This window comes from Thamnophis elegans, chromosome 10 (assembly GCF_009769535.1).
Source record: "Thamnophis elegans isolate rThaEle1 chromosome 10, rThaEle1.pri, whole genome shotgun sequence".
Taxonomy (NCBI): domain Eukaryota; kingdom Metazoa; phylum Chordata; class Lepidosauria; order Squamata; family Colubridae; genus Thamnophis; species Thamnophis elegans.
Genome location: NC_045550.1, coordinates 24,089,825 through 24,378,182, shown reverse-complemented (window position 1 = coordinate 24,378,182; position 288,358 = coordinate 24,089,825). Strand labels below are relative to the sequence as shown.

General features: G+C 39.4%; 2 protein-coding genes across 7 annotated transcripts; both read right to left on the bottom strand.

Annotated features, from left to right (window-relative positions):
* Positions 1–27,581: 27,581 nt before the first annotated feature.
* Positions 27,582–52,402, bottom strand: LOC116514164 (solute carrier family 2, facilitated glucose transporter member 9-like). Its single transcript, XM_032225634.1, has 12 exons — positions 52,358–52,402; positions 46,170–46,268; positions 45,611–45,771; positions 44,664–44,788; positions 42,819–42,964; positions 41,767–41,899; positions 38,929–39,116; positions 36,477–36,587; positions 30,751–30,852; positions 30,203–30,278; positions 28,703–28,830; positions 27,582–27,830 (listed from the first exon to the last, which is right to left on the bottom strand). Exons 1-12 carry the CDS (start codon positions 52,400–52,402, stop codon positions 27,582–27,584), a joined length of 1,563 nt encoding a protein of 520 aa, XP_032081525.1.
* Positions 52,403–62,951: 10,549 nt separating this feature from the next.
* On the bottom strand, positions 62,952–258,799 carry BTRC (beta-transducin repeat containing E3 ubiquitin protein ligase). 6 transcript variants are annotated; one of them, XM_032225194.1, is made up of 17 exons: positions 258,631–258,799; positions 257,677–257,785; positions 225,220–225,288; positions 203,546–203,653; positions 155,637–155,714; positions 144,242–144,328; positions 99,772–100,003; positions 97,188–97,374; positions 91,107–91,203; positions 89,185–89,322; positions 88,530–88,648; positions 84,203–84,452; positions 83,543–83,661; positions 80,366–80,476; positions 76,959–77,037; positions 71,947–72,140; positions 62,952–67,259 (listed from the first exon to the last, which is right to left on the bottom strand). In XM_032225194.1, exons 2-16 carry the CDS (start codon positions 257,725–257,727, stop codon positions 71,979–71,981), a joined length of 1,887 nt encoding a protein of 628 aa, XP_032081085.1. In that variant the 5' UTR covers positions 257,728–257,785; positions 258,631–258,799; the 3' UTR covers positions 62,952–67,259; positions 71,947–71,978. The 6 variants fall into 6 exon arrangements, with proteins under 6 accessions (XP_032081085.1, XP_032081087.1, XP_032081090.1 ...); XM_032225196.1 differs by lacking the exon at positions 257,677–257,785 and adding an exon at positions 234,375–234,456; XM_032225199.1 differs by lacking the exon at positions 203,546–203,653.
* Between the last annotated feature and the right edge of the window lie 29,559 nt (positions 258,800–288,358).

Below are 288,358 nucleotides of genomic sequence, written 5' to 3'. Positions count from 1 at the left end.
TTTCTTTCCAACCTGAGCTCTTGAACCAGTGAAGTTCAGATGATGCTTATTTTGGGTGAGCTGGAATCTCTTCTTAAGCAAAAGTATGTCCACGCCTAAGAAGAACTGGAATCCCCAATCTGGTTACTGTGGCTCCTTCCTTCCTTCCTTCCTTCCTTCCTTCCTTCCTTCCTTCCTTCCTTCCTTCCTTCCTTTCTTCCACCCTCCCTCCCTCCCTCCTTCCCTCCTTCCTGATATGGAGCAGAGCAAAGGACTTACGCCTGCAATACTTTTAACCAATTTATATAAATTGCTATTGGGTATATTCATACAACCTGAAATATTATTTAGCTTGGATATTTTTGGCTTAATAGATTATTCCAATTAACTCTTATGCTTGATTTGTGGTTTAATACATTCTATGAATTTCAAAAATTTGCTACCTTAAGTATACTGAGGGCTATTTGAATTTTTCAAGAACCAGAAACAGTGAATCATATTTTCTCTCTACTGTAGTTTCTTGTTCTTGACCCACAAGTAAGCTCCTGTTAAATTTCCTTGAAAAAGATCCCAGAATTCTTACTTCAAGAACAATATTTCTTAGCTATTATGGTTTGCCAACTAGAGGTTTATGAGACAAATAAAACCTGACAAAATATCTCCTCAGACATTTTTCAATTCTGTAAAACAGTTCCAGTCCTAATAGAGTGGGCATCTAAAGTCTCTGCTGGAATCTTAAAATGTAAAAGTTAACATGGAAAAAGCTTTATTATTCCACTTCAGCTCATTCATACAAAGAAGAATAGATTGTAAAATGATCAGATACTATCCCCAGCATGGAGAATATGTTTTAATTGAATGCTTGCTTAATGAAAGATGTAACATCCACAAGATAAAAGCATGTAAAACATGCAGCATTCTGAATGAAATTATATTTTTATGTTTATTACACATAAAAGGAACTTGCAGTAAATATTTACAGACATTATGAATAGTAAGCTAATTAACAGCAGTTGAAGTGGAATGAAAACAAATGAAACAAATATAAACTAACAATGGGAGAATTCCACTATGGTAAACTCTGGTTATGCATTCAAACTAATGGTCAGTCCCCCTCCGTCTGGGCAAAATCCCAGTGATCATTATTAGAAATTCCTGTTTTTAAATGATTAGAATCATCAACAGACCCAGCGTAAGGATCATAACCAGCATTCATGGGGTGAGGGAAAGCTAATCCTTGCCAAAGGCCTCTTTATATTTAAAATCAAGCGTTGGTAGGAGATAACACTGCAAGAGTGATTGTACTTTACAGCTATTCCTTTTGACACTCCTGCTGCTCCCCCAGAAGTAATGGCGGTTTAACTATAATATCTCTCCAGGTTTGGAAGATCTATTAAACCGTAGCTGGACAGGATTTGGAACCGAGGTCCTTAGAAAAAAATCAGGAGAGTGAATTGAACAGCAAACCCCAGAGATTAATGGATGATACAGAAACATATCAGAGCACAGCAGGAGCTCACATAAAGACCAGTGGAACTCTTAAATGTCCTCTTAAATTCTTCCTCTTGTCCCTGAAGATCCAAGGCTTAGCCTGGATGCATGGATCCAGTCAGCCCAAAGCTTGGAGATTCTGCACTGTGAAAGCTCTTCACTACAGTTCAATGTTTCCTGCAGAAATATTCAGCAACAGTTGACAGCTAGCTATGACAATAAAGTCAGTGTGATATTTTCTCCTAGTCAGGACAATGGGAAACACACAAAGATGCCTAATAGGTATTATGGAGGCCAACATGTTTTGCAACAAATCCATCCTGCTCTTGACCTAAGTGTGTGCAACAGGCTTGATACTGATTAAATTAAATTAAATTATCATGCTGCCATGCATTTTACAAAAGTTGTAGATGAACACTGAAAATCCAGAAGAAAGAAAGATTGTTAAAGTGCTGAAAGAATGGGGATGAACAGTAGTCTAATTGGTCAGACCACACTTGAAATCCTGGCCAGTTTCAAGGATTCAGGAAACTAAAAAAGTTGAGATAAGATTAATGAAGATGATTAGGAGGCTAGAACTTAAGTCTCAGGAGATTTTGAAGGAACTGAGTATATTTAGCCTTGACAGAAGATGGCTAAAAGAGAGGGTAATTACAGCATGCATGCCAAAGGATGTCACCTAGGTATTTATTACTCCTTCCTATAAATGCCATCTTTTCTAAGCTCTTATAACAATAGCACCTTAAAAGTAAACAGTTTGTGATACTGGTGTATGTATATGTATGATTATGCTATCCAAATGTAAACTTAGTGAGTTATGTATGTGTAACATGTATATGTAATGCGTGTGTGTACCCACACTTATGCACACAATACATATGTGTATGTGGGGAGAGAAAGAAATTTGGGATCTCTGCTACAGTATGTTGGGTTCGCAATAATTAACAGAACTGTCAACAAAGAGTTTTCCTTTTCAGTGTTCTTCTCCAAAGTAGACCTATTGAAGCAGGATGGGATGGAGGGAGAGAGGAACTGGTGTTCTGCTTCACATGGAAAAACACTCCTACCAACTCCCTCCACCTGTGTCTCCCCCTCTTTTCCCACCAGCCCTGACCTAAGGTTCCTTTTCTACATCCAGTTAGAACAGGGAGGCAGAATTTAGCACACTGCTCTTCTTGGGCCTTTTCCTCATAACCTTGGTTGTCATCTGTGGATGAGAATTTCATGCTGATGTTTCAAATCTGATGTTGAGAAACAGGTCTGCCATTTCCCCACTTAGGTTTGAGTTCTTCAGGTCCTCTCATTTGCAACTGAACTAAATCAAGCTTGGTGGGAATGAGGATTTAATTCCTCACCAACTCAGAGTTTCTAATTTCAGATATATTGAACTCCTCTATAACTCCATTGTCATCTAGATATGTGGGCTTCAACTCCTAGAATTCCTCAGCTATCATAGGCTTTGCTGAGAGTTCTGGCTGTAATAGTTTATATATTCAGAAGAGGAGGAGGTTGGAGAAAGCAGTTCTAAGACCTATGAACATTTCCCACCATATTTCTCCTCAGAGTGTTGATAAGTCACCTTGGATCAAGACATTTTTCTTGTTTTGCCCTTGTTCTGTATCATGCAAACTCTTGGGATTTTTTTTTTAAAACAGCAAATAACAGTTTTGAGGATGTATTTTTTTAATCAGGAGAATCAGGGGAGAGGAGGGGTAACCATCACTCACACATACATCATCCTGCCATGCTGATCAAACCTCTCTCTGCCACCAGGCAGGTTCTCCCAGGCTTTTTTTGAAAAAATGACAACAGCACTGCAGATTCAAATAACAGATATTACACTCGTCACATTGACCTTACTTCTCACATAGCAAAATTAAAAGACAATTGTGAGGGTTTTATTTATGTATTCATTTATTTGCTGGTCGAACTTTTTGTTGTTGTTCGCTTTGCAGGCACTAGAATTTCCTCACTCGTCCCAAAAAAGAAATCACGATACTAAGATTTTCACAGAATTAAATAAGTCACATCAGCAACAATAATCTCAATGAGAACATCTTAATAACAACACTACCGACAGCTAGTAACCAACACCATCCATTACCATCTCTTCAAACAAATTACCAGATGTATTTGAATGCTAATGAGTTATTATTAAGTCCTTGGGGGGTGGGGTTTCAAAACCTTAATGTATGTTTGTATGTTGTATGCTTATTATACTTGTATGCCGCCCTATTCCCTGTATGAATGCAGCACAAGGTGCTTTTTTTCTGCTTGAAAATTTGGCTGGAATGATATGAACTTAAAGAAGGTAACTAGGACATTCTTCCACTGCTGCTCTTTTGGTAGAAATAGAGATATTTAATTTCAGTACAGTCAAGTGTCATATCTCCCAGGGATCAGCTGGGGCTAAATGGCTTTTTTTCTTACCCTGGTGTACAACAGCATCTCCTACGGACATCCCCGTGACTGATCCATCATTGGAACCTTTTTGTCTGGTGTTATAGTGAAGCACCTCCTGTAACTGATACTTATCTGGAAGAAACTGCATCTCCCTCTGCCTCATACCAGCCCCTCCCCGCTTTCACCATCCCTGCAAGAGACAGTCGCACAGAGAGTGATTGGATTAAGCCCTTCACCTGATGGAGACTAAGCCAGCCAGATGCAGTGGGAGCTTCCAGAAGAGACTGAGGCAAGGGGATAGAATACAAACACACATCCCAGGCCCATCTGTGCCATTTGCCTGTCCAAGCGGCTGCCTCCAGCTCCCAGGGCACCTGTGGTTGAGAGCCCCACCTGGAGCTGGGAATCTCTCCAGCTGATGCATTTGTATGAGGAAGTGTTTGGTCCTGCCCCTTCAAGGTGATCTGACTTGATTAGAACAATGTTGGCAAGGAAGGCTGGGCACGCATGCCTGGGAATTTCTTGGGTCTCCTCTTCGCTCTTTCTTTTCTGCCTTAATTGGAACCCTCCGAGACCAGGCAAAATCGCATTAGCACCAGGCCCCAGCACACAGAGCCATCCATCTTTTTTTATTACAGCGTAATGGGGCTGCTCGGGAGGCGGCGTTCGATTTGTCACAGGCCTCGTTCGCTGATAACAGGCATTTGTCATCACTTTCTGCCTGTGTTAATGTCATCATCGGCAAGCTGACAGCCAGGCCCGTTGAGGGAGCACCAGCGACACAGCACATCCGTCAAGCTAATATTTCTATGGCTGTGGGGACCGGGCATGTCATGGACACACATTAAAGCATTGAGAGAAGACAGGAGAGAAAAAGCACCATTGTCATTAATTAAAATGTTAGGGTGGATGTGCAGATGTGTGCAGATTGAGTGTGCCAGTGAGTGTGATGCAGTCTGAGGGAGTGTGCATTAGCGTGTGGTTGCAGTCCCTATTAACAGGCACTAGCTTGGATCATGAAGTGCATTTAAAAGCTATTTGGGGTTGGGGAATCCAGAGAGTGGTGAGTAAGAAGGTCATTGTTAATAAGCAAGAAAGGGAGAGAGGGATGAGGCAAGAGCACGTGAGGCTACCCATTCTTCCCCCTGGAGTGCATTTGCCACTCTATCACATTATTGTTGGTCATTCATGGACTTCCTAGTGTCAATGATTAGACTTTATGAAATCCCGTGAAGCCAAGTGGAGTCTTCAAAGGAAGTTTGGGGACATTACAAATCAAAAGAGCCTTTGATCCAAAAGGTCAGGACCGGGGCAGCCTCTCCGTAAAACTGGAAGAAAATTTGCATTGCAAATCACAAATTAAAATGAGGGCAAGTGGCAATTTCATCCCAAGGAGTGGAATGGAACAGGATGGGACTTTCTTGGCAGAAGTGAGCGGCAAAGAAGTGTCCCACAATATTTTCAACAACACAATTCTATGTTTTGATGGTAAATCTCATTATGTCAGTGAATAGTCTCTCTTGCAACTTTGCAACCCCTTCTAAGGCTCCACTAAGGGCATCATTTCAATGACCAATCTGAATAGTATAACTTTAAAACAATTCTGATAACAAATTAGTCCAAAGGTGTGTTTTTGTGTGGTGGGGAAGAGGGATGACTGCAAATAATTTAGGCCTTTCCTATTGTCCAGGTCAGGTTTTTTTCTCTTTGTTCTCTTTTTACTTTTGGTGTCCCTAACCTGTTAGATCCAATTGTATGAAGTAGCTAAAAATAGATCCACTTTCTCTTAGCAGACATCGTTTCATATCTATTAGAGCTGGAGGTGACTTCAGATGAATTCAGGATAAATCCAAGGACAGAGTGGACTTTACAAGCGCCGATCAGCAATGTCCTCCAAAGCCAGGGAACGTGAGAGGTGTGTAAAGCTCTCCCTAGAAAAATGGAGCCAGAGGTGCTCGGTGGCGATGGCCAAACTGCCTAGTTTTGAAAAAGGATCATTTGTCAGAGAAGATACTTCCAGTAGCAGAGAGGCTTCTTGTCATTTTCTACTCCTGTCTTGCTGCGTTTGTCATTCAGACCAGTAACAAAGGGAGGACTGACCCCTGTCCCAAGACCTTTGCATGTGTGAATTTATTTTAATTGCTCCATTGAATAATCGCACATATGTGCTAGTCATTCCTGACTCTAGGGTGCGGTGCCCATCTCCGTTTCAAAGCCGAAGAGACAGTACTGTTCGAAGACGTCTCCATGGTCATGTGGCTGGCATGACTAAATGCTGAAGGTGCACGGAATGCTGTTACCTTCCCACCAAAGGTGCTCCTTATCTCTCTAGTTGCATTTTTACATGCTTTTGACCTGCTAGGTTGGCAGAAGCTGGGATAAGTAATGGGAGCTCACTCCGTTACGTGGCGCTAGGGATTCGAACCATCAAAATGCCGACCTTTCTGATCGACAAGCTCAGCGAATACAACAACAAAAATCTTTGTGTTTTGTTTTCCCAAGTACAGAGAGCTTCCTGTTGCTTTTCCTACCTTTCCTATCTTGGCCACTGAATCTGATATTCAGGATTCCTCTTTTAATCTGTTGTAAGGCAGCAAAACCCAGCAACAAATGCTTAGAAAAATCAAACCCTGACAAACAATTTAAATCTCTAGAGGTGTAAATAATCCCACCCAGGTCTGAACCATATTTTAAACTATGTAGCAAATCTATGACTAGTTCAAAGACTTGAGACCACTTTATATTATTAATATTCTCCTGTAACACTGTGGGCACTTTCTTATCATCACATTAGTCTGCATCCCCCTTGTCCGTGACTCAGGAGGAAAGTATGTCAACATAAACTGCAATGTTTTCCTGAACAGTTTTTACTGAGCCTCACCAATAAATCCAGAGACGGATGCTCTCCTTACAGATTTAAAGCAGGGCAGCAGTGACAATTTCAGAGCAGTTACTGGCAGGTGCTTTTTCTTCCCATCTTATGTCACCTTCTGGTTGGCAAAACACCTGCAGAATCTTTATAACATTCTGAAAGACCAATAAATTTGTATATAGACAAAGAAGCTGTTTAATGCATAATTGGTTCATGATCATCACCAGGTAGAAACAAAGAGGGTTGCCTGTATCTCTTTACTAACCTCTAGTGATCGCCTGGACCGGGGGACTCCAACATTGGTAACTTTAAGCCTGGAGGACTTCAACTCCCAGAATTCCCCAGCCAGCAAAGGATGGAGTCCTTTGGCCTGGATTCTTGGGCCCAATTTATAGCCTGAACAATTTGTAGCCAGACTCACTATCTTCTTTCTCCAGGTAATGCTTGGTATTTCGTGAACCCTTGAAGCAGGAGACGCTTGTACCATTGGCAAGCCTCCATTTATCACAGCCTCCTTCCCATTGGCTAGGTAAGCTGAAGTAGGCGTGGGTTGGCAACTCTAGCCGATATTTAGAATGTGTTTTCTGTGTTGAAAAGAGAAAAAAGAGAAAAGAACCTGACCAGACCTTGGCAGAGAGTTCTGTAATGTAGATGTTTGCTTTTTTCAGCCGTTCTTTTTCTTGGTATGCAAGCATGATTTCTATATTTTAATAACAATAGGGCTCTCATCATTCCCCAGAAATAAATTCCAGAAATTCAGTAGTGTTTGAGTTCAGGTAAATTTAGAACTGCAAGATTAAATTTATTATTGTATCTACCTCCTCTGACTTTGGTGATAACTTTTGTTATAATGATCTAACCTAGGGGTCAGCAACCTGTGGCTCTGGAGGCACAGGTGGCTCTTTCATTGCTCTGCTGCGACTCCCTGTCACCAGTTGGCATCACAATTTTGAGAGGAGTTCCGATTTGGTGGTGGTGGGGGAAAGCAGGATGCCCCAGGAGGAGACTCTATCGCAAGGGGAGGGTTTTCTGGTCAGCTGCACAATTCATAGGGCTTTTGGTTAGGACAGGTACGGGAAAAAGGATGCTGCACTAGGAAGAGACTCTATGGTGGGGAAACCAGATTTCTGGTCGGCTCCAGAATTGAACGGGGGGCTTCTGGTTAGGACCTTTGTGGCTCTTTGAGTGTTTAAGGTTGATGACCCCTGATCTAACCAAACAACTTTCACCTTGCTTATAATGAACAATATTAAGCTATTTATTTGTTTACTCTAGTTGCTGGTGACTGTAAATGCCTTACCTACCCTACCTTTGTAAACAAGTTTAAAACAATAAAAAACAACATGTTACTCATCCAATACATATAGAAGCCAAGGAACAATAAACCTTCATTACTTACAAATACATAATCATTGCAAGAATAAACAACCTCATAATATACCTCTCTCTTAGGCCTGTTGGAACTGCTGTAGCAGTTGGGAGATGCTGTTCTATAGAGTTGGGAGATGCTGTTCTATAGAGTTGGGAGATGCTACAGAGAAGACACAGTTGAAAAGTCATGCTTTCATGGGCCCTAGTAATGACATTCTCTGAGAAAGAGAACCAGAAGGGACCCCATTCCTCTGGATCTTAATCAACTGGCAGATCCAACTGGAAGGAAGCAGTCCCAACAACACCCAGATGGTTTCATCTGTTGAAGAGACATGAAGCTAAGAGATCTTGTTTCTCAGTTGGAACTTCAGGTAAACCCAGTGCCTTGCTAGAAGCTGACCAAGAAGGCCGAAGCAAAGAAAAAATGTTACTCATGTTTTCTTTTTTTTTAAAAATTCTGCCCATAGCAATTAATCAAGGAGAAATAATATAGAGTAAGAAAAATGCTGGTTAACTTTTCTTTCCATTTTAAGGTGTTAACAAAGAGCTTAGTAAACCTAGGACATTTTTGATCTATAAGATGACCCAGCCTACATAACATCATGCCTCATTTTTGGCTGATATCAAGAAGAGCTGACAAAATGGAGAAATGAATAGGAGGATTCAATATTGGATTTTCCCATTTAAACCTGAAAAGAAAAATCTTAGAATTCATGTGGACTCTACGATCCTTTCCTAGGGCCTTATGATTGAAGCCTAATATTATTCTTTGTCAACTCAATAAAAATATCAGCTCAGTCTATAAAAGAAGTAGGTAGGGACCAGTATATTTATTGAAGTTATTTATTCTATTTTTCTAACTAATGTGCTCATTTTTCCACTCTTATTGCATCCGCAGAATCTCGCCCGGCCGCCCTGTTTAGGATCCCCACTCCTTCCTGAAAGGGAGGGATGCGGGAGAGCCCTTACAGGGAAGAGCTGAGGAATTTGTTCAGTTTCTGTCGGACAAAGTCACTCGGATTCGGACGGACCTGGACTCCACTTGGACAGTACCAGCAGAGATGCCGGAGGAGGGCCTTGATCGGATTTTGTGGAGTGAGTTCCAACTTGTCGCTCCTGAGGAAGTGGACAAGACCATGGGAGCGGTGAGTGCCTCCACCTGCTTACTGGACCCATGTCCCTCCTGGCTGGTCTCGACCAGCAGGGAGGTAACACGAAGCTGGCTCCAGAGGATTGTTAACACTTCTCTACAGGAGGGATCTTTCCCGCACCCTCTAAAGGATGCAGTGGTAATACCCCTCCTTAAGAAGCCTTCTCTGGACCCAGCTATCCTTAATAACTACCGTCCAGTCTCCAACCTCCCTTTTGTAGGGAAGGTTGTTGAGAAAGTGGTGGCCTTTCAACTCCGACGGTCCTTGGATGAAGCAGACTATCTGGATCCCTTTCAGTCGGGCTTCAGGCCTGGTTACTGCACCGAAACTGCTTTGGTCGCGCTGACCGATGATCTCTGGCGGGCCAGGGATAGAGGACATTCCTCTATCCTGGTGCTTCTTGACCTCTCAGCGGCCTTCGATACCATCGACCATGGTATCCTTCTGCGACGGTTGCGGGAAGTGGGAGTGGGAGGCACCATTTTACGGTGGTTCTCCTCCTACCTCTCAGACAGGTCGCAGTCGGTGTTGGTTGGAGGACAGAGGTCGACCCCTAGGCCCCTCAAATATGGGGTGCTGCAGGGCTCGGTCCTGTCCCCCCTCCTATTTAATATCTACATGAAGCCACTAGGTGAGATCATACGCTGGCACGGGATTAAATACCATCAATATGCGGACAATACCCAATTGTATCTGCCCGCCCCATGCCAACTCAGCGAAGTAGTGGAAGTTATGTGCCAGTGCCTGGAGGCTGTCAGGGTCTGGATGGGAGTGAACAAGCTTGCACTCAACCCAGACAAGACCGAGTGGCTATTGATGCTGCCTCCCAAGGATAGTCCAGATATTCCATCTCTTAGCCTGGGGGGGTGAAATCTTACACCCCTCAGAGAGGGTCTGCAACTTGGGTGTCCTCCTGGATTTGCAGCTGACGTTAGAATACCATCTGTCGGCTGTGACCAGGGGGGCTTTTGCCCAGGTTCACCTGGTGCACCAGTTGCGGCCTACCTGGACCTGGAGGCACTTCGAATGTTCACTCATGCCCTCGTCACCTCAAGGCTCGATTACTGTAATGCGCTCTACATGGGGCTGCCCCTGAAAAGTGTTCGGAGACTACAGTTGGTCCAGAATGTAGCCGCACGAGCGATATCAGGTATACCTAGATACACTCATGTTACACCCATCCTCCGCAAGCTGCACTGGCTTCCTATCAGTCTCCAAACGCGTTCCAAGGTGCTGGTCATCACCTTTAAAGCCCTACATGGCCTAGGACCCGGATATCTGAGAGACCGCCTCCTGCCACATACCTCCCAATGGCCGATAAGATCTCACAGGTTGGGCCTTCTCTGGGTGCCGTCGACCAGACAATGCCGGCTGGTGGCCCCTTGGGGGAGGGCCTTCTCTGTAGCTGCTCCGGCCCTGTGGAACGATCTACCCGCAGAGATCCGGACCCTTCCCACTCTCTCGGCCTTCCGAAAAGCCACTAAAACCTGGCTATTCCGGCAGGCTTGGGGCTGTTGATTTCATGAGCAAGGTCCAGCCCCACCTAGACTGAATGTATGGTGTGTTATTTTTAAATTTGTTTCTCCTTTCTATTTTTAACTCTTATCTTTTATCTTGTTTTGGTAAGCCGCCCGGAGTCCTACGAGATAGGGCGGCATATAAATTTATTAAAATTCAAAATTCAATTCAAATAACTACCCAGCTGAACCAAGTGATATACATGCCATAATCATAGCATCTGATTTTTAATCAGTCCTATCCGTAATATTCTATCCTAGTATTTATTTACCTTCCTTTGAATTTTAAAGAAAAACATGTGAATAAAACAGAACCACTAGGCTATGACAGAATGAGGAACATTATGCAGAGCTTTGATTACAAGGAGGTGAAATGTTGGCATTCAAAATGATCAAAGAATTTGAATACTTACTTAGGACAAGCACTGTTCAGTTTTCGAAAAAGATGTGTCAGGGAAGCATGGAGATTTATAAAATTATCCATGACATGGATAATTATCTTATCCTCTTCGACCATTTCTCCTGGATTCCTCCTCCTTATCTCCTCCTCTTTGTACTAGACTTGGGGTTATCCACTAAAATTAATGTTCAGGGGATTCATAACAGACTAAGAAATGCTTGTCACATAATGCATCATTAACTACTCCAAAATGTGATAGCCATTGGCTTAGATGGCTTTCAAAGGTGATTAAATCTATGCTTCATAAATTTATCTGTCAACAGCTATTATAATAGTGAGATGGCATGTTCATATTCAGAAACAGTTTGCCTTAATATTAGTAGCTATGTAGGAAGGGAGAAATAATGCTTTGCTTGTGGACCACCCAGAAGCTTTGGAGAGCCTGATGTTGAAAACAGGGTGCTTATTGATGATCGTTACATTCAGAGCTATCCTGAATGTCCTAAATGTCCTTCTCATTCAAGAAGTTTTTTCAGCTCTGACAGGATAGTGGGGAATGGAAGTATTTATATTCCTTCTTGGATGAGAAGCAAAACATCTTCTAAAGAGAAAGACAAGAAACTCCAGTTGCCTCCTGAAAAAGCACTTTTGGGATAACCATGACTAGAATAGAATAGCATAGAATAGCATAGAATAGCATAGAATAGCATAGAATAGCATAGAATAGCATAGAATAGCATAGAATAGCATAGAATAGCATAGAATAGAATAGAATAACAGCCTGGATGTCTCCACAAACCTTTAGGTATCCTGAACGCATGAGTGACTGTTTAAGATAGAAAGAGTTTGGGATGAAAACCTAAATACACTGGAGAACAAATGGCATAAAGTTCTGAGATAAAGTTCTGTATTTGATTATAATTAACTATTATTTGACATATAACACGCACTACTTATTGTGGGTTCTATCTTCTTTAATTAATACTATAAAATCTGTGATGCAATATTAATTGCTAAAATTTTGCATATGTGTATTTCACATTGAATATGATGCCATGAAGGAATTATAATGTTGTAGAGGGAAACAGATTAGGGCAAACTTTTTCATAAGAAAATGACTACCAATAGAACAGTGTTTCTCAACCTTGGCAACTTGAAGATGTCCGGACTTCAACTCCCAGAATTCCCCAGCCAGACATCTTCAAGTTGCCAAGGTTGAGAAACACTGCAATAGTATGTGTGAATATACAGATGCTAGGTAAGATCAGAAACATTTGTTAAGTGAGCTTTGCTTCATTTTACAATCTTTTTTGCCACAGCTGTTAGTTGAATCACTGAAGTTGTTAAGTTAGTAACAGAGTTGTTAGGTGAATCTAGTTTCCACATTGACTTTGCTCATCAGAAGGTCATAAAAAGTGATTGGATGACCCTGGGACATTGCAACCGTCATAAACATGCATCAGTTGCCAAGCATCTGAATTTTGATCACATGACCATGGAGATGCTGTAATGGTCATAAATGTACGAAACAGTCATAATTCACTTTTTTCAGTGCTGTCGTAACTTTGAATGGCCACTAAATGAACTGTTGTAAGTTGAGGACTATCTGTATTGTGTTTAAAAAGGAGTAGTGTGTATTTATCCTTTTTGACTGACATGCCATACTTAACCCAACATTTCTGCTCGTCTCTGCTGAAATTCATTCATTCATTTATTAAATTTATAGGCCGCCCAATCCCGGAGGACTCCGGGCGGCTTACAACAAAAGAAGAAAAAAGAAAATCAAAAGAAGTAAAGAAATAGTTTAAAATTCACAATACACATACATTCTAATCGGGTCTGGACCTTAACACTAAGGTCAACAGCCCCAGGGCTGCCAGAATGATGATCTCACCAATTCTTTCTTCCAGGATTCAAAGGAATGAATTTAAATCCTGACCCACCTGTCCTAAAACCAATGTTGGCTGTTTGTCCTTTCTTCATAAGATTTTTTCATAAAAAATCGTAAGATTTAATATGCATTTTCACAAACTGAAAGCTAATTGTGCTTCTTATCAAAAGACCTTGGGTTGTAATTTAAGCAGAAGAGAAGGGGTAAGAGAAGAAGGGGTGGGTGGGGCGGGGCAGAAGGAATCACCACTGTCCCTGCACTGCCTTGCATGGTGTGCTAACAAGCTGTCCCACCTCCCCCCCACCCCGCCATCAAATCCGTAGAGATGGCAAGTGTGGTGGATCCCCAGACGGGGAGTGTAAATGCTTGCTCTTTGTAAATGAAGAACATAATTAACATTAAATTAAGGTAATACAAATGAAGACAACCCACAGCCTGACAGGATGAGTGTTTGGGGAGGCAGTACAGTGAAGTGATTCATATTTTTAATTTACTGTGCAAATAGACTAGCAGGGGTGTGTGTGTGTGTGTGTGTGTGTGTGCAAGGGGCATATAAGTGGAGTGGGGATTTCCCCCCCGCCACTGTTGTTTTGCTCTGCTTTAAACACACAATGTCTATTAAAGTCAACTGTCCATATAATGGGACATCTCCTACATGACTACATTCTGAGAGGCAGATTGGTGTAGCAATACTTTATAATTTATTGTTGTCTGCTTGGCACCTAACCTTGGGACAAGAGAAAAGGAATGTGGGCAACCTTCTTGTGCCCTAAGAGCAGGGGTGGGTTCCAGCCAGTTCTAATCTCTTCTATAGAAGAGGTTCCACAAATCTACAGTGCTGTTTAGAACCGGTTCTAGCTCCCTCCCCCCCGCCCATCCGCACATCATCAAGATGAAGAGTGAAAGGAGGAATTCTGGGAGTTGAAGTCCACAAGTCTTAAAGCTGTCAAGTTTGAGCATCCCTGGTTTTTTTTTCTAAAGGGTTAGGGGTGCAAGGGTCTTGTAACTTGACAGGTTTAAGACTTGCGGGCTTCAATGCCAGAGTTCCTGAGCCAACATGACTGGAGGAGGAATTCTGGGAGTTCAAGTCCATAAGTCTTACAGCTGTCAAGTTTGAACACCCCTGGGGTTTTTTTTCTAAAGGGTTAGGGGTGCAAGGGTCTTGTAACTTGACAGCTTTAAGACTTGTGTGCTTCAAATGGCAGAATTTCTGAACCAACATTTTGGTTGCTAAGCAAAAGCGTTGTTAAGTGAGTTTCACCACATTTTACAAGTTGGCCATGCTTACCCAGTCACATAACTGCCAAGCCACTCCCACTTGATCACATAGCTGGCACGCCACTCCCACAAAGCAGGCCACACCTACAAAAGAGGTTGTAAAAAAAACTGAAACCCACCACTGCCTAAGAGATGTCTACAGAAGGTGCCTTCAGCCTCTCTCCATTGCCTAGGATGGAGAAAAGACTCCCTATTGCAATAGGTCCAGACCTGAGATAAGTCACCAGATGCACTGAGGAAACAGACCCATTTGAGAGGTTCTTCAAATGGCACTTAGTCTCTGATGGTCTGAAATGGGTTTGGATATTAGCAGTGAATGAATGAATATTTGATGGTCTTTTCTCTAGTTTTGGTTTATGTTGACTGTGTAATAACAGGCAAAGAAAAATCATATTTACATGGAGAAAAACAGCAAGCAGTGTGAGCTAGAAATGCTTATTTAGAGGAAACGATTGAGGTATATGTTACAAAGGGTCGCCCTGTTTAATTTCCCTTACTAAGACCTGGCTGTATTACTGATTTTGTTAGAAGGGCAGTATCCCATTCTAAGATTCCTTAAAATGTGATAACCTTTGGTTTGTTTTATTGGAGAGAGAGGGGGGAGGGAGGGTGGGGAGGGAGGGAGGGGGAAGGGAGGGGATAGAGAGAGGGGGAGGGGGAGAGAGAGAGAGAGAAAGGGAGAGAATGCCAAAAAGGAAACATTTTACTAGATAAAAAGATAATGCATTTAAATGTCACAGTACAGTCTCATCAAATACCATCCAACCACTTCTACTAGCGCTATGAGAAACAATCATTTTTGTTTAAATCCAGTGGTACTTGGATTGGTTTTTTTTTTTTTTAAATGTGGTGTTTAAATGCTCTTCCTTGGTGGCGTAGATACAAATAAGTGTCAAATCACACCCTTGATTCATCCAGCATTTTGCTCCCACAGTGGCCAGGAAGATGTTTATGGAAAACTAATAAGCAGGACAGAAGGACAACCACACAGTTTCCTGCTGGTGTTTCCTAGCAACTAGCATTGAGATGCTTTGGATATTAGGGGTAATATATAGCCATCATGGGCACCAGGCACTGATATCATTCTGATCATGTCATCCCTGATGTTTGCAGAAGTAATATGTTATTTACTATCTGCATTGGCTAACCAGAAATAATTCTGCATGAATACTAAGGTGCATGGAATTTCTTCCTATTTAATTAGGTCAGAGCCTCTGTGTGCCATGTAGTTAATATACGTAGTCCTTGTGTAGCGACCACAATTGGGACTGGCAACTTGTCATTAAACAAAGCAGTCACTAAGTGCAACCATGACTGTGTTAATGATCTTACTTCATCTTACTTTTGCTCTACAGGTATGCAAAGGTTGTACGTTACTTTTTCATCCCTGTTATAACTGTGAGTGGTTCTGAATGAGGACTAAATGTATGCCCATAGACCCTAATTTGAGTGAATATGGGGGGGAGGAAACATTCCACTTGCTGAAATCAAAGGTGGAGGGGGTGGCCATCACTGTCTGAACCTCTCAATGGCTTTTGATTATGAATATAGTTATGTCAGGAGTCTTAGATCAGTGACCCCCCAACCTTTTGGGCTCTAGGGACCGGTTCTATGGAGAGAGCTTTTTCTTTAGTCTGGAGGTGGAGTGGTTTTGCATGCTGCCTGCATCACGAGGATGGGTCTTTGCTTGTTTGTATGGCCCAGTTTTTGGCATGCTGGGTCCAGTGCCAATCCACGAACTGGGGGGGGAGGGTTTGGGGACTCCTGTCTTAGATGAACTATTGGAAGACATATAGAAGTGACCCTGATCCAATCAATGTCCTCTTCCTTTGGAGAAATTCTGTGGATCTACTTTCTTAAGCACATGGGGGATTTCATTCTGCACAAATTAATTAGTGTCCCATCAGAACTCCATTCTCCTCTGCATAGATGAGGATAATTTCTTTAAATACTTACCTCTCTCTCTCTCTCTCTCTCTCCCCCTCTCTCTCTTTATTGATTTTTTAAAAAATAAAATAAAAGGATAAGCAGAAAATTAGGAAAAGAAAGAGGCTCAGAAAGAAGGAAAGCAAGTGCAGAAGGAAAAAGAAAAGAAAAAAGTAAGAAAAATTTGAGCTAGGTGGGTCGTTGGATGAATTTGGAACTCTTATATTTTCATTATTATCATCATAAATTTGGCCTAAAACAGGATTAGCAACCAATATAAATGAATTACCTTATCTGAATTGGATTAATGAAGGCTGCTACTACTTTTTAAAATTAGTTTCCCATCAGAACTCCATTCTCCTCTCCATAGACGAGGATTATTTGTTTAATACTTAGTTTGTCAAATATAAGGTCCCAGCACATAGCCTAAAAAGAATGTGCGTAACAAGCTTGCTGAAAGAGGCGAACCACCCCAGAGTCACTTTGCAGAGTGAGATGGGTGGCATATAAATTTAATATATAAACGGTTGCTGAATGAGTGAGTGTTCAAAGGTTTCATGGCTATGGCTATTCCAGCAAAAAGCTAGGACATTAGCAAGCAAGCAAACAAATAAGTAAATAGCAATAGCAATAGCAGTTAGACTTATATACCGCTTCATAGGGCTTTCAGCCCTCTCTAAGCGGTTTACAGAGTCAGCATATTGCCCCCAACAATCCGGGTCCTCATTTTACCCACCTCGGAAGGATGGAAGGCTGAGTCAACCCTGAGCCGGTGAGAATATATACATAAATGCAGGGACCTGTAAGAACAAGATGCGCACACATGGAAGAAACTTCAAGTAGAAAAATCAGTGCTCTCCTTTTTTAGTTAATACAAAAAAATAATTGTTTTGCCTTTACTTTTTGGGTGGCACTACTGCATATTGCAAAGAAAAATAAATTGTTACGTTGAGCTCTATTGCTGCATGTTTTAAATGCAAAGTTGAGGCTGTTATATTCTTCAATTTTATTACACAAAAATGTTGTTCTGTATAGCAAACCTTACGTGAAGAAATACTTCTTTAAAAAATATCAAGATTTCAGATGAATGCAAAACTTTTTAAAAATAATGCTATGTATTGAGCCTGAAATCTAAAATATGTCAACAACTTAGTGACTTTCAGATAGAGAGAGAAGTCTATGACTGGCGATATCTATGTGACTATGCCTCATAATCAACAAACCAGTTGACTTCAGTCCCAGACTATGGACTGAAAATTTATGGGTATATGTATGTGTTTGCTTGTGCATGTGGGTATTCTTATCTGATGAAAAAATGTTTCCTTGGTTTGATAACTTTTCCAACAAATATTTGAAATTCTGTTATAACTTTTTGACAATTTTTTCAATGTCAAGTACCAATGATATATCAAATTTATAAAAATTCTCTTTAAGATGTGGAGCTGCATTTTTGAATCAGGATTGATACATAAATGAAAACTTGCATTGTATTAAATGCTTATTCACAAAACAAATTCTGCTAGTCTCTTCATAAACATAAGGATAAAATCAGCCTAAGCTTCTCATATAAAAGTGCTTCTTACCCTGAAATTTACAGTTATTTGTTTATATCATATTGATTAAACAGTCAGATGTGTATTGAACTAAAATAATAACCTTAAGCTAAGTATTCTAATTCAAAGGCCTGAGGGTTTTTTGGCTTCCTTTTGAAATGTGCATAAATATATTACGTTATGTTATTATGCTAAATTATGCTATGCTATGCTATGCCATGCTATGCTACGCTACGCTACGGAATGGAATGGAATAGGAATAGGAATAGGAATAACAGAGTTGGAAGGGACCTTGGAGGTCTTCTAGTCCAACCTCCTGCTTAGGTACAAAATCCTTATGTTATTATCAGTGGTGGGTTCTGAACGGGCCCGGCAGCATCCACATGGACACACGCAGCGCGCGCATGCATCTTACCATCTCCGTGAGCCTCTGCGACACTCCATCTGCTTAGCGGAAGCACAGAAGCCTTAAAAGACAGGTAAGGAGGTCGAGCGGGTGGGTGGGCCCTCCGGAGCACTGTACCAGAACGGTATCTGGTGCTCCGGGCAGGCTCCAGTATGCCCGCACCGGGGCGTACCACCTGCAACCCACCACTGGTTGTTTTGTTATGTTATGTTATGTTATGTTATGTTATGTTATGTTATGTTATTATTTGTTTTGTTTTGTATTGTTTTGTTATGCTATGCTATGCTATTATTATCATACTGTACATTATTTCTCAAACTTAACTGATTAACCATCAATCTCCCTCACAGAGGGGCGCTGGGTGGTGCACAATTCAGTGAATACAATAATGTGTATATCATTATCAGTATATATGATACTGATAATTAAAATTCTCACTTTTTGGGCCGATATCCAGAAGTCTCCCTATTGCAGACTTCAAAAGCAATATGGAGTGTGTTCAAATCATGAATGCACCATGCCCAGAGTTATGCTAAAATTCCACCTCCCCCCATTTTGATAGACCCAATATATACCAGGTTTTAAACCTGTATGATTCCCAGCTAACAGACTCAAAGTTCTGCAAACCCAGAATTTCTCAGCCCTCCTATCTGACAGTTCCAATGGACATCAGGTTGCAAAGTTGCTTAGTCCACCATGACAAAACAAAGCAGCTTTTGTGTGGGCTATTGCTTTGATGCAAGTTAATACACATCAGATTGGTTTTTGGTTATAAAAGTCCTGGTTCTCTGTATGAACTGAAGAACCAGGCAGAGTCTCCATTCAAATAAACATTCCTCAAGGTAAGAATCTGACATCAGAAAGCTCTGATGGAAACTGTATTTTCTTCTTAATATCTTCCATCACTACCTTTGGGGAGGGGATTCTATCCAATCCTCACAGGGCTTTTGATGTTACTAAATGGCCAAACAGACAATACTAGGCTCACTCTGGTAAAAAAAAAAATCAATAAATGAATAAATACAGTCAGCAAAGAGGCCTAAAATGATTCTCGTTTGTTGGGAATGAGAGACACCAAGTGTAATTTAGGGTTTGATATTATGAAAGCTGTGCTGCTCTAAAGCAGCGGGATTCTCAGCGGCTCATTAATAAAGGATAAACTTGGAGTCTATTTACAAGGCACTTTTTGGGATTATTTATACTTCATTATACATACATAATGTTGTACATATTTACCGATTAGCTCAGTGGTGAAGAAAGGAATTTGGAAGGAGCGGTTGCTCCTCTCTTGCCCTATTTTTCTCTTTAGAGCAAAGGTATTCCAGGGAAGGACTCAACCAGAGAGGATTTGGGTATATTTTCCCAAAGCAGGTAAGATAGAAAGTAGGCGTAATGGCTCGATCGTTGAAGAACTTGTGACATTTTTAGAGTGTCTGATTCTGAAGCACAGTATAGAAAAGCATATATATTACAGTAATTACACACTTTCTCCATCTTCACTTTCCTTTGTGGGAACTTCATCTACAGCCAAGACATGGCAACATTCTTAAACATGCAGTCTTTATCCCAATTGCAGGGAAGAGGCCTTTTGGGGTGGAGTGGGGATGGGTTAGAGTGTTGCATGTCAATTTTGCTAGAGGGTCTGGTGCCACATGTTTGGGGAGTAAATATAAAGTTCCCAAGTGGAAGTATCTACTGATATTTCATGCATTATTCTCACCAACTTTATTCAATTCAATTTTATCTCAACAGCAGACGAAGCAGAGGAAGACCACACAAAAATGCCTTAGGATGCAGGTTGCATGAGCCTTGAGCCACTAATAATTCATCCAAAGTGGAGCCAATGAAAACTTGTCTGACAATTATAGATTAATAAGTGCAAGAAGCACTTATGGTAGGCTGGTATTTCACTTTTTCACCTTTTAGATCAGAGGTGGGTTTCAAATCCTGGTGCTACCAGTTTGCTCATGCTCGTGTGCATGACACTTCTGCGTATGCACAGAAGCTTCTGCACATCCGGGTGGGTGGCCAGAGCCTCCCACCACTGCCACTACTGGTTCGGCCGATCCAGGCCAAACCAGGAGCAATTCACCTCTGTTTTAGATGTATGAGACTTCCACTGGTCTATGATCATTGGAACTGAAATCCATCTTGGCTTGGGTCAATTTGGTCATACCTGGGAACAACAGGGAGAGCCCTTCCAAAGGTGCTTTTTCAAGAAGCAACTGGACTTTCTTGTTTTTCTTTGAAGACGTTTCACTATTCGTCCAAGAAGCTCTGATTGGATGTTAGAAATGGAAGGATTTATACTCCTTTTAGACAGCTGGTCATTTGCATTCTTTTAGAGAGTTGTTGAGGCCACCTGAAGGTTTATCTGTGTCATCAGGTCACCTGAGTAGTTCAAATGGGTGTGGAGCCTTCTTGGAACTGTTGAAATGACAGTCTTGTAGAATGGGAGACAGATGATCGTATCCCTTCCCCTCTGTTGAGAGAGGGCTGTTCAATTTTGACAGAGAGGGCTTCTTTGACGCCTGTTACAGGTGTTGTTTCGTGCATTTTAAAGAGAAGGCAAAACTCATCTAGAAACAAACAAGCCCCATTTAGATGGGCCTTTTTAATTCAAGCATATTTTTGAAAGGAAATATTTAAGGGAAGAAAGAAACATGTAGTCAATCCAGATCCTGATGCCCTTCCTGAAAAGCACCAGAATCTGACAATCCTGGACAAATAGATATTCTGGCATTACTATACCAAATCCTGAATCTCAATCTGCCCTTTACTCTTCCTATTTGAACAGAACAGCATTAAATTCTATCTCTGGGAATTCCAACAAAATGCCCTAATCCAAATCAGTAGCACACATTTTAATGGCTTAATCCTATTTTCGTCAGAAATTTGAAAGTCTAATGAGCTCAACTACATTTGTATTCTGCTGTAATCCCCCCCCCGCCCGAGAATTCCTCTTTGAATTCCCAACGGTGTTCTTGATCCTTCAATAGCACACCAGATTTGCCAAGTAGGATATACAAAAGAGGAAGCTACGTTCCCTAATCACAAATCACCACCCAACTCTAAGAGTCTTTCCCCACTGCCAAGTTAAACTGCTGCCTCTCTCCTCCTATTCTTGAATCAGCAGAAAAATAATGGGATGAAATGAGCTGTCCTCATTACAAATCCCTATCCTGTTTTATTTTATCTGTTCCCTGCAATTGAAAGTTATCTGACTTCCTTCCAAAGTAATAGGGAACAAACAAAGCTTGGCATATTTTGCATACTTTAAACCTGGCTTTGGACTGTTTCAAGAATGAGGAGGAATAGCCTGACCTTTGGTATGAGTAAGAATGCCTTAAGACTCTCTCTCTCACTCACTGGGAAGGAGGTGATGGCAATATCATAGAAATGGGTACAAAAAAGAGATCTTTCCATCTAAAGAAAGACTCTAAATATCATAAGACTGTGGAAGGAAGTGCAGATATCCAATCTGGAGGAGATGGGCAGAGTGCTGAGATCAGTCTTTCCCCATTCATGTGATGGTGCCCTGGTGGCAGGAAGCATGCTGAAAAGGGATACCAGAAAATTGTTCTGTTCTGACCGAGGCTTCCCAAGAACCTGAAGCAAAATCCCTGTCCCAACAAAAAATCCTTTTATGAACCGTGAATTCTTCTCATTCACATCCAACGAAGTCTTTCAAGGGAGGATTTACAGTCACAGACCTCATCTGGTTTGGAGAGCTGCCAGGACGATATCTGCAAAACTTGGCAAGGAGTCAATTAAGTGAACTAATTGTCTCCTGCATATTCCACTCCCCTTTTGTTCCTCTTTTATTTCCTCTGGGAAGAGCCATTCATCGTCCACCTCTGGCCTTACTCCCAAGTCAACCCCTGTTCTTTAGCTGTTCCCTTTGGCCGGCCAACTCTGCGCATGTGCACACTGGGAACAGGCTCCAGCTGTTCGTCTGCCTCACTGATGTCTGACTCTGAATGCAGCTGATAAATGGCATAAGGCCCTGGCCCCCTCTTTGCCTCTGACACAGAGCCCTCATCAGAGCCTTCTCCAGACTCCAGGACTGCTCCATGTTCTCCCAACTTCCTCACTGTCTGAATCTGCTGCCAGCTCTGCTGGCCACTGGCAGGCCACAACGTGTTCATTTTAAATAGCTTCGGCAGAAATAAGATTAGATTTAGGGTTAACAATAGTTATGACCATAGTAATTCATGCTACAAAAGGTTGAAGCTCATCAGTTTTCAGTGGTGGATGCTAGGTGGTTGGCAAGAAGACAGATGGAGTGTTATCTGTTTTGAACCTTAGCATGATGTCAAGTTGGAGAGGCCTTGATTTTGACACTCATATCCTTCTACCCATTTCTCAAGGAATTCACCAAACTCTTTCCTTGCTTTCCTACAATAAATAAGAATCCCACCATCTTCTAACCTTCTTACTGTGGCAAAATAGGGGACAGTGATGGGGTCAAAGGGACTTGTGCCAAGCTGTTTTTCTGCCAGCTCAGAGAGTGGTGGATAGTGCTTTAACTCAGCTGTTAGAAGTGTTATTGCAGAGGCAGGTTAGCGATTGTCAGTGGGACTGTTATTCTATGCTGGCATTGTTTTGTCGTGTCTCAGAAATGGGTGGATAGTACTTTAACATAGCCAAGTGCTGAACCTGAAAGACTCCCCATTCTAGGTAACGGGTTGTGGAAACCATGTTATTTCTTCAGTATTGCAAAGATCCCTTATTGCTCTGCTCTGCATAATTCTCAAACTGATAGCTTGAATAAGAGCAAAGTGCAGTTCTGCTTGAAGCAAGAGACTAGGCAAATGTACTAAGGAACTCAGATTTATGCAACCAGGTTTTATTGTTCAGCGTCCATTTGAGGTAACTGACCAATAGGGACATCTAGTGGTCACTCATTGCAAAATCTTCCAGTCAGCAAGAAGAAGAAAAGTTAGAACAACCTTACACATTATTTTTTTCTGGGTGAAATGTGACATACAGTATTTTTATTACTCTGGTATCTATGAAGTTCAGATCTGGCTGAAACCAAACATAAAGCCTCAAATTATCAGTTCTTTATTTAAAATATTTTCATTTCCAACTTATTTAAATTTAAAAGAGAAGAATAATGTTAGGTTTGTGGGATATTAGCATTCTTTTCCCACCCAGTAATATTTTTTAAAAAATCATCTAAATTCAATGTTATATTTGTTTGAATAACAGAATAATCTATATTTTTCCATTCTATGGATTTATTTTATGCCAAGCCCTTTAATGCTAAGGCCAATTGCCTCTAGTCATTGGCCAAAATACAATGGTAAGGAAAGTCATGCCTCACAAGATCTTGGCAGATTTTAAATGCCATGCAGCAAAATGGACACTTACTTAATTACGGCACCTTCTACACAGCTGCTAACGTCTCCTCTGAAACCATAACCAACTTCTGAGTGTCCTCACTTGTCCCATTGAATGTCAGGTCTGACCAATTGTGAAGCACTAAAAAGTGGCTGCTATCTGATATCTCACCTCTTCTTTTTATGGAAGGAAAGGAGGAAAGGAGGAAGGTCAACCAGTCCATGGTCACTGCATGGGGAGAACAAAATTACCCCTTACAGCAATTACAGAACAATCATTATTTTAAATATTTTTATTTCTACTTTGTCTTTAACAGCTTGTTTTGCTTATTTGTGCATGGACTACATGCAGTATGCAGTATGTGTTCTCTTAAAAAAAAAAAGTACACAGCTATAACTCTGCCTTGCTGTAGGTCAGTGTTTCTCAACCTTGGCAACTTGAAGATGTCTGGACTTCAACTCCCAGAATTCCCCAGCCAGCGAATGCATTCGCTGGCTGGGGAATTCTGGGAGTTGAAGTCCAGACATCTTCAAGTTGCCAAGGTTGAGAAACACTGCTGTAGGTGATCTCTGACTGGAGTCTCAGCTCCATTCCAAGTGCTGATATGGGGTGCTGATAAATAAAAACTGGAAATAGATTGGCATACCTGCCTATATGATAAAATGGGGTGGATAATATGTTGTTGGGCATAGAAGGCCATCCAATGATGTTGCAAAGGAATGGATGCACGTTTTCCCCTATTTTTGGAGGGGAATTATGGATGGGAATCGGATCGGGACACTTCTGAGATGAGGGCCTCCATTGTTAGCTTAAAGGTAAAGAAAACACATATGTGCTAGTCATTCCCAACTCTAGGGGTGGTGCTCATCTCCGTTTCAAAGCCAAAGAGCCAGCGCTGTCCAAAGACGTCACCCTGGTCATGTGGCTGGCATAACTAAATGCTAAAGGTGCATGGAACACTGTTACCTTCCCACCAAGGTAATCCTTATTTTTCTACCTGCATTTTTACATGCTTTCTAACTACTAGGTTGGCAGAAGCTGGGACAAGTAATGGGAGCTCACTCCGTTACACTGCACTAGGGATTCGAACTGCCAAACTGCCGACCTTTCTGATTGACAAGCTCAGCATCTTAGCCACTGAGCCACCGTGTCCCTTTTATTGTTAGCTTACTTTAACCGAAATCACTATGCTGAGATTTTAAATTGTGTTTAAGGGTAGAAAGGAGTCTAATATCTTTCTTGCTGATATTCTCTTCTTTAGTTTTCCCCAAACGACAAGTAGTGGCCCAAATTGCCCCCAAAATGGCAACTTGGGGCATTTTTGTACTTTGTAGAGGTTTACCAAGGAATAGGAGGTGCTTTCTTCTTTCCAATGTTTTCAAACTATGCATTCTTAGTTGGCTGAACCAGCTGTCTGCCTGTTATGGGTTCCCCATCTCTGCTGTTAGGTTTACAGAAAATAGGCATTCTGAAGAAGGCGGGGCTTAGCAGTAGAAGACGGAGTTTCAGGCTATTCCTGAAATTCCCCTATTCCGAAGGAAATTGGACGGGTCGTTTTTGATCCTAGCTGTCCCAAAGAGACAGTGAAAGGTTTGGGGAGATCCAGTGACCTCAGAGACGTTCGCAGGTCTCTGGGGGGCTTGGAATTCAACCCCTTTTGCCAGCTCCTTCTGGATTAGCTGTATGCTAACCGAAACTGCAGGTTGCCCCTAAGAATGGTGGAAGTGATTTCAACTGGTAAGCTGATTTTATTACTCAAAGAGAGATGGTCCGCACTAAAATTTAAGCTAATTGAAACCAAAGAACAGAAGAATCTAGTGGCGAATTGGTTTTTCTTTAATGGATTTATGGCCGGTGGTTACCCTATTTCTTAAATGTTTTAAAGATCTACTTCAACATTCCCTCTGACTCTTTTTAAGTGGGCTGTAAACTAATTTACTATAAATTGGCTTTTTACGATCTGACACTTTTATTGCTTGGCTGTGTTGGTCTAAGATCAGATAAGATCGCACAGCTCCCAGCGTGTTTTTACTTGCAAATATTTTAGAGCTTCTAACTGCGTCACAACATGGCATCGATACATACTCCAAAAAGTTCGTTTCAAATCTTTTTCTCTGCATTTCAAAAGTTGTTTGACTCATATGAAAGATTTGAAAAAAAAATGGACTATTTGACATTAAAATATGAAGAAAAAAGTGAGAACGTTGAATGTTTGAATGTTCCTGAAATACAAATGAAGAATGTGAGAAATGAAGTCTTTCAACTTGCTGACACGCAGGGCGTCTGGTTTATTTCGGAGGGAGAAAGAGATGCAACGCTGGAAAGGGGGGCAGCCATACAGAAGATTTATTTTAAAAGACAGAGCGCAGGAGGAATGAGAAGCATTAAAGAATCTATACTTTATGAAACATCATTTGCAGAATTTTTAATTCCACCCTTGAGAATTAAAGACAAATTGAAAAGTGTAACAAGCCTGGGACAACGTTATTATTTCATCAGAGGCATCCTGAGTAAAAAGGTGCGAAGATATCCCTGTTTGGACTTGCTAATAAAAACATTTGGTAAATCTGTTCCACGAATGGCAATAGGATTAAGAAGGTTTTGTTATTGGAGAGACATAGGCTGATAGATGGAAGAATACAATTTAAAATTAGCTAAATGTAACTACTCTTATTTGTAATAGATATAGCTGAATAATAATTGATATTGATAGTAATGTATATAATGTGGAGTTGTTATGATAAATAATAATTGGATATGAGAAGGGAAGGTTGGAAATATTTTTGGACCATATACAAAGGTTATTAATCACAATAATTGTCACTATTAAAAAATAAAATAAAATATATACAGTTAAATGTTAACTAATATGGGGAAAATGTTACGATATACGATATAATTACATAAAGAAGGGAGAATGATAATAAACTACATTGCATGGAAGATGGAATTTTTGGTATTAAATATTATGGATGTTCAGCTAAAACAGGATATGAGGATTTGATGTTAATAGAGGATTTTACAAACAAGTAAATGAAATGTCAGCATGTGGTTATGGACTAAATCTTTGGCATAGTTAAGGATGAAGGATGTTTAAAAAACTGTAGTCAACTAAAAGTGGAGGTATAATGATGTCAATATGGTAAATATTTGAGTTAAGATATTTGAATTAATATGAAATATGATATGAATTAATTATAATATGAATTAATGGAAGAGATGCACCAAAACATGTTGTAACCAGCTGATATACTTTTTTTTATAATATATATCTGTGTTACTTTTTTTTTTGGTTTTTCTTTTGGTTTTTTTTTTGGTTCTTTTTGTCTTCTTTTTTTTTCCTTCCCCCCCCCCCCCCCCGATTTTTTCTTTTCCCACTGGTGTGGGCATGTATTGTTTAAGAAACAAAAATTATTATTATTATTATTATTATTATTATTATTATTATTATTATTATTATTGTTATTATTATTATTATTGTTATTATTATTATTATTATTATTATTATTTTAATAATAATTATAGTCAAATGAAAATGGATATATGATGATGGTGACATGTATAAATATTTGAGTTAAAATGCTCGAGTTAACATGAACTATGTTTCTTGACTGTGGAAGAGATGCGCAAAAGTCTATTTGTAACCAACTGATACACTTTCTATAGCATGTAAAGAAGGATGTTGTATTTGTTTTAAATTAAAAATTAAAAAACTTTATTAAAAAAAAGAAAAAAAGAAAATAGGCATTCTATCCATTGCATCTGAAACATTTTCACGCAACAGTTATGAAAGTAAAAGAAAGTAGAACATGCTAAAATGAGAGGCAACTTCTCTAGGTTGGAATGAAATGTTGTTCCATTTTTTCGCACAGGATCTTTTTGCATTGACTGGGGTGGGAAAACAAAGAGCCATATCATCTTCCCTTGGCCAGTGACAGAAGACAGTTCATCAAGACGGCTTCCCCTGTGCAGAGAGATAAAGATGAACTGAAGAGCCTCATGGGAGATTCGATCCTGATCCAGATAATTCCAAGGAGCTGTTCTCCAGGGCTCCATAGCCATTTAACTTGATCATCTTGAAAGAATTGGGTAAGTTAGAGAAGAAGGCCGGGCGAGAGGAGGTGAAGAGTTGGCTGATTTCCATAAATGTCTTATTTTTAGTCTCAGGGATGATGAAATACACATATAGTGCAACCAGAAAGCAGATACCACAGAAGACCAGGTAGCAGAAAGCACCAGCTGACATCTGAGATAGAAACAAGGTTGGGTCAGAAGAGATTAAAAGAAACTGGCACTGGCATTCCCCACTGCCCATCACTTAATCCAGTCTTCCCCATTTGGCGGCCTCTAGATATGTTTAAATTTCAGCTCTCACAATTCCCAATTAGTATGGCAATAAGAACATAGGTTAAGAGAGGGTGAATTGGTCCAATATAGGAAGAAACACCATTAGTACGTTGAATATTTAAAGTTATTTCCCTCTAACAGCTCCTTTACTGCTTTACCAATACAATTTAAGAAGCTAGGAAATTCTCTTAAATCAAGTCAAATAATTAGTCCATCTCACTTGGTGTCAATTATAGAGATAATTACAACTATCTGGGAATCACAAGAGGACAGGAGTCTTTTTCCAGCCTTGCTTATTGAATGCCCAGAAATGATGTGCCATGATTGGCTCATTTTTGTTACAAATTCTCTTCTCTGTAACTGAGGATGACTGAGCTCTTGTGATTCCCAAGAAGCTCAGGGAAAATGCCAGCTTTGGAAAGATTGAGTCTTTGCTTCAGGAGTAACTTGATTGGTGCTCCACTAGTATTTTCAATTTGGTTAGAATCCAGATAATCTGTTTCGGTCTAGATAATGTATCCTGTCCCCCTATCAGCCCCAGCCAGACTTGTCTATGATGAAGTATGCTTGATATTGCAATTTTACAATGGGGGGTTCCATTTACTAGTGGGGTTTGGGGCATGATTCTGCACCTAAATGATCTACTCCACCTGTTGATCTATTTGACACTCTCCAACGGCACTTATGCAGGCCAATATACTAAGGAGGCGTTCGTGTGTGAAGCATTATCCTTATTGAGGGAGGCAATCACAGCTCCCAGACCTATGTTACCTGCAAGAAGGGAAACACAAAGCCGACAGTGAAGTTCGAGAGCCAGTTGAGGGACCCACCCACAATATAAGCCGATGGCCGATGTGACTGCTTGAAGAGTTCAGCTGTCATCAGAAATGGGACGCCAGCTGTCAGAGAAAGACTGCGCTCAGTACCAAGTAAATTAGTCAGGGTCCTACTTTACCTGACTCTTGGGAGGAAATGTGTTTGAATCAGATTCAAAACCACCCACTGACAAAACTGGGACTGAAGACAGAATTTTGGAGGGAAGGTAATATAATAGCATTGCTCCTCAGCAAGTAGGATTGTCAGCCTAGTTGCTAAGGCAACAGTGATATGGTTATTTTCCTCTTTGTCCCTCCCCCCCCAGCACTTTCACATGTTTGAGCCATCCGTTCAGTAGCTGAAATTACAGAGCACTTTTCAAAGGGCATGAAGTGTTCCAAATTGTTTTACAATTCAGCTTAGTTCCAGACTCAAACATGTAATACAATGCAGGTACCTTTAAGAAAAGTATTGGCCTGGATCCTGACACTATCCTTTGCCCTGGTGCAAAATTACTGCCCTCTTTTATTCAGCCGCAATTTAAACAGCACAACTGCTTTTTTTTAGAAGCACAGAGTATTAAAATGGTTGTGGGTCCCCCCCCCTCAAGCCTTAATAAAAAATTCTACCCATGAAGTATTCAGAAAAACCACTGAATGAGCATTGCTTACAGATCACCCAGAGTGGGAAGAGAGATATTTTTATTTTAAAAGTCAGATTCATCATTGTTTGTGAACAATGAGCCATTAAAATCCTAATTAAAGATGTAATTACAGCGAATAAATTCTTGGCCGACAATGAGTTATGGATTTGTTAGAGGCTTCACTAATACATCAATTGGGTAAACCAGCTTCCAGCTCGTCTATCATATTTAGAGTGTTCTGCATTTGCCTCTTGGTTAGCAGCATGCCGAGGAATTGCCTCTACAGCACAAAATAAAGGAACAGCAAAACTCAGAGAGGCAACTTACATTTTGACACTTCAAAAGCAAGGTTTTATGACCTTGTGATATACATTAGTTAAATAAATAAAATGAATGAATGAATGGCAAGATATTTTTTGCCTTGTTCTCCTGAATGAAAAGTGGTCTAGAAATATGATAAATAAATACAATGAATGCATGAATGATAAGGCTGGTCATATACATTTCTACACTGTCCTGCTACACCTGATCTTCTGGTAGTCCAAAATTACACAATCAAGGTTACATTATTCCAATGTTAACCAATTCTAAATGCATGTAACAAAATCCGATTTAGGGCAATGCACATAAAAGAAAACCTGTCACTATTCATTCCATCTCTTCAACATACTAATTTATCGAGCATTTTATTAATTTCTTTCTTATTTTTAAGTTTGATGCTAACTGCAATTCTTCTGATGCATGGTAATAGAGAATAAAGCTTTTGGTATCTTTTTATTCCTCAAATACTTTCCCCTGTTCCACAAACCTACCTGGTCCCATGCAAAATCCTGCAATGATCCCAATCACAAAAGCCACACTGATGTAACGCATCCAGGACACACTTGGCTGTAAAAATGACATCCAATTGTTGGGATTTGTTAATGTTCAGTACAAATAGTTACTTTACTCTTAATCACAAAACCCTAAATCTCCTACTCCTACAGTTCTGAATCTGTAGACTCCTAATTATGCGAATTTTATTGTTTCTGTTTGTTTGGAGTGATAGTCAATATTCTGGTGTCCTGGATCTAATTATTCTGTCTTCCTGTTTTGCAACTTGGCTTTTCATATTCTGATTAATATTTCAGAAATGGTAGGATTCCTTTGCATTTTCTCAATTGTGCCCACTTTGATCTTCAGTATGTTTTGCATTCATCCACCAGAGCTTCTTTGTGTTTCTGTTTTAGTTTTAAGATAGAAAAAAGCAGCTTTCACACACAAAAAGTCACTACTGTCACCTCTAAAACCACAGCCTGAAGTGAAAATCAGATTCAAATTAAATTACTTGGTATAATTCTATGCACAAAGATGTTTTTACCTGAAGCACCAGGGAGAGGGTGATGCCAGCACAACAGATGCCCATAAAACAGAAGCCAACTATGAGGAGAGAACGACGTCCCACCTTCTCAATAGTGAAACACTGCAGGAGAAAAGTGGGCACAGGAAGGATGTTGGCTGTTAGGTTTTATGTTTCTACATGCATGTATGTGCTACAAAAGTCTGATCGTTTGGATTTTTAAATTAATGGATTTAATTTGCTCATTTTGAACGCCGGCACATATTTTTTCCACATTCTACTCTTCTCTGAATTTTGCAACAGAGCTGTCAAAATGTATATAGAAATGCATAGATTTGGGAAATATATATCCAAAAGAAAATTGCATGCAAAAATGTATCTATTAAAGAATATTGCATAAAAAAAATAAAAGGACATTTTCTTGGAAATTAAATTATACAACTTTTTGGGAGGCATTGTTACATTTAGTAGTGAAAGGACATGAATACTGACTGCATCAACAAAATTTACATCGATACGGAACTCACCAGGCTAGCACACTGGGAAGATACAACAATGCTACACAGAATTATTGCTAAAGAGTAAATGGGAAAAAATACAATTTTGTGCCATGCAAAAGAGCTAGAATACCAGCGTCTAAAATTCTACTTTGCCCCCCTATAGCTTGGTAGATACCAAGATCCTTTAAAAGAACAATAGGACAACTGAATCTCCTGAATGAAATATTCTAGGATCCAATATGCTTACTCCCTTAAGTATAATGCACTAGAATCAGGTGGGGAGAGAAGATTTAATTGAGGAAGTAGAAATGAAAGCAACATTAGACTATTTAACACTAGAGTTCTTTATTTTAAGGGAAACTGAGCATGGTCCTGTGTGTATCTTAGATTCCAAAAAAGTATACTTTAATAAACTCAAAGCAATTATAACTAGGATCCCATGACAGGAGAACTAATGTAAAAAGAATCTCTGGAGGGAAGAAGTTCTAAACTATCTAAAGTAAGAAAGACTACAAACAATTCCAATAAGTGAAATAATGGACAGCAGAAGCAGCAAATGTGACTAGCAAAAATAGTCAGGAAATAGAAAATGGGACAGATCACAAAGAAATGGATAGCTAATCCAGAACTGAGGGCTAGTGTTAACTAAGGAAAATCTCAGATTGAAATAAGATTAGGGGAGGATTCTAAAACTAACCAAAAAGGTTTCTTTAGACACATACTAAATAAATGGAAAAGGAAAGAATGAGCTACTTAATGAAAACGGCAAAATGCTGACAGGTAACAAAGAAAAGGCAAAATTATTCAATTCCTATTTTGGTTCAGTCTTCTCCAAGAAGAAGATATGTTTTCCATCAGGAAATTGTTCAAAACAGGATAAGAGAAAGGATTGAATGCTTGACTGATCAAACATATGATTCCAAACAATGGTGAGTTTCCTTGAGTAAGTCAGCTGTCTTACCTCCCTTGAAGAAAACAATAGTGTAGCCCCTCCTTTAGAAGCCATCATTTGGAAAATTTCTCTAACCTTCTCATAGTCACTCATGCTAGTCATCTCTTGCTTGGATAATGCAATGTGTTCCACATGGAGCTACCCTTGGAGTCTACTTGGATGCTACAGCTGGTCCAGGATGTACCAGCTTGAGTAGTTATGGATGCATCTCTGTTTGTCCATAGGAAACCATTACTTTGCAAGTTGCCATGGCTACCAATTGGCTTCTAAGTGGAATTCAAAGTCCTAGTTGTCACCATAAAGTTCTTCATGTATCGTATCATGTATAGCAGTAGGACCACTCATGTCCAATTGATTTTGCTCATCTTATACAGCTCATAAACCAGGGGTGAAATGCTACCGGTTCGCCCAAACTGGTAGTAAAAAATGCTACCGTTCGCCTGAACCAGTAGTAAAAGAAATGCTTAACAAAGTTAAAAAAAAAATCCAAACATCAGCTGTGCTGCACGATGGTAGGAACTTTTTTAAAACTTTGTTTTAGCATTTGGGGTGTGTTCTTGCTCCCAGGAGGCTTCCCTGAGGCCTGCTAGGCCAAAAAGGGGTGGGTGGGTGAGGGTCCATTTTTACTCCCAGGAGAGTTCTGTGAGGCCGGCTAGGCTAAAAACAGGGTGGATGGATGGGGGTGCTGCGAAAGAAAAAAAGGAAGGAAGAAAGAAAGAAAGAAAGAAAGAAAGAAAGAAAGAAGTATGGGAGAAAAAAGGGAGGGAAGGGAGAAAGAAAGAAAGAAAGAAAGAAAGAAAGAGAGGGGGGAGGGAAAAAGGAGAGGGAGGAAGAACCACAAACCTGGTACTAAATGCATCTTCAGAGGATATCTTGAAAGAGTACAGCAATCCAGGGCTGGAAAGGACCTGGAGGTCATCTAGTCCAACCCCTTCCAACATTTTTAAAGTGAGTTTCTGTCTTTTGACGCCCCAGTTACATGACTACATATCCATGCCCATTCAGTCACATGATCCCCACTAAGCCATCACCACGGTTCATACCAGAACAGGTAGGAATTTTTTTTAGATTTCACCACTGTGGTAAACTGACCATGTTCCATGTCCCAACAATAAAACAGATGTGATGGGAACTCATAGACTGAGCATCTTTCTGGTCACCCCCTTGGCCATAAAGCATCCCCCTCTTATCCACATGGCTCTGACCTTGATGATTTTTGGGATGCCTCAAAGACTTGATTGCCAGGCAAGCTATGTTTTAGGCTACCGGTACTTTTGATCCTACAGATATTTTAGTTTGGGAGATGTTTTCTTATATGTGGTGTTTAATGTTATTAATTATTTTGCTTTTAAAATGTGTTGATTAATTTACTGTATATTACCAAGGCTGTTTTGATGGTGAAGGTCTTTATCATCTACAATCTTATTTGGCATTATGTAGCATCCACTTGGATAGGGGAAATAAATTGCATAAATAAATGGTAAACATTATATGTTAATTTAATTTTCCAGTACCACATAAATTACATCTAGGATACTGAAGGAACTAGATGATGTTCTGGCCAAGTATTTATGTATTATTCATGAGGACTGGTGAAATGTTATGTGACAGAGGGACAGCAAATCCCTATCTTTAAAAGATCCAGCAAACTACGGATCAGGCAGTCTGAGTTCAATATCCGGGAAGATATTAGATCATAAATTGATTAATCTGTAAGCACCTTAAAAACAATGTATTAATTGCCAGAAGTTAGTATGGATGACTAATTGTATCTTATTATTTTGATCAGATAGTTTTCTTAATAGAATGTGGGAATCTATATTATTATAATATAGCTTTATTTCAGCAAAGCATCTAACAAAATATTCCCTGTAGGCTGATTAGCCAGTTAATAAAATATGGACTGGATGGCATGACACGTAAGCGGATACATAATTTAATTGTTTGAAAATATGACTGAACAATGCGCATCACTAGATCTCATCAAACTTGAGGAATATATTGAGTGAGAGCGCCTACAAGAATCAGTCATGGATATTCTACTCTTAGAAAGGTTTTCCCCCCCTATAGATAGTCCTTGAGTTACAGCCATTAATTTAGTGACCGTTCAAAGTTACAAGGTAACTTGTGACCATTTTTCACACTTATGACTGTTGCAGCATCCCTATGGTCACATGATCAAAGGATGCTTAGTAACTGGCTCATATGATGGTTGCAATGTCCTGGGTTCACCTTTTGTGACTTTCTGACATGCAAAATCAATGGGGAAACCAGATTGATTTAAAAACCGTGTTACTCACTTAATAACTGTATTGATTCATTTCAAAACAGTAGCAAGAAAGATAATAAAATAAGCAAAACTCGCTTAACAACTGTCTTATTTAGGGACAGAAATTTTGGGATCTGGGATCAATTGGGATCGTAACTTGAGGACTACCTGTATTAAAAATTGAATTGAATTGATGCAGGGAATATTTATAAAATCTGCAGCTAGAGACACAGAAGAATATAGGAGTAAAAATCAAAACAGATTAATTATTTAGAAACATGACTTGAAAACAACAAGATGAAATCGATCAGAGTCAATTATAAAGTTCCTCACATAAATCAAATACCTAAAAATGGAATGACATATACTTGGCTTGGCAACAATATTTGTGAAAACAATCTTGGTATATATCTTGACTACTGGGTCTGTTTCTAGGCACCAGAGTATACAGTATAGATGGTTAATATAGAGGTATAATGGAACAGGTTCAGCGAAAGGCAATGAAGATGACCATAGGATTAGGCACCAAGTGCTTCTGACTTCTTGGATGAGAAGCAAAACATCTTCAAGGAAAAACAAAGTCCAGTTGCCATTTGAAAAGGCATCTTTGGGTCTCTATTATATGTGTTCTAGTATGACACTAAAGATTTAATTCATAACTGTAGTTGTACAAGCCTCGTGCTTAGTTTGTGCCTGCCTTAGGGGAGTCTGACAGCTAAAGAGACATATGAAAACATTCTTTAACAACCTAAAAGATGTCATATGGAAGGTCAAGAGTTGCTCTCAGCCATTATAGAGTGCAAGATTTGTAATGACAGATTTAAGTTACGGGGTGGAAGATTCCAAATGAATATTAGGAAATGTTCCAACAGTAAGAACAATGAAGTGAGTTGTCCAAAGCTGTGGTGGCAAACAATCAGAAAGAATCTGGTAGCATCCTTCTCAACAATTTTTAAAAAGATCTAATCCTGATTTCCTTTTATTGCCTCAAGCAGAGGCATGACAATCTTCTACCTGTGTTGCTTTAATTTGGAATCCTGCAGTAAAATTGGAGGTGGTGGTCTGGTGTGGTGTGGAGGTGTTAGACTTGATGTTCTTCCGAGTATGATCTATGAAGCTAAAACGCAGCTGGGGGGGTGGGGTGGGGGGAAAGGAGAGAGTCCTGTTTGATTAGAATTGATGGAAAGGGACTGAGAGGTAGGGATCTGTAGATATATCCCTGGAAGAAAAAAAAAGTCTAGACAATTAGAAATGGCCCATGGCATTATCCCACGATTGGGAAGGGATGCTAGTAAAGGAGATATCCTGGGATGCTGAGTCTATATTGCCAAGTTGGGAGCAAAGAAGCTGCCAGAAGGAAGCCAAAGCAGAGAGGCTGCTGACAGCAGAAAAAATGCCTGTAATTTTATAACCAACCTCAGTGCCTCCATTGGGGGCCATTTTTGTTGGCACTCAGGAGCAATCAGGCTGATGGAGTGATGAGCCTGCCAGAAGCAGACATTGCTGATGGGCAGCAAAGACAGTCAGTGGATGGAAGAGCTACGGGTCTTTGTAAGAGGGAGAGAGATGTGGGTCAAACACAGGCAGCCCTCCTGGCCCAACTGAAAAGCTGTCTCAGAGTGGCTGAAATCTGGAATCAAAGGACTAGCAGCTGTTAAATTAGACTCCTCTACTATAATAACATTCGGGCTTGGATTTTCAGTAATTTATACCTCTGCTCTAGCAAAATAAACAAACCAAATTCCCACAACAGGCATGCGTTTATATTGGGATTACTAGAGTTCTCATCCAAGTTTCTCAAATATTCCAGCTCATGTATTTCTAGAATCCCATATCTTAATATTATTTTGTTTATCCAGGTTTATTTCCCTAGTTGTCCAGCTTTCCCAAGCTGGCTGAGAGCTCTTGGAATTGTAATCCAAACAAATGGTAGACAACAGGTATAAAGGCTGGGATTAATCCAAAGATCACCTAAACAGCATTATTTTTAGGAAGAGACCTTCTACCCCTTCCTCCCCACACTTACGCTTATTAAGCCAGCAACAACCTCAATAGCACCAGTGCCCACGGTAGTGTAAGGGATATCAGGATCAGGAACGCCAGCATTCTCAAATATAGCATTTGTGTAAAACCAGATCTGCCAATGAAGAAGCAAAGACATAAGTATGTGTTGGTCTGGTTTGTATTTAGTTTTCATAACTCTTGGGAAGTTCATCCTGGGAACAGCTCATCAGAAATAGGAAACTATGGCAGTAGATATAAGATTGTTTTGTTATTGGAGAGATACAGGTTGATAGATGGAAGAGTATAATTCAAAATTAGCTAAACTTAGCTAAAACCAGTGGTAATAGGTATAGTTAAATAAAAATTGATAATGATAGTAATGTATACAATGTTGAGCTGTTATGATAAGTAATAATTGGATATGAGAAGGGAAGGTTAGAAATATTTTTGGACTATATATAAAGATTATTAATAACAATAATAATTATAATAAAAAACAAAATTAAATACAGTTAAGTTTTAACTAATAGGGGGATGTTATGATATAGGATATAGTTAAATAAAGAAAGGACAATGATAATAAATTATATACATGGAGGATTAGAAAATTTTGGTATTAAATATTATGGATGTTTAGCTAAAACAGGATATGAGGATTTAATGTTAATGGAGGATTTTACAAATAAGTAAATGAAATGCCAGTATGTGGTTATGTATTGAATCTTGGTATATTTAAGGATGAAGGATGTTTAAATAACTATAGTCAAATAAAAGTGAAGGTATGATGATGTTAATATAGTAAATATTTGAGTTAAGATACTTGAATTAATATGAATTATATTTGATGACAGTGGAAGAGATGCACAAAAGCCTTTTGTAACCAGCTGATACACTTTCTACAATATGTAAAGAAGGAGGAGTTGTAAAATAAATAAAAAAAAAATTATAATAATAATAAAAAAAGAAATAGGAAACTATTGTATAAGTCCAGCCAGTTTTAACAATACATACATCTATTCAGTTTCATTAATACGGCCTTCCTGCCAGCATTTCAGGGTTTCAGGCAGGAATCATATAAATTTGTATAGCCTGGGCAGCAGGGGTGAAATTCAACAGGTTCTGGAGAACCGGTAGCAGAAATTTTGAATAGTTCAAAGAATCAGCAAATACCACCTCTGGCTGGCCCCAGAGTGGGGAGGGAATGGGGATTTTGCAGTATCCTTCCCCTGGAGTAGGGAGGGAATGAGATTTTGCAGAATCCTTCTCCTGCCACGCCCACCAAGCCACGCCCAAAGAACTGATAATAAAAATGTTTGAATTTCACCACTGCTGGGAAGTGAACATGAGACTTTTGCATGCAAAGCATATGTTGTGTTACTGAGCAATAGTTTTCTTCCCTGATATAATACTAATATCTGATTACATTCCCTAATATAATACTAATAATAAGTGGCAATGGAGCTGAAATGGTGTAATAATTAAAAGACTGGAATATTTCCCTTACAAAGAACTGCTATAATATTGGGATTTGTTAATTGAGAGCCAAGATGGCCTAGGGAGTGCATAATAAGATGTTAAGCACGTTGTGAAAATATGAACAGGGAAAAGGTAAGATATCTCCTTTCACAAATACAATTGTTAGAATTCAGGGAGATTTACTGAAACTAAATGGGGAAGCTTCACGAGAAAAATATCTCCTCGCTGAACAAAATGAAACTACTGAACATACCTGAGTTACAAAATTCCAGATGACCACTAGATGGCCAGAAAAAGTTACCGTATATATGCAGCCCGGACTTGGTAGTCTTACTATTGTGGGAAATAGAGCTGAATTACATGATCTCTTAGTCTGATTCTGTTGGCCTCTTATGTTCTTATACACCGTAAACAGCATTTTCAATTTTTGAATACAAATCAGTGGGGCTTAATTAAAACAGTTTGGGACTCTGGCCAACCTTAAATGCCTAGGCTTGAAAGTTAATTAGGATTGGGAGGTTGGAAAAATTCTCAAAATATCCCAAATCATTCCCACAAGGTTGCTTAAAAAGCTACATGGGTACCAAATCACCAACATTTGACTTTCAGAAGTCTATCTATACTTAGTAAAAGTTTGTGTGGGAACATCACTCTATTTTTGTTTTGTATTGAAGTTTCAGAAGTAGGAAATTTGTTCTAGCACACAAAGTTATTGTGAGAATGATCACTCCTAATTATTTGAAATATGCAATGTAAAATGGATTAATGACTTTGGGCTGAACAAACTCTTTTGAGCTATCTATGCTTTTCTTTCATCACAAAGGAGTTGGCAAAAATAGACAGGGAGCTGAGAAAAAAGTTTAATGACAGAGAGGGGAGGGACAGGTCACGATCTACTTGATTCTGAAGTTACAGAAGGTAAAAGAGGATTAGCAGTAGCACCGTATTGTGACTGCACTCTAATCCCAAAGATTATGACCCAGCACATTTGTTCTTACCGCATCAATTCCAGAGAGCTGCATTCCCATGTTGATCACTACTACAGACAGTACTTGCCATCGCACAGAAGGATCTGAGAGCAGCTGCAGTACAGACACAGCTTTCACTGAGGCAAGTGAACGTTTTTCTTCCTCTATCTCCTTAATGGTATCCTGTACATTATGTTTACCAAGGAACAAGCTTAATGCTGTAGGATGAGAACAACATGTTACATTCCAGAGCACTGCAGGATGGGACAAGGGACAACCAATGGAGAGAATGCAATTTCCAAGATTTTCTCGATCCAAGTGACAACATCAAGGGTGGAGGCAAAAGTTGCAACCTTTAAAGTTATATCTCTGCTTTGAATGTAATGTAGATTAATATGCAGATTAATATAGAAAAATGCAGATTCAGTGTAATATATTAATAAAAATATTGCTCATAACCTGTGAAATTCTTACAGCTCCTCAAGGTCAAATTGGTGACCTTCATATGAATTTCAATTCTTACAATTTCCAGCAACGTAGGAGCCGAAATCATAGGAATTCAAGAAACTAGGAAGGCATCAGTTGGAAGGTGGGGGCCTGACAGAATTTATTTTATTGTTGAGCCCATCAGTTTTTGCCTGCTCCGGCAAAAAAAAAGTGTTATTGAACTATAAGAATTGAATAGGTCCACCTGGATAACCTTGGGCAGGTCACCTTCTCTCAATCCTAGGAAAGAAGCAATGGCAAACTACTTCTGAAAATCATTGCCCAGAAACCTGCAGGAACTTCTTGGGTCTCAGAACTGGACACGACTGAATGAAAGTGTGTGTGGGGGGGAGGGACTATAACCACCAACATTTCCTGGTCAGAGGTTGCACTTCGACTGAGTGAAAAGCTTAGGGCTAGGAAAGCAACTCCGTACGATTTAATTTACATGATTACTAAGAGAGAGTGTGTGTGTGTGTGTGCATTTGTGTGTGTGCATTTGTGTGTGTATGAGAGAGACAGACAGACAGACAGACAGATAGACATTTATAGCAATTCAATATAAATATATGATATTAATTTTATCCTTATATCACATAAAAATTTATATCAGTAAATGATTGTTATCAGTGAGGCCAAATCAAGCCTCAGATGACAAAATGCATTAGAATGGCCAGACTTTTAATGAAGCTGCACTTGGCTTTAATAGAGGAAATACAGTAGATAAAAATATGTTGCCATTTGGAATATTGTTAGGTGTTAAATTAATTCTGCTGCATTTTCAAGTGATGGGTGATGTATTAAAGAGGTGCAAAGGGAACTTTAATTACCTGAGAGCCAAAATGAGAAAATGAAGCCAATAATACTACATATTATTGGCTGGAATCTCTAATATGTGAGTTAAATTTAGGACCAAGAATAGAGATTCAGTACTAGACCCAGACAAAGAAGTCAGTTAGATTACTCTGAGCCACTTTTGGGCTAAAAGAACTTCACTGGATGTCTGTTATAATCGAATGGTGTGAATGCCAGCTTGAGGAAGAATTTTTTTAAAAAAAATCTATTTAAAAGGCTTCTATGTCACTTCAGTAATCACAATTCACAATTCAATAGAGATGGCTCATGGAAATAATATAAGAATTAGTCAGAGAAAAACAACAAAAACTTTTCTGACAAACTGGGAACTTATGAAATTTTTGCTGGAAAAAAATAATGTGATGATGTATGGGGTTTTAAGATTAAAAATAATGTGGATTTAAAAAGAGGCTAAAAGAACATGTAGTAATATTGAAGAGGGAGGTGACATCGTAATTATCAAAAAGAAAGATGTAAGTAATTGTATTTCATTTTCTTCCTTCCTTCCTTTTTTTCTTTCATTTGTTTTTATATCTTATATCTTAATAAATAAAAAATAACACCAATACAGTAACAGCAATATAATAAAACTATAACTTACCCATAATAATTATATCCAGATAGAAAAATCGGCCATAATTATCCTTAACTATTGTCAAACCGCAAGTACCATAGATAATCAGAATCTAATATTCCACCTCAGGCACTTTCTATCACTCTGTCTAAGTCACCAAAAGCTCTTAGAAGAATCTGATTTTCCTAATCTTCCTATTAGGAATATAGGGCAGATATTTATCTGGTAGGAGAGAATTCCCAAGGTGGGGACGATCCACAAAGTAAGTTCACCCCTTGCCACTCTTCTGGAAGTAGGAAAAATCAGTATAGCCTTGTAGTCTGTGCCTCAAAAAAACATTCATAGTTCTGTCCTTTATTTGTGAGGTGCTAATACATCTTTGAGACTGGTGAGCTAGAAAGATGCAATTTAATTGAATTTTACATCACTTTTCTGCAACTTGGCACTCCCCAGATCAGTTGGACTATGACTTCTATCATCCCGGGTCTCCAGAGTCAGTTGAGGAGGATGGGCTTAGCACTTAAGATTATAAAAACCAGGAGCTCCTCAAAAAGCACAATCTTGCCAGTTTTATTTTGTTTCAAATGTAAGAGTAATGGAGAGGAGATCCAAAATATTGCATAATGTTCAAATGATCAGATAGGTTAATACTTGGTATTCAAGCAGTACAAACAACAACTTAAACTATAAAGCTCAAACCCTTTTCAGTATTTTGAACTTCCTCCATGTGCCCTTGGAACATATTGGGTAATATTAACCAAGGAGAGAGAAAGTTAATGACAAAAAAGACAACAAAAATAACATTGTTCCTGGGCCTCTCTGGAAGGTGTCTGTAAATGCTTATCAAGTTCTCACCTGGTTCTGATCATGGTAAAAACAGATGAGGCCCAGTACAATCTCTGTTCCTACTTGACTTTGGTTGAGGAACAAATAGCAGCATTTCTTCAGCTTACCTTCAGCAGCTCCATGGACATTATTTTTCTCAATAAGCAAGTAACGGGGGCTTTCAGGAAACCAATTCAGTAGCAAGAGCTGCAGAAAAGCAGGAACCACCACTACAGAGAGGAAAAGAGGCCAATAGGCATCCTAGAAAGAAGATCCCAACAGAAGTGAACAGTAATCCAAATGTTCACTTGTTTATTAGCCTCAACCAAATATAACATGCACTGTAAACAGGGGTTCAACATCTTTGCCTATGATCAGCTTTCTTTCTATAGCTTCTGCCCTTCATCTTCCTTCATGTTTCTCATGAACTGGATAGTATGACTGGATTACTGGAAAAGTGGGTGCATAGCAGTGGTGGGTTGCAGGCGGTATGCCCCTGTACGGGCGTACTGGAGCCTGCCCAGAGCATCAAGTACTGCTCTGGTATGGTGCTCCAAAGGGCCCACCAGCCCGCCTGCACTGCTTACCTGTCTTTAAAGTCTTCGGCGCCTCCACACATGCGCATGGCACGTACAGCGCCTGTGCGACGCTCCGCCAAGCAGCTGGAGCATCGCGGAGGCATTGCTGGACGGCAAGATGCATATGCGTGCTGTGCGCATCCATGTGGACAACGCCGGGCCCGTTCCAACCGGTACAGTTGGAATGGGATCCGGAACCCACTGCTGGTGCATAGGTAGAAATTAGAGTGGGCAGAACAGTATGTATTGTTTCTGGTGTGTGAAAAATAACAGTCTCAAGTAACTGCTCAAAGCCCAAGTGAAAGACTGTATTAACTCACAGGCACATATGCCTTACACAAGGAATAAACAGCTTGACGAGCAGAAACATTGGGAAACAAAAGGCTTTGTGAGCTGCTTGCAGAAGCAGGCAGCATGGAGAAACAGATTGGGCTTCAAGGAAGCCGAATCCATTTACTTATGTAAACCAGTGGGAGAACAACTGTAGGATAGAAAATGGTGCTCTTGCCATTTCTTCAGCTTACTTTCCGAACGACAGACGGACTGCATTTCATTGGGCACCTTAACTCGTTTCATCCAGAAAGTGAAAGTATAGCATTTACCTCTCCCAGGAACTCTGGAAGGCCCAAGACCTGGGCAGAAAAGACACCCAGACAAATGAAGATGCTGGGAACCAGGCCCAGGAATCCCCGGAGGTTCTTTGGGGCAATTTCTCCTAGGTACATGGGCACCACACTGAGACAGATGCCTGACAGAGGGATAGAAAAAGAAGAAAGAGACTCTATTTCCAATATTTTTATATTTAGCTGATATCATACATTATTTTGATAATTTAATCCCATTCTGTAAAAGCCACCCAGAGTTTCTTGTGATTGAGGCAGTATTCAAGCTGACAACTAAATAAAGAAAATAAATAATTAAAAAGTCACCTTTATAGTAAAAAGATAAAACATCTGACACCGTTATAATTAGTTCATTATGGCATGACATTTCTTGAGAAAACAGCCTAATTCAGACTGCTTATGAAATGAATCTGCAGTCAATTACTTAGGAACATGGTAGTTTTTTTTATGACAAGGATTCAATTCCTGAATTAAGAAGATGACATTTTTCTTTTCATTTCAAGACAAGCTCAACAGGGAACTTTATTTGAAAATGAAATAGCTAGTTCAATCTGCTGTCCTTCAAACTGAGCTACACTGCCCATAATTTCTGGTCAGTATCTCACATCACCTGGGAATTTTGGAACCTGTAGTTCAATATACCCAGGGGTGGGCTGCTATGGGTTTGGCCAGGTTCGGGAGACCCCTTAGCAACCATTATGGCTGGTTTGGAGAACCTCCAAATCCCACCCTGGCTGGCCCCACCCACCCTGCCCCTCCTCTACTAGGAGTCTCCTTGCACCCCATTTTGGATGCGAGGTAAGTGCAAGGCCCACATGGAGGCTCAAGGAGGAGGAAAACAGGCCTCCCAAAAGTTCAGGAAAGCCAGAAACAGGCCCGTTTCCAGCCTCTGGAGGACCTCCAGAGCCTAGGGGAAGCAGTTTTCACCTTCCAAGAGGCCCGAGTAAAGCCACTGGGAAAGGTGAAAACGCCTCTCCCCCCCAATGGTGTAGGAAGCCAACTAGGCCACGTCCACCATGGCCACGCCTATCCAGCAACCTGGCAGAGAACCCATTGCTGAAATTTTTGAAGCTCACCCCTGGAGGTGGAGGACACTAAGATGGAAAAGGCTGGCATAAATGCTATTTTGTAGTGGTTGCTTATTTTCTGGTTGCCAGAAGGTACAGAGCCCCAAAACCAGTACATGGGGGTGAGAGAGGAAAAAGGAATTGTTTTCCATCTAACACTGAGACCTGCACATTTGTTGCATATATGCCCATTGATTTGACAATCATTTATTATTATGCCTACAAGCAATGGTCTTTATATAATTTAGGACTGCTTTCGCTCAGAACGATAATTTTGTTTATTTTCTTAATTAACTTTACATTTGCATAATGACAATCCTATACATTGTAAACACAGAGAAATCTTGTGCAACGCAAAGAGTGGGGGGGGGGGCAGAGATAGTCTCTCTAAATTCTGCAACAGTTTGTAGCTTCAATAAAAGCATTCCAAAACCACAATGGGATTCAAAGATCAATGCTTCTATAAAAACATTGCAAAAACCAATTCTCATGCTTGACTTGCTTTATGGAAACAAAAGGGAGAAAGTATAATGATGCAGCAAGAGAGGTCCTTGGTAGTCTCTGAGCTTGGTTGTTTTCTTGCAGATGTCTCATTACCCAAACTAGGTAACATCATCAGGATTAGCACTGATGGTGTTACCTAATTTGGGTAATGAAACATCTGCAAGAAAATAGCTAAGCTCAAAGACCACCAAGATCCCCTCATTTTAACCCTGAGCTACAAATATTCTCCTTTATTAATGCAGCAAAATCCTACCAGAATGAATCCCTATGATGAAGCGTCCCAAAATGACCATTTCAGGGGATCCCAAGTAGCGGCTGAATCCCATTAACATGCCAGCCAACAGAACAAGGAAGTTGCTACGGATCAAAGTGCCATTCCTGGTAATGAAAAGACAAAAATTGTAATTGTTCTCATATTTTCTCTTCTCCTTCTGCCTCCCCAAAATTGTCTTACCATAACCCCTTTTCCTTTTTATCCTAAAAGAGATTGGCATTCCCCTTTTTTAATTCCAATGAGGACTATTTATCAGATGGAATCAGAAATAAACTGGCCAGCCGAACAATTCACGGTACCTGTGTAGCTAGTTAATTACTCTGATACCAAAAACTTAAGAGTAAAAAAAGAAGAGCTTGCTGGAGCATAAATACAGATATTGTTCTTATGACAGCATAATTGATTCAGAGAAACTTTAAATTAAATGCAGGGCATGACTGAAAGGCGGGCAAAAAGGAACAGGTCAGGCTTTTCTCGGTACGTCAAGCTGATTAACTCAATTATCTATTTAATTATTTTCATTATTTAAATTCCTCCTTTAACAAAATGAAGTTCTAAGACAACCCAAGGACAATAAAAGGTGCTCATTTATCTTGAAAGTTAATAAACAGCAAATATATTTAAATACTTTAATATACTATATAAGCAAGTTTTCTTTTCCTGGTAATTTTCTTACCTATTGTTCTACAGCAAATATCATATTATCCATGCAGAATGAAAATTGTAATCTATCACACTTGAGTGGGACCATCAGATTAGAAAAAAATGTCCTAGGCGTGGCAGTGATTTCAGGATACATCAGGTATTGTTGCTAGCTTGCAAGCTCTCTATGTATAATTGAGAATCACTGCCTTATCTTTTAGTTCTTATTACATTCATTGGTTGCCCATCTTACCACAGGGTAACTCTTGTTGCACAGCTCTTACCTCCCATATTGGGTGACCAGAATTCCCACAGGAAATGACCCCACCAAGCCTCCCAGGGCAAAAATAGAGACAGTCAGGGAGTACATGAGAGTGAGGGGTCCTTGTGCCAGGCCCTGCCCATAGCGTTGGTACCATGTTGCATTGTAGAAGGCTTTGATGTGCTGCAAAAGGAGGGAAAAGGAGACTGATAAAGAGAAGATTGCCACAATACTAGCTCCACATTTACCATGGTCAATTTTCGCAATGCCTGGGTCAACTGAAGGCCAGGGATGCCTGGAGGGGATAATATCAATCAAAACACTGAAGCACTGGAAAAAAAGAAGAGAGCTACAGTAGCTCCTGTTAAGGTCAGGAAACCTAAAGGGCTTTCTGCCAGATCAGTGATGGGAAATCTTGATTGTTTCTGACTGTAGCTTCGTCAACCCAGTCAACAAAGTCAATGGTGAGAAATATTGTGAATTATAGTTCACGAACAACAGGCCAATCCGTTGAACCACTGCATTGTTCTACTTGTTTAGGAGAAGAATAATTTCACTTTCCACCTTCTATTCTGCCTTACCACTGCTGGAGAGTTTACCACAGCAAGATTGAAGCCATACAGCATGGAGGACCCAAATGATGACAGGAGTGTAACAGCAAGAAGTGGAAAGGTCAGATGCTAGGAGAGACAAATAAGAAAAGTCAGGTCAGAAAAGGAAATATATGATTTCTCAAAATTCTACTGTCATCTGTAAGAGTCATCCTAAATAAGCTTCCTTAAGTCTGATACCTTTTACATAAGATGGCATTACAGTTCCCAGAATTCCCAGATAGCAATTAGATAGTACAAAATATGTCAGAGGGAGGAATACAAGTTTATTCAAGGATGGAGATTGGTCCACAATGGGAATTAGGCATGCCTGTAGCCAGTCTATAAATAGAATCTTTCCATTATAGCTAAAGCTGAACATTGAATTTGGGACTAGAGAAAATGGACAGACATTGACTAAATCTTAAATATCATGGCAATAGATTGTAGTGTATATTTAGAATGTGATATTGGACAAACATCTTAGGTAGAATAAGAAACTACTTTACAACTTATTTAAACATTTAATATTTCTTTTATTATTTTAACCAAATGGGTTTTCCATCTGTCACCTGCAGTCTTAATTCTGATTTCCAATCACAAATCATATTGAAAAAAATCCAATCATAAACTTACACTACGAAGGTGAAACTTTAAAAAAGCATCAATGCTTCAATACAAATGTCAGCATACAAGACAAAAAAGAACTATGGGATATCCACTGCATAACTGTACAATAGATCAATAGCAATAGCAATAGCAGTTAGACATATACCACTTCATAGGGCTTTCAGCCCTCTCTAAGCGGTTTACAGAGTCAGCATATTGCCTCCACAGTCTGGGTCCTCATTTCACCCACCTCGGAAGGATGGAAGGCTGAGTCAACCTTGAGCCGGTGAGATTTGAACTGCTGAACTGCAGATAGCAGTCAGCTGAAGTGGCCTGCAGTACTGCACCCTAACCACTGCGCCACCTCGGCTCCTTGTGATCAGCCTGTGCTCTTGCGTTATCCTCAACGTTTTCTGGAAAACCATTTTCCCCTTTATGCTGGAAAGAGAATAGTGATGAGGCAGGCAGATGACCTTGGGGAGAACCTTCTACAATAGGGTTTGCATGATTAGCGTTCTTTATTTTTCATTGCCACCATTACACTTCAAATAGCCAGAAGACATGGACCTGATCCTCAGGATGAAGCTTGAAATGTGAAAGTAACTACTCTGAATTGGACCCCAAAATGAAAAATAAATAATAGAAAAGATGTATTCTTTCTAGTGAAATTTCTGGTATTTGTGGGATCAACTGAGTGCTCATCAAAATACACTGAATAAACTAAACTAGATGTTACAGATAGTGCTCCACTTAAGACCATAAAGGACTGTGCCCATCATGGTGTAAGTTGTAATAGCTGTAAAATGGTCCACCCATGTGACTAACCTGATTTTATTACCTTCTTTACAGCAATCATTAAGTGAACACTATGGACATGATTACTGTGATTCTTAAATGAACCAGTGGTTTGTTATGGGCCGGTTTTGTCAAAAACAACTAATTTTTTTTCAAAGGTTTGGCTTCCTAAAAATCGTTTGATGATTATGATAGACCCCTTCAAACTGAAAATAAATATAATTTCAGAATGACTGTATTATGTAAGACTCTTGAGAAATATGAAATTGACTTTTTAATGGCTGTACTGTATTTAATCACATAATTTTTCTGACACACTGCATGAGTTCAACAGGTTAAAAGTGTTTTGCTACTGATTTTTATTTCTACTCAGCGTCTGGTGCAACTTGCTGCAGTCTCAAACAATAATCAGCCAGCATTGTTGGATTCCTGTTGCCCTGATACTATTTTTCTATTATGACAATGTCCTGGTGAAACTTTCACCATATTCATCACTGACTGCATCTAAATTTTGTGGAAAGAAGTTCAAATGTTAATGCAGAAAATGAATCTTCAGTGCCCTTCATGGTCTTGTATGCTGTAAGAAATTTGTCAACCAGCTGAATGTAGTTTGGTGCTCGGCAGTTGCCCAAAAAATTCTCAATTCTCAAATGCTTTCCCAGAGATTTTCTCTAGGTCCATCAGCAGATCTTCAAACTGCTTGCTATTGATGATGTATCTGATCTGTGGACCAACAAAAATGCCTTTCTTAAACTTGGCATTAATTATTATTGGAAACATCTGTCTCAATTAACAAAAACCTTCACCTTCTTTGTTGATCACTAGCAAAAAAATTTCCATCAGTCCACGTTTTATATGAATAAGAGGCAAACATTTCTTTGTTGAACAACAAGCAGTTCATGCATCACATTTTTCTGCCCTGGAACCAAATCCTTTTGGAATGTCCATTTCTTTATAAAATAATGTAACACTTTTGCATGGCTTTCCTATTCACATATGTAACAACAGTACTTGGTATATAAAGCTGCATTCCAAAGAGCAGAGCCACTATTTTCAGATCTCCTCAGATACACCAGTTGTACTTGGTGTACTGAATGCACTTCAACAATAGTTCCATGTTTTCGTATGCTTCATTCAGGTGTAAAGCACAGCCAACACATATTGAAGGGTGTATATTACCATTGTATAAAAACAGAAGATTTCTATAAAATGGTATGTGATAGGTTATGTTACAGTTATTTTTGTGATTAGCAGCCAAAAATCCATAAGATACATCCAAAAGGGTTCAGGAAGCATATTCTTTGCTGTCCGGTGAAATCAGAAGTAAATGCTGTTTTTTGGCAAAAACATCATAAAATGCAGTTTTTTGGCTGTGAGACAGTGTAAATGACTGGAAATGTGGGCCGGTGGCTGAGTGCCCAAAATATGATCACATGACCATGGGCAGGTAGCCATGGGAACTTTGGAACTGGAATTTCCCATGTAAGTATCTCCAGGGAGGCCTATTGTAACTTCAAAAGGTTGTTAAGTGACCAGCCATATATCGAGGAACACCTATAACACTCCATGAGCAATAGTGGCATTATCTGCCTTCTCCAATGCACTCAGGAGCCATAAAAACCTAAGCTGATAGAAGTCACACCTGACTAGAGGATCACCCAAGAATAGCTCTAAATTGTTAGCCAAGCTCTGGAAAGCAAAATGCAGCTCCATTGTGCCAGGTCAACTGGTCATATTTCAATACTGTATATTATTTAACCTTTTGGAAAGAAGGAAAATACTTATAATGAGAAGAAATGGAAGAGAATATCATAAAAAGAAAAAAATCTTTGAACCCATTTAACTAATACAGAACACTGGAGAGAAAGAAAGAGCCAGGTATTTAGCTAGTATTTGTCAGGAAATATAGCGAGACAATATTGTAACATGTTTTATATTACCCAACTTAATACCACTGAAATTGCTGAGAAAGATGTGCAGAAATTTTCTCTAAAGCAACCTCTAGCAGCTAAGATGGACCTATTTCTCCCCCTTCCCAGATAGATCCCACACATGGATACAACACAAGAGTGAGGATATTGTAAAGGCGGCATTAAGAAAGGATAGATTATTCTTGTAGGTATAGGAGCATGTGACTCAATCGAAGAGAGAGAATTAGTAAAAATACAAGAAGAGGAAGGAGTAAGATGGTGGAAAGGAAAATGATTTATTCTTGCCTTCCTTAACCTCCTGAAGTTTTGACTTAGTTTTTTCATGCTTGCCCAATATATGAAGCCACCAAATCATTACTATGTGCATCCACATTTACTATACCCTCCAGAGTTATATCAGGTTCCATTATGGGCAACATGTTTGTGAGTTGCACAACAGAGCAATAGCAATAGCAGTTAGACTTATATACACTTCATAGGGCTTTCAGCCCTCTCTAAGCGGTTTACAGAGTCAGCATATCGCCCCCACAGTCTGGGTCCTCATTTCACCCACCTCGGAAGGATGGAAGGCTGAGTCAACCTTGAGCCGGTGAGATTTGAACCGCTGAACTGCAGATAGCAGTCAGCTGAAGTGGCCTGCAGTACTACACCCTAACCACTGCGCCACCTCGGCTCTTGGGCAATGTGGTAACCACTGAACTTGGCCAAAAATGAATGCACAGCGACAGATTATTGGAGCTACAGCTAATCAACGTTCCAGGCTAAATGGTACCTATTAGCCTATATTAGTTCAGCATTTACTTTCTTCATGGTTGCCTATTTTATACCTTACTATTGGCTTCAGAACTCTTGGAAGTTCTTGAGCTATTAAAGTATGATAGTTAGATCCTAAAAAGCTGGCTTCTATGTATCCGAATGTACAGCCTAAATGTTGGAGATGTGGTTCTCTCGATGCTACATATTTTCATATATGGTGGACTTGTCAAAAGGTTAAGGCATTTTGGATAAAAATCTGGTGGATCATGCAAAATATCTTTAAAAGAAGGATAAAATTTACTCCTCAGTTATTTTTACTAGGTATATGTACTGACTTTACAGCGGTAGAGACCAACTTGGTTCTGCACCTAATAACGGCAGCAAGACTGTTGGTGGCGCAATACTGGAAGAAGGAAGACTTGCCTACAACTCAAGAATGGACATTGAAAGTTACAAACCTAGCCGAGATAGCTAAAATATCGGCATATCTTAAAGACCACTCAAATGAGAGATATAAACGAGACTGGAAAAAATGGATTGACTATACACAAAACAAATACGGGACTAAGAAATTCCAGATAGCCTATGCTTAAGATTAGGAATAATTTAAACTGCTTAAAGTTTGTGCAACAGCAAGAAGCTGAGTTCAACGCAGAGATGTTATTGACTTTCTTTTTTTTAAATTTCCTTTGCCTTAATATATTTTAGACTGTGTTTGTTAAAAAGCTACACCGTGTACGGGCTCTGGGAAATCGGGGGGGGGGGGGAAGGGAGGTGGGGTCTTAGGGGGGAGGAGGGGAGGGGGGATATATAGTATGTGCTAGATACTAAAGTAATACGATTGCACTTGTATACTGTTGCTCTTTAATTCCAGTGTAAAAATAGGACAAGCTGAATATATTAATAGATAGTAGAAATACACCGAAGGGAGGAGTAGAGGGAAAGAAGAAAGAGGGGTAGAGAGGGTGGGAGAGAGGATTGGAGGGAGGGTGAGAAGGAAGGGAGGGAGTGTATTGGGAGAGAGGCTTGGTAGAGGGGGAGGGGAAGTAGGGTAGAGGGGAATGATGGTGGGAAGACGGAAAGTTGGAGGGGGGTGAAAGAAAGGGTGTATGGAGGGTCGAAGAGGTACATTGGGTTTCTATTTTGGGGGGTATTATTGACAAGAGGAATGGCTGTGTTTATTGTTTAATGTTATATGGCCCCGGTTCTGTACAGTATATGTGTGACTGTAAGAAAATGAAAATGGAAAATAAAACTATCTATGCAAAATTCAAAGAAAAAAAAAGTATGATAGTTCTGCCAAATTTGGGAAGTTTTACCATCACTCATTGGCTTGGAGCAATTATTAGTAGTAATAGCAATTGCATTTAGACTTATATACCACTTCATGGTGTTCTCTAAGTGGTTTGCAGAGTCAGCATATTGCCCACAACAATGGGGGGGGGGGTACTATTTTACCAACCTCGGAAGGATGGAAGGCTGAGTCAACCTTGAGCCGATGAGAATCGAACTGTCAAACAGCTGGCAGTAGGCAGTCAGCAGAAGTAAGCATTCTAACCACTATGCCACAGCTCTTATATATTAATCAGCAATATATACAAACATTTTTTTTAAAATCCTCCCAAAGATTGAAAGAAAATAAATAGGGGATGAATTTAGAACAAGGATGAATAACTTTCACCGAAACTCATTTCAACCAACTATTCAGCCAACTATATACAATATGATTTGAAAAATCCCAAGGTTAGGGCATTATTTCCCAAAGACCTACTTAGCAGTAATATAAATACATATTGTTATTTCAGAGAAAGTGACCACTGCAACTGGAAAAATCTTAAATGCTCAAATCTATCCTACATTTTGGTTTTAAATTTTTCAAGCTACTAGGAGAGCAGGAAGCCTATTCCACACAACCCAGATCACAGAGTAGCTGGGAAAATAGTCTTGGCCTAGATTCTTAGATGGAGTGCATTAAAATTCCAGATGACTACTTGAAAAATGGTGGATCATAAGACCGCTCCTCCTTGAAAAGAAAAAAAACTGGGCAAGTGGCAAATAAAAAAGTAAAAAACAGCAACAATCACTTACCCTTGTAATCTTTCTTAGGAATGCAGAAGGGGGGCTGTTGTCCATTTGTGAAAGATAACCCGGCATCTTATGACTTGAAAATATGGTACAAGCTTGGTAAAAAGAAGGGGAATTGCCTGGTTGGGAGCTGCGCAGTCATTTCAGTAAGTTATGAATAGAACTTTTCGTGAGAAAAAGAAATTTGAAGGCAGAAAAAAATAATAGAACGTTGTAAATAAACTCCTACCTAAGACTGGAAACTCCCAGGCTCTGCCAAATGACAGACAAGAAGGAAAAGTTATTTACACTGGAGCCAAACTAAGTAAAGAATGGATGTAAGAAGAAAGATGCAAGATGGGTAAGAAAAGTTTTCTTTTAGATAACTTAATAAAAAGAGGACCCAATCACATGATGGACAAAGCGAATCTTATTAGGTATTTGGAACTGCCCAGCCCAGAGCACAATTAACTATCTCTGTGCTTGGATGTTAACTGCTGCAAGGAGAAGAATGTATTGAAGCAGGCTTTTTTTTTTAATGACATTGCATAAACAAATATCAGACTCACATTCTAATCAACCAAGCTTGATTAAACGCCACAGGAATCTATGTTTAGTCTGACCTAAATAATGTTGCCATGTTCTTTCTTACCATTCCTTGGAGTTTAAGCATGTTTCTTGACCTGTTTCATTTTATGATATATACAAACACAGTGGCATAGTATGTGCCCAGTGGTATATATACATACAGAGCACAACATCCACAGCCAAATGTGAATGATGAAAATAGGGATGAAATAAGCCACTTAGCTATTCCTTAATTTTGTATCTTGGTTTATTCCGTTTTGGACTATATCATCCCATAGCTTTCCAAATCATCTATAATTCCAAAGTCACATGGAATCTTCAAATCACTTCCTGCAGTTTTTTTCCATCAACTGCAATTACTGAAGATTTTCCTTAATTTGGAGCAGGAAATTTAAAAAAAAACCTTTCTTCTTCTTTTTTTTTTTAATTAAATGTTTTATTCATTTTCATTTTCAATTTTGTACATTCACTTATATACTGGATATTTGCAATAATAATAATATAATAGTAAGAAAAGAAAAACCCCAACCTAAACACAACTCATAAACCCAACCTATCGCTTTCATACACCCCTTCTTCTCCCCCTCCAACTTTCCTTTCTCCCTCCAACGATCACCCCTCCTACTTCCCTTTCCCCTCCTATCTTCCTTTCTCGCCTTCCTCACCCTCCTTCCCCTCTCATCCTCCTTACATTCCCCTCTTCCTCCCTCCTTACTTCTCCCTCTTCCTTTCCTCTACTTCTCACTATGGTGCATTTCTCTATTCCTTAATCTATTCAGTTACGCTAAAAAGAAAAAAGAAAGGAAAAAAGCAAAAAGAAAAAAAAGAGAAAAATAAAAAGAAAATATAAGGATCAACAGTATACAAGTGTATTCTTCTTATTCTATATATTGAAACTATATCTCCACCCGCCCACCCACCCCCAATGAACCCCCCTCCCTAACCCCCTCCGACTTCCCAGGTCCCACACCCGGCACAGTTCAGTACCATTCACCTTCAAAATATCTTATTAACAATAATAATGAAAATAAAATAAAAAGAACACTCCGAAAAAGAAAAAGAAAAAAGAAAAAGTAAATAAAAAAAAAATTTAAAAATCTTTTGCATTATGCTCAGCCTCCCATCATTCTTAAAATTTAAACAGTGTGAATCATTCCATTTATATTTTGTCCTCGTCCCTTACTTCTTTGATATTTACCCCCATCTTCCTGTAGACTCTCCAGATAGCCTTTCTTAACCTTATATTCAAATATTAGTTTATACAAAAATCAATTTATCTTCAAATACAGAGCAGTCTAATCATACTTTCGCTACTCATCTTCCTACCCTTCGTTTCACGTCTCCATTCCTCCCAAGCCCAAATTGCATAAGATTAGGATCTCGCTCTTCACTTTAAAATCCTGAGCTTTTTATGTTATACTTCAAGCATGTAAATCCGTAAAATGTGTGCCCAAAATCCATACCAGTTCATTCAATCCCAAGATCCCTTCATCAATATCCCGCTCCACCTTCCTTTCTGCCCCACTCCTCCCAACTCCATTCATCCCAAACCGCAATTCAAATAAATCTTAGTCCCCGCTTTCCTCACAGAAAACACTTCATGCGCAGTTTGGATTGAGATTCAGATAAGTCTTGTAAAAGTCCCGTATAATATCTGTCTAGAATAAGCAATGCTTCTTTCCATTCCTCATCAGTACACAGCTTTACCATTTCATACCAAACAGAAATCCTAAAGTTTTAATCAGTCCAAAAGCTTAGAAAGTATTTTAAAGACATCGCTGGATCTATATTCTTTACTCTTCTGCCCTTTCGGAAAGAGAAGGCTACCCTCTCCCTTATAACCACGTGTCCCGCTGCTTTGAAAATATGACTGAATCCTCAGTTTCCGCTCTTCTGCCTCTCCAGTAGGGGGAGAACAACTCCCTCCTTCTTGTAACCAAGTGACTTGCTGCTTGTCTTTCCTTCACCTTGTCCTTCCGCGTTTCCGAGTGAGTCAAGAAGCCCCGCCTTCAGAGTTTTATAATAAAAGTCCCGAGCTTCCGAAACAGAATTAATACGAAATCTTTGATTTTCAAATGTAACTGTGATTCCAACTGGAGCTTCCCATTTATACTGTATTTGACGATTTCTAAGTTCTTGGGTTAAAAAAGTATAGCCTCTCCTTGCTTGCAGCATCTGGAGCGGGATTTCTTTAAAGACAAACAAATCATGGCCATCGATTCGGAGCCTGTTATTGTAAAACTTTTGAGTGATCGCATTTCTGGATTCTCTTGTGAAAAAGTATATAATTATGTCTCTTGGAAGCTGTCGTTGCTCTGCTACACGCGAATTCTGGCGATAGATTTTTCGAATATTCCAATCAAAATTGAGTCCCGGACCTCCCACCGCTTGGCTGAAAACTTCTACAAACGTCTGTTTCAAGTTCTCTCCTTTCTTTTCGGGCAGTCCTCTGACTCTTATTGCAGACGCCTTTCTGTTATAATTTATCATTGTAAGTTGTGTTTGAGTATCTCTAATCTCTTGTTGTAATGCTTGGATATTAGAAGTCAAATTAAAATTAGCCCCCTCCAAAATTTCCAGTTTAGTCTCCATTTCTTCGATATAATCTGTCAAAGTAGACGTAACTTCAAACATATCCGCCTTTATTTGGGCAATTTTAGTCTGTATTTTATCGCATAAATCCAGCACAAATTCTTTAATTTCTTGTTTAAAGTCATTAATTATTTGAAAGAAAAGCTCCTGTGTCAAGGAATCTCCAGTAGGTGGTGTAGGAGACAAAGGCAGCGATTTACTAACAAGTTCTTTAAGCACATGCGGGGGGGATTTTTTTGCCTGCTTAGACCTGGGAGGCATTATAGATAAAAGCTGAGAATAAACAGATAAACAGTGTCTTCAGCTGGTCAGTTCTCAATAAATTATTTGTAGATTTTGCTTGTTAATGAGTAGCAGTCTCCGGGGAGATAAAGCCGGTTAATTACGTCATCAATCACCAACACAGTAAAAACGCCATTTTGTATCCCAATTGCACAGAGAAGTTTCAAAGGAAAAACAAGGCTGGTGTTTAGATAGTTATAAAAAAAAAAACATCACAGGAGTGAGACCCGCTCGTGTTAGCTTAAGTTGCTTTAAACAATTTATCATTGTCCTGAGTGGGGGGGGGTCGCCTGTCTAGGGCTGCAAAAAGGCAGCTGCGAGGAACTGGCTGGAGATAAGAGCTCAGTTACGCTGGATCTCTTCTCCGTTCGCAGCCCAAAAAAAAAGAAAGGGGGCTGTGAACTACGAATAAATCCTAGCACCTGAGCTTCTGCCTGCCCCTTTCTGCCAGAAAGGGGTGATATCTATTGATCTTAATTAGATATACAGACCAGAACTCTGAGAGGGGCTCCGTTGAGCTCCTTCGGCGACAGGCTCCTCCCACAGGAAGTCCAAAAAAAATGTTTAGTCTGACCTAAATAATGTTGCCATGTTCTTTCTTACCATTCCTTGGAGTTTAAGCATGTTTCTTGACCTGTTTCATTTGTGTATGATATATACAAACACAGTGGCATAGTATGTGCCCAGTGGTATATATACATACAGAGCACAACATCCACAGCCAAATGTGAATGATGAAAATAGGGATGAAATAAGCCACTTAGCTATTCCTTAATTTTGTATCTTGGTTTATTCCGTTTTGGACTATATCATCCCATAGCTTTCCAAATCATCTATAATTCCAAAGTCACATGGAATCTTCAAATCACTTCCTGCAGTTTTTTTCCATCAACTGCAATTACTGAAGATTTTCCTTAATTTGGAGCAGGAAATTAAAAAAAAACCTTTCTTCTTAAACACTAACATAAATCTTAATAGTCCTCCCAAATCCAGGAACAAAAGAAAATCTTACTTCCCGCTATATATGGTTTAGGCTCACCACTTTGCACCCCTGACTTACTGCTTGTCTTGGCCGATCAATTATAAGTTTCAAAAATGTAGATACTCAGTACAGGCACAAAAATTAGCTTACTTCTGCTTTAGATTTTTAAACATGACAGCAGTGGTGGGTTCCTACCGGTTTGGACCGGTTTGGCCAAACTGGTAGTAGCTTGGCAGCCTGGGTTGTTGGAACTGGCAGTGATCCAGGCCTGCCACGCCTCTGAACCAGTTCTCCTGGCAGTGCCGTAGGCAGCGCCATCTTGTTTTTGCTTCTGTGCATGCGCAGAGCAATTTTAGCTGTATTGCTAAAGTGACCAGACTCCCGATTTTGGCGGGACAGTCACGATTTCTAACAATTTGTCCCGTGTCCCAGGGTGCTTTAAAAAAGTCCTGATTTTCTGGCTTCATGTTGAAAGCGCAGTGGATTTGCTTAAGAAATCCTAACCCGGGCAAGACAAAAGACACTCTGTCTAACCCTCTCTATGTATCAGTACTTTCATTGAAGATATTAAAACATTAAAGCAAGAAAACGGAACCCCTCGCCCCTTTTACTTACTTTTATAAGAAAAGATGACCCAGTACCATAGAGGAAATTCTTTGATTAGAGAAGTAGCGACTGTTCCTTCCTGGATTTCCCAGAGGGGAGGGGCACGGAGGTTGGAGAGCGGCTCGTGTGGGAAAAATGGTGGCAAAGTTTCTTTGAAAAATATTTCCCTGGGACTAATTTCACCATTTTAATTTGCTCAGTTCTTTGTATTAACATCTACATCATTCTGGATTGACTTGGAGTGCCTGCCTGCTGGTAAGTGAGCCGGGTTTTTTCCTTTATTTTTTTAATGTATTTTAAAATAATATTTTATTTATTGTGCATAGGATTTTTTAAAATAGTTTTATTCTGTGTGGATTCTTTTTTTAAATTGTCTTAGACTATTTTAAAAAAATATTCTATCCAAAATAAATTGAAATAAACCATTAAAAAATTCTATGCACAATACTTTGAAATATATTGTGCATAGAATTTTTAAAAATAGTTTTACTTCAATTTATTCTGTGTGGATTCTTTTTTTAAATTGTCTTAGACTATTTAAAAAAAGATTCTATCCAAAATACAAAATACCAGCTGCAGTTATTCACTTAAGAACGGTGGAAAGGTGGTATAATTTTAGTGACCAAAGTTACAATGGCATTGAAAAAAGTGACTGATGACCATTTTTCACACTTAGCGACCATTTTCACATTTAGCAACCATTGCAGCATCCTCATGGTCACGCGATCAAAATTTTGATGTTTGGCAACAGATTCGTATTTATGATGATTTCAGTGTCTTGGGGTCATGTAATCCCCTTTTGTGACCTTTTGACAAAGTCAAATGGGGAAACCAGATTCACTTATGTTACTAACTTATCAGCTGCAGTTATTCACTTTAGAACTGTGGCAAGAAAGGTGGTATAATGGGCTTAGTGACCAAAGTTACAATGGCATTGAAAAAAGTGACTGATGACCATTGTTCACACTTAGTGACCATTTTTCACACTTAGCGACCATTGCAGCATCCTCATGGTCACGTGATCAAAATGTTGATGTTTGGCAACAGATTCGTATTTATGATGGTTTCAGTGTCCTGGGGTCATGTAATTTTTTTTTGCTCCAAATACAGTTTTTATTCAAGCCCCCCCCCCGGGGGTCAATGGTGTCCCTCTTTACTAATCTGAAAATCTGGTCACCTTATTGACCTTATTGCAGATGCGCATAGCGTCCCTGAGCAAACAGGCAGTAGTCTCTGCCGGAACCCATCCCTGCATGACAGTATTATTCAATAATATATTTTGTCAAGAAAACTGGAAGATTCTGAAGAAGCCTGAAATAGCCTTAGGCCAGTAAAGGCTAGGAACCATAATTTGAAATTTGTTCCCTCCCACTGTATTTATCTGAATTATACCTTGCTATCTTAAATCCTCTGACAGAGATCATCTACTTTAATACTGAGTGAGAGGAAAGTCTACTAATCTCAAATGACTTAAATTGAGGCAGTTTTTTCTCAACTTGGGCCCTCCAGATGTTAGAATTTTTCACTTCCAGAAATTATAGGCAGCAGATCTGACGCAGCTGGGAGCATAGGACTAGAAATAAGGCGACAATAAGGTATTTTGACTCCACGTTAAAGAAACTCTTCCTGTGGCCCTTCCTCAAAGTTGATAGGGCCCCATAGTTGCTGGCATCTGTTTGTGTTGCTCCCTCTTTCATAAATTATTCCTGGCACTTCCCTTGTAGCTCTTGATATGCTTTCCTCCCAGCCTATATTGCTTGGAAATGCTGCCCTAGTGTTCCTCTTGCTGGCAGCAGGGCAATGGCTGCTGCTCTTAAGAGGGGTGAGGAGTCCTGAAGCCCCATAATTGGATAGAAAGGGACACTCTATAAGGGTGGCCTCAGGTGCCTCCTCCATATTCGTAGACTGTTTGCATAGATTTGCTCTGTTTCCCAATTGAAACACTAATGTTTTGCAAAATAATCTTGACTGGCACTAAGAGGCTATGCTGCGAGATAGGGATCTATGCATTATGAAGTAAGGGAGGTGTGTAGATAAGCCCTAAACACTTAATAGATACAGAATGTTTTTGACAATCATACTCAAAGCATTTGCTAACCACATGTTGCCCAAAGGCCTCAGATTCTGCTTCTCTTCAATACGAACCTTGTTGTTTGCATTGTCACATTATACAACACAACTCTTGTCCTCCAATTTTCTGGCATTTTAAAGAGTATTTCCTACAGGGTTGGTCATTCTGAGTTTAAAGAGCAATAGGAATGGCTAGTTTCAAAGAAAATTAATTGCTGCTTTTATATAGAATAAAATTATTTCCTTTCCTTAATACTACTTGAAAATATCCAAGCAGAAACTAATTTAGGTATCGTGTGACTGTAACCATTTCCATGTTCTTCCATTTTGGAAGAACAGAAAAAATATAGAAGTAAACAGCTTTGTTTAAAAATAAATTATTTTTAATATATAAAAATAAATAATGGCATAATAGAACCCCTAAGCATAATTCATTTTGAAATTCTGTGCAGAAGTTTCTTTATATGGAAAGATTTGGTTGGGTTAGTCACTTAACTTCATGTAGCAGGAAGACTTGACATTTCAGTATTGAAAGAATACTGTTTCCTCCTTTCCCAGCACATAGATTCTTCATTCTGCTCATAAAAGAATCACTGTATACTTATTGTATTTTATAGGGAATGGAGGGAGCTTTTGCAGAAAGTGATAATTCTGCAAAGGTAATATATTACTTGCTGGCAACTGGTAACCCCGCCAGCTATTATAGCTGTCCAGTATATCAAATGGCAGGCAATGAATCTGAATCTGTCCTTCTTCTCTTCAGTCCCAGAATAATTATACTTGCATGCAAACATTTATGCACTCCTGGCTCTTATTTAACTTTGTACCATATCAAGGTTGGTCATCTTCTGTTCCTTAGAGATTTATTCAGATGCACAATTTCACAGGTGATATTTAAATTTCAAACAGTACCTCAGCATTAATGTTGAAGAATGGACTTTATAAAACAGCCCTCCCTAACTTTGGGTGATAATCTCCAGTTGTGTTGGACTTCAACTTCCCCCTATCTTTAGCTTGGCATACATCTGATTGAGTTGGGGAACTTCAGCTTGAGCAAGGCTATTGCAAATTTAAAAAGAATGACATTGGTTGGGAGAGGGAAGAAACTAATTTACCTGGTTTTGGCATTGCACAAACTTGATTTAAGAGCTGCGGTAGTGCAGTGGTTAGAGTGCAGTATGGCAGGCTACTTCTGCTAACTGCCAGCAGTTTGGCAGTTCGATTTTCACTGGCTCAAGGTTGGCCAGAAAGAAATATATGTAAAGGACCAATAGACTCATTTTATTGGTGCAATATTCTTGAAGGTTGGTTTCAGAAATCACTTAAGAGATTCTCACATAATAAACCATTATTATTCATTGATTAATGAGGTACAATTGGACACAGGTTACAGTAGCTGAATTCACATTAAGCCATAAAGAAGAAAATAGCAATAACACTAGCAATAGCCCTTAAGACTTATATATCACTTCACAGTGCTTTACAGTCATCTCAGCAGTTCAGAGAGTCAGCCTATTGGCCCCAACAATCTGGGCCCTCATTTTACTGACCTCAGAAGGATGGAAGGCTGAATCTCAGAATGTGAAAAAGGAAAGATTGCTCCAATATGTTTGAAGATATTCCTGCTTGATAATCCGCATAGCTGTGAAATATTAGGAGTGATTGACCACGACAGATTTATTTGTATTTTCAAAGTTCTTATTAATTCCATTTCTAATCTTCATATTTTTCCTACTTTCTAATCAACCACATGACTCTGCATTAAATTTTCCTAGTGAATTAAATTATAAATGTTCTGTTTTCAAGGATTTTGTTTCTGGGCATAAATATGGCTAGAACAATCAATTTTATATACTGAAAATCTGCTATTGTGAAGTTTTATCTCCAGGACACTTAAATAGTACCAGCACTAGCAGTTAGACTTACATACTGTTCCTTAGTGCTTTACAGCACTGCCAGGGCCATTTATAGTCATCATATTGCCCCCAACAATCTGGGTCCTCATTTTACTGACCTCAGAAGAATGGATGGCTGAATCAACCCTGAGCCTGTCAGGATCAAACTTCTGCCTGTGAACAATTAGAGCTGGCTGCACCCACTTCCTCGTGTCCACGTGGGCACAGCCAGTAAGTGGCGCCCATCCATCCACACTGGCCTGAGTCATCGTAAACCAGGGGTGTCGAACTCAAGACCCACGGCTGGATTCGGCCTGCAGGGTGCTTTGGCCTAGATGGCCTCCTATAGCCCTCTACCAGTGAAAATGGGGCCCAAGGGGCCAAACCCACCCCAGCCATGCCTCCCCCCCCGAGGTCAAACACAACTCTGATGCAGTCCTCAATGAAATTAAATGAAATGATGTGTGCTATAAAATAGAAGAAGGGGAGACTGACAAGGACCTAGAAATATGTGATTCAGAAGGATGATCTTACTTCCTTTTATGGGGAACTTTGAATCAGTCTTGACTCCTGATGATTGTTGATATTTTCAGAAGGGTCTAGACTCTAGGACAACTCATAGCAGCCAGGTCGGTGTGGCGAGGTGGGCGCAAACAGGTGGATGTAGATAGGTCAATGCAAATGGATGGATACGGGGAGTGGGTGCAGCCAACTTGACGTTGTTGACTTGGCACTGTTCACTCAGTGTGACCAAGTGAGTGGGGCCAAGTGGGTGTGGCTGGGTAGGCAGAACAAGTTGCACCAGCTATTTAAGCAAAAATCATCTATGCATGTATCCAGAGACCCCCGTTTTGCCTAACAAATTGTTCTACTAATTGGCTTCTAATACCCATTTATTTTCTCTCCGCATTAATGTCTGTAAATATCTTGCAATAGGCATTAGAATATGATTAAGTCTAAACCTCCAGCCACTGACTTGTGCGATCAAGTATGTTATGTAATGTCCCTCGTTAACTTACATAGCTGAATGTTAAAAATAAAATCTGCAACTTTGGGCTGGAATAATTGAATTAACTGTTCCTTCCCCTATTTTAGAAGTAGATGCTCCCCATAATAGTGAATCTGCTTAAAACTATGATCAAACTTTCTATCATTGGAAAAAAATCATTCATGAAAATTAATCTGAATTATATATATCAAATTTGAATATGTACGCAAACAGAAAATGTGTAAAGAGTTAGGCCAAAGTTGAAATTCTGAAGGGGATGTGACTCAGTGAAGATAGTAAGAAAGTATAATCTAAATAATTCTGGATCTTACATGTTTGTATCAATAGCATTATTTAAATAGCTGCTTTTAGGATATCTTCCAAACTAATGTGATATTTCAGTGAAATATCTTGTAGAATCCATTTGGTAAATATTTTCTGTTTTGAAGAATTTACCATCTCTACTTATTCCAGACAGTGTAGTAGGTTACTATAATATTAATAAACGACACATTCAAGGGGAAAGCTGTTGCAGGTCAGTGCTACAGCATTTGGAAAACACACTTTTCATTTAAGATTCCAGAAATAAAAACACTTAGAAGGTTCACAGCTTAATCTTGTCTTTATATATATATTTTAACAAGTTATTTTTTAAAAAAACACACTTGTTATCATGACCCTAGCTCAAGTGAACATTAGTACATAAACTACACATCACCAAAACATAATCACAAAAATCCCAAAGCACTCACCAGTTCTAGAAACTAAAAAACAAAGAGCAGTTACAAATAAAACCACATCTTTGCTTGCTAATCACCTGTGTATGAATTCTTTGCATTTCCTGCAATTGCAATAAACATATATTGGTCTTAGAGATGTTTGTTTTCAAACAGGAACAAGCTATTAGAGACATTGCCATGATTCTGTTTTAACAGATTTGTAAGTAGCATCCTAATTCCTTTGTTGTACAAAAAATAAAATGATTGAGAATTACATTTTTAGAGTGAAGATATTAAAAAGGTTTATTATTATATTCTGTTGTGTGGATTAACAGCAACTTTTCTTTTCCCTTAGTTAGATTAGCCAAACCAATAGATAAGGATTGTCAGGGCTACAATTTTAAAAATATCTGAGGAGCATAGATTACCTGTTTCCTATTTAGACAAATGAGAAGTTTGTAGCCGTCATTGTAGTGAATGTATCCTTAAAAGCATACAAAATAAATGTGAATGCTTTGATCAAGCAGCTTTAGTTTCTACAATCCACCTTCATGATTCTTCAGTTTTATTTTTCTGATGCAGTTTCTCATAGCCATAGTAGTTTCACTATGCCTTGCTCAACATTGAATGTTGTCCTAAATCATGAACATATATGCAAATGAAGATTGGATTCATTAGTGATTTGATTTTTTTTCTTTGAGCATTAAATGTTGTGCTTTTTTTCATATAAGTCAACCTATGAATCACATGTACCTTTTCAAAAAAAGGTCTCTAATATTCCATGCAGATATTTCTGCATCTAGAAATGTGACTGTACCAGACAATTTGCAGGCATTCCAGAAAAAGCATCATAAAATATTACATAGCACAGACACTTATAAGGTTTATCAAAGGTCCCATTTCTGAGCTATCTGGTACCACTGAAGGGCCAGTAAATAATTGTAGTTACTTGAATGAGCACTGTCACTAAAAACAGAAGAGTTACAGCCCAATTACATTTTGTAAAACTAGGCTATCTCTTTGATATGTAATTTTACTGAAAAACAAAACTGTTACAAAGTCTTAAAAGGCTATGGCTTTGAAAGCAGACAGACACACCAACAGAAATTTCCCTATGGTGCTGTATAAAGGATGAGTTGCATCTATGTAGGCATGATATAAATCAGGAGGTAGCCAAAATTATTTTGTCAGAGATGCCACTTTCTGAATGTGCATTCCAGGCATCCGAACCCAGTTCAAGTCAGCATGAAGGGGACAACTATTACTATTGTTGGTTCAGTTCAGCTGGATATATGACGTCAATGTCAGAAAAATGAAGGTTGAGGATTATCTAGATATAGTGTGAAGAAGAACTCTTTGGAAGGTTTTCTATTTCAGGAAAATAATCATTTGATTATTTAGGAAGGGAAATAAAATTATGTATAGCCGCAATGTTAAAATGCATCACATAGGCTGCTTAAAATTTAAAAAAAAGTTTTTAAAGATTTTCCCAAACAAAGAGGGCAGCAGGAAATTACACACAGACCTCCAATTCTCTTCATGATGCTGTTACTAGATGTATTAGAATTTCACTCAGAAAGAGTAAAATCCCCAAACGTTTAATTTTGGGAAGTGTGAAATCCCACAACTCATACAGGCCCCAAAAGATTGATATCTGTGGGACCAGAAAAGAGGAATAGACATGAAGCTTTTTCCTTAGTCTCTTATTTAATCAAAATAGATTTTGTTAACTGCATAGTGGGGTACTTATCCCATTCTAATGTAATAAACATACATAAATTCTTAATATAGTCCTTAAAATGCTCAGCTTCCCTGATGATGGAAAATGGCTCAGCATTATTACAAGGGATTCCTTTATTCAGCTGTGTCTCTAATTGAACATTTTTGTTTTAAATAAACAACTGCAAGTATTAGAAATACAAATTTTTATAGTAAGAAGTTTTCTTATGAGTAAAATTTAGTTGTGCTCTAATTTGCTTCCACTGTGAATATACAATTCACAATTCCAAGTTAGTATTCATTCCAAAGGAAAATTCACTTTAGATATGTGAGAATTACTTATTCAGTCAATCCATTTAATGTTTTGAAGAGAAAACACAAGGTGGAATATTTAGAGCCAATGAACCACAAAGCCTTAGTAAAGGCGTTGTAAAGGTGGATATTCAACAGGAAGTTTCTTTCAAGTTCATGCAGGGTGAAGTTGAAAGGAAAAAGTCTTCCTTTTGTGGCCACTTCCATGGCAATGAATGATTTATCATCACTCCATCCAAAAAGCTCAATTTCAGCTTTTGCCTTGAAATTGAGACTTTATAAAAACATATTTTATACATCAAGATTATCTGGCCAGTATTTGGTTTGTTCAGAAACAAACAGCACTAAAATGTTTGGGAAAACAGCAGGAAGGAGCAGGACTGAATATACAAGCAAAGTTGCACTAGTCACCTCTTTAAAACTCCACCAGGGAGCACAATCACACATGCACAAACACTGAGGGCATTCAGGAGAGAAAACATTGTTTTGAATCAGTGCTTCCCAACTTCAATTTCCCAATTTTATGCTGGGACTTCAACTCCCAGAATTCCCCAGGAGATCCACACATTAAAGTTGTGGAGGTTGAGAAATGCTGATCTGAAGATGAGAATAATTTCCTGATATTCTGTTCTGCATGTCGTACACATGGCAAAAACTGTAGGCCTTGTACATAGGAGAACAGTGATTAATGATTAAATGGTAATAGTAAGTTTCTAACCATAACTTAATTCTTTCTTCTCCTCTTGCTATAGGAAGTAATTAGTGATAGCAAAAAAAATCTGAATTCAAAAAAATTATGTTCTAGACACCCTTGCATATTGGATTAGCATTTTTCCCAAGAAAACCAATGTCTCAGGCTATACTTCCTTGCTGATTGGGATCTGGATAATAGATCATATATGGGATGAAAAAACATAGACAGAACCAGCTGCCCAAATATTCTATGTTCCCATCAACGTATGATCCACTGAGTTTGCTACTAGTAATTGTACTGCTGCAACTACTACTTCAGCAACATAAGCATTTTGTTTTCTGGAATTTCACACTTAAAAACAAACATTTGCAAACAATTCAGCTGTTATCTTCCAATATCCCCAGTTGGGGATGGTGACTGCCTAATGGCCTTATCGTGGGATTATTTAGAAATAAAGAACAAATTTATTTTTATCTCTAAGTCTGCACTAAATACCTTCAATTCCGCCTCCCAAACACACTATTTTCTCTTCCTACATAAACTGGGCTTCCAGCTTAAAGGCTGAAATGTGTCGTAACCTCAATTATTTTATAAGTTCCTTTCCAATTAGCTGGGAGAATACAAAAATGTCAGTTCATTCACAAATGATTTAACTAGGTTTGTAGGAAGAATAAGATTTTTTTTTTGCAAGCATTTATTTAATATAGATGTAGGAAAAATGTAGGAAGCTATAAGTGTGTAGGCAGCTCTGTAGATTCTGTAACAGTTTGTACTATGCCTTCCTTAAATACGGCATCCATCAAAACAAGGAAATTGATGATCAATATACCTCTCCACTTAAGCAATACTAGACTTAAAAATAAAACTTATATTTTCATTTACTAGCATCTCTCAGACTAACATTTGATACAGATAAATAAATGCAAAGGTCTTAATTGAAATCATTTTAAACTCCCATTATGACCACTTAACTAGTTTCCGGCCACCTGGGCCTTCATTTGGCATTAACTTGGCAATTCTTTACAGTCCAAGGCCACCTGACAGTGAAAGAGAGGGATCCTCTATATAAGTTTCAAAAATTAGAGGCATCAGCCCGCTGTTCCTCTCTTACTTGCTCATCAAAAGGGATCTCCCAATTGAATGAATGAAGGTAATGATTTTTCTGCTTAAGAGCAAAGCAAGAAATTCTGACATATTAAATATATTTATAGGAAGTCATCACAGGGGTTAAGAATTGTTGAGGGGACTCATTGTGAAGAGGGAAAGTGTGCACATCAGTCATTCAGGAAAGATAAAAGAAATCTTTGATATAGCAGCACCCAAGCATTCAGCTGTGCTGAGAAGAACTTGTTTGAGATCAACTGCGTGAGAACTTGGTTCCAAAAGCATCTGAGAGCCTCTGTCTCTTCAGCAATATCTGTTTTGAGGATAAATCTTTTGCCCTGGCATTGGCAGATCATTTAAGTATTGCAGCTCAGTCTGAGGGGAAAAAAACAAGGAAATAATTATTTGTCATTTATAATGTTGTAACTAAAACTTAATTTACATGCTTTACAAATTAGAGAGGACTACATCATTAATTTTATTTGAATGAACATTTATATTTCTTTTGTACATTTGTCATATTAATCGTGGTATATGTAATGGATAAACAGCTCTGCAGAACTGAAAAAATACATTTTTGGGGTACTGAGGAGTTCTGTCTTTCTGCATTTATATGTAATGCCTAAAATATACTGACATAAAAATCATGTGTACAGTTGAACGTGCACAAAATAAATGTACATACAGCTCTGTGAATGTGATATAATGGTGAAGTGTATACCTGGAACACAACACTTTTGGGTTCTAATTGTCAGTTATTTTTGCGCAGAATAGATTTCTGAGGAGAAAAAGACTGATAAACCCAAAACATAAATAAACGAATGAATAACTAAAAAGAGAATTAGAAAAGACACCATCAGCTTGTACTGCATTTATTCAACCTCTCTGCTGCAGTCAGAATGACAGGCTGAGGCCTGCAGATCCTCTTCAAATAAATGTTGTATTATAATATAGGTTTAATAGAGACCATAAGTGATTGCTTTGGATGACTGATATATTAGACTCCATTTTTCCATCTATGAACATTTGGAAATCATAAGAGTATATAAGCTATTGTTCATCACAATTTCTATGATTCACACAAAACAGATGAGTTTTTTTTAACCTAAAAAGGCACACTTGATTGTGAACACATTGGAGATACGCCTGCTAAGCATTCTTGTTCAACACAAACCATTCTCATATGTTTGCCCAGGAGGAGACCACTCTAAGGTGTATGGTTAAAACTGCTGGTCTTGTGAAAGTGACAAAAGATACCTTATCAATGAACTAACAAAAGAGACTAATGGCTGCAATTCATCTAATTTGAGAAAGGCTTGTTGATACCAAGAAACTCTGACAGAAATCTGGGGTTAGGTAAAAGGGAGGGGGGGGGAGGACTAAAGCAGATCCAAATGATTCAGTTCCATTCCAATTAATTGCTCAGTTCGGGGGTGAGGAAGGGAAGTGCCAGATTGACATTTCAAAATAGCTTTGAGAAGGAAGGAAACACCAAGTGGTAAAATTCAACAATGTATCAGAGGCAGCTGATCACAACTCACAAGACAAAGTTTAATGATTTTGCATGTGAAAGTGATGCCAATTAGACAGGGATGAAAACGTCAAAAATTTGAACAACCTTTAAAGAAACATCTAACAGTGGAAAATGACACTCTTTGAAGAGGCCTCTAGTGGTAGCTACAAGGTTAACACGGGGAGAAGAGTGGGAGGAGATAGAAAGAAATCTAGAATATGTTCAAGGAAACAATTAAGCTGGTTTATGCATTTATAGCCACAAAATTTGAGAATCACTAACATTATAGCTTTTTAAATTTCTATGTTGCATTCATAATCCAGTGGTGTTTGAGAATTCAGCCACTGTGATGTTCCCAAGTGGATACTGAGGGTTCTGATATTAGGTTACTGTGTTACCCTTTCTTTGTGTGAATTAGGATATGGTGTTCATGGCGACAATGGAATTGTGCTTAGGTCCCAAGGAGGAAAAAAGCAAACCAAGGATGAGGGAATGATATAAGGGGGTAAGCCATATCAAGACAAAGGGGGGGGGGGAACAGTAGAAGAGGATAAAACAAAGGCATCTGACCAAGAGAATTGGAAGTGATGAACTAGAACTGATGCTGGCCCTAGTGGAATTCTCAGTATTCTATCTGTTCTGGGCTGCAAACATTTCTATGTTTGCTTGTTCCCACAGTGAAGCAAGATGACATTAACAGTTGGGTGCAGATGCCAGTCATGAGATAGCAAATGACTGACTCAATGAATCTGTTAAAATATCCTGCCCAGAAGATGAGCTGTGATGGGATACACTTTGATTCTACTGTAGTTCTAAATTTGAACCTACAACTGGGTGAGGGATTTCCTAATGGCCTATTTATTCAGGTACCATGTAACTGAATGTAACTTGTTTAATGTAATTTGCACTGTCTGGTGTCTGTGGAAAGGCTCCAAAGTCTTGCATACTGCCAGGAGCTATAGAAGGTTGATATAAGAGTTTCCGCTTTTTTGGGTATCTGCACTCCCTGGACCTGAATAAAGCAATAGTGAGCTACCAAACCACAGCAGGCATTGGTAGTTAGTATATGTGTTAGTGGTAAAAAGGACACGTCCATTACTAAGTTGTGTCGAACTACCCTCCTATGGAGCCATGAATATTGGTTGGCATGGTAAGTATTTACAAGAACAAAGGACATTGTTAAACTCTTCCAAGAAAAGCAACATGGGTTGCTCAGCAGGAGAAAAACACTGCCAGTTTCATTGGTAATTGTGCATCTAAAACTATGGCTGACACTATCACCCTACATCAGCATGCCTGGCTCTACTCCACAGGTCTTATGCAGAAAGCAAAGGCATGCATTAAAGACATGCTGTTTGACAGAGAAGGACTCTTAGTAGTAAAACTGACGCTATCCTCAATTAGATTCAAAAACCGGCTTATTGTTTAGTGCACAGGCCTGGTTCTCAATAAGGGGGGGAGGACTATAAAGGATGATATGCATGGTACTTTCTAAAGGAGCATTGAAAAGCTTCCATGCTTTAAATTGAAATCTGAGTTTCTGTGATATGTTGCCATACTGAGAGGAAAATGGTGTACTTGGGATCAGTTTTCATCTCTGGAATGTAAATTGTTTCCTATCAGTCAAAAAATTCCATACGGTTTCTCATATCCAAACTTCCCTTCCTTGAAAAGGGACACTAATTTTCACCAATGGATTTAAAGGATGCCTATTTCATTTTTCACCCTTGTCTGAGTTTTAAAGTGAAGATACAAGCTTATTGGCTTTCCTTTGGATTAGATATTGCCCTCCTCCATGGTTCTCTAAATCTACAGCTGTCATAATAGCTCATTTGAGATTCTATGGAATAAAATATTATCTTTCCTTGGATCATTTTTTTTGCTGTTCTTGACACTTAGTGGCACCACCTTTTAAGTGTTAGGTATTGTGCTTGACCTATCATCCAATGTCAACATAGAAAATTATTATTCTGTGTTAAATGCTTCAGATCACATGGCACCTGGCATATTGCATTTCTTCCATACCATTGCTCAGACATATGACTCTGATTATATCAGATGATATCTGTGGATACTCTCAAAAGGAGAAGCTTTTACATATAAAATGTAAAGCTATAAAAGACATACCAATTTCTGCTCTTTGGTTGTCCATACACCCTAGATCAGAAAGTGGATACAATCTTGGTAACTACAGAGTTGAAAGCCAGACATAATGGGGGAATGAATCCTGCCAGCATGAGTCATAAAGACCATTTAAGTATATGGGGTCTGGAGTATAAAGGCCTGAATCAAGGCTGGCATCTTGGAACCAAGAAAGCACACTACAACATGCTTCTACATTACAGAATGGTTACAGAAGCATGACTGAGAGTTAAGACAGGTGGAAGGCTTCCACTTTATCTCCCTTTCCGGGACACTCTATCACAGACCTTGTGTTCTTACTGTCACATATACCTTGGTTGCCAGTTTACATCAAGGTAATAGAATAAATCACCATCAACGATGCATCTTGTCTTCCCGTTTTGGACCCCAGAGCTATTTAAAATGTACTTTTTATAAGATATATTGAGTAAATTATTTTGGATATCCTAATATCTAGGATCTCTATGGGTTACCAAGAGACTTCTCTTGGTATTAACTGAAGAACTCTATGGGCTTCTCAATGAGGTTATATCCACTGACATTAATCAATATGATTACCGATAGCCTAAATCTCTGGTCTGCTTGAATGCTATGGGCAGCATAGTTTCTGATGAATCAACTGTGGTATCAGCTAAGTCTCACAGAAATGCCTTTAAGTGGGAAGAGATGTTTCTGCGAACTTGCCCTGAAACACAACATGCCTTTGCTGAAACAGATTAGGCAAACAAAGTGCTTCCTTATGGCTGATAGTCCAAATTTGCAAATTACTGCACAAATGGTCATTCATATAAGATTAAAGTACATTTAAGTTGAAGTAGGCAGTTCCTGAGTTTAGAACTGCCTATTTTGTTATTGCTATAGTATTTGAAAAAGGATGGATGGCCCTAGAGGTAGATCTATTAAAGATGGTCAAAATTACCTCTAAAAATCTGAGTTGTACTTTTGTGAAAATCAGAGTGATTACAGTGAAAAATCACATATACATTGTATACAGATTTTGGTGTATGGAACATGGTATCCAATCCAAACAATCTGTATAACGATCTTTATGTTATGTTCTTTTAATACTCTTACGTTCTTGATCTGAGGCCTATCTCCTCCCCCTATCCCTTTATAAATTCCAATTGAGAACCTTTGCTATGAAAAGGATTATTATGGCACACAAGGATAGTACATTATTGTTTATTAACCATCTGGATAGATTTTTCTTAGACAGAAATTTCAATGAGAAATGGGATGGCTGGTTGTAAAAAGTGGTTAATAGGATGACCATAGTCATCTTTAGAGAGTTCAGGAATGCTCTCATTCAGGAATTAAATCTTTAGATGCTGTAAGCGACAAGACTATTTATATTCCTGGCCTCCCCATTACACACCCTGATGTCTCCTAGAGTTGTTTTGTCTTTACCTGTGCAACCGTAATCTAGAGTATAGTACCATTTATCTGGATATGTAAGTATATGTTCTGGATGGGGAGCGGTTCGATTCTGCTTGCGTAGCTGGATCATTCAGGAAGTCCCAGATAAGGATAGTATCATCATGTGAGCTGCTGACAATTTGAAATTCATCAAACTGGAGTCGAAAAACTCTGCCAGAATGTTCCTAGACAAAGGAAAGACAACCCAAAGTCAAACTTTTCCAGTTATTGGATAAAAATAAAACATATTTTGTAATTATTCTATATTTCTAAGGGAAGTAGATTTTTTTTAAAAATAGTTTCACTACTGTTAATAGACAGCCCAAAACATAGCTCATAACTTCATTACTTCCACTGGCAATATTTTAAGGACTGAATATTCTGAAACTAGAAGTTTTGTTGCTTGGACTTTTATGACTGTGCAGGTCTTTAACGATAGCTTGCAAGAACGTTTCAGATCTTTCATGAGCCCAAATTTATTAGATTAGCATGAAATTTAGAATAGATTCCTTACAGCAATAACACTGTTTTTCAGGCTCTTGCTGCAGGCCCCACTCCTCCTCAAAGAGAGGGAGGCACTTTAATGAATAGCAGAGAGATGTTGCATTCATGGGAAGTCCAAAAGAATTCTTGCATATCATTTTCAAAGTCTGAATAGCCATAGTAATAACTGCACAGTACTTATTTGCTTATCTAACATTCACTAGAATTTTGAGGAATAATTGAATACGTGTTACCTAACAGATTTTCAAGGCATGGATAGTTAAGGAGAATGTTAAAAATATGTTCGCAATCTAAGCCTACTGTAAATATCGGCATGTACCATGCATGTGCAAAACAAAGTCCATTTGGGCTATTAAAGCCTCAGCTAGTTCAGTACAAAACAGGCAACATATTTCATATATATTTGGTTCAAGCACAAAACGAGCTATTTTGGTTCAAGTACCAAATAAAATACAATGACTTTGGATGAAAGAATTCTGAATGCCCTGTTCTATTTTAGATGACATGCTAGAAAGTTGTCGTATCTTTTGATTTCCCCAGTTTGGGGAAATACAGTAGAAGACGTATCATGTCTCTCCTGCTATTGGCTTAGGACAAGTGATGGAGTTAGGAGATAAAAAGCAGGCATTTGTGGACCATATAGTACAGCGAGGGAGCCATTTTGGATCTGACTGTGGTTGGAGAAAGATACTGCTTTCAAAGAGGAAATTGTTATGAGGGATTATTGGACTCATGGTGAAGTTATGGTGATATATTAAATAACCGGTTACTTGTCTTTAAGACACACTTCAGCCTGAATCATTTATAGTCAGGTTATTCTTTATAAAATCAGTTTTGCAATTTATATGTGGGTCTCTCTCCTTTCTCCTTGTTTCCCCAAATCTACCTGTCCGTCCTCCAAATAATTATGATTTATTTGAAGGGAATTGCTTAATTAGGTATGCTCATGACACACATACATATAAAGGTCTGGTGACTGTACTGGCCAGATGGCAGTAAAAATGACATCACTACCCCTGAAGCTATGATGCTCCTCCCACCCTGCCACTATCTGAAGCCTGGAGGGTGAGCTAGTGCTGGTTTTTGTAAAGAATCTTATGGGGAATCCTGTTTTCCCATGAGTAGCTTGATATGTAGGCCTTCAAAAGGAAAAGCAAAAGGAATACTAGATGAGAGACAACAGTATATTGTAAATACTAAAAGTAATAGCAAATGTGTGTTTTGCCCCTTTGTGAGGGTATGCTTTTCACACATATCTTAGTCAGCAAATATTATCAATTGTAAATACAAAAAAGTACAATTAGTACACGACATAACCTTAGTAGGCATGTGTGCATTTTGTGCATACTCTTTTTTCCTGAGATTTAGGAGGCATTTATATAACCAGTTAGTCTTCATTTACCAAAAAATCCTGAACACTTTGCAGACAGAAGGACAAAAGAGCATGCAGTGAACGTACATCCTCTTTTAAATTCACCAAGCCCTTAATTTGCTCATCTTTCCGTTGCCAAAATGTTATGCTCAGCTATTTGAAAATTAGATCTTTTGGAGTTTTTGAGTAACAATGCATTTGAAAAGTATTCATTCCTTGGTGGAAACTTCAGAATATATTTAAAAATGTCACCACTGTATGCCGGATGGCCTGCTAAGCACACTGTGCCTGCTCTTCTGCAATGCTGACGCGGCCTATGGTGGATTGTGCTACAAAAGCATGTTTGCACTTAGCGGTTTGACCTGTTTGCTGCAATTCTTGTGTGTCTTTAGCACTTTGTTTTTGCTGAGTAAGGTAGTATGCATGACTGCACTTTTTGTTCTGTTTACAATGTAAATGTGGCAGTGGGGCTGGGAGAATTCTTTTGTACTTCCCAGGGCGTGGCCTCTCTCCTGGACAACAATACATCTTTGTTTTATTAATGTTCTCATTCCACCAGGCAGAAAGTGTAATTCCTTTATATTTGTTTTTGGCAGCCAGCTGATAGCAGGATGCCAAAACAGGTACATCTGCAAATGAACTGTTGGGGTAGAAATCCATATTGGTCATTTCATGCAAGGTTAGATTTAGAAGACAATTTAGATTAAGATGAAATTTATTTTAAAATATTTTTGAAAATTACCCCATTTGTGTCAATGAGTTGATTGGAATTCAATTGTTTCCCCATGATGTCCTATTGCCCCGAAGGATGTAACTGATTTGAAAAGGGTGTATGAAAGGATAAGGTCTCTATAATCTTTTTCTTGTTATTAGTAAGGAAAAACACTGATCTAGCCCAGTAAACTTTCCTCACTTTTCTTTCAATTACTATATACCAAGGATGAAAAAAATAATATATACATTTGAACCTGAGTGCAAGGAAGGCACAAGGCAGCATATGGAAAAAATGGCTTTCATAACGAGAAATTTCAGAAATATTTAATTTTTCCCTTTGCCAATCTTTTTGCAAATTGGTTTGCAGGTAGCATAGAGCATGAATTGGTACATCTTATCTGTTCACTGGCTCTAGATGAAATTAAGAGAGCAAGAGGCTTGTTTCTATGACTAAAACATTTAAAATGTATTAATGTTTTTTTTAACAAAACACATGATCCTTGAACTGGTTTAGGTTTCATTCTTTTGAACCACAGCCACAGAAAACAATATCATAAAATGTAACAAAACATATTTCCATTTTGCATATACTCATGCTTAGTATGTTGAAAGAATACTGTTATTCTGTTTCTGCATGTTTTTATTCCTGCTTGATTACACTAGCCACTCTGTTTTTCCAACATACATTATTGAAGGTACACTCTTTTCTTGGCCAGCAATTCATTTTCTGCTAAAAATGTCAAAATATTCCTATTAGGAACAGAATACATAAGAAAGAATTTGAAGCACACTATAATAACTGTGTTAATGCCTGCTGTTGCTAAAATCTTGGTCCTTTCATTGGTCTCATTCAAGAAAACATATGTTATATTTGTGCAATGTACATTTTATATGGACTATTCACACTGTCTAAAAATTGAACAAGAAAACAAAAACAAATACTTTGTTCATTGGATAACACACATTTAATTTCAGATACCGAAGACAGCACAACAATGGCTAAGATACTTTCCCAAATTGTGTAAACATCTCAAAACTTAAATGTTTCTGCCTATCCTTCCTTGGATAAAAGTAGGAGACAACTTTAATGAAGCAATGAAATCTTAGGGTTTGTTTACCTTAGCAGCTTAGCCATGAGCAGCAGGATTCACAATTCAGTCTCAGCTGAAGTGTGAACATAATCACTCAAGGGTAATGGGTACTGACTCCCCTAGCACCTCATTTATGCTTAATGAATTCTACTCTGCTTCCCACACACTTAAACCTCTCCATTAGAAGACAAAACAAAGTGGCTCTTTTTCCCACTTCCCTTCATCACTTGTAGATGATAAAAATATATTTCGGCATATTGGGCTACTGATCTGGTCTATGAAATTTGACTTCTGATAAAGTGGTTTACTTCTGTACAACAATGGATATACATTATTCTCATCACAGGAAGAAACTTCAGAAGAAGATGGGTCAGTTGATCTCACCACGCCTGCAACAAATGAGCCAAACCTAAGCACAAGACCCAGGCTAGAATAATTCCCCTCCAGCCTGCGACCATCTGCCCAGGACTTGATCTAGATTATACAGAAACTTATCCTAGTTGTGTGGAACTGAACTAAATTATCAAAAAGCTGAAAATAACTATTATGTTCTAAAATAGAGTATTTTAATAAGAGCTCAATGTTAAGTGGCTGGTCTTTGCATCCAAATCAGATTTGATAAGCACCAGCTAAATTTTTTTAAAAAATAGTTAACAGTCTTCAGTATAAATCTTTGTGGAGGGGTGCCACAATACAGGAAACAATTATTGCTTATATGATTGGCTACCCTTGCAACTTGATTGTGGGAATTCGTTCATTTACAGGCATTTCGTTCTGGACTCCAAATTTCACTATTTCAATTTTTTTATTTTGCTTCTGGAATTTGAATAGTAATGTTCTTTTTGCGTGCCAGATTGTGGGGTAATCTCTTTTATAATTAGGCCTATATATTTTTATCTTTACTGCATGGAAGTCCCAAATTATGGTATGATGCCACCCGTCCACCTTAGAATTCATCAGAATTCTAATACTAGGGCCACTGTTATTTTATATATATCTCATCTATTAAAATCTCAATCAAAACAGATGTCTTTTTTTGTGGATGAGTCAAATTTCAATCCAATTTTTTTTTGAACCACTGTCTTTTGGTCCAAGCTCTAATTAATCTGGATTTAGTGAAAATACTGAAAAATAATATATTAGATGGAAAGAATTTAGCAACTAGTGTGAGGTTGCTTCAGTCAATCTAAGACACTAAAGGAGTTGTAGGTTTACATTGCCTATTAACTCCTCTTTCCTGTTCACCAAATTCCATTTCATTATATATTAATGAAATTTCATTATATATTAATATTAGAACACAGTCAATTGAAAGCTCTTACCACAAGAGTGCGCAGGCAGAGGGTTCCTGAGGGAGCACGGGGATCAAGCGCAGCTAACAGATCCCAGACCTTAATTTTTCTGATAAGGAAAAAGAAAGGATACAATTACAATTGTAATTACCTTACAATATAAGGTAAAATTAACTGCCCTCAACCCAACTCAAGATAATGATTAATATATATACCTCAATGAAAACAATCTCCTCAAAACTATAAGACAGAAGTACATGAAGTATAAATTTCTTCAGAAATTTGCCTTTCTACTCTAAATCTCCCCTTCTGCCTACATGACTTACTATGCTATTAGAAAATAATAATAATAAAGGATGCTAAAACTTAGACTAATGACAAAGAATGATCAAGCTGTGTAGCTGCTCCATGTAATTCCTATAATTAACCATGTGGCATTAAAAAGCCCAACTAGAAGCACCTTCAGCAAAGACTTAAGTCAAATGTAAAAAGTTAGTGGCGGGAAACATGTTAGACTAGGACCCACATTCAACCTCCCTCTCAGTCCTAAAGGTTTATTGTGTTACTTGAGGCCAGTCCAACCTATCTCGCATGGTTTTTTTTTGTGGGGAAAACTAGTAGAGAGTACTATGCTTGCTGCCTTGAGCTACTGGAAGAAAAGCAAATACATAATACATAAATGTGTGGCAAATCAGATATATTTGTGTGATAGCTCTTAGCCGTGATCCTCATTTGATTATTCTCATCAAGTCACTGACTTAGATCATTACAATAACAAAGACAAGTTTTAAATAGGAGAAAGAAGTTTCTTACTAAGGAACAGTCTGAGTTATTTTTCCTTATGCAAAAATAGAGGCACAGAGCAGGAGAAATCTGTTAATTTGTTTGGCTAAGGAAATATAATATGAAATTTCTGATTTAACCTAGTTAGTTTTATATGTACAGCATAAGAAATAAAAATTATAAGAGATACTAAAATAGAGGAAAATATGAATATTGGAATTGTGAGAAAACACTGATTATTCATTATCTTGATTCTTACTCATGTAAAAACAAACTGCAGCAAATTTGCACTTTTAACCCTTCTCTGAACACAGAACAGCTCCTTCCACTCCCTTTATTTTAATGGTGTGTAAGAATATAGAGAGGGTGAATTCAAAATGATCATAGACAATAACCACTTCTATTCAAGAAATAGGGGACAAAAATAAAGCTTGAAATAATATATTTCCAATTTCTTTTGCAAACTCAAGTTAACTATACTATTGCACAGTACACCTGGTATGTCAGCATTTCTGGTTAGTATTGATGAGTGTTTTGTAGATTTTAAAAGAACATGTTTTCTGTGGCACTTTATTTATTTGTATCCCATATTTATTAATTTTACAAATAATTCAAGGCAATACACCTTCCTCCTCCTGTTTTCCCCAAAACAACAACCCTGGGCTGAGAGAAACTGGCCCAAGGCCACCCAGCTGGCTTTCATGCTTAAAGTGGGACTACAACTTTCAGTCTCCTGCTTTCTAGCCTGGTGACTTAACCACTACACCTATGTTGGCATTCTACAGTAGCTTTCTGATTTATTTGAATAATTGTTTTGACATATAAAATTGCATGGTCTCTTTGACATTTTTACCCAGATTAGTTTCTTCCAGATAACCTGTATATTATTTTGCTGTGCACTGTAGCTGAGTCTTCAACAGAACACCCTTCTTTTTCTCTGTTCCAATAATAAAGACAATGTTCTAGAAATAAGATTTTTTTCATCTTTCCAAACTCATTAAAAGTATACATGGAAAGATTTTAGGTTGGATGGCTAGCCAGTTGGACGAAAAACATGAGATTTTGTTTTTACATATCATAACAGCAGCTAGACTTTTGTATGTAAAAAGAATGGAAAGGCCTACAGAAGAATGGATAGTGATGTTAATAAAATTGGCCGAGATAGCAAAGACTTTGTCTAGTTTTGTTTCTACATAGAAACAACTTTTGGACTTTTTGCTTGAAACTGAAAAAAAAGCTATATTAATTTTGGGATGTGACAAGTAGAATTGTTTATTATTATAGAAAGTGTATATTATTGAACTTTAGATCAAAACGTTAATGTATTTTATATTGCAAGTATATCAAAGAAAGTTGAAACCTATCTTTTCTCATTTTTCTATCTTTTCTTATTCTTTGCATCTTTCCCTTCCCATCTTTTTTCTCTTTTAATTACTTTTTCCCCCAGTTTCCTCTTTTATTTCTTATGAAAATTCAATAAGATATATATAAAAAGGTATATGAAAACTTCATGTAAATTAAGCTGGTCCACACCAATAGATCTAGCAGTTCATTTCAGAAAAAGAAACTTGAGTAATATAAATGTAAATGTATATAAATGCAACCAAAATAGCACTTAGACTTACAGTCTATATCGCTACTTAGTGCTTTACAGCATTACTAAGAGATTTGTAGAATCAGCATATTGTCCCCAACAATCTGGGTCCTCATTTTACTGACCTTGGAAGGATGAAAGCCTGAGTCAACCTTGAGCTAGTGAGAATTGAACCCCTGGTAGCAGAATGGGACAATTCGCCACAGCCAGGTCACTGTGGCCCTCTTGCCTGGCCAACTTACTGTGGGACAATTCACCATGGCTAACTCACCATGGGACAACTCACCACAGGACAATTTAAAAATTAAATTTAATTATTTAAAATAAACAAATAAAATTTAATTTTTGTAATTCACATATCATTTTGTCTCTCCTTTTGCGTCTATTCTTTAATTATTCCACTATTTCTTTGATATTAGTGTAACTTTTCTCCCGCAGCAGGTTGGCTGCAGCAAGTTGGCTGCGGCGAATTATCATAGACCCCCTGGCAGTGGACAGTCTACTTACAATACTGCATTACAACCACTGAACCATTACAGCCAGTTAAGAAACTATTATTTTAGAGGACAGCTTGTAACAGAACAGCAAGTTAATCAGTCTGTCACAATGAAAAGCTGATTCTGAGTTGAGAACCTGCAATGAAGTTGAATTTGGGTTTTATAGGTACGTTTTGAAAGCAATTGTTTAATGGGCATAAAAGATCAGTAGGAAAACATGAAATAATAGATGCAATACAGATAAAAATGATATAAATGCAAATTAGATGTTTTGAATATTCCAACAATTATATATAAACATTATCTCATTTTTTGCCCATCAATGAGAATACTAAAAAAGTTGATTAATAACAAAGTTATATTACATTACATACATTTTTTAAATCTACTATTAAAATGAATCAAATTGTTTTCTTTTTTGCAGTCCACATTTCAGGAAGATTATTTTTTGATGAAGTGATTTTTCAAAAGATATTTTTAAATTTCTAGTTTTCAGGTTTTAAGTCAGTTTAGGATAAACAAATAAGGTATTCATGAGATACGTATCTCATCATGACTCTCACCCATCATAGGCTCCACTGACTATCCTCTTGCTATCAAAACGAATGCATCTCACTAGTTCCTCGTGGCCTTCCAAGACCCGCAAACAGGCCCCACACTCAATGTCCCATAACCTGTTGGAACACAAGAGAAATAACCATTTTATTTTTAAAACTCTATAACTGAATTATAAATTGCAAATTGAACCTGCTTAATAAACACTTAAGTGAGGGAATTTGAATATATCTAAATTTCTATTTTGTGTCTGGGGGAAAAAAATCAATGTTTAATGCAAAAGTTAATTTCTTTCTTATCCAGCAATTTCAGAAACAGCTGACATGATTTAAAGTCCCTATTGGAATTGCTATTAGGACTAAATGACTAATAATACATAATTGAATCCAGATAAATTGGCCAATAGTAGTCCATATGAGCTTGTGATAACATTTTCATATTAGACAATAGTATATTTTTTTGCTGTAAACTGAGTTTGTTAGTGGAAAGAGACTGAAATGTGAGTTTCCTCTACAGTTACATCTAAAATGACTATTCTTTCTTAAAACATTCTATTGTCAACCTGGGTAAACTTTTTAGCAACTGCCAAATTGCATTGCATGTGATGATCACGTTTGGAGCTTCTTCACAAGCGTCTGAAATTGCATCTGTTATTTTATAAATGAAATTGAAAGAAAGAAACATATTACATCAATTGCAATGGCAGATTCATAATAAAGTGAAGGTATGAAGTTATATATGGATCTGAGTATATGCACTTAGAATCCTTATAGTTCAGTATCCATTATAAAACAACTAAAAATTGACTTGTTATTCATATGAATCTGGCATAACAAAATCTATAATTAGATGTGCATACCAGTCATTTAAAAGAGAATACTAAAATTAGGGATCTGTAATTCAAGTCTATGGGACTGTTGCCCTAGGGAGCAGGTGCTGTTATGGATAAAAAGACAGTTGTTGTACATTTTATGATCCATGGAATAAATGGCTATATAACTGACTGAACTAAAAGTATCTCTTTGTGAATAGTTCATTTTTACTTCATTTCTACACTCTGAAAGTCCTCTGAAATGCAGCTTTTAGGGTTTATAAGGTATTTGTGGGAATGTGAAGAATCAAAAAGAATAACTGGAAGAAACCTAGTTACGTAAGAGAGATATTCAGGAGATTTTTAAGCAGATGGAGTTCAGTTTTATCAGTTGAGCCTATGGCAGAGCCATCTTTTTGCTTTAATAGTCTCTCTCCCTATAAAATAGGTTTTAACGTTGTGGAAAAATGATCAAGATAATTTTTCTGACTACAGGGCCATTCTTGCCAAAATGCATATAGGGAAAGAATTATCATATCCACTTCAACTATGCTAAAGGAAACATATATAGTTTGTGATGCTAGCCAAATTTAGTGCAGTGACATAAATTCTAGTAGAGTGATTATGATTTTATTAATAGCTCATGTTTGGCCCATTACCCTGCTCTTTCTAGCTAACTCTGAACAGGAACTGTAGTATTAAGTAACAGCGTCTAGCCATTCATTCCTCACATTTGGCCATGCTCACTGAATTCTGGAGAATTAAATTTCATTCTGCTTTTGAGATTTCAGTGTCGATTCTGTTAAAAAAACTATAGAACCTATTAAAGAAGAGTGAGGAAGTAATATAGAATACTGAAATTATACTCAAAAGGTTTACAACCCACTTTCAAAAAACAAGAGGCATAGGAGAAACACTCTGCAAACAAATGCTTGAATATTAACTCTAAGAAGCATATAGGTCAACTATGCATTCAACCTGAATTCTGTTGAGATGCAACTGCCAACTGCAGCAAAATTCCAACGCAAGGTTTTTATTCAATGTAAGCAGAAATATAATTGTATTCCTCTTTAAATTTATTACCATATTGACATTTATATTAGTTTATTTTACTGTATATGGTACCTCTAGTTGCTTTTCCAAGATCCACAATATTTAACTGTTTCTTGGTTGGGTTACTACTAGTGTTTGTGTTTTCCCAATTTTATACTTTTAGGTTTATCCTGTTTGATTCTTTTTCCTAAATAAAAATGATAGGCAAAATCTACTGTTACACTTCCAAGATCGTAGCATCAAACAAACTTATTTCACAATCTCTGTGACATTAATTCCAAAGGATTAAACAAATAGAAAAAGGATGAGCCTAATGATAAGAGTTACTAATAATGCTTATAATTCAATGACTGAGTTATAAGTTAGCAGTTAAACTGCTAGTAGTAACTTTTTAAAATTGACCTTAAACATTAGTTCAAAGAGAGCTTGAAATCATATTATTCATGGCTAGTGTAAAAGCTCTATGCCAACACAGGATCCTTGTCATGTGTCTGAAACATGACAAGGATCAGAATATTGTCATTGGTGGAAGGAAGTATACCTAAATAGAAGAATGTTTTCCAATAATGCTATTATGGTTTACATCACAAGAAAGATTGAGTTGGGGGTAACACTTGCACCTTTAGAGAAGCAGTTCACTTAAAACATTAAGATAGCTTTTAAATTAGTAAACTGGATTGTATAGGAAGACACTGCAAAATTCACGTATTCACTTCCTTATTCACAATAATTTCCAAGCAGTAGATTTTGCCTGTCATTTGCTTTCCTATCAAATCCCGTCCAATTATCATCTGAACATCATCTCAAAACTGTAATATTTGTAGTACGGAATGGACTGGTGTTTGGATTATTTCTAGTGAAGGCAGAGCAAGTGGACTTTTTGAATCCAGGCAACTTGTTTCAAAAGGGCTTCAAGTGCTATGAGAAAAAAAAGCTGGTAGTTATTAGTTGGATTTAAGAACTGTATTAAAACAGTACAAATCCAACTGTTTTCATGCACAGCACTAAATCATTAAATGCAATCTCTTATTAATGAGTGTACCAAATGTGCCAGGGAGAGAAAGAGTGGATATGAGTGTTCCAAACAACAACTTTTCATACAAATAATGTGTAGCAGTAACCTAAAGCTTCCCTTCATTTCTAAAATAATATATGATGAATACAGAAAGAATCCACATGCACACACATAGAAGCTTTATGTCAAAGTATCTTTTAGTTGGAGTTGCTATTTATATATATCACTGTTATATGCAAGTCTGTTTGCCTTGACCCCCCCCCCCCAAAAGGCAGCACTAGTCAGTACTAATCCTATGCTTCATACCTAATTGTATTATCAGATGAACCACTGACAACTAGTCTATCTCTATATTGTAGACATGCAATGCCTCGCTTGTGACCATTTAAGGTACGAACGAACTCACAGGTACTTGTATTCCATACCTATAAAAGAAACACAAAGAAGAAAAATGATAATTTGGAAATATTACATATATAACAGGTATTTGTATGAGAAAGACTTACAGTATATTGATAATAGAACCAGGATGATGAAGTGGTTAGTGTTGGCTTGGGATTGAGTGTAACAAGTGGTGGCACAGTGGTTAGAATGCAGTAATGCAGGCTAACTCACTGCTCACTCCAGGAGTTCGATTCTTAGCAGCTCAAGTTTGACTGAACCTTCCATCCTTCCGAGGTTGATAAAATGAGGACCCAGATTGTTGGGGGCAATATGCTGACTCAGTAAACTGCTCAGAGAGGGCTGCAAAGCACTATGAAATGGTATATATGGTAAGTCTAAGGGCTATTACTATTAAAGAGTGTGCAACAAATTGTGATTTAGTTTATGGAGTGACTTTAGGACAGTGACTTATTCTTTCAAATCTTACCTATTCACTGTGTTGCTTAGTTAAAGGTAGAATATTAATGAAATAAATACAATAAATTAATATATTCAAAATCATACTGATTTCAAGGTTTGCACCTTTATAGTTCTATCCCCTGATGCTGACACGATGTATTTGTCATCAAAGTCTACCACATTAACGGCTGCTCTGTGTCCAACCAGAACCCTTCGTAAAGTAATGTCTGTTGGGGAGGCCATGTCCCAAACAGCAATGGAACGATCCTTAGAACACGTCACCATCATCCCATTATTAAAGCGCAGGTGCAGTACCGCTTCACAATGATGGATCAGGGTGTTGAGCATCTCACCAGTATTTACATCCCACACTCTGGAGTTCATGACAAAAGAGAAGATGGAAAAAAGAAGGCAATGAGTTTCTTATAGTAATTATAAACTTCCTATCACTACATGAAGTATCAGAAATGTCCTGAAAAAATGTGTTACGTGTTAGCCTATAAGCTTTCTTTGAGAAGAATTGTTTAAGTAGCATATGTGACATTAAGAAAATACAATAAAAATACATTCTTTATCTGAGTAATTTTATGAAATAGGACATTCTTACATCCATTTTTAAAACATAAACAACAAATGACATAGTCTGGTCAACACTGAATCATGAACATTTGACTGAGCTCATGCTTGAATCAAATAGCAACTTCTAGAGAAGCATTCAGATGCTGCATAATTCCCACAAGCACAGCAACTCATCATTTGTTCTGAAGACAGGAGTTCTTCAAACACTACATATCAACCATTTAGTTAAAAATGTTTTCATTTGCCCTGTTCAGTCAGCACAGTATTAACAGTACTGTAGAAATATTTTAAATTAGGTGGTCTCTGTAGTTATTCCACATGATTAATAGAAAAATTAAATTTTAGAGCAAGGGGGTCAAACTCAAGGCCCACGGGCCAGATCTGGTGGGCGAGGTAGTTGGATCTGGCCCGTGGGGCCGTCCTGAAAAATGTAAGGGGGCTGTCCCATGTCGCTTTGGCCCAGTCTACCCAATGCTACTTCAGCGCAGTCTACCCATTGCAGCTTCAGCCCATCTATCCAATGTGACTTTGACCCAGTCTACCCAGTGCGAAGAGGAGACATGCCAGCAGTTTGGGGAGTGGCGTCTGTTCCTTCTGCGTTCCGGGCCAGGAAGCAGGAAGGCCTACAGTATGGAGCCAGGCAAGATCTTATCTTTATTCTCAAGATTCGGGTCTCATTAGAGATTCTCCAAAGAGATTGGTACCCGTGTACGGGGCTGCTGCTAGATTCCATTTGGACTTGTTGTCCATCTGCCAACTATGTAGCCAAAGAAGACGCCTCTAAGTCCCCGAGGTGGATAAGGCTCGGGATACGAATTTAATAGAATCCAGGGTGGCATCTGCAGAAAACTGCATGGCAGAAATGATCTTAGTGAGGTCTTGGTCAAGATGCTCATCCTGGATTGGGATGCGGTCCTGCAATTGGCACAGCCACATAACTGCTGTGTGGTAGAAGCAGGAGGCCGCCATGGCAGATTTAATTGCCCAGGCAGAAGTTCTTACACAAGGTAAGTTCTGCATGCTTGTTTCAACTTATTGGTCACATCCCCTGACACCACCATGGAGGAAATGGCCAAGGTTGCTATCGGAGCATCTACTGTGGCCAACTGGAGGGCCTGGGAGAATGCCTGCTCCATATTATAAAAGTGGCGGTCATTACTCCCAGGATTGGGTAAGATGGAAGGACGGGCCCACACAGACAAAATGGCCACTGGAGGCTCCGTCGATAGCGGCTCAGGCATGAGGAGACTACAGCCAGCCGTTAAAAAACGTGCCTTGGCTTTCAAGCCACGACTCATCTTCCCATGCCATGGCTCATCTTTCCCAGCCGCGGTGCGCCCTTTGAAGCCGAGACTGACTCTCTGAGCCGCAGCTCACTTCTTCAAGCTGTGGCACAGTTTTTAAAGCCGTGGCTGCTCTCTCAAAGCTGCGACATGCTTCTTTGAAGCTGCGGCTATCTTATGCAAGCCGTGGCACGCCTGTTGGAGCCACAGTGCGATCTTCCAGTCTTTGCACACATTGGAGTGCCTGCAGTCGCTCCCCTTTGCTGCTCCATTGGAGCCTGTCATCCCCGCACACCCAGGGACCAGACAGGACTCCTCAAGGCCCAGAGGTAGGAGAGAAGCGCCAGAAAGGCTCTTCTACCTCCTCATGAGACAGTGAATATGGTCTCTGTGGCCAGCAGCATCAATTTGGAATAGCCAATCAATAGAAATAATCAATTTGACCAATGTAGAAAAAACTGCACAATTTCCTCTAATGGAGCCAAAGCCAGTGCTTGGACCAAAGACTGAGAGGAAACTGGGAGCCAACGGGAAAAGGAGGATACTTAAAGAAATTTCCCTCAGTCTTTGGACCAATCAGGCTTTGACAAAACCCAGCTGTAGCCCCTCCTACCATCTCTACTGGAAAATATAGCATATTTTACAGCCTGCTAAATAAAATTGTATATAAGCAAAAATTATTGATTCAGGTAATATGCCGATAATATTTTCTCAAGGATAGTTATATTTATATATGTATATGGTATATATGCATTGTTAAATTTGAAATCGAGGATTTAAGCTTCTCATTTTCAAGCTTACTTTAATAAAAGCACATGGCACCTTTTCTACCTTTATAAACACCTCCTATCTTTTTTGTTTCCGAATGAAGTTTGACTTGAAGAATCACTAGTTCAGCATAGGAACTGTACAGTACTCACAATCATAAGCCAAGTAATCTCACAATTCAAACTTCACTTTAGATATGAACTCCCTAGTTACAAATAACTCTTCTTTCTGCCTTATCCCTCCCACTCATGCTTTTCATTGTCTACAATATTGGGCTAACACTATTGTGAAATGAAATGCACATGTTACTATTTTTACAAACACATGAAGCTTCTTAGATTCATTCAGGCATGACAATTTCTTGCTTTGATTATACTCATGTATCGGTAGTTCTCGACTTGCAATGGTGATTAGGACTGGAATTTCCATTCCTAATCAATATAGTCATAAAGCATGACTGCACTCTTTGCAATGATAAACCCTGCGGTCCCATTTGCTGTTGTTAGATAACACAATTTCTTGCTGGCTTCTCACAGACAAGACAGTGGGGAAGCCAGCAGAAAGTTTGAAGCAAGTGAAAGGCAAGTGATTGCTGATACGTGGTGGAGGGATGCAAGAGGGTATTTGAGGTTGTGAGGGAGATATGGTAAGGTTCAGGGAGAGTATGAGAGAGGTACAGTATGGTTCAGGGTGGCGCAAATAGGATTGTGTGAAATTATTATGGAGATGCAGCAAGGATTGGGGAAGACGCATGAGAGTGCATGAGTCACTGGCACTGCGTAAATGCAGAGGAGGTGAGGGAGGTTGTGGAGATGGGGGAGATTTGCCCCAGTGACTTGCAACCTTCCCTGACAGCTGTAGGGAAGATTTCAAATTGTGATCACATGATCGCAGGTCACTGCAACCAGTTGTAACTATGAGTCAGTTACCAAGCACTGGCTGGTGATCAAGTAATTGAGGAACTGTTGGGATGGACCTCCAAGGACCAATTGTAACCACCATTCATTCAGCATTTTGTAACTATGAACAACTGCTGAATGGTCGCAAGTCAAGGACTACTTCTAAGATTAGGACAATGCATCATAAATATAAAATATAAAAGGATGTATAATGCTTGGAAACATTAACACAATTCATTAAGTACATGTAAGATCATATTAAAAAAAATACCTCAAGAGTTGCACTGAGGAGCAGTTTTCTGATCATAACTAACAATGCTTGTCTTAAAGCTATAGATAGCACAAGAATTAGCTATCTTACAGATCTCCTGCTCTTTTATGGAGGCCTACTGGATGTGCTTTTCTTTTTGGAGATCAGAAACTACCAGGGACAACATTTTCTCAGAGTTAGTGTCTAGAGGACACAGCATGTCTCCAACCAAGCTTTATTCATGATGCACCTACTGTGAACGTTTTTAAAGCATCGATTACAATCTTTTCTGGCACACCAAAGTTTTTCACGAAATTTAGCTGTTGGAACCAATATAATAATTAGTTAATATTTGAGTTGAACTAGGGCAACTCAGGTTCAAGACCCCACTTGACCATGAAATTCACTGGGTGACTTTGAATCTCAGCCTAATGTACCTCTGGGAACTGCTGTTGTTGGGATACTTAGCACAGATGTGATAGAAATGCAAATACTAATACTAATAATTCTTTTAACTTTTTTATCTGTTTTGTTTGTTGGCAGCAGACTATATTAATAAGTTGTTTTAAAAATGTTCACTCTAATCACAATGACATACTGTAGGCTGGTATGGTGGTTTATATTAGTTAGAAAGACAGAATGAATAGATTTTTAAATAAATAGCTAGTTACCTGACAGTGGAATCTGAAGATCCAGTGATGATTACTCGCTCGTCATACTGGAGACAAAGGACTGACCCAGTGTGTCCAGTCAGAATCCTCTTGCATTCTAGGGTATTTTTGTCCCAGATCTAGGAAAACAAGAGAATACTAAGATTTTATCACAAAAGTAACAGACTGCACTGCTATATCGTCTTTCTGTTTCCTAAAACACAGCATTTTCTTTACTAAGGCAAACAGAACTTCTTTAAGTAGCACACTACGCACTTTGTATTCCACAGGCACTTTGGAGCAATATAAACTATCCTTAATATCTCTGTTTTTAATATGAACATCGTATTTACTCTTCTCATTAGGGAACAGAAAGACTTTAATTACTGAAGGACCAATAATATGGTTAGCCATGAATATAGCACAAGAAAATGAAGCTGGTATTATAGATGTATCCTCCCTATTTGAAACTGATAAAAGAAAATCAATATATTTTTAAGTCAAACTCAGCTGAGATAGGTTATGGAAAAGCAGCTAGTTTTTCTCATGGATTGCCTCTTCCAAATGAAGTTACATTTCACATTATTTTAAGGAATAGGTCAATTCCTTTATTATGCTGGCATTCTCTTGCAGAATAGATTTTGTACTCCATTATTGTACATTGGGGAACTCTCACCTTGATTGTATTGTCTCGTAGACCACTCACTATCTTCTGATCATCATACTGTAAACAATAAACACCTTTGCTAGTTTCACTCCTGCAGTGGATTCTTTGTAAGCTGTGCCTTCCACAACGCCAGTTTGATTCTATCGTCTGGGGAAGAGAGAAAAACAATTTTAAAGTGTGGAACAAATATCATGGAAATTTTACATTGCTGCACTCATGGGGCAAGAGAAGCGGCTCTAGTGCTGAACCTATTTATCATTAGATATTCCCAAATGTGCAAGGAGAAAGGACTGCCTGTTTCCTTTCCCAATCTTTAGCTTTCACAATGTATTAAATCCTGCTAAAATTTCACTGTCATTTATAAAAATCAAAAGCACCAGCTACCTAGAATATAGTATTGTTAATATAGGGAATGCATGGTAAACTGAGTTTTACATTCTTTTAAGATCCATGTTCTTCCTCAATACCTGTAGTCTTAAAAAATGTAGAATATGAATGAAATAATAAATAGGATATTTGACAATTCTCTATTACACTTTCTGTTTTTTATTTACAATAAGCATGGAAGAATTATTAAAGTATATATCATTTATGTAATTTTATTCATAATTATAGGTTGTTCTGGTTTTATATTTTTAAGTTTCACTTCAATTCTAAATTAACTTCTTAATACCAAAGTCCTACCATGAAGGAGTGGGAGCCTGGAAGAAAAGCCCTTCATACTGGGGATCCCAGCATAAACAGTGGACAGAGCTAAGGCAAACTATTATTATGATTATTTTCAATTTTCCGCAATTTGCCATAATGACATAATAAAAACAAAAATTTGAAACATTTAAAGAGGCTTTGAAAGTTGTGCCTATTCACCCAATTTAACTCCGAGAATGCCTGGAGAGAATGGTCCAAGATGTCTTCTTGTGACCTGGCCATTCAGAATGGGAGAACTCACTGTGGCCATCTCACCGTGGGCAACCCATTTCGCTGTAGCCATCTTGCCGTGGCCCAACTCATTTTGGGACAATTCCATGCTGGATAACTAAGTGCAATAAATGTTATCCACCACTTTCTTCTACATTATTTCCATTGACAAAAAGGGAAATAATGAAGAAACAGTGGTAGATAACACTTATTGCACTGAGTTATCCTATCTGGAATGTCACATGACGAGTTGGCTGAGGCAAAGTGGTCACAGTGAGTTGGCCATGGTGAGTTGTTCCAGACCATGGCTATTAGTGATCTCTCTACCAAACCACCTAGTTTTGATCTGCCTCACTCTGTCTGGACAAAACTGAACAGAACTAGATGTGACACAGGAAGAAGTGCCTCTGGCCTCTATCAATGGGGGTGGAAAGATTCCTCTTGGTGTGACTGTGGTGCTGATATGCAAACTATTAAACATATTGTACAAAACTCCCCATGATTGCATTCTCTGGTTCTTTTATTTCTGCATGAAATAATGCCAGGGACAATCACGTGGATAGCAGAACTGGATATCCTGTTATGAGGCTGTTGTAATATGCCTGTAGAAATTTTGCATATAACTGCATGAATTGTGTGTATATGTTTACTTCTCTTTGTCAAGTTTTCATCTTGTGCTAAATAAAAAGTTGCACCTAAAATTTTGAGGGGGCCACCGAATATGTATCTCTGCACTAAAGTATCAGAACACCCTGCACTAATTACAAATTGATCTAGCCTACAAGATATATAAATGATTCAAAAGTAAACTAATGCATATTTATGTGAAGTAGACATATGATTTTTAGGAAAATGTATAGGCTTCATATTCCTTTTTAATTCAATACAAACACATATCATATTTGGCTGGAGGTAGGAAAGTCATAGATGAAGCAATGGAAATGAGCCCAAATGAATGTTCTATGACCCATCTTACCCAGTTACTTCCTTCATGTGTTTTCTCTGATTCTTACCTCTATATCTTGTATAATTTTGGGATAAAGTGCTCTGTAAAATGAATTTGGTGGCATTATCCCATCAGGTGGTTTGTTTCTAAAAATATATTGTCCCCTTAAAGAAAGAAATGAAATAGTATTAATTTCAGTTGCCTGGTTTAATTTTTTGTACAAGGTTGTTTAATATTTCAAACATTCCAACTGCTTGGTAGAGAGAAAGTTTATTATAAAAAATACAGAAAAGATGATTTATTTTTCCCCTTAATATTGCCTTTTGAAATGGGGCAATTCCACCAGGAGGAAGATACCTAAACATTTTTCTCAGCAGATTATGAATAAAAAGATTAAGGAACTGTTGGAAAAATACTTACAGGTGTCAGTTTTGATAAGGAACGCATCTTCATTAGTTGTCATTGGACAATAGGGGAAACAATTTGTTTTAGTGTTAAAACTAGTGTTGTGGGTCATAAATTCTTTAGGAGAAAGTTTCAAAATTTTCTTTCCACAAGAGACTCTGATTTTCTTTAAGAAAACTGGTGAAACAATATGCACTATATGGACGGCAACTTCCAAAGGTTAAATTCAGTGATATGCAATGTGTGGGTGTGTTGACCACATATAACATCTCAGCACTTTCCTTTCAGAACTGCCTCAAGACTGTATCATTGAGAGGAACCAGCCCCCACACTATGACCACAAATGTTTCCTATTTTTACATAAACAAACAGTACAGGTAATCCTTGACTTACAAGTTCATTTACGTTATTGAAAAATCTGCACTCATGGCTCATGCCAGAAGTTACAGCTATTGTAGTACCTCTGGTCATGGGTTCAGAACTCAGGCATCTAGCAGCCTGCCTACACTTATGACCACAAAGGTTTTCTAGCTCCTCAACCCACCTATTTTTCCCTATGTCTGCCCTTTGGCCATCCTGCACTCTATCTTGTGGGTTGGCAAACAGCCCCAAAAAGCCAAAGCCATCCCAGCCGTATACCAGCAGTTGCCCACATCATCCTATACTCTGAAATTCCTACTGCCCTGTGCTCTGACTCCCCAGCTCACCTTCTCCATTTTTTTGTTCCTGCTGCTGTTGAGGCTTGGTTGCTGTGCCCAGTGTTCAGCTGCAAAAAGAAAGAAAAAAGCCAAAAGCACTCCCTGAGTGGCAATGTGGCAAAAACACCCTTGTAAAAAAGCTCCAGGAGCAGGGTGCACCAAAATTCCCCTCTTATTTAAAGATCTGATAAACATCAGCTTTGGATCAGGATTAGAAAGTGATCTGGAAGTAGAGGACAGCTAGACTGAGAATGCTCCTCAGAAGAGAACTGGAAATCAGATGGATTTTGGCAGGGCAAGAGTTAATCCCTGAGACACTTATCTTGCCTGTTGTTCCACTCTGTTTTCCTGACTTCCAATCTTATGGTGGAAGAAACGGTAGGCTAGAGATGGGTATGATGCGTGGGACAGAGTAAATCCTTGGCATGGAGAACAAGTGAAATGAATGGATGCTGTTGTTAAACTCAGTTGATTGAAGGGTACCAGCCAAACTGCTTCAAAGTCATCTTAATGTCAAAGAACAGAGATTGACTTAAGAATGTATGCAGGCAACTATGCCCAAAGGGACATTTTGGCATGCTGAGCCCCAGGAGCTTTTTACAAAGGAGTACTTTGGTGTGTTGCCCCTCAAAGATTGCTTTCAGCTCTTTTTTTTCTGCATTGGAAGCCTAGCCTAGTCCAGCAGTCAGGCACAGGAAAATGGGAGCAAGAAAATGAAGCTGAGTTGGGATGGTGCAGCACAGGGCAGCAGGGGTCTTGGAGTGCAGCATGGCAAGGCTGAGCACTGCTGGGACTAAGTTGGTGCTGGCCATAGCTTACTGGAACATAGCAAGCAGTTCTAGAGCCACACTGTTCTGAGGCTGCTTGCTGAGTCACAAGGCAGAATGCAGGTTGGCCAAAGGGCAGAGATGAGGAGAGATAGGTAGGTAGATTGAGTTGGAGGCAGCCTCTTACCTTACTGAGGCTTGGGGCTGGGAGCAATCACAATGACTTTGACTTGGGTAGGTAGTCGCTTAACAACCCATAATTCATGGTTAACAACTGCAATTTGGGGGAGGGGTTACTGGGGTTATCATTGTTGTGGTCACATGATGTCTTACTTTACAACTGCATCAACATATGACATCAATCCCAGTTTCAACTGTGGTTGAGGACTACTACAACATGGATATATTGCTTCTAATAGTTTGCACAATAAATCGCTTTAAAGAAAATATTCAAACCCTCAAATATGTAAAGAAATGCCAATAAGCCCTAAGTCCCATAATGTGCTGCTAGAGAGGAATAATATTTTTTCCCATTTGCAATTCATTGAGAAACAGTATTCTGCCATTTTCTCTAGACTGGCTTTAAAAAATTACATAAATTGCCTCTATTACCTTAGGTAAAGGTAAAGTTTCCCCTCAGACATATGTGCTAGTCTTTTCCGACTCTAGGGGGCGGTGCTCATCTCTGCTTCAAAGCCAAGGAGCCTGCAACGTTCCGAAGACGTCTTCGTGGTCATGTGGCCGTCATGACAAAACGCCAAAGGCGCATGGAACGTTGTTATCTTCCCACCAAAGGTGGTCCCTATTTTTCTACTTGAATTTTTACATGCTTTTGAACTGCTACGTTGGCAGAAGCTGAGACAAGTAATGGGAGCTCAGTCCGTTACACGGTGCTAGGGATTTGAACCGCTGAACTGCCGACCTTCTGATCAACGTTCAGTGTCTTAGCCACTGAGCCACCGTGTCCCTTTCTATTACCATAGGGACATTTAAATAAGAGATCTTAAAATGAGAATGACACCAGGAGAGTACCTTGGTGAGCAGCATATTATTTACAGTACAATTGTTTTGAGGCCAAGCCCTATAGTAAAAATTATCAGTCAATTCACAGTATTAGAAATACATTTTCTGGTTCTTCTAGCTACTGGTAAACAGCAAGGCTTCTTCTTTGAACTAATCTGATTTTGGAATGGATGTGTTTTGAAGATCAATTGGATCAAATTTCTCCAATGCCATAGTTTAAAAAATATTCTCATTTTAAAATTAAGAGGCTACCCAGTATTGTGCAGAAACAAAGAACTGCACAATGGACATTTTTATGTCTGTAAAACTGAGGTGGACACAAATCCATAAGTACAATCCTGGCATCTGATGTATGACACCTAAATCTCTACTCTCCCTTTTATAACTGTCATGTAATAATTCTCAGGCCAGTTTATTCCACCTATAAATCTCTCCCTTCCTACCCCCTTAAAACTGTATTAAGAAGCCTCTTTGTACATGAGATGGTCTGACACATGAAAGATATATTGTTAAAAAAATTACAAGAGTGGTAAAAATTTGAATAAAACAACCCATTGAAAACTACTAATCTTAAATTTCCCAAAATACATTTTGAGGAATTGCAAGGTTTTATCGATGTGAAGAATATTAGTAAACAGAAATGCTGGGATTTCCTCAGAATATATTAGTAAATAAAACATTTAGCTAGGTTACAAAATGATTTATCGCCCACATATTTTCTACATATCATATTGGATATATGTTATTTTATATCTTGGGCTTTTGACAGCTTATTACTATTTTACATTTTAATGCTGGGAAGTAGAAACTACAGAAGACATGCTACTTGATTATTCCTTTGCAGTTATAATGAATCAGTCTTGTTAAATCTACTAACCAACTGATAAAAAAATTAAAAAGATAGAATAAGGAAAGAAACACATGTGGTTTAAAATCATATAAAAGCAACTGTGGACTACATAGGTAGCTTTGGGAGAGAGAAAAAAACAATTTACTGAGAAATTAAACAGAATGAAATAATATGTGACACAGGGGCATTGACCCTGATCAGATTTCAAGCTGTCTGCATTTCTCTAGCAAAGAATAACATTTTTCAAACCTCCATTAACTGTATGTGGGCAGCTCAGAAACCTAAAAATATTTGCTTTGCTATATACAGTAGTAGCAGACATACCTCATTTTAATAATTGTTTCTTCTATGGAAAATCAAAGAGGATAGTGATATAGCCTAGGTAAATATTCATGTACAACCCATGATTTTTTTTATCCTATGCTTGGCACAGAACTTTAGGAAATAAATTTCTAATGTTATCGGAAAAGTGTTAGAATCTGTTATTGCTGATTTTACTGCTTGATGTGTTGTCTACCTATCATTAAGATCTCCATAAATGGAATTTAATTTAATTTTTAAATTAAACCACATTTCCCTATGCTAAGTTTTGAAGATGCAGATAATTGATTGTCATGTTTGCTGTTAAAAATACCATGAAAAAATGCAATTTGGGTACACTTGCTCCTAAGACTGGGTGCAGAGTTACATTTTAGAAAACCTAAGAATATTTCACAAACATTTTTTTTCTTAATCTATTGAATGTCTACATATTAATGATATCAAGGCTTTTAATGGAATTTGCACTTGCAAATTGTGGCAGTATTATTATTATTGTTTAAATAAATAGAAGCTAAAATGCCTTGGCTATCACTTTGTCTTGTTTATGAAATATTTATATCCAAATATCTCACTGAAAACTATGGAGGCCCAATGAATAGAAAATTGTGTATTAAAGGGGTTATCCCAGGAGGAAAGCTTCTAATAAAATGTTAATAGTAGAACATCAGACTTAGTCCTGCATATGAAATAGATGATGTATAATATCTGAATTTCAGATGCTAATTGCTTAGTAGTCAGTATTCTAGGTTTTATGAGCAAAGATTACATCTCAAAATGCAAAGGTCTGCTAAAAAAAAGTTGATATCCTATTCATAACAGAAACATCTATTTCTGAGTTCTAGAAACTTGTTAACTCGTTATATAGTAATTGGATTTTGATTACTCTTTAGGTATGTGTCACAGACTGATTTTAGTTGTGGGATGAAAGAATATTATACCTGATTGATTTTAATATATACGCATCCCACCACTCAAATCCCTAAAAGGTGTTACATCTATTTGTTACATTGGTTTCAAATGGTGTAATATGAGAATTGTAAAGTGTAATAGACTCCGTTAAATCCTGTGGTGCATTCTTTGCCTTTCTGCCTCTAGGCTAGCAGATGAAATATTTCTGGAGAAAAGTGCTAGTTGAGAAGAAAAAGGTGCAGTTTAAAAAAAAAGATAGCTCTCAGGAGTTTTGACAGAATGGTGCATCTGACATTAGACAAATCTGATAAAAAGCTCTATGCCATCAAATATGGCAATCCATTCTCAGTGCTGGATTACAGATTTTGATCCTTTAAGGGCAGTGAAACCTTTTCCAGAAGAGGCATGCCAAATCCTGCAGATTCTGGATTTGAAGTGGCCATAAAGGGATAATAAAATTTTTGTGCTAAGAGAAAATATTTTCCCACCAAATATTTGAGTTTTGGTTCGGAGAGAAACTACTTTAATGAAGCAGCAGCAGCTGAGAGAATGACCACCAGGAAACATAGGACCAATAACTAGAGAATAATGGGAACAGAGATGACTTTTCAGAGTCATCTGAAAAGAAAAACACTAAAATTACTGCCTATATCAGAAGGAAGCAGTGCAGTGGGGACAACTGAAGTCCCACCATAGCAATACTAGGCCAGTATTGTTAAGAGACAGCACAGATGAACCTCTTATGAGGCAACATGGTTGTAATCTCTGTTGCTTGTGAAGAATTGCTTTTGTTTTACCAAAGTCCTACATTAATCTCAGCTAGGCCTTTTACTTGGTGACTATATTAAGGGTAGTTTTTGGATGAGGTGAGGGAGAAAGATAAGAAAGAAATAGGGGCCTGAAAAATATTAACGTCAGTAGTGTTTTAAGAAAACCTACTGCCTTAAGTGAGCAGCTAAATAGTGGTACCCTGCCTCCTGATGAAGGTGATGTGCCTGCTGCCAGCGGCTTCTGGAATGAATTCTAGAATCAAGAGAAAGCATATATCCTCAGAAAATAGTAACAGACAAAATAAGAAATACATAGCAAAAATTAAAGGGTGTTCTCCAATTTTCAGGTAAAATGATCAAACTATCACTGGCAGCTACTTCCCCTACTGAGAAAATATATCTCACCATCCTCTTCGCTCCGCCAAACCCCTCCACAATGAGTCAGTACGGACCATCCTCTCAATCAGTTTCTTCCATAGCATACCATCAGATGTCACCCGGTACCATTCCTTGCATACTAGTTCAACAGAACACAAAGATTTGGCATCCAAATATGACAGAATATTCTCAGCAATGTGATCCAGGCCTCGAGCTGGAAGAAAAGTAAAGACAGTTAGTGATCACTGGGGAGCTTACTAGGAGATCATCAGTTACAAACACATTTTCATCCTCATCATTGCTCATTCGATTTCTTGTATTAAGAACTGGAATGTCTGGATAGAAAATAGTCTCATGTTAAGTTCAGGAACGAGTAGCTTCCTTTGGGTAAGAAACAGCAAAGCATTTAAGATGATAAAGAATTCAGGAAGTCGTTCCAATCTATTTCTATTGGTTTTAGTACTAGAGGGATGTTCTACAGAAGACTTTTCTCACTTGATGCATTCTACAAAATCTTGGTATATTAGAAACATTTCTCATTTTGCTACTATAGCTTTTCTTTTATTCCAACAGTTCAAATGCTACTTTGTACTAAAATTAAAGGCTTTTGATGCAATGAAGAATATACATTCCTACCATAATATGAACTCCCAAGAAGTAGTATCTAGTAAGAATAGTGATGAGATTATAAAAAGTGTCTGTCTGGCACTCTGTCACTTATTTAGTTTTAAAAGAAAACACATACAATTGAACATTGACAATTGTGATGTTCTGCCATTTTGGAGAAATTAGAATATGAGAATTTCACATATTGCTGATGTTCTACCAAAGAAAATGTAAGCGGACTACAATTAATTAATCATTAAATTACAATTAATTTAATCATTACAATAAATAAATGCTTGGAAGAATCAAGTTTTTCAAACCTATACATAAAATCTTTACAGACTGAGAACTCTACTATCTACATCTACAATATACTCTGTAAACGATCAGCAAGGGGTTGCCTTCGCTCTCTTTTCCCTATATGTAATATCTGGATGGAGTTGCCTCTTATTCCTCTGCAGCCATCCTTTCTGGGAATCCACCTTCTTACTACATTCCATCACACAAGGCCTAACTACAAGCTGAGTATATGAATACTTTCGTTCTGACCCAGGCTTCCTTAGAAAGCAAGAAGCAAAATGTTGGTCCCATCAAAACCTCTTTTATTTACACAACGGTGAATTCTTTTCATTCACAGTCAGCAAGGCTTTAGCAAACAGTCTTTCAGAGGAATGTTTATCCACATGCACCTTATCTTGTTTAGAGCACTGCCAAATAACTAGTTTCCAGAGGGCAAAGCAAAACTTGGCACAGAGTCTCTTATAATCACAAACAGAACTTTCCCTGACTGAATAAACGAATTGTTTCCTGCAAAAACCCACTCCCCATTTGTTCTTTTGTTTCCTATGGGAGGGGCCAATCACCTCCAAGGTGTGGCTTTATTCTTAAATTGACCCTCCTTTCTTACTTCTTCTTGTCTTCTGGCAATTCTGTGCATGTGCATACTGAGGAAGAGGCTCCAGCTGTTCTTCTGCCTCACTGCTGTCCAACTCCCTCTCTGGCTCCGATTCAGAGCTCTCATCTGAGCTTTCCTCAACCCTCAGAACTGTCCCATGTTCCTCCCCAATCTCCTCACTGTCCGACTCTATTGCCAGCTTTGCTGACCACTGGCGGGCCACAACAACTTTATAGAATTAAAAGAACAGGTAATTTATCTCAAATTGAGGATATACTATTGTCAATAATTTCAAGGAAGTCATCTGTGAGACTTGGGTCAATTCATAGTTTCTCAGAGTATCTACTGAACATTTCACATGATATCAAATGCTTCATTTCCGCTCTTGTTACAACTGACCTGGAGACTGAGACTCATTGATTAGTAGCAATGGTTGAGCATGTAATGGAACAAGTATATTTTGGGATGCTCAAGATCATATGCCTATACTTAAGTAGGCAGCTACATAAAAGGCTTCTATCAGATGATTCTTAACAGGATTAAGCAGGATATTAAGTATCAACTGTTTCCTGTTCAGTACAGACAAGCCCCCCTCCCCCCAAAAAATTTCAACAATGACCTTCTCTGAGTAATTTTTCTTTTTGTCATGGTCCCCTCCAGAAAATTCATTAAGTGCAAATTGGGGAAGATAAAAGTAACATTTAAAAGATTATTCCTTCAAGGCAAGTAAAAGGACAACTAAAACAGTTACACTGCAGTATGAAGAAGACAACAAGGTTCACAACAAATGCTTTCTGCTAAATAGTATTATGTGGAGGAAAGTGTCCATCTGTAGACAGTAAGGATTACTTCTGCTTTAGCTAATGGTGATTAACATCATTTATTATGTTTCTATGTTATTTATTAATGAATGAATGTGCCAATAGGTTAACTGAAAGACAATTGAACTATTGTCATAGGCTCATTAAAAAAATCCAGTGAAGCATAAATGTTAAGACAAGTAAGAACATCCAAAACAATGATGTAAGCCAAAATAATTTAAACTTTTGGCAGAAAATGCACTTCCAAATAAAAATGAGTACATCTCTTTGTATGCTCCAAGTAGAATACCTGGTAATGCTGTGATGAAGTCCCTCTGCAACATAGGTTTCAAGTATGAATTTATGTGCCCATGTTGATAATGACACATCTGAGAGATGAGATGTTCCACAAAGTCTACCTGGTCAGACTCTGACCACTGCTCAAAATACTTGATGCAGAGCTCCTTTTCTTTTTCATAGCTTGCAGACAGCTTTCTTTGTTTTGGAACAATCATGCTTGAAGAACCATTGGCAAGTTTTGTCTACGTAAGAAATGAACACAAACAAAAAATTAGTTTTAAAGCAGCAATAATCTGGAATTTTAAGAAAGCAAATTCATCTAGGCCTTAATATACAGTTTTAACTGCTACCAAAGTCTTATAGTGTAATCATCTTAATTGAAATGGCTACCAGATTCTTATTGTATAATTCAATGTACTAATATAGTCACATAGTTTTAACAATTTAATTTTACAATTGATGCTTTAAGAGAAACATTGGATTGTTGATAAAATTCATAGAAAATACATGAAATTTCACACACACACACACAATACCGTGTTTCACCGAAAATTTCTTTTGACTCCCAAAATAAGCACTTGGCCTTATTTTCAGGGAGGTCTTATTATTTTTGAGCTGCAGGAGGTGGTGAGCATGGTCACCTCATGGCTGCTGCTGTGGTGAAATATTTTTGGGGAGGGCTTATTTTCAGGGGAGAGCTTATTTTAGCGCATACGCTCAAAAGCCCGATTAGGCTTATTATCTGGGGAGGTCTTATTTTGGGAGAAACAGGGTAGTAAGTCCCCCCCCCCCCAATCTTTCTTATAGTAAGAGGTCAGTATAAGTTATAAAATATAAATTATGATGAAATATAAGTGCATCTCAACACCTAAATATTCTCTTATGGTACTATCTGGTATCTGAGATTAAAATCAGAGGCTTTTCTTGAAGAGGTTTTCTAGCCTTTCGCTGTTTAGTTCTTGTTTGAAAATATGTCATTTGTTAGTATGTTCCAGAATTTAACTGAACTGTTTAAAAATGTTGAATATGAAATGGCTGTAACTGGTAAATCTACATCCCCATTTATTTGCCCATATTTTTTTCACAAACATAGTGGTTTCTCCAAGCAGGCTTTTCCAGCAATAATCCCCCATTATATGGGTCATTATGAAACAATGGAAAGGTAGTCTACATGATCAACTGATATTTTTCTCTCCCATGTAGCTTTATTTACTTGAGCCTTGAGAGATGAGGGGTAGAAGAATGAGGTTGTACAAGAGTCTTAAGGAACCTGTTCTCCACTTGGAATGTTTCAATGTTCATTGTGAGAATGGCTTTCATGCCAATCAGTTATATGACTGAATAAGATGAAACTGAGCTAAACTGAAATCCTTCATTTTGAAGACTTACTCAGACACAATTCTTACAATCTTTATAGAGCAAAGTCCACTTTTGAATTGTTTGCTTCATTTATAGCCCATTATGATTCTCTATCATCAAATGGCCATAATCTTTACAATAATCCTGCTAACATCTGCTTTCTTTTTCATCCTATAATAAATATTCATGATTCTAAAGGGTAGCTGTAACAGCAAAAAAACAACAACAAGAATCATGTGTCACCTCTAGACTAAAAAAGTATTATGGCCTGTTTTCAATGGTTGCAATCTGGTAGGATAATTACCTCTAATGGATGGTTTCTCTGAAGTGGTGAACAAGCTAAAGAGTCAGCATGAGTTTGCCACTAAAAACCATGAAGTGAATCATATACACAAGAATATTTTCAAGATAAAAATTAGGGCATTTTTATTTTCCATTTCAATATTAATTTTGCTCTTTGTGCACTATTTGATCACAAATAAAAATCACAATTTACTTGCAGTATATTTTACTATTCTGGGTCTGAATATACAGATTTCAAAAGAGGAATTCTATCATCCAAATTCTAGATAAATTATGCAAAAAAAAAGATGATATGATTCAAAGACAGGTCTAAACAGGAAATATCTCAGTTGGTTACAGACTGTTCAATTTCTGGCTTTGGGCAAGTCATTTCAGCCCTCTGTGCTTCATGGAAGATGAAATTCCTAAAATATAACTCTTTGTGACTTTTAATTATTCCTACCCAAATGTATTAACACCAGTGCCTATTCTATAATCTCCAAAGAAGCTGTAAAATTCAAATTCTCCTACCCATAAAATATTGTTTGTACTTTCAAATTAGTGTTAACTCCTGGCAAGTGATTGAACAAGTCTGTTTTTTTCTTGGCAAGGTTTTTGGATTTTTTATTTGCCATTGTCTCTTTCATAGGGCTGAAAGTAAATGACTGGCTTTGTGACTAAGTAGAATAGAATGTATGGCTTTCAAATTTCTGGCCTGTGCCTTAACCACTACATCAAATGGCACACAAAACATGGAATTAGTATTAAATGTATTTGTTGAAAATCTTTGGAAAAAAGAAACAATTTTCCTTCAAAAATAGTTTTTTTCTTGAAGCAAGAAAGAAAACAAATTGGTAACTGTTGGCAAAAGAACTGTCTGGTTACTTGAGAAGTAATGTGAAGTTATCAGTGATGATTGTCTTGAAAAACTCTGCAATATATATTGGTAGGAAAAATTAACTACTGTACTGAAGTATTAGGTGTACACTAATACCTAAGCAGTATATTGCGGGCATATATTAATGCTCTAATTAACATGAAAAAGAAATTGTGAGAGGAAAGAATAGTTTAATTTCCAGACAGATCTATCCTACTATGACAGCCTACTAAGAACAAATGCAATTAACTGATGGGGGTCAGGGGGGGATGTCACAGCAGAGGACAGAAATGGTTGTAGAGCTGCTGAATAGTGCTTTTTTTCTACATCCTGCCTAATTTCATTAATATCTTTCTCCTATCTCAGCTGCAAAATCAACAGTAGCAGTTCAAAAATAAAACACAGTAGGAAGGGTACTTCAATATCTATGCAACTAATTGCCAAATCCTTTTTTAATGTGAATATAATAGAACAGAACAGAACAGAACAGAAAAGAATTCTTTATTGGCCAAGTGTGATTGGACACAAAAGGAATTTGTCTTCAATATATAAGCATAACATGTTAATATTAACATGATTAACATATTAGCTTGCTGCCATTATGCATTTAGTACCTCACTATCATGACATTTCTATGTATTATAATTGCCCAGCTTAAACGTTTAAAATCTAGCTCAATTACATGTTCCATTTATGCTTCAATTTTTAATGCGAAGTAGGCTACCAAGACTTTGAGCAACATAGTGCCACGGTCTACTAGTTTTCATAAAATAAGACACTGTATTACTGAAGTATCTCATTGGTACCATCTGGAAATAAATAGTCTTGGATACAAGGACATTATATTGATCTCAAGGAGGATACCAGAAGTTTCTGCTGAGCTTTCCATAGTTAATGTGTTATATGTGCAATGGAACTATAGCTAAGATGAAAAGAATAAATCTAATTAACTAATAATTGAGAAAAGGACATATTTAATAGAATAAACATTGGATATTCACATACTATGACCAAAGGATAATTAGCTTTCCTACTGGTAAATTTCAAAATGATTTCTTGTCCCTGCCTCTTAAACTAAAATATCAAATATATATTACCCCACCCCCACCCTGGATATAATGATTGTCTTACCACAAAATCCACACTCCACGTTTTAATTGACTAATTAAACTAGGCATTTGCCTAGTGCAAGATATGGATTAAAACTTTGCTGGATGTGCACAAACATTGCATGAGCTTAAAAGAATTGACCAATTGGGGACAATGTTTGTAACAGTGGCTATTAGCCAATGCTCAGCAAAGAGGGTTAAGGCCAAATGTTTCCCTCTTAAGGTTAACAGGATGTGTGAGAGATGTAATGGGAATTGCTTTAATGCAAGTTATCCATAGACAACTTATTTAAATAAACCTATACTACATACTGAGAGATAAATTATTAAGGAGATGAACCATTCTCACTGGATAAGCAAAAAAATAAAATAGGACAAAATTGTAGTAACAAGGGAACAGGCCACATATCAAAATAGCAAATAAAATAAAATAAAATCCAAATTATTACAACTACAAAAGACTCACAGTTAAATTAATTGAGGGAAAGTGGGGGAGTTTTTTCACAGCGGGAAACTTCTGCTAACCATTGCTTTGCTTGGGCTGTTAAGCTGACCCTAATAATTGAAATGAGAAGCATTTTTAACATATTTCATGGAAATGTGTAAGAGTTTTATGCTCTGTTGTTGAACCACAAGGACATGCCAAGACTCAATCTTCTGAGCCTGAGAAAGCGCGTTGGTTTACCTGAACGGTCTTCTCTGTGCGCTGCGGGAGAATCCAAGCATGGATTAATTCTGTCTGACTGTCCTGGACTGAACTGAAAGATCTTTAGCCACGCCTCCACTGCTGGCACCTCAGATTTTTTTCAATGAAGGTGTGGACCTGTAAGTCTGTTCAACAGTGGTTCCATTGTGTCTGTCATAAGTTCAATTCAAAATCAGTTCACATAAGTCGTAATAGATCACATCAACGAAGCTGGAAGCTGTGAGAGACCCTAGGGTAGGGTTGGACTCTCCCGCAGGCAACAGAGAAGACCGTTCAGGTAAGCCAACGCTCCTTCTCCTGTGCACTGCTTGGAGAGTCCGAGCATGCGACATACCCCAGCTAAATGTCACTAGGGCTGGGAGTAATCGAGTCAATGATCACTCTAGTGGAATGAATACCCTGAAGGACTCATCTTCCAAACGTTGCTTCCGCTGATGCTAACTTGTCCAGTTTGTAATTTCACACAAACTAAGATGGTGAAGCCCACATTGCTGTTCTGCAGATTTCTTCTATGGGCCCCTGGGTTGCCCAAGCTGCTGTGGATGTGGCGCTTCATGTGGAATGGGCTGTGATGTGGCGCGGTACTTGTTTAGATTGAAGCTCATAAGCAAGGACGATACAGGTGCGCAACCATCGGCAGATGGTGGCAGAGGTGACTTTACGTCCCATAGTGGCCGGCTGAAAGGAAATGAAAAGAGATTCCAACCGCCTGAACGATGCCGTACGCCTGATATACTTGTGAATGCTCTGCACACGTCGAGCTTGTGCCATCTGCATTCTCTAGGATGTCTAGGGTGAGGACAGAAGTCCGGAAGGATGACTTCCTGGCTCTGATGGAACCAGGAGTTGACTTTAGGAAGAAACGCAGGGTCCAAGAGGAGGACAACTCTGTCCAGGTGGATGAGGCATAGCTCCTCCCTGACTGATAGAGCTGCCATCTCCGAGATCATTCGCCCAGATGTGATAGTGGTCAGAAAAATTATTTTGAAAGTCAGGTGTTTCTATCTGCAAGAACGGAGAGGTTCAAATGGTGGACTGATCAGTGCCCTGAGTACAATGTTCAGCTCTCAAGTCGGATATCTATGCACAACTGGGGGCCTGATGTTGGTGGCTCCCTTCAGGAAGCTTCATACTCTGGGGTGACATGCCAGAGGAAGGTGTTCGCTGGGAGCCAGGATGGTGGAGAGTGCCGCTACCTGGCGATGAAGGGTGTTAGCTGCCAGCCCTTGATTCAACCCCTCCTGCAGAAAAAACAAGATCTGTGCAGATCCTGTCCCTCTCTAGGAGGTCCCTCTCAAGTGCCAGATGGCCAATTGGAGCCACTGAGGCTCCGGATGGGATAGGACCCCCTGGCTAAGACAGACCTCTTCTGGAGGGATTCTCCATGGTTTGGCGATTGATAGGATTACGAGGTGGGCGAACCATGCCCATCTGGGCCAAAACCGCACTACCAAAAGCACCTCCACTTTTTCCAAGAGGATCTTGCGAATTACCCTGGAAAGGAGTGGTAACAGCGGAAACGAGTAGAGTAGGCCAGGTGGCCAGCGGCAAAGAAGGGTGTTGACTCCTTCTGCTTGTGGGGAGCGGAATTTGGAGAAGAAGCGAGGGAGATGCGTGTTCTCTGAGGTGGTGAATAGGTTGACTGACAGACGGCTGAACCTCTGTGTGATTTTGAGGAAGAGGTCCGGTTGCAGGCGCCACTCCGAGTGATCGATGTTGGCTCTGCTCAGGCAGTCCACCTGGCAGTCCACCTGGATGTTCTCACCCCAAACTTGAAGAGTCCGCTTGAAGAGATGACAGATGTTTCTCTGCCCATCTCCCTAGCCACTCTGCCTCTGCCCTCAACGACCTGAATCGAGTGCTCCCCTGGTGGTTGACATGCACCTTGGTGGCTACATTGTCCATGAGGAGCATTACATGGTGACCCTGAATGGTTGACTGGAATTGAAGAAGAGCTAGTCATGCTGCTTTTAGCTCCAACCAGTTTATGCTGTGCTTGAGATCACTGGTGGACCACCTGCCCTGCGCAACTTGATTGTTGAAATGGGCTTCCCATCCAAACAGGCTGGCGTCTGTTGTGATGGTTAGACGATCCGGCTTGCATAAGAGACTGCCCTTGGTTAATGCAGGAGACTGCCACCAGGGATTGTTGAACCTTGTGTGGAACAGGAATCAAGGCAGGAGAGTTGCTGGCTTTGGCCCTTTGATGGGGCAGGATACACCATTGTAGTTGTCGCAAGTGCAACCTCGCCCACAGCACAATCGACAGGCAAGAGATCAATTTGCCTCAGAGCTTCAACAACAGGGCAATAGGCACACTTCGTGAAGTCCGCACTTGTCATACCAGACATCTGTTGCTGGAAATCCGTTCCTGAGATAGGAATACTTGGCAACTGGCAGTGTCTATTATGGCCCAGAGATGCAGCAACCTGGTGGTAGGAGTGAGGTGGCTTTTCTCCAGGTTCACGGAGAACTCGTGGTCTTGAAGAGTTCTCATCGTCACCTGGAGGTCTTGGACCGTTTGTTGGCAAGAAGATGACTGGATGAGGATGTCATCCAGATAGGCTTGGAGCCGCACTGGATGTGACCTCAGTGATGTTACTACAGCTGCCAGGACCTTCGTAAAGGTCCTGGAGGCTGATGACAGGCCAAATGGCAGAGCCCTGTATTGATAATGGTGGCCTGTGTAACAAAATCTCAGTGAGCCCTGCAAACTGAGATGTGGAGGTATGCTTCTCTGAGATCTATTGATGTTAGCAGATCTCCTGGTCTGATGCAGCCCAGTATTGACTGGAGGGACTGCATTTTGAAGTGTTTGTATGCTAGGTGGCAGTTTAATTTCTTTAAATCTAATATCCCCCTCCACCCTCCCGAGTTCTTTGGAACCAGAAACAGGATGGAGTAAAAGCTTGACCCTTCTTGTCCCGCTGGCACTGGTTCTATGGCCCTTATTTCCCGAAGGTGCTGGATTTCCTGCTCCATTAGGGCCCTTTTGGTTGGGGAGGAGGGAGTGGGGCAGCGGATGAAGTGGCGAGGAAGAGGGGAGATGAATGTCAGGGTCGGACCCAGTCAGATTGTTTGAAGCGCCCACTAGTCTGATGTGGTGTGCTCCCATCGGGCCTTCAATAGCTGCAGGCGGCCTCCGATGGGAGCCGCCTGCTGGTCGTCACTTGTAACGACTGAAAGGCCTGGAACCTGATCCGCTGTGAAAGGGCCATTTGGAAAAGGGCTGTTGTTGACCCCTGTCCCGAAATGATGGATGGTCCTGGGACCAATCAGAGCCCTGTGCATATGGACGGTGGAACTGTCCTGTGCTAGTAGATGGTTCAGGGATGTGAAAGGGCTGCTTCCTGAAATAACCGGAGCCTCTAAGCTCCACATTCTTGGTCACAGAAGGCATGACCTTCTTTTTATCTTTATTTTCAACGAGGACCGGGTCTAAGACCTCTCTGAAAAGCTTCCCTCCCTTAAAAGGGACAGAGGCCAACTTCCACTTGGACCTCATATCGGCATTCCAGTGGCGTAACCACAGGAGCCGCTAGCGGTGACATTGGAGGCTAAGGCCCTGGAAGCAAACTTGGTGGAATTTAGAGTGGCGCCCACCGTGTATTCCACAGCTGCTATAATTTTGTTCAACTCCTGTCTCAACTTGCTGTCACCCACTGGAAGTTTGGAGGCCAGTTGGTGAAGACAAAGGAGAGACGCCCTTGACAGGAATGAGGTGGAGGTGACCGTCTTTATCGCCCATGCAGCCGCCTGATAGGCCTTATGACAAGCCTTCTCTGACCTTTTGTCTTCCGCCTTCAAGTCCTCTAGGACAGTGGTCCCCAACCCCCGGTCCGCGGACCGGTGCCGGGCCGTGGAGCACCTGGCACCGGGCCGCGCAGCGGCCGGGGGCCATGATCGCTGCAGCGGCCGGGGGACATGATCGCTGAAGCGCAAAGGCTCCTGGGCCGTGCGCAAAAGCTCCTGGGCCGTGCGCAAAGGCTCCAGGGAAGAGAGCCCCGCGCAGGTACGCAATCAATGTGTCATCGCGAACAACGCACCCCCACCCCTGCGCGCGCTCAGCGGGCCACGGTAAAATTATCAAAGGCTGACTGGTCCGCGGCGATAAAAAGGTTGGGGACCACTGCTCTAGGAGGTCAGGCGGGAAGATGGAAGAGGTGGTGAGGGCCTGCACCGGTGGGTCCACCTGGGGCAACTTTAGGATATCCTCCAAGGTTGGATCCACAGTATGCAGCTTCCTGTCATTGTTGCTAGGCGTGGCAAGGATACCAGGTTGCACCCACTGGCGCTGCACATTATTAAGAAATAATTTTGGGACTGGTACAATCTCTTGGGGAGTGACAGGCTCATCAAAGAGCCATTCACTGTGATCTGTTGGATCTGTAGCGATCTGGTCAGGCACAGAACCCCCTAAGTGGGTGGCTGTTTTAGCATTGTTCAGAATAGTCTTGAAAGAATTATGCTTAAATAGTCCAGCAAAAGCTGGTTTGCCTGGGACAGTAGCCTCATCCCCGGAGAACTCCTGCTCGAGCAAGACGTCCTTGTCCACCACTGAGTTTTTGCTGTCCAGTGAAGAGTGAGGAGAGGGAGACCTGTGGCCCAGCTGCTGGGGGAAAACCCTAGTGGAGCTGGACCTATGAGGGCATTTAGATCTCTGTTTTAGACCCTCCACAATGCCCTGGGAGTTGGCCCTGGCTATCATCTCCTACATTTCTGGGGATAGAGCGGGTCCCTGATCCTCCGCGGGCCTGGCCCGCTTAGTGGTTTGTGGCAAGGGATGTTGAGGAGCTAGAGGCCTGGCCGGAGGGAGGCCTTCTTCCGGATCAAGGGGACAATGGAAAAGATCTGCATTGTCTGCCATCGATGGTCCGGGAGACCCTGAAGAGGCTAAAGACTCATCAGAGGAGAATTCCTGGACCTCATCCTCCCTGTCAGACTTAGGGAGGTCTATGACGACGGGATCTGGCCCTCCAGTGGATTCTTCACAGGGGATTCCAGGGAAACAGCTGTGATTTATGCTGGGCCTTTTCTAATTGTTTTTCTAGCGCTTTTTGGCTGAGGGCTGTCGTGCCCTCTGTCTTATCCTGCTTCACCTCCCCCCGGTCTTGCTAAGGGCCTCTGAAGCTGCTCTGCTGGCTTGCCTGGCAAAACCCCTGCTGTTTGAGGACACTGGCTGGCCTGGGGCCTTGGGGGCTCGCTGTCAGCCCTTCTTCATTCAAAAATCAGGAAAGAAAACCACAGGACTCCATTGGTAGAAATCAAGTGTACTTTTACTAATTATAAATGAATAGAAGCGAAGCTAAGCGAAGTCTGATTATTTAGGCGCGAAAGCGAATAATATATTGTATGATTCATTCCCCTCCCCTTGGCATCCCGTGCACAGTCCAATCATAATTCTCCTAATTGTCAGGTGTGAGATAACTTCAAAAGGCATCACCAGGATGGAATGCTGGTTCTGTTAGCCTTGGCGGGAAACACTCCTCCTCCACATGCGCAGTAAGGTGGACAGTTCAAACTCTAGAATCTTCCTCCAGCACAACATTCAGTCTCCTCCCAAATACCATGCCTCCCCTCCCCATTTCAATGGCAGCCGAAGCAGCAGCAAAGAGGAGGCTGACACTCGCTCTGCCATGGTAGGAATATTTGGGTGTCCTGGCACAGGCAGGCGTTGGCTCACTCACCACCCAGAGAAAGGCTGATTGTGTGGCTGGTAATCAAAGATCCTCATGGTGGGAGTCTAAAGACTCCCAGCACCCTGTGGGTGGGAGAGGCAGGAGTATGGCCGAGAGGATGTGGTTGTCTTCTAAGTTCAGCGTCGATCGGGCGGCTCCAACGACAAGCGACAAAAGAGTGCACTTTGCAATGTCCAAAATGGCCACCGCGTTGAAAGGACGGGAAACCAGATACTTCAAAATGGCAACTGCTCACAAATCAGCCAGAAAATGGCCGCTGTGATGAAGAACAGTCTTAGAACTTGGCTGGCTACATGAAGAAAGGAGGCAATAGCGCAAGTGGCTGGGTCCCTACATCACTGACTGCGGCACTCAGATAGAGCCGATCGCAAGGGGCGTTGGCCCTCCAACTCCCTCGCACCCACCCGACAGAGCCCAGGACACGTCAGTCGGTAGTTCAGTAAGGTAAGGGAGAAAGGAAAAAAACCTGTAAAGGCTCACCTCTCTTGGCAAGGGAAATGAAGACAAAAGGAAAATTTTTAAAAGAAATGCTAGTTGGAGAGTCCAAGTAATAGCTAATTGTAGGAACCATGTTACAACACGTCTACTGGGCTACACTGAATTGAAAAAATCTGAGGTGCCAGCAGCAGAGGTGTGGCTAAAGATCTTTCTTTTTTTTTCTTTTTTTTTATACACATAAGCACATCAACAGAAGCAACAAGCAATAGCAACAGTTAGGCTTATATACCGCTTCATAGGGCTTTCAGCCCTCTCTAAGCGGTTTACAGAGTCAGCATATTGCCCCCAACAACAATCTGGGTCCTCATTTTACCCACCTCGGAAGGATGGAAGGCTGAGTCAACCTTGAGCCTGGTGGGATTTGAACAGCCAAACTGCTGAACTGCAGTCAGCTGAAGTAGCCCGCAGTGCTGCATTTAACCACTGCGCCACCTCGGCTCTTCACATAAACACATTAACAAAAATAACCGCATAACTTAAAAATAACATAGGAACAATAAGTTCCATCGTATATCATACAGCAGTTCCGAATCGGTTTCTTTGCAGTTAGTTTTCCTTTCTATACATTTCTATCTTGCGTTCGCAATCTCGTTACTCATTATCCATTTTTATATACATTTCTTTATTTATTTATACTTAGCTACTTATGATCAAGTATTATTTACCTATATTGTGCTTTATATTTTTACTGTCATCTATTCTCTTACATGCAGTTATAGGTATACATTCACGTAGTTATTCTTTTTCTTTGCCATTCTTATATTATTATTATTCCATTTAAAAGGGTATAAGATATAATGTGGAATGCATTATTTACCATCCTTCACACCTGCTATGACACCACCTTATTTTCTCTTTCTTTTCTTCCTCCCTTCCTTCTCTACTTCCTTCCTTCCTCCTCTCCTTCCCCTTCTTCCTTCCCTTACTTCTCCCCTACTCCTACCCTCTTGTCTTCTCCTTCCTACCCTCTCTCCTTCTCTTTTTCTCTCTTCCTCCCTCCTCTCCTTCTCTTTCTCTCCCTCCCATCCACCTCTCCTTACCTCTTTCTTCTTCCCCTACCTCTCCTCCACATCTCACCTTATTTTCTCTTTCTGGCTAAAGATCTTTCAGTTCAGTCCGGGGCAGTCAGACAGAATTAACCCATGCTTGGACTCTCCAAGCAGCGCAATGGAGAAGCTAATTGTTCTGTTATTACACATAAACTTCCATGAACATTTCTCACCATTTTTTTTTATTTGTTCCATTTTTCATTTTCATACAGTCACATATATACTGTGCATAGCCGGGGCCATACATTAAACAATAATCACAGCAGTTCCTCTTGTCAACAATACCCCCAGAAATATAAATAAAATAAAACTAAAACTCAAACTCAAATAGAAACCCAATATACCTCTTCCGCTCTCCATACACCTCTTTCTTCCACCCCCCTCCAACTTACTATCTTCCCTCCATCATTCCCCTCTACCCTACTTCCCCTCCCCCTCTATCACTCCTCTCTCCCAGTCCACTCCCTCCCTTCCTTCTCACCCTCCCTCCCATCCTCTCTCCCGCCCTCTCTACCCCTCTTCCTTCTACCCCTCTTCCTTCTACCTCACTCCTCCTCCCCTTGGTGTATTTCTACTATATGTCAATGTATTCAGCTTGTCCTATTTTTAAGGAGAAATTAAAGAGAAACAGTACACATGTGAAATCGCATTACATTGAAATCTAACTCATAGTATATGTCCCCCCTCCCCTACCCTCCCCCCTAACACCCCACCTCCCTCTCCCCACGACTTCCCAGAGCCCATACACGGTATAGATTTTTAACAAACACAGTCTAAAATATATTGAGACAAAAGAAATAAAAAAAAGATCTCTACATTGATCTTAGCTTCTTCCTGTTACACTAACTTTGAACAGTTTAACTCATTCCTGATCCTAAGCGTAGACTATCTGGAATTTCTTAATCCCGTATTTGTTTTGTATATAGTCAATCCATTTTTTCCAGACTCGTTTATATCTCTCATTTGAATGATCTTTAAGATATGCCGATATTTTAGCCATCTCGGCTAAGTTTGTAACTTTCAATGTCCATTCTTGAGTTGTAGGCAAGTCTTCCTTCTTCCAGTATTGCGCCACCAAAAGTCTTGCCGCTGTTATTAGGTGCAGAACCAAGTTAGTCTCTACCACTGTAAAGTCAGTACATATACCTAGTAAAAATAACTGAGGAGTAAACTTTATCCTTCTTTTAAAGATATTTCTCACCATTGATAACATCTATTCAAATTATTTAGAAAATTTATTTCCTGATGTTTAAGAAGATTACTTAATCACATTTTGATATTCCAAGGACACTAAAGTCAAAGCTTCTCAGTATTTGCCTGGTGCTGTGGTAAGTTGCAATAGGCTGAGTTTAATAGAATATTATTGCACTAATAAAAACTCTGCAAGTGAGGAAGTTCAGTTAAGAAAATTTGTACAGGTAATCCCTATGACTGGTCATCCATGGACTGTTCACAATCACAAGGGCCTTGGAATGGATGCTTTCCAGTCCACAAGGTGTTTCCAGCCATTGCAAAATATCCCCCATCCAAGTCACAAGATGACTTTTCAGGCACTTGGCAACCTATTTGCATTTATGACCAGCTGCCAAGTGCCTGCAATCATGTGATCTCCATTTGCAATCTTCTCTGCCAGTTTCCCAAGAAAGTCAATGGAGAAATGGATAGGGAAGGTTGTAAATGGAAGGAACATTTACTTAGGGACCTGCAGGCTTGTGACTTTTAAGTAAGGAAATTTGCTATGTAGATGGTGACTAAATATTCTGTAATTATAATCACTGTCTTCTTCCATTGAGAAGTGGAGGAGGGGTTTAGGCTGAGAGAGGGTTAGAAATTATTTTGTCCCAAATCTGTCTTTACTGGAGGTTCTAACGTAAGCAAGGACTTCTAGGGTGCATTTCCTAGTCAGGACCAATATGGAAAATGCATGGGAGTAGGAGAACTAGAATCAGTAAGCCAAATCTGGCAGGGAAAGTGGATGGAAATGCATCAAGGAGACATTATTTTTTTTCAGGGATGTTTGGCTCAGTCTGGATTGTGTTACATCTGTTCTTATTCTTCATCCCTTTATTGGTTTGCTTGCTCGGTCTGTTCCCATGTTGAGGATTGACTGCTTTGGTATGCAAAATACAACCTTCTGAAATTTGATGCAGCTAGCCTGCATCCTTTACTCTCTATTACTCCAGAGTTGGCTTTGCTCTAACACCACATACTCCAAAACTACTTGGATCTTGTAACCCCAGTTAAAAGGAGACCTTGCAACTATTTATTTCAATGCTTATTTCTGGGGAAGGGGAAGCCCCCACCCTATGCCCTAACCAGATTTCAAATGAAGAAGTAAACTCCCTGTTCAGGAGTTTAGTGGCATTGTAACTAGCTGCCCAGTTAAACTATTTTTCCAGGAGGAACAACTATACTCAGAAACACTTGAGCTCAAGCCTAGTTGATGAGACAATGGAAATTCTAGGGTGGGGAAGGGAGATCTTTTCTTGGCGTTTACAATAGACACACAGCCTTCTCTTGCTACCCCATATCTAAGCAGCAATGCCTGAGGATATATTGGGAGTGCATAAATATTGCTCTTCTATGATGATGCTTTATATCACCAACTGTATGGCCTCAGTGGTCAGTACAATCTATTCTAATTGATAACTGTTCTTCCGAGACTCAGGCAGGAAGATTTTTCATAACAGCCACCAGCTGATATCTTTCAACTGGGGGGGGGGGGTATCAGCATAGGATCTGATGTATTCAATTAGATCTGCACTGCACACATAAAGGCACCATGTTTTTTCAAAAAATATTTTACACAATGCAGCAACTATAGACATATATCCAAGAGAAGCAGAACGGGATCTGGGTGTTCAGGTGATGCCACCTTTCTATAAAGCTCACACAAGAACGATGATATGGAACAACAATCTATATAAATTCCAAATATTACCAGCAAGCAGGCAGTGTCCTAACACCAGCTTTGAGACCTCACTACCGCTTTGGTATCTCTCCCCGCATCCCCTGTCAGCAAAAGGGCTGAAAGCTTTCCTACTGTCCTCTCTGTGATTTTTTTATAACAGCTTTGATTCCTCACTAATAAACTTGCTGATCTTTCTACAGCTGCCTCAACAGAATTTTTGTTTGGGCCCAAGTGAAAGTAATGGGGGTGGAGTACAGGGGAGAGAGCACATAATGTTTAATTATAAGAAATGATTGAGATAGGCATAGACATACCCTGGGTGCCTCTGCACTGCAGCAAGCTCTAAACTTGTTATCCTTAATGGTTTAAATTTCACTATGCTAATCATTTCAGGACACAAGCCTTTCTTGATAATCTAATGAATTATTCCAACATCCTTCAGCAAAAAAAATATCCTCCATGACAGCACTAATTACAAGATATTTTCCCAGTGCTTATGCAAAATATGACAGAGCAGCAGCTCAGGGAATTGTAAAAAAAAGGGGGAAAAAGAAAAAAAAAGAGTGAGGAGGGGAGAAACCCACCCTAACACTGCTTCTAATTTCCACTGAGAAACTGACAAACACCTCTCTTGCATCTCTCCCAGCTCTCAAGTAAGATTTAACTTTCTCATTTAGTTAATTACCGAGTGAGGATCATCATTTTCCCGGATCGGAGCGGCAGAGAGCCTTTATCGTGTTAACTTGTGAACTTGATCGATGGCTGCTGCTAAAACTTAATAACTTCACCCCCTGGCAAATTGTAAGATAAATATAATAGGAGAAACTCTGACAGTAAAAACCTGCCAAAAATGAGTGCTGTGTTTATGTTTCTTTGCAGGCACCAAAAGAAGAGATTGGGAGGGAGGGAGAAAGAGAAATTGGGAGAGAGATTGGGATGGGGGTGGGGGCAGAGAGAGAACGAGAACAAAACAAAATCCAACAAAACAGGAATAAAAAAACCCAACCAACAGCTTATTATTAGATATATGTTACTTGTATTTAAAGAGACCAAAGGTAATAATACTCATGGTCTATGTACTTTTCAAACTTTGTTGAGGACATAAAAGGCAAAAGCAAAACAAAGCGGGGAAAGATACAGAGGTGGGATGGAAAGAGAGATAATAGGCAAATATGTTACGTGTACAACAAATGACCAATCACACTAATCACTTTATCTGACCTAATAATATAAAAGGCTTTTTAACATACAAATTATTGATTGTTGGATGTATTTCCTACCTTTCTTTTAGCTGAAGGCAGTACATTGCTGATATGTAATACTTCCTTCATGCAATTTCTTTAAATCTGAGATAGCTGGGGGTGGAGGGTGGGGGACAGGATGAAAGAGTGGTGACTGCTCTCAAACCCAAACCCTAACCTTTCCCCCCTTCTACTCGAGTTAAATCTGGGTCTCCTTGGTCCTAGTTCAGTAACTGCTACATAAGACAATCTGAACAATGAAGTAAGGAAATGCAACTAAAATGAGGCTAAATTGAAACTTAGCAAAAGCTGCAATTTGTCCACAGTATTTCCTGGTCATTCCCTCACTGCCTCTGCTGCTAAACTGGCACCTAATAACTTAGGGAGTTCCTGATTACAGCTACTGCAGGAAGGTTTTGCCCAGCTGCAGCTCACCTGGAATGGGAGGAGATTGCCATCATTACCCAGATCCTTATTCACCTAGACTACCGCAATATTTTCTTACATGGGACTGCCTTTAAAGAACACTTGAAAATTGCAATGTGTCAGGATCCAGCAGGCCATTTGCTCACCTTTCATATAATATATATGCTTGGGAACTTGTACTGGCTCCCAGGAATTTTTCAGGTGGAATTTAAAGCACTGCTGCAGATAAAGATCTTGTCTTTTAATATTATATAACACGTTTGGCCAACACTTAAATACTTATTGAGTCACAACATTTATCACTGCCTAAAGAACAAGTGCATAATTCAGATTCTCCCCTTTTCTCTCTCTCTCTCTGGATACATTTAAAGGTATAATAAGCTAGACTACTTAGAGAATAAATTCCTAAATATTTAAAAATATTAGACTTAAAGTTAATGAAAATGCAAGATGCATATATTTTTTACAAATACTTATTAAACATTTGTGTTACTGTCTTTTTAAATGAAAGCTTTTTTTTAAATGAATGCTTTTTTAAAACTGTCTAAATATACATTTTCTTAGGAACTGACTTTTAAGAGGAAGATAGAAACCACTGTTCTGGGTATCTAAAGAGAATCTGCTGAAGGTCCCAATCACTGGTGGGATTCAAACTTTTTAACTACCGGTTCTGTGGGCGTGGCTTGGTGGGTGTGGCAGGGGACCGATATTGTAAAATCTCCATTTCCTCCAGATCAGCTGGGAGGGAAAGAATAGATGGGGGCAGGGTGAGTCAGAGGTAGTATTTACTGGTTCTCCAGAACTGGTCAGAATCTGCTGAATACCACCTCTAGCCCCAATCCTTGTGAAGTTCATGAAATATGAGTAGATGGCAGGCCTCCTTGGTGTCCCTTCCCCACCTCTTTGGAATATTCTCTTTCTGAAGGTACAACTGTCTCGAAACCTCCTTCCATTTGGACACAAGTGAAAACAGTTTTGTTCAATCATGCTTTCATGGAATTTATGGTTATTTAATTCATTGGGTTTTTGTATTTATATTTTATTCATGTCTTCAGTCCATCAAGATTGGAATAAGAAATAAATATTAGAAAGTAGACATATTAAGTGTTATGAACAGTTTGGTGTTTAGAAAATTTTTCACTCCTAACTGCATCCTGAACAATACTATGTTCTTTTCTTTATGAACCTTTTATAGAAAACAATACATCTTAAGAGTTCATGCGATTATATTATTTTCTATCTTTAATCTATTAACTCAAAAATAGTTGAAATATATTTTCTTAAAGTGGAAATATAAAGGATATAACTATCCAAGAAGATTTTACTTCTGATTTGGGAAGCTTGGCTGGAATAGTTCAAACATCTTTAATACACTTTGCACACAATAAAGATACTTGATTATCTTTTTTACTGATGAATTTGTCTTGCTAACATGTGGTTGACAGACTCAAACCAACAGCACTAATTCTTCAAGCCACTCAGTCCATTTATTTTTATTTCAGAAACTGAAAGGGACCAATTTCCCTCTCTCTCTAGAAGCCCAACTTGTACAAATTCATTCCAGGGGTTTAATTGATGAAAGACCTGCTCAACCAGTGTTGAATCGCCTTTTCCACATCGTGAGCTCACTGAATCATTTAGAAATCCTGTGCATCTTAGCAGTAAATCACCTGAAGTGTCAAAACAACCACTGTGAAAGAATGTCAAATACTCATTATTAGTTATATCCAAATATAAATACTTAATCTTGTTGGGCAAAACAGGGAGAAGTTAATCTTGTTCCTATTCTTCTCAACAAGACTTATTTTGCACCCACACATGGCTTCCAATTATGCAGTATGTTTTGATGAATGATGTATCTCAGTTAAGTCTTGGCATTACTTTGAACTAGGCAGACTGTTCTAATTGGAATGAAAGGAATGAGCAATTTGAAAACTTCAGCCTTTATCTTCTCTCTTCTCTCTTATTTTTATTGTGGCCCCAACTTTTGCAACAGTGTCAGCTTTATAGAATATGTTAGCAATATACAATCAATTTTACAGTTATTTTTTTCCTAGATAGAAATCTGGAATTTCATTCAAGAAGCACAGCATGAAAACCTATGCCATGTTCAACATATCTGATATGGCTGACCTGAGAAACAGATAAACATCTTGCTTTAACATTTGTTACAGCACAATCCTATCCACAATCTCTGATATGCTGAAACCTGAAATAAAATTATTTGAATCACAACAATTTTAAATATATTCACAGAGTACTTAAAGACTAAATTAAGTTAAATAGTCTTTTTTAAAAACAACATCATTGCTTTAAAGTATTCAAAATTATATCTTGAAATATATGTGAGATAATACAATCATTCTTTTTAATTAAACTAAGAACCAATGAGCTATTTAAAACATCTCTTGGGTTATACACAATCTATGGTATCTTTTGCTGCCCAAAGAGGTGAAAACATTTTTTTCAGATTTTCAATCAAGGTATTATAAAAATCTTAATTACATCTTCCTTAAGCTATATGTGGCCCATGCAAAATAGAGTTTGTGCAGTTATAAAGAAAATGCCTGCTGCAATACTAAAGGCGGATTTCTCCCACATAGGTAAACAGCAAAGAGGAGCAGAGAAAGGAGATGGAAAACTTAAAGCAGTTATACTTGATGTTTCAAACAGTCTAATAAAGTTTAATTGTCTGGAATGTACTATTTCTTCCTGTGATATAGGTCTCCCATTTGGTTGTTAAATGCTGGTAGAACCACCAAAATAAAACTTATATGCTGTTGTGAAAGAACTGGAAAGATTTTGTGAGCTTCAAATTTATCTTTGAAGACTGATCTGATACAGAATACTTTATTGCTAACACAATAATGAATGCAGGAAAGGAAATTAAGGGATAGAAGGAAAAACTGCATAACATGCTTATATATTTGGATGAATTTAGTGAATTATTTTAAAAAATAAGAGCATTTCCCCCTAGCACTAGATACTTTCACAGAATCAAGTAGCTTCCAAGTATTTATTGGGAGAATACCCAAAGAATAGTCTTGTATTTCCTTCTTGGTATTGAAAAATATGTTTTGAAATTGTGAATTGAATGAAAATCTTTTATGATTCTAACTTCATAGCAATCAAATTAGGAGAAGATGGAAATATCCAACTTGACAAAAAAGCTAGAGGAGACTTTTATTTTCAAATTATCCTAATAATTTCAGACTGAAGGATCTTCAGTGTTCTGAAATGAAAAATCCTACAAAACCGAAATCAGTGGAGAACTGGGCAGAGAAGACAAAACTGGCAGTTGATGAAGCTTCCCCAGAATCAATAGGTACGTGGGCAGGCAAGGTTGCAAGTGGAGGGGACATTGTATATGAGGTCCATTCTCCCAGTGTGCCAGGGAGGTTGTGTTCCAGTTTCTCTTTGCCTGTTTCATTGCATGGAGATTCCCAGAAATTTTTGGAAATGTCAGATAGGGCTGTTAGAGTGATGGACAATCTATTTTAGTTCCTTGTTTTTTTAGGTCAACAAAGTTCCTGATAGGATCACTGGCTCTGGCTCCATGAATTTCCCATTAATATTAAAGAATCTACCAGATTCCATAAAATCTGTAGGACACAAGCTTCTAAAGAATCCTCTTCATCAGATAACAGTGACTGTGACAGAACCGTACTCCTCACCCACATACATATCTAGGTCACTTCCGTTTCAAGCTGAGCTAAAACCTAAGTTGAGGATATGTCCCACCCTATGCATTAATCCAATAAATTTGATACAGACCCTCAGTTGTCATGGAGTTCATGAAATTCCAAGCTGGCCATGGCAATGAAGCTTTAATATTAACATTGGGCAATTGGGTGAATGTAGTATACCATCAGTATACCTTGCCTGTCTTGTTGAACTAACACCAAATACAAGCTCTATAGTTTATCCTAGCTTGCTTACTGGTGAGCAAGATAATATTTATATGGACAACAGTGACTCCCCCACCCCAGCAAGCACTCTAGTTTGAGTAGATGCTACATTGAGAAACCAGGCAAGCATAGCTCAACTATCTAAGTCACAATAATAATTACCAGATACATTTTATGGAAGAAAGAGATTTTACTGTAAATTGTCTTGGCATTTAACAGCATCATCAACAGCAAGGGAGGATCAAAAGCCATGCTACTATGTATCTATAAAAGAAGGAAGGAGGTAATGACAATTAACAACCAGAGGGAATGACAGCTATCTAAATTTTCTGGTTGTTTTAGATTGTTGTATTGTATTTGTATTGTATTTAATCGATTTATAGGCCGCCCAATCCCGGAGGACTCCGGGCGGCTTACAACGAAGGAAAAAAGAAATAATAAAAAATGAAAATAAAAACGGGTTAAAATCAACACACATACATTTGTTACGATCGGGGCTGGACCTCAACAATGAGGTCAACAGCCCCAGGCCTGCCGGAATAGCCAGGTTTTAACAGCTTTTCTGAAGGCCATGAGAGTGGGTAAGGTCCGGATTTCTGGGGGTAGCTCATTCCAAAGGGTTGGAGCAGCCACAGAGAAGGCCCTCCTCTGGGGAGCCGCCAGCCGGCATTGTCTGGCTGACGGCATCTGAAGGAGGCCCACCCTGTGGGATCTCACCGGCTGTTGGGATGCAGTCTCGCAGGTATGCTGGCCCTAAGCCATGTAGGGCTTTAAAGGTAATAACCAAAACCTTGAATTGCGTCCGGAGACCAATAGGTAGCCAGTGCAGCTGGCGGAGGATCGGTGTAACGTGGGTGTACCCAATATCGCTTGCGCGGCTGCATTCTGGACTAGTTGGAGTCTCCAAACACTTTTCAAGGGTAGCCCCATGTAGAGCGCATTGCAGTAATCCAGCCTTGAGGTGACTAGGGCATGAGTGACCGTTTGGAGTGCCTCCCAATCCAAGTAGGGCCGCAATTGATGCACCAGGCCAACCTGGGCAAAGGCCCCCTTGGTCACAGCCGACAAATGGTGTTCCAGTGTCAGCTGTGAATCCAGGAGGACTCCCAAATTGCGGGCCCTCTCTGAGGGGTGTAAGTTTTCACCCCCCAGGATCAAGGATGGACTGCCCTTCGGGGGCAACATCCACAGCCACTCAGTCTTGTCGGGATTGAGTACGAGTTTGTTCACCCCCATCCAGATCCTGACAGCTTCCAGGCATCGGCACATCACATCCGCCGCTACACTGAGCTGGCACGGGGCAGAGAGGTACAATTGTGTATCATCAGCATACTTATGATACTTAACCCCATGCTGTCGAATGATCTTGCTCAGCGGCTTCATGTAGATGTTAAATAGGAGGGGGGACAAGACCGAGCCCTGCAGCACACCACATTTAAGGGGCCTAGGGGTCGACCTATGTCCCCCGACCAACACTGACTGCGACCTGTCAGAGAGGTAAAAGGAGAACCACCGTAAAACGGTGCCTCTCACTCCCACCTCCTCCAACTGTCGCAGAAGGATACCATAGTCGATGGTATAGAAGGCTGCTGAGAGGTCAAGAAGCACTAGGATAGAGGAATGTCCTCTATCCCTGGCCCACCAGAGATCATCGGTCAGTGCGACCAAAGTGATTTCTGTGCTGTACCCAGGCCTGAAACCAGACTGAAAGGAGTCTAGATAATCTGCTTCATTCAAGGTCTGTCGGAGTTGAAGTGCCACCACCTTCTCAACAACCTTTCCCAAAAAAGGAAGGTTGTAGACAGGACGATAGTTCTTAAGAATAGCTGGGTCCAGAGAAGGCTTCTTAAGGAGGGGCCTTACCACCGCTTCCTTTAATGGTTGCGGGAAAGATCCCTCCTATAAAGATGCGTTTGTAATCCTCTGAAGCCAGCCTCGTGTTACCTCCCTGCTGGTCGAGACCAGCCAGGGGGGGGCACAGGTCCAGTAAGCAGGTGGAGGCACTCATCGCTCCCATGACCTTGTCCACTTCCTCAGGGGTCACAAACTCAAACTCATCCCAGCAAATCTGACTAAGACTCTCCCTCGGCATCCGGCTGGTGCTGCCCAAGTAGAGTCCAGGTCTGCCCGAATCTGAGTGATTTTATCTGACAGAAACTGAACAAATTCCTCAGCTCTTCCCTGCAGGGGCTCTCCCGCTTCCTCACCTTTCAGGAGGGAGCGGGTCACCCTAAACAGGACGGCTGGGCGAGATTCCGCGGATGCAATAAGAGCGGAAAAATGTGCACATTTTGCCGCCCGTATCGCCACTAAATAAGTCCTAATAAAGGCTCTTAATAGTGTTTGGTCAGATTCAGAGTTACTAGTCCTCCAGCGTCACTCTAGGCGTCTCTTTTGGCGCTTCATCTCCCGGAGTTCCTCGGTAAACCAAGGTGCCCTCCTGGATCCACTGCCGCGGAGAGACCGCAAAGGCGCAATCCAATCTAGTGCCTCAGCCGCTGCAGTATTCCAGGCTGCGACCAAGGAGTCTGTCGGATTGTGGGCAAGGGAGTCATGTATCCCTCCAAGCTCCTTTTGAAATCCTTTCGGATCCATCAGGCGCCTGGGGCGGAACCACTTAATTGGCTCCACCTCCCTGCAATGGGGGAGTATCTCTTGTGCTACTGTTATCTGTGAACAGAACAGCAATCACTTGAATTGAGGCAGCACGCTTTCCTCTTTCTTACTTTCTACTCTACAAACTTTGCATACATGCTAGCATAGAAAACAGAAGAGGATTAAAATTCCACAGAATACATTGAAAAAAATACCATTGAATCACGGGGAATGAAATCAAGAACAGTGATCAAACTCTCACTTTGTCCTAACCTGTGTTTTACTAGTAGAGGTATACCTTGGCACATCCACACTCTCACTGGGAAAACTCTCAACTCTTATATGGGAATACCCGGGTACAGGCCATAGTCAATCTTTAGGAAAAGAGAAAATAATTCTCAGTACAAGAAATGCAGGGCAGAAGCTGGCCTAATAGTATTTAAAAGCTCTTCCTTCTCCTGTAGTGGAAGAGGAAAAGGCAATTATGATTGTGATGTGTGATCTTCTCCATTATTTTGTATCATTACCTTTATGCTTTTTCTTTTATTATAAAACCATTATTGCAGAAAATTCTCCAGTATTTTATCTATTAGGCATAGATAACTCAGTATTATAAAATATTTTCTTATTCCTTGTCAGTTGGAACATTGACATTTGTCATACAGAGAACCAATACTAATAGCTCCAAGCTCCTTAATTGAAAATGACATTTTCTAAAAGGCTCTTCCTAAATATGTTATTTAAACTAAGTCAGTAATCTTCTTGACTGTTGAGCTCCCTGAATTCCAAAAGCTAATGGTACGCTTTATTTTTTATTGCTGAGGCTTCATAATTCTTCCTGATAGACATGCTACATTCTGACAGCTGCTTTAAAATCAATACCAATATGAAACCAACTAACAAATTCCTGGAGTTCGGAGAAGTGCCCTAGAGAGCTAGCACTTTAGCAAAGTTACCTTACTTATCACAGCAACTTCAATATTTAACCAACAGGAGATTTCCAAACTTTGTTGAGTTTTTTTGAAGTTAATGATTATTTTGTCTGTCATCTAGAGAAAGAGATATATACACTGGGTTGTGTTAGGATAACTGCAATTACATTTCCCCCCCTCCCCTTTAGAACTTGCAGCAAGAAGATGAGTGACTGAAAACAGCTAAAGTCAAGCCTCCCAGGGGCATTATATCAGAAACAATGAACATTTTCTTTCACTGCATTTAACCTTGAATTAAAAACACATCACTAGTAGCTCTTCTAACATTTCTCATAAACAAAGTTTGCTTTTTTATTTTTATTAACTAAATTTAAAGGGGTTATTTGAGGGCAATTCTGAGTTTTCCTACAATTTGAGAAAGTTAATGCTAGAAGAATTCTGAATCAAACTAAACACTTCTTTGGCTCAACAAGATGCCCCTGTCTTTCCAATTTATAAATAATATTCCCCCTCTCCTGTCTCAGTGAATACATATTATACAAGAAGGAAACACTCATTTGTTTAAACAATATAGAATTAACCACTTTAGGATTCCAAACAACAATTTTCTTATAAATCAATTACCATACACTGCCTGAACTGTCTGAATTAAGAAATCCAGATCACAGGTTACAATGCATTTAACTTACTGTGAGGTTTAATTGCATTTTTTCTCTACACAGCCATCAAATGTACCCCACCTAATCAATATTGAAGAATATAAATCATGATTTCAAATTGAAGTGACAGTCTTAAATTAACAGCACAGAGAAGCATTCTAGTTCAGTTATATGACTTACTTATTTTACTCAGTTTTACAAAATCTCAAGCTTCACAGTGGCATTAATTAAACATGTTTATTACTTTTTACCAAAACATTACAAGGAGGGCATATCAGTCAGCTCCACTAAGGAGTTATAAGCTTCACTCAATTAACAACTTTGGTTTTTTTGGTGGTATCACTGTTAATTGAGTTGTTTTTCATTTGTATATGTTCTAAATTATTGTTATAAGGGAGAATTTTATCCAAGCACACAGGTAATCAAAAGAATCTACATGAATCCAAAGATCAGGAGAATTAGCAGTAAAATATTTATTAACAGAATTTTGACGGTGCTGTTTTTTTAACCCCCAAAGCGGACATTTAATATTTTTAATTGTAAATGTAGATAACATTGTTCTGCTATTGGTATTTGGAAGTACATTTGCCCAGTTTAGAGTTAATCATCGTTCATAAACAACAATATTTTTATAGATTCAGATTTTTTTCTAGAATTTGTAGACCATGCCAATCAGACCAATTCTAGGCCATGTATAAAGTGAACAAAGATGTTAAAAATAATTTAAAAATAAATAATAATCAATAATAATATATGGATGCCCCTGATCACCTAGGGTTTGAAGATCCCCTGAAAGAAGTTGAGCAAAGGGAATGCAACATGTTTCACCTAAGATAGTAGCCATCTCTTTCTCTCCTGGTGAAGAATTCTACATGTGCTGTATGAATTTCTTTTGTCCTAAATCTCATTTTAAAGCTTTCCTCTCAGCATTTTCAGAGAAATCTAACTGTCCAGTTTATATCACAATCATGTCTTCTTTCCTCATCTTTTTCCTAAACTAGCTCAAATATTCTAGCCTTTTCCCACATGAGAAGCATTTATGTCCTAGACAATTTTAGTTTTTCTTCTTTATTTTTTCCAATGTATTGTTATCATGCTTAAAATGTGAAAACCAAAACAATAGGCAGCATTCCAAGTATGGCAACCAGGACTGTAGATAACATACAGTCAGACCATACAAGATAACATACAAGATGCAGACCATACTGTACAGACATTTCAATCTGTTGAAAATTTTATTTATAATCTCATTCACAGAATTTGCCACATACTGAATTACCAACTTTAACTGAGCTCTCCAATATGACCTCTGGATGTTTTTTCTTGGTTATTTACTGAAAGTTCAAACTTCATTAGTGTATATGTGAAGTCAGATTAGTTTTTTCCAATTGGCACTACTGTATTTTTTGGAATAGAAGATGCACCGGAGTATAAGACGCACCAAGATTTTGAAGAGGCAAATTAAAAAAAAGTTTTTGCACTCTGCAGACCTCCAAAAATGGCCCCTTTTTTTGTGAAAACAAGCCAATTTTTTGTCAAAGAAAGGGCATGCATAGCCTTTAGGAGGCTTGTAGAATGGGGCCCGCGGGGGGGGGGGGGGGCAAAAACAAGCAAAAATCAACCTATTTTTCACTCATTTTTGCCCTCCCCAGCCTCCAGGAGCACTCTGGAAGCCTCCTAAAGGCTATGCACGGCAATTTGTGCAAAGGGGTGGGGTTTTGGGAGGCCAAAAATGCTGTATTCAGTGGATAAGATGCACCCCGATTTTCACCCTCTTTTTTGAGAGAAAAAGATGCGTCTTATACGCTGAAAAATTTGGTACTTAGCAGATTTCTTTATTATTATTTAACACAAAAAATAGTTTGTCACGAAAGCAACTGCCTGTGAAGGCTCCTGGATTGAGGCTGAAAAATGAAAGCAGAAGCAGTATGCCCGGCCCCATATTTGTTTAGACCAGGTTGCCCTGATAAAAAACACTTAACCTGGAGCACTATTTTTACCATTGCATTAATATAGAATTAAATCAATCTTCAAGGTTATAATTATATCTCTGGGAAATGGGAATTGCTTAATTTTGTAACTGTTAGAACATACTGACTTTCTAAAAATAGATTACAAACTCATATCCCGCATCCATTCCTTGGTATTGGAAGATAAATGTATTTCCATTTATGTAGGTTTAGAAGAATAGAAGTTCTACATCATAAAATCATCAATTCTATATTTTAAGAATATAATTTAATATTATAGCAATAGCAGTTAGACTTATATACCGCTTCATAGGGCTTTCAGCCCTCTCTCAGTGGTTTACAGAGTCAGCATATTGCCCCCAACAATCCGGGTCCTCATTTTACCCACCTTGGAAGGATGGAAGGCTGAGTCAACCCTGAGCCGGTGAGATTTGAACAGCCGAACTGCAGAACTGCAGTAGCCTGCAGTGCTGCATTTAACCACTGCGCCACCTCGGCTCTTATCATTATTACATCATTAATAGTTTTTATCCAACGTTATATTAACATATACTATTATTTAAACCAAAACAAAGCTATGTCTGGACTAAAACAAATCATACAGTACAGCTTAATCTTACCACACAAAAAGCTTGATGTCCAATGTATTAAACATTCTTTGAAGGATCCTATTAACACAAAACAATATCATCTGATAAATGAATTATATTCCCAGGTCATAAGAAGTATGTTTTTACATTTTTTTCAATCAAATCTGGACCTATTGATTTTCCAAGATTGGAAAATCCACAATTTAGATATGTAAATGACACTAATCTTCATTCTATTTTTTATTCTGTATAAAATTGAATTGTTGGTTTTGCTTCAAGCATTTAACAATTTAAGGTTCCTAAAATCAGAAGTATCTTTGAAACTGCTAAAGCACAAGGATCATATTCTTTAGTCACTATAGGTGTTGATTGTATATGTGGATGCTGTAGTTAAATCATATTGAGAACACAATCTCTCAAACCTAAGCCTTAAAACAAGTAACAAAAATAAATTGATTTAAGATATTTTCCCCTTAGTTTTGATCTTGGAGTTCCAAGAAAAAGATCTTCTCAGCCATCTTCAAGTTTGAGTTATCCTATTATCACATGGTCTGGATCAAACGTTCATTGGTTATCTTCTAAGAATCACATACTATATGTCCAGCAGCTTTCAAGGCTGGAAATGAAGAGCTCTAGTTAGTATTCCTGGACCCTAAAACTTACCAAGATTTCAAAGCATTACGCACTTGCTCTCTAAAGAAGCCCTAAGAGGACAATGATAAAAAAGTTCTCATTCCAGAAAAATATAGGTGTTAAAATGAAAACTCAATAATGTACCGTATTTTTCAGAGTATAAGACGCATCTGGGTGCGTCTTATACATCGAATACAGCATTTTTTTTTGCCTCCCAAAACCCTGCCCCCTTCACAAAAATGGCTGTGCATACCCTTATGGAGGCTTTCAGAGAGCACCTGGGGGCACCTGGGGGAGGGCAGAAATGAGCAAAAAATGGGCCATTTTTTGCCTCCCCAGCCCGCAGCAGCACTCTATAAGTCTTCATAAGGCTATGAATGCATTTATTTTAACAGATTGTGAAAAATGGGTTGTTTTTTGCTCCTTTTTGGCCCTATCATCGCCCCAGGAGCACTCTGCAAGCCCCCCCAAGGCTATTCATGCCTTTTATTTTAAAAAAAAATGGGCCATTTTGGGGAGGTTTGCATAGTGCAAACCCCCCCCCCCCTTTTTGGAATGCTCTTTAACTGATTGATGAGAATTACATTGATCAGGTGCTGTGCCAGCAGAAAGAAAGTCTTAGGTGCTGCAGATTGTAAGTGGTTTCCTTCTCCAGCACATGGATAAATACACCTGGAAACATCTACCTACCTACCTACCTACCCTCTCTCCCTACCTACCTACTGTATTTCTCTCCCCCCCTCTCTCCCTTTATCTACCTACCTACCTACTCTCTCTCTCCTTACCTACCTACTATATTTCTCCCTCCCTCCCTCTCTCTAGCCCTCTACCTACCTACTTACCTACCTACACACACTCTCTCTCTTCCTACCTACCTATTGTATTTCTCTGTCTCTCTCTCTATCCCTTTACCTACCTACCTACCTACCTACCTACCTACCTACCTACCTATTCTCTCTCCCTCCCTATCTACCTACTGTATGTCTCTCCCTTTCTATCCCTCTATCTACCTACCTACTTTTTTTTTAATTTGCCTCTTAAAAACCTTGGTGCATCTTATACTCCGTTGTGTCTTATACTCCGAAAAATATGGTAGTTAAAATCTGGTTAAAGCTGCTTTTAACATAAGGCAACCTCAATTTGGCTTGCCACAAAAAAAAATCTCATTAGTTTGTCGATCTATGTAAAGTATCTGATATGAATTATTAACATTAGAATCTCTTGTAAAATATACATTAATCTTGATGTAGTATTCATTTTAATTACATTAATTTTACCCCAGAGACTTAATGAAGTTTTTGCCATTGAGTAAATCTCCTGAAATTGCATCTATACATTTAGACATATTTAGTTCAACATACTGATATATTTTGAAAAAATATAAACCCAAGTACTTTATGGACTCTATACAAATTATACATTTTAATTTCTTACAAATCTATAGATATAGATCTTAAAGAAAGCAGATCAGACTTTTTCTGAATCACTGTTCAACCAGAATATAAACCATATCACTTTACACATATTTAAACTGGGTCCCAGTTGCTATTTGGTTGACTATTGGCAATTTAGGGAGATATTTCTGGAATCTTCATCACTCACTTTGTTTTCATCTTCCTAAACAAGATTCTGCACTAGTTGTTCATTTATCAAATGTAGACTGTTTATTATATAAGAATGAAAAAAAAATGGAAATATGTAGCAACTTCACGCTAATATTAGAGGTCAAGTAAAGTAGATTTTGCTTCATTGAAGCAATTTAATATTATACTAGTATACTTTAAGTAACATTTAATGAAAAGCTACCTTTGTACTGATTTCTGGATCCATGCCCCCTATGACTCTTTGGAAGAGCTGAGGATGGAGACAATCAAGCACAATTCCAATTCCTACATTGGCTCTTAAAGTGGCTACACTCTCTAACTCTAAACAACAAGCATACAAGGAAGCAGGATTCACAGAGTTTATTATTTAAAAATGAATCTTAAAAACTCATCCCTCATTTATTCCTTAAGGGGGGATTCTCAGTGAAGTGTCTGGATTTCATTTCTTTCCCATATTGAAGGATCAATGGCTTTTAGAAGGTAAGACTGAAATACTGATCTGTTCCGTGTTATATTTTGAAATCCTCCCTTTTCATCTCAGCCTCTGAGGGTCATCTAACACTTGTCCTGAAGCAAGGCGATTGTGATTGGGTTCTTCCTGAGTTCATGGTTTTTATTTGATCAGCAGGTGGAGGCTGTAGTCAAGAGGGATTTTGTCCAGCTGCAGCCCTTTTGTTGGTGACAAAAGCTCAAGCCTTCTAGGATACTCTACTTGGGGCTGCTTTGAAGAACGCCTGCTGGCCTGTTTGTTGGAGGGGAAAAGTTGCTGTAGTAGAGTAACACTGGTTCTGTGGGACCCGGATTGTTGGGGGCGATATGCTGACTCTGTAAACCACTTAGAGAGGGCTGAAAGCCCTATGAAGCGGTATATAAGTCTAACTGCTATTGCTATTGCTATTGCTACATTGACTGCTGTTAGGTTTTTAAGTACAATTCAAAGTATTAGCATTGATTTATAAAGACCAATATGATATGACTCTCAGTTACTTTGTGGGATGTCTTCACCAAATAGAATCGGCCCATCATAAGTCTTTCCAAAATGGGATATTTTGGATTCCTGACCCTCATAAGCTTAAGAATACAGTTCTAGAGATAGCTCTCCTCAGCTGCAGCCCCAGTGTCATGGAACAGTCTATACCTCCAAAGATTATTTTAATTTTTTAGAAAAGTGGTTAAAAAGATTTTGTTTTACCAGGCATTTGTGAGATGCTTTTGTGATCTCATCCTGTCTTCAGATCTGTTTTTGTTTATACAAGATTTTTAAAAATGTTAATTAGAGTAATGGTTTTCATTTATTTTATTCGTCTTGTTGCATGTTGTAAACCACCCAGAACCTTGAGACAGAGACAAATATATATACATGTACATATCTGTATATTTAGGCTCTATGTATAATAAGCATCTAAATGACTAACTATATAGATGTAAATCCAAAAAAGATGAAAGATATTGGATTACATGCTTAAGTATCAAGTATCTTTTGATGATAATTCAACTGAATTCATTTGAATGTACTTTTAGATTCAGTTTAGATTTTAACACTATTAAAACTGTAATCTATCTGCAAAAACTCTTCAAAATTCTTACCAGTATCTTGGTAAGATACTGTATGTGCCTTTATTATAACTTAGGCTTCTGTAATCTTCTGTATATAGACTATTAACTTCATTTTGTTGTAAAATTTAACATATGCATTGAATGGGACCAATAATAAGGATCACATAATATCCTTATTATAATAATTTTCATAATTATTAGTCAATGTCTGAATGTAAACTGAGGTAGTGGTAATAACTGAAATAGACTGTAATGACTTGGGAATGTAAAAGGACACATTTTATCATCTGACTCTCACCAGGTTTTAAGGATTGTTTCTGCTGTCTCACCTACATTAGGGCCATTTTTGGCAGAAATACATACAATAAAATGAATTAGGGTCTGGAGTTTCCTCTCAAGAATGGATTTACTGCATGCTGGAGAGTATTAGTAACTAGGCTTAAATTTTAATAGTCAAATCCTGTAAAAAACATAATTTATAAAACAAAATGTCATATAATTTTCACTAAATTAGGTGGAAAGAACAAAGGCCACTTCAACTAAGGTGCAAGCACTTCTTGGGTCTAACACAATTACTTTGCTAGAGAGAAATTTTAGAAGTCATTCTCTCCAGGAACAACTGCAAAAGTCAATCTCTCTAGTGGAAACTGCAAAAGTAATTTAGGTCTCAGAATGTAATCATCACAGCTGAATTTGGCCAGAAGAACATCAGGGTTAATAACCTCACTCTTGTGATAAGCACCAAGGGATCCTTAATGACCAGTATAAATTGAACTCCTTTCTTACTCTTTATTAACATACTATGTGGCTGATTCAAACCTACAAAAGCAAGAAATTAAGAAATGAAACTGCTAAACTCACCCTATAGTGCGTATATGTTGAAGTACCAAGACCGCCTACTGTGGGGAAAGAATCTTTTAAGATGCAGAGCCTCCATAATTGCATGTTGAAAATGAATGAAATTAAAAGTAATTTTAGAAGATATTTTTGTAAGATGTATTTTAAAGAAAATAACTTTTTCTTCTTTTGCTTTACTAATTTAAAAACTTGTAGAATAGGTTAAGAATGGGACAATGTATAAGCTTTATGTTCTAATAATATTTATTTAGCGTATGATACCATACATAATAGACATGCCATGTATCTTAACTTACCATTGGTCCCAAATTAGGTGAAAAGGAGAATAATATATAACACCACAGAAATTTTAGTTTGATGATTTGACATTATGGTTTCCCTTGAAAATTTAGGAAATGCTACTCTCATGGATGGATCAAAATAAAAATGCTGCTAAGCTTATCTCTTAATTATGAAAGTTGCAAAGAGCTATTCAGTGTCCACTTTAAAGTGGTGAGACATCTGTCTTTAAGTGACAGACTGTAGAGCAAAATCTTTGTTATACCACACAATACAAACACACACAATTTAAATTGTTTTTAGTGGGATGCTACGTTGCTATGTAGTGCAGTTTATACTAAAATTAGAGCTCAGCCATTTCATAGATATTAACTTTAAGTAATGCAGAACTGTTAAGCAATCCATTAAAACATTTGAATTTCTTGATTTGAAATTGCAGAATTAATTAATAGTAGCTAGAAAGTGGAGAAAACATTACCAGTAATTCACAAATTTCTATTGACCAAGGAAAACTTTGAGGCGGGGAAATATGAACTATGATCCTTGAATGTGGTACCTCTAGATACAGTTGTATTCCCAACAAGCTTCCTTCCATATTTCATTTAATGTTTAAAAAAATAAATAAGGGGGTTAATAGTATTTGGCAAAATAAAGCATTGTCTTCAAGGTATAATTATTATTTTGGCCCACATGTATCCTCAAATTATTATTTGAAAATAAACATGGTAGGGGGTTGCAATTTGAAAGTGTGCCCATATAATAAATGGGTAGTCACTTTGTGAAACTGTTCATAGCATGTTTTAAAATTCCAAATGTGTTCACTGCCCTCCTCCCAAATAATGAATTGCTGAATTAGGCTGTTAAATAGGGCATTGGTTTCGCAGAAAAATTATGAATAGCAGAAAGTTTTCTAAAAATAAACTAAATCAAAATAGCAGAGTTACATGAATCAAACACATCCTCCTTCGTAATCACAAGGGGGGGGGAGTCTTTTGAGAAGAAAAAGAATTACTTTTTTTAAACTTAAATTGTAGTGAGCAAGATTTTTATATGCATTGCAAACAAAATCTGCAAAGAAATTCTCAAAGATGGAGAAATACAAGCACACTATACTTCTTTGTCTTAATATACTTACTAACAAAAATAAATAAATCACTTCCCCTAGAAATAACTTTTTTCCTGAGATTTTTCACTGCCAAATATGTATATTACAAATCTGATATACAAATGCAACAACTATACTAAAAGTTTTTCAAAGAATAATCTTCCACCCACCAGACTGGATCAAATGACAGGACGTTTTTTATTTTTTGTTTTAAAAAAGCCTTTAAAAAAGAACCACCTCTAATCCTTTAAACTGTGAATAATTCCCTTCATCATAAAGAACTCACATGATGAATAATGACCATATAAACATATTATCTTAGGAATCCCAAATGCCACTTCAATATGTTATGAGTTAATGTATTTGCCCTGTATTTGTAAAAGGACTAAGGCTTCATCCAAATACATTTTTTGTGAATAATAATCAAATATCTGTTTGGTTACAGTTAAGAATCTTTCTTTCACAAACACCCAAGGTATTAAAAAGTTAAAAGAAAATTATCCATAGAGAAGCAGCTGAAAAACCAGCTGTCTTTATGACAGCCTTAAGAATATTTTTGTATTTTTTAAGCCTTAAGGCAACCTTAAGAATATTTTTGTATTTTTTAAGAGTCTTTTAAAGAGGTATAATTTTACAAACCAAATTTAGCAATTGTTTTTCGCAATATTTTATCCAAGTAATTAGGTAACTAATATATTTCTGAAGGATACATTCCAGTTACATGTTTAATTTAGTATTTCCACAATTAGTACATTTAGTATGTTCTCTAATGATTCAGTTCAATGTCCACAATTAACAAAGATTCCAGTTTTAAAAAATTAGGCACTGCTTTGTATGATTGAAATTCCAGTTTAAAATAAGAATGTGATATATAGCTTATTAAAAATAAAACAAAAACAATCATGTGTTTGAAAAAGTATGTTGGGGGGAAAATATTTAAATGACCAGTTATCAAAGATTAATGACAGAGGTAATTTCAATTAGTATTATTTCAAATTCCTGATATATTAAATGTGTCTCCCTTTTTCACTGCAGTCAATTTTTTGTGTTACAGTGTAACTCCTAAATGAGATTTTGGGACAGGAAGTTACTACATAAATACTGGCACCATGGAAAAATAAAATGAACAGAAGGATGGACTTGCCAAATGCCAATACCAAATTCCACTTACTCTTCTCAAGCTGTCACACAGCATATTACTCTTTTGATTTAAAAACAACAACCCTCTCTTACTATAAACTACTGTAAAGCAAAAGGAGGACAAAAGCCAGGTTAAGCAAAATAATTATATCTCCAACTAAGAAATATATCAAAACTTTAAAAATCAAAGCATGTTATCCTTGAATAAATTAATGAGGTACTGTTAAGAAAAGCTTTGTTTACACAAATCTAGTGGAAGCAAGCATTATTTGCAGAGCTCTTAAAAAAAAGGTTCAAAACAAAGCTAGACTGCTTCTGGGCGAGAAGCTGAGAGCAGAGTAATTTACAATGCATGTTTTTCCCTCCCCCCCTTTGCAGGAAGCAAGGCTGTCATTGCGCAGCTGTGCTTCAGGCGTCATCCTTCCCTCTGTCTCCCATCTTGCTAATTAAAAGGTTGATCACAGAACAATGCTCTTCTCATTAATTTCAGTGTTCCGATTGGGCAAGATCCCCGATTGCTCCGCCTGATCTTTTCCATGCGGTTGAAGTTAATGTGACAGGAATCCGAAGATAGATTACCTGCTGCCATATTGCCTTTCGCCTCCAATCAGGAGCTATCTGTGTAAACTGATTGTTCTAATTTGCTCTCATTATTTTTACAATATCAGGAGAAAATAACGCACACAGCTCACTGTCAAAGCCATGAAAATCAGTCATTAGTTAAACCAAGGCACTGAGTGGCTTTATTAGGACATTGCGGCTTATTGATGTGTAACTTCACCAAACTAAAATAGCGCCTTTCCCCAAACAGGAATAGAGTGCCTTTAGTTGAAAGAAAATATTTATTACGCTAATACAAGGAGTAGTAGAAAAATTGCTGCTCTGACATAGTTAATTGGCATTGTGATATGTACAGCTGACTAGGAACAATGAAAATGTTTCAGTTCAGCCTGCATCTAGATGTCAATCTGTACCAAACCTGGGGGCTGTAAGCCTTTTTGTTTAAGAATTCACTCAACTCTTCCTTTAAATTGAATAATCAACAGCAAAAATAATTAAAAAAATAAAACTGATATACTTGATACCTAATGAAGGAGTATCTGAGACCAAAGAAGACATAAGAAATATTAATAATAATGTCTGAGGTTTTTTCAAGGTGCTCCCAAGGTCCAGTATTTTGTCTGAACACCCAAAGATCTCTGATTCAAGAAGGGAGCAACCTGCACCTTCTTTGAATGAAGGTACCATGCTATCCAATTCAAAAGGATCCTCAGAAGTTAAGAGCAGAAAATGCTTTTCCCCCATCCCGATATCGTTTTCTCTTGTACTCTGAAAATCCTTTTGAAACCAGAGTTTGGTTGATGTATTTCCATAGCCAACAAATATGGATGTTCAAGCAAAGCAAAAAATTTTACATGCCAAGCACACCAATTTTAGTAACAGCCTTGTCCTTATTGGAATGGACCAGGGCATAGCAGACAAATAGTACACAAATAACTAAATTCAATTAGCTATTCAGAGGCCTGGGAAGAACAGTGGGGATGCACAATATTGAGCTAAAAAGTGAAATCTAATGAGAAAATGGAACATTAACAGTTCCATTGATGGATCTATGCATAGTTAAGACAACTAAAGAAAAGAATTAAAAAATTCATGTCCTTTGTCCATCTTGGCTTGTTGGCTTACTTATGAGGAGCTTATATTTTAGATGCCTTCAGAAGAATATAGCAAACTGCCTTGTCAGCCATTATTCACCAATTTTAAAGAAACAAGAAAGTGCTCCATCTTTTTGAGGTTGCTTTTTCAATATAGTAATTTTTAAAGTGATTTGCTTTATTTGCCATTCTGGACAAATAAGGACTGTAGGATTCTCTAAACCGTATTGCCCTTCTCTCTACATTATCCTCCTTTCAGAGAATCTTAGCCAGGTTTTGCTCTTCAGAATTCTTGCATGGAAAATGGTGCACCGTGCCACAGTCAGAGAAACGTGCTGATGGCACAAATTACAAGCCCCCAGCCGAATGCTCCAGCCCCCACCATTCGGGCAGATTTATGTGGGCTCTTGCCGACGTTATTACAAGTCAGAGTTTATTGGGAAATTGTTACATTATGCGGAGTGTCTAACAAATTGCTTATGCTGCTATAATTGGATTACAACAGCCGCTTGCTCCCACCGGTAAGATTAGGCAAGTAGGACTCCTGCCGATCTCTGAGCGTTAGCAGTAATTTTATTTGCCTTGCCTCTCTCTTTCCTAACAACATGCCTCTCTCCCTGCCAGCTGTCTGCTGAAAAGGCACAGGCTTGTTCCTTGGCCCTAACAATGCAATTACAGCCCTGCAGATCGCACTGTTTGTGCATTAACTACAGAGCCAAAACGAGGCGAATTGATCGTTTGACTTTTGGAGTGGTCACGTGATCCCTGTGTGTGTATGTGTGAGATCTGGCATGCATCAGCAGGCAATGCTGCAGTACACGCCTGATGAAGAACTGGCTCCTCATTATTACCCCTCCTGGGGACAAAGACACAAGAGCTTTTCTGTGCTGACCCAAATGAATGTAAATTAATTTTTAGTTTAGCCAAAATGGTTAAGCAAAAGCAGAAAAGAGTTTCAGTTATAAAATCCTTTCCCCCCCCTTATTATTTAGGTCCGGTATTGTTGTGGTCTCTGGCCGTTATCTAAAAAGGTCACTCCTAGTTTTAATATGATTCCATTATATCCAAGAAGATAATATTCATTACATTTCAATGAAGTATGCCATTATTCTTCCCATTTCATAGATGGAAAACTGAAAGAAACTTCTAAGGATACATCTGCTACTATTTAGTGATTACACTGCTCAAGCGAAATTTAAATCCAGATTGTGGAATCAATGGTCTTAGCACAACAAGAACCTGCTACTACTAGAACATGCATAAGAATCAGACTTTTCATTGTGTTTGTTTCTCAAACATATGCAAGAAATGAACGTTATTGATACTTCTATACTTAACACAGAAGAAAATAAATTATACCAAATTATTTCACCAGCAAAAGATACAGAATTCCCTAAGATTCCTAATCTCTATATCTAATCATATAAATTGGAATATTTATCAAGCTCATTATTTTGATTCCTCATTTGTTAATGCAGTGCAAATATTATTGACTATACAGTAACGGTCAGGCTCAGAATTTAAAATGGCCCTGTCTAAAAAGTGACTTGCCAGAGGCACCATAATTTGTGGAAATCAAACGATACAACATTACTTAATTCATGATGAATCCAACATACAAAAAGTAGCTTTCAAAACAGAAATAAAGGCATATGGTATGCGGTGTGGGTATAACAGAGACTAAATATGCCTGTTAAAATGTAGTTTAACACTCAAAAAGAAACTCTGAACAGCTGAAATATCTTATAAATAGCTCAGACCCAGAGGAAGTGCAAATGTCTGCATTGTGAATTGTAGATCTTAATTACAGACAATGGCTGGTACAGCAAGTACTAAGGAAAAAAAAACACCAGTGAAACAGTTTCACTGTTCATAGCTGGCAATAACTCTTCAGGAAAATATTTACTATCAATCAGTTATGAGAAAAGGGACTCTACGCTCATAAAACAGCACGTTGCTTCTCACACCAGCACTATTTTGATTCAACATAATCTGAATTTAAACAGCTTGTTTCCTGTGGATATAATTTTGGAAATAAATAAAATATGTTGTCTATCAAAATCTGGAAAAAATGTAACTTGGGTAAAGGGAACAAGAATGTTAATATTTTTGCTTCAACCCATTTTCAAATAATTTTGACAAATGCTGGAAGGAGGAGTGACTACGAAAGTGCAAAGTATTTCTGATTAGCACAGAATAATCTTGTGATGTTGACCTCACAAAGATAATAAAAACATTGAATATATTCATTATATTAATTATGTCTTATGGTTGTAGAATATTTGAGTAAATTTCATACTTCTTCTTTGGATTTATTTTCAGTTAATTAATGTGTTTTTTCACTCTAAAATATTTATTAACATTCTATTTCAAGAGGAAAGATGTATAAGAAACATACATTTTTAATTCCTCTGTTCAAACCCCAATTCTGGGAAGAACAGAAATGCACCAATTCCTAGAAGGCAGCATTAGCCACGTGTTCAACCAACATTACAAAGAAAGCATTAATGTGGATAAAGTGCAGAATCTACTAAACTCTGATAAAAAAAACAATGAGAAATAATTTTGAATACAGAAAGGTCACAATGCATAAACAGTTTTTCACTATAACTGTATTGACAGAATGCCTTTAAAAAAATTCCTAATAGGAATAGAGATGTTCAACAAATCTCATGTGCAAAATAAGGGCCTTGATCGAAGATCACCAATGCATTTCCCAAACTTAAAATTTTCAAATACTATATACCCTATTCTAAATTAGCCTATCACATCTTTTTATTTCCTAAGCCGATTAACTGCTCACTATAGAGTTTGTAGAAATTCTTATATGTAGTTATATAGGGTGCATGTAGTCCGGGGGTGGGTTCCAGCAGTCTCTACTGCTGGTTTGCTCATGGCCATGCTGCGGGTGCACATGCACAATGCAATAAAAATTGCTCTGTGCATGTGCAGAAGCAAAAAAAACCCAAGATGGTGCTGCCCAAAGAACTGGTTCGGGGGCGTGGTAGGCCTGGGTCGCTGCCAATTCCAGCGACCCAGGCTGCCAAATCACTACTACCACTGAAACAAAGCATAAGTTCCCAAATCAGGATGACTGAATAAGTGGGGAGCAAGAGCTTCCATAAAATCATCCCTAAAGAAATTCAAACCACTATGGAAGGAAATTTATTTCTGCCTCAGGATTCCTGCATTTCCAGGAACTTTCCATCCTTTTTGAATCTCCCAAAAGTGCTTTTTCAAGAGGCAACTGGATTTTTCTGAAAGTCCAGTTGCCTCTTGAAAAAAGCACATTTGGGACAACCATGACCTGGATGACTGAGAATCTCCATAGACATCCTTTTTTAATATTCTGCACCTCCAAATGGGAGGGGACAAGATATTAATAAGTACTTTTAGCACTCTTATACTGCAAAGTCTTCTCTATTGCCCAAAATACCCATATAACATATACTTAGAAAGTGCAGCTTACAAAATAAGAGAACAGCTGCTAGCTTGGCTGACTTTCAATAAGCCTCATTAAAGCAATACCTTAATTGTCCTTGAGCTCAAGTAAAAGTTGTGAAGATTTCTCACTAAATTTATTGGGCCAATCTTAAAAGTGTCCATCTATCTGTGACTGAACTGCTAAAAATGAGACAACAGTTATACAAACCTTATTAGAATACTTGTTTATATACCTGGGCACATTGATTGTACCATTCTATAGCTGATGGTGATCTATGTTCCTAATATGCTGGAATTTTTTAAAGCAATTTGTAGGTACACATCAAATATAAGAAATTAGCTTAAAATCAATCTGAAGTTGACATAGCTTTCACAAATTATGGTATTTTGTTTCTGGGCTCTTACAAGGCACAGAGCCATTTAGTTCTTCCTTATATAGCATTATAAGATTCATACAGGTAGTCCTTGGTTAATGACTTGTTCAGTGACCATTTGAAGTTACAATGGTGCTAAATGACTGGTACTTAAGACTGGTGCTCAAAGTTGTGAGGAGGCCTTTGCTTCAGGATCCACAATTCTTTCTTAACAACTGCAGTGGGATGCAATCATATGATGTTGTGTTTTACAACTGCATTGTTTAGCAATAGAAATTCCAGCTCCAATTGTTGTCATTAACTGAGGACTCTCTGTATCACAATGGCAATACAGTTAACGCCATGCATTTTTTGGGCAGTTTTGAATTTCTATGCCAAAGGGTGCAACCACACTGCCATGGTAATTTGCTTTCTAGGTAATGCAGGTATAAATAGAAACATGACTGCCCCAAAACCTATATTTCATCACCTCTGAATATTGAGAATAATAAAGATGCTCCCTTCAAATACAGAACAGGTTCAAGGCAGTGACTGGTGGATGTCTGGAAGTCCTTTCCTCTCCCCCAGTAGTGACATTCAAATGGTATGAGCAGCCACTATCCCAAATGTGTCATGGTGAAGATTCAGAATTCCACTTGTCATATTCACTGCTTAATAATGGCAAAATGAAATAGAATCCTGGGTGGTTAACTATTTTCTTTTTATGGGGAGTTCAAATAATCTAATAGTGATATTCCTTTGACAAAAACTTTAGTAAATATTCTGCTTTCAAGCTCTGCCACATGAATCCTCTAATAGGTTGCCATCCTATTTTGTTCTATACAAACACTAACAAGATAACAAAAGGTGATTATTATATGCAACATACAGGATAAGGACTGCCACTTTATAGGACAGATAGGCAGAACACTAAGAGACTGCATCCATGAACATCAACTAGCAGTCAAAAAACACAATGAAAACACTTTAATCTCACAATATATAGATGGACTCAACCACAGTTTCAAATAGAACATTGAACATCCTAGGGCTAAGCTACATCGAAAAATGCTAGGGAATTCCTGGAAGTTTGCATTAGACAAATCAACCATCAATAGACACATAGAGATAAATCACATTCACATGCCAAGAGACAATTTAAAAAGCTAAGAAAAACAAAAAGACCAGAATGCATCTTCTCTAACAACTAACATTCAGAGAAACAGGAATTAACACCAGACAAACAATCAAGCAAAAACCAATAACCTAATCACGGAGCTACCAAAAAGGAAACCATATCGCCACCAACACTAGCATATAAACTGCTGCAAAAAAACAGGGCACTAATTATATAGTTGCTAGCACTGACGATGTTACCTAGTTAGGTAATGAAATGTCCTAACTCAGGGAGAACAAGGGCTCCAAAGTTATTACAAACTATATTGGGAAAGCAATACTGCTGAAGCAGTAGTGGTAGTACTTCATGGTAATGGATCTGACTATTTGAGAGACCGCCTTCTGCCAATTACCTCCCTTCGTCCCATCAGATCGCATAGAGTAGGCCTCCTCCGAATTCCATCCGCCAGTCAGTGCCGACTGGCGACTACGCGGAGGAGAGCCTTCTCGGTTGCAGCTCCGACGCTTTGGAACGATCTCCCCGTGGAGATTCGCACCCTCACCACCGTCCAGACCTTCCGCACAGCCCTCAAGATCTGGCTATCCCGTCAGGCCTGGGGATAAGATCCTAATCTCGCCCCGCCTGAATGCCGAATGAATGTTGTGTTTTATTGGTTATTTTCCTTTATTCACATTTCTTTTGTGTCCTGTCTTACACTCCCCTCCTATGAAATGTAAGCCGCCCTGAGTCCCCTTAGGGAAAAGGGCGGCCTATAAATGTCAATAAAATGAAAAAAAATGAAAATGAAATGAAATGAAGCACATCAAAATGTCCAGGAAGATCCCTCCCTTCAAATCCTCCATCCAATTTGGTTGCTGAACTTTTCTTTTCCTCACAGACTTCTTAAAACTATGACACACAAAGCTAGAAGTAGTTGGTTTCCCCATTTTGAGTTTTCAAAAAAATAATTGTTACTGCAATTGTTACTGCAATTGTTATTGCAGCAGAAGCATAGCCACCTCTATATCTGTCAAAGCAGACCTAACCTTTTGGATCTTCCATAAGGTTAATCTTCTCATAGCAGCATAAGGAAGAGGAGGAGGAGGTGCCCCTGACATGAGTGACATCAAGCTAGCCACGCCCACTGGCTACCACCCCCACCATCCCCAAAGTCAAACACAATCCTGATGTGGCCCTCAATGAAATTGAATTTGACACCCTGGTCTAGTTCTTTTGGCAGTTAGCAAAATAAGCTTTAAATCTCCAGCAGCAAGATAAAAGGGTGTAATCCTGCAGCAGACCAATTGGACTACCACTGACCTTTAAAGATTCTTCCTCCATGCAACCTACAATGTCTGCAGGAGAAGTCTTCTGTTAATACAGAATGAATAATTCTTGATTCTTGTAGAAACAACTCTATCAACTTCAGCCTGTCTCAGCAATTGGCTAGCAATGGGGCCTGTGGCTTCACTGTGAGAACATATCCTTAGTGAATAGTAAGTGGGATGTTTTTACAATGTGGTAACCTAGTTGTATGACTGTCCATAGAAGGACAAGATAATGTTCATGGAAATAGCTTCTTCTGGACAAAGTGAGGAAACGCTTTACGTTTCCATTTTAGCAGGATAATACAAAGACCCTGCCTATGTGAATATTCATATCTCCTAAACTATGCAAATTTGTTTATTTAGTATTCAAAAGATATATGATAAACACAACTGGTTTAAAAACAAAAACATTTTGAGACATGTTACACACACCTATTTCCTTGTAAAATCTAGTAAAACCAATAAATTCATACACACAGTCAACTATAAAAACTTTAGTGATACAGTGCTAGAAAAGAATATATCTTTAATTTGACACCAGGGCTTATTTGTTATTTTTTGTTATCATTGGCTTTTTTCTTATGGATGGTCCCAAAGATTCTAGGCAGAATAAACAGAGGTCTAATTTATATAAGCACACCTTCATAGGTGCTACAAAAAATAATTATCGTATTTGCCTCATGTCTCTCTATCAGCTACTTGTAAGTTCTAGTCAAACCAATGAGCTTTGAACAGAAAAGCCTATTGCTGAACGAATTGCATATTGCCCAGCTTTCACATATCCAGGGTGAAACTCAAACCAAATTTTAGAGGGAATTTTCAAGCAGAGTGTAATACTGTGGTAATTACAAGAAAGAATCCCCATTTGTAGAAGATGGAATCATTTCTATCTGAGCCAGATCATGTAATTACCAACTGTAGATAAGTGAAACTCGGATTTACTTGTATTTCAAATGAGGCTGCTTGTAACAAGGACTACCTTTTTTAGTTATGCTTAAGAGATCTTAGCTATGAAGTTTATACAGATTTAACATGCTCATTGTGGAAGATGTACATTACAAAAATAAATTCTACTTACTGTATTTTTCACACTGTAAGACGTACTTTTTCCCCATCCAAAAAGTGGTTGGAAATGTCTGTGTGTCTTATATAGCAAATGTTGCCGAAGCCCTGCTCACCTACCAGCCCGCACCCTTTGACCATTTTCAGCCACTCTGAGCCCTGTTTTTGGCCTTCATGCTTCCTGTTTTTGGCCTGTTCCAGGCAGGGGGGATTGCCGCTGCCGCCTATTGCCATCACCATTGATCGGCGGTGGCGGCAATTGGTGGCGCTGGCAATCCCTGGGGCCAAAACAGAACAAAAATAGAATATGTGGAGGCCGAAAACAGTGTGCACGGGGGCCGAAAATGGGGCACGCGGATGCCAAAAAGGGGGATGCAGAGGTAGCAATGGGCGGCAATGATAGGTGATGGCAATGGGCGACGGCAATCCCTGCAACCTGGAACAGCTGATCAGCGATATTCCGGGAGGTTGATCCAACTGCCAATCAGCTGCTTGTGCTAAATCAGGCTGTGCTGAAGTTGACCAGGCTGTTTGCTGTAAGGAGGCAAATTGCTGGGAGGGAGAGGCAGATTTTTTTTTCTTGTTTTCTTCCCCAAAAGCTGGTTTTTTTTAATGGTTCTGGAGTGTCTTATAGTGCAAAAAATATGGTAATAAGGTGCTTATTTTCCTATCAAAAATTACCTTGTGTTTGGAAAGGGTGGGGAGCATCCATAAAGCTGTATGCACTGAATCTTGCAGGGCTACTCTGAACTTTCTTCTAATGAAAACATGAAAGTTAAGTAAAGGGAAAGTGCACCCACATTCCAGTCATTCACAATTTCTCAGATCTATTTCTTATTTTACAACAATCATATTTGGTTGGAAAGCTAAGAAAAGCTAAGGGAAAGCTAAGACAAGGTACATATTTTGTCTAAAAATTGTTCTTCTGAAGTGGAAATATAAAAAGACACATTACCCATTTACCATTATATGGCAATTTTAAGTTCTTCTGACTTCACCTCTATCTTGTTAACAGGAGTCTCCAAAGGGGAGGAAATACAAGTAAATCCGAGTTTTTATTATATAATGGTGGCCAGCAGAGGGGGTATGAGAGTATCACATGCTCACCATTTAGACTTCTATATAAACTTTGTTTTAGAAAATAGAGGATGATAGAGGCATTTAGATTCTTGAGTTACCTGTTTAAATCAAACATGGGTACTTTTTTTACAAGAGGGTAAGAGAAAAATAAATCAACCCAACATATAAAAATATGGCCAATGCTAAAATGTTTCAAGTAGAACATCTAGGATATATTTTGTTAAATTAGACTACAAAATATTTTAAATACATTTTGGCTTTTAATCTATTTCTGAAAAGGAAAGGGATTATAGGTAGGACGCCAAATCCCACAGTCAAAGTTTTACTTACTTTGATATATTTTGTTAAATTAGGCTACAAAATATTTTAAATACATTTTGGCTTTTAATCTATTTCTGAAAAGCCAAGGGATTATAGGTAGGACGCCAAATCCCACAGTCAAAGTTTTACTTACTTTGACCACACAGCTTTCAGTCTTCATTGTAGTACCTAGGCATACTGTGTCTTGGTTGAAGCAAAGTCTGGTACAGTTGTTATAGGCCTGTGAAGATAGGAAAAAGTGATAGAGATACAACATAGTAAGCATGCATTTCTTTTAAAAAAGATCTGTATTCCTAAAAGGGCCTTACAAATTTGTTTTGAGTTAAAAACTCAGAAGAAAAGCACAAAATACCTCTGAAATACTGTGATTTAGTGATTAAAGAATTTAACTGAAATAGTGTTTAAGGTGTTAAACAAAGTTCATATCAATCCTCAAGTATGAAAGATCAGTGATGATATTGGGCCATGGTTTCTTAGCCGCTGGGAAAAAATTGGAGGAATCTCTCCTTTGTATATTATCTTGACTTCCTGAAGAAAGTCAGGATATAAGACAAATAAATGCTAATTTTGTGATCATCAAAATCCTGCATTTACTTGAAACAATAATAAATTGAAAATACATATGTAACGGTATGTAAAGGAACATTTACATATAGTATGCTCCTCCCTCCCCCCCCTCCCATGTATCCTTTCTATCAAAAGTCCATTAAGATCCTGCAGATCTGGGGATTCCTAAAAGGTGTGCATTCAGTAGACAGAATCTATTGCAAAAGCATTGCAATTTTACCTTAACAGCAATTGCAATAGCATTTATATACCGCTCTGTAGTGTTTTGCAGCACTGTCCGTGTCGCTTACAATGTCAGCACAGTATATTGCTCCCAACAATCTGGGTCCTTTTATCAATCTTGGAAGGGTGGAAGATTGATTTGAACTGAGCAGGTCAGGATCGAACTCCTGGCTGTAGGCAGAATGAACCTGCAATACTGCATTCTAATCATGGCACAACTACGGCTCTTCTCTTAAACTTATCTGATGCCAAAATATACTTCAGCTTACGTACAGTAGTCCTCAATTACCAATGGTAATTGAAACATAAAAACTCTGTGGCTAAACAGCATGTCTGTAAAGTGATGTCATGTGATCATGGCAATTTATAATAGCTGATTTGGCAGTCCCAGTTGTCACTTTTAGGTGAATCCTGCGCAGTTATTTACTTTCTGTAAGCCGCCCGGAGTCCTTCGGGATTGGGCAGCCTATAAATTTATTAAATACTAATACTAATACTAGTCATAATATCCCACAGTCACGTTTGTGATTTTCTGCTAATTTCCCATTGACTTAGTTTATCAGAAGCCGGCAGTCAAGTTTGCAAATGGTGAGAACATTACTGTAGGAGACTGCAATGTCATAATTGTGAGCCAGTTGCCAAACACCGGAATTATGGTCAGGAGCTGCAATGGCTGCAATTGCAACTGGCACTAAATCCCCCTTGTTCAACACTGTCATAACTTTGAATGAACAAATGGTTCTTAAATAAAGACCACCTGTATTATTTTCATATATTTAACAAGGACATTGCACTACACATAATACAGGACTGGTGTTCTAATGACTGAGGTCTAAGATTATGGACAGTGAGTCTGAACACAGAACACAAAATGTGGTCATGCAAATTATATGGTCACAAATAGGAAAAGGAAGGTGTGCTGGACATGTTCACTAACTTCAATTCTTTATAAAAACAAAGGGGGGGGTAATAAATAAATAAATAATATAAACTGAATAGTTTATTGATGAAGCAAAAGGTATCTAATATTAAAATAAGGTTCTTTAGTCTGCTCTTATCTTGGCTTTAAAAAAACAGAATTTTTAAAGATAATTAAAAGGCAAGATTCCAATCTTTTTGGAATGAGGCTGTATTTGTTTGAACAACTATTTCATCAATGGGTTATATTGATAAATTTTATAGCCCCAAATTCTCCAGATCTTCCCCAAATTTTCTTTAAGGAATGGTTTAAAGAAAGACCCAGACCTAATTTTTGTTTGTTTGAGGCACAAATACTTTCCATTAACCAAACCACGTGTATCCTCAATGTTCACTGAAAACAAAGATGGAAGAAGACATTCTCCATTTTCATTTAGATGCTTTTTACAACTTTTCCCCTATTATTTACTTACTTTGAACACATCTTTTCATTTAAAAAATCTAAGCCAGTTAGTTACAGAGAAATAAAATCAATAATCATGTATGTAAGGAAAAACAAAATAGAGGGAAAAAAATCACCTTTTCTGACACTGCTTTGGATTTCTTCACAAAACACAGAATAGTGTGTTAATGAGGAACAAGAACTTGTATTTCAAACAAGAAAATAAATAGTCTACCCTTGTATTAGACCAATGTTTTCTGTGTGCCCACTAATAGTAAAAATAGTTTCTTTGATGATGGGCACAAACAACGAATATTCAATTTTGGATTGATATTTGAGAGTCAATATGGACTATCGTTTTAATTTTATTTTACCAAGATATTTTTATCTTCTATATTTTAAAGAGCCAGTTTGGTGTACTGGTTAACACATCAGGTTGGACATTAGGGGGAGTGTGAATTCTAATCTTGTCTTAGACAAGAAGCCAGCTGAGCAACCTTGGGCTGAAAAAACTGCTAAGAAACCATGCTAAGAAAATTACAAGGATTTGTCCAAACAATTGCCAGGAGTCAACACTGACTTAAAAGGCAAGCATGCAAACACACATTTTAAAATAATATTTGAATTTTGGGGTTTTATTTGATTTTCCATTTTTCCTTTAGCATGTATTCTCAGCAGCACAAACTCTGCTACCTGTGAACTGGATCTCTGCCCCTCCTGGCTTCTTTGGGGATCTCAGGTAGTGGTATTATGTTTGGGAGATTGTGAATGACAATTTAAGGGAAGCAGTAATACTCCCTCTCTTAAAGAAGCCAGTTTTTGGTGTCACTGTTTTAGACGCCTTCCTCCCTGTCTCTAATATTGCTTTTCAGGGAACTTTTAGGGAAGATGACAAAACTCCAATTACAAGGGATCCTAGATTATCAAGATCCTTTCCAGCATGGATTCAGATCTCGATATACTGTAGGAAACTACACTGCGGACTATATAATTTACTATGTAATACTTTGACTCTTCAGGCTCAGAAACTGAATTGTCCAAACACCTCCTCCAAGAGAAACCAGTTTCTGGGCCATGAGAAACAGTGTCTGAAATACTTGCCTGATTCTGTGCCAGAGGTAGATAGCCTTGGAGTACTTTAATACAGTTTTATATTGCATATAAAGAATGCAAGTATAAACCAGTTTGTTGAAAACTACTCTTTTGGTGAAAGCTTGCTATAATTCTGAACAAGTTTTCAATTTCACACTGCTGCTAGGGTAAAACATTTTAAAGAGTTTAATTTTTACAGTGGCTTCAGTGACACAGGATTATCTAACAAAGTAATGGCTAATCAATAGGGGTTTAGTTGTCAGGTGAAACATATAACACACTAAAAGGGATTGATTGTTAGACTCCTTCTTATTTACTAGGAGGTATATATTTAAAATGACACAAACTTGTTACCAAGCTACATTCCTTTAACCTTGCAAAGGCTGTTTGAGATGAGTGTTAAGCAGCCTATAGCAAAACACACACTAATGGAAAAGAATATCAAGAAAACACACAGCTCTTCAAATCATGTCAAGAGCAGGAGGAATACAATGAGGGTGACTAGGAGATACAAAGCTTAATCTGTTTCCAAACTGCGGTATCTGTTGGCATATACTAAGAAAAAGAGAATAAACTCTACAATAATTGTCAAAATTATTGTAGAGTTATAGAAGACTTATATGAATCACAAGTTATGGGTGGTCGGTTTAAATAACTGCATCAATTTGGAATATTTTGATATGAACTTCAACAGTAAACAAAAAGGTTGGACTAAAATCCAGAAAATATTATGAAGTTTTACCATAATCTGAGTTTCTACAGGTATTGTAAAAATGGCTAGTATTTTCAGTGCAGCAATTTTTTTTACACTAAAAGAATCTTTTTTCAATTTTTAAAAATATACATTGTTTTCATTTTATTCTTTTTGATTGACAAGCATTTTAAAGTCCTCATAAGTTAATTATATATAGTATATTGATATCAATGTGGCAAATAGGGATGATTAGAGAATCAGAAGTGATTACAAAGTTCTTAATGTATATGTAATGCTGATATCACTATGTATCAGTCTGTCACATTTATTGTATATAATCATAGGTTATTACAAGCTAAGTGATGTGTAAAACTGTCCTTACGTTACCAGCGTGAAGTAAGGTTAATACTTAGAGAGAATAGCCTTTGAATCTCTGAGATATTTCAAGCTTCCCATTTAAACCAATTGAAACCTTTTGCAATTGTATGGTCTAAAGAAAATGTAATTTCCCAAGCAATTCATCCAAAAGATCACCATCTGTGAGTAAAACCCCATTTTTATCAGGTGTGGCAACCTAAAGTTCAATGAGAATGCTTTCCCTACCAATTAATAAGTACATGATTTATCAGAGAAATATTGTAATTAAAAATTCTAAAATACAACAGCTCACCTTGTCATGCTATTTCTAGAGACATGACTGTTAAGAAATATTTGCGAATAGAACTACCAGATGGTTAAAAAAATATTAGATACTGAAGAACTCAGCTGATTTGAGGCTATAGGTAAATCACTTCTACAGATTCACAAATACTATTTCCATTTAAAGTATAAAGGCCTTAGACAGCTATCATTAATTGTGTTTAACACTTTGCAGAGAGAGATACTTCTAAAAGTATTAAATAAAGCTTATAAATTTGAAAACATTTATAAACCATGCAATTAAAAATGAAATTTAAGTTGAGCAGCACAGTATTATTATATTATATTTCAACATGCAACTAGTATTTCCAAATCTATGTTTTAAATCTATTTCTATAGTCCAGAATATTTATAATTCAAATTTCTAAGACTATATATCTCTACAGGAATTCTGGCTCTGAATAAATTAATCGTAATAAGGGTAACAGAAATTCGCAATGTAAAATCCCAATGTAGCTTAATCCAGGTAGGCACATAGCTCAAATTGCCTCAGGACCTGAGAGAAAAGCCAGGTACTTAAATACTTGCTGGGACTGTTCTAACCTCCAGGAATATGCTGTTCCAGACGGAGTAGTGCAATGGGAAAGCCTTACTTCCTAGTCTCCATCAGATGGCACTGCTTAAGAGATGATGCATGAAGTGAGGCCAATATGTCAGATCATAGAGGACAGGCCAAAAGAGGGGGGGGAGGTCCCTCAGATAAACAGGCTATATCCCATGAAGGACATTGTAGATGAAAACCAACACATTGAATGGAGTAGTTCGCAGAGGGATTATACGGACCTATCAAGTTATGCCCATAATTCATCTATATTAAGAATGTATATGTCAGCTTTTATCATGTCTGGAGCATAATTGTTTATACCGCTGCATTTTGGACCAGTTGTAGTTTGAGTGGTCAAGAAACAATGCACAGTTTATTTCAATAATCCACTCACAATATAACTAAAGCATGGATGACTGTGATACGTCCCAGTCCAGTGTCAGCAGTTTTGAATATCTTGCCAATTTCTTCAATCTCAGGATCAAACACTTCCCAGGCAATAAGCAAGAATATGCTTAAATAACTCAAGAGTTACTTAGTTGGAGCTCGGTTAGGTTTAACACTCATATCTTTGCCAGAATCCAGAGCTGCTACTTTGAATGCTCATCACAGTGGCTGAAACTGAAATCATTCCTTTTGAGGGAGATATGCGGTTCAGAAATGTGAAAAGTAACATGAATTTTCCTGCTGGAAATTAGCATGCACCAACTGCCAACCTTTCAGATGCCACAACTCCTCCAAGCTTGCTACACTGCTTAAAATGCGGGATTCAATGTAAGAGGCTAATCATGGACATCCTATTTGAGGGGCCATCTAGTCATTCCTGGAAAGCAAGGAGTTTGTTCCCTACACTTATTCACAGCTGTCCTACTCTACTCCAACCACCATTCTCAATTAAAGAACAACTGAAATCATCAACTTCAAACAAACCTTTCCACCCACTGGCTGGAGAAACTAGTAAAACACCATCATCTCTGTGGTTACCATCAATATTCAACCTCCCTTGACACTATCTTAAAGATAAAGGCATAAAAAAAGAAAGACAGAAACATTTGGCATGGCACAATATAAACTCGATAAATCAAAACCCTTTTCAGAAATATTCCCACAACTCTGTTTAAAATACTGCAATTAGATCTTTCTTGCTGTGGAACCCAGAGAACCTAATTTTACCACTAGAGGGAAGAATTGTCTTGGTACATAGGCACAATACATAGAAATGATTTTTAAAAAACAATTTCTGTAACAAAAGTTTTCTTGACTAGATGAGCCTTCTACTTACATACAAAATAACTAATAAGAAAAAAAAAATCAAGACTCCCTCTACATTTTAAAAAAGGCAGCGATATTAACTGTTCCCAATTTAACCTACCCCCAACCCTGAAAATTACCCAATAAAGCTCTATTGACAAAAGCCAGGAGAAAAAATTGTTTGTAAAACAAAATCTGAAATAACAAGATCAAACAAAAGAGAAATGTCATGGTATTTAGCCATCTGGTAGTAACCTGTAAACAAACTGTCCTCCAAAGAGAGCAGAAAATACATTCTGCTAAATTATGATTCAAACACTTATTAGCTAATATTGGCAGAATTTGCCAGATTCAAACAGTATTGTTAATGTATAGGCGGTTTATTCCATCCCAGCCTCAGATCTTGGCCATAAAAATATGCAAAGCCCACTTTTTCTGGCTTTCCTTTCTGCTGTTGCTAGCCTGCCTTATGTTTTGCTCATCTTCAAATATTTAAATTGTTCATTTTAAAGCCTAGTCATTAAAAGGGAAGATGGCAACTTAGGCAGTCATTTTTCTTCCCATTTACAATAGGTGACATTTCTCCAGCAGTGCACAAGGTGTTGAAAACCTGGCAGCTGTTACCTCCTGGGACAGAGCTCCTTTTTTATCCTCCTCTTGACAGTTTAACTCAATGGGTCAGCACCTTTAAAGACAGCAAAGTATCAGTGAAGTGGATGGCTAGAGTTGAATTACTGCACCCTCCCTAATCAATGGAAGCCCTCACTGCAGGTGAAACTCTTCATCTATAGAGGTGCATGGAGGAGGAAAATGTAATGCCTTAAGCCAGATGGGTTTCATCTTGTGGTGTGTGATTTTTGCTTTGTCTTTAAAAAGAAAAAAGAAAAAAAGAATGGAACAAGCTAACAAGCGGACAGATACTTTGTTAGCTTCTTGGCCTCTCTCATGGCTCTGAAGCCCCAGGGTTCCAGCCACACAAGAGAAAAGAATTCAGCATACACGTAAACACTTAAAGAAATATAACTAAGGGGATGGCAGCATGCTGTTTTCAAAGAGTTGAAAGTCCTGTTCACAGCTTTATTTATCACTATGCACGTTCAGTAGGCTGTAAGTGGACAGAGAAACAAAAGGTCAGAAGAATAGGCAATGCTAGACATTTACTCCCTGAGAGAGGAAGGCAGAAAAGCAGCACATCTGACAGACATGATTAGTATTAAAGTAAAAAGTCAATACAAGTGGGCTTTATGTTTCAGGATAATATCTTTGGCAGCAGCCTTGAATTTCTGTTTAATTTATAAAGTTAACTCTTGAAGTACTAAGGAAAAAATCTTGAGAGATTATTAACAGAGGGAGGACAGGAAAACTAAATGCATTACTTTATGAATATTTTTAATAATCTTGCTGGGCATTATCAATGTTAAAGGTCAGGTTAAATCAATCATGTTGATTTTCCCTCCCTGAAAAATATGCATTCAATTTTAGATAACTATGAGATTTATTATTATTTTTAACTGTTTTTCCTTCATAACATTTGCCCAAAATTGTAAACATCCTGTGGTTGGGCTCAGCCAGGGTTGTCAAAATGGTGGCATGGGCCACACCCACCTCAGCTCCGTGAAGGGGAAAACCCGTTATGAAACATCACATGACAGCAATTTGACACCGCAAGTATGACACCCATGGGCTCAGCAGTTTTTCCACTTTCCTCTCAATATATCAGAATCCTTGTAAGTCCTCTAAAACCTCTGATTATTGCAGTCAGAAAACATGATGCAAAACTGCTGAAGAAATGGCTTACCAGAACACAGTGATGGAAAGGTATAGCTATTCTAGCTGGGGAATTCAAGGAGCTGAAGTCCATACATCTAAAAATTGCTGAGATTGAGAAACGCTGATGTAGAAGGAAGGAGAACCTTTTTAGTTGAGAGAGAGTCAGGGATAGCTGCTTCACTTTTATTCTGTCTGGAAGCTGTGCACTTCAATGCAAAAACTGCCATGCATATCATTTCAATGACACTGCTATCAGCACTTCCCCCACATGGCACCTTTTGACATAATTTCCTCTCTGCAAAGACTATCCAATCTCCCTCCACCCGCAGAGCAAGTTTTGACAGGAAAAAGATACTTCATTAATACCCTATTTGAGCAAAGGGGAGTAGTCTTCCTTAAATAACCTGTGCTGAGCCAATCTTTTAAAAAAGGCAGGAGAGTAATCAAGTTCAGGGCAGCCCTGGACAGCTGCCCTGTGACCTAGCTCTGTTGACCTTTGCTATTCATCACTTTCCTTAAGAGTGGGAGGGCAGACTCTTGGGGAGTGATTTCACAATAGACAGCTACAATCCAACAATAATATGGTTCTTACAAAAAGAAAGGGAAAACCCAGATGGTATTGCAATAAATTTACAAATCTTCATTCATGGCTCTGTTTAACACACCCCAAAGCCAAAAGGCGCAAAGGTCCCTGGAGAGATTCCCCCCTCATTGGCTTCTAAAGGCTAGCTCTCTTTTAAGGCTACTAAGACTCAATTCTTTACAGAGGTAGAGCGCTTAAAATAATAAATGCTTGACTCAATCAATCTACCATTCAGATCCAACACTAAACGATGGGTACTGAAAACTAATTATGTTTTTGGCAAGAACGTTGAATTTAAAATAGAAACACTCAGGTTAAAAAGGGCACTGGAGCATTTGAGAGTCTCTTTCAAAAAGGCGACACACATGCATAAAACGGGATTCAAACCAGGAGTTTCATTCAATAATTCACACATTTATTTTTAAAATGAATCAGATTAGTCCCATGTGTGACCTGCTGGTCCATCTGTAGTCACTGGACTTAATGGGCCTTCTTTTCACACTAGCTTCAGATTGAAGTATGAGACAGATAAATTTAGTTTAATTTTCAACAGATCAAGCTATCCATTTTCGAAACAGACCATCTGGATCAGCCTATTAAAATTAATTTATAACTTAGCAGAGGAAAGCATTTGTTTGTTAGCTAAACATAGTTGCCAAAAACTTTGGCCCCTTGTCATTGTTTTCTAAAACTTCACACACACACACACAAACACACACATCACATGATGCATGTGTATATACAGATTTTATCCCTAAACTTGCCCCCCACAGAATGACCTACATGTATTTTTTCTACTTTTAAACTAATTATTTCTCTCCCCTTTATTCCTTCCATCCTAGAGAAAATGAAAGCAGTCAAAATGAAGTCCCATTCACTATCTTTCAACTTTTAATATTGTTAATGCAGGGTGAACAGTGGTAATTCTTGCCAGAGCAAAGTTAATGTTCTCTAGGATCCTTATGACTAATCTAATTCCTTTATTATGAATGCCTATCATTGTAAATCAGATAGTAGTAAGGGCTTTCCATGTTATTTAATCACTCTTCAATATAAGATAAAAAAATTTATTTTAATCAATTAACCAACCCTTTCATCAAGTAATCTCCCTGAAGAGCTTTTGCTTTGTATGTAGCTTAAGAGTTGAATTGTGAAATCTTTGGTGCTCCGTGAGCACTGATGTTACCTCGTTGGGTAATGCAATGTCTGCAAGCCAACAAACAAACTCAGAAAATACCAAGGACTCCACATTTTAAAAAGCTCTAGCTAAAGAAAAAAACATATTTTACAGGGCTAATATGAAAAGTATATCAAGTAACTTTGGTAGTCAGGGTTATTGACTATATTTTTAAAGCATGTTATTGCTGGTTTAACTTGGGTTAGATTATCTATGAGCTCTCAGCTTCTAGCAGCAACAATTGAACGGTAAAATCTCTAATTTGGGAGTAAGAATACTGTGATTATTTTTAAATTATAAAGGATAAAATTGTATGTTAACTCTCCAAACAGATTAATGCACTCAGGTTGCCATATAATCTGTCCCATTAAATTTGCAACAGCAACAGCATAAATATGCTGTTAATGTCAATTGTACTGTATGTCCCTCATTTAACTAACAGTTGTAGTACAAACAGACCACTCTCCTTTCTATATTGCAACTCTCTTTTCTATACTCTTTCCTGAGCAAAGAACTCAACATACATTCCATCTATGGCCTGGATAAAAGTAGAATTATTTTCTCTAAGAGAACATACTTCTTTACTACTCCTACATCAGCAGTCCCCAACCTTTTTGGCACCAGGTACCAGTTTTGTGGAAGGCAATTTTTCCACAGACCAGAGGGAATGGTTTTATTCTCACTCACTTGTCCGCTGCTCACCTCCAGCTCCGTGGCCCGGTTTCTAACAAGCCACAGACCGGTACCTGTCCGTGGCCCAGGAGTTGGGGACCCCTGTCCTAGATCACTGCCTCTCAAAGACATAAGATTGTAGGTAAAATTAAATTAACTGTACTATTCCAAACAGTGTAATCAAATCATAATTTTACTTTCATGCAGTCCTGAAATTTCTCAATAGTACTTTGCCAGTAGTAGGTATGTAGCCTCACCAAACACCATGTTCCTATGTATGTAACACAGTCATTGAAGGTTAAGGATATAGCATAACTATAGATAACCTGAGTGCATTGGGGTCACTTACCTTTCTTTCTTTCTTAATGAATTCAAAATGGGACCAGAAATATATGGCATTTTACTCTGATGTATCTTTAATCAATATATTGAATAATTGAATGCTGATTACTTTTTCACTTGAATTTTGTATGAGATAATCTTGCTGTTTCCTAAGAGGTTAAATAGGTTACAGAAGTCTAAATGGCTAAGTTATACATAAGATGGGAGACAGTTGACAGGTGAAACCAGCAAAGAAAATGACTACAATTTTATCTGTCCAATACACAAGGCACTGCTTTATAGACATTACTCAACCAGGTTAAGATCCACGGGGAACAACTCCCAGACTGCTCTATAAAGATTATAGCTTATTCAGACAGAGATTAGCTCCTAAAAGTCAGCTTCTGAAGAATATAATCACTTCAAAATTAGCATAATGTCTCAAATTAAAAAGTTGTAACAAATCATGTCTATTTTTATGTTATAGCTTTTCACATTCCAAAATATGTTAGAGAATTCTAGCTGTTTCAAGTAAAGAGGTGGATTGGTATGTGTGAGTCTGAATCAATTTCATACCTGCCTGAGTGCATTCTTCTCGGGAATGATCTTTCTTGGAGGCTCATCATTATTACAATCTTCTCTTTCAGAGGAAGTCTATACAGAAAAGAAAAAGAAAATAGTTCAAGTATTCCATTAAGGTGATTACCTACATAATTAAACAAGCATTTATAATACAGGCAGTCCTTAGCACCCGCAATCGGTTCTAGTGGCAAGGTTGCGAAGAAAACCATGTGACTGAAAGGAAGAGATGCTGCAAAGATCACTGGTTGCTGCTGTCTCATTTAGCTAAAGTTCTCTCATGCAGTGATGCCAAAATTACTCTCGTTCTGGTGTGCATTGTTGTCAGTAGAAGAAATTGGACACAAGTGCATGCCCTGATCAGAAAATGATTTTTTACTAAAGTTATTAACATCATATTTGGAAATATTAAGCTAATAAGGCAACTGCTAAATGAGAACTACCTATCTGTATTGCAAATGTAAGTTTGCTTTTTAAAATTTCTACAATGCAAAATGCTTCTTCTTTAACATAACTAAACGTGTATGTCTTATTCTGTGACCGTGTAGGATTTAGTACACTGAGATCTCTTTTATGAAATTTAAATAAATGTAACAAAGTAGGCATCCTATAAAACAGAGGTTGGCTTTTTATGTAGCATTTGTAGAGTTCACAGTCCAGTTTTGTTGTTCAGCTAAATAGACCCTATCTGTCTTTCATTATTATTTTTTCAGAAAATAAAATATATCTGTTTTCTAATAAAATCCTGATTCTGTTCTTTCAGGTGATATTAAGTGTCATCATCCCAAATCATGAAACCCTCAGTAGGCAGAACCACCATTTAAAAAATAAAATAATACTTGTTTGTTTTGCAACCCACAACAGATATCTCCAACTCTGTATGCTTGCACAGTCTCCATCAATGTAGTCATTAAAACATGCAACTGCTCTGATCTTACTAGTATTAGGGCAGCTGGCAGGAAAGATCATAGAAGTTACTCAGAACAAATAGTAAAACTGCCATTCTAGACTTGTAGATATTACCAGATGTTCAAGAAAGACCTCTATGATCAACCACAGAAGCCTCTCAATTGCTACCACTGATAATACTGTGATTGTAGCAATAATAACAAAGATGATGAAAGCAGTATTATTATTATTATACAATTGTATCACAGCGGCCAGTTGTTTCGCCGGATTTGGCATTGGTTACTAGTCGGGCCCCACCCAGGGGCCTAGGACGTCGTAACGTATTTTCTTAATATGCGTGCAGATCCAAGCAGTGCGGCTTTTTGCATTTGACTGATGGTGATTTTGTCAATTTTTAACTGTTTTAAATGTAATTCCAGTGCTTTTGGAATAGCACCCAGTGTGCCAATTACCACTGGAATTACCACTGCTGGTTTGTGCCATAATCGTTGAATTTTGATTTTTAAGTCCTGGTATTTCGTGATTTTTTCATATTCCTTCTCGTCGACCCTGCTATCACCCGGTATTGCGATGTCTAAGATTGTAACCTTATTTTTCTCAACCAGTGTGATGTCTGGTGTATTATGAGCCAGTATTCTGTCCGTTTGTATGCGAAAATCCCACAAGATCTTGATCATCTGATTTTCGGTGACTTTTTCAGGCTGATGTTCCCACCAGTTTGTTGCTGTTTTAATATTATAATTTTTGCACAAATTCCAATGGATCATTTGTGCTACTGAATTGTGCCGCAATTTATAATCAGTCTGCGTGATTTTTTTACAGCAGCTGAGTATGTGATCAACAGTTTCATCAGCTTCTTTGCAAAGTCTGCATTTGGCATCATCAGAGGATTTTTCGATTTTGGCCTTACTGGCATTTGTGCGGATAGCTTGTTCTTGCGCAGCCAGGATTAGTGACTCTGTTTCTTTCTTTAATGTATCTGCTGTTAACCATAACCAAGTTTTTTCACTGTCTATCTTTTATTTTTTCCAGAAATTGGCCATGAAATGCTTTGTTCTGCCAACTCTCCATTCTTGATTTTATCACATCTTTTCTGTATTCTTGTTTCGTCTGTTGGGCCTTCAGTAGATTTTTGTTCTTTACTTCGATTAATAGATGTTCTTGACTCTCTTTTAAATAATCAGCCAGTGCATGTTTTTCTTCTTCAACTGTTTGCTTCACTTGTAATAATCCTCTGCCACCTGATTTTCGGGGCAGGTATAGTCTATCAGTATCACCACATGTATGTAAACTGTAGTGCATTGTCATTAGTTTCCTGGTTTTTCGGTCCAAAATGTCCAAAGCAGCTTGTGTCCAGTTAACTATACCAGCTGTGTATCTTATAACTGGTATTGCCCAGGTATTTATGGCCTTGATTGTATTTCCACCATTCAATTTAGATTTCAAAATTTTCCTAACTCTGTTGGTGTACTCTCGCCTGACAATAGTTTTTACTTCTCCATGCCTGATGTTATCCAACTGCAGAATGCCTAAGTATTTGTAGGCTTCATTTTCGTTGCATTTAATTAGTTGGCCATTGGGCATTTCAATTCCCTCACATGCAGTGATTTTGCCCCTTTTTATGGATACAGTGGCGCATTTTTCCATGCCAAACTGCATTGAAATATCGGTGCTGAATACTCGGACTGTGTTTGTCAATGATTGGATTTCTATTTCTGACTTTCCATAGTTTCAAATCATCCATATATAGTAAATGTGAATTTTTTTCAGCTTCTTTAGCTGTTTGGTAGCCTAATTTCATTTTTTTTAGGATTACTGATAGTGGGATCACTGCGATGATGAAGAGAAGAGGTGAAAGTGAATCACCCTGGAAAATTCCTTGCTTGACATTAACCATTCCGTAGATCTCATTCCCTACTGCCAACTCAGTTCTCCATTGTTTCATCGCCTTTTCAGTAAAGAATGTAATATTTTTGCTAATGCCAGTTGTTTCTAAGCATTTTATGATCCAACTATGTGGCAGTGAGTCAAATGCCTTTTTGTAATCAATCCAGACCATATTCAAGTTTGTTTTTTTGTTCTTACAAATTTCTAATATCATTTTATCAATTAGGAGCTGATCTTTTGTGCCCCTGCTCCTTCTTTTGTTGCCTTTTTGCTCTACTGGCAAGATGTTGTTTGTTTTCAAATAATCCATCATGTTATCTGCAATAATGCCTGTGAGTAATTTGAAGGTTGTTGGCAAGCATGTTATTGGTCTGTAGTTTTCAGGTGTTGTTCCTTTAGTTGCATCTTTCTGAACCAAGTATGTTTTTCCAGTTGTCAACCATTCATCAATTTGGCCCTTTTGTAAAATTTTATTCAGTTGCCTGGCCAATATTGCATGTAAACTGGTCAGATATTTGAGCCAGAAACCATGTAATTGGTCCTTTCCAGGTGATGTCCAATTCTTTACCATTTTTACTCGATTTTTGACCATCTCAGTTGTTATTTCTAATACTTGCATTTGTTTGTTTGCCAATGCTTTTCTCAAAGTCATGTATCCACTTTGCTTCCTTATTGTAGTCCTTTGCATTTTCCCACAATTCTTTCCAGAATTCAACTGTGGCCTGCTTTTCTGGTTTTTCACTTTTGGTGTCACCATTCGTATTAAGACTTTGATAAAAATGCCGTTGGTCTGATCGAAATTGCTGATTTTGTTTATATTGGATGATTCGTGCCTCATATCTTTCAATTTTTCTAGCTGTTGCTGTTATCTGTTTTACAATCTCTACAGCTTCATTGATGTTTCTTGTATCCAATCTATATCTTCTGATTAGCCGATCTATGATTTTGTTGTTTTTAAGCCGTTGCTCATGCATGTTCTTTAAGTTACTAGCATCTGCCCTTAATTTTTTGACTTTTTGTTCTAATCGGATTTTCCACTTTGGCTTTGATGCTTTTTCTGTTGTGTGTCTAGGTACTTTGATTTTAATGCCTAGTTCATTAGTGACTATTACAGCTGTACTGTACATTAACTGGTTCGTTTCCAAGATGGATCTCGATTCTATTGTTGAAAACACTGCATTAACCATTTTCATGATAGGGGCCAAAATTTTCTTAGGCAGAGTTTGTAGTGAGGGTAAACGTTGCCGTTCCTCCTTAAGCAGAAAATGCTCCATGATCTTATCCTTCAATTCTTTTTGTTTTTGAGTTAGTTCATCAGTTGGTTCAGTGATAACTGGTTCTAGTGGTGGTGGTGTTATTTCCTCCCCGACAGCTTCTTCTGGGAGTTCTACTATAATGTCTTTAGTTGTGTCTTGAATATCAGTTATTTCTGCTTGTGATATTGTTTTTTTGGTTTTGCAATTTGCCTGAATTTCCTCAAGTTCAACTTCACTAAACACTTTATTCCGTATAATAAATCGCCTTTGATCTGCTAGTCGTTGTTTACTAACATTTGAATCTGGATATTGTTGCTTCCATAATTCATACAATCGCTTTAAGTAACCTCTTTTTTCTGGCTCTGAGTTGTAGTAACAGGCCATTATGGCACGGTTTTCATCTGCACTATATTTTTGTCGTTTTGTTGGCTGGTCCACTTGTAACCCACTTGTAGACGGATGTCCAGGGACCTCAACATCCGCCGTGGCCCTTGTTAACCCGCGCAACGACCGATGCAGTATAAATTTTTTATTCATTTCTTTCACCATATTGTATGGGTTGCCAGGTTTTTTTTTATGGGGCCAGGTTGCCAACCTGACCCCAACCCTCCTCCTTTCTCATCCGGGCTTGGGACTGGCAACAACGGAGTTGTTGTTGTTGTTGTTGTTGTTGTTATTATTATTATACAATTGTATCACAGCGGCCAGTTGTTTCGCCGGATTTGGCATTAGTTACTAGTCGGGCCCCACCCAGGGGCTTATTATTATTATTATTATTATTATTATTATTATTATTATTATTATTATTATTATTATTATTGCAACGTAAATTATGATGGGCTTCAGTTTTATTGTTCAGCTAAATGGCAGAGACCCTATCTGTCTTTCATTGTTTCTTGTCCATTTTTCTGCTCTTACTCCACCCTCGTCTGAGGATAGAGTACTTATGCATTTTACATTCATAAGAATGAATATTTGTGTAAAAGAAATTGAATTTCAAGGTGGTTTTACTTAAATGGTCTGTTTGTGAGGTCAGCATAAGTTTGAACTAAGCTAGCTCCTACAAAGGAGAACATGTTTTATACTTCCAAGCTAAGCCACCACTACATTTACTTTAGTACTACCTTATTTGCAATCACGGAGCGGCTTGGGCAGGAAGACTTCTGCCAACTGCGGAGGAGGAGGGAGCTGGAAGATGGCTGCCTGGAGCTCTACCACCAGAGGCCTTGTGAGGGCTGAAAAAGCCAAGTGAGAAAACTTTCTGACAATGAGAATGAGAATAACTAACCAGTGGGCCGTTGTCATGGTTAACCCTCCCTCCTGGTTGTACTCATCGTCGTCGTCCCTGGCTAGGAAGCCGAGCCGCCTTTGTGAGGGACCAAGAGAGAGAGGGAGTGCCGGGACTGCGGTCAACAGCGGACCGCCGCCACTGTTAGGTCCTAGAGCGAGCCCACCCACCACATCGTCCTCGCTGCCGCCGTGCAGAGGCTGGGCTTCCTGTACCACTTCCAGGCCCCCGCGGGGGAGGAGGAGCTCAGCCCGCTCCAACTGCCACCGGCTGCCCCAACCACCTCGGACTCACGCTGAGCGCCTTCCCCGCGGGGTTCAGACGAAGGCCCGGTCTCGGGCCAGGCTGAGGGAGGCAGTGGAGGAGAGCCCCGTACTGGAGTTGGAGACCCAAAAAACACTGACCCCAGCTCTCCCCCAAGCGGTCAATAACGCCCCCTGCTTGGAGGTTCCCCTGCTGCAGTTAAGGGACTTTTTGGGGACAAGACCGTTGGAACCTCTGAAGCCCCCCTTGAGGCACCTCGCCCTTCCTTCTTTGTTTGGAGCGTCGGAAGCCTCAGTACTGCCTCTCAAACTAGTTTCTCCCAAGTGCCAGGCTTGGCTGATAAGAATGGGGGGACTGGCCAGGCACCCAGGTTGCAGATCTGCCTCCATCTCAGTTCAGCTCCCTCCTCCCTCCCTCCTCCTCCCCCTCTTTCCCTTTCGGGACATTCAATTTTTTTACCGTTCTTAAATTATTTTAATTGCTATCTATTTAGGAATGGCATTTTTAGCCGGTTTGCTGGTGTATGAGTATATGAATGTGAGAGAAAATGTGCCCACTTTTAATTTAATTTGTTGTATTTTAATAATTATTGTGGGATGTGTCTGAAGAGAGTGTTTGATTGGTGAGTATGGTAGGACCGGGAGTGCGACCTGGAGTACCCTCCACTGAGTGCAGAAGCAGAAGTGGATGAGGGCCCAGACTCACCTCCCGTCCTGGTGTGAATGGAATACATGGCCTGCCCGGAAGAATGGGGCCATGGGGGAGGGGGGGTCTACGGGGATGGGGGGATGTCGGAGCATTTTGGTTATGACTGGGAGGGGCAACTCAAGGACCTGGTGGCAGAGGAGTACAGGGCCCTGGTCTCAGGTTGTTGTTGCTAAATGCCAGGTCGGTTATGAACAAAGCCCCCCTTGTCCGGGATTTAATATTAGATGAGGAGGCAGACCTGGCATGTATAACCGAAACCTGGCTGGGCCAAGAGGGAGGAGTCCCCCTCTCAGAAATGTGTTCAGATGGGTTTCAGGTGCTCCACCAACCACGACACCAGAAAAGGAGTGGAGGAGTAGCAGTTATCGTCCGAAGGTCATTAGTTCCTCGCAGGATCCCTGCCCCAGAGATTGTGGGGTATGAGTCTCTCCTCTTGAAGTTGGACCTAAGGGTTCAATTGGGCTTGCTGTTGATGTACCTGCCTCCCAGCTGCGTCACGACAGCCCTGCCTGTGCTGCTAGAGGCAGTAGCCAGGTTGGCGGTGCAGTTCCCCAGACTAATAGTACTGGGGGACTTTAATCTGCTGACTCTTGGTGAACACTCAGATGGGGCACAGGAGTTCATGGCTTCCATGACAACCATGGACTTGACCCAGGTAGTTCAGGGTCCGACTCATAGAGCAGGACACACGCTTGACCTTGTATTTCTCTCGGGGCAGTGGAGACATGATCTTGATTTAAGGGGAATAGAGACTTTGTCCTTGTCATGATCAGATCACTCCTTGCTGAGGCTTGACTTCAGGACGCTACTCCCCCATTGCAGGGAGGTGGAGCCGATTAAGTGGTTCTGCCCTAGGCGCCTGATGGACCCGGAGGGATTTCAGAGAGAGCTTGGAGAGATACCTAACTCCCTTGTCCGCAATCCGGCCGAGTCTTTGGTCGCTGTCTGGAACATTGCGGCGGCTGGAGCATTGGATCGGATTGCGCCTTTGAGGCCTCTCCACAGCAGTGGATCCAGGAGGGCACCTTGGTTTATCGAGGAACTCTGGGAGATGAAGCGCCAAAAGAGATGCCTAGAGCGACGTTGGAGGGTTAGTAACTCTGAGTCTGATCGATCACTATTAAGAACCTTTATTAGGACTTATCTAGTAACGATATGGGCGACAAAATGTATGCATTTTTCCGCTCTTATTGCGTCCACGGAATCTCGCCCAGCCGCCCTGTTTAGGGTGACCTGCTCCCTCCTGAAAGGGGTACCTTCGAGACCACCTGCTGCCACATACCTCCCAGTGGCCAGTAAGATCCCACAGATTGGGCCTCCTTTAGATGCTGTCAGCCAAACAGTGTCAGCTGGCGGACCCTTGGAGGAGAGCCTTCTCTGTGGCTGCTCTGACTCTCTGGAACCAGCTACCCCCGGAGATCCGGATCATACTCACTCTCATGGCCTTCAGGAAAGCTGTAAAAACTTGGCTGTTCCGGTAGGCCTGGGGCTGTTGACCTCACTGTTGAGGTCCATCCCCGATCAGAATGAATGTATGAGGGTGTTGCTGTTTTTAAACTGTTTTCTTTTATTGTTATGTTTTTTTTCTTATATTTTTTGTAAGCCGCCCGGAGTCCTTTGGGATTGGGCGGCATATAAATATATTTAATAAATAAATAAATAAATAAAATTTGACATACTAGCTCAGTGGTGGCGAACCTATGGCGCATGTGCCAGAGGTGGCATGCAGAGCCCTCTCTATGGGCATGTGCGCTTTCGCCCCAGCTCTGTTTTGGATCTTTGCCTCACATGCGCATGTACCTCTCACTGGTCAGCTGGTCTTCGGGTCTCTGTTGCGTGTGCATGGCACATGCACGCATGCACCCATAACTTGCAGTTTGGACACATGTGTGCACTTTGGGCATTCAGTGCCTAAAAGGTTTGCCATCACTGTACTAGCTGTACCCAGTTCTTACTTAGCTCTGCCACTTAATTCTGTGAAGGTGCCACAGACTGAACCAATTTACAGTTTACCATTTAGCTTCTGTCCTTCTCATCCATGATACTAAGATGGCCATATGGTTATTTCTAGTCACATATTTCCTAGCAACAAATGTTTGCTGTCTAAATGATACTAAAAAGTCATGAACAATTATAATTAACTGTGCTGTACTAATTTTGTTTAATAATCTGAGAAGCCACATTTTAAAATTTTTCTGGTGGCTAAAAGTGAGATTAAAATGTTTGTAAGCCACTAAGGTATATACTAATTTTTGATTGCAAATAAAAATAAAAATTCCTACCCAAAACACTCATTTGGCCAATACTCAATAGATCAGGGCTCCCCACCCTTTGGTCCCTGGACTGGCACCAGGCCACAGCATGCCAGAAACTTGGGCATGCAAACAAGCAAAACCTCATCTGTGGGATGCAGGCAGCATGTGAAACCACACTCCCTCCGGTCCACAGAAAAATCTTTCCTCACGAAACCAGTCCCAAGTGCCCAAAAGGTTGGGGAGGCTGCTGCAATAAGACAATACAGTGTCTCAGTCATGATTCTTACACTTTTAAGGACAATCTTAAGTCAGAAGAAAGATGACTGCTGACATCATTCCAAAACACAGAAAATATGGGAAAGAAAGAATCAGACAGAAAGTAAGATATAAAGGATGGAAAAAAGTTTACACATATTTTAGGCTGATATTACACTGTTAATGCAACTGGAATTTTTTAAAACTTTAATTTTGGATCCTATTTTGCTTTGATGTCCTTCTAAGTTATATTACTAAGGGCCCTGGAATTCTATTGCCTTTATGTTGCCCACCCAACATGCTTGAAGTTTACCAATTTCATCTTGAAACTAAACAGCTAATTTGAAGCCTTTGTTTTATTCATTATCTTTATAGGTGGCAAGACTAAGAGGTTGGCTGAACAAAGACCAGACAATGACTGCCAAGTGCATATGGTGGCTCACAGCTTGCCGTCACTCTGCACCAACACAGCAGACTATTAAAGAGGAGCGCTGCTCATGCACTTTTGTCAGCAAGTTAAGTTACGCTTGGCAAAGGCTGAAAAACTGGAAAACATTAAGCTCTGTAACCGCAGTAAAGATGGAACTCATTGCTTAGAAACTGGAAATCTTGGTGGACAACAGGCTTTAGAATATTCCTGAAATAAATTTTCTATCGTAACCAATCCCAAGACAAAAAATAAATTTCAAATGCAAATTGTCTTTTAGGTCTGTTATGCATCCTAACAAGTAAAATATATGGATATGGACATTTGTGATCAACACTTCCCACTGAACTGCTTGTTGACTTTCTTAAGAGCAATTTAAGAGGGCCACAGCTAGATTTCCGATTCAGCGAGATTATTATTCTTCAGAGCAAAAATTAAGAGATTGTTACTTTCTCTCTAATGTATGGATCATAGGACACCATGAATTATCAGATCTTTTGACTCAGTTTACCATACAATATGTAGTCTTTTGCTATTTCCCCCCACATTTAACAATTCAGAAAATAGGCAATAATTAATGATATAGTCCCACATGGCATCAATGAGTAGAAAATATTCTGAATTATTCTATAATTGCTAAATGATACTCAAGAAAGTAATGGGATGGTGTGGTTGATATTATTTTTATCTGCTTTAAGGAAGGCCTGGATAAACAAATGTAATATAATCATAACAAAAAGAGAGAAGAATGATTAACTTCTTTTGCCTCTCTCCTTGGAAATTTTGTTTTCTGATTTCAACCCTAATCTAGTACAAGATTAAAGATAAGAAAGCATAAGAAAATTTAAGTTAGGTAATTTTGTGAGAGATGTGTTCTTCATTCTTATCTCAGTAACCAATAGGCAGGCAATACTTAAATTGCTACTTGCAAAGTTTCATTTTTAGTAACAGTGACCTAACAGGAACAGACTTTTGAGAAAAGTCGTTTGTTAGAGAATGCTTTACCTTGTAATGAACACAACAGATCTGCATAGAATGCAACCACCACAACAACCATTGTACACCGTTCTCTCATGAAATTCAGTCACACCTCTCCAAAACATCCCTCCATAGTTACAAAGAAGAATCTGAGCATGATAATGCAAATTGTTGCATTAAATTCATCTGCTAGAATAAGAGGCAATGGATGGATTAAAAGCCTTTCAAGATTATTAAAAATGCTACTTGTTTCAAGTAATAATCTTGCCAATGGAAGTACTGGGGTTTTATTTCCTGAGGATGGGAAAAGTGGAGGCTTGCATTTGTCAGCACTATTAATAAACCATACAGATGCAGCACTTTTTGAAAAATCTATCTGCATGTGAAAGCGAGGAACCATATATATATACAGAGAGCACTTTTTTATGCTTTCAAATCCTTAATCCTGTCTGAAACTGTCAGTGAGGGTTAATGGTAGCTTTGGATAAGAGAATTCCAATCTGGTTGGCAGATGGATAGGTTGGTTATAGCTGCATAACTATGTCTTGCCTACAGGCACAATTCAGAACACTGTTAAAGCAATATAAAGTCACTGTCAAGCTGAACCATTTGGATCGGTAGCAAGGAGAAATAATAAAAGGAGTTCATTTCTGGGCCTTGTGTATTCACGCTAGTATGCAGAAACTGATTAATTGTCATCATGTGCTGGTCGGCTGCACCTCAGATTCCTACTTCTGGAGTAGATTTTGCATGCTAATATAATCATTTCCCCTCTTGAGACATTAGCAAATAATCAAATGAAAAACTGGATCATAATTTACTGAGATTCAGGCAATTCTCTATGCAAATTTGACTTGTTATTGCTGCTGCCTCGTTAATCTGAATGCCTTTGACAAACTCCTTTGATTTATGAACTCATGACAACTCCAATGTGTATATATTTTGCTAGATTGACATTATCATTAAGAGTGGGTGGACTGAGCTCATATGAATGGCTGATTTTATTCGCTGGTGTCGGCTGCTCAACAGCTGAGCATCTCCTTTGCACAAAGCCCCCAAGCACAAGGCTCTTCCCATCTACCCATCCATTCATCATCTCGATGTTAATTGGCCCAGGCTTTAAGCAAATTTTCAACACGATTTAAAGGCATGATGACACTGATTACTGACCCTCTGCCATACGGTGTCTATTGATTAACCTGACAGAGAGAGAGGATGAGCTTGAGGGGAAGTAAGTGTATGGGGATTTCAAGTGTGTGTGTGTGTGTGTGTGTGTGTGTACATCCATCCATACATATAGTATATATGTGTGTATACACATATATACACACATATCCATCCATATACACATATATACATATATACTATATATGTATTTGTGTGTGTGTGTGTATATATTCAGTCACATGCATATACATATACAATGCAGATAAAAGGTTTTATCATTAGTCATTATCTCATGAACCAGAATTTGTTGGTCTTTAAAGGCTTTAAGGACTGCACACACTAATTACAATGAGCACTGCTTTGAAAGAACAAAGCCAGTTACAAATATCATGTCAAATATCATATTAGACTATAGAAGCAGGCAAAGCTAAATGATAGAATTAAGTGTGTCTCGTCATCATGAACACTATTGGTATACAGAAGTGAAAATTAGCAGCAGCACAATCAGATCACAATTAATTCCTTAAAGTAACTCAAGGACAATTAAAAGAGATTGAATATAACATTCCAGACACTTTGATAGACTCACATTTGGTCTTTCAATACAGAAGAGGATTTGGGGAAAAGAATCCAAGTTGAATTTCACCATCTTATGGGACAGCATAACTTAAGTAAGGATTGGAAAATTCATTTGAATTACCTTGTGACTCTGTCCACAGCACACATTTAAGACGAAGGGGAAATAAATACTAGTCTAATAGTTGCAAAAGAGTAAGGCTCCTACAGTCTTTGTAAGTGATAGATTAAAGCGAGAATCTTGATACTGTAAAGCAGGGGTGTAAAAACTCACGATGACACATCATCACGTGACATACTGCAACTTTTACTCCTTCACTCAATAGCAATAGCAGTAGACTTATATACCGCTTCATAGGCCTTTCAGGCCTCTCTAAGCGGTTTACAGAGTGTCAGCATATTGCCCCCAACAATCTGGGTCCTCATTTTACCCACCTCGGAAGGATGGAAGGCTGAGTCAACCCTGAGCCGGTGAGATTTGAACCGCTGACCTGCTGATCTAGCAGTAGCCTGCAGTGCTGCATTTAACCACTGCGCCACCTTGGCTCTTGGTTCAAATGGGGGTGGGGGTGGCCAGCGCATGATGCATCTGGTCTGCGGGCCACAATCTGACACCCTGATGTAAAGGGACCATCAACCTCTCAGTTTCTTATGTAAGCTTTAGTAGTTTATAAATTTCAAAAAATATTGACCTGAAAAACTGATAGATGTGTGATATATCTTTAAAAACAAATCTCTTCAATATCCAAATGTCCCCTACCCCAAGAAGGTAAATTAAGTATGATGAGGACATAATTTCTGTAATGCTTGAAATTTCCAAAGAATAAGAAAACAGATAAAGCATGTACAAACTATAAACTAATACAAGTTATAGAAAGTGGTTGGAATAGTGGATTTCTTTCGTGAAAACATGTAAACAAACTATGTAATTCATTACCATAAAGTGTGAATTCTGAATTGTAAAATCAAGGGGAGTGGGAGGAGGAGGAGAAAATGGGGAAAATGTTTGTCTCTAAAGCATTTCTTTTGCTTTAAGAACTGAATAAATGTTAATATACTTCCTTATGTATCTCTATGTGGTCAGAGATAAACATAGAATATTGGCTTGAAAAGAGTCATTAGATTACAGATCCTAGCTTGTATAGACCAGCGAGATGATGGTGCACTTCTTGTATATAAACCAAAATGTGCCAAATGTGTCCTCATAATTAGCAGGGACCTTGGCAAAGGCATATCTAAGGCTACTCACCTAGTCTGTATCTTCTCTATATTACTAAAAAGTGTTATACAAAAGTTTAATTGCCCAAAGTCATGATAGGTAATGCAGGTCAATTATCTGTCACCCTACCAGCTGATAACCATGGCATATGAAAGACTGCAGCTCGGAATGTAAGAAAAGTAAATTAATCGATCAATGGGAAAAATGAAAGAACAAACTGTATATAACAACTGTGAAACTAAGAAAGAAGAAATATAGAATTGAAGAACACACACAGAAAACTGAAGGTGTAGGTATAGTTATAAAAGATTAATTTATGATAAAATAAAAATTATTATCATTTAATTAATACCAGGATATATGAATGTAAGAATCTATAGGCTGGTAATACAGGTAGTCATCTTACCACCATTCATTTAGTGACCATTCAAAGTTAAAACTGTATTGGGAAAAGTGACTTATGACCATTTTTCACATGTACGACTGTTGCAGCATACCGGTCATATGATCAAAATTCAGAAATCCCAAAGGTGCTTTTTCAAGAGGCAACTGGACTTCGTTTTTTCTTTAAAGACGTTTCACTTCTCACCCAAGAAGCTTTTTCAGCTCAAGATAACCATGACCTGGATACTGAGAATCTCCATAGACAAAATTAGAAGCTTGGCAACTGGCATGTATTTATGGTGGTTGCTGTGTCCCAGGGTCATGTGATCAACTTTTGCAACCTTCTGACAAGCAAAGTCAATGGGGAAGCCAAATTCATTTAACCACTAACTTAACCACTAACTGGTGCTAACTTAACTGGTGCTAACTTAACCACTAACTGGTGCTAACTTAACTACAGTGTTTCACTTAACAACTGGGGCAAGAAAGGAAGCATTATATTGGCAACAAATAAAGCAATTTAAAAAATCTTTCAAAAATCATTTTTAAAAATAAAACTTAGTTACTAAGTTGAAGGGGCCTTCAATTTAAATGATTTTATTTACATAACTAAATAAGAGCCATAGAATATAATTTCAGTGACTTTTATTTACATAAGTAAATAAGAGTCTTAGAATATAATTTTCCACAATTAAGCAAAGGACATTTGCTTTCTCTAATCAGGACATTTAATTATTTTTGTTTATTCAGACAACTGTACTAGAACTGTTTCATCATATTTCTTAATAAGTGGTTAGATAAAGGACATTAAGGCATATCAGTTTCCAAAATGAAATATCCTTTTAAAATCCTCTTCATCTTTCTTTCATTTGCTTTCTAGCGGTTTACTTTTTTTCGCAGAAGGGTATATATATTCTATTTACCAGTACTTATTTAAAATGACATGCTAGGAAAAGCAAAAGGCCAAAAAGCTCTGTTGAATTTAGTTACTACTATTGTTGATAAAAGTGCAAATACTTAAATCCCATCTTGCAGCTTAGTTTAAACTTAGAACAGTAGTAATACTACAATGTAGCAAATCAACTGGAACTAAGTTTTTGTTCATTTGATCCGCTGAAATTCTTTTGCATTACAAATCAGTATTTTTAAAATGCTATATCCTAGCACATAGAAGATAAAATTTAACAATGGAACACAATGAAATTCAAGACTTTTTCTGAGTACTGGCAAAAACATATAGGTTGTTTTCCTTGTATAGTAGAAAGCAGTGTTAAAGATCTATAGTACAATGCCAAGAGACGTTCAAAAAACATTTTTTCTAGAATTAACAAGAGGCAATAAGATTCAAGATTCAAGAGGCCTGAGGAAACTTAACAAAAACTTTGTATTAACATTCTGTAGTCACAGGTTCATTGTCTCTTCTTAGTATTTTTTATGGCTTCATCTGCAGGAGAACAGCAGGTACTCAATTAATGTACTCTAAGGTTTGCTAGTTTCATTGCAGCTTTTGTGTCATATTCACAAAGTCTAGTTAACTTTGATATCTATTATATGACCTTAGATCTGACTATCCCTTAAAATAACTGAACCCTCATTTCCAACTCTGTTTATAAAATATATAATCATAGTTCACAGATAATGGTAGTCCATATAATGGTTTATGTCTAGCCTAATACACAGTACGCAAATCCTTTCACTGTGATTTATAAAACAAAATGGACAATTTGCACATCATGCTATGAAAAAAGTGTGTCTTATATCTTACGACTGTCCTATTTTTGAATTCTCATGACCACTGAACAAATGTCAAATGGTCTATGTAGTTCTTAATACGTACATTGTGCCCCAATATTGCTCCCCACATATGTAAGAACATCTTCAGAAGAACAAAACTGAATAGGCACCCGCAGGTTTGAAAGGGCCTCATTGTAGAACTTAGAAACATCTAAACCTCATGATTCAAGATCAGGTGCCTATTTCAATTTCTTCCTAATCAATATTACTTCCTTGCACAGCTCCACTTTTCTTATAAATTACTTGGGGATGGGAGGGGCTTTTCTTTCAGATTATAATATTGCAAGTTCCTTTAGAATGGTTTCTGGCTATCCTGCTATTTCAATTCTGATGAAAAGTACGTTGGTCCTTATCCGTGGCGGGAGGGGCTACAGCTGTAATCGAGGCCGGCAGGCCATAGAGCGACGGGCACAGAAGTGTCTTAAACATAGGTAGCGAAAAGAGCCAGGAAAGGCCAGGGAATCAGGAGGGCGGTGTCTTCGTCCTCAGAGAACCCCATAACCTGGTGTGTATTCTCCCCTAGAACAGATCCCTCGATGACCATCGAAGGGGAAAGTGGCCTAGCATGATCATGTCTACGGGAAGAAGATGAAGATCTGCGACACCAGTAGTCTGTGTGATGCCTCCCTTTCCCCTGGGATGTGCGCTGCCGTTGGGATAGGCCTGAAGCAATGCCCTTAGTAATAGGCTGAAGATATGAGCCTCTTAATGCTCTCAGGAAAAAGATCTAGGTCCTCCAGATCCTCTTCAGAAGTCCCTGCCACTGAAGGACCCTGAGGGGCTAGGCTAAAGACTGGAAGGAAATCCTGAGAGCCACCTTCCAAGGGGTCTGCTCCGTCTCTCATGTACGATCTCAGAGAAATGGGTGGAGAAGGGGACACCATCTACCTACGACGCCTAGTAGGTGAGATCGAGGGAGAGGAAGAATTAAAACCCCTAGGAGAGGAGCCTGACTGTTGGGAGCCAGGCCTAACAGGGGATCTTGACCTGCTGGGGGAGCTGGGCCTAATGGTATGAGCCTGCTTTTCCGCCCTGGCAATTTGCGTCTCCAAGGCTCATTGTCTCCTGAGCTCATTCCTAACAGTGGCTCTGGTCAGTAGACGGCTTGGAGGTCGCTACCCTGGTTCTGGGCCTGTCATGTCCTCCTTCCCTGACTTCACTTTGGGCCTCCGTAGGGGCCTGTTCTGAATCTGGCCCTGTTGCAACCATCCCTGCTACTCACATGCGCCACAGAGTTGATTTTGGGCCCTGGAAATGCCTGCCGGTGTCTGGCCCCTGGGAGCTGACGACTGCGCCCGTTGCTCTATGGCCTGCTGGCCTTGATTACAGATGTAGCCCTTCCCGCCATCTCTACTGGAAAACAGTTGAATCACAGTGGAAGCTGAAATCTGAAATGCTATCCTGAATAGCAAGATGGTGCAACCTAAATTTGATCTATAGCTGCCATTTTTCTTTTCCATTTGAGATCCTCTAAATAGTGAGATAGACTTACAGGCATCTGAGCTATTCCCATTCAGTTGTTTTCTATTAAGCAATATTATCTTTTTCCTATGTAAAAGTTACAGATTTTAAGTCATTATCAGCCATCACTGAATTAATAAAGATATGTTTGTTATTTATCGCGCATGTGCGGGACCCGGATGGCTGCCTGGCTTCTCGTTCCATAGAAGCCGGTGCTAAATACTAAAGATTTCTAGAGCCTCCGGAGTCCACCAACAATATCAGCATAGCCCCCTGGAAGGGCTTGGTCCCAGGAATCCTGTAAGGGCCAGCATTCCGTCGGCAGCTGCCTATGGCCGTCCCTTGGAGCAGCGGAACCACGGCGGCTCGGATCAGCGATCTACGGCGTGAGAGAGAAGATGGCGGCGCCACGCTGCCGATCTCAGCGTTTTGCAACTTTGTAACTTCTCGGCGCTCCCTCTCTCTCTCTGCCGGCTGTGACGGACTCGGAGTGGTGCGGTGAGCTCGGGGGCTCAGTTCTTTGTCATCTGAACAGCGGGGGTTATTAGAACTTGCCGGAAATTATTTGGGAGCTGTGGGTTGGGCGGCTGGTTGTATCTGCCACCGCTGTAGCCCCCCCCCTCCGGACTTCCCCCCCCGTCCTACTCTGTTGTTCTATTGCCAGCTGCCTGCTTATCCTGTGGCCCTGCGATCCTCTGGGCCGCTATCTGTTCGGCTGGGGACTGAATGGAGGATGGAAAACGGAGCCTGAGTAGCTCTATTATTATTCTACGCTTGATCGGAAGAGAAAAGAGGCCTGAACGCTCCTCCTCCCCCCCCATCCTCTGGCCCCTTTATCATCACAGCTGCCTCAGGCATTGCTCCTTGTCGCTCCCCCCTGTCATTGGGGAGCTTTTTCTGACCGATTGCCTATTAGGAGCAATAGATGATGGCAGCTGTAGGGACAAGGCCTTGGCACCAAGGAAACTGGTGCTTTCTCCCCTTCTGCCTTGAGCAGCTGGGGCCAGCTTCAGACTTTGGCCCATTGGACTATGGACCTTATATAACTTCAGGAAAGAGACTGTCTTCTACGTGGACTGCTGACCTCCTCTGGGTCTTTAAGAGGGACAAGACTGGACAGACCCTGCTTACAAACATCAGGCATTTTTGCCTTGCCCCCCCCCACATGCGACTGCCTTGTATATCATCAATTTCTGGCCTTCCAGCTGTGGACTTTCCTTTGGGACATAGGAGAGGGAGAAGAACGGAGCAGCTCCCTCCTCATTTGTTACATCACCGCCTGATAGCGCACTGTTGCAGTGCTCCGTAATTTTTAATTTAATTTTAATTTTTCATTGGTATGGTGAGTGCATGGGATTGCTAGTGATAGAATGAATGATCCCACTTTTATTATTCCATTTTGCTGTATTTTTGTGTTTTAATTACCACGTGGGGACTGACTGAGTGAATATATGAGTGTGACTGATTCGGAGGGCCTGCCGGGGAATGCGGGGGCCATAGGGGTGGCTGAGGGAACCACGTCCACGGGAGTGGGTCGGGGCATTACGGTCATAACAGGGAGGGGCAGATATGGCGGGGACTTTAGGGCTGGCCATTACCGGGGAAGGAGGGTTCGCTATGTCACAGAGATCCCTCCTTCCGGCCCTATGAGTCCCACTCCGAGGCCAGATGGCGTGGGTAATCAGGACCCTGGCCTCAGGCTGTTGTCGCTAAATGCCAGGTCTGTTGTTCACAAGGCTCCTCTCGTCCGGGACTTAATTTTAGACGAGAGGGCAGACCTGGCATGTATTACTGAAACCTGGCTGGGCACAGAAGGAGGAGTCCCCCTTGTAGAGATGTGCCCAGAAGGATTTCAGGTGCTTCATCAGCCGAGAGCCCAGGGAAGGGGTGGCGGTGTGGCTGTTGTCATCCGGGAGTCTCTAGTACCTCGTAGGGTCCCTGCTCCGGAGCTTGTCGGGTGTGAGACTCTGCTGGTGAAGTTGGACCTCAAGGGTCAAGTGGGTCTGCTGCTAACATACCTGCCTCCCAACTACGTTGCAGCAGCCCTCCCCTCGCTCCTCGAGTCAGTAGCCGAGCTGGCAATTGAGTTCCCCAGGCTTATGGTTCTGGGGGACTTTAATTTGCCATCGCTCGGTGAACACTCTGATGGGGCGCAGGAGTTCATGGCTTCCATGACAGCCATGGGCTTGACCCAGGTAATTCGGGGCCCAACCCACTCAGCGGGTCATATGCTCGACCTCGTATTTCTCTCGGAGCAGTGGATGTGTGATCTTGGTCTGAGGGGTAGTGAGATCATACCCCTGTCGTGGTCAGACCACTGCCTACTGAGGCTCGACTTCCGGAGGCCAAACCCCCACCGTAGGGAGGAGGAACCGACCAGGTGGTTCCGCCCCAGGCGACTGATGGACCCTATGAGGTTCCAGACGGAGCTTGGGGTTATTCCTGATACCCTCGCCCACAGTTCGGCGGAGACTCTGGCTGCTGCCTGGTACTCGGCGGCATCGGAGTCTCTCGACCGGATTGCGCCACTACGGCCCCTCCGGGTCAGCGGATCCCGGAGACCCCCTTGGTTCACCGAGGAACTCCGGGAGATGAAGCGCCGGAGGAGATGCCTAGAGCACCGATGGAGGTCCGATAAGTCCGAATCGAACCGAGCAATGGTAACCACCTGCACCAAGGAATACACCAGGGCACTTAGGGCAGCGAAAAGATCTCATATAGCCACCTTGGTTGCGTCCGCTGAGTCCCGCCCAGCCGCCCTGTTTAAGATAACCCGCTCCCTATTAAATAAAAGGGAAGTGGGGGAACCCTTGCAGGGCAGAGCTGAGGATTATGCCCAATTCTTAGCGGACAAAATTGCTCGGTTTCGGTCGGACTTGGACTCCATCCCCGCAGTTCCAGCCGAGGCACAAGAGGATCAGGTGGAACATCTCTGGGTTGAGTTTCAGGATGTTACCCCCGGGGATGTGGACAAGGCCATGAGGGCTGTAAGTGCCTCCACCTGCGTACTGGACCCGTGTTCCTCATGGCTGGTTACTAACAGTAGTGAGGTGACACGAGGCTGGATCCAGGCGGCTGTGACCGCCTCTCTTCGGGAGGGGAACTTCCCCGCCGCACTGAAAGCGGCGGTGGTGAGACCCCTCCTAAAGAAGCCATCTTTGGATCCAGCTGTTCTTAATAACTATCGCCCAGTCTCCAACCTTCCCTTCCTTGGGAAGGTTGTTGAGAAGGTGGTGGCCTTTCAGCTCCAACGGTCCTTGGATGAAGCAAACTATCTTGACCCCTTCCAGTCAGGCTTCAGACCCGGTTACAGCACAGAAACCGCTTTGGTCGCATTGACCGATGATCTCTGGAGAGCCAGAGATGGAGGACATTCCTCCATCCTGGTCCTCCTTGACCTCTCAGCGGCTTTCGATACCATCGACCATGGTATCCTTCTGCGACGACTGCGGGAGGTGGGAGTGGGAGGCACCGTGTTGCGGTGGTTCTCTTCCTACCTCTCGGACAGGTCGCAGTCGGTGTTAGTGGGGGGGCAGAGATCGTCCCCTAGGCCCCTAACATATGGGGTGCCTCAGGGCTCGGTCTTATCCCCCCTACTATTCAACATCTACATGAAACCGCTGGGAGAGATCATCCGTAGGCATGGGATCAGATACCATCAATATGCGGACGATACCCAGTTGTATCTGTCCGCCCCGTGCCAACTCAATGAAGCGGCAGACGTGATGAACCGAGGCCTTGAGGCCGTTATGGACTGGATGAGGGTTAACAAGCTTGTGCTCAACCCAGAAAAGACCGAGTGGCTGTTGTGTTTCCCTCCCAAAGATTCGACCAATATTCCATCACTCAGGCTGGGGGGTCAAATTTTATGCCCCTCAGAGAGGGTTCGCAACTTGGGAGTCCTCCTGGATCCACAGCTATCGTTTGATCACCACCTGACGGCTGTGACTAGGGGGGCATTCGCCCAGGTTCGCCTGGTGCGCCAGTTGTGACCCTACCTGAATCGGGAGGCACTCACAACAGTCACTCGGGCCCTTGTGACCTCTAGGCTGGAATACTGCAATGTGCTCTACATGGGGCTGCCCTTGAAGAGCATCCGGCGACTTCAGCTGGTACAGAACGCGGCCGCGCGAGTGATTGTGGGTGCACCGCGGTTCACCCACATAACACCTATCCTCCACGAGCTGCGCTGGCTACCTGTCGATCTCCGGGTGCGCTTCAAGGTGCTATTAGTCACTCATAAAGCCCTACATGGTAGTGGATCTGGATACTTGAGAGACCGCCTCCTGCCAATCACCTCCCTGCGACCAATTAGATCACACAGATTGGGCCTCCTCCGTATTCCATCAGCCAGCCAGTGCCGGCTGGCAACTACAAGGAGGAGGGCCTTCTCAGTAGTAGCCCCGACCCTTTGGAACGAACTCCCCGTGGAGATTCGTACCCTCACCACCGTCCAGGCCTTCCGCACAGCCCTCAAGAACTGGCTAGCCCGTCAGGCCTGGGGACAAGGATAGTTGCCCCTCCCGAATGATGAATGTATGTTGCTTATTACTTTTATTATATGTGTCTATGTCACTGTTTGTACTTCCCCTCCCTGATTTTATGTGAGCCGCCCTGAGTCCCCTCAGGGAAAAGGGCGGCCTACAAATGTTAATAAAATCTAAAATCTAAATCTAAATCTTTACTGGCATGACTATCATGACTATCAGTAAGCAGAAAAATATACCAGAAAGTTGTTTCTAGATAACTATATGGACACTACTATTACACATTGTTACATTGTTTGTTTGTTTGCTTGCTTATTGGATTTATATGGCCCCCTTCTCCCAAAGGACTCAGGGCGTACAACATAAAACATAACATAAAAAAACATATTACAAAAGTTAAAGAGGAAATTAAATAAAGTATCCCAAAACAAACCCAATTAATATTAACAATAAAATTTAAAAAAATAGATTAAAATTAACAATTAAATTAATCATTTATTTTATTCTGTTCAGGCCAGGCCGGCTTGCTGGAAAAGCCAATTTTTTAGGGTGCGTCGGAAGGAACAGAGGTCGGGGATTATACAAAGCTCCGGGGGCAGCTCATTCCAGAGGGAAGCCGCTCCCACAGAGAAGGCTCTCCCCCTGAGGGTTGCTAGCCGACACTGTCTGGCCGACGGCACCCTGAGGCCATCTCTGTCGGATAGCACTGGACGGTGGGAGGCTACCGGTGGCAGTAGGTGGTCTTGCAGGTACCCTGGGCCTAAGTCATGGAGTGCTTTAAAGGTCATAATTAGTACCTTGAATCGCACCTGGAAGACAACCAGCAACCAGTGCAGGCCGCCAAAAAGGGGTATAACATGGAGCACCTAGGTACCCTCATAATAACCCGCACAGCCGCATTTTGGAGCAGCTGAAGCCTCCAGGTGCTCTTCAAGGGCAGCCCCATGTAGAGAGCGTTACAGTAGTCCAGGTGAGAAAGGGCGAGGGCATGACTGTGCACAGAGCATCCCGATCCAGGAAGGGGCGCAACTGACGTACTAGGTGAACCTGGTAAAAGGCCCCCCTGGTCACGGCCGTCAGGTGTTCTTCTAAACTAAGCCGCATATCCAGGAGGACTCCCAGATTGCGGGCCCTCTTTGAGGGGGCTAAAATTTCTCCCCCTATCATCAAAGATGGAACATACTTTCATTTAGTGACTGGTAAAAGTTACAACAGCACTAAAAAAGTAACTTATGACCAGTCTTCACACTTATAACCATTGCAGCAGCTCCATGGGCACACAATCAGAATTCGGGCACTTGGCAAGTGGAAATATTTTTGATAGTTGCACTGTCCTGGAGTCACATGTTCACCATCTGTAACCTTCCCAGCTGGTTTCCAACAAGCAAAGTCAATGGAGAAAGCCAGATTTGTTTAACTATTGTACAATTCACTTAACAACTGCAGCCATTTGCTTAATGACTGTGGCAAAAGAAGTTGTTAAATGGGGCCTAACTCACTTGCTTAACAAATGAAATTTTGTGATCATAACTCGAGGACTACCTATAGACAAGGCACCCCTGTTCAACTACAAAATAGAACTCTTACTGAATTCACAAGTGTATCTATTAAGACAAGATTTCATTTAAATCCATCAAAAACCACAAAGGAATGTAAAACATCAAGACAAATACTGAGAACATAAGAAAAAGTACTATTAAAATACTATAGCTAGGAAGTAAGACAACTCATTAATATAACTAGAGGTAATTCTCAACTTACAGTCATTCTTGTAACAACTATTCATAGTTATGACAGCACTGAAAAAAATCTTACAACTGGTCCTCATACTTACAACCATTTTCTGTGTCCCTGTGGTCATTATAATCAAAATTCAGGCACTTGGCAACTGGCATGTATTTATGGTGGGGTCATTTGATCACAATTTGCCACCTTCCCCGGGGACTTCTGACAAGCAAAGTGAATGGGGGAAGCTGGATTCTCTTAAGGACCGTGGTGATTATCAGCCCTTCCAGGTAAATCAGATAAGAAACACAGCTATATAAGCTAAATCTACTTTATTGTAAGACTACATTAACATAATTTTACATGTCTGAATATACACAACGTCCTAGTGCTGCTTTGAACTGTTTGATCCATTAGAGCAGCTCCTTTCTAAGTTTCTTTCTCTGACTTGTTAAGCCACGAAAGGGTGTGTGTATCTTCTTGCCTCTCTTATCTGATGTTAGGCAGCATTTCTTCTCTCTTTCCTCAAGGTCATTCCCACATTCCATTACATCCATTCGCTTAACAACCATGGTAATGAAAGGTCTTAATCAGACACAACTCACTTAATGACAGTTTTGCTTAGCAATGGAAGTTGCAGTCCAAATTTTATTTATAAGTTGAGGACAACCTGTACTGCTGCACGAACACAACTACCTGTTGTTCAAGAGAGATTGCTTTATCAAATTAAGGGATGTTGGTCTTACACCTACCTATCAAAATTATTGACCACTAATAAACTATACCTGAGTATGAACAAAGATTATCACCACAAGTGCATATAGGAATATACCAGTACACACATGTAAGTGCCATATGAATAGTTCTAAAAAAAAATCAGTTCAAGAAAAGAATAATTATGATAATATTATATTGAGTATGGAACAAGATCCCATGTCAATCAAACAATGGGGGCTATCCCAACCACTTACTATCAACATTTTACAAATATAAGCTTTGAATAACAGAATTCTCTCTTTGGAATCTTCAAGAGCTTGAACAGCAACAGAATTTCCTCATTAGCAGTTATAGAAATAAAAGTTTTACTATGAATTCTTCAAAGAACTGCAGTAAAGGAGGTAGAACATAGTAGTTCTTACTCACAGTTAGATTTTTAGTTTCTGTAAGAAAGAAAACAACTTTAAGCCATGGTGTATTAAAAAGCCACTATTCACTCCGTCTTGCTTAGACCTGAATGGCCTACTAAATTTACAACATATTTGTTTTAGTTAACTTCTGAGCAGGGAGGGGACCTGGAGAAAAGCAAAATGTACTTAAATGCTGGGCTCCCCCCCCCCTTTTGGGCTGAATGCCTTTCATCCAATAAGACATTCAAAGCAGTGACCCAGCAAATAGATTGAAAAAGCAATCTTCCATCTGAGTGCCACATTATCCTTCCTATTCAGTATTCTCTATGAGTGATCTCAATCAAGTAGATGTGTGTGTAAGAGACAGCGCAGCCCATTGCTGGGTTAATTAAACATTTGACTTTAACACCATCCCATCATCAAGCAAATAAAAACAGATAACTCAAATCACACTTCATATACAAAATACACCACACACATCAAAAATTTAGAGAACCCTAACCCCCTTGAGAAGTTTTGTCAGGAAAATAATCAGTTTAAATCCTGGCTGGTTTAATCAATTATTCCATTGATTAAAATGGGGCAATTATGTAAGAGACTAGATTGCCACATGGGATCAACATCAAAGAAAGGCTAAAAATAGTTTGGAAACATGAAGAGACCAATGTAAGCTATTGTGACTCACTTGAAATACACAAATGGGAAATTTATGTTTTCTTTGTTTTGACATACTAGAAAAATTGTGTAGAATACAATTACTTATTTATTTTTTAATGCATATCATGGAAGCTAGGCATGTTTTTCTACATTTTCATATACACAGTATTATATTTTACTGACAATGATTAAACAATTGAAAAAGGATGCACATTTTTACATAATTATTTATTGAACTAATGTATAAACAACACATGAATAAGAAATTATGGCCAGAAATTTCTTCATCATCTACATAACTTATAATTTGAAGACTAAGGCATCTATGGAAATTTGGGAATAAGGATATTTATTTTATTCTCTGAATTAATCTGAATCATCTTGGAATGATTATTTCTAGGAAAACATTTGTTCGTTAAAAATGTCTACTTCAAACTTTTAAACTCACATTAAATATTGAAATAAATAGGTGGGTAAAAATTTCCATGAGTTTATAGGGTACAAAAGTATTGTTAAAGAATAAACAATATATTGATATATTGTATATTGCTTTGATGTAAATTTATCGTTGTTGTGAAGCCGTGTCCGACCCATCGCGACCCCATGGACAACGTTCCTCCAAGCCTTCCTATCCTCTACCATCTTCTGGAGTCATTTAAGCTCATGCCGACTCTTCAGTGACTCCATCCAGCCACCTCATTGCTGTCCCCTTCTTCTTTTGCCCTGTCTTTCTCAGCATTAGGCTCTACTCCAGTAAGTCCTTCTTTCTCATTAGGTGGCCAAAGTATTTAAGTTTCATCTTCAGGATCTGGCCTTCTAAAGACCAGTAAGGGTTGATCTCCTCTACAACTGACCTGTTTGATTGCCTTGCAGTCCAAGGGACTTGGAGGAGTCTTCTCCAGCACCATAGTTCAAAGGCCTCAATTCTTTGGTGCTCAGCCTTTTTTATGGTCCAATTTTCACAGCCATACACTGCAACTGGGAAAACCAAAGCTTGAATAGATGCACTTTTGTTGGCAGGGTGATGTCTCTGCTTTTTAGTATGCTGTCTAGATTTGCCATAGCTTTCCTCCCCAGGAGCAAGCATCTTTTAATTTCTTGGCTGCAGTCACCATCTGGGGTGATCTTGGAGCCCAGGAAAATAAAATCTGTCACTACCTCCATTTCTTCCCTATTTACCAGGAATTGAGAGGGCCGGATGCCATGATCTTAGTTTTCTTAACATTGAATTTTAAGCCAACTTTTGCACTCTCCTTCTTCACCCGCATCAAGAGGCTCTTTAGTTCCTCTCCACTTTCTGCCATTAGAGTTTATCTATTTATCTTAGATATGTAATTATCAAGAAAACTAGATATAGATCCCAAGGAATTATCTAAACAGCAATTTCCATATGAAAATTGGGTGATGGATTTCTTTTAAGGTTTATTGAAGTTCAACTTTATCACTTTCACTCTCCTTTTTCTTTTGAATCCAAACAAATTTACTTCAGAAGACATAATGGCACAACTAGAAAAGTATTACTTGATCTCTTATATACCAAAGACCTGGTTCTTCTTTTAGTCAGGATTCAGTTGTTGTTGTTTTCAGCATTTAAGGATACAAGACCTATTTGAAAAATGTGGAACTGGACCTATAGGTTTGATACCTGTTCATATGAACAAGTGACACTTTGGAATTTGACCTCAAGACTGGATTATTGTAATGCGCTCTACATGGGGCTGCCCTTGAAGAGTGTTCGAAGACTCCAGTTAGTCCAGAACGCAACCGCGCGAGCGATTGTGGGTGCACCCAGGTACACCCACGTCACAGCTATCCTCCGCGAGCTGCACTGGCTACCCATTAGTCTCCAAAATCCGCTTCAAGGTGCTGGTCGCTACCTATAAAGCCCTACATGGCATCGGACCTGGGTACCTGAGAGACCGCCTCCTGCCGATTACCTCCCTCAGACCGATTAGATCTCACAGGTTAGGTAGGTCTCCTCCAGATTCCATCTGCCAGCCAATGTCAGCTGGCGACCCCCCGGGGGAGAGCCTTCTCTGTTGCAGCTCCAGCCCTCTGGAATGATCTCCCTGTCGAGATCCGGACCCTTACTACCCTCCCGGCCTTCCGCAAAGCCACCAAGTCCTGGCTACTCCAGCTGGCTGGGGGGCCTGTGAAATATCCAGCCCCACGGAAATTGTGAATGTTGTGGTTTTGTTTTTAAAGTGTTGTCTTTGTCTAGTTTTCCCCCTTTCCCTTGTCTATTGTGAGCCGCCCGGAGTCCTTCGGGAGTGGGCAGCATACAAGACAAATCAAATCAAATCAATTATTCTAATTTAATGTTTAAATGTAACTGTTTTTCTGTGGTTGCTGTTGAATATTTGAGCAGAAAATGCTATTACAACTCTTGTCCAGCTTATATGTAGTCCTTGACTTATGACCATTCTTTTAATAAGAACTTAAAGTTAAGATGGTGCTGACAAAAGTTACTTATGACCAGTCCTTATAATTATAACCATAATCATATCCCAGTAGTCATGTGATCAAATTCAGCAGCTTGGTAACTAGCATGTATTTAGAATGGTTGCATTGTCCCAGGTCATGTGGTTGCCATTTGTGACTATCCCAGACAATTTTCTAGCAAGCAAAATCAATGGGGGAAATTGAGGTTTGTGTAATCTACAAAAAAGTTGTAAACTTGGATGCAATTCAATTGACAACCACATTGCTTAGTCCCAATTGTGGTTGTAAATCGAGGACTAACTGTATTAATTATTCCTTGAAAAATGTGGGTTTTTTTGCAAGAATTTGGATTGTCTAAAACTAAATAAAGACAATGTATTCAATTGCAGCACTTTCTTGTTTCTCAGTTTCGGAACTGATAAGTTAGCAGCTTCCAACTGCCAGTGGAGCTGGCGGCAGACTTGGAAGATGAGGAGGTTGGGGAGGAACTTGGGCCAGTTCTGGAGTCTGGGGAAGGCTCTGGTGGATGCTCTGCATCGGACGCAGAGGTAGAGCCAGGGCCGTCCGACATTTCCCAGCCACCGGAGAGGCAGCTGCCTTTGGAGGCTAATATAAGTGAGGAGGAAGAACAGCTGAGGCCTGTTCCAGACGCATGTATGTGCAGAGCAGTTAGGAGAGGTGAACCACGGAGGATAAGGAGTTGACTTGGGAAGCAAAGCACACATGGATGCTGAATGGCCCCTCCCTGGATGGGAATAAATAGAAGGAGAGTGATCGTCATAGGAGACAACAATTTGTATTTCTGAAGATTTTGCTTATTGTGTTTCGTGCCACAAAGATTCCTTGCTAGAACTTAATTTGCAGCCTTTTGGCTGGAAGCCTTGCAAGGAACTGATAAGGTCTGTACTGCAGTTAACTCCTTGAAGGACTATTGCCTGGACTTTTCGGTGGTTGAATGCAATTAATTCACAAGAGGTAAATAAAGACGGGTTTTTCGTGACAAGGAGGCTCTTTCTTGCTTCTGCTAAGGCTGGATGAGAACAAACACAAAACAATAAAAATAGTTTTGAATTTTTTTAAGAGTCTAAACTAGAGTTTATTTCTATGGAAGGCTGATGAGTATTGTAAGACACAAGATCATGATCTCACTGTTGGATCATTGTTTCAAAGGTATCTCCATACCAACACACAACACACACACACACACACCTCCCCAACCCAAACAGCATCTCTGGTGCATCCTCCCAACCTGTACAATGCCTTTCACTCACACTCACACACACACACACACACACACCTGCATCCTTGTGACCCTTCCTCACCCATGCAGTGTCTCTCATGCATCCCTTGCACTCTTGCATCCCTTGACTTGCACAGAGCTTCTTGCACATCTCTGTGCACCCTCCACGATCCATGCAATGCTTCCATGCACTTCCTCTCTCCCTTGCACATCCAACAACTCCCCTTCATCCCCATCACTTTCTCTCCCATCCGGCAGCAGCCGCTTATCTATCTGCCAATCTAGTTACAACTTCCTTCCAGCTTCCCCATTGACTTTCCTTGTGGGAAGCTGGGAGGTAGCATTGAAAATAATGATAATGTCACCACAGTAGACCATGGTACAACTTTGCTAAGTTTGTTTGTCCACTTAAAGTATTTTGATTCAAAACCTTTTGGCATAGGAAGTACCATTTTACTCAAATGAAGGTCAAACAATTAGACACAAGAGTTTTAGCAATATATCGATTGGTAATGTACAATAAATTTGCCATAGAATTGGAATATTCTATTTTAAAACATAATTTTACATTTTGGACAATATTCATTATGTTTCTAAAGATAAGACCAACCCATCAAAATATTATCTTTATACTTTCTGGCCACCTAAAAGGATGTTTCAGATGTTAACCTTTTTATAGCAGAGATGTAATACAAAAAGGTTTTGTGTTCTTACTCAACTTTTTTGAGGTTTACTTTGGGGAATTAACATTTGAAAAAATTGGAAAACGTATCATGTGAGTTAATAATTTGAAGCTATGTGTCTGTTATGCATGGATTCCAATTAACAGCAAAAGTATGAGCTGTAACGAAGCCATCTCGAAGAATACATTAGTTTATATTGGCTTTGCTATAAGATTAAATATTTCAATCTTCATGAATCAACACAAACATTTTTCTTGACTTCCCATATCAACAGATATGCTTGCTGACTCCTCGTTCTCATACAATTTGGGAACACCTACATAAAAGAATAGGTAGGCTGTGGGCTGTGATGGTTGGGGGGTGGCAAACATGGTTGTTATAGAAATGGCTAGTATTTATTAAACATGTCAAAGAAAAAAATGAAGCTGTAATTTTACGTGATATTCTACTGCACTGAAAAAAGTTGGATGTCAATGTTTTTTTCTTTTCCTTTTATCCTACACTTCTTCTTTACCTTTCTTTCCCAATTTCTTTGCTATCTTTATTTTCATTTGTATTTTATATTATGATTGTGTGTATATGAATGACTGTCATTATACATCTTCCATGCACTAGTTTATTACTGCATTATTTCTTCTCCCTGCTCCCCAAATGTTCTTTACATTAACATTGCTAGAAATTTTACAGTCACTTTAAATTCAGCTAAGCAACCTCTGAATAACATAGGTCACATACATTTCAGGCATATCTGCTTTCACCATCCCTGTTTCCCAGAGAAACCTCATTTGGGATGGAGTTTTCATTGTGTGACATCTAGTTTAAAAATTAATTTTAATGCTAAGAAAAGAAAAATCTTAGAGATAATAGCAGCTTTTGCCAGAGTAGATTCAACTAGTCTCTTTAGCTGTCACATGCATACAAAATCTGATAATTGGCTCAGTTAACTAAAAAAAGCAGTAAAGATACTATCACACGCAGTATATAACATAAAATATCTGTAAGATCTACACGTATGTTGTCATATTAAATAAAAAACCAAGCTGACAATAAAGAACCAAGCAACTGACTCAAATGGAACTGCCATAAATTAGTTGTAAATCTAAAGGAGAAAAAAATTATAAAGAAAACACAAAGAAAAGTATACATTAGTGTACATAAGTTGCTTATAAGCTCCAAAGGACTACATGCAAATCCAGCTGTACTTTAAAGGTTTTTTCTCCCTGCAGATCTCCCATCTTTCACAAGCCATCTTAAAAACAAAACAAAAAGTCCCCTTATATTAACATGCTGTATTTTACCCTCACCGCTAGAAATACTAAGGGTACGATTTGTAATTGTATTCTTTTAAGAGGTTTGTTCTCTGCAGCTGTTTTCTGCTTGCAGTGTATTTTGTGTAATCAGCACATCATCATAAATACATTGGCTGTTCCCCTGAGGGGAGCTGTCAATGTTTAATTTACAGAACAACTTGGCCAATGTGAATTCTAACGTTACATCACTAAAGCAAAGAGTAACCATACACAAGGAAAACGGGAGGGGAAAAAAAGAGGTTTCTATGAATTTTTATGTCAAGAGCTAGTCCCAGGACAATTTAGGTTCAGAAATAGATTGTTTTAAAAAGCTTTTTGCACAGTATATAAAACGGATTCTTTACTGCCTATAACTTAACATTCCCCTGCAGGCATTAAAGCAAGTTGGCCTTGCTACAAAAAAAGATTTCTGTTTCCAATCAGCAGGGGGCAGTAAAAAAATAATGCTTTCTAAAAATTAATGAATGATCTTCCAATTCTTCTCTTTGGTTAAATGATGAAGCACTAAGGTACTCCAAGCTTTTGATTCATGCCTTGTCCATCAATTTCTGATATTTTGAATGCATTCTCTAAGAGTAAATGTTTTAAATATCTCTTTATCTTTTTCTCAACTGCTTTATGAAACAGCATACTAAATTTCCATTTCAGCCTACCGTATATACTCGAGTATAGGCCGACCCGAATATAAGCCGAGGCACCTAATTTTACCACAAAAAACTGGAAAAGTTATTGACTCGAGTATAAGCCTAGGGTGGGAAATGCAGCAGCTACCGGTAAATTTCAAAAATAAAAATAGATACCAATAATGTTTTTGAATATTTATTTCAAAGAAAAACAGTAAACTAGCGGTGTATTCAATGAAATACTTCACTCACCTCATGATGCTGATGTCCCGCTGTGATGATGATGTCCCGTGCAGCCGTGGGAGCGATGTCCCGCCTCCTATGACACATGGCACAGTGATTCCTATCATTGGATCACTGTACCAGAGGAGGTGGGACATCGCTATGTGGCTGCTTGCCATAACAAGGAGGAGGTGGGACATCGTTGCAGAGCGGCAGGAGGGGGAGGAAGGGGAATCGTAAGACAGCCCTGCATTACATTAGAACGTGAGGAGGGGGGATGGTGCAGTGCGCGCTGCGCGGCAAACTGACACAGAGGGAGGGGAAACTCACAGGGGCACTGGGCCATTCACGAGTGTCACCCAGCGGCATGGCCCCGCCCCTTTTTCTCCTCCATTTCGGGCAAATTTTTCACTGACTCGAGTATAAGCCGAGGCGGCTTTTTTCAGCCCAAAAAGTGGGCTGAAAAACTAGGCTTATACTCGAGTATATACAGTAATTATCAACAAAGGTTTGACTATCTCCTTTTCTAAAAAGCACAGCACAATCCCAATCTGGAAAAGGTAGCTGTTAATACACTTCTGAATCACTACAAATATCTGGACATCCTTCAAGCTAGCAACAGCAATCACTGAAATCAAAAAGGAGATTAGAAGTGAATATATCATGAGTGTAGAAGTACTTAAATTCCACATTCAATGGAGGAAATACCACCAAGGCAGTTAACACCTGAGCCATTCCAGTCATCAGATACAGAGCTGGAATGGACTCAAGTAGAACTAAAAAATACCTGGATAGGAAGACCAGAAAAATAATGATAATGAATCATGCCCTTTACCTATGCAATGGTGTTGACAGACTCTATTTACCAATGAAAATGATGGGTGTGGAATGTTGCAAACACACCATACAGTTGGTGAAGGGGGGAAAAGGGTTATTGGAAAAATATCTGAAGAACAGTGAAGAACATACACAGAAGCTAGTATACCATGAAGGCCTAGTGAGTACCAGAAAGACCAAAGTGGTCTAGAAGAAAGACCAAAGGAAGAATAGAAAAGAGACTTGGCAAGACAAAGTGTTTATAACCAATGGGGGAAAGAAACATTGGTCTTACCTGAGACGTTACTTCTCAATGGGTTGCAGGAGGGTCCAGGAATGGGATTATCATGTCCTAATTTGCCCAGAGACTGAGTTACAATTTTAGCCATGCCTCTCTGCCTACTCCTCCTTGACTCCAGTTTCAACAAGGATGCAGCCATGTCGAAATGATCTAGTTATAAAAAAATCACCCCCCATTGGTCCTAAAGACGGGCCTAGGGCGTGTCTGGACCCTCCTGCAACTGACTGAGAAGCAACATCTCAGGTAGGACGAACGTTTCTTCTCCAGTGTCGGTTGCAGGAGGGTCCAGGAATGGGATCTGCCAAAGCCTATGTTCTAAGGACGAGGAACTGACTGGTCTGGAGTTCCCGATGTAGTGTGCACTCTTTGAAGTACCCTTCGTCTGAAGGATGCCTCAGCGGGTGCAAACACATCCAGCCTATAGTGCCTTACAAACGGCGATGGTGAAGCCCACATAGCAGCCCTGCAAATGCCCTGAATGGGAGCTTTTATGGCCCACACCGCAGCATTCCTGGTGGAGTGAGCCGTAATGCCCCCCCGGCGCTGACAGACCCTGAGCCTCATAGGCTCGTGCGATGGATGCCCTCAGCCAACACCCTATGGTGGAAGGAGTGACTCTAGCTCCCAAGGTACAGGCTTGGAAGGATACAAAGAGAGCCTCCATTCGCCTGAGGGAAGCAGTTATATAGATACGGAGGGCCCTCTGAATAGCTAGTCTATGTCACATTCTTTCTCTGTCGTGGGAAGGATCCTGGCAAAAGTCAGGAAGTATGATCTCATGAGCTCTGTGAAAAAGAGAATTGACCTTCGCAATAAAGGAAGGGACCAGTCAGAGCACCATCGTATTCAGGTGGAAGATACAAAGGTCTGATCTGACCGATAGAGCCCCCAGCTCCGAGATATGTCTAGATGATGTTATAGCTACTAAGAACACAACCTTAAAAATTAGGAACTGGAGGCTAACTGCTCTCAGAGGTTCGAAAGGCTCCTTAGTGAGAGCCTGTAGAACCATGGTCAAATCCCAGGTGGGGAATCTATGGATTACTGGTGGTCTAAGATTGGTTGCCCCCTTGATGAATCTGTTAATAACAGGGAACTGAGCCAGATTCAGTCTTCCATCCCCGGCCAGGACAGTTGACAGTGCTGCAACCTGCCTCCGGATAGTGTTGTGAGAGAGACCTTTGTCTAGGCCATCCTGCAGGAATTCTAGAATTTGCAGGACAGAGGTTCCCGTCGGGACTATGTGAGCTACCTGGCAACATTTAACAAAGGTGGTCCATGTGGCATTGTAGTTCCTTGTCATGGATGGATGGCTGGATGCTTCTATCATCCTGATTACTCTAGAGGAAAGGTTAGCATCGCTCAGGAGATCCCTCTCAAGTGCCAGACGATCAACTGGAGCCACTGGGGCTCCGGATGTACCAGGCCCCCCTGGCACAGGGAGATCTTCTCTTGGGGAATTCTCCAGGGCTTGGCTATGGTCCACCATCTGGGCCCTGAGTGCTCGTGGATTGCAGATCCCAATTTAGTCGTAGTTATGGCCTTGTGGAGCAAGTATCTGAACAAGGCCAATGGAAAAAAAACCCATGAAGGATGGAGGATCTGAAGTCAGACCTTCGTCATCTGATAGGTCAATATTTCTCTGGTCCTCCTATCCCCAGATAGATCCCTCGCTCATGAGGGAAGGAGAAAGGGGCCTGGTTCTGTGATGCTCAGATGTGTCTGCCTGAACCAAGGGTGTCTTGGAACCACCTGCAAAGCTTGAGTTAATGGCACAGCTGGGTTCCTCTGCTGGAGGCCAGATGCAATGCCATGTGCAATGGCCTGGGAGATAATGAATCGAAGATGTTTAGGGACCTCAGGCACAGGATGATCTGTAGGCCTAAATCCAGCTGCTATAGGCATAAGAGTGGTCTGGGGGGGCAGTCTAGGCCTAATCTGGTCTTGGTTCAAGGCTATAGAAGCAGTACAATAGAAAGGATCCTCAGGAGATTTCCTGAGTTGGTCCGGGGGATCATGGGGAGAAGCAGGCTCTGTAATGTCTGGGCAGGCAGGCAGAATTATGGCCTGAGAAGAACTAGACCCAGACCCCTGCCTCTCTTGTCCCTGTTCCGCCTTGGCCACTTGCTTGTCTAGAGTCCTCTGTCGTCTCCTTTCATCCATCCCAGTGGCCCTGGAAAGGTGGCTGGTAGAGGCCTTCCTCTGCTGTCTTGTACTGGAAGACTTGCTGGAGCTCCTCTCCCTGAGTGCCCATGGGGACAGTAGATCGGTCTCCCTTCCCAATGGGTGTGGTGTCTGCCATTTTCAGGGCCTGTTATACTCACTCCTGTTGTAATTCTACTGTCTCTAGCCTTTCGGCGCAGTTGAAGCGATATCTCGAAGCTGGAATGTCAGCCATGCTATTTCCGGTCTCCTCTGCTCTCTCCAGCCAACAAGGACAGAGTAAGGTCCCTCTGCATTGATCTTCATCGTCCCTATGACTGGCTGTACCCAACAAAATGGTTGCTGGTTAACGCACAGCTGTGATTCGTGTGCAAAAACACTCCGCCGAAAAACTCAAAAGCTAAAAGCCTGTTCCGGTGGTCGGGAAATTCGGCTAGCTCTTCTGTAGCTGTGGAAGCACCTGGGGAGTTCCCTCAGGCCAGGGGAATACCAGCTGAGCCGCTGATGCATGAGCGCCATTTTGCCCTTTCCATGTGGCTTCGGTTGCAGATAGCTTAGGGAAGCGGCGCCAATGGCTGCCGGTGGCTTAGATGGACAGCCACCACTAACCAATTCCAATTCAGTGCTCTATCAACTGTGAAAGTTTAAGGAGGGTCCAGGAATAAGGATAAGATTGGAGCTGAGCCAAGGAGAAAAAATGTCCTCTCTTGGGTCAGACTGTGTCGAAACTGGAGCCAAGGAGGAGGAGTCAGAGAGGCATCGCTAAAATTATGACTCAGTCTATGGGCAGATGAGGACATGATAATCCCATTCCTGGCCTCTCCTGCAACCAACACTGGAGAAAAACAGGCAAAGTCGATAACAAGCAGATCTGGTAATGACTAAGAGTGGAAAGTTGAAGAACGAGACAGAGGGGCTAATTCTGGCTGCACAAGACCAAGTCTTAAGAACAAATGAACAAAAGCTAGAATTGAGAAGACAGCAAAAGACAGCCAAGTGCCACTTATGCAAAGAAGCTGAAGAAACAGATCACCTGGTTAGCTGCTGCAAGATCACACAGACTGACTATAAACGACAGCATGACAATGCAATAATGCAACAATGGTGCATTGGAAGATCTGCAAGAAAATTAATTTGCCTATAAGCAAGATTTTATAAGACCATAAAATAGAGAAAGTAATAAGAAATGAAGAAACTAAAGTGCTCTGGGCATTTAGATTTCAAACAGGTACCTGTCACATAACACCCCAGATTTAACAACTGTCAATAATAAAGACAAAAAGGTTTGGATAATGGACTTAAGAGTACCTGGAGACAGCAGAATAAAAGAGAAAGAACTGAAGAAGATAACAAAAATACAAATACCTGCAAATAGAAATAAAACAACAGTGGCAAAAAAGCAAATGTAGTACCAATAGTCATATGTGTTTTGGGTGGATTTCCAAAACAACTGAAGCACCACTTGAACATTTTTAGCATTGACAAATTTACCATCAGTCAATTGCAAAAGGCAGCTTTACTCGGAACAGCTTACAACCTGCAATGATATCTCTAATACCATCAAACAGCCACATCTATCTATTTCTGGTTTTTGGGAAGGACTCAAAAAGTGAATAAAAATGCCAAATCCAGTTTGAACATCTCACTGAGTCATATAAACAAACCATATAAAATTAAACAATATTTGGAAATGGTAATTTATTGGAATTAAATTAGAAAAGAAAATTGCAGTTCTCTTAATAGTTCCATTATTCTCCCCAAACCTAGATCTACAAGTGCAATCTTTTAAGAACCTCAATAGTTAAATTTGCCTTAAAATACCATCCTAAGAAATTTCTCAGTATTTCTCTTATTAGTGAAATGTGGCAACTATAATCTAAACACTTTCAGATATGCATATTTAGAAGTATGTTTTGCCAGCTTAAATATTTTCACCCAAGTTAATAAAGACAGGGTCAAGTCTCATCGGGGTGATAAAGATACATCAACCTTGCACCTCCTTGCAAAGGCTGCACTGTTAATATGTGCTTTAGAATAATTCATAACGATCCATCAGTCTACTTCTTTTTGAGGTAAACTGTATTATACACAAAGAAGTAAGAGGTATTAATGGCAGAAGACAAAGAAAAACTAACTATATCTAATCTGCATCAATAAATGTAATATTATCTCTCCATCTACATTTAATCTTACAAATCATCGTTCTTTCCCTCCATTCATTCTGGCTCCATATATTTGTTTTAAGGTTTTATATTTACTCATTTTTTTCGACATGACCAAGTAACTCAATGCACATCTTTTATAATGGTTACCTTTCATTCAATTAATTTTGTACCTATTAATTCTTTATATTATGTTATTATTTTACCACAAGGACTTCTTACATAACCAAGTACAATTTCTGTTTGTTTTCCAAACATATCCTTCTTTAAACACTATGTATCCAAAAAGCATGCGTCTATGCAGTCATTTTTATTTCTTTCAACATGCAATATTAGCAACAGAGCAAATACGGTTCATCACTTTTCTAAAGTGCTTAGACATCTATAAATTCACAATCCTTTCCTCTATAATTAGTAGTCTACAAAATTACACACATCCCTTGTTCTAGTTTTTGATATTCATGTATAACTTGGAATCACACAATTTTCCCTATCAAATACAATTATCCTGAGTTTTAATACATTTACGTAATGTTCCTTGTAAGAAAACATTCCATAATATAGATAGTCCTCAACTTACGATCACCACTGAGCCCAAAGTTTCTGCTGTTAAGTGAGATGTTTGTTAAGTGAGTTTGGCCCCATTTTACAACCTTACTTGCCACAGTTGTTATGTGAATCACTGCAGTTGTTAAGCTAATAACACAGTTGCTATTCTCACATCTTTTTATTATTTCATTTTCATCATTTTTCTTTGGATAGTAACACTTAACATGAATTTCAATTTCACTCATCAATACATTATTTTGAATCCAACACAAATCTTTCCTTCCAACATTTCATTTAGTGTCATTAAAAATCATTTCACTACATTTCATTCCATTTACTTTGCTGAAAGTTCCTTATTTAACCGTCTTCGCCATTTCTAAAATGATTGTTTATTTCCTTTAAGATTGCTCTGCAGTTTTTTCTGTGTGTTCTTGATTTTAATCATCCTTCCTTTTCTTTGACTATGTTTCTTTTCAGTTACTTCTCCAAATGAGATTTAAATGCCTCTCTCATCCTCATTGGCAACACTAAAGCTGCCTGCTTCAGAGTTCTTGCTTGCAATTGTTTTTCTTGCACTCATTTTTTTGCAGCTATCGTTCTCTTATAAGCACTTTTTCTTCATCCACGGCCTCTTTCTCTTCATTATTTTACCAAACATTAAATTTCACACTGCAGCATGATTCTTTTTTCTATTTCAAGCAGCTTCCACATCTTTTCTTATATCCCATTCATTCTGATTCATTTTGTTGGGAAATGAATTTTCTATTTTTTTTTAAATATTCCTTTCTTCTTCCTGGAATCATTCTATTTTCTCTCTCCTTTTATTCTTGCTTTTTTTCCCATGTTCATTTTCTCCCAAGATCTAATTCTAATACTAACTCAAATTCAGAACATCTCATCACTCTTGCACCTTTCAGAGGTTCTCTTAATCTTTAATAATAAACAATCAAATTAGCAGATTATACAATCTATTCCTTTCCTATGCCTTATCTATGCATGAACAATTTATGTGTGACCATACTCAAAGCAAATAGTTGTCTTTTTAATCAGGTATTGACGGAACAGTCACTCTTCTCATACATTCTTGTCCTTAAGAATAATATTTTCACTTTTTTTGTCCCTTTCCTACCCAACCTAACTTCACATTGTGAATCATATTAATTTAGGATGTGGATCATATTTACAGTTGTCCTCAGAATATATCTCTAGATAGCCAGATGTGATATCCAGTGATGTCTGAGCTTGGTTGTTTGCTTGGAGATGTTCTTTACTCAACTAGTTAACATCATCAGTGATGTTATGTAGCCAGGTACTGAAACAAGGATTCCACAGCTCAACCCTGAGCTACGTACATTATCTTCTATTGCTATGACTTTAGCCTCAAATACTTTTCAATCCACCTGATAAATATTTATCCCCTTTTTACACAGAAGAATCTTAAGATGACAGCTAAATTTTCTTTTAATGTTTTTTTAAGAATAGGTTTGTGCTCTGTAGGAGTTTGCAGCCTGAATTAACAATTCCAAATATTTGAAGTTTGAAGCTATTGATGTAGAGCAGATCTGCGTATTTTACAGCTGCAGGGCTACATCTAGCTCTTTGGCTATCCCTCTACAGCTCATGTGAAGTCAGTGGCAAATTACAAATCAAATGTAAATAAGTATGCCATAAGGGACAGAAGCAGCTGAATCTGGTCCAGTTCTGAGCAGTTGCTGTGCACTTGTTCAGTCGGCTGGCGGCTGCGGGAGGGCAAGGAGAGAAAATATTTTTCTGCACCTGCGCAGTGCTCATCCCTCCCTCACCTGGGACAGCCTAATGAAATCATTGTGTGAGGAATTCTGAACTCAGCCACCCACTGCAAGCCTTATAGGTAAGTGGTGGAGTGTAGCTCGGAGCTAGCAAGCAATATTAAGCAGAATTAAGTTCAGTCTATCAGTTCAGTCCCCCAGAACACTCCCAGTTTCTGATGTGGTCTCCTGAGAAAATTAAATGCCCTGATGTAGAAGTAAAACAGCCAATGAGCTAAAATACACCCTTGTTTAATATTAGCAGCTGGAGCTAGCAGCTATATTTTTTTTAAAATAAGCAAAAGCAACCTTTAGTTTTCAGGCAATTGTCAACCTTTATTTTTTGTAGATTTAATAAGCATCTTCTATGTGGCACATATTAGAACAATTTGTTCCTTTTAAATGTAAATAATCTGTGAATATTTAAATTCTTTATGCCTGATAAATGTACTCTATTGTTAGATTTTTGTGAAGTTGGCATGAAGAGACAATAAAAAGCAAAGCTAGTTTACTTAATAGAATCTGTACTCTAATTGTTCACTACAATATCCTTTATTTTATTTAAATAAAGAATATATCCCTTTAGAAGTTAAACAGTACCAAGAATTGCCATTAGGTAGCAGCAAAGGATACTCTATTTCCTTATTCCTCTCCATTTTCTAACTTTCTCACATAGCTCTGGATTTGCTCATTTCAAAACAGCATGCATATCCACACCCATACAAAAACTTGCCCTAATTCAGTTAGTGTAATGTGCAATTCCAGGAAAAAAAAAGTTACTGCATTGAGGAGCTTTCCAATAGCACTAAGCTGATGTTCACAAGCCTCAGAAATGTGGAGTTAACTTTAAGAGTACCTATATTCCATCCAGTTTTTCCTACATATGTTATTTGTCATAACATCTATACACAACTTTCTGTCTTATAACAAAGAAAGGAAGAAAATCTATATTTGGCAAACATGGTGCTAAGCAGAAAATAGGAAGTAAATGGCTCTATTTTTTGTTTTAAAAATTAGACACTTATTTGTTTGGAATTAATATGTTATTTCATCAATTGTACTTTCCCCTCAATCGTGTGTGTGTGTGTGTGTGTGTGTGTGTGTGTGTGTGTGTGTGTGTGTTCAATAATACATGCACACATTCAAGTCAGTCTATAAAAGAATGACTAGCTCAAAATCACTCAGGACTTTGCACATAAGACAGAAGCCCTCCCAGTTTCCAGCCTGGAGCCTTAATCACTATACTAAGATGTATCCTGTGCCCCCCCCCCGCCCCCTTCAACTGCTCTCCTCTTTCATGATGAATTTCACCAGAGACTCTGCCATTCAAAAATTATAAGGTATTCTAACATATTGGAAAGTAACTAGCTTGGGGAGTCTGCATGGTACAAGCTTTTCCCTTTGTATTATTGTCTCTACAACATTTGCACTTCAACTACATATTCCCTCAGATAATATGCTCACTCATTCTGCTACATAGCAAAATGCATAGTCAGGCTCACTGAATGGCTAATATATTGGAAAGCTAAGCTTTAACCACAACCAATGCATGTTAATATGACTATCAAATGCTTATTTTTTTGCAGTACCATCCGTCACTACATTTTAGGTTCTTTGGAAGTTGATAATGAGAAAAAAAGAGAGGCCTCAAAGAATTTAAATATATGTAATTTTTAAGACCAATGTTTAAAACTGAATGCCAGAAGTATGGTGGTTCAATATTTCATAGCCAATACAAGAAATGTGCAATGCCACTGCAACTTTAAATCTTGATAAATCCCCTGTGTCAGCCTCTCCTTCTCATTGAAATGCCAGAGGGAGCAGCAATCAGAGAGGAGATGTTCAATGTGATAGAGGTCAGGACACTGGTGGATCAACGTACAAGGAACACGACCTTGTTTATTTTTTTCTCCAGTATTATTGTTTACAGGGTGCTTTGTTCATGTACCTTGTGGTTCTTAGCTAAAAGATGAAATTACAGCCTAGGATGGTGCACTCAGGCACACATCCAATTTGTGTTTCCATCTCAGAAAACAAAAAGCTTTGGAGGCCCTCAGGCTGCCATTCAAACTTGGAGAGGCTGACATTTTTAACAGCATGAACCAGAGACTGGCAGAGGGAATGATCGAATGCATTTCTAACTTGTCAATCAACGATCTCACCTCTGCTGTCTTGTAAACAGTTGGGAGCCATCTAAGTACATTCATAAATGGGGACAAGTACATTCAGTTGGGGGGCTGAAGCTATGGCCATAGATTGCTAGCACTTGAATTCAGAGCCTAGTGTAATAATCTCAGCACAAATAACTTGTAGATTTTTAACAATGCTCTCAGAGTGGACAAAGGCATATAGACTTCAGACAAACAACTACCCTGATGGATATTCTGTTCAGGGAATACTTCCAATTATATGCAAGAAACATCCTGCATTAATATAAAACTTTACTTTTTTATCAAAAGATGTCACTTTCATTGCAGATGCTAAACTAGCGACATGCCAGAACATGACTTGTTTCATTAGTAACAGAAATGTTTTTGTAGTAAATATATAACAAGAAAATAAAAGAAAGGGACAGAGGTATTGCTTGAATGCTTATTGCTTGAGCAAGTTCACTGGAGAAGAAAAAAATAGGTACTCTCCAGGAGAATAAATAGTAAACAATGTGCTAAAAACACAACTATCCAATAAAGCATTATGGGCAATGACGTAAATAACTTTACAATCAACAGGGATTAAGCAGCCCTAGATGCTGCAACTTCTACAATACCATGCAAAAAGTCTACTGATACACTCCATGCATTTAGAATGTATTAAAAGAAAAGCTTAATTTCTGAGAGTAACTATGCTGAATTATTGCGGGGGGGGGGGGAGAGAATCTTATTTTTAAGACAGCAAGACAAAGATGGGTATGACTAGAGAGTCAGAATAAGTAAATACTTTAAAACACTCTAAAACGTGTTTCAATCCACAAACACATTCAAAATAAGCCAAGAGAACAAAACTCCATCTCAGGCATTTCTAGCAAATACAATTCATTCCTGCACTGCTAAGTAAAATTGTATTTTAGTTCTAAAAACTGGCAATTTGAGGCCAACAAATAAAAAAGGAATTTTGCAAATTTACTTCTATGTTTTTGAAATGCTCAGGGATTGCTATTTGCTTTGGGGTTATCACTTTTCCATCTTGTTCAAAATCCTAAGAAAACTGGTTTGAGCAACAGATTAAGTACAAAAGGGTCCAAAAAGAATGTATAAGCCATTAGCATCTGTTAATACTTTAAGCTAAATAAAATTAAAATATAAAGTGTTCTCATCTAGGTATGCAAAAAAAAAGGCTTTGAACAGATATAATTTCTGTCAACCTGCCATCATTTATGACTTAACTCTAATGTTATTCTAATGTAAGCCAACCATCTCGCTGTGAGATGGGCAGTAAATAAATTTAATAAATAACAATGATAATAACAATAACGCAAGTATTTGCACTACCTAAATGGTAAGCTCAATTCAACCAAAATTTTAAGGAGGATATCTTACTTACTCCAGGAACCAAAGTACAAAATCTTCTGTTTAACCCTAGTTCTTGCATGCCCAGAATCTACTACCGTCTTTACAATCTTCATTAGTATTTTGTAACTATCCTTGAATCCAGTGCTCAGAATTTTTAAAAAATTAAATGGGTGTTGGCCTTCTATTACAGCAACGGGTAAACTTCCTAATACAAGAGAGTTAAGATATCTCTGTCACTTTGTTGAATACACATAACATATCAAGAAAGCAACGAAAAGGTAACAAATAATAAGGAAAAAAGTTATGGTTATATTAGATATAGATTTAGACGTGCATTGATCATTATAATGAAATATGGTAGCCCTTCATTGAAATACTTGCATAAACTTTCTATATACAGTGTTTGAAGATGTATTTGAAATGAGATATATTTGTTTCGTTTCCCTTTTGCTTTCCCCCCTCATTTTTTTAAACTAATTTAAGGCAGGCATACCTTCATACATACTTATTTTGTACGAAATACTTGTGAAATAAAGATTCTAAACATACTGATATATTGGATTACAGTTTCTTTTATTGTCATTAAAATGGCAATATATATATATAGAATATAAGCATCCATATATACATTAGATGATAACAAAGAATTATCTGCTACCAACGTGTGATCACATGGAGTTTTGCAGGTCAGATATGATAGTCCAAGTCTGCCTTAGTCCATAAAAATTATTGAGATATACATAGTCTGAATTTGTTATTTAATCCCTAAGCAAATTCATTATAAACAAAGTGCAAAAATGAAAATTGAGCATTTTTATTTATCTTAATTTTTATTCTACCCTTGAATCCAGAGTATAAATCATAAAAACAATACTAACACAACCGTAACAATCATAATAACATAAAATACAATATGGTAGGAGATTTATATTTTCTTGATTTTAGAAGTATACATTGAACACATGATGTCCAATCAGTATATATAAATGTCATAAGATATTTCCTATTTATCAAAAGATCAGCTGACATAAATGTCAACCTTATCTTTAGTGCTTACTAAAGTGCAAGCAATATTGGAACTTAAACATATTTCTACCATGACATTCTCATGATCATGGATTTTTATCTTTCTGTTATGTGAAATTCAAAAGACCCTACAAATAAGAGTATTCAGGTGAAATTTATACAAAAATGGCAACCATAATATTTTTCAGGCTAAAATTAAAACTATTCAAAAAATCAAGACTTTATGAAGTGATATTGTAATGAACAGACAAACATTGTAATTTCCAAATTGATCTTTTGGATAGTCCTCAACGTAGGATCATCACCATTGGGACTAGCAGTTGTTAAGTGAGATGTCACTGGATAGTACCTGAGCACTTTCCTGCAAGAAAGGAAGAATCCCATGGTTGCCTTTGATCATCAACTAAGAAAAGAGCGATCAAGTGCAACAGCTGACTCTTTCGTGGTTTTGGCTTGACTTCCTGAGATTTAAAAGCACCAAGCAGATCTCCTGTGGAATCAAGAGATCACCTCTAGCAATCTATTTAGTGGTTTCCATGCAAATTGCCTGGTTGTCAGGAATAAAAGTCCCAATTGGATAAGGAGTGGAAGATTGCAATGAAGTGAAGAGAAGCATTTTAAGACACTATGGCTGAGGGACTGCCTATCTTTTTTTTTCCTTAGCCAGCTCTAGCCCCGTCTTGGAGTGTGGCAAAAAGGGATGTTAAAGGGCTGCCTTTAGTATTTCTTTTTCACAGCCAAAGCCCAGGCCAGTAGCCAGGTTGGGTATACCTCATAAAAAGGGCATAGGTGGGTGGAGTTACAGCACCCCTGTGGGTGTAAGTGCAAAACTGCCAACTACATTTTGGTCACGTGACCATGGAGTTGCTGCAATGGCCGAAACTTGAGGTACCAGTTGTGAATCACATTTCTCAGTGTGTTTGTAATTTTATGACTGACTGAATGGCAGTAAGCCTTGGGATACCTGTATTTGTGTTTAGCTGGAGTTGTGCAATACAGGTATGACCACAATTGGTACCAGAATTTCTATATTTAAGCAAGATTGCTATTAAGTGAGTTATGCCTGATTTTATAACTTTTTTTTTTGCCATGGCTCTTAAGCAAATCACTGCAGTTGTTAAATGAATCATGCTGTTGCTAATCAAATCTAGCTTCCCCCGATTGATTTTGCTTGTTGAAAGCTGACTGGAAGGTTGCAAATGGTGATCATATGACCCTGGGATTCTGCAGCTATTGTAAATACCCGCTGGTTGCCAACCTTCTGAATTTTGATCACACCACCATGCAGGTGCTCTGGAGTTGCAAGTGCAAGGATCGGTTGTAAATTGCTTTTTTCAGTGCTGTTGTAACTTTCAAATGGACACAAATTGAAGGGTTGTAGATTGAGGAGTCTCTGTACTACATATAATGTATATCAGTAGGAAGTATAGATATGCATTACATATGAATTTATACATCATTTCTTTCTATTTTCCTATTATGTCAAAAGATATATATGTATTCGGGTATGTACAGTATACGAAAGAGGTTCTTCTTATAACTGTTTGTTATAAGAATCTGTCCACCCAAGAGACCCAAAATTGAAAAATTTAGAAGTAACTGAAGTTGTTTTTACATTTATTACAAAACAAGATTAAATAATATGTGTCTAAAAAAAGTAGGGAGTTTCCCACAAGATAATCTGAATCTTCCCATAGACTTTAATTGATCTTGGGCATTTTCACTTCTCAGTTTTTAATTAATAAGGCAAAATGACACTCTTGATTTCCTTTCACCAGCTTAGTTTTTGGTTTTAAAACCACTGAATTAAATATAAGCCTGTGCAATGAAATTATTATTTAGGAGAGTTATAAGAAGATACAAATGAAAACGAGAAAATCTTAATGATTATATGTTGGTTTCCAAGAGAAATATGTGAGATATGATGTATCAGAACATTAAATAAATTTGTGGTAACAGAAATCTGTGCCATCAGTACCTGGGGAAACCTCGTGGAACAGCTGCTTCATCATGTTCCTGACATTCATGAATCATTGTGACAGTTAGTTGGGTAAGTCCATAGATTGTGGCCAAGAACATATGATTTTATTTTATTTTAAATCTGGCTTCTTGCCTTGAGTGATGTGAAAATAATGCTGACACATCTTAGATCATCCCACGGGAGCTTCTATAGTTGAGCTAGTATTCAGCACTAGTAGACTTTAAGTTGTCTGCTCATTTATTTGGCTATCTAGCACAACTTTCAGAAAGAGGGACATTAATAAGTCTCATGGAAATTTGGTGTTATATATGGTGACTGTAGCAAGATTATTACTGGTATTGCATAAATATTTGGAACCACTTACAATGGCAGAATAACTGCTTAACATAAAATTTGCAGAAATGGCAAAAGTGACTTGTTTGATTAGGGAAAAGATGTACATTATTAAGTGACTGAAAACCTTTTCTGGGCTTTTTTTTCTGAAATGGAAAAAAATGAACTGGTGATTTATAGGATTGATGATTGGAAAGGATAAAATTTAGGAGGAATCATGATGCAACCTTAAAGTGGGAGGATAGATAATAGATTGATTTGTAACTGCTGTAAAGATGACCAGAAGCCACTTCTTTATTCTTTGTTTTTCTTTTCTGTTTCTTTTCTTTATTTAATTACCTTGATGTAAGGGGTGGTGGTATACATTTTATAAAATAAATAAATCTATTCACCATTTTTCTTTGCTCTTTTCTTTTTCTTAAATTTGCATTGTTTTTCTATTACATAAAATTTATTAATTTTATCTTTTTTTTCAATATGGAGAAATGAAGGCTAGAGTTTAATCATATATTTCTGCCTTGATTTGTATAGATTGAATAAATCCAAGATGGCATTTGCTTCTGGATTCTAGTTTTAGAAAGTTGATTGGCAATTTGTGACACCATTAATTATTTGTAAGATGGTACCTCATTTTTATAAAGGATTTTTAAGGGATTAAATGATTGGGATGTTTTTAATTTCCATAAATGATCTTTTTAAGCCAGATATTAATTTTACTAGAAGAGATAAAATATAAGCTGAAGAGCATTTGAGAAGCTTAAGGTTTAAAAAATTACAAAAAAATAAAGGATTAATAGAAAAGAATATATGTAGCCCATGCCTGAATTGTGAAGATCTTGGTATTCTCTGAGCTTGGTTGTTTGCTTGTAGACATTTCATTAGCTGACTAGCTAAACACTAATTGTTTAGTTAGTGCTGGAAGCGTTTGTCCTCTGTTTATATACAGTAACACCCTTTACAGGGGTAGGTTTAATTCTTAATGAAAAAAATGAAATATATGCTAGTGAGTATAGATTGGTATCATCTGTATTGTGAGTATGTATGAAAATTGTAATCTATAGGTTTGTGGTAATTCCATGTTAAGGATCCATGCGTGAATTTTGCAGAAAATGATGTGATTTAGGAGATACACCAGAGAAGAGTTGCTTTAACCTAGCTGATAATGATTATGTGAAAAAGCCATATAATTAAACAGTAGGATAAATTGAAAGTCTGAAATATCTAGAAGTTGCAAACCAAGATTTTAAAAGTTAATGTGAGGTCTGCTTTTCTATTTCCTAAAAGAATTATTGCCAGATAGAAATGAAGTTTTTAATGTGTATAAGAATTACATCGAAATAAAGTAGAAGGTAAACTAGTAACTAGTAATAAGCCTCTCATTAGGAATATTTTAATTTTCAGGAAAGGCAAAAACCACCCTCTAGAAATATACCCTTGATTCTGTGTGCAGTAGGGGTGTAAATGGAATAGGGAATAGACAGACAGGAAAGAAGTAAATTATTCCAGAACCTATAACAATTAACCTTATCTATCTAGCTTCTTCCATTATCAGTACATCACCAGGAAAGCAAGAATAACAACACAAGCCAGAAATCAGACAGCTTGAATATGAAGTACCAATTCTTACCATATTTATGTTCTAATTTAAATATCAAATGGCTTCCTGTCCAGGCCAATCTTTCTAAACACAACTATACCTAATTTGCAAGGATCAGCACGGTATCTTCTTATGAGAGCTTAGCAAAAATATTTCTATCAGAACCATCAATCTTTCTTTGTTAGTGGCCAACTCTGGATTTGTGCAACATGAACAGCTAGAATGACATGCTTGTAAAAGCACTAGCACTAGCAATCATAATAAAGATGAAAGAAGTTATGAAAACAAGCAGGAGCACAAACCTCAGACACCCAGAGAGTGACAGAGTGAGAAAGTACCTGAAAAGTTGTGAGTGTGCCAGTCCCTGGGTTATACAGGCATCGCAGTGAGGGCATGCTGTCCACCAGGCTGGAGCAGCCCAGCCAAAGAGACCTGGGCATAGAACACTGCAGAGAAAGGACAACTATGAGATGGGACTATATGAAACAGGATGGTACAGAATATAATTTTTTTTAATGTCTGTACAGGTAGTCACCGACATATGACCACAATTGAGACAGGAATTTCTGACATAAGTTGTTGCAGTCATAAGTCACTCAGACCTAATTTTTAATGATGGATGTTAAGTAAATCACTGTAGTAATTAAGAAATCCAGTTTCCCCATTGGGTGCTTTTTTGCTGGAAATTGGCAAAAATGGTAAAAAACACAACCCCTGTGACTACAGGAGGCTGCAACCGGTCATGATGCAAGCCAGTTATCAAATACCCAAATTACAATCGTATCACCATGGGGTGGGTGGGGGGTGTAATGCTTGTAAGTGCGAATATAGGTCATAAGTCACTTTTTCCAAGGCTGTCGTAAATTTGAACCATCAAAGTTAAACAGTCATAAGTTGAGGACTGCCTGTAATTTAAGTTCTTAGCAAAATTACAAGTTAGTGTTAAGAAACTGGAAAAGCTTCCACACACCCACACATTAGTGACCTGTATGTTCCCCTTAGAGAAAAGCAGAAAGAAGGGCAAGGTAGGAAATACTACACTACTTGTACACACAAATAAGGCTAATTAAATTTCTCATTAACATTTCATACTATTTTGTTTGCAAATGTATTCTAATTCAAAAGAGTCAATTCAATGCTCTTAGTGGAGGTGAATTACTTGTTCTTTTAACCCATTAACCAACTAATTAAAACAAATATTATAAAACCCAGCATACGTACAATTAAGCTAATTCACTGACCAATTTTTTCTTCATAGAAATTCACCTGGCCCTTTCCCTCTGCCTCTTAATTATGGCTAGTTTTCATCACCTTAACTATTGTTAATATTTATCATCTATTCGTACCCAAGGGTTGAGACAGATTAGCTAATGTTTGTATCGATATGCTGGAAATTGAGACTAGAGATAAAAGGTACATATATATGTGGCCTTTTTCCCTAAAAAGCTGTAGGCTAGACAGGTTTTCTCTTCCATTCATAACAATATGCTTAGTTAAACTAGTTACCAGTATAAAAGCACCTGATAAACTTTAAGATGAACCAACCCATTACATTACACCAACCTTAGACATTTCCATCTCTATACTTCTGTACAAACCTGAATTGTTGCAAAAACTGATCTCGACTACTTCGCCATAACTAACAGGTAGGCCTGTTACCTGTTTTGTATGCCGCAGAATAGATAATTTGATTGTCTTCTGCTTTGAACTCTATCCATTTTATGCATAGAGTTACCACGAATTATAGAATATGTTTATAATTAGCACAAGTGTGAATTCAGACAAACATAGTATATTCAGCAAACTAGATGTACTACAAAATTTAAACTCAGTTTCAGGTGCCTCCTATTCATCTAGCACTTAAGACTTATATACCACTTCACAGTGCTTTAGAACCCTCTTTAAGCGGTTTACAGGTCAGCATATTGCCCCCAACAACCTGAGTCCTCATTTTAATGATCTTGGAAGAATGGAAGGCTGAGTCAACCTTGAGGCGGCCAGGATCGAACTCCTGGAGTAAGCAGAGTTAGCCCTATAATACTGCCTTTTAACCACTGCACCACACTGGCTCTTAACACCTATATGGATAAAAATGGGATTTAAAAAAAATATATTTATCATAAAATGCAAAAGTAAAAAGCAGGAATATTAGGTATGTTCACCATTATACAGAAAAATGGAATAAAAATAATATAACAACAATAAAACAAAAAGGAAGAAAAAATGAATTAGAGATTTTGAAAAAATATATAATAACAGCTTTACTATTTAACCTGCTATGTGAAAAATTCCTTAGCAAAAGTTATTTGCCCTAATAGATTTTGTATTAATTTAGCTACAGCAGTTTACAAAAGCAATCAAATGAAGGTCATTGTGTAGCAGTGATGTGCGGTGAGCTTCATGGCCGGTGAGGCAAGTGCGAAAGCCCCGCCGAAGCCCCGGCGCCGCGTCCGCCATAGAGCGGGACCCTCACCGGCCATGAAGCTCAACGCACGTCACTCGGCAGTTCAAACTCTGCTCTGCAGCCCAAACTTTCTCCTCCCAGCAACTTGGCCTGTTGGATACAGTGGTGGCGGGGGAGGAATGGGCTGGCTGACTGGGGAGGGGGGTGCCCTTTAAAGCCCTGCTGCCGCATCTTCCCAGCAAGACTTCCTTTCGGCTCGCGGTTTCCCTTGCCTGCCTTAACCAAAGCTTGGCGCCCTGCCTCTGCTTTCACGCTCTCCCTCCCTCAGCTGTGCAGCAGCGTCGGCGGTAGCTCTTGGACTGCGGCGGCAGCGTCGCGCAGGCTGTGGAAGGAGAAGGAGGAGGGAACCAAGAGAGGCTTTTACCGGGCGTGCGCCCCACAGCCAGGACCGTCATTGCGCCTCAAGCCGCGTTTCTTCCTGCAAAGCCCTTCGGGCAACCCGAGAGCTCCGCCTGACGCCCGAAGGGCTTTGCAGGAAGAAACGCGGCTTGAGGCGCAATGACAGTCCTGGCTATGGGGCGCATGCCCGGTAAAAGCCTCTCTTGGTTCCCTCCTCCTCCTTCCACAGCCTGCGCGACACTGCCACCGTAGTCTGAGAACTACTGCCGACACTGCTGCACAGCTGAGGGAGGGAGAGCGCGAAAGCAGAAGCAGGGCGCCAAGCTTTGGTTAAGGCAGGCAAGGGAAACCGCGAGCCAAAAGGAAGTCTTGCTGGGAAAATGTGGCAGCAGGGCTTTAAAGGGCTCCCCCCTCCCCAGCCAGCCAGCCCACCCAGCCCATTCCTCCCCCGCCACCACTGTGTCCAACAGGCCAGACGTCTCGCGTTTATGGTGGACATAAACGCGAGACACCTGGCCTGTTGGGACAAAGCGGCGAGAACGTCCCTGCCGCCTCCGCGCTCCGCCGCCTCGCCCCCCCTGCCTCCTCCGACCCCACCGCTGTGAAGAAAGAAAAACACACACACACCTCACAATAAAAAAATTACAAATTAAATTACAATAAATTTGAAAACCCCCCTCCCTCCGTCTGATCCACCTTTTCCAGCTGTGGAAACTCTCTCAACTCTCCTCTTGTCCGCCCAACGTAAGCGTGCTCAACGTAAGCTCATAAGGCATGATTCGCTGCTCCCCGATCAGGAGGCGGGAGAATCAGTGCCTCTTTTGCATATGAAAGTTTTCGCTTGTTAACTCCTCCTTAACTTTTAAAAGGCGAACAATTCCTTAGGCAAAAGAGGCCCCGAGTTCTCTGGCCTCCTCCCATAGTTAACACTGAGAGCAGACACCAAGCCACTGTGACTTTGAATCTGGTAGCAACTACCCTGGCTTTAATTATTTTAAAAAAATTATTTAAAATTCTTCCTTTCCCTCAGGAGACTGGTGAGGCCTCGCCTCCCCTGCCTCTAGTGACTGCACGTCCCTGTTGTGTAGCATCATGAATAAACCAGAGTTTTAGGCAAAACTGACTTGGTGTTTTGTGCAAATTTAACTAACTAAAAATCCTTTTTGCTCTGTCTCTGGAATAGGTAATTTCTAACATGCAATTATTTTGCATGAGGAATGGAAGAAGAAGATTGTTTGAAATATGATCACTCTTTAAAAAGTAGGAGAGCTATGTTAATCTGATACCAAAAAATCAAGATTCTGGTTGCGCCTGTTTCAATCAACCATTTTAATTTTTTTTAAAAAAAATAAGGTTTTACGATTCTATTGATTTGATCAAATTAAGTGGACTAATAAATTTCTTAGTGAAATAAAAAATATTATCAGCCTCTTTATTTTTGGGTCTTCAACAAGTAGCATTGAAAGGTCACAGTTATCTATCAAGCAGCATTTCCATGATTATACACATCTTCCTTTTTCTAAATACTATCTCTTGATATTTTTCAGTTGTGTCTCAAATTGCCACTCCCACCCTAAAAGCATCTCCTTGTTTCTCCCTATCTTCTTTGATATTTGTCCTATAGCCCTACTTTTGATAACCCTTTGTCTCTAATTTTATTTCAGCATCTTTTGGGAGCAGCATAAATAGTTCCACAGTGAGAATCTCTTTTAAATAAAAAGAAATCTTAGGTTTTTTTTATCCCACTCATCATCTCATTTTCAGCAAAAGATCTGTGTTCCAATTTTAATGCAAAAATTAAAAATATGTCTAATGAATATATATTCATAAAATTGTTGTCAGAAAAATATTTTAATTACTACTACAATCTCATTTTCCTTCACTTCTCTGCCACTTCAGTACTATAGTTTGGTCTCCTGTATGAGCTCCTATGCTCCAGACCAGGACTGTCAAACTCCCTCCCTGTGGGCCAGATGCATCACATGTTGGCCACGCCCACACCCGGTTTAGCGAAGGGGGAAAAAGCCCCATTATGCCACATGACACAGCTGTGATGATGTGAGTTTGATACCCCTGCTCTTGACTCAATGCTGAGTAGATTTCATGTCTGTGACAGCTCCATCCAGTTTGCTGGATCCTTCCAGATAGACCATGGGTATGAAAACATTAATATAAAGCAGTCTTCATCCCAACAATTTATTCTAAGTAGTAGAGCTGAACAGAAGCTGTTTTTTTTTTCATTTTAAAAAAATCCTTGCCTCTGGAACATTTCAATCCATAGTTTTATCTCATGACCATCCATTCCAATTCCCATCTCCATGTACATCAGAATGAATGAACATCAATGCAAATGATTGCTGCAAGTTTTCTCCTTCCTTAATAAACTCCTTCTTCTGTTTTCCCTCTCTGCTGAAATCCCTTTGGACTTACTTCTAAGGACTTATACAGCAACCCATTTTTTATCCTATAACTTTTTTCATCTATCTAATGTACTTCTCCAAATGTATTCTGATATTTAACTTAAGGGTTCCTTGGTGCTCTGTCTACTCAATTCCAAACATCTCACATTTCTTTCCAATATCTGTGCACTTTATTCTATCTTGCTACTTATGTCCTCCAAACAGCTTAACAGGCACAGATCTCTGGTTTTCTTGATTTTTCTGTTTCCTCTGCCCTTGCTGACTCAGTCAGAAATGATGCTTCTCCCTCTACAACATTCTAAAGTACGATTCCCCTTTTAGTTCATTGTACAAACATTATTTTTTTAAAAAAAGGTTGGTCCATGCCCTGCACATTTTACTCTCTAATCTTCCTTTGCATTCATTCACCCTTCTCCAGCATTCTGTTATCAAAATCACATACATATTCTGACCACATAATGTCCTTCCTTAATTGTAAATACTGGGATTTTTTTTCATTTCCAAATTCTACACCAATTTCTTTATGTTCTGTGCCTGGCCTCTTTACTGTTAAATCTCCTTCAGCTGCCTGAACGTTTCTTATTCATACCACAGCGCCTTTTCTCCCGTTAGTTATCTAAACAATTACCTCTCAGACTAATCCCCACTTTAGTTGCTCCAAATTTATCCTAAAAACCTATGTTCTGTAACAGTTTCTTTCTATATCCTTATTTCCTCTTTAAGTGGTTTTAGCTGGGAAGATAATAATTAAACTAATGAAGTGGCCTCTAGATTACCAAGGTTCATGCTGTAATACATTTTTCATCAATAGCCTACCATAGCTAACTCTAAATTAGTGCAAATGTAATGTAAACTGTGGGTAATCCAGATTCCTTTGAATATCTACCTATATATCACATTTGCCTGGAACATGCTCCCAGAAAACAGTCTATGGAATCTAACAAATAATTTTGACATCGTAAATAAAATCCTAAGAAATACTAAAGTACCATATTTTTCGGACTATAAGATGCACCTTTTTCCCTCAAAAAAGAGGCTAAAAATCTGGATGCATCTTATACACTGAATACAGCATTTTTTGCCTCCCGAAACCCTGCCCCCTTCACCAAAATGGCCATGCATAGGCTTATGGAGGCTTTCAGAGAGCTCCTGGGGGCTGGGGAGGGCAGAAATGAATGGAAAACGAGCTTTTTGCTCAATTCCACCCCCCCCCCGGCCCCCAGGACTACTCTATAAGCATCCTAAAGGCTATGTATGAAAAAATTTTTGACAAAAAACAGGCCTGTTTTCGTGAAAAAAATGGTTGTTTTTTGCTCATTTTGGCGGGTCCCAAACCCCCAGGAGCACTCTGCAAGCTCTGCAAGCCCCCTAAAGGCTATTCATGCCTTGGGGGGGGGGACGGGCCATTTTTGGGAGGTTTGCAAATTGCAAACACTTTTTTAAAAAATTTGCCTGTTCAAAACCTTGGTGCGTTTTATACTCCTATGCGTCTTATACTCTGAAAAATACAGTACCTTAAAATTTCTTAATACATTTTATACAGTTTTTGTATTATATATCATGTGCAAAAAATAACAAACTACAGAAAATTCAGATACTATATAATTATAAAATAATAAATGCTTAGAAGGCTTGAATGTAGAAATAAATATTTGAATTCTTCAAACAAGAATTAAAACAAGTGAGAGATGAAGTAATCCACATTTCTAAGGGGAATTAGAAAGCGGGGAAAGCCTCAAGAAAAGCCTTGCTCTAGCTCACAGGTATCAAACCTGATAGTGTCATATGATATCATGTGATGTATCACGGCATTTTTTGCCTTTGTGGAGCTGGGGTGTGGCCTGAGCATGATGCATCCAGCCTGCAGGTCGCTAGTTTGACCTCCCTGCCCTAGCTGATTCCAAGTAAGCCGCCACCATTCAGGACACCACCTGCAAAAAATCCTTACAAAACTATCAGAGCTTTAGGTTTACAACTTAGAGGGGAAGAGGTTCCTTCAGATAGGCAGGGTCTAAGCTATTTAGGAATTTCAATGCTAATAAAACACTTAGTATGGAATTCTACTTTCTAATTTGCAATAATTGTTTCTGAAAATGCTGTGGTCCTAAGTGTGAACCCATTATTCTGAATGGGCGTTTTATGCCAGAAATTGGCAGAAATTCTAGAAACTGGAAAACAATGTCACAAATCATGGTCATATGACCACAGGAGAATTGGCCATAAAGGCAAGCCAGTGGTTGCATGGCCATGGGGAGGTGTGGCATCACATTTTAGGATGACCAGAAGTGCATTACATTACACTCATTTTGGGTCCTTCATAAGTGACCAATCAAAGATTACCCATAGTACCAAAAAACTCCAACCAAAAGTCTTTCAAAATGCTTGAGAACATCTGACCTTATGCCAGTTGGTGTATTTTCCTTAGCAAGTTGTCTACTCACACTCCCATTTTACTATAGTCTAAATTTGTCTCTTTTAAAATCTTTGCATTATGTGATAAGCTGTCAATTCATTTTAATAAATCAGTAATAATTTTTTAGATTTTCCAATTTGTTATGTGCCAATGTCTCAAAATATCATTTAGACATTTTCCATATACAGACCTTCACATAGGTTCCCAATTTTCCCAACCAAACATATGGTTGTGAGGATAATAAAAGCTATAGCTTCAGCGCATTTGAAAGATAATTAAACACATTTATGGTTCCAATTCTAAATACACTTCCTAATGTGTATCTAGGATTGGAACCATAAATGTGCTTAATTCTAGAGAACTTACCATGCTGAATAAAACAACTTCAGAATAAGGAAAAAACTGATTAGATACAATCACAAGAAACAATATAATGTATAAATGTTAACTAAGTTTGCTATTTAAATACAATATAACAGAGAAACAAAAGCAATGCTTAAATCACTTTATCTATAAAATCTGAGGAAAATATACCTAAAATAAATATTAATGGGCTGTTTTGCAAGAAGCTTATCTTTCTGAGCTTTGATGCTCCCATTCCCATCTTTATTTCTGGAGGAAAACAAAGACTTTAGTTCAAACATGCTCACTTTGTTGCTAAATAATCTGATTCCTTTACAGAATAGCTTAAAAAAATCATATATCTGATCATTAGAGCTCCCAAAACTGTATACATATAAATATGTATATGTGTATATTTGATTGTATTTAAGTACAGTGACAATAAAGATTACACTTATTATACTTATATGCATGAAAGAAGGAAAAGGAAAAGGAAATATACATCTTTACTTTCCATTCAACTGAAGTACTTAATATAAATAAAATGAAGCCAGCTATTAAAATATAAGATTTTATTGCATTTGTAAGCCATTCTCATTTAATAATCACAATCAATTTACATCAGACAAATCTGACCTATAATAAAGTTACAATGTTACAATACAAAATCCTCTACAGAAGAAACAAAAGCATCAGACGAAGCAAAATTTCTTAGCAAATATAAGGTCTGATTTGACACCATGTTTAATATACCTCCCAAAACAGTTAATTTTAAGCTCCTCACTCAGACTATTGCCTCCAGGCACTGCCCAGGATTACCACTATAATCAACTCAGCACTCCAACAAAAACATATGCTTCAAGCCATTTAGGGCTTTAAAAGTCAACAGCAATACCCTGAAAACTGGCAGTCAGTGAGGATCACTAAAGGTAGATACAATCATAAATAATTCCAAGGATTGGGATGAAAAGGTGACTCTGCTTAACTCATTTTCCAAAGGCAGAGGGAAGACACAAATGTAACATCTAACAAAAAGCATTTCATAGCCTACATTGTTCTAACTTAAGATGCTTAGAGAGAGTTTGAGGACAATTATTGTAACCTAACTGGTTATAATAACCTATAGGGGAAAAAAGAAAAGGTGTGCTTTCTGAATTCTGGTGAATTTCCTATTTGGCAATTTAATGGGTTAATTAGTTTAATTCAGAATGTATTGGCTTTATTCTGGAAAAAAAAATCCCTTTGTGCATTCATATATTATGTACTTGATTGAGAGTTTCACTACCAAAAGATCCTCTAGTATGTTTGTCATGTATAATATTTTCATTGAGAATACCATTCTATTTGCCATAAAGTTTATATAATCCAATGGAGTTTCCTTTCTTTTTAAAGCATTTAACTCTTGTTATGGTTAAAAATATGGGCCATATTTTAACAGAAAATAATGTGAAATATTGTACTTTAATTTGAAAATGAAAAGGGAAGAAATCCAGAAATTATTAAAGGGCTGAAATAAACACTGCTAAATTGACATAGGAAAAATAAAATAGTCCTACCTAGTGTTTATACAAAGAATTCCTTTTTATTCTATACTGGTCTCTGTGGTAACAACAGGGTGCCTGTATTGTTGTTATAACTGCTTTTGCCTTTATAGAAGGACAAAGGTTAATTGCTTTTCTGGAGGTCACCCAGCAAGCCAACACTGGAGTCAAAAAATTGGACCCAAACTTTCTTATTCCAAGGCATTATTTAACTATTTCTTTGCAGTTATTTCTTGTACGCACCACATGCTTTAGAATCCATCCAGAGTCTCAAAACCAATAGGATTGATAAATCCCTTAATCCCTGCATGGAAAAGAAAGTAGCATAAACATAAATTCAGCAATGGGGTTTTGAATCATGCCTTGGTAAACTACCTGCTGTATGATAGATTCCATCAACTCAAACACAGATCAGTTACTTTGTTGCAAGCACACCATTCCATGCACACTTGAATGACAATAAGGAATTTCACAGCTAAACCATAATCTGGCCATAATATTTGGAGAAAATCCTCTCTTTCCATAATTACTAGAATGTTCAGGGCTTCCAAGTGTAAAAACAGTGCAGTACTGAATAACACAGATTTTACATCTTTTCTCCACAGAATTTTTCTTAACACATTCCATAACTAGCGAAATTTAGGGACAAACTTTAAATATAGTGTATCACCTAACTAATCCAATCCAGAAATCTTTGGCATGCATTTTAGTGGATATATCTTTAACTCCCAGAATCAGTTGTCAAGGTAAGCGCTGTTCTTAAAAGGCACTCCTTCCCCCACCTTATTTGAATTCAACTTCAATTATTTCCAATCATTTCATCTAAACCAATTTTCAAGCACTTGTTAAGGGATCCTCTGCCTCACTGGAATTCCAATGGAAGATAAAATAAAGCTGTATATCATCATTCATCAGCTATATAAAACCACAAACAAATATTTCCAATGTTTCACATAGAAGTTAAGAAGCCCAAGTGATAACAACTTACAAAATGTCGCTTATCATTGAATTCTGGATATTTTATTTCTTAAACAGTATCAATTAATATTAATTAATTAATATGCAAAAACAAGAAAAGGCTCCCACCAAAGAAGCTTGCAGTCTTGGGGGGGGGGGATGGGAGACGACGACACACAACAAATGTGAGATAAAGGGAATAGATACTACTCTTAAGGCCTCACAGAGAATTGTTATCATTCTCAGCATTAGATTTTTTTTTAAAAAACAAGCCTAATTTTTTTAAAAGCCTTTAGCCTGAAATGATAGAAAGTTCAACTAGACATTTTGTCTACTTCTGTGTTTTTCCCCGATTAAACTAATTATACCTGTGGAAGTATTTTCCAGGCATGCGCATGTGCACCCAAAAGATTTCAAAAGGGCCTCAAAGCAGAAGGGCTTAGCCTGAGAGAAGCTGCTTTGAGAAACACTTCACTGAATAATTTGCACAGGCCCAATAAGCATATTTCTTCCTACTTCTAACAGGAATGATGGGGCTTTTCTCAAGCATGCTTCATATGAAATTGCCACCATTACTTAGGAAATATTATATCTTTTAAAAAAAAGAGAAGGGAGGATAAGTGGTTATAAACTTTTATGGAAATATTCACCACAAAATATATTGTGCATTTTTATCCAGTTCTTCAATTGACTCACTACAACTACATTTACCAATCCCTCCGATAATACTTGTTTAACTAATAGTATATAGATGTAGTTATTTTTACAGTCAGTGAGTGCTTACAATATTTAATTAAAAACAAATAAACTCTAGCCCTACCAGATTGTCTCAACCAAATTACAATCCCTTAGTTCCACATTTGCTAACTAAAATGACAATATATCTAAATATTGCAGATATAAAAAAGCAACGTTGTATATATCACATTCTAAAAAAAACTACATAATTTTTATTCTAGTTACTGTATAATTGGAGACTTCTATGGGGATATCTGTCTAAACAGGTATTTTAGAAATGTGATATGCTATCATGCTCAAAGTTGTGCATGGAATATGCAACAAACACATTTATTCAATGAGATGCATTTACTCAAAACTGCCAATTTTATTTTCTTTAAGAAGTGAAAAAATCCTCCAAATGCAATATGCTGATTTGGTGACCTGTGGAAAGTGTGTACAGGTAGCTCATTTAACTACTATAACTAGGATTGGCAACTCAGTTGTTAAGTGAAGCTGTCACTAAGTGAAACTGCAACTGCGCTTATGGTCTTACCTCAGCTTTTCTTTGCTTTACAGACTTCAAAAAGTCATAAATGGGAAGAGTAGTCATAAGGTTATTTTTCTATTGCTGTCATAACTGTGAACAATCATTAAACATGGCAGTCACAAGAGTTACCTCTTTTTTTCCTTGAAAAAAATACAAAGGTGTTTACTCTTAAAAAACTATCACCAAGGAGCTTATAGGCGACATTAAGCTGGCACTACAGGAAAGGATACTGTTTTAGCCCGAGTAAGAACTAGTATTTAGGGATTGTAGCCTATTAAAAATCCTTTCAAACACTAAGAGTGAGAGAGAGTGATGCAATCTTAGCTGAAGGGGGGAAGGACAGAAAAATATAGGAAACAAAGGGAACAGGTGATTATTGATCTGCTAGCTGGAGGAATAATATGCAGAGACCATTGAATTATGCCATGTTGGAAAAGTCGGGAAGCAAAGATGGCAGAGATGTGGAAAAGGAGAGTATCTTCCAGAGAACTGTGGTGATCTGAGAAACCACAACTGGAAGAGAAGTTGGAAGCCCAGATTTGTTCTCCCTGCATCCCAGACTGTGATTCAAAGAAGAGGACTGAGAAAGAATGAGCACACCCATGCATACAAAGACAGAAGGAGATATAGATGGGAGTAATTAAAATCAAAACAGGAAGAGAATGGCAGCAAGGGCAGGCAATGTGTGAAAGGAACATTGGTCTTACCTGAACGTGTATTTTAAGAGGAAGGGAGGGAGTGGTCATGTGTGTGGGTATTCTCAAAGCCTGATTGGTCCAAAGACTGAGAGCAAACTCTTTAAATACTGGTGCCTTCCAATCCTGGCCCAGTTTCCTCGAAGGCGAACGGTAGAACTGAAACAACAAAACAACAACAACCCCCCCCTCACCGGGAACCACCCGGACCCTCCCCTTGGCCCCAACAAGGAAACCTCAGGGCGGGTCGTGACCTCTCCCTCCCTGGAGATTCTCCTCCCCCATGACCGAGGCTTCGCTAACCATGGAAGGAGAGGAAGCATGATACTGGGCCCGGCCTAGACCCCCATGCCTGGAAGAAAAAGAACACTTATCCTGCTGGGCAATGCCCCACGAAATGGCAGCAGAAACAAGCCTTTTAAGACCTTCAGGGAGTTTATCCAAATCTTCCACATCACCATAGGCAGAACTAGGCCTCTGGGGAGCCAACCTGCACGAAGGGCAGGATGCCCTAGATGTACCCTCCAAAAGATCACCTGAGGGGGAGGGAGAGGGGGACCCCCTCCTCCCAGAATAGGCATGAGGCCTGTCGGGAGAGACCGAAGGAGAAGAGGGGCTAAACCCCCTAGGGGAAGACTGGGTAGAAGGAGGCCCGAGAGTGGATCGGGACCTGTCTCGGGATGAGGACCCAGCTGACTTGGCCTGCCTCTCTGCCCTGGCAAAGGTTTTCTCAATTGCCCTGTGCCGCCTGGCTTCCTCCCTGGTAGAGGACCTAGATGGGCGCCGGGCAGCCAAAGAACCCAGGGGGGAACCCCTTGCTCCACCCCCTGCACAGTGCCTTCTGTACCCCAGATCGGGTCCACCACCTGGCCCTGGGGAATCTCTGCACCCTCGTCCATAGCTTACTCATGGATCCGACATTTGCACGGGTTCCCAGGCTCTGTAGGCCCCACCGGGATCTGGGCCTGCTGGCTTCTGCAAGGGAATAGGCCTGAGCAGCCGCAGGGTGAAGCGCGCTCCTCGCGCACGTGGCGGCAATCCAAAATGGCCGCTGGAACTTTCCGTACAAAATCAACCCTCAGCGGGTCAGCCGGGCTTTCAGCCACCCGTGCCGCTTCCAGCAAGGATGGGGGAGGCCACGCGGCACCAGGCTCGCACCTCCCTCCCCCAAAGGCCACTCAAAACAACACAAATAGAGAGCGAAACACGGGAGCCGCTCCAATCGATTACTGGCTCCGCGAGCGGCTCATGCGTGCCCCATGGCGCTGCCGCTCCTTCCCCCACACAAAACAGCAAGCACAGCTGCCGTTGCAGCAGTCAAGATAGGAGCTGGCACCCCCACAATCCCGGGGATAGGGCTGAGGCTCCGGGCCCGCGGGAGGAGACAGAATGCCTCACAGGGCCCTCCTCAACCGCCCAAGGCAGAAAACTGTCCCTTTTGGCTGCAGCTGCAAAATTTAGAATTTCGGGAAAATTTAAAATGCCCAATTAAACCAAATTAGAAATTAGATTGGAATAAATATAAATCCTACCAGGAATATTCTCAACAGTACTTGGACCAAGAAAGACTGAGAGGAAACTGGGCCAGGATTGGAAGGCACCAGTATTTAAAGAGTTTGCTCTCAGTTTTTGGACCAATCAGGCTTTGAGAATACCCACACGCGTGACCACTCCCTCCCTTCCTCTGGAAAAGCAATTGTTCAACCACTGGGTAAGAGTGGAGTAAATGAAGAGGGTTTTGAATGGAAGGAAGGAATAAATGATGAAAAATATGGGCAATCGTGTATCAGTGAACATATTAAATGTTATTGGAAACTGTACAAGGCATTTCCTAGGGAAGCAATAGCAGACTAAGATGGCTTCACTTTTAGTGGAGCTTACAAGCATGGTGAAAAGTGGAACAGGTGAAGGGGCTGGCTCCCTCGATTCCTCCCAGATAAAGGAGAGGGGGTTGCTCAAAGTGCTTCTTACAGATGCTCCCTGTGATGGGAGGAGGAATCTCCAGAGGATTTTAGAGCTCTGGGAGTTGGGAGAGACAGCTTTACCCAAGCCACAGAGTTCAAAGCCTTTCAAAATGAATGACAGAGAGTTAGTCCAATAATCCTCTTCATCACCTTTATTGGAAACTGCAAATGTAACCTGCTTTTTGGATATTAAGAACCTCCAAAAGAACAAGTTTTATTACAACGGGTGATATTCTTCCAACCTGCAGCAAAAGAAGATTTATGTAAGTTTAAAACTTAAAAAGAAAAATGTTACTTAGAAATAAGCAGTGAAAGGGTGACTAAAAAGATGATTCTGGAAAGTTTTTAAATGAACTATGGGGCCAGATTGACTAGAAAGAAAGTTTTTGAAAAGTTATAAGAATACTTCCTGCTCAGTATATTTGAAGATTTGAGTTTAAGTATAAGAAATCTCTTCATGGGAAAACGTTTTAGATGAGAGCAAAGGTTGATGAGATTTTGAAGACTAGTTACTAGAGGCAGCCATAAAGACTTAAAAGATTCTTTTAAAGGAGAATTCTCACTTCCCCAGAATGATATTTTAATTCTGGAAGAATTTAAGGAGATTTGGCAACAATGTACCCAAAACGTACCCTTAAGACCATGGCTAACCAACCTTTTGCCTTGCCTGGGCTGCACTGAGTGAAGAAAAATTGTTTTGGGCCACATATAAAATATATAAAATAGTTAATGTATATAAATATCACTAAAATCACAATAATTGTAAAAACCTTTCATCAAAGCTGCATTATTAGCTGCCCAAGACTGCATGTGGCCTATGGGCCAAAGGTCAGTCACATTTGCTTTAGACTTTTTTATACATAAAAATGGAAGAAATACCAGAGCAATTGTTGATATAACTGAGAATCAGGCTGATTTGGACATGGATTTAAAACTGACACGATACAAGAATGATGTTGACAAAACCTGCTGAGGTTTTAATAGTTAAAAGGTAAGCAAATAATAAACCAGAAGAGTGACTTGGATTTTAACTCATAAAAGTGACCTGGACAATTTTTTTACCTTGGATTTACAAAAGAAATGTGTTATATTATTTCATGAGAAAAGGAAAAGAGAGAAGCTATCAGCTTTTCCAACATTAGCTAAAAAAAATAATTAAGACCTTTAAAACTAAAATGAAGGTTTACAAAGTTGGCTTATTCGATCAAGGTTAAATTCTATATGATCCTCTTTTCAAAATAGATTTTAATTTATTTTCTTGACTAGGACTGAATGATGACATTTTGAAGATTTGTTTATAGACAAATATAGGAAGAAGAGAGTTCCACTGTATTTTTAGAGAAAGTGATAAATTATATTAAAATTGAGAGGAGATTAGAAGAAGAAATGACTTTGTGGGACATCATTAGAAGGGATTAAATACTTTTGATTGTTTTTAGTAGCTCTTCATGGATTTTATATCTGAATGATTTAAAGATTTATTTAAAGGTACAAGATGAGATGTGGGATATTTTCTTTTTTGAACAAAATGACAAGATATTGTACAGCCATCTCTAGGCAAGAGAGGTGGCATATAAATTTAAAAAATAATATAAAGGATATATATATATATATATATATATATATATATATATATATATATATATTTATTTATATATATATACATACATACATACATATACATACACACACACAAACACACACACACACATACATATATATATCTTAATGGACTTTTGCTGATTAAGATTGAAAGGCTTTACTATTTGCCAACAAATAAAAACACCATTGGCTTACCTGAAGGGTCCTTCTCTGTGCACCGCGGGAGAGTCCAAGCAATGGGTTATTTCAGTCTGCTTGCCTGGACTGAGAAAGTCTTTTCCCTGGCCACATCTCCTGGCGCGGCTCCATTCTCCAGAAAAAATAGAAAGGTCTGTCCGAGAGGATGGTTCAAGAAGAGTCCAATGACCAATTTAGTTGACACGGAGAGCACGCATCCCAGGACAGATCTGGGTGGGTTGGACTCTCTCGCGGTGCACAGAGAAGGACCCTTCAGGTAAGCCAATGGTCTTGAATGGTGCGCGCCACCTCTTCTGACAAGCCTTCGTACCTTAGCAGGTCCCCTTCAGGAGCCAGGCGGCCAACCAGAGCCACTGGGGTCCGGATGGACAACAGCCCCCCGGCTGAGGGAGACCTGATCTGGCGGGAGGACACCAACAGGCTGACCAATGGATCAATATTCAGAGGAAGAAAATCTAATAATCCAAAACATCCTGGCTGGACTTCAAAATATTGCAGAAGGACTTAAGAGATTTGACAAGAAATGGGACAGTTTATGGGGTGCTACAGTTAAAGAGGAGGGGGTTGGAGCCCTAGAGACCAAAGAAGAGAATGGAAACACAGAAAATAAAGATAAGATGTCAGATGAATCCATCAATGGACCAAATACAGGCGAAAGTGAAAAGAAGGGAAGCTGGAAAAGTGTTTTTGACAACTTGGAGCCTTTCTTTCAACTTCAAGATGCAGGAGGGAAAAAAGAGTGAAAAAGATGGAATTAAGAAGACAAATATATCCAGAAACAAGTTTGATAACCAAAGCTAAGCCTACGTTAATAACAATTAAAGAGCAACGAAACTACATGAGAGATCCTTTAAGCTACAGAGTGCCGAGAGAAATGTTAAACTCTGAAAAGATTCTAATAAGAGAAATGACACAACTGCTTTCAGTTTTGCTACTGAAAAGACACTGGCTGATAATGCCAATTGATGATAAAAATTAGCTAATTTTTGATGGTTAATAAGTAGGGATTTTAGTATTTTGTAGACTCTTATAGATTATCATTGAATGTTTATTCGCTACAATATATATATATATATATATCATGATATTAACAATGAAAGGATAACCTTAATTAGGATAAATAACCAGGCCGCAAATTGCAACTGAGATTTGGTGAAATGATAAAGCCTATAAATTTGTGTTTTAGACCTTGTTATGAAGCTCTAAATAATTTGGATTAGAATAAGAGGTGATGTGACGTAAATAGTAAACAATTGTTTTCTTTTTTTTTCTTCGCTGTCTTTTTTTAATTACAATAATAAAAGGGAATGTTAATGTATACCTTGGAGATTATCAACTAGAAATTTTAATTTGGATTAGAAATGGCAAACAATTGGTTTTTTTTTCTGTCTTTTAACTATAAAAACAAAAGGGAAGGTTAACATATACTTTGGTGTTTATCAACTAGAAATGTCAACATTTTTCTTTTTCTCTTTAGATTGTCTTAGATTTTAAATGGTCATTTTGTTAACACATATTAATAGATTGTTGTTTAGAGATTGTTACTTTTTGCGTCTGTGGAGAGGAGAGAAAAATGTAAATAACCCCTAGTTAACTATAATAATGATAAAGATATATTAGAGAGAGGAAATGTTAGATGTCCTACTAATTGACTTTTTTTTTCTTAGAATATGTTATAAAGACATAGGACATGGCAGATTGACTGAAACTGGGGGAAGGGGGAAAAAATGCCAGCAGGTGGCTGTGTTTTTGAAATCTTAACTAAATCAAAATGGTGGTATGGTGCTAGTAAAATATATAAATTTTCAACATGTACAATTTAAACTGAATGGAATATATGTGATTGTGGACAGAACGCACGAAATGTACTTGTGACCAATGGATACGCTTTCTACAAGATGTAATGAAAGATGATGCTTTTCTTTTTGTTTTTTTTTGTAATAAAACTAATTAAAAAAATTATTAAAAAAACCCTCCTTTTGAGCGAGTGGGCAAGTGCGAGCACACACATAAATAAACCAACGTGTGCGTGCACACAAACAAGCAAACATGTGGGAAGAGGAAGGGGAGGAGTGGAAACTGATAGCAGGGACAGGCAGATAAGTTTTGTTATCTTATAAAATAAAGCGGAGCAGAGCAGGTGCAAAATAGGAGAAAGAAAAGTTATAGGCAGGAGAGAATTATTGTTGGCTAATAATAATAAGTGGGCTAACTAGCTCAGCCTTTCTTTTGTACATTGCCCTAAGGAAGGTAAAAAAAGGAGATAAAAAGGAAAAGATCAATAAAAATTAACAAAAAAGGGAAGAAAAATAGAGAAAAGGGGATAAAATAAAGGAGGAGAGTAAGCAGTGTTTAGTCTGGCTCATAAGTTAAGTTTTGTTATCTTATAAAATAAAAGAAAGAAATAAGGAAGAAGGAGAAAATAAAAAAGGGAAAAAGAGATCCTTGATATAGTGAAATACTATAAGAAAGGTAAAGAAGAAGAAGGCAGGAAAAGGAATTTTGTTTTAATGGTGACCCTTAATAAAAATTGGCACCTAATACAGCATTGTTTTTGGTGTTTGTAATAAAAGGGAAAAGGGGAGGGAAAAAAGGACTGTGTGGAGTGCAGATCAAAACGTAAGAGTAAAAGTAGTTGTTAAATTGTGAAACAAATTTAGAACCCATGTCTGGAAAAAAAATATGCTTATGTTCTGCGCTTGCGCAAAAACTGGTGGGCGGTAAGGAAATTTTTCCATCAAGAAAGATCCATTAGTGGGCGGTAGGTAGAAAAAGGTTGACTACCACTGATTTAGACATTTAAAATGAACTTAGTTGAATTTCATTGCTTACTATCATGTCGGAATGAAACTTATCATTTCATAATTCAACAATCAAGTTTTTAAATGATTGGGCAAAGAAAAAAGTAAGCATCTTTTAAACCATTAAAAACCATATTTTTTCCCCAATGGACACTTACTATTTAAAAAAATGGTATGAACATGCTGAGGATGTAATGTTATTGGTCAATGGACAAGGCATTCATGGGAAGGAAAAACTCGAGATCAAAATCTTAAAAATAAGCGTGGACATCTGTTTCTCTCCAAAACTTGTGCTCATAAACCAAAAGGACAAAATTTGTTCACCAGTTACAACTATTCTTTATTTTTGTACACCACTCTCTTTAAAAGCCTACGAAGGATAGTAATATTAATATGACTGAGCCCTCACAACTGTTATTTTAAATTTAGGTGGCTAAAATTATTCAAATCTAGTCAGTTATTTTAAAATAAAATGGTCAGCTTTATTACTATTTCACTGACTGACCAGCCTTGCAGAAATCCATTTTGTTTCATTTTTATTTATAATATAAATTAGTTTAAGATCACTTTTACTAAGGTACTTATATTTAATGTATAAATCAGACACTAGATCGATAGAAAGTAATGCAAAGGGAAAACACTACTGCCAGTGAGAGAGACAATTTGGAAAACAGTTTGCACATAAACCAAGATTTTGCTAAAGGCTTTGTCAAGCTAAAGAATTTGGTACAATGTTACTTTTTAATAACATTTTATTTTTAATAATATTTTCTTCATATCAGAATTCAATTCTCCTAATTACGCCTTGTCACATAATAATTTAAAAAACAAAGACAATTGAAAGAAGGGGACAAAGAACATGTTTACAAGAAAAAGCAATATATTTTAAAAACCCAAGGAAAAGAAGTATTTGAAAAAAAATGTAGTCATTGCTGAAAAATACCTGAAAGAAGAGGAAAACTACCCCCCGAAAATAAAATACTGCAAATAATTTCCACCTTATTTACTCATTTATTTTGGATCAATATGAGGACTATGTAGAATCCTTGGGGTATTGCTTTCTCTCCAGCTATAAAAATAACTCCCCAGAAATGCATTTAATACAGGTAAAAGTGCATAAGTTAGTGTCATTATTCACTCAGTGGATAAAGACTTTGAAAAGAATAGAGAAAATACAAATTCAGCTATAAATCATGCATTAAAGATTCTATTAAGCATTATAGGAGTATCAACACATTTATTTTCACAAAAATAACTATGTGAAATATATTTTTAAAAGAAAAGTGAATACATTTAAATTTTCATCAAGTTATTTGTATTCATATTAAATACAGGAATTGGAATGGAACAATTCATAATGGTGAATGAGTAAACTCAGTGACACCTACTCCTATAAAAAGGTAGCTTAAGCAAGTAATATGATCATAAAGTCAGGAAATATAAAGACTTCAACTGTGATTTAGCCTGATTAATTTAAACAGGCAAATTCATATTCCATGTTTTAAGCATTTTTTCTGATCCTACACAAAAATAATCTTGAAAAGAAATAAGATGACTAATTTATTACATAATTAACTACTCTATCCTAGTTATAGAATAAAAACATTGACTAATAAATTGTTTCCTCTTTACTATAACATGTAAGTATTAGAAGTTACTTAATAATTAGGTGCACTATGGCTCAGCAGATGGCAGCACCTGGCTAAGAAAGTTAAACATGATCAAGCCTGGTTAATTCTTGACTAGGACTTAGTTAGGGAACTCCAAGGCTGTATGCTAGACTAGGGTGCTGAGAAAATGTCCCAGAGAAATGTAGTGGTAAACTACTTCCTGTATTATTACAAAGAAAATAGGAGGGATGCATCCATGTACTAATGAGGAAGTGAGCTCAATTTGAAGGTTTGTCTCTCTTTTAAGGTAAGATATATACTTTATTTAAATTTTATTACTGCTAAGTTCCATCAGATTTTACATATTCAATAATTGGATCTTCAGTCTACTCTCCTGATTCTATCTATCTATCTATCTATCTATCTATCTATCATCTATCTACAGTGTGCGTGTGTGTATAATGTGTATATAATATAATATGTGTATATATATAATATATAATAAAAAATCACTGAAATACTCAAAACTCTACCTTTTTAAAAGTTTATTTATTTTATATGCTCCAGCCTAAATTTAATGGATTTTTCAAAATCAGTTTCCTTTATCAGAACTCTAAAGAGATATTTATTTCAGCACAATGTTCATTACTCTAACTACAAAAATAGTATGTAGTTTATCTCCATTGTTTTAATTTTTCAATACCATGACATAATTCCTACTTTCAACAAAGGTGTAACTTTTCATCTCTACTGCATTTTCCCACAAAAATTACTATCACAAGCATGCTTGTGTCACACATGCAAAGTTTAAAACAGGATTCTTTGGGGAGAATTGTTATACTAGATTTGTTTTAAGATGCTGACAGCAATTGCCAGAGCCAGAGTGCCGAAACATCTAAAGCTTGGCCTTTAATAATCACCAAAGTAATATAGCACTAGACTACGTCTGAGCAGGGACTCCCAATAGTGTCAGATTGTGTCAAACTGCAGGATTGTTATGGGATATGAGCAAATGTCCACACTTGTTTTACCCAATCAAATCTGAATTAGGCTCTAGATGTAAGTCTCCTGTGTATTAACCCATTGCCCTCCCTGTTATTACCACCACTACAGATCTTCACACTTGAAGGTTAATTTTAATTCCGCAATTTAAGTTGTTGTTTCCCATCTTTCTAGGTATTGTTCCACTCTCCCTTCTGATGATCCTTGTTTGAACTTTTACTCGTGAGAAGTGGAAACGTACACAGCATGCAGACACAAAATGCACATGAATATAGAAATGGCACTGGTATTTGATTACAGAATAAGAGTGGAATTCTGTATATACTTTACTAATGAAACAAGCACATGTTTCTGGTGCAAACTCTAAGCATAAATAAGAAACAGTAAACAGTCTAACCTGCTTTAGCCACGCTTGGTATCCAGAAGATGTAAGTTGGAATCCATCTTTAGGCATGTGTATTCGTGGCTAGGAAAAAATAGACATAAGAAAACTCCTTTTATATTGGGACCTGGCTATCCTAACTTTTGTTTCAGGTTATAATAAACACCAAACATACATTCTGATATAATTTTCAAATAAAGTATAAGTGCAAATTACTGTACAGTAATAGAACTATAATTACAAGGGGAAAAACCTTAACGTTCTATAAAGGGTGTATCCCAATAAATTTATCAGTATAGTAGACTATAATCTTTAGCAAAATATAATAAGGGTCATACAACCCTCACCTCAACATACTCTGCATGTAATCTGATTTGGAGCGAACATTTTACAATACAATACAATAGCAGAGTTGGAAGGGACTTTGGAGGTCTTCAAGTCCAACCCCCTGCCTAGGCAGGAAACCCTATACCGTTCCAGACAAATGGCTAGCCAACATCTTCTTAAAGACTTCCAGTGTTGGGGCATTCACAACTTCTGGGGGCAAGATGTTCCATTGATTAATTGTTCTGTCAGGAAATTTCTCCTCAGTTCTAAGTTGCTTCTCTCCTTGATTAGTTTCCACCCATTGCTTCTTGTTCTACCTTCAGGTGCCTTGGAGAATAGTTTGACTCCCTCTTCTTTGTGGAAACCCCTGAGATATTGGAATATTGCTATCATGTCTTCCCTAGTCCTTCTTTTCATTAAACTAGACACACCCAGTTCCTGCAACCGTTCGTCATGTTTTAGTCTCCAGTCCCCTAATCATCTTTGTTGCTCTTCTCTACACTCTTTCTAGAGTCTCCACATGTTTTCTACATCGTGGCGACCAAAACTGAATGCAGTATTCCAAGTGTGGCCTTACCAAGCATTATAAAGTGGTATTAACACTTCATGTGATCTTGATTCTATCCCTTTTTATGCAGCCTAGAACTGTGTTGGCTTTTTTAGCAGCTACTGCACTGCTGGCTCATATTTAAATGGTTGTCCACTAGGACTCCAAGATCCCTCTCACAGTTACTACTATTGAGCAAGGTACCACCTATACTGTACCTGTCCATTTCATTTTTCTTGCCTAAATGTGGAACCTTACTCTTTTCACCATTGAATTTCATTTTATTAGATAGTGCCCAATGTTCAAGTTTGTCAAGATCCTTCTGTATCTTAAGCCTATCTTCTGGAGTGTTGGTGCCACTTGGTGTTATCTTCAAATTTGATGAGTTCCCCATTTATTCCCACATCCAAATCACTGATGAAGATGTTGAAGAGTACTGGGCCCAAAACAGAGCCTTGGGGTACTCCACTGCATACTTCCCTCCATGTAGATGCAGTTCCATTGAGGACTACATGTTGAGTGCGGTTGGTCAGCCAGTTATGAATCCATCTGGTGGTGATGCTGTCCAACCCACATTCTTCTACTTTATCTAATAGTAGGTTATGATCTACCTTATCAAATGCCTTACTGAAGTCCAAGTAAACTATATCGACGGCATTCCTCTGGTCCACTAATTTTGTCACATTATCAAAGAATGCAATAAGATTAGTCTGGCATGATCTGTTTTTGACAAACCCATGTTGGCTTTTGGCTATTACTTTGTTTACTTCTAGGTGTTCGCTAATTCGTTGCTTGATTATTTTTTCCAGAATCTTTCCTGGTATTGAGGTCAGGCTGATAGGTCTATTGTTTCCTGGATCTATTTTTTTCCTTTTTTGAAGATGGGAACCACATCAGCTCTTTTCCAGTCCTCTGGCAGTTCCCCAGTGCACCAGGATCTCTGAAAGATATAGTTCAGTGGTTCTGAGATCTCATCTGCCAGTTCCTTCAGAACGCTGGGGTGTAATCCGTCAGGTCCCGGTGATTTGAATTCATCAAGGGTAGACAGGTGCTCACTTACCATTTTCTTCTCTATTTCAATTTGTGTTCCTAATCTGATTTTTGTGGTGCTGTTTTTGATAGGTTGGACTGTTTTATCCCTTTGTGTAAAGACAGATGCAAAAAAATTAGTTAAATAGTTATGCTTTCTCCCTGTTGCTTGTCACCTTCTTGCCACTTTTTCCCAGCAATGGACCAATTGTTTCCTTAAGCCTTTGGAAGAAGCTTTTTTTGTTATTTTTTACTTTTGTGGCAAGCCTTTCTTCATTGTGAGCCTTAGCTTTCCTTACTTCAGGCTCGGGCTATTTGCTGATATTCTGCCTTAGTTATGTTCCCCCCTTTCCACTTTTTATACTTGACTTTTTTGTCTTTCAATTTGTCAGAGAGTTCTTTATGCAGCCATGTTGGTTTCTTTTGGAAGCTGTTATTTTTCTTCTTCTTGGTATTGTGCTAGACTGAGCTTTTATAATCTCATTTTTCAAAATTTTCCAAGCTTCTTGCATTGTTTTCCCCTTGAGGATTCTCATCCATGGGATTCTTCCCAAGCTCTCTCTAAGTTTATTGAAATTAGCCCTCTTAAAATCCAAGACTCTAGTTTGACTTTGTTCTACTACTTGTGTTTGCATTATGTTGAATTCCAATATTGCATGGTCACTGGCCTCCAGCGTTCCTATGGCTTCAACACCTTCTATCATTTCCTCTCTGTTAGTGAGAATTATGTCTAATATGGCCGATCCCATTGTTCCCTTCTCTATTTTTTGGGAAACAAAGTTGTCTGCTAGGTTCGTTAGGAACCTGTTGGATCTTCCACTTGGTGCAGAGTTTGTTTCCCAGTTGATGTCAGGGTAGTTAAAATCCCCCATTACTATTGTAGTGTGCTTCCTACATACCTTAGTTAGCTGACTAGCAAAAAGTTCATCTACTTCCTCTGCTTGGTTGGGTGTATAGACCTATGGCAATGTTGTTTTCACCCCAACCTTTAATATTCACCCAAATGCATTCAAGATAGTTCTCATCATTGTTGTGCTCTATTTCTGTAAAGATTTTGAATCAGGTTATGTTCCCAATGAAACCACTTCATGCTTTTTGCAACTCTTTAAGTCATTTTCTGCAGAGTACAAATGTAACTTTTTCCCCAAGATGCAGTGCCTGGATTGGCTGTGGCTGCATCGTACAGGTTATGAAAAATGGTGTTCACGTTGCTCTAAAATATGAAAATATAGTATCTGCAAACTTCAACAATGCATTGGTATGGCATATGTGGTAATAAACAACAGCAATAGCACTTAGACCTATATACCTACAGCTCTCTCTGAGCAGTTTACAATGTTACATATTGCCCCCAACAATCTGGATCCTTATTTTACCAACTTCAGAAGGATGGAAGGCTGAGTCAACCTTGAGCCCTGACAGGATCAAACTCCTGGCAGTGGGCAGAGTAAATACAATATTGCATTCTAGTCACTGCACCACCACCAAGATAATAGAAGAATCTAATACACAGACATTTAGTGGGGGGGGGGGTAGGGAGGGCTGTGATAAATTGGGATACATGTTTCATCCTTTTTTTCTCATCACAATTGGTAACTGATACTTGAATGAATCTGTAGTATATAACAGGAAAGTATACTTTGTTAAAAAAAAAGCATAACCTTAATAAAATAACAATAAATTAATTGAAAAAGCCAACAATCTTCTGTGTACTATTAGGAAAAGCAAAAAAAAAAAAAGCAACAACCCCAATTCTTAAGGCAAACTTTCCTATTCCATTTCTGTTTTATCCTATCTTCCAGCAGGAACCATAGGTCTATTCTGAGTTTTCAAAAAGATTCTCATTCAGAGATTTCTCAATGGATTTTACACTGTCAGTACAGAATTACTGTATATTACATCCAACTATCCCAATGCTTGTTGGGAAAACCAAGTCTTTAGTGTTTTTCAGAAGGCTAGGAGGGTAGTGGTCTGCTAAGATTCAGGGAGACATATGTACCATGTGGCATGGGGTGCCATGAAATAGAAGTGCTTCCTAGCTGCCTTAGGGGAGCAATGTTTAAGGTAGGGGACTAAGCGCATGGCTATCCTAACTAATCTGATAATGTGGGTAGGATGTTCTTAGGGAAAGGTGGTCCTGCAGACAAACTAGCTCTGGTCATATAGAATTGTAAAGGTAAAAACAAGCAGTTTAAACAACAACCTGAAGGAAACTGGAAACTCATGCAGTTTATGCAGTATTACATAGGTAAACCTAGGGGCACCTATTACTGCATTCACCACTGCATTCTAGACAAGTCGTAGCTTCTGGGTGGTCTTCAAGGGCAGCCCCATGTAGAGAACATTGATGTTGAATTACCATGGTATGTCAATCAAAATCCATTTTGAATCACTCATTTGATTCAATCTGCCAGTTTGATTTTAAAAAGCTCATCAGATTATAGCAATAGCAGTTAGACTTATATACTGCTTCATAGGGCTTTCAGCCCTCTCTAAGGAGTTTACAGAGTCAGCCCTCTCTAAGGAGTTTACATCGCCCCCACAATCTGGGTCCTCATTTTACCCTTCCATCGGAAGGATGGAAGGCTGAGTCAACCCTGAGCCGGTGAGATTTGAACTGCTGAACTGCTGAACTAGCAGTCAGCTGAAGTGGCCTGCAGTACTGCACTCTACCCACTGCGCCACCTCGGCTCTATTCACTGAAATCTGAACCAAATCAGGTTGATTCAATTCACATTTTCCAGATAATGTAGAAAAATTGCTTTTATACATGCACAGAAATTGACTGACTCTCGTAAGTGTACTCATATCTCTCTCTCTCTCTCTCTCTCTCTCTCTCTCTCTCTCTCTATCTATCTATCTATCTATATCTATATCTATATCATCTATAACTATATATCATCTCTATCTATCTATGTGTGTGTGTGTGTGTGTGTTGTATTTGTGCTGATAAATAAATAAAGGGATCAGCACAAATACAACACAAATGTAAGAAAGGCAACAGTAAAAATATTGGGCTTTCTATCTGGATGGTCTCTTGTGACGAGCCGATGGACAGAGAATGGAAGCAGTTAGCTTCCTCCCATAATTGGGGCATACCAGGGGTTGTGACACTAACTAACTAACTAACTAACTATATATGTGTGTGTGTGTGTGTGTGTCTTTTTTTATTTGTGCTGATAAATAAATAAATAAATAAATAAATAAATAAATAAATAAATAAATAAATAAATAAATAAGACAAATATAACAAAGGCAACAGTAAAAATATTGGGTTTCTGTCGTGATGGACTCTTGTGACGAGCCGATTGACAGATGATGGAAGCAGTTAGCTTCCTCCCATAATTGGGGCTTACCTATACACACACACACACACACACACACAATCATAAATAAATAAATAAATATGTGAAAACAGGGAATCATGAAATCTCCAAAACCGTAAAGCCTACAAACCTGAAATTTGGCACATATGTTCCTCTTGGCTGCTAGGTGATCGGTAACAAAGGATTTTTTGAAATCACCATCAGAGCATTAGTATTTTGTATATTATTATTAACACACTCTGATGCTAAGGAGTTCTACTCCCCCTCCCAACCTGAAAACTTGGATGTGGGTGTGGCCAGCGCATGACTCATCCGACCTGCTGGCTGGGAGTTTGGACAGGGAGAGAAGTTGATAAGGTAGGTGCGGCTTCTGTGGGGCAAACCTGAGGGAGAGAAGGGGATAGGATAGGGGAAGATTCTGTGGGGCAAGCCTGAGGGAGAAAAGGGAGTAGGATAGGTGGGGCTTCTGTGGGGCAAATCTGAGGAAGAGAAGGGGATAGGATAGGGGAGCTTTATATGGAGCAAGGCTGAGGGAGAGAAAGGGACAGGATAGGGGAGGCTTCTGGGGGCAAGCCTGAGGGAGAGAAGGGGAAAGGAAAGGTTGATGGGAGCTATTTATTCATTTTCAAGCTGTAATTGTCAATTTATCAAGCCCGATCACATAGTTTCGTAGCGGAGCACAGGTATTCAGCTAGTGTGTACATATATCTGTGTCTAAAATACTTAAAACATCATAAATAGGACCATAACAGGAGATGTTGTAACATGATTCTACCCTTAAGAAAAGCAGCAGAAAATGGACCAATAGCATTAATTTCATTTTAAAAGGAGATGGCTGGACAAAGTTTTTTTTCCAAATGTCAAGATTGTAAAGTTTCTTGCCTATGTTAAGAACTCAACACTCCCATGTATTTATTGTAAAAGTATTACTGCTAACCAATGACATTTTAAAATCCCAAGATATCTTGACAACAATTCCTCAAAGTTTCTTAACCATGTCAACATAATTGTTTGTGCAGAAATTGAAACATAACCTTTCTACACACATTTTACAAGCATGATTCCATTTATCATCAACACAATTCAGTGCATTAGCAGGCTAAACTACCTTCAGCATTTCACTTTAACACTAAAACTCAAATGTTGTTTTGAATATTTTACCTGACTTCTAAGGTTGCCTTCTCAATGTTCTCCCTCCCAGTGTTCTAAAGCCATTATCTCACTCTGATTTCATACCAGTCATCATTTTCCTGCAATCTTTAACGGATTTTTTGTTTTATTGCCTTCCTTTGCTCCTTCTTCCACAGTTAAGTTAATGGATCTGAGTAGTCTCTGGTGAGGTTTGAAAGGGCTGTTTTCTCAGAATGAGTCAATATTTTAAATTCTATGGAATGCATTTCTTTTTTCTCCTAAAAAATGCAGTTTTTAAAAGACAAGACATTAAATTACAGGCCTCAGTTCCTATTTTCTAAGCCTAATACAACCCCTGAAGGCTTACAATATTTGAATCACAGCTGGAGCCATGGTTACCATACAGTTTAAATATCAGCTTCTTTACTGTGCAATTTGTTTTAAAAATCAGATCAGAGGTTGTGTCATAAACAAGTGCTAATTATGTAGCAAGAAAGAATAAGGCTTTTTGTGCAAGAAAGGTTCTTAAATATCTGCCTCTCCTCCATACATAAAAAGGAGAAATAAAGCAAGCTGAGAAAATTATGGGGCCAACTCTGGCATCACATATAGAGCAAAAAATGTGGCTGACATTAACCTTGCAGTGTTATTCCTTTGATATGATAGTCAGGGGGCTACTGATTATAAAAAATTCCCTGCTTTAGGTGAACAATGTCAAATGAGCACAGCAATATGATTTTGATCACATAATTCTTTAAGGAAATCTAGTCCCATCCAGCAATCTTGCTTCAAGGTTCTCCATTTCAAAGCTACTGAATTCAGAACTGCGGCTTCCTTCTGGTACCATAGAACTACTGCTGGTATGGAAGGACATTTATTATTTTTATGTGGTCCTTTGCACAGACACATTTGTTAACAACAAGAGCAGAGTAATTTATTATTATCCATTATTTGTTAAATTCATTTATGCTTAGCTAAATGCTTAGCTAAGAATAAATGAATTTTTAATACAGTTTTTACAAACACTTGTCACCGCTTCAGCATTGCCATTTAGTGAACAGGACTGATGTTTTTTCTCAGCAGGGGGTGATATTTTAATGATGCAATGCTGTACTTCCTAGAAGACAGACAAGCCTCATGAGGCAGATTATAGGACTAAAGAAACTCTAATTCCATTAAATGCAGACAGCACCAGACCATTTTTAAAATTAATTTTGTTTAATGATAAAAAGTATTATAACAGGTGGGTAGCCAATTGTAAAATTAACCAAAACATAAAGGAACAGAAAAACGCTAGGAAAGCAAGGGATGTTTTCATTATCAGTGTATTTAAGACTCGGTAGAAATATAGACACTGTTTTTTGCCTCCTCTTTCCTCTCTACAAAGCATCCATGTTCTTTTTTAAGCTGCCCGATAGCCAATTGATATTTGACAACATAGCTCAAAGTTTCAATTTAGAAGTAATCTTGCAGAGTGATTTGTTTAATTACTGTTGTACTCCTATAAAATGTTTGAATATTTCCAAATGGAATGTAGTAATTATTTCTGGAATGAAAATAAGCAATAATATCTTCTATTAACTAACTTATGTGGTACTTGTCCTACTTCTGTGCAGTGTATAAAGGATTCTGCATGTTCATCCTATTTTCCATTTGTTGGTGTCTTTAATTATATGGTTGTGACTGCCAATGATAAAAACTAGGCCTGAGAGAAAGTGAGAATTGGGTGGTATTGTTTGCATTTATTAAAGTGGGAAATCTAAATGGCTGCCTCAGGTTCTCTAAAACTATTTAGTAATGTCTTATTCTTATTTGATAAATATGTGAAAAGCTATGGATCTTAACTACACGTTAGAAAGAATAATTTTACGGCAGGCTATATGGTCAAAAGGTAAAGATCAAGCTAAAAGGAATATTCTGTTCTGCAACATATGCATTATCATGTCCAATATCTGGAATGTTTAAGATAATCCGTAAGAAAATCTCTGAAAGAATTTTGAAAGATCTCTGAAAGATCTTTGAAAAATGCCAAGTGCTTGATTCAATTCCCCACAAAGTGGACTTTACCAGTAATGAATGAGGGCAAATATATGTCCCAGGATAATGTTTCAGGATCCAATCTGAGTCAGTCTCTCACATTCTGGTGAGAGAGAAGTTCTCTGAAGAAGGACTCCAGCCCCGGTGACCCTAACCCTAACCCTAATCCCAACCCCAACCCCACATTGGCTTCTTTCCAGTTGTGCCTGGATTAGCTGTAGTTACAACAGCCTTTTAAAAAACAGTCCTGCCTAGAGAAAATATATTTTGCAAAGGTATCTAGAGAATGATTGGTTGCACAGAAAACAGAAGTACGTTTAATTAAGACAGAAAACCTGCTGCATAAAAAATGCAACATTACAATGCTTGAAACAATATATGAATGTTCACTTTGATTCATTAAAACAAAAATAACGCAACTCCATAGCTGGGCAATACTTGCCTGCAAGTAACCAACATTCCACAATTTCTCACTACTTTTCAGCAGGCTAAAGACTCAAAACCCAAGGAAGAAAAGGGTATGTCCCAACTTTGAGGTTTGCTGTTTAGATTTATCTTGGAGAGTTGATATGTCATACAATGATTAGAAAACAACATTTTAGTGCCTAAGACTGAGGGGAGGGAGAAGAAGAGAGAAAAGGAGAGAAAATTGATTTTATACCTCAGTATGTTTCTAATTAAACAGTGTTTACCAGCACAATAGCAAGCATAATCCCCTCCCTTCCCATTTCTGAAAACTGAACAGTTCACTATAATTCAGATTTGTTTCTTACCTTATGTGATGTATAGAGATTCCTGACTACGATCAGACCTTTATTTTTCTTCTCCCAACCCTTTCTTTTTGTATCAGCTAGCCTGATGAAGAATTACAAAGTCAAAAGTTTGAATACTCTTATTTGCATTTCGCTTACCTCTAATAAAAGTATAAAATCTACCTCTTTTATAATTCTAATGCAAATTAACTTTGCAGCAACCTGTTACAAAAATCCTCCCTTCATCCATCCATCCATCCATCCATCCACTCATCCATCTAAAAAACAAAACACGATAAATTGGAATAAAGAAATAGAAGCATTCTCTCACAGATTCAGACATAAAAAGACACAGGTAATCTTCCATCATTTGCAAATAAAAAAAACATAAACAATTACTCTGGGATCACTGATCATTTCTCCATCCCGCACAACAATGAATGCAAAGACTGCCCAAAGCATCTATGTGCTGAATTTCAAGAAGTCCTGACTTGTTCTTCCAGATTCTTCATTCATACACAAAGAAAACTCTACAGATAGTCCTCAACTTACAACCACAATTGACCTCAACATTTATATTATTAATATAAATTCTTAAGTGAGTTTTACTCCAGTTTACGACCTTTTTGCCATACTTAAGCAAATCACTGAAGTGGTTAAATGAATCATGCAGTTAAATAAGCAAATCTGACTTTTGCCATTGACTTTGCTTGTCAGAAGCTGGCTGTGAAGGTTACAAATGGTGATCACATGACCTCAGGATAGTCATAAATAATACTAATTGTCAAGTACTCAAATTTTGATCACGTGACCATGGGGATGCTGCAACAGTCGTGAAAACAGTGTGAAAACCAATCCTAAATTACGTTTTCAGTGCCATCGTAAGTCCGAATGATCACCAAATAAATGATTGTAAATCAAAGACTACCTGTATTACCTCCATATTCCCTCAGTCTAATCTTGTGATGTCTCTCTATTGCTTCTGCCTTCCCATCACTCCTACCTAGTCAAAAGGTTAGCATCCAGTATTGTTTTGATTTGCTCCTTAACAAGAATTATAATTTAGCACTAACTACTTATGAGAAATTATAGTGCTGCTGGCTGGTGAATAATTTGCCAAGGAAGACCCGCTTAGCCATATAAAATAAATATCCACCCGCATATACTAGCACTAATCAGGGCGTGAAATTAAGCTTTTCATTCAGTACAAACTAAATGCTGCAAGGCGGCGATTTAGTGGAAACAAATATTAAGGTCAACCTATTCTTCCTATTGCCTATAGTACAGATGCTAAGAAAGGGCATGGAGCACTAATTCCACTTTTCTCAATCCAAGAAGCTAAATACTTCAATGATGTGTTAGCAAATTCACCATTTGCTTTTTACTAATTGCATATAGTTAATGAAGCGAATGAAACAAAAGCCTCCAAAACATTGTTAACTTGATCCCTACATTTCCTTTGTACTGTAGCTCAAATAGAAGAATAAAAATCCATTTGCAAACCTTAGAACAAAGATACAAAACATTTATTATTTAAATTTTATATAAATTCTGAAAGAACGAGGAACCAATTTATATAGTAGAACTTCAATGCACTGGAAAGCATCCTTTCAGTTATGATGAAGAGAGCCAATTCTTGTACACATTTGAAAAAGTTCCCTCCAAAATAGAATTCCCCAAATGTGCAAGAGAACAGTACATCTACCTGGACATAAACAAACATGGATCTGTTTACACTGAGTTTTCACCAAATGTTCCTAGAAATAACCAAGTAATATATGACATTTACTCATTCTCAAAGCACTGTTATATCCTAATGTTTGTTTAGCACATATATATTTACAATCTACTCTTCCCTAAAGTTTGCGGGAATAACAAAGTATAGAACAAGAATGGCACTTCCACAACTGTGGAATTTTACTATTTTTACTTGTAATCTGAATAAAATATTTCAAAATATTTTAAATCAGTTGAATAAATGTTAACAGAACATACAGACTGTTAATACATATGTATATGAACTATTAAGAAAACTCTGATAATTAATCAGAGCATGTTATAGTTATCTATTTGATCAAATTAGGATTGTCATGCAGTTTAAACCAATCTGGCACTGTAGCACTCACCTGGTCTATAAACTCCCAGAAATGAACACAACAACATCACTCATTCCTTTTCTCCAAAGCCCACTGTAACTTTCTATTCTGGTCATGGAAAAAAAGAAATTCTAATCATATCCACCACAGAAAACAAATAGAAAGGCAAGGTGCAACCATTCTATTTTCTCAGTTTTTTATGAGTAAAAAACTAGAGTGTGTTTATAAAAAGTGCTATTTAACAATTGCAGACTTATCTGTAGGTAACATAGCATTAAGAGTTATATACCACTTTACAGTGCTTTACAGCCCTCTAAGCAGTTTACAAAGTCGGCATATTGCCCCCAACAATTTGGGTTCTCATTTTACTGACCTCAGAAGGATGGAAGACTGAATCAACCTTGAGCCTGGTGAGATTCCAACTGCCAAATGGCAGTCAGCTGGCAGTCAGCAGAAGTAATTTGCAGTACTGCACTGTAAGCACCATGCCACTGTGCAGTGTAGTCTCTGTGATGTAGTCTCAATGTACATTGTGATGTAGTTTCAATGGCTCCAGATTAACTCAAGATGTCAACTAATCAACCTAGCTATAGATACACAAACACTACTATCAGATGTGGTTTAATAACAGAGCAGCAAACCTGCACTAATGACAGAAATGGGTTAACTGCAACCTGCTTTGATCAGAATGCCATCCTAAAATAAGGACCATAGTACAGTACCCTCAAGACTGATTAACTAATCTGATGCCAGTAACTGACAACACAAGAAAGACTTGATACCAGCATGACAAACATCTAAATTTACTGTCTTCCAAAACTCAGAGATATCCACATCTAAATTATCACTATGATATCTAATTTACAAATTAAAATCATATTAGTCTGCTAGATTCTTGAAGAAATATTTTCCACTTTTTGAATGTAAAGTCTATGAAATGATAAAAGAGATAATAACCTCAAAAAAGATGCTATAGGGGATTTTAATAGGAATTCAAGATTTTTTGTTGTTAACTTGGTTATTTACAAACCTTCAATTCAGAATAAGAAATGTGAAACCAAGAAGTATAATTCATGTCTTCCAATTACAATTATCCACAACTATCTTTTTTTTAAAGGTATTCAAAATATGATAAAACTAAGACAAAAGAAACCTAATAAAGAATTGCAAAGGTATTTTTAATTAGACATCTAAACAAATGTAGTTTAGATGTGTGCACTGCTAATTATGTGAAACCTGAAGTAGCTAGTGGAAAACATATGTTGACTCACACAACTTTGATATCATTCTTAAATACCTTTGAAAACAAGGATCAGAAAATATGAACTCTTATAAAAAAGGCTTTATTGTATTTTTATAGCATATTACATACCTTGTAAGAATCAGTTTGTTTGCATGAATGTCAGTTTTATTTTCTGCCCTTCCCTTTTTCCTGGCTATTTAGAAGCTTTGTAAGAAATTGTTCTTTAATTAAGTCTAAGCATAGTTTTATATAAATGGATTCCTGGAATTAAAAACATTCAGACTTAAGAAATGATTGTTATAGAGACTGTAAGAGGCCGTAAAAAAAAAGAATGCCACTTTAAACAAAGATTTCTCATTTTAATTAAAAAGATAATCATCACAACATTCCTACATTTAGCAAAACCATTTGAAGCTACTTTGGAAGATAAAGAAATTCATTTTTGATGCAGTCACACAGAGGACTTCAGGACTTTATTTAGTCAAGATTCTGGCTATTCCATTGTGCTTTTAAGAATCATGCATGCAATTTGAAAATTTTCTCAAATATACACATTGGACGTTAATCTCATCCATACTATACTTGCAAATTAGTAGAAAACAAGTTTAAGGAATTGTTCTAGGTTTTATGGATTTCTTAAATACTTCAACATAAAATATTTTGGATTAAATATGAAACGTTGATTGGATTTACAGTGTACATACTGAGCACAGCTGTTCTAAAATGTTAAGCATCCATCTTTAAAAAATACATTTAAGAAACCAATATGCACATTATCCTTACATACTGAAAGATGCAGCCACTATAATTATTGCAGCTGTATAATCCATTAAAAATGTGCTCAAAGATATTCAGGAACACATAAGAAGCATTTCTATTTGAATAATGAAAAATAATGGAAACTTTTTTCCATGTTTGCACAACTCTTTTAAAAGATGTTCCTGGCTTTCTTTGTATGCATGTATATGAAAAATGCAAGCTAAAGGAAATATAAAATGAATGTTTGGATTGATAAGATTTGAGCAGAGATATAAAAAACCCATTCCTATCATTTTTTCAACATTGTTAAAAGGAGGAATTTGAATAAAGACCAAATGTGTAGAGAGGATTATATACATAATAATGGAACCTAACTTTACATTCCTAAAAATAGATACCTGCCAAATAAAAACCGTGCGTGTTCATGTGGTGCACGCCGGGCCCCGTTGCAACCGTACCAGTTGCAACGGGATCCGGAAGCCACCACTGATACAAACATATTTTTTAAGTTCTTTTTTTTAAATATATTTTTATTATTTCTACATTTAAAACAATGCATTACCACGAAGTGACCATACATTCACATTATATACAGCTAGTTTCAACCATTAACAATTAGCCTACTTAATACATTGTCTATCCTTCTGTCCAATCACAATATATACAGTTTGTTCCAGTCTTGTCGCCTTGTCTTATATCAATCATAAAATCTGTTCCAGACTTTAAAATATTCTGATTCCCCTTTATTTTTAAGTTCAAGAGTGAGCCTATCTGCTTCTGCACAGGCCAACACTTTTCTGATTATATCTAGCTCTGATGGTGTATTTTCCAGTGGAGGAGGGAGGAGTATCCAGATGGGTTGACCTTATCCTCTTCTGATTGGATTGAGTTCAGAGAAGCTCTTTGGGCAACGCCCCCTGGCAACAGGTAATCCCCAGTTTTTCTGATTCACACCGATAGTGAGAGGTTGCCCACTCTGGATCTCCAGCAATTTACTAGTATTTAAAGAGAATTCATTTGGACCCGTCGAGTCTTGCCTCCCGGCAACACGCACAGCCTCCTCCTACAGGATCGGGACTGCCACTAGCCCGCCTGGGGCGGCACGCTGCCCTGGCTACTGAGTGAATCTGAAGACATTCAGTGAGGACCTTGGCTGGGCAGCAGGAGGATAGGGCACAAGTCTCCTAGAGGCAAGCCCTAGCCACGGAGGATTGTAAGTCGCTGGAGCGCTCCATCGCTCCCCTCAGGGGTTGAGCAACGAACCGGGGCTTCCCAAACGTCCCAGAGAGCCCGCGCTGCCTCCAGGTGGCCAGAGGATCATGAGGAAGCCGAAGAAGCCTTTGGCCTCGCCACAGCGGCATCAGAGAAGAGGCAGGAGGAAGAGAATCCAGCTGAGAGGGCGCGCGGCAGCTCCCTAGAGCACAAGCCACTCTTCAGGTACTTTTAAATTTTGTGCCCCTTTGCAAGCCGGGCGGCGCCATTTTGAAGCCAGGAGGACCCACGTGGTCCAAGATGGCGGCGCCCAGCAGCTACCAGGAAGAACAATCCCAGGCAGCTGCAAGCATGGACTGCAGCTCCACTGTAGGGGCAGAAGAGCAAGCATCCAGGTCAGTGGCTTCCTCAGAGACTGCACAAGGGGGGGGGAGGAAAGGCTAAATGTAAAAGCAAGCACCTCCCCCCCAGGGCAGATCCAGAGGAAGTGGGGGTCACAAGCCCTCTAAGTATGAGAGGAGGAGGCATAAGGTTTTAGAGAGGCTCTGCAAGAAGGCTTCCAGCCATCAGGCCACCCCAGGCAGAGGGGGAAAAACTCCAGGCACTCCCTTACCCAGCGGAGGCACAGTGGAGAATCCAGCCCTGCCAGCAAGGATCCCTATAGACACCTCAGGACTTTAGGGCACTACTCAGGGGTGGCAATTCCCTACCACCCGTGCTGTACTTGCTGCCTTGCCTACTAGACTTCCTCTCTTGGGCATTCCCCCTGCTCAGGGGGGCATAGGCCCCAGCCAGACACCTCCCACAGGGTCCCCCAATTTTTGGGAGATAATGATGCAGGCGTTTCAGCAATGCATGGCAGCAGCATTCCAACAGCCACAGGGGCCCCCCTCCCCCCCAGGGCTCCTGAATTCCCAGAAGCCCAAGAGGAAGAGATTCCCAGCTCCTCAGATTCATCCCAGGAGAACAGTGACATGAAAAGTGAGGAAGGCGAGATCAGGGAGGACAAGCTGTCAGAGAACGAAGGCATGGGTTCTCTGGAAACAGGCAATACCAGGGGGGATTCCCTGCTAGGCAGAGGTACCCAGACAGACAGCAGAGAGGCAGGCAGCAGAAGCGGCCCTTTCGAGGGGGCGGAGGAGACGGAAGGGGGTGCTCCTTCCGCAAAAATTAAAGCTAGGCCCAGCATTCTCTGCATTGGGGGGTGCTTAGCGCACTTCGCCAACAGCTGGGACCTCACCTCCTCTGACAGGTGGGTGCAGAAGACCATCAGGCATGGCCTCTCACTCAAATTTCTTTCCAGTCCCCCAAGCTTCTTCCGGATATGTCCGGTTTCAAATAACCCGACCCGGAGGTTGCTGATGCAGGAGGCCATCCAACACCTGTTGGAGTTCAGGGCGATCCAGCCGGTGCCTCCAGAGCAACAGGGTCAGGGGCACTACTCCATTCTGTTTGCCATCCCCAAGGGCTCAGGAGGCTGGAGAGCGATCCTTGATCTGAAACGCCTGAACCGTTCCATTTGTTATAGGAGGTTCAAGATGCACTCCCTGCACTCTATCTTGGAGGGGGTTAGGCAGGGATAATTTCTCACCTCCACAGACCTCACAGAGGCCTACCTGCACGTTCCCATTGCCCAGGATCACCGCAGGTATCTCAGGTTTTGCTACATGGGACACCACTATCAGTACCGGGCCCTCCCCTTCGGGCTGTCTTCGGCCCCAAGGGTATTCACGAAGGTAATGGCACCGCTGGCAGCACACCTGAGACAGGTCCCTGTGCGCATCCAATGTTACCTGGATGACCTGCTTTTGCAGTCATCTTCCTTTAGGGGTGCCCTATGAGATCTAGACATCACCACGACAGTCCTGAGGGACCACGGGATTACGGTAAACCTAGCCAAGAGTCACCTCCACCCCTCTACTAGTCTGATCCACCTAGGAGCCAGAATAGACAACCAGACAGGCATGGTTTTTCTGTCGCCTGACAGACAGATAGCGCTTAGACAGCTAGCCTCCTCAATAGCTATTTGTTAAAAGGAGGAATTTGAATAAAGACCAAATGTGTAGGAAAGATTATATACATAATAATGGAACCTAACTTTACATTCCTAACAATAGATATCTGCCAAATTAAAACTATGCATAATGATCAAACAACTACAAAAATATATTAATGGTTATCAGATATTTTTCATATATCCATTCATCTAGTTGGTAGGCAGATCTGAGAACATATTTTGGCTATACATACAGAATCGTTGCCATACTGGGCATGGCAATCATAAAACATCAATTTGCCAAAAAGCAATCTGATGGCTGAGGTTGCTCCTTATCATTCCATTTAGTCCTTCAGGAGAATATTTACCATCTTAACTTCTTTGAAATTTTCAATAAAAAAAAGTGGGCCCAATTTCATATAGAATATTGAGCTACACTTATCCCTTTTATTTTATGAGATTACCTCTATAAAATGTGAAGCTCCATATTAACTACCTGTGATTGGTAAAAATGATGGACCTTGATGAGATGATTAAATCAACTTTCTTGAAAAGAGAAAAGATTTGATAGTACATTTAGTGCTGACTAGAAACCCTTTCTAGACTTTTTGAATTTCTAATCCTGGTCTGCAATATAAATTTGCTATGGATATACAAACCAATAGCGTGTTGCAGGCGGTACGCCCCGGTACAGGCGTACCGGTACCTGCCCAGAAAACCGGCTACCGTTTCAGTACAGTGCTCCAGAGGGACTACCTGCCCGCCCGAGCTCCTTACCTGTATTTGAGCTCTTTGGTGCTTCCACGAACGTGCACAGAGCGCACGGCACCTGCGTGATGCTCCGTGCGTGTTCATGTGGTGCACTCCAGGCCCCATTGCAACTGTACCAGTTGCAATGGGATCCAGAAGCCACCACTGATACAAACATAGATATTTTTTTAAGTTCTATGGTAAAGAAAGAGAAATAGGGCGTTGGTACTTACCTGATACGCTCTTCTCATAGTGGGGGGAGGAGTATCCAGAATGGGGGTTGACTTTGTCCTCTCATGATTGGATGAGTCAGATAAGCTCTTTGGGCAATGCCCCCTGGCCACCAGGTATTCCCCATATTTGACGAAGAGCTCTATCTGACTCGTTGCACCATTCACTCCAGACTCTTAATCCAGTTTTTAGCTTTTATCGTCTTCAACATCAATATTTATATAACTTCATAAATAATGAACATAACACTTAGTCGTACAAACATAGACAGGGAGGGACTGAATACTCCTCCCCCCACTATGAGAAGAGGCGTATCAGGTAAGTACCAATACCCTTTCTCCATAGTGAGGGGGGAGGAGTATCCAGAATGGGACGTACCAAAGCCTGCATGTCCCTAGGGAGGGAGACCCTTGAGGCCCTATGTCCCCCACTCATGCCAGTTGAGGCGTGGGCCCCGTCCTGTGAACCGCCTGTAACACCCTGCGGCCAAAGAGGCTTCTGCCGAGGTAAAAGAGTCCAGTTTATAGTTCCTAGCAAAGGGAGAAGGGAAAGCCCACGTGGCAGCCCTGCAGATTTCGGCCAGGGATGCCTGCGTGGCCCAGGCCATGGATGTGGCTGCGCTCCGCATGGAGTGAGCTGTGATATGATTGGTGTCTGTAAGCCCTGCGATTGGTATGCAGTGGCAATGCAGGTTTGCAACAACCTGCCTATTGTGGTGGAAGTCACCTTGTTACCCAGGACCCTGGTTGGAAGGAGACAAACAGAGCTTTGGATTTCCTGTTTGGCCTGGTTCTCCTGAGGTAAATCCTCAGAGCCCTCCTTACGCCCAGAGTGTGCCACTTCTTCTCCGACGGGTGAGAAGGGTCTGGACAGGAGTTGGGCAAATCAGTTCCTGGGCTCGATAGAAGCAGGGGCCCACCTTGGGATGAAGGACGGATCCAGTCGTAACCCCACCCTGTCTTGGTGGAAGACGCAGAGATCCTCCCTGGTGGACAGAGCATGCAGTTTGGATATCCGCCTGGTGGAGAAGATGGCCACCAGAAAGGCCAGCGTAAGAGTCAGGAACTTAAGGGAAACTGTTCATAAAGGCTCAAATGGAGTACCTGTAGGAGCGTGTAACTCCCAGGAAGGGTACCTGAATACCGTGTGCGGTTTGGGGTTGGAAGCCCCCTTGAGGAATTGCCTGACCATAGGATGGTGAGTCAAGCTCTGGTTCCTGCCACGCAGGAGAACTGACGAGATGGCTGAAACCTGTCTCCTAATCATGTTAGGAGCTAACCCTCTGTCCAGGCCTGCCTGGAGGAAGTCCAGAATCTGAGGCACTGAGGCCTGGATAGGATTGTACCCCAGGGAGTTACACCATGAGGCAAAGGCCCGCCACATGGAGCCATAGATACGCTCTGTGGAGGGTGTGCGGGCAGTCTGGATAGTCTGCATCACCCTGGGGGGGGAAGAGGTCTTTCCCCAGGTTGCTCCACTCAAGAGCTCAGCAGTCAGCTGGAGCCATTGAGGGTCTGGGTGCTCCAGCGACCCCTGGTTAAGGGATAACCCCTCCTGGGGGATTCTTCAGGGCCTCTCCCCTGAAAGCGCCTGAAGATCTGCAAACCACGGCCTCTGGGGCCAGTGAGGTGCCAACAGAACTCCTGCCGCCCCCTCCCCTGGGGATCAGGGGTAAGGGCGGAAAGGCATACCGATGACCCCTGGGCCAAGGGCTTCGCAGAGCGTTCACCCCTTCTGCCCCCTGTGCCTGGTACCTGGAGAAGAACCTTGGGAGCTGAGCTTTGAGGGGCGTGGCGAATAAGTCGACCTCCGGTTGTCCGAAGCACTCCGCCAGCTCCTTGAAGATTGCTGGCTGCAGCTTCCGCTCCAAATTGTCCACCTCGGTCCGGCTGAGCCAGTCGGCTCTGATGTTCTCCACCCCTGCTATATGTTCTGCCCTCAGCGAATGCTTTCTAAGATCATAGGCTATCTGAGGTGCTTCTGTGATTTCTCATAGTCGGACATCCCATTCTGAGTTTGTGGCGGGTTCTGGCATGGGGACTGGCCTGTCTGACCCTTTTTCCCTGGCCATAAGGGTGCTATGATTCTATTACTAGTAGCTCAAGAGATATTTGGAATGTAAACACAGACGGAGTTCAATGGTCAGCCACTAGAGTGCGTGTAAAGATGAAGTGAAGGAAGCTAAGGCTCACAATAAAGGCCTGCCGCAAAGGTAAAATAACAATAACAATAACAATAAAAAATACAAAAGGGGGCATCTTCTCACATGTTAAAAAGAAGAAAGGATTAAGGAAACAATTGGTCCATTGCTGGGAGAAAGAGGCCAGAGGGTGACAAGCAGCAGGGGTAAAGCAGAACTATTTAACTCATGTTTGGCATCTGTCTTTACCCAAAAAGATAAAACAGTCCAACCTATCAAGAACAGCACCCCAAAAATCAGATTAGGAACCCAAGATGAGATAGGGAAGAAAATTGTAAGCGAGCACCTGTCTACCCTAGCCAAGGTCCAATTCCCAAGACCAGATGGGTTACACCCCAGGGATCTGAAGGAACTGGCAGACGAGATCTCCAAACAACTGAACTATGTCTTTCAGAGATCCTGGAGTACCGGAGAACTACCATAGGATTGCTGATGTGGTTCCCCTCTTCAGAAAGGGAGAAAACAGATCAAAAGCCCAAAGCCAACATGGGTTTGTCAAAAACAGATCATGCCAGACTAGCCATATTGCCTTCTTAGATAAAGTGACAACACTAGTGGACCATAGGAATGCAATTGATATAGTTTACTTGGATTTCAGCAAGTCCTGATAAGGTAGACCATAACCTACTACTAGATAAAGTAGAAGAATGTAGGTTAGACATTGTCACGCCAGATGGCTTTGTAACTGGTTGACCAACCGCACACACCTGTACTCCTCGATGGAACTGCCTCTTCATGGAGGGAAGTATGCAGTGGAGTACCCCAAGTCTCTGTGGTGGGCCCAATACTCTTCAACATCTTCATCAGTGATTTGGATGAGGATGTTAGGTATGTAAGCTAACAGTTGGGTTAACACTATATATGTCATGATAGTAGTGCTGTTTCTTTAAGTACTGCTGTTATCTCAAGCGGTCATAAGAAGGAGCCAGAATGACTGTTAGCTCTCTGTTTGTTAAATGCTGATTGCTGGGGGGACTCATCAGATTTGCAGATGACCCCAAGCTGGCAGGAATAGCCAACACTCCAGAATACAGGCTAAAGATACAGAAGGATTTTGATACTCCTGAACATTGGGCACTGTCTAAGAAAATGAGATTCAATGAAGTAAGGTTCTACCTTTAGGCAACGAAAACGAAATGCACAGGTACAGGATACCTTGCTCACAGTAGTAACTGTGAAGGGGATCTTGGAGTCCTAGTGAACAACCCTTTAAATATGAGCCAGCAGTGTGCAGCAGCTGCCAGAAAGACCAACACAGGTTTAGGCTGCATAAACAGAGGAGTGGAATCAAGCTCACGTGAAGTGTTAATACCACTTTATAAGGCCTTGGTAAGGTCACACTTGGAATTCTGCATTCAGTTTGGTCACCATGATGTAGAAAGGATGTGGAGACTCTAGGAAGAGTGCAGAGAAGAGCAACAGAGGGGATCAGGCTGGAGGCTAAAGCCTATGAAGAACGGTTGCAGGAACTGGGTATGTCTAGTTTACTGAAAGGAAGGACTAGGGGAGACGTGATAGCAGTGTTCCAATATCTCAATGGTTGCCACAGAGAAGAGTCATCCCAACTATCCTCCAAGGCACTTGAGTGCAGAACAAGAAGCAATGGTGGAAACTAAACAAGGAGAGAAACAACTTAGAACTGAGGAGAAATTTCCTGATAGTTAGAACAATTAATCAATGGAACAACTTGCCTCCAGAAGTTGTGAATGCCCCAACACTGGGAGTCTTTAAGCTGTTGGATAGCCATTTGTCTGAAACGGTATAGGATTTCCTGCCTAGGCAGAGAGTTGGGCTAGAAGACCTCCAAGGTCCCTTCCAACTCTGCTATTGTATTGTATAGTATTGTATTGCATTGTATTTTGCTCTTTGCCTAGTTGCCCCCACTCTTGGAAGGCCTTCAGGGGTAATTTCTAACCTGATTGGAGGCTCTTCTGTCCCTCCATTGAGAGCTGTAGCCTTTAGCAGTGAGGGCTGATTTCTGCTTGTGTTTTCCCAGCTGCAGGGGGCTGCCATCTTGGGCCACATGGGGCCTCTCCTCCCCCTTCTTCCCAAATGGCTATGCGGGGCAAATACCATAGCCCCGCCCTCAAGAATTAGCAACAAAAAACACAGCTTGTGCTACTAAGAGCTGCCGGCCGTTAATTGTGGCCTCCTGCTGGGAGCCTTCTCGCGCCCCCTCTTACTCCCACTTAAAGGGGAGTGTTCTTAAAGGAGAAGCCTCTGGAATTCTCCTGCGACTCAGAAAGGGGCAGAAAGGGCGTTGGTACTTACCTGATACGCCTCTTCTCATAGTGGGGGGGGAGTATCCAGCATGGGTTGACTTTATCCTCTCGTTGATTGGACTGAGTCATCAGAGCTCTTGGTATAAGCCTCTGGTCCACCAGGCTCCGCCCAGTTTGTAGACGAAGAACTCTATCCGACTCGTTGAACCATCCACTCCAGACCTTGTTAAGGTTTCTACTTTTTATTGAATCCTACTTTGGTCATGTTATTACAACCTACAACCTAGTAAATGTTACCCTACCATGACAGGGGGGGGGTCTGGATACTCCCCCCCCACTATGAGAAGAGGCGTATCAGGTAAGTACCAACGCCCTTTCTCCATAGTGAGGGGGAGGAGTATCCAGCATGGGACGTACCAAAGCTAACGTCCCTAGGGTGGGTAATAAGTTGAAGACCCCTGGCCAAAGTAAGCCTGGTGAGATGTCTCCCTTGCCCTGTGGACAGCCTGTAGTACCCTGCGCTCAAACAAAGCCTCCACCGAGGCAAAGGTGTCCAGCTTGTAGTTCCTCACGAAGGGTGATGAAGAAGACCCTGCGGCTGCCCTACATGTCTCCGCCAATGAGGCCTGTGTAGCCCAGGATGCCAAGGTGGCTGCACTTTGTGTGGAATGTGCTGTGATGGGGCTTGGTGCCTGCATGCCCTGGGATTGGTAGGCTGTAGCAATGCAGGTCCTCACCACCTGCCTATTGTGGTGGAAGTCACCTTTTTACCCAGAGACCACAGATGGTAGGAGACCAACCGGGCCTCGGACTTTCTTTTTGGGCAGGTTCTATCTAAGGTGTGCCACTTCTTCTCTAGGGGGTGAGCAGGGTCCAGACAGAAATTGGACATGCCCAGGTCCTGTAATTTGTGGAAACATGAACCCACCTTAGGAATGAAGAAGGGTCCAGCCGCGGCACCTCTCTGTCCTGGTGAAAGATGCATAGGTCGTCCTCCATGGACAGGCCCTGCAGCTGTGATGTCCACCTGGCAGATTTGATGGCCACTAGGAACACCACCTTAAGGGTTAAAAACTTTAGAGACATTGTTCGCAATGGTTCAAATGGGCCCCCTTAAAGCATCCAGCCCTTTATGCAAGACCCAGGAGGGGCACCTGTGTATCCTGAGTGGTGTGAGGTTGGATGCCCCCTTCAGAAACTGCCTTGCTAAAGGTTGTTGACTGAGTGCCTGGGCTCTACCGCATAGAAGCGCTGAGAAATGGCCGAGACTTGTCTCCTAAACGTGTTAGGGTCTAACCCCTTGTCCAGGCCTGCCTGAAGAAATCTGAGCACTAAGGGCTCTATCCCCCTGATGGAAAGTCTTTCCTCCTTCAGGATGCTCCGCTCAACCACCAAGTGGTCAATTGGAGCCATTGGGGTTCCGGGTGTTCCAGTGACCCCTGCCTGAGGGAGAGCCTATCCTGAGGAATCCTCTGCACTCTGTCCCCCAATAGCGACTGAAGGTCTGCCAACCATGGCCTCCTGGGCCAATAGGGGGCAACCAGTACCAGCTCCGCCCCCTCCCACAGAATTTTTGGATGACCCTGGGAATCCGGGGCAAGGGTGAGTAAGCGTAGAGCAGTCCCCGAGGCCAGGGGCCAGGAACCTTCCATCCTTCCAAGGTGGGCAAAATGAGGACCCGGATTGTTGTTGGGGGCGACATGCTGACTCTGTAAACCGCCCAGAGAGGGCTGAAAGCCCTATGAAGCGGTAGATAAGTCTAACTGCTATTGCCCCTTCTGACCCCAGGCTTTGGTACCTGGCGTAAACCTTGGGAGCTGGGTGTTGGGGGGTGGTGGCAAATAGCTCGACTTCCGGGTGGCTGAGGTGGTCCATCGCCTCTCTGAAGATCACCGGGTGCAATCTCCACTCCGAGTTGTCCACTTCTGCCCGGCTGAGCCATTGGCTCTGATGTTGTCCCCCCCCCCCCCGCTATATGTTCCGCCCTTAAGGAGAGAACATTCCATACGGCCCACTGACCTGGCCTTTTGGCCTCCCTCATGAGGGCCTTCGACTTGGTCCCCACATCTGTTGAAGTGGGCCTTGGGTGCAATATTGTCTGTGGGGGCTGGAAGGTGTCTGTCCTTGACAGAGTGGTGAAATTTTTCTAGGGTCAAGCGAACTGCCCTGCGTTCCAACCAGTTGATATTGTGAGTCAGTTCTGTCTGGTTCACTGTCCCTGCACTATCTGGTCTTGTAGGTGGGCGCCCCCCACCCTCCGAACAGGTTGGCACCTGTGGCTACCGTCACCCGGTCTGGCGTTCTGAAGAATTCGCCCTTGGTTATCACCGGGGACGTCCACCCGATCAGTGAGCGTGGGACTATTGCCGGGAGAAGAACCCTGGCCTGGGAGTAGCTCCTGTGCCTTTGCTGGAATGGCAAGGGAACCCTTGTAGGTCTCTGATGTAGAGACGGGCCCAAGGAATAATGCCAAAGGCTGAGACCCTGGAGCCTAACCATCTAGACCATGTGGCTAAAGGCACCCTGTCTCCCTTGATTACCTGGATGACTAGTCGTCTTAGCGAGCACTGTCTTTTGGGTGACAGGAATATCTTACCTGCCACTGAGTCTATCAGAGCCCCTAGGTGAATGAGCCTAGTGGAAGGGTAGAATTGGCTTTTAACCGGATTCCCCGAGAACCCGTGCTCCCTCAGGAATGGCAAGGTGATATCTAGATCCCCTAATGCCCCTTCAAAGGATGACTGTATGAGGAGGTCATCTAGGTGGCCTAGAATCCTAACTGGAATCTGCCTCCAGCTCGCTGCTAAGGCAGCCATTACCTTGGTGAAGTCTTGCGGGGAGGGATACCGGCCGAAGGGCAAGGCCTGGTTATGGGAGTGCTGCCCCAGGTAGCTGAACGTGAGAAACCTCCTGTAATCCCTAGTGATGGGAATGTGTAAATAGGCCTCTGTGGGGTCTATAAAAGTGCGGAAGTCTCCCTGTCTGATTCCCTCCAAGATGGAGTGGAGGGAATGTATTTTGAACCTCCTGTAACGATTGAAGCGGTCCCGCCACTTCAGATCCAGAATTGCCCTCCATCCCCGATGTCTTGGGGATTCCGAAAGGGATGGTGTAATGCCCTTGGCCCTGCTGTCTAGAGGCACTGGCTGGATGGCTCCATGTCCAGCAGGAGTTGTATAGCTGCATCAGTAATCTCCGTGCCGGGTTATTTGAAACCGGGCAGCTCTGGAAAAACCCCAGGGGTTTAGACAGGAGTTCCAGAGCCGGACTGTGCCTCATGGTGTTCTGAACCTAATTATCTGATGAGGCACGGTCGCAGCAGTCGGTGAAGTATGCCAACCGCCCCCCTAGGGGGGGGTGACTCGGTTCTGGCCTTAGTTTTTGCGGGAGGGGCATTCCCCCCGCCCCATCCTCCGCTCCCTCGGAAGGGCCGCTTCTGCTGCTTGCCCCTCTGCTGCCTATCTTGGCATCTCTGCCTGCCGGAAGAGCCTCCTCGTAATGCCTGGCACCTGAGTACCCCGCCCCTGAACCCCTGAAGGGATCCTAACCCCAAAAGGAGGACCCGAAGTCTTGTCCCCGGGAACAGGGCCGTCTGGAGTAAGGCACCGTCCTGAACTGTCCTCTCTTAGGGGCTGTGGGGAGATCCTTCCTCTAGTCCTTATTCTCGACCAGATAGGGGTCCAGAGCGGGTCCAAAAGGGACATCTCCTGTGAAAGGAGTGGATGCCAGGCGCCACCTGTGGTGAACCTCTGCCTGCCACTGTCTCAGCCACAGCAGCCTGCGAGATGCAACAGTGGAACAATTGCCCTGGAGGCAAGCCTGGTTGCAGACAATGAGGCATCTGCCACAGATTGGATGACCGCCCCCAGCTTATTGATGTCCTGGTGCGCTCTGACCTCGGTAATGGGGATGCGTTGTTGCAGCTCCTGCAGCCAGAGCAGAGGAGACCTGTTGAACAATGAGGCGGTGATGGCGGCCTTCACCGCCCAGGCGGCTGCCTGATGCCTCTTCGGAGGGTGAGGCCCGCCTTCCTGTCTTCCCACGTCAGAGCCTGCTCAGGTTCCCCTGCCAGAATCAGGGGTGTTGCAGAGCCAAAGCCAAGGCGCCCCTGGTGGGTGGGATAGCACCCCCTCCATGTCTTGATCCACATTGAAAAGGCCTTGTCTGTGGATGTGAGCATGGGAATGGCCCCTTGGCACTTGACCGATTCAAGAAAGGCCCTGGGAGTTGGCACTGTGTCGGTCTCAATGGCCTGCTCCTCAAACCTGGTTTCTGCAGAAAACCCCCTGCTGCTGAGGCGGTGCCTCTGCTGCTCTGTTCCCAAGCCTGGCGGCTGCTTAACCCTTAAAAAGGAGTGATTTATATAACAAAGGCTGGAACCACCCGGTGAAGGTCAGCTTGGGGGGGGGGGCAAGCCTATGTCATTGGATAGGTCATCCTCCCTGACTTCCCCCTCCTCACAATCCAGCTCACTCTCCTCCCATGATAAGGCTGAGGAGCTAAGCTGTCCTTCCCCTGGGTTTCCAGCCCTTCAGGTATCCTAGGAGAGGATGCCACTGAGGCAGCATTTGAGGCTGCTGCAGCAATGTCAGGCATTGCTGGAAGCCCTTCATCATTATGTCTGAAAATTGGGGGCCCCTGTGGTGCTTGCTGGCTGGGGGCCCTTGCCTGTCTGGGGGGGGTGGCAGAGGCTGATCTCAGGGAGGCAGCATGGGGGAGGGGGATTGCCACCTCTGAGGGAGACCCCAAGGACTAGGGGTGTCAAAGGGGATTCTTGCCTGCAAATGGTTGTCTCCCCTGTAGTCCCACCTGCTGTGGGGCCTCCAGGAGCCTTTCTTTTCTTTCCCTGGCATGGGATGGATTTGAGGCCACTTGCCCTCTTGCAAATCTGTTCCAGTCTTTAATGCCTCCTCCTTTCTTATTTAGATGGCTTGGGAGGCTTGTGACTCCCCCCCCCCCCTGCTTTCAGCTCTGCCCTGGGGGGAGGTTTTTTTTTTTTTTTTTTTTTGGTCTCTGCCTTTCCTCCCCCCCCCCCGCCTGTTTCCAGCTCTGCGCTGGGGGAGAGGTGCTTCTTTTTGTCTCTGCCTTTCCTCCCCCCCCTTCTCTGGGCCGCCTGAGGGGTGGTCACTAACCTGGTGGGACTGCCGGCTGTTGTTGCCAGTACCTGTGTCCTGCCAGTCTCCTGTTGCCTCTGGGCGCCGCCATCTTGGAACACATGGTCCCTTATGGCTTCAAGATGGCGCCTTTGCCAGGAGATGAAGGCGCCCCTTTTGAATATTCTGGCTGGGCGGCTTGTGCTCCGAAGAGCTGCGCTGCTGCCGTTTTCTTCACTTCCCATGCCGCTGGAGTCCTTGCTTTGCCCGTGAGCCCCCTCCAATGAGGTGGGTCACGTACCAATGGGGCGGGTGCTCCGCGTTTGCAAGGCTCCCTTCCAGGGGGCGGGGGGGCTCCGCGCCGTCCTAGCCTGTCCCTTCTCACGATCCGCGGCTCTTGGGGAAGTCTCCGGCGCTGCTGGCGTCCTTGCAGCCGGGCGTGCCTGCCAGAGGCTTCTGCCCTCTGTCTCCTGCTCACCCGGCAAATTCCTGTCTGAGTGTTGCTTTTCTCACTCAGCAGCCTGGGCGGCGGGCCGCCCGCTGAGGGGCTTTTGGCCGATCCTTACAGTCCCGGGAGTTGCCAGCTCGCCTGGGATGCTGTAGGAGGGAGACACTGGAATTTTCCTTCCTTTTCTTTCTTGAATATCTTCGACCTGTTGGAGATCTAGGATGGTCAACCGTCCATTTGAGTGGACTGAGTCTATAAACTGGGCGGAGCCTGGTGGACCAGAGGCTTATACCAAGAGCTCTGATGACTCAGTCCAATCAACGAGAGGATAAAGTCAACCCATGCTGGATACTCCTCCCCCTCACTATGGAGAATAGGGTTTGCATAAATCCTGAAGGCAAGGTTGTTGGAACCCAGATGATAAAGTCATTGCTGCCTGAAGAGAAAACTAGTTATCTTTCCTCAGTTTCCAGGCGCGTGCCTTGTGGCAGTTGCCTCTGCCTTTCTGCTGCCGGCCTTGTGGCAGTTCCTGCTTCCTGCTGCCGGCCTTGTGCCAGTTGCCTCTGCCTTTCCTACTTGGAGGTAGGCTGGGGGGAGGGGGGGAATTGATCCACCGCCTGCCTCTTTAACCCCCCTTGATGGAGATATGCCTCCTTTTGGCCTTTGCCTGCCTCCCCCGCCCTTGGCTAATGCCTCTGCGATGGTCTCTCACCTTTTTAAGGGCTCCTCAGAGCCTCCGGTGGTGGTTGTGCCGGCCTCTGGGGGCCGCCATCTTGGACCACGTGGTTTCAAGATGGCCCCTGGCTCCAAATTCAAAAGGCTCTTCTTTGCTGGAGCACATGCAAATGGCTTGTGCCTTTGCAGGCTGCCATGTGGCTGCCGCTGCCGCTGGAGGCTCTCTCTCGCCTCCCCCTGCCTCCCGCAGCTCTTTCTGAGCCTCTCCGGCTCTCACATTGTTCACTGGTGATCGCTGCCAGCGCAGGCTTTCCAGGGCGTTTTAACAACCCACGGTTCGTGGCTCAACCCGAGGGGAGCAGAGGAGCGCGCCTGCTCCTGAGAAGCCTCTGCAGCAAGGGCCTGCCTCTAGGAAGCTTGTTCCCTGTCATCCTGCTTGCCCAGCAAAGGTCCTCACTGAGTGACTCCGTCTCACTCAGTGGCCAGGGCAGCGTGCCGCCCCAGGGGGCTTGTGGCAGTCCAGTCCTTGCAGGAGGAAGCTGTGCGCAATGTATGGAGGCAGGCTGGGTCCAAGCTTATTTTCCTTAATCCTTTGTAAATTACTGGAGGTCCAGAGTGGTACAACCTTTCCAGTGAGTAGATGAGTCAAATATGGGGAATACCTGGTGGCCAGGGGGCATTGCCCAAAGAGCTTATCTGACTCATCCAATCATGAGAGAACAAGGTCAACCCCCATTCTGGATACTCCTCCCCACTCACTATGGAGAATTGAACTAGAAGTAATAGGGAAAAATTTAGAAATATCTATGTAACTTATATTCAAGGTCATTTCTGAAGCTAATTGCATGTAATAAGCTGAGTGATCACTCTCTTGTTTGTTGAACAGTTTATCCACCAAGAATGGGCATGAAAGATTCATAAACCAATTCCTGTCCATGGAAAGATAAAAACTCTGCTGGAGAAGCTCCTAACCTATCATCAGCACTAAAAACATTTGTGAGACAAGCCATATACCATATAATTGTGGCTGTCGAAAACTCTAACAAATAATATATAACTTACAGCACACAGCAATATGGATGAAATAAACGTTTTCAACAGTGATGGCCTTGAGGGTATTAGTATTGAAGGAAGTGACATCATAAACTAATCCATGAAGGTCACCTAAAATATTTGTTTCCAAATAAGCAATGTAACTGGGAAGGTCCTTAAAAATATTTGAAGGGCAATGATAGTGATCACTATTAATGCTAAGGATTGGTGCAAACAACTAATCAGAGTAAGAAATTAATAAAGAGATTCTTTGAAAATGATTCAATATGAAGGAGATGGGATAGGATAGGGACTTTGTCCAGGGAAACATATCTCCTCAAAGGTTACCAAAGATCCAAGACCCAATTCAGGTTAAATTACATAAAATAAAACCATCTACGATGTTTTCCTTATATGTGTATAAGCTCTGAAAATATTTTCAACTCATTTTAGTTTTTATTCCCATATGCTAAATAATTTATATAGATTTTATCATAGAAAAGCTGGAACTGCTCAGCCTACATCCTCAGAATTCCCTTTACTTACAATATGATATTATTCAGTATTTTATGTTTAATTATACCCTGATTAAAACTGGTATATACAGAATATGTATACTTAATAGTAACTATTCCAGAAACCATTTGCTTAAAAATAGCCCAACCTGAAAGGATTTAATAGTGTATTATTGTTAATGCAGTATTTTTATTATTGCTTGTGGCACTCATATATTACATACAATCTGCAAGTTCAAGAAACCAGAAAGCATAGAGTAGCTCTCTTGACCAACAATCCCTATGCTTACATAACATACCTGGAATCAAAAGAAAAGTACTTAATTTGGCACTGCATTGTAATAGAAATTCTCTACTGAAAAACATTTTGATGCAACTCAAATCAATCACCAATACAAACACCTGGACAAATACCACAAAAAAGCCAGCAGTTAGGTTCCTTTTGAAGATATAACAGCAAGGATGGTTGGTTAGCTTTTATCTGTTCAAGAATAGTTTTGTTCCTTTCTTTTAGCTTTCTTACTTTCTCCTTCCCCACCAACTCTGAATGAAAGTTTTCTCCTTGCATGGAACATTCACCATATTTGTCCTCTTCTTACAGGAAGTTATTATGACCTCTACAGTTTGCACTTCAGATAGAAATTGAAAAGATCCATACACAAGCATATGTATTCACACCCATGCAAAAAAAATCAACTACCAATTTCCAGAATGCAAGGGAACCTCTGTGAAAATGCCCAGAAGCAGCATAGAGAATGAGGGATAGGAGGAAAAATCACTTGAGTCCCTACTGGCTGACTGAAGATGCTTATGAGTTTACTGCTGTCTCCATCTGCTCTTTTCCACATTCCTGATTATAATATCCCAAACACTATGGGCAAAAAACAAGCAAGAGTTGAAGCAATCTGCCTTCACTTCCACTGTATAATTAGGCAAAGTAGTCAAAGTGATCTGCTGTGCCTCCAGAGGAAAACATTTCTCCCCCAATAACCACAAATATCCTGGGAAAGGGAGGAACATAGTTGGTCAGAAGATCCCCATTCACCAGCCTGTGTTCATAGCCATCCAACAGGGGCAAAATTATTCTATCAAAGGAACAATTTATGCCCCATTTAAATAAAAGCACCAGAATAGAGTACAAGAGGTGGAAAAGACAAAAGTTGTGCTTCCAGCTACTACTTGGAAAGTTTTTCAAAGGAAAAACCAGAGAACTAAATCTGAAAATGTTCAGGTCACATTTACTAATCTTGCCTTTTAGTTAACCATTTGTTGACTGCTCTTTTTTAGGCTCAATGACCACTACTTTTACTAATAATGATTAACAAGCGATTGTATGCAGAATCAGAAAACAAGAAATGGTCATATCCTAAAACTTTTAAATCTAATGCTGTAAATTGATGAAGACTTGTCAGGAAAACTTCACAAGTAAAACTATAATGGTAACTCAGGGTTTATCAGAGATTGATTTTTATTAGTATTGTGCCGGTCAAGTATAGCCAATACAAACGATGAAATATGTAACACTTCGATTTTAAGAACATTTCAAAAACCAAAGATATACTAATCGTAAAATCTGCAATCTTCCAAAAATTCTAGCTTTAAAGTACAAAAAAATATTTGGAAAACCATTTTTTCAATGTAATAACATATATTTTTAAGAATACAACAAATCTATAAGGAAAATAGTATTCCAAAAAAGAAAGTAGGTCAGGAATTTTCTTATGAAGGGCAGACGTATCTAATATCTTTTCCCTCATTAGTCTATTTGTCCAGGTGATAGATACAATAGCCATAGGTGTGAGAAAACATCTCATATGTTCACATTCATTAATATGAATATCTCACAATAAAGGAAGTATATCCTAGACTACCAAACTCATATGATTCCCTTTCAATAAATACAGGTTACATACTCAAACATGAGTAACAAAAAACATTTTGACTGGAAGCTATTATCTGCCTCTTCAAAGGCATTAACTGGACTAGGCAGTAGAATAGATGTTAGCTTCCAAATTTCAAATATAGTGACACTGAAAACTACTTTTATGTTACATACCCTGGCAGTCTTTCATCAATCACACCCTACAGCTGCAATAGTTTAACACTGTAAATTTATTCAGCTACTTTACACTTTCTGAAATTGAGGCTTTTCCCTCTTGTTTTCAATTTGAGAACATACAATTTTCCAATGCCTGCAAGGATCAGCTTTCTGACTGTACATACTGCCTACCATAATACCACTGCCTTACAGCTTGTTTCTCCCTAATTTTGAGAGTACCTTTAAATTGTATTATATGAAAACTAGGAAACCTGCAACACCTGCAAGCTTTATAGGAAAAATACATGCCACTAGCTCCCATGAAATTGCCTATTGCTTTGCCATACAAGGCTTATGATTCAGGCAGACCTACCACTGATCAGCATTTTGGTTTGGATGGGCTACTTTTCTTAGAACTCAGCAATTAATAGTACCAGTGCAGTTATTGGATGTAGTAGTTATTGGGTAAATTTATTTGTATCCATCATTATTTATACAAATTACTCAAGGCAGCAAACATATGCCACACACCTTCTTCCTCCTATTTTTTTGCACAACAACTTTGTGAGCTGAGTTGGGTTGCAAGAGAGTGACTGGTCCAAAAGAGATGCCTGGGAAATGCAGATTTCTTGGCATATCAATGAAAGCAGGATGAAAGCCTTTAGGGCAACAGGGAAGAAAGGTGGATCAGGTATAGTGTATACTGCTTTAGATACAATTTCTACTCAGAGATGACTCTACTTACAACACATGACAAGACTGGAGATTTCGGGGAATGAGGGTAGAAATGTAGTAGTTTCTACACAAACTCACCAATTTGTGTGTACCTAGAAAGAAGAATGTCCTCATAGCTTTTGTTGTCATATGACACCAAGATGCAATAAGGAAAGGCAGCAAAGAGTGCTCATCATAGACGAACAGCCTTAAACATAGACATCAGAGTAGAGATTATATTCCTTGGTTACATTTAACCACCATATATCTAGCCTTAAAAAAACCTCTCACAAATAGAATCTTTTTCCAATGCAATGTAACTAATCCAAAATTCTATCATACAATATTTATAACAAAACTCAGCATTTTACTGATTAAAAAATACCCTATCATGATCTTGTTGCAAACCTTTGATACCAAAGACTACATAAATTCTTCTGTACCTTAGTTAAGCTTGCTAACCACCTTTAAAAAAAATTGTATAAAATGCTTCTTACCCTGTGCTAATCTAATCAAGCCCCTCAAAAAATAACAAGCATTTTCATTTTTCCTAAACCCCATCACATCTTCCAACATGTAGTCCCAGCCTCACGATGTTCTGATCCAAAATTCGGCCTTCTGGGCTCCTTCATTATAAAAGCCAGGCCTTCAGTCCAGATTTCCATAAAATCCGTTTTAAAAAAAACCCTAAACAGAAAGAAAACCCACACCAGGGAACTTCTTTCCATATCAAACCCGCTACAACCGAGGATCATCTATAGAAAAGGGGGTAAAAACCTGATGGGAGAAACCTACGACTTGCTTGCTTTCCTTTATTTTCTCACTATGCCGTAAGAATCTCAATTTCCCAATGTTTTTTGTTTTGTTTTCCCCTCTGGATTCATTTAAAAGATAACTGTTATGAATTGCCATTATGAGTTGTTAGTTAACCCGTATAAATCTCTCCTTCTCCACAAATCCCCATCCTCTTCGGCTTCCTACTACCGTTACCAGCAAGAGCCATTGGCAAACCCCTTCTCCTTTCAATCCCCTGCCCATTCTTTTCCTTCTTACCATGAATTTCAGGGCTTTCTCTTGTACCACAGCCTCGGCGGGGTCCATAGCCTCGCCAATTCGCCTCTGGTGTAGCTGCCGTTCCTCCGCCACCTCCGGGCCTCAGCCGGCCTTGGGCCTAACGCCGCCCCTCCCCCAAGCCTCTCTCTTTCTCACTTAGTGCAAGGCCGCAGCTAGCTCTGTTAGAGAGAAAGCTCCGTTGTTCTCCGGCTCATGTAAACGGGAAATGTAGTTCCAGGGAGCTCCTGAGAAGCAGCCGAGAGTGTCCAAATCACTACACCTCCCAACAACCCCTGCGTGAGAGGAAATGCTGCACTAATCGCCTCTTATGGAGCGCAAAAGCGGGGGCTCATAGAAGCGCTTGTGCGATCGGCTGAGTACAGTAGCTGAAATAGGTAAAGGGGAGGAGGAGGAGATTTCACGTTTAATTTTCCTATCCCGAAAGAAGATATATAACTATATATATAGTTTAAATATACCGTGGCTTAGCATGATATATGGATTTTGTGAGGGAATTAACATTTTTAAGTAGCTGCTCAATAAAAAGTTACTCCAATATAGTACTGTGTGTGTTATTACGATTGTTTTGTAACACACATACATTCACCATTAAAAAATTGCTGAGGGTCAAGTAACTCAAGTGAACCAGAAGCCCAACTTATTGAATAGCACCTCAAGACCAACACAAAGAGGAACTTGCTTTGATCTTCTCTCTACATGCAAAAAAAAATGTTGCAATAGCAATCCTTTGCCATGACTCATGTTTCCAATTGTAACCATTTTAGTCCCCTGCTCAAAATAACTGGTAGTGTACTGGTACTCATTTTACCCATTCACCTGTTTTCTTTGGAGAGTCATGAGGAATAGAGGTCTTAAGTTACAGGAAAGCAAATTCCAGCTGAATGTTGGGGAAAGATCAACAACAGAACTAATTACCAAGGATGTGATGGAATACACTCAATTTGAATACTTTCATTTGGATTTTTAAACAGAATTGTGGATTAGATTTGTTGACCAAAGTGTCAACAAACACCCCAGTGCTTCTTTTATTCTATTAATTAGTCCTGTACCGTCAGTCAGAGAAAAGCCACAGCCCTTCTTTGGAGAAGTAGGGATAAAACAAGCAAGGTGCTATATCAAAAAGTCTGGTTTCCCTCCCTGATTAAAATCAAAGTGCTGATGGGTGTCCTTTAAGATTTTGGATGGTTAAGGTTCTAGCAGAATGCCTCCATCACCAATCTGCTGTATAAATCTAATCTGGTGTTAGTTTATGATTCAGCATGTTGTGAAAACCAGAAAGTTGCATGAATAAATCATTTTTTGTTTGTTTGTGGTTAAAATGATCAATTGTTTGATCATCTACTCAGATTTGCAGATGCCTGTAGGCTGTACTACCTGAAAGGTGATAAGTCAAGCTACCCAATAAAGAAAATGAAAACAGAAAAATCCAGGATCTGCAACTATACACCCCAACCCCCATATCTTAGGTTCGAATTTTCCCAGGACATTGGCTCTAACACAGCTTTATAAATAGCCTATGAAGTCTCCAAAAACATTTCTCTTGCTTATGTTCTTTTCTATATTAGTTATTAAGTTTAGAAATATTAGTAACTCACTAAAAACTTGGGAAACATATATCCTACCAGAAATCTATACTAGGACTACAAGCTAAGGCCCTTTCAGAACACAACGAGTTGGAAGAGACCTAGTCTAATCTCCTGCTCAAACAGGAAACCCTACACCATTTCAGACAAATGACTGTCCAATCTCTTCTTAAAAACCCCGGTGTTGGAGCACCACAACTTCTGGAGGCAAGCTGTTCCACTGATTAATTGTTTTCTTCCCTGCATTCTTTCTAAGTCTCAACATCGTTTACTGTATATACTCGAGTATAAGCCTAGTTTTTCAGCCCACTTTTTGGGCTGAAAAAAGCCGCCTCGGCTTATACTCGAGTCAGTGAAAAATTTGCCCGAAATGGAGGAGAAAAAGGGGCGGGGCCATGCCGCTGGGTGACACTCGTGAATGGCCCAGTGCCCCTGTGAGTTTCCCCTCCCTCTGTGTCAGTTTGCCGCGCAGTGCGCACCGCACCATCCCCCCTCCTCACGTTCTAATGTAATGCAGGGCTGTCTTACGATTCCCCTTCCTCCCCCTCCTGCCGCTCTGCAACGATGTCCCACCTCCTCCTTGTTATGGCAAGCAGCCACATAGCGATGTCCCACCTCCTCTGGTACAGTGATCCAATGATAGGAATCACTGTGCCGTGTGTCATAGGAGGCGGGACATCGCTCCCGCGGCTGCACGGGACATCATCATCACAGCGGGACATCAGCATCATGAGGTGAGTGAAGTATTTCATTGAATACACCGCTAGTTTACTGTTTTTCTTTGAAATAAATATTCAAAAACATTATTGGTATCTATTTTTATTTTTGAAATTTACCGGTAGCTGCTGCATTTCCCACCCTAGGCTTATACTCGAGTCAATAACTTTTCCAGTTTTTTGTGGTAAAATTAGGTGCCTCGGCTTATATTCGGGTCGGCCTATACTCGAATATATACGTATATATCGTGGTAGCCAAAACGGGATGCAATATTTCAAGTGTAAACTTACCAAGACATTATAAAGTGGTACTAATGCTTTACATGATTTTGTTTTATCCCTCTGTTGATGCAGTCTAGGACTGAGTTGACTTTTTTGGCAGCTGCAGCTCACTTCTGGCTCATTTTTAGATGATTGTCACTAGAACTCCAAGTTCCTTCTCATAGTTAATATTTTTGGGCCAGGCCCCACCTATTTTATACCTATGCATCTGATGTAGAACTTTACTTTTTACTGAAATTCATTTTGTTCAATAAGGCCAAGTGTTAAAGTCTCTCGAGAGCCTTCTGTATTTTAAACCTTTTTTCAAAAATATCCTTCAGTATATCTGTTAGAATATTTTGCTTTATTCTAGAATTGTAAGTCAAATTCATGTGTTTTTCTCCTTGAATTGTAACCTTTAGTTCCCTCTACTGTCCCAATTTTTAAAATCTTATCTTACTATGTTTTTTTCACAAAAATTCAAAACAAAAGCATTTTTCCACAGGAAAAAATATTTATGATTAACTCCAAAATCATATTTTAAATTTATCTGAACTCTTACTCTGTTTGTACCTTTTTAAAATAAAAGTTTTAATACTCCTTTTGCTGCTTATTCAAAAAAAAAAAACCCCACATTTCTTAAACTTTTTTTTGCTAAGGATTGAATGAAACTTATATGGTGCTATAAAGACTTGTCAGTCCAAAAGTTTCTTTTTTTTTCTGACAAATATTTATTTTATTTCTTAAAAAAAACAACACAAATATTTCATCATTTGTCAATCATTAAGACATTGAAGTACAATTTTTTTTGTGTGTGCCCCTCCCTCCCTCCACTCCCCCCAACCCCCCTCCTCCTTCCCCCCCCCCGACTTCCCAGAACCCGTACACGGTATGGATTTTTAACTAACACAGTCTAAAATCTATTGAGAAAAAAGAAATAAAGAAATTAATGACATTCTACATTGACGTTAGCTTCTTCTTACTGAACTAACTTTTAACAGTTTAAATCATTTCTGATCTTAAGCATAGGCTAACTGGAATTTCTTGGTCCCGTATTTATTTTGTATATAGTCAATCCATTTTTTCCAGTCTCGTTTATATCTCTCATTTGAATGATCTTTAAGATATGCCGATATTTTAGCCATCTCGGCTAAGTTTGTCACTTTCAATGTCCATTCTTGGATTGTAGGCAAGTCTTCCTTCTTCCAATATTGCGCCACCAACAGTCTTGCTGCAGTTATTAGGTGCAGAATCAAATTAGTCTCTACCACTGTAAAGTCAGTACATATACCTAGTAAAAATAACTGAGGAATAAACTTTATCCTTCTTTTAAAAATATTTTGCATGACCCACCATATTTTTATCCAGAATGCCTTAACCTTTTGGCAGGTCCACCATATATGATAATATGTAGCATCGAGAGAACCACACCTCCAACATTTAGGCTGTACATTCGGATACATAGAAGCCAACTTTTTAGGATCTAAATGCCATCTATAGAACATCTTGTAAAAATTTTCTCTCAGATTTTGAGCTTGTGTAAATTTCACATTTCTTACCCAGATTCTTTCCCATGTATCCAACATTATTGGTTCCTCAATATTTTGAGCCAATTTTATCATACAATCTTTAAATAATTCTGTTTCCGAATCCATCTGTATTAATACATTATATATCCTCTTTATATGCATTAAGCTTTGATCTCTTATTTGTTTAAACAGATTATCCTCAACTTGGATAAAACCAATTTTTTGATCTATTTTCCACCTAGCCTGTAATTGCCCATACTGGAACCATGTTTGAACTACCTTCTCCTCTTTTAATACCTCTAAAGATTTTAATTGTAATACCCCCCTTTCCGAGGTAAGAAGCTGTCTGTAAGTAATTCTGTCCTGTTTTTGTGCTGTGTTCATATTTTCAATTGCGTGTCTAGGAATTGCCCACATGGGTATCTTGTCATTTAATTTATATTGGTATTTCTTCCAAACCAGCAATAAAGCATTTCTTAAAATATGACTTTTAAAATTCTTATCCAATTTTTTGTTGAATAACAGGTAAGCAGGCCAGCCAAATACCAGATCGTGTCCCTCAATATTCAATATTCTATCATTGGTTAAATGAGTCCAATCACTAATTACAGATAATGCCACTGCATCATAATATAGTTTTAAATTAGGTAGCTTCAATCCTCCTCTCTCACGTACATCTTGCATTATTTTCATCTTTACCCTCGGCTTCTTTCCTGCCCACACAAATTTGTTGATACCCTTCTGCCATTCTAAAAGGTTCGCATCTTTTTTAAGTATAGGTAACATTTGGAAAAGAAATAAAAATTTTGGTAAAATGTTCATTTTCACTGCCGCTATCCTACCCAGCAAAGATAAGTGCAATTTCTCCCATTTTTTCATCTCTGTCTGTATGCTATGCCAAAGTGGTTCATAATTATGCTTATATAATTTCCCATTTGAAGTTAAAATGTTAACTCCAAGATATTTACTTTTTTAACTACCTCACATCCTAGCATCACTCCTAATTCTTCCTTTTGTTTAATATTCATATTTATAGCTAATATTTTGGTTTTTCCTAAATTTATTTTAAAGCCAGACACTTGACCATATTGATTAATCGTATTCATTAAAACCATACTGGATTCCTGCGGTTGTTCCAATATTATGACCAAATCATCCGCAAAAGCGCGGACTCTATATTCTTGCTGCCTAATCTTGATCCCTTTTAAACCATCCAAGCCCCGTATTTTATTCAACAATACTTCCAAAGTTATAATAAACAATAATGGGGACAAAGGACAGCCCTGTCTTGTACCTTTTCCAATTTGAAAAGAGTCTGTTAAACTTCCATTGACTATGATTTGTGCTGTTTGCTGTTGGTATATTGCTTTAATTGACTGTAAAAAATTATCTCCTATCTGCATTTTTTGCAATATCTTCAGCAGAAATTGCCAGTTAACTCGATCAAAGGCCTTCTCAGCATCCAAAAATATAAACGCAGCAGGGATCTGGTTGTTCTTTCCCAAATATTCTAATGCATTAATAATTAATCTGACATTACTTTTCATCTGTCTCCCTTGTATAAAACCTGTTTGGTCCGTATGTATCAATTGTTGAATAACCAACATTAACCTATTTGCTAATATTTTAGTAAAAATTTTATAATCTACATTCAGTAATGAAATAGGTCTATAATTTTTGGGTTGAGTAGTATCTTGATCTTCTTTGGGTATCAAAGATATAAACGCTGTCTTCCAAGATGGAGGGACTTTACCTTCCGTTTGAATCATATTAAATAATTCTCTAAGAGGTTCTACCATTTCTAACTGTAAGTTTTTATAGTAAACCGCTGTCAAGCCATCTGTACCTGGTGCTTTCCCTGACTTTAATTGCTTAATTACCTGCAGGATTTCCCCCGAGGTTATTGGTTGATTCAATTTTTGCCTGTGCTCTTCTCTAACTGAAGGTATTTTCTCTTTGTCTAAATATTTGTCTATATCTAAACCATTAATTTTATCCCCTTTATACAGTTCTGTAAAAAATTCCCAGAAAGCCTTTTGAATCTCTTCCTGTTGAAACACCTCCTTCCCTCTGTAAATCAGTTTAGATATATTTCGAGTTTTCCTTTTTTTCCTAATCTGATAAGCTAACCATCTGCCAGGTTTGTTTGCATTACAAAAAGTATTGTGTTTTGCATATAATAAATTAGTGGCTACTTGGTCAGAGATCAGCATGTCAAATTGAGATTTTAATATGTTAATAGCTTCCTTAACCTTTGTATCGTCTGGGTTCATTGTTAACTCCAGCTCTTTTCTCTTAATTTCCTCTTCCAGTTCTGTTCGTTTTAACCCTTGCTTATTTCTATGTGTTTTATTTATATTCATCAAGACTCCTCTCATATACGCTTTGCTTGCATCCCATACAAATTCCATAGATGTACCCTTATTCATATTCAAAACAAAATATTCAGATAGTAATTTTTTTACAATCATTAATATACTTTTCATATCTAAATAAGTTTTCATTCAATCTCCAAGACCTTCTTGCCTGCACTACCCTTCCCAACTCCATCCAAACTGGGTTATGGTCTGAAAGGACCCTAGCCGCAATCTTTGTTTTCTTGACCCTAGAAAGCAAATCATTAGTGGTTAGAATAAAATCAATCCTTGAAAGGGACTGATGCCTGTCCGAGAAGAAAGTGAAGTCATATTCCTCTGCATTTCTTTCTCGCCAAATATCTCTCAATTCAAAATCATCCATAATGTCAAAGAAAGGTTTGGGTAACTTTGCTCGCATCTTAGTATTTAGGCGGGAAATCTTCTTATCTCTCTTAGTGTCTATCACTCCATTCCAGTCACCCAATAGTATACAGGAACTATAGTCCCACTGTACTAATTTAGCATGAAGATTTCTATAGAATCTATCTTGCTGTTGATTGGGAGCATAAATTCCCAAAAGTAATGTCTTTTTCCCTTCTAAGATTAAGTCTAAAGCAATATATCTTCCGAAGGGATCTGCTTCTATTAATTCAGCTTTCATATCTTTTCTTAAGTATACAACTATACCATTCTTCTTTTCCATAGCGGAAGCTGCAAAATGTTGACCAAGTTTTGAGTTGATCAAATATTTTTGATCAGTTGACTTGATATGAGTTTCTTGCAAACAAATTACATCGTTCTTAAACTGTTTGAGATAATGAAATATTTTCTTCCTCTTCTGTGGAGAATTCAGTCCGTTGACATTCCATGTTAAAATCTTAGTTGTCATCTTTGGTTGGTTGAAGCATTTTTAGAGCTTCCTGCATGGCCTGTTTAACCTTAGGTCTAGCTCCTCCCACTGCTTCCAGATTTGTTATTGTAGTTCCTTGATCGATGGCCGATGATTGTTGATGCTGTTGCTTTTTAGCTTGTTTCTCCATACGTCTAGTAGTCATGCGGCTAGGTCTTGGTTCCATAGCACCTTGCACTTCTAGAGAAGAGAGATGCTCCATCTTGTCTGGTGGTTGTGTAGTTTGCTGTCTATCCTGTCCTTCTTGTGGTCTTTCTCTAGGTCCGGATGGTGCAGGGTATCCGGCCTTCAATATATTATAATAAAAATCTCGGGCTTTCCATACAGAGTTGAGGCGGTACCTTTGCTTATCAAATGTAAATATGATGCCAAATGGTGCATCCCTTCTATACTGTATCTGACGATTTCTGAGTTCTTCGACCAAAAAAGCGTAGTCTCTCCTGGCTCTTAACATTTGAGGTGGTATCTCTTTCAAAACAGCCAGGTCTTGACTGCCAATTTGAAGCTTAGTGTTATAAGACGCTTGCAGTACCATATTTCTAAGCTCTCTTGTAGTAAAATATATAACGATGTCTCGAGGAAGCTGCTTCTGCTTTGCCAGCCAGGAGTTAACGCGGTAAGCTTTGTCAATTTGCCAGTCTAGGTTGGTCCCTGGTCTTCCCATCAGGCGGTCAAAAGCTTCCGATAGGATCTGTTTCAGGTTCTCCTGTTTCTCCTCATGCAGCCCCCTTACTCTTAATGCGAACTCGATTTGTCGGTACTGTATCATAATAATTTCTTTTTCAGCATTTTCCACTTTTTGTTCCACCACCTCTGTTTTCAATGTCAAGTTAGCATTGGCATCATTAAGAACCTCTAGAGTATCTTCCATTCCAGAAATATGTTCTGTTAATACAGTTACAAGTCTCAGCATTTCGTCTCTAATTTTACCAACCTTAGCGTCAAAATTTCTCATACAGCTCCTGTTTAAGTCCTTTTATTTCACTTTTAATTTCTTCTTTCATTTCTTTTATTTCCTCTTTTCTCTCCTGCTTTACCACCTCTCTATTATCTCTAAACTTATCTTCCATTTTAATTGTCTGTGCATTAAGAGCCTCGCTTAGATTACTCAGGAAAAATTCTTTCGTTAACACATCCCCAGCAGGGGGCGTAGGAAGCGGAGGCTGCAGCTTTGTGCCAGGCACTGAGGATGTGCCCCTGGAAGTAGAGGGTGACGACTTCAAGTTAATATTTGGTTTTGAAGCCATTTCAAAATTTATCTGCCTGCAGTTAATAAAACTCTATTGCCTGAATATGCAGCTTTAAGTAAAGAGGCTGAGTTCCCCTTTTATTTTGAAGTTTAAGGCTTGGCTAAACTTTCAGTGAGTAAACATTGTAACAAGACCGTTCAGCAGATTCATGACCATTTAACTTCCAGATAAGCAAGATTAATGAAGGAGTAAAATTCTTGTAGAAATGAAACTAATTAAAAAGCTTCTGCTGGCCTATTGTGAAACCAAAACAGATGATAAGCAATCTCTTTTGTTTTGAATTCTTGTGACAATTAACAAAAAGTGTTCGTTATTACCGGAGAAACCAGCCTGCTCGGCGCCATTTTAAAAGCCTCTAAGTAAATAATTTTTCGGAGGAGAAAAAGAAAAGAAGCTAAAATGTTGATAAACAATTATTGTCCACGCAAATGGATTCAGCTCGTGATAAGATTAAATCAAACAAAGCTTTGAACTGAGTGGGGGAGACCTACTTTGTCCCACACAAGGCAGTTTGAAGTTCCCAGCACGGACAGCCGTTCTGCCTTGGGCTAGCCCCCCTTTCCCTGCAAGCACAAAAACTGCAAAAATCGAACAGCATTTGCCAGCAAAACAATTTCTTCTTGCCTGAAGGATAAGAAAACCTGATAAGACGTCAGATGGAAGATCCTCTAAACAGGTACGTAGCCAGGAATTCGGAGGCAGCTGATTTTTTGCTGCCACCACCAGCAGGCTCCTCCCAGGAAGTCTCAGTCCAAAAGTTTCTAATAGCCAAAAAGCAGTTTAACAAGCAATTTCTGAAAATGATTTTTTTTTTTAAAAAAAGGAAGAATGTGATTTTTGTATCCTTTCAGATGTGCTGACCATCATTTGAGCAAGACGGATATTCTCTTGTCTCCCAGAACTTTAAATCTATTGCACACCACTTTCTTGCAGCTTCTTCATAAGGAGCAACTGTCTGGAGTACTTTGGGGCAATCTCAAATCCTCTTTTTGTCCAGATTGGTTTCAAAGAGCTGTACTCTTTGGCAAGTACAGATTAGTGTACTTGCTTTCCTTTCCACCACAGTCATTGGCTCCACTTTTTGCAGAGCTGCCTTCAGTCTTCCAAAGTAATATTGTAAAACTCATCATAATCCTCTTGGTCAAAACACGCTGTTTAGTGTAATTGAAGAATCCCTTTTCCATTTCTAAAATTTTATCAGCAGAAAACTGATATTAAAACTGATAAATACCAATTACAAGTTACACCGAACAGATATGTAATCAAGAAGCTAAACTGATTAACTGAACAGTGTGTGAATAAGTTATTTTATTTAGAAAGTTATTTTATTTATTCAGTATAGTGCAATAGTTAAGGTGCTGGATTGGCAGCAGAATATGTAGGTTCAAGTCCAGCATCAGCCACAAAGCTAATTGAATTAGTTTAGTCTACTTTTTCTCATACTTTGGCCACCTATTCAGAAGGAAGGACTCACTGGAGAAGAGCCTAATGCTGGGAAAGATTGAGGACAAAAAGAAGAAGAAAGGGACGACAGAGAATGAGGTGGCTGGATGGAGTCACTGAAGCAGTAGGCATGAGCTTAAATGGACTCCGGGGGATGGTAGAGGATAGGAAGGCCTGGAGGAATGTTGTCTATCAGGTCACGATGAGTCGGACACGACTTCGCAACTAACAGCAACTTTTTCTCAATCCAACCTACCTCTCAGAGTTGTAAGGAAAAATGGAAGATGGAAGCATTGTTTACATTGCTTTGAACTTCTAAAGGAAAGATGAGATATATATAGCAAAATTATTAAAATAGCAATCAAGATTTTATGGTAGAAATATAGTAGCAGCAGGAAAAGAATTATTTACTGTGTGCTTTTCTGATCATACCATCCTCTTAAGAATTTCAGGCCCCAGATAGGAACACCTGCTATTTCCCTGAGGAGTTGAATATTTGCTATACAATCTAAAAGCAGCTGTAACTGTCGGTCCAAGATAAATGAAGGTGTTCTAGTACTTGAATGATCATATAAACATCTGTAACAGCACAGAGGATCCTTGGATTAATCAGGAGAGACATCTGCATGACTGACAAATAGAGAAATCAGAGTTGTTGAAGCAATTATGAAAGATCTGTGATTACTTTTTTATTGTGTATGAGGTTTTTTTAGTTTAACTTAGAAAACTATTCACACCTAAGGACCTGGTAATTGTAGACATCAGCTCTGCCTATTTTTATTTTAGGAGAATTAAAGACAATAACATTTCCTGCAGGTTAGCAGCTATTCATTTTCCTTGTCAGAAAATTCAGCTTAATTGACTGAAAGAAAGTTGAAAGGCATAGTTTTAAGCTAATTTATGATGCTGCAAGCAATCTTAAAACTGACAAATGTTGTGGAGCTCTTCCCTTCCTGGTTTATTTTACAAGGAATCCCACCGTATTACAGGATGTCCTTGTTTCAGATGGAACTACAGATGGAATATTTGGCTTTACTATCACACAAAAACATTTTTTTCACACAAGCATTACTAAAGACACAACCACCTAACCCCTACACAACACTTCAAAATATCCTTGCAAAATGTTATTTAAGGGTGCTTTCTCATAATGTAATCTTTTGCTCATAGCTATATCTAAGGTCAGCTAACAGGTTGTATCATGTTGTTTTCATCATTTCTTGGCACATATATATGATTTTTGGTAGGTTGACAGCAACCATGATGAATTGCCCAGGTTCTGTGGGCTTCTTTTGTCTGCTCTGTGCATTTTGGCTTTGTTCTAGTCACTGGTAACATCCCTCCATGGCAGTTTTGGCTTTGACAAGAGGAGTGATCAAGTATCAGCTATCTTTTATTTTTTTTCATAATAGCAAAAATTAAAGAATTAGATTCCTTTTCCTCATTTTAAGTAAAGGGCAATAACTATGAAAAAGCAAATTGAGAAGATAGATGATGGTTTAGATAAAAATAATTCATTATTTCTTCAAACCTTTTTTTAACTATCATTTTATTAAAAGTTTTAAAAACAAGAGCAAAAATTACAATCTAAAATACAATGAGGAGGGGGGAAAGGAAGAAATAAAAGAGAAAGCTAAGGTGCAAAAAGAAAAAGAGAGAAGATAACAGTAGAAAAGAAAGAAAAAGGATATAAAGAAGTGACCAGAAACCCTAGTCTCTTTCCAATAAATTAATTGGAAAGCCTATATGGAATTCTTGTGTACAACATTAAAAAATGAATTTAGGATTCTTTGATGATGAGATGGAATAGAGAATATAAAGAAAAGAGTCATGATGTAACTTTAGAGAAAGAAGTAAATATACAATTCTATTTACAATTGCTATAAGAAGATCAAAAGTCATTTCATTATCTCCTCAATCCTGACTTTATTACTCACTGTGCTTATCCTGATTTTTTCCCCACCATTTTCCCCACCACTGGCTAGTCTCATAATCTTTAAAAAAACAAACCTGACAGTGGTAGATTGTTGTTATTGTTGTTTGCCAAAGCCAATTAATGCACAAAAGACAAATTCCTTGTGTGTCCAATCACACTTGGCCAATAAAGAATTCTATTCTATTCTATTCTCCTGTTCCTGCTTCTGCTCTGCTCTGCTACTCTACTCTGCTCTGTTCTACTCTACTCTATTTATGTTATTACCATAATAGACATAAAATCCAAATGAGGCCTCTTATCCAAAAAAGGACAACATAAGAGCAGTGAAGTGCAGTCAGGTGAGGCAAGTGAGGCACCGCCTCACATCTCATCATGAAAAGAAAAAAATGTAAAAGGAAAAAATAAATTAAATGCTTGTATTTATCTACTGATCTGTACCATAAAGTTATTTTCCATTTAACTTCACCAGTTTTACATTATTTGGTATTAAAATTGCAGAATTTTCACATTTACCATTCAACTAGTCAGGTGAGAGCTGAGGTGAGGTTGAGCTAGCTGCTGCCTCACCGCGGATGACTCTGCTTAACTGTTTTACATGATTTGTAATGAGACCGTATTGCTGTCTCTCTGTATGTCGCTTTTAATAGTTTAGCTGATATATATAATATAAAATGGAGTGTTTTTTTGTCAACAACTATGTGTGGAACGTGTTTCTTGTGCTGAGCGATCATAAAACGCTTAAAAAGTCAGACTAGATGAGGCACGCAGTTCTCCTGCCTCATAATAGAGGACACTCGTTCTTCCTGTGACTCAGTGGCAGCAGAGTAAGTGACAGCCACAGAGCGCGACGACATCAAGGACGACTTTCTTCCTTGACCGTGATCGCCATCGAGACAGAGATATTTTTAAAACTAAAAGAAGACAATGAAAAATTCTACCAAGTTATAGATGCTTTTGTTCAGAAGGAGCAGCGGATGGACTTCATTTATAAGTAAAGGTAAGACCCATAATAACTTCATTTTTTTCAATTAAATGGGCTTTTTTGTGTGCTACAGTATGTGTAAAGAATGCTGATATAAGACTTTAAACATTAATGGGTTCATTAACTGCTGCCAATCAAATATTGGATAAGATAAATTTGTAGGATTTTAATGTTTATAAATCTGATTGTGATGACGTCAGTGCCTCACCAGACATAAACCTCACTGCACGTCACTGCATAACAGTATGTAACCATTGAAACATGTGGATGTGTACTTATAATCCTCAAAACTTTGAAAATTATTGATTATATAGGGAGTGACCATATAAACTATATAATTAATTAAATTCTAATTTTATTTACCCATTAACTTACTTTAAAAAAAAACCATCCCAATCTTTGAAAACTGGAACAACAGAATGATGCAGACAACAAATACAATTTTAAGTTGTTTTTCCAGTCTCACCTAGTTCTTTGTCATAGGGTTAGGGTTAGGGTTACCTACCCTTTTGAAATACCAGACCCAGTGATGCCAGAATCACAAATGAGGAAGAGGAAGACATGTGATAGACATACTACTGACTGAGAGTGGAGATGGAGAAAATGTGAGAAGGCTAGAGTAACAAAGCAACAGCAGACGAATGGAGAGAGAACAAAGAGGTGGGAAAATGGAAGAGCAAGAGAGAGTAAGAAAGACTGTTGGGATGCAGAACTTGAGCCACAAGCTGATTGAGAGCTTCTTGGTAAAGCAGGAGGGGCAGAAAGGCCCCATCACTTATCTCCAAATCAAGTTTTGACAGAGTGCTAAATCTCCTGTCTGTCAAAATTGTACCAGCTCTACCCACTTTTGCAAGATTGATGGCTGCTTGTTTTTCTTACATGGCAGGTGGGAATGGGAATACTGGCTGGAAAGAAAGCAATGTTAGGAAAAGAAACACAACTGTTGTGTTGTGAAGTTGGAAGTATTTACTGTAGCTCCAAGGAGGACACCCTTGCTTTCTACCATTCTGGGATCCTGGGGTATGGATGACTGCCTGACAGCTTTGGAGAGAGAAAACAATGTAAAAACTAAAATAAATTACTATATAAAAGAAAAAAGAAAAAAGTGAGAAAAGACATAGTGGATGGAAAATAACATATCAGTAAATAAACATATATTTCAATTCTCATAGAATTTAAAATTCATTATTTCGTTATGTCATTGATTAAGTAATTGAATGTATAAAACAAAATTCATGATATCATTCTCAGAATGTAAATCACAAAATTGTAAATATTAATATTTATATTGATGTCACCACTATTTATCATTACCTAAATAAAGGCACATCTTATAAAAGAAAAAATAAATACTAAAACATAAATATATTAAAATTGGCAGAAAAAATGAAAGAAAAGTAACCAGCTCTCTTGCAGTATGTCCATTATTTTAAAGCCTGTAATTATTCTCATGCAAATAAACTTGTCCAACAAAAACAATTTCCATCAAGAATCTCTGATAAGCTTCCAAGAAATCCTTGAGTTTCATACATAACAATTTTTGTAAATATTTGTTTGTGTGTGTGTGTGTGTCTGTGTCTGTGTGTGTGTGTGTGTATTCGGGTCTTTTCCCATGTAAGATTCTTACAACAAGACCAGCATACCTACACCCGTGAAAATCTACGAATACATACATACATACATACATACACACACACACACATATATACACACATGCACACATGCACACATGCACACATACATACATACATACATACATACATACATACTATTTATTTTATATATGCTTGCTTATAGACCTCTGAACATTTGGGAACAGTTTTAGATACGTTTATTATAAAAATGATTAATTTTATTGATTCCACTTTTCAATTAACTTTACAGCCTGTATCATTTTAATGCTGAAACAAAAGATAACCATTGCAGTAGTAGTATCATCCCAGAGGAAAGCCGTGTAATGCCATTGTCTTGATTATTATTGCATGAAGACGTTACCTAGATTCTTTAGAATAAATGCTCATTCCTTGGACTCATTCAATTCAAATTGAAAGTGGTTGTAATTAATTCAACAAGAACAATTGTCAGCTGAATTTAAACTAAATCTTTAGAGTTAGTATATACCTCTTTAGCTAAACAATTTATCATGCATATTTCTCTATCTCATTTTGCCTTCTGACTTTATAGTTCCAGATAAAATGACACATTTAGGAAGTTGCAATATTAATCTTGGACACATTTGGGAATTTCTATCATTTTCATTCCTTTAAGCGTTTCCTGCCCGAGATATGCTATTTTAAATAATAATAAGGATGATTTTAAATGAAATTTTCAGGTCTACTATCTGCTTACATTCAGATTTGATGCAATCTTTCAGGCAGCTTCTTCTCTGCAGACTGAAATAAGGAGAAGGAAGGAGAGTGAGGAATAGGAATTAGTAAGAAAATTTCTTGCAATACCTACTATGAGAAGGTAGTATTAATTGTTGAGAAGGCAGCATTAATCAGTGTTAAATATCAAATAAGTGATTTCAGAATTATGAAGGTAAATTAATTTATTGTATAGATGAGTCTACACATCACTTTCAATTTTAAGAAAAGGGAGGGGGAGGGAGGGTGGGAAGGGAGAGAGGGAAGGAGGGAAGGAACGAGAATGAATAACTTTTTGGAAGTTTTGTAACTGTTACAGTCTCAATGCTGAAAGAGGTTCCAATGTCATGAAAACATAATAAAGACTGAGATTATGAAAGGACTAAAATTCTTTTGGAAATACAGACCTGCCGGTATGACTCACCTCCTGTGCCTTCTGCTGGTATATATAAAACAATCCAGGGGTGAAATCAACTTACTGTCAAGGTTCCAAATAGCGTCCAAAATTAAATCAGAGTCCAAGGCAAAGTATTGCTCAAAGTTCCAATTTATTAAGAGAGCCATGTTGGCACATCTGGGAAAACCTGAATCTGAAAGCTTCCCGGTTTTCCCCACCCAGTTGAAAGTTCATGATCTTGCCCCCACACCCACAAGTCCATCACATGGTCCAATCTTCCACTGCCATGCTGGCAGTTCCACCCATCCAGTTCCGATCAGGTGCAGAGGTGTAGAGACAGAGGTTGACCTTGGCTTCTAGAAAGGAATTTTATTTTGGCTACATAGCATTTAACTCCATACCACCCCCTCTTCCATTTTCCCACAATAGAAACAGGAGAGTAGAATAATAAAAAGTGTGGCAGGCCAAAGATCCAAAAAGAATATGGCTGCAGTCCTGACACTTAACTTTGTTATTGGTTCGCAAACGTGAACGCATGTGTGTGCTTCCTTCCATGGACCTTCTGCAAACAGGATGTGATGACATTCACATGAGTGGGCGGTGCCTCCTGCCAATACACACACACACACACACACACAAACACACACACACACATATATATACACACATAAAATCTAAATAGATACCTTTCACCCTGGCTGGCTGATAAGGAGTTGGTTAACACATCTGCCTTAGAGGCAATACAGCACAGGCTCGATTCCCAGTAAGGGTATGGCTAGCTGATGAGAGCTAAATAGCTTGACATAGATCTATACTAGTCTCCCTTTATTTATTTATCAGCACAAATATAACAAACATATACACATACATACATGCATGCATACATACATACATACATACATACATACACACACACACACACACACACACACACACACACACACACGGAACATAAGATGATAGCATCTACATTACAGTGTTGCTGACTAAATTACTAAGATGCATTAATGAAGCATTCTGAACACTAAAATATTTGATAAAATGTGCATATTCTATTATTCTAATTAGTCTAGTATCCCTCCAATATGAAACAACTCTTATAGTCTTCAAACTAACTCCAGAATCAAACATGAAATTGTTTGGCTGAATGGCTGGCTCCATTTTTATAGCCTAATTCTTAAAACAAATTAAAGAAATCCTTAGAATTTTCATAGTATAGTCAAATTAGTAATTTGAGTCACTTGCAATGGCTCCTCTTCTTTGCACTTTTCTTTAAAAGTGTTTTTACCATGGCAGAAGAGCTCATAAACTCATGGAGATTTTCACTCCTAATGTAAGAAGAATGCATCATAACAACTTTCTGCATTATGTATGTTTGTGTGCATGGAGGGGGGGTATGTCTGTCCCCACTGCCACAAAACTATTTCCCACCTCCACACTAAAAAATGCTTTATAGGTAAATATTCAGTTGCCCTCTTCTATGGTATATTAATAATAATGGGCAGCAATATATAGGAATATTTACTTGAAATTGGAGTAGCATGTGTACATAATAGATGTGTTCTGACCTAGGCTCGTATAGTAAAAAGTACACACTTAGTCCCCAAAACCTTCTTTTTATTTCAAAATCTGTGAATTATGTTCATTCACAGCCCGTAGTGAGTCCCAAATAGTTGTAAAGAGTTCTACAGTAGGCTGCCAAAGTCTTTCAGGATAAGGCTGATAAGCACCCACCTTTATCTTCCTTGAAACCCTGCCAATATTTAGTTGGCAATTAGCTTGGCAAGGCCACACAGAGCAAAGAGTCAAAATGGAGCTTCAGAATGTAAACTGACCAGCATGAACAAAGTTGCTTCCTGCAAAGGCTCACGTGCCTTTCCTCCTCCTTTATGTCCTATGGGAGGGGTTAATCACCTCCAAGCCTTACTTCCAAGTTGTCCCTTCTGTCTTAACTGTTCTTGCCTTTTGGCAGCTTTGTGCATGTGCGCACTGGGAACAGGCTCCCCCTGTTCCTCTGCCTCGCTGATGTCTGACTCTGGAAACTCCAGAGGCAGCACATAACTCCCAGATGGCCCTGGCCCCCTCTCTACCTCGGATGCAGAGCCCTCATCCGAGCCTTCCTCAGACCAGGACTGGCCCATGTTCCTCCTCCACCTCATCACTGTCCAACTCTGCTGGCCTCTCTGCATGCCGCTGGCAGATCATAACAAGATGGTAGCCTTACTTGTCAAGTAAAGAACTGAAACTAGCCCTTCCAACATAGACTAATGTATGATATACATGTCAGGCCTGCAGTCATATTCCTTTTAGCATCTTTGGCCTGCCACACTCTCTCTTAAAGTTCTATGCTGTTTCATTAGTGGGGAATCGGGAGGGGGAATAATAAGGAGTAGAATGTGTTATTGTCAAAATTTAAAAAATCCTTTCTAGAAGCCCAAGGTCATCTTTTATCTCTGCACCTCTGAGCCTGACCGGAACTAGATGGGTGGAACTGCCAGGGTGGCAGTGGAAAATTGGACCATGTGATGGACATGTGGGTGTGGGGGCAAGATCATGAACTTTCAACTGGGTGGAAAACCCAGGAAGCTTTCAGATTCGGGTTTTCCACAAATGTGCCAACATGTCCCTCTTAATAAATTGGAAATTTGAGGAAAGCTCTGCCTTGAACTCTGATTTAATTTTGGATGATATTTGGAATGCTGACAATAGGAACATGAAATAAATAAATACATCTAATGTTTAGAAGAATTGGAGCAGATGAACTAGGCTGCCATGATAGAAAAAGTTAAATTATTCACTTTAGTTTAAAAAGGATCGAAGAGGGGGGAAAAGCTAGCTCAATTCAACAGCATAAAAACAATCCCAACAAGTCTCTTAGAGCCAGAAGAGGCATTTTAAAACCTCATGAATATTTAGCTTGTCCTCACGTAAAATATATGACTTTGGGTAAGGATCAAGCAAAGGAGGAGCATGATTTTTTTCTGATTTATAGACCTAGTGACGGATTATTCATAGCAGAGCAGCTGTGTGGAAAGATTCATCCACTGCAAAATGTGATTGTACATCAGGCAGTCTGAGAGAATGGAACTATGACTAATGGCTACTTTACATATAAATGAGAAGGTTTGTCCTAGGTATATACAGAGAGAGAGAGAGAGAGAATAAGAGGGAGGGAGGGAGAGATACCTTACTGAAGAAGCCTAGTGGCCTCTTTGATCTGTGTAATAACGGGGACTTCAGAAAAAAAAAATTACCTAGCTAGTCTTATCCCAATCCAAAACATGTACTTGGAAACTAACTGCAAAGTCAATCATTCTTTTGCTGCTCAACCCTGAATTGATGATCTTTCTACAGATTCAGCTGAATGAAGTAAAGAACTGGCAAATCTCTTACCTATTCTTCATTAGAGCAGCCTTGGAGAGGAGCCAAGTCACATGAAATCTCACCCTAAAATTTAGTGGTCCATTCAAATACTAGCTTTAAAAAAAAATCTTTTAGTGTCTGATGGAAACGGAAACATGGTCCTGAACATTTTTCAGGACCAAAGTATAAAGATCGTTATATTTTGCTTCATAGTCTGAAACTCTATACTTAGTAATTTGAAAATAAGTACTTACGCACAGTAGATTTATATCTGAGCAACGATCATTACTATCATTTTAAAGTACATGAATCCAGTGAATCCAATTCTGATGTTTGTATTAATTAGAGCTTTTTTTTCAAAGAAGTCTTAATTAAGTGTCAAGACTCTACTAGATTTAATAACTGTATAATATCTGCTGCTTTGAAAGCAGATATTTTTAATACTGCTGGGAACTGATAACAAAGGAAAGATACTCCCTACTTGTTTGTTGTTTGTGAGCATTCTGAATGCATCTAGATTCAAATTCTGGGATACACAAGCCCTTAATATGATCCAGCAGAATCCTTGCTATGTTTTGGTTGGCTTTCTCTGTATTGTAGCTTCCACTTGCAACAATATGTTGGACAAGATTCTTTCCATTCAACTAGAAGCAGAATGGAACTGCTTTTTAGTAGACACTAGAAGCACTAGAAATAAGCAGGAAAAAATCTGGTTAATGTGAAAAATATTTCTTTTGATCAGAAACCTGCATTAGCAAGAAGGTATATAGTAAGATCATGTTAATATTGATGACTGCCACGGGTGAAATCAACTTACCTTCGCTACCAGTTTGCAAATGTGAGCATGCACGGTCACTTCGCTCACATGTGCCACCTCCGTGCATGCACACAACCTTCCACGCATGCACAGAGCATCAAAAACAGGACATGATGACATCCGGGCAGGTGGGCAGAGCCTCTCTCCGCCACCGCTACCTGTTTGCCCAAACCGGATAGAACTGACTGAATTGCACCACTGATGACTGCCTGATTTATAGTGGAAAGTTCCCTATTCATGTGCAGCCACAGAAGGCTATTTATCATACCTGGCTCAATATGATCTCCAGACTTAGAGAAGGGCTTGTCCATTTGATTACTGGGCATTGATGACTTTTAGGGCAGAGTTGTTATTGTTATATTCTGAGATAATTGCTGCTTCCAAAGATTCTTCAAAGAAAACCCATATAAATAGATTGTAATAATCCAGTTTAGAGATCGTTGAAGGATATATCACAGCCTCTAATTGTTTTATCCAAAACAGACATTTTGAGCATCAGTTTAAGTTGGACAAAAGATATCCAAATCACAACACCAGGTTAAATTTCTGTTTATTTCCTAATCAGAATCAAATGTTTTATCAGGATAAACTTTCAGTTTATTAAACAGTCTGGGGAGGAAAATAGAATTCTTGAATTACTATAACACTCTTAAAAAACTGGACATATTAGAGGATATCTCTCAAGTTCAGTCCCAACAGGTGATTTTTGGATGATAGCCATGCTCAATGGTACTGCTGTAAATTCCAGATGAACCAGTAAGGATATACTAACCAGCTCCAAACCAAGTTCTGTTATTCATACCATCTCAATATAAAATTGTTGGATCACTCAATGAATGTATGATGAATAAATAAATGTTTGTTACTACAACATCATATGGTATAATAATATAGCCATAACCTGATGGCTTACATTGTTTTTTTAGTTTTTAGTCCTATTAAAATGTTAGCTGTTTCACTGCCCTGAACTTCCCAGAAAATCAGGTAACTTTCTTAACAAAAACCAGAAATAAAATATGGTCAGGAGCAAGTATGTCAACTGCAAGCTCATTTCCCCTTTTAGAGTTTTTAACTATTCAGATGGACTGGTATGAAATTTCCATAAGTCAGATAGGACACAATTTAGGCTTATTTATCAAATGTATATGGCCACCCATCTTACAAAAGGTGATTTTGGAGAGCATACAACAATTGATTAAAAAAATAAAAAAATAAAAACAGCCATTATTAAAAATGCAAAAAATTCCTTTGTGGGGAATGGAGAAAAGGGATTACAAATACCATATTTGCAAAGATATATAGAAATAAAATGCTGAAACTGAATTCAAGAGCTAGAAAACTGAGTTGTGCTGATAAATTCTTCCAGGAAAGATTAAAACTGGTAAGGCAAACCAGGCCTGAGGAGAGTGGGGTGCAGCTGGTACATTGTTCAGGGCCCATGGAGCTCAAAGTGGGCCCATGAAGGGAAATTTTTTTTAAAATGTTCATTTACCTTCCCTACTGGTTTGCAAATGTGTGCCCGCGCACATGGGCTCAGTCTTCCAAACATGTGCTTTGGCTTTAAAAAGTGCCTGAATGGGATACCATAGAGCCGGGATGAGTGGGCGGGGCCACCTGCGATTTCCGTTACCAGTTTGGGCGAACCGGTCCGAACTGGCAGAATACCACCTCCGATGCATAGGTGAAGGGGCCCATATTAGTCTTGTTCCAGCTCTTAATAATCCTCTGGGTGGCCCTGAGGCAGCCATTGGTTCCCAAATTAAAAAGAACAGTTAGTAAGCCTTTATCAGTTACTACCTGCAAGAGATTAATCAAGTTTTCTTAATCTGAAAAGACAGGAAGAAAAAGGCTAGAATTTAAACATGAAGCTCAAACAAATCAACTGAAGTATTGTAAGGTTTTATTTTGCCAGCAATATAAATTCTAATCTAACCTAGTCACATATTCTTCACCATATTGAGATATGTGTTGAATATGAGTTAAGTGTCAGGGGAACTGATATTTACTGCCAACTACTGGTATGAAGTCTCCAATGAAATAGAGCAACAGAAGTGCCAATAACATTGTGATTTGAAAGAAATTCTGAAGGAGACAGGAAGATGCCTTGTCAAAACAGCCATTAGATGGAATTTTCATGGTAGACTAAATAAATTATTGTAATGCCTCTGTTTAATAAGGCCTGGTGAATAAACTGGTATTTGCAGTTGTCAGTTAAGAGGAAAAAATTGTACTATAATATTAATATCATCACCATCCCCCAACACACATCATAATGTAAGCTAATGGAGCAGGATGCTCACTGTATCAGTTTCTACTTCAAACAAAATTCAGTTTGGTCCTTGTTAGCTGCTAAAAATGAAAAGTTCCAACAGATTGTTTCCTGTATATCATTTAGTCTTCCTGCTCTATTTAGAATGCAGATTGTGTTCTTCTGGGACAATAAATGAAAGTTAAAAAGCAACCTGAATAGGTGTACCAAAATCTACTTTTAAAACTTAAAAATGGTCTATTTGCCTACAATATAAAGCATTAAAAGAAAGTTGACTTTAAAATGTCTTTCATTGTTAGAGGAAAACATCATTAGTTAATTCAAAATATTATTATCTAAGCTTAAGTACTTAAGAAAGGTCTTACCGTAATCACAAAACTGTCATCAGAAAGGAATATGCTCGGGCAAAAATGCTGCCTCAATTCATTAAAGTTTGTACAAGTTGTGTCATCAAAAAGCAGTGAGGAGAAGATATGCTAGATTGCTGAAAAAGGACGTAGATGATAATTCATAGAATAGAAATGTGATGTAAAGACCACTGGATGGAGTCTTAATAGCAGAGCAAAGGTCATCCAATGAAAATGAGAATTTGCCCTTGAGTTAGGAAGACATTGCTCCAAAATTAGTTATAGTTGATAACAGATTTAATGGGTGGTCTATAGTTATTTATTTCACTAATTCTTTCTCACTCCAGTATAAAGAAGCATATTATATTTCAAGGTCCAAAAGCTAGTAACACACATTATGTCTAATACACAATTTCTGTCTAAAAATAATTTGACTCCTAAAAATTATATATTTATTTATTTGCAAAATTTATAGGCCGCCCAATCCCAAAAAACTCCAGGCGGCTTACAAAGCAAAAAGAAAAAAGAAGTAATAAAAAATAAAGGAAAGACAGGTTTAAAAACATTACACATGCACTCAATCTGATCAGGGCTGGACCTCAACAGTGAGGTCAACAGCCCCAGGCCTGCCGGAATAGCCAGGTTTTAACAGCTTTTCTGAAGGCCATGAGAGTGGGCAAGGTCCGGATCTCTGGGGGTAGCTCATTCCAAAGGGTCGGAGCAGTCACAGAGAAGGCCCTCCTCCAGGGAGCCACCAGCCGACATTGTCTGGCTGATGGCATCTGAAGGAGGCCCATCCTGTGGGATCTCACCGGCCGCTGGAAGGTATGTGGCAGTTGGCGGTCTCGCAGGTACCCTGGTCCTAAGCCATGTAGGACTTTAAAGGTAATAACCAGCACCTTGAATTGCGTCCGGAGACCAATAGGAAACCAGTGCAGCTCGCGGAGGTTAGGTGTAACGTGGGTGTACCTTGGTACACCCAATATCACTCACGCAGCTGCATTCTGGACTAGTTGCAGTCTCCGAACACTTTTCAAGGGCAGCCCCATGTAGAGTACATTGCAGTAGTCCACCCTTGAGGTGACAAGGGCGTGAGTGACCATTTGGAGCGCCTCCCAATCCAAATAGGGCCGCAATTGGTGCACCAGGCGAACCTGGGCAAAGCCCCCCCTGGTCACAGCCGACAGATGGTGTTCCAATGTCAGCTGTGGATCCAGGAGGACCCCCAAATTGCGGGCCCTCTCTGAGGGGTGTAAGTTATCATCCCCCAGGATTAAGGATGGACTATCTAGGCTGTCCTTTGGGGGCAGCATCCACAGCCACTCAGTCTTGTCGGGATTGAGTGCAAGTTTGTTCACCCCCATCCAGATCCTGACAGCTTCCAGGCATCGGCACATCACGTCCGCCGCTACACTGAGCTGGCACGGGGCAGAGAGATACAATTGCGTATCATCTGCATATTGATGGTATCTAACCCCGTGCTGTCGAATGATCTCGCCCAGCGGCTTCATGTAGATGTTAAATAGAAGGGGGGACAAGACCGAACTCTGTGGCACACCAAATTTAAGGGGTCGACATTTGCCCCCGACCAACACTGACAGCGACCTGTCGGAGAGGTAAGAGGAGAACCACCATAAAATGGTGCCTCTCACTCCCACCCCCTCCAGCCGTCACAGAAGGATACCATGGCCGATGGTATCAAAGGCCGCTGACAGGTCAAGGAGCACCAGGATAGAGGAATGTCCCCTATCCCTGGCCCGCCAGAGATCATCGGTCAGTGCGACCAAAGCGGTTTCTGTGCTGTACCCAGGCCTGAAACCAGACTGAAAGGAATCTAGGTAATCTGCTTCATTCAAGGTCCATCGGAGTTGAAGCACCACCACCTTCTCAACAACCTTTCCCAAAAAAGGAAGGTTGGAGACAGGACAATAGTTCTTAAGAATAGCTGGGTCCAGAGAAGGCTTCTTGAGGAGGGGGTCTTACCACCGCTTCCTTTAATGGTTGCGGGAAAGACCCCTCCTAGGAAGATGCGTTCGTAATCATCTGGAGCCAGCCTCGTGTTATCTCTCTGCTGGTCGAAACCAGCCAGGAGGGGCATGGGTCCAGTAAACAGGTGGAGGCACTCATTGCTCCCATGGCCTTGTCCACTTCCTCAGAGGTGACAAACTCGAACTCATCCCAGTAAATCTGACCAAGACTCTCCCTCGGCACCTCCGCTGGCACTGCCCAAGTGGAGTCCAGGTCTGCCCGAATCTGAGTGATTTTATCCGACAGAAACTGAACAAACTCCTCAGCTCTTCCCTGCAGGGGTTGCCCTGCCTCCTCACCTTTCAGGAGGGAGCAGGTCACCCTAAACAGGGCAGCTGGACAAGATTCCGCGGACGCAATAAGAGCGGAAAAATGTGCACATTTTGCCGCCCATATTGCCACTAAATAAGTCCTGATAAAGGCTCTTAATAATGTTCGGTCAGATATATAAAAGCTTGACTCCCATTTTACTGAACTTGGTATATATTACATTTTTCTATGGTTTTTATATTTTTTCTCTGTAAACCATCCAGAGTCACTCTGAGAATCAGATGGGTGGTATCTAAAATTGAATGAATGAATGAATGAATGAATGAATGAAGTCTGACACTTATGAGAGAACAAAGCAAATCCATTTGAAAAAAACATTTCAAAACAACAAAATGAACTGTAGCAGGCTTTTGTTGTAGTTTTCTAGTTTTCTAGAGCTTAGTACAGTCACTAAGCTAAGGGGTTTTGACAATTTAATTTTTTTTAAATTAAAAATTAAAATTGTCTGTTATATATGATGTGCAGTATAAGAAAAAAGGAACAGTATAGAAAGAAGAAAATAAATTCAAGTATGTACTCTTGTACAAACAGCTTTAAAGATTATTTCTTTTTCTGTTGAAGGAATTATTAGATCAGAAGCATCTGATCTATTTTATTTTTTATATTATAATGGACATGTATTTTGTACTATCTAAAGGCTTTGGGCAAATTGCAATGTTCATTTTAAAAGTGAGCAGAAAAGAAATTCACACATAAATGGATGCTTTGATATGGTTCCTGCAGTTTAGTATCTATCTTTGAAACTCAATTCCCAATCTGAAATATGGGAAAATTGGTGATTTAGAGCTTCCCTGCATCTCTTTGGGTATAAGAAATGCTCATTTCTTTCTCATTTGAGGTACAATATTCAGATAGTGTCCTAGGGAATCGTTCTTCATTTCCCTTAATTTCACATGCTTGATTCTATTTTCTGAATTTAATTTTTTGATATATGGAAACATTAATACACTAATCTTTTACACATTTACTAGGGAGTTGAATTCAATAAGTGTTTGCTTTGGTGGACACATATATCATTGCAATTAGCTTTTTTCCTTGCCCTTATTTACCCTTCCTAGAGCAACTCTGCAAACTTTCAATTTTTATTCTGATTATTTAGAAATTGCCATGTATTCTCTTCTTTTATTGTATTGTGGAAAGCTCAAAAATAGTCAAGTGTTCTAATCTGGTTGTGTATGTAAAAAGGGCAGACATTTAAATACCAATAATTTGATAAGTCCAAAGACAGCTATTTTTCTTTTGCCTAGTAAATAAGTTGTGGTACCAATTATGGCAAAGACAGAAAGAATTTTTGCATTTTTTTTCCTCATAGCAAGAATGCTGCAAACCTTTTTGCAAAAATCGTTAAGGAAATTTGGAGAAGGGAAATGAAAAGAATATTCAGGAGGTTGCTATATACTAGTTAAATTTTCCTTTTAAGTGAGAAAAACTATTAAATGCAAGAATGGACAATGTACTATCATCAGTGAAAGACTTCCTTTAAGCCTTTGTTATTAGAAGATCAGATAAAACATTTGCACAGAAGAATAAATTTTGGGGGGTGTATTTTCTTGAGTAGAGTGAAAAAAACTGTGCCTGCAGAAATATGAAAGGTACTCTCTTCTCAATTGCTTCTAAGTCCTTGACTTGAAGTGGCTACAATGTGCTCATACTATAACTCAAAATGACCTTTTGCACTGACATTAATATAGTAAAGATGAACAAAACAAATAACTGAAAAACGCTTTGCTACTATTAAAATGTTTGTAACACCTTAAGTATGCAGTCAAGATGCTGAAGCAACCAGCCAACTCAAGAAAAAGCCTGGAAATCCCCCCCCCCCCTTTTTATTCATATGTCTTTGTCAATAGGCTGTATTAGATTTAATAGTTCTGGAAATGAGATATGGTAACAGCTCAAACATACTAGAAATATAAAGTGCCTCCATCTCTTATAGGGTCGGTTTGTTTTGTTGTTTGTTTTTGGTTTTTTGACCTCCCATGGAGGAAATGGGGTTGTGGGCTTTTAGTGGAACTTAGCAGGACCCTCTTCTACCCCCTTTCAGCTCACTCATGCTATTCAATTAAGCACTGCAGAATTAATCTCTTGCTCTTAATAAAGTTTATTGTTGTCGTGCCAACTCGCCTCCGGACACCAAAAGCTATTACTCCTAACGCAACGGGAAGGGCTATTTTACTGCTGCAAAGTTTCTAACTCGAAGAGTCAGGGAAGAGAAACTCCCATCCCACAGCAGGCTGCAAGCCATTTGGATCAGGGAAATTAAAGGCAAGGAAATATGCAGGAGGATGCAGGAGTGAGCCAGAGGGCAGAAGGTACTGCAAAGGCTGAACACTCACATGCATGAGGCAAATACACAACCCGCACATGGCTAAGACACAAATATTTTCTTCGATAATCCCAATATGTACCCAATGTACAACTGCAGAAATGAACTTGTTAAATTCATCTGAATGAAAAGCGATACGCCTCTTTCGCCTCAAAGTGTTTCTGCTTTCTCTGACACTCTAACATTTTCTGTTCTCCAGCATGACTCTTTTCCATACTGAGAGAGCGATATTTAATATGCATTTCTAAATTTATTCGAAGCAGCAGAAATTGTATCTTCACTCCAAAGAGGATTTCTGTTGGGACTCCATCACTGCAGTCTTTGCCTTTCTGTGGTAATGTAATTTTCTCCTCCCTGATTTAAGATGAAGAGTTCACTTTTCAAGGAATGCAGAGAGAAATCATTTTATTTATTCAGTGGTTATTCTTCATTTGAGGAAATCTTTCACAGGCCATATGCCAATACTGTGTAGAGAAGACTTTGGGGATAGGAAAGCCCCAGAATGCAGCAAGGCTGCTTTAAGAAGTGAAGTAGGTCCTCGATAACAACAATAATACGGCTCTATTTACCAAGGAGCATAGGTGGGCATGAAATGTTGCAAATATACCAGACAGTTGAAGGACATTGGAAGAATATTTGAAGGACAGTGAAAAAGATGCACTGAAGCTAGCACACCATGAAGGCTTACTGAATACTGGAGAAACAAAGCTGGCCTACAAAAAGATCCAATGAAGAATAAAAAGAGCAATGTCAAGGCAAAGTATACATAGCAAGTACATACACAAAGTAGCAGGCAAAGCAGATAACAAAACCCGAAAATGGCTTAGAGCACTAAAGTTGAAAAAAAGAGACGGGCTAATCTGGATGTATAAGACCAAGCCTTGCGAATCAATGCATGCAAAGGCTAATTGAGATGATCGCAGCAGACCTGAAAGCTGCCTCTGCAAAGAAGAAACAGTGGAACATTAGCTCCTACAAAAAGTTCGTACAGGCAGACTACAAAACAACAGTGTGACAAAGTAGCAACAATGATGCATGGGATATCTGCACGAAACACCATTTGTCTACAAGCGAGATTGGTGGATTCACAAAATAGGCAAAGTAATAAAAGAAAAGAGCTTCCGTGCAAGATCACCATCAGTCAATGTAAAAGGTAACTTCACTTGAAACAACTTACATCCTGCAATGATACTTTTAACATTATCAAACATCCAACATCTGCCTACCTCAGGTCTTTGGGAAGGACTCAATATGTGCACAAAAATGACAAATTCAGGCAAACATCTGGCTGACTGTTGCCACCAACCATAATAATAAATTACCATATAGTTATTCTAGTTGCCCTTCAACCTCATATTTCCCCTTAGAATAAAGATGTATTCTCTTGGTCATTTTCTTTCTACACTTTGTTGTGTTTTTCTAGCCAAGTAATAGGCATATCGTCACAAGCTGCAAAGTTATATACAATGAGCTAGAGTATGCTCCCCCAAATAAAGCAAAGAAAAAAGCTAATAGCTAACATTGTCATCTACTCATAGTTTATATCTATCTCTCTATTTGTATGCCTGCCTGTCCTCTATCTATCTATCTATCTATCTATCTATCTATCTATCTATCTATCTATCTATCTATCATCTATCTATCTATCTATCTATCTATCTATCCTCAAGACTTTTTAAATGGTTGCCATGTGATAAGTACTTGCCTACTTCATATTTGCAATGTTAGAGGAAAATTACTATTCCTTTTTAGTTTTTTTGTCCAGTTTGCTTACACTATTTCAGTTTTAACAGAAGCACGCATTACAATTATTTAGATCTTTTCCGATGTCATATAAAGGAATTCAGACCATGAGAAATAATTTATGTGAATTGTTTCCTCTATGAAAGATGTATCTGTCATATCCTAGTGATTGTAGGAACTACAGTATCCTACCCTCATATGGTGTTAAGGAAAGCAACCTACCGGTATTCACCAGTCTACATAAACATGGACAATTTCCTCTCGGGTGCCCTGTTTGCACACCTCTTCGTCCCTGGCAGTCAACTTCCACATCAGCTCAACCACATTCTTTGTCATCTATAAATTCCAGAGATTCCTCTCTCCCCTCCCTTTTCCTCCCCTTCTCTCCCTTCCCCTCCCCTCACCAAGCCCCTGCTCAGCAAAGCAGGTCCACTTCCTCCACTCTCCTCTGCCTGACAGATGCCTCAGAGCCTGGGGCCGCAGTTAAGGTGACAAGATGCAGCCATTCTTTATGAACATTTCATTCCCGCTCGCTACACGACGTAAATTAGATTGGTGTGTTACATTCGGGCGAAAAGCAAGCGATGTCACTGCTGAGCCGGCCCATTGGATGGAGAGGCTAATCCTGCCGTGAATTTCATTATAGCTTTTATACCCTCAGAATTAGCCGGGCGGCAGTGAGCCTGATTGCCTTTCACTAGGGGTTGCTGGGGAGCTGAGTGGATTCCACTTCTGATGGGGAATGCTGCCAAGT

Coding starts and splice junctions, on each gene's coding strand:
- LOC116514164 (XM_032225634.1), bottom strand. CDS start 52,402: ATGGACAACAGCCCCCCTTCTGCATTCCTAAGAAAGATTACAAGG. Junction 39,117..41,766: donor TGTCCATGGAGCTGCTGAAG/GTAAGCTGAAGA, acceptor CTCATCCTACAG/CATTAAGCTTGTTCCTTGGT. Junction 30,853..36,476: donor TTGTTGCTGGCTTAATAAGC/GTAAGTGTGGGG, acceptor TTTCTCCTGCAG/TGTTTCACTATTGAGAAGGT.
- BTRC (XM_032225194.1), bottom strand. CDS start 257,727: ATGACAACAAAAGCTATGAGGACATTCTTCTTTCTAGGTACACACAAA. Junction 97,375..99,771: donor CTTCATCACAGCATTACCAG/GTATTCTACTTG, acceptor CTTTTCTTCCAG/CTCGAGGCCTGGATCACATT. Junction 89,323..91,106: donor AAATTATACAAGATATAGAG/GTAAGAATCAGA, acceptor TCTCTTCCCCAG/ACGATAGAATCAAACTGGCG.